Source organism: Aquarana catesbeiana, linkage group LG03 (assembly GCF_042186555.1).
Source record: "Aquarana catesbeiana isolate 2022-GZ linkage group LG03, ASM4218655v1, whole genome shotgun sequence".
NCBI classification, from domain to species: domain Eukaryota; kingdom Metazoa; phylum Chordata; class Amphibia; order Anura; family Ranidae; genus Aquarana; species Aquarana catesbeiana.
In genome coordinates, this window is record NC_133326.1 from 574311774 (window position 1) to 574600131 (window position 288358).

General features: G+C 43.3%; 1 protein-coding gene across 5 annotated transcripts; it reads left to right on the forward strand.

Moving 5' to 3' along the window:
- Positions 1–2124: 2124 nt before the first annotated feature.
- PHF21B (PHD finger protein 21B) lies at positions 2125–215139 on the forward strand. Of its 5 annotated transcripts, none has more exons than XM_073621924.1 (13): positions 2125–2657; positions 87506–87787; positions 160557–160649; positions 174038–174382; positions 176180–176302; positions 181166–181217; positions 185504–185580; positions 187733–187784; positions 190874–190896; positions 199060–199218; positions 204610–204682; positions 205615–205718; positions 209812–215139. In XM_073621924.1, the coding sequence occupies exons 1-13, from the start codon at positions 2604–2606 to the stop codon at positions 210043–210045; spliced, it is 1671 nt and encodes a 556-aa protein (XP_073478025.1). In that variant the 5' UTR covers positions 2125–2603; the 3' UTR covers positions 210046–215139. The 5 variants fall into 5 exon arrangements, with proteins under 5 accessions (XP_073478025.1, XP_073478024.1, XP_073478027.1 ...); XM_073621923.1 differs by having other exon boundaries at positions 87503–87787; positions 209812–215138; XM_073621925.1 differs by lacking the exon at positions 2125–2657 and adding an exon at positions 6284–6544 and having other exon boundaries at positions 87503–87787.
- Positions 215140–288358: the final 73219 nt, after the last annotated feature.

Genomic DNA, 288358 nt, shown 5'->3' on the forward strand with positions numbered 1-288358 from the left:
GTATTTGACAAAGTTTGTCTCAGTTTGTCAAGAATTTTCTCACTGAACAATAAAAGAGGATTGCTCAGAGATGTATTAACTTTGTGTGGCAAGACTGGGCTCAAATGATAGGAAATCTTATACTCTACAATATGACATAAAAAAAATAAAAAAAATTTCGGGTTTACATCCACTTTAAAGTGTTACTAAACCCAGGACCCTGCATTCACTATATCTGCTCTACCACAGTACACAGAACACGGAAATGCAATTATTTTAGTAAATATAAACGGCTAAATACCTTTTCTCATCCGCAGTATATAGCAGTCTTTTGATTTCTATCAGTGTCTGGTTAAAGCTTGTAGGAGGACTTTTCATTCTTCTCTGACTGTCCTATGAGGCTGCTGAACCCCTGACCCTCTGTCTGGACATTGCTGATTGGCCCTGTGCCGATCACATGCACTCTTCCAAGAACGAAAAAAACTCTCCAGCAATACACACCAAACTGAGCATGTGCAGAGTGACTTCAAAGCTCTGTCTTATTAGTATATGTAATGGGGACAGTCATAGAAGGGGAGGATCAGAGATGACATGATCAAACAGCCTTTTTTACAGAATGCGGAGGATTAACCCCTTAGGTTCCACAGTGAGTATAACAAGCATGCTTTACTGCATATACAGACTGATTTTACTGTTGTGGGTTTAGTAACACTTTAAGGTAAAAAAAAAAAAAAAATCTTTAGAACCACATTAAACGGTGTGATGAATTGTAACAGCACATTGCAAAACCCTCGGTCCCAGATAGTAAGGATAACTTGCCACAAATTTGTGGCAGTGTTGAATTGTAAGTCTGTTAACTTGCTGCAGATTTTCACTGGCAAGTTGTACACTTGCAGAGCACATGAAGCACAAGTTCTATTTGACACTTTTCCAATTTGTAACAAATTTGTGCGGCAAGTGTCTAGCAAGAGCAAAGTTGCAGTGGTGAGTCTACAGCAAGAGCTCTGCAAGTCTACAGCATGGAAATTCAGCCACAGCGACCCCCTGTGGTGGGATGACTATTTTACAACATAACTGAATCAGAACGTGCAGCAGACTTGCAGAATGTTTGCAAAGAAAGTTGATCTTAAGTCATATAATGCAGACTTGCTGCAATTGTGCAACAAACTCTTGAAGCCTGGCACGTCTAGCAATAGTTTACCAAGTCATTCTCAATCTTGCAGCACAATTGCTTGCTATCTGGGAAGGCCGACAGCAAATTGGCCTCTAAAAATGTGGCAGTGCCTAAAAATAGAGAGCAACTGAGCATGTGCAGAGCAGGGTGAGACAGTGTATTACTGGATTTTAAACGATATAGGCACTTATTTTTAATGTTTTATTACATAGCTATACCTGCAAAAGGGGCCAGCCTGAAGTGATCTAGCAGGACTGGCAGTGCCACTATACAATGTAGACCAGTGCAGGCGTGTTTCAGCATGCTGGCTAGTGTGATTAAGCCCACAGTGAGGGTCAGTGGGATCACATAGAGAAATAAAAGAGCTGAAGATGAAATGTCTGATTCCTGGTCCCCTGCTGCCCTCAGTGGTTCCTCCCACCTCCCCCTATGTCACTACAGAAGTTAGTAATGATAGGGGCCCATGGGAGGAACCACTGACGGCAGCAGGGGACCAGGAATTAGACACTCCCAAACTGTTGGTTTGTGAATAACCTTCATTCCAGGCAGCAGCAGAAGAAGTACTCTTCTTCTCAGGGTGCCCTTTCATTCATCATTTTATGTTAGTATCTGAGTGACTTTATAATGCCATTACTGTATCCAATGATAGAAAAGTCCACTTCCCCTGCTGCCCCCCTGTGTGCTCTCACCTAATCTCTGCAGCGTCCTCCTCCCTCTCCTGCTCCATTCAAATCCGGAGAAGTCAGTCCAACTCACACACAACATCCCCGGGTACCACCCCTCCTCCCCGCACTCCTCAGCATCTCCATCACTTAGCCTGGACACTGCGCCTGCGCACGACATCCCACTCCTCAGCCACGCCTCCCTCCCCCCCTCACGTCACTCACACATTCAGCTCCTATACAAAACACAGGGGCGCGCTCCCGTGCGTGCACTCCCTCCTCCTCCCCCCTCCCTCTCTTCTTCTCCTTCAGCTCCTCCGCATCCGGGCATCGCTCTCGCGTGCGCGCGCCTCGCTACCAACTTTTCTTCTCTCAGCAGCTTGGAAAAAAAAAGCTGTGCCCCCAGCTCTCCGTATCCCTCCGCCGCGCTCCGCTTCGGGAAGTAGTCCCCGCCTCTCTGAGCCCTACCGAAACTCCGGCGGAGGAGACGGGAGAGCCGGGGGGGAAGAGGGAGACGGCTGAGACCGGGGAGGAAAGTCCGTGAGGAAGGCAGAGAGGAGCCGGCGGAGGACTGGGAGTGTGGAGGGGGAGAGTGAGCGGAGGAGTGCGAAGTGATGAGTCCGCTCCCCTCACAACTTGCTCACAGCGAGTAGTTCTCCGCGGACAGGAGCTCACTCCGCGCCCCGCACTCACCGGACTTGGCGGAGGGAGCCCCGCACAGGAAGAGCCCGACAAGGGGGGAGGCTGGACAAACTTCTCGGGGGGACGGAGAGGAGGGCCGGACCGACATGGAAGTGCAGAGCCTGCAGGAGGCCATCCAAGTGGAGATCCAGTGTCACCAGGTAATCACCTCAACTCTATAGGGGGGTATTCCACTCAGGGGGGCGCTACTACTCAACTCAACTCAGGGGGGCGCTACTACTGACCTCAACTCAGGGGGGCGCTACTACTCACCTCAACTCAGGGGGGCGCTACTACTCAACTCAGGGGGGCGCTACTACTCACCTCAACTCAGGGGGGCGCTACTACTCATCTCAACTCAGGGGGGCGCTACTACTCACCTCAACTCAGGGGGGCGCTACTACTCAACTCAGGGGGGCGCTACTACTCAACTCAGGGGGGCGCTACTACTCAACTCAGGGGGGCGCTACTACTCACCTCAACTCAGGGGGGCGCTACTACTCACCTCAACTCAGGGGGGCGCTACTACTCACCTCAACTCAGGGGGGCGCTACTACTCACCTCAACTCAGGGGGGTGCTACTACTCAACTCAACTCAGGGGGGCGCTACTACTCAACTCAGGGGGGCGCTATTACTGACCTCAACTCAGGGGGGCGCTACTACTCACCTCAACTCAGGGGGGCGCTACTACTCACCTCAACTCAGGGGGGCGCTACTACTCACCTCAACTCAGGGGGGCGCAACTACTCACCTCAACTCAGGGGGGAACTACTATTCAACTCAGGGGGGTGCTACTACTCACCTCAACTCAGGGGGGGCGCTACTACTCACCTCAACTCAGGGGGGCGCTACTACTCAACTCAGGGGGAACTACTACTCAACTCAGGGTGGTGCTACTACTCACCTCAACTCAGGGGGGTGCTACTACTCAACTCAGGGGGGGCGCTACTACTCACCTCAACTCAGGGGGGGCGCTACTACTCACCTCAACTCAGGGGGACGCTACCACTCAATTCAGGTGGGCGTTACTACTCACCTCAACTCAGGGGGGCGCTACCACTAAACTCAGGGGGGGCGCTACTACTCACCTCAACTCAGGGGGCGCTACTACTCACCTCAGGGGGCGCTACTACTCACCTCAACTCGGGGGCGCTACTACTCATCTCAACTCAGGGGGGGCGCTACCACTCAACTCAGGGGGGCGCTTCTACTCACCTCAACTCAGGGGGGCGCTACTACTCACCTCAACTCAGGGGGGCACTACCACTCAGAGGGGTGCTACTACTCAACTCAGGGGGCTCTACTACTCAACTCGGGGGGGGGCGTTACTACTCACCTCAACTCAGGGGGGCACTACCACTCAGGGGGGTGCTACTGCTCACCTCAACTCAGGGGGGGTGCTACCACTCACATCAACTCAGGGGGCCCCCTACTGCTCAACTCAGGTGGCATTGCTACTCACCAGGTACTGACCTCAACCCAGTGGGCCCCCCTACTGCTCAGCAAGGCAATGCCCTCAACTTAGGAAGTGGCGCCACTTTTCACCATATATTCACCTTAACTGAAGGGGGGGGATACTGCTCAACGAGGTTATGGTTGGAAGAAAGAAGGGGCTATTACACAACCAGGTAATGACTTCAACTGCAGGGGGGGGGGGGGCTGCTGCTTAGCCAGGTGATGACTGAGCTGGGGGGGGGGATACACACCAGGTACCAACCTCAACTATAGGGGGCGCTCTACTGCACAACAAGGCAATGCCCTCAACTTAGCAGGTGGCCCAACTTTTCATCGGGTATTGACTTTAAGTGAGGGGGTGGGGACCCGTCTGCTCAACCAAGTGATGACCTCCACTAGTGGAGGTCCTCTCTTCTGAGGTTTGGGGGGCTATTACTCATCCAGGTGATGACCCCAACTGCGAGGGGCCCCCCAATTGCTCACCAGGATGCTCCCTGGCTGTAGGCACTTCAACAGCTACTTTGTGAAGGAGGGGTTGTCACCCTCTGTGTTTTTGTCAAAGAGAACTTCTTTAGTTCTTCAGTTGTTGATCTGCCTCTCCAAGGGACCTCTCTGCACTCACTTAGTAGTCATATTTATTGTTTTGGTTGACCTCCACTTTCATACGTCTTCATTTTCTCTTTTCCTCCATAGCAATGTACTTATTTTTTCAGTTGCTTCTTCCTAAGAAAACAACAGTTCTTATAGGAGGCAGCTTTCTCTACTCATCCCAGCCAATTGCCAATTTGGAATCAAACTGGAAAAAAAAAATTAGACGACACTCCCTTATGAAAGTAGATCTGGATGACACTGAGTTTGTCAAAGCAGCATGTAACATAAACAAAGTTTTCATTTGTATTCGCCATCCTTTTTATGCATCTCTGTGCTGCTAATCTACTCTGACCCCTTTCCGCCACTTCCTGCCTACATGCCCGGGCTCTAGATGTGGTTGCATGCTGTTGCTCCTGAGCGGATGTTTGTCAGACCATGTCGTCAGGTTGGCTGCTCATGGTCTCCACTATGTGACAACGAGCACATTTGGGAAACAGTTGTCAACGCTTAACAGGAAATGCCTGAATAAGGCCCTTGGGGCAGGATGACCAATGGATTGTTTTAATGGACGTTGCAGGTTTGAAGATATTAAAAAGAATTTTTGAAATGATGTGAGGACTTATTGATTGGGTTTAAGTCTGCTTGTTCCCCCCCCCCCCCATGAATAAAGTTTACATTTGTATCAGATTGACCTAAGAATTGAGGTTTTCTGCTTTTGTAAAGCACCCTCTCCAGTACATTGAACTTTACACCCACTTTGTGCCCCCTTTTAGTAAATCCCCCTTTGTGCCCTTCCCTCTGAATATATCTATTTTTTGAACCTGTTCCATAGCTTGTGCCTTTCCCTTCACAATCTTCTGTTTGTAATACTTTGTATTTTTTTCTCTTTTGATCCTAACCTTGTTTCCATTAAGAAAGATAACCTTCACTTTACTATTGTTGACTGTTCAGTGTTATTCCCCCCCCCCCCCACCATGTTCAGTTCTTGGCTGGCCTCACTGTAGGGGCCCTTTTTATTAACAACGTGTTTCAATATCCATATACACTTTGTTGCCTGCTTAGCACTTCCAGTACTCAGAACTCCCTATTTTCTTTCTTTTTTTCCTCCATCGCTTTAAGTTTTGTGTTTACTCCTCTATCTCCTTCCTCAATGGTCTCTCCCCAGACGTGATTGCTTTCTGCTGCCATTTCACGTCGGCGTTCAGTAGATCGGCATTGTACTTCAGCCTGTTCACTTGTTCCACTCTTCATCATTTCATCACTTTACTTGATGTTGTTTACTCTCCTTTCGTCTGCCATGCCTCATTTCCATGCTGTTTTCCTCTGACAACTTCATACGCAAAGTCCCAGCGTCCCTGGCGTAGTCTACTTTTTGCCTTCGTCCCTGGCGTAGTCTACTTTTTCCATTTATACACCTTTCACTACTATGCCCATCTACTTTCTCCCCCTTTCTTACTCTCTTGTCCTTACTCATCCCCATCCTTTGCCCCCTCCCTACTCTTCCTCTTCTTTGCACTCGCCCCCTCCTTCTCCCTACTCTTCCTCTTGTTCCTTTGCCCCCCTCCCCTTCTCCCCACTCTTCACCCCCCTCCCTTTTTTTTTCTCCCCCCTCTCCATCTCTCTCTCTCTCACTACTTCTTCCTCCCCTCCCTCCTCTCCCCGCCCCCTCCCTCCCTTGTCTTTTGCTGGAGCAAGCAACAAGGATTTGGAAGTAATATTGCGGTGCTGCTGCGTGGAGATTAGGACGAGACCTGAATATTTATGAGCTGGCTTGGGGGAAACTGCCTCACACACGCACTGTGTGTGTTTACTTGCCTCTTTGTTCCTTCCCATTTCCATCAAACTTGAAACACTTTCTCATTCCTCCTACTCTGACACTCTTCTTTTCTATCTAGATACACTTAGTTTTTTTTTTTTTCTTTTTTCTTTTTTTAAGGCATCTTAGATTTTATTTTCTTTCTTCGTTAGAAACTAGTTGCACGGATGAAGCAAGAGCCACAGGTAATTGCAGATTTTACAAAAAAATTTTTTGCAAGCTATTTTCATGTCCTTCGGATTTGTTGTTTGTGGTGGAGTACAGCTGTACAGTGGGAGGATGACAAACTTTATCGGCTGCCATCGCTTTTTTTTTTTTTTTTTTTTAAAGAGATCATTTCCATGTGAAGGAACAGACTTGTGTTATTTTTTTCATCTTTAAAATAAAAGGTGTCAGGGAATAGCCATTGAGGTTCAATGATTACTTGCCCCCTTCCTGTGTTACACAAGAAAAAAAATCACATGAACATTCTTTTGCACAGTATGTTGACTTCTGCCTTTCCTTTCTCCTAGTCCTGTGTTTGTCACTATGGAATACTTTTAAGTGATTTTTTTTTTTTTTTTTGCTTCAATGTATCCTTGAACGCCCCAGCAGAAGTTATCTCTGCAAGATAAATAATGATACAGCTCGTGATGAGACATCAGAAATATCTTGTACACTTGTTTGTGTTTTTTTTTTCCCTTGCTCTCTATACGCCATACTTTGTAAACACCCTGTTAAAGTGTGTCATTTTTCCATAGGCGATCAAGGTTGCTCAGTGTGCAGCATTCTTAGCATTCTCCTCCATGGCTCAGCAGATCACACACACACATACACACATACACACTTGTGAGTTGTAGGTACATGGATTTTCTTCCCCTTTTCTTTTTTTTCCAAGGCATCCATTTTGAATGGATGGGCTTGTTTAGGAAGGTTTAAAAAAGAAAAAAAACAACACTCACGGAGTGACTTTTTGATCTTGATGTGCAGTAGGGGCTGGGGGGATGTCTATATGACGAGGGCTACAGCAGATGGATGTTGGAGTGTTCTTTGTTGCAGATTGCTGCAGCAGGCAATCCATTGAACACTTTCTCCTCTGGCTTTATGAGACACTTTCACTCTCTTCTTCTTTCTTGGCACCACAAAGTTAACTCTCTGCTTGCCAGAAGTGCAGTGAGCCCCCCCCCCCCCCATCCTCTTTCTTCCTTAGCTGTGCCGGAAATGGAAGAGAGGGGGGAGGCAGTATGTGTGTATGGTATGTGGTTGTGCTCCTTTCAGTACCATGGACAGATGCCATTGAAAGCCTTCTTCCTCCTTCCCCCAGTGTAGTGAAATGCGCAGAACTTTCACACTGGAGCTTGTGCATGTTATGTGCCTCGCCGCTGGCTCGTTTTAGGGGTCTGTGTGCTGTTTTGTGAAGCCCCAGGGTGAATGTGAGCAGTTTGCGTTTCTCTCCTCCCCCCCTTTCAATGAATCGATCGCCCTTCCTTAGGAATGCAGCAGCTTTTCAGCACCAAACTTGGAACAGCTCCTTTATCAACTGCCGACCCCAAACCACCCCCCCTTGTCCTTTCCTTGTCCAAGCCATTGCCCCAGGTCGGTGATTTAATGTTCTGCTGTTACTTCTGCTCGAGTTTGGAAGCCTTGTCATGTTAATGAGGGTTTGTCAGCACTCTCAGTTTGGTAGTGGAAGCTTCCATTTTGTGAGAAAGGGGTGTTGGTTTCTTCCTAACATGGAGAAAAGTCTGCAGAGTTTGAGATGGGGGATGGGGCCCCATTCATGCTGAACATTACCATTTTGATTGCATTGATGCCATTTTTGGAGGGGGAGGGAATCAAATCACCCCTTTTACTCGTGCAGAAACACACAAAGATGTTTAATCACTGTACAGAATCAGAAATCAGATACTTTTCTTTTAGCAAAGCAAAACCTTTTCACTGCCTCATACCTAAAGGCTGTTAGACCTTTAATTAGAGTAAAAGAGGCAAGCTGTTGACTACAGTTCGTTTACAAGGATGCAGATTTTTTTTTCTTTTTACTGCAACAATGCACTGCTAGGACCAATCTGTGTGTTTGTGTTGTGCTTTAAGACCCTTTAAAGAACAGCTGCAGTGATATTCACTGCATCGAAAATAACTACATGAATACTTTAAACCTTGAGATGTTTATAAGGATTACCATCGACCTTTGGTTTGTTTTTAGCACTTGTATATATTTGGATTATTTCAACAACTGGTGCAGTGAGAAGTTTTTAAAACCAGGCAACATATTTAAGTTAATCATAAGTTATAATTTAATTATCCTAGATAGCAATGTCAGTTTAACAATGAAGCATTTTGATTTTTTATGAGACTTGCAGTTTATTAGCTTGTTAAACACGGTTAAGACTTTGAGCAAGTAAATTAAATTTGATTTTTGTTAGATTTAAAAGAGTTTAAAGATCTGTTTTTACCGTGTGGGGATAATGTATCAGAACCATGTATGAAAAATTGGAACCTTTTGCATAAGTTCAGCTCTATTTACTGATTGAAAAGCACATACACACACTTGGCTTGTGTGTCCTTGTAATCTGGTCATTCCATTGAAGGTTATAGTACCTAAATATGTGGATTGTGCATTATACAGAGAGCTGCATGGATGATGCAACAAGCTTAAGTACTTTCTACAACCCAGTATGATGATGTTCACTCAGCTGTGCATGTTTACAAATAATATAGTTATTTCTTCCTTTTTTTGCATTCCCCTTTTTGCCTTTGTACTAATTATCCAGTTTATACATCAGCTGTTTCATTATCTTATCCAGTTTATGAAACTGCTTCATAAACTGTACTTTAAGGGAGTGATTTATCACAACACATTATCATTCGGTTCATTGCTTCATTTTTATCATTGCTCTATAAATCTTATTGGCTAAGGTCTAATAATCTGATATGTGTTGTCATCTCATCCCAGCACGGACTTAATTCTTGTCACACAACACGCACTGTTTAAATATGGAGCTCGGGGAAAGAAAAAAAAAAAAAAAAGAGCAAGCACTGCAGCATTCTGGGGGGATTTGGACCCCAGCTGCTTGTTTGCATTAGATTTTGCTTCAATTGTCTTCCATTCTCTTTGATTTGCAAGAGCACAGATTTGTCTTCATGGGGTGGAATAGTTTAATAGTTATAAGCATCGAAAGCAGACAAAGTCAGCAACTTAGATGCTTCCAAGTTTATGAAAACATTACTAGGCAATGTGCAAAGCGCAGTAACTTGTAACAGCCAAACAGCAATCATCGTTCATTGTTCTGATTCCGTTAAACTGATAAAGGCTAAAATCCGATAGTGTGCAGCTCAGATTCATCGCTTTTTCCACTCCATGTTAAGTAAGCCTGAACATAGTTTTACTGGTATCTCAGTTGTATTTTTGATGCCTGTATTGCCAGATCCCTTTGGTTTTGGTTTGCTTGTTTCTGAATGATCCTGAATCACCTAGGGGGAATTGGTATAAAGCAATCAATGTGATTTTCACAAAACATTTACTGGTGATGACCCAATCACTGTCTTTTAAAATGCATGTGCCTGGGAGAATCACCCTTAGTGAATGTTCACTGAATGTTGGATTCACTGCTTTTTTAATGTGCTCCAAAGTGTGCTCTTGTTGAAGTTAATCGCATAGAAACAAGAGGCCTTTCCAGATGTGCTTTGAAAAGCCTGCTGCATCTTTCTGCAATAGATTCTATAATATTCTAAAAAAATTGCCTTTTTTTTTACTTTATTGACAGCCTTAGTAGTTGAGTAGTTGTACTTTGTACAGTAGTCTAACCCTATTCTTTAAAAACTATATTAAACCCTTTTTATTCATATATTATTAAAAATGCTGATGTATGGACTCAAATTGTCTACAGTTTTTTCTTATATTTATTTCTGCATTTATATAGTCACTCTTCAACCTAACGCCCAATGACTGGCCCTAATTTCCTTTGTACAGTTGGCTCCTTTACTTGCAGGGTCCTATGGAGCCCTGCTGGATCTACTCTTCCATGAAAGCCAATGGAAAGAGAACTATTTACTGATGTAAATATCAGACCTGCACCAACAGGCAGGCTGTAAGCAATAGAAGTACTAAGGCCTGCCTCTGCGCCTTTGTTTGAAAGCAGCTTACGACCCCTCTCACACTGAGGTGCTTTTCACGTGCTTTCACGCTAAAAAAAGCGCCTGAAAAGCTCACGAAATACTATTTCAATTAAAATCAATTAATTCCTTTACGCTGGGGCAGGGTGGTGAAAAAACGCCCCTCTCCATTGAAATGAATGAAAAGCGCTTCAAAAGCGCTCAGTGTTTTACTGACAGTTTAGAAGCGCCTCAGTGTGAAAGGGGCCTACAAGGTCCGTGCATATGTCATGGCGCTTGAATCAAGGGACATGTAGTCCCAAGGAAGTGAACTCTTAAGGAAACAATGAGACCAGAAGTTCAGGGAAGCGGCACATCGAGACCCAAAGCCGCACCTGTAATAACTTTAACATGTAAGTATTTATGGACATTTTTTGGAACAGGAATTTAGTTTGTTTTGTTGCATTTGTAAGTGGAAATTAAAAAAAAAAAAAAGTATTACTAACTCACTGAATTATTTGTCATATTTGTTTGTTTATGATGTCAGCAAACTGGCTGACTTCAGCCATGAATTGCATGTCATATACTGTAGTGGCCCACTTTGCTCTTGGTGCTTTAGTGATATGAGTGCCGGTTCACACTGATGTGAGTTCATAACAAATGTGATGCGTCAAAAACATTCTAAATTCGCTTGTCATCCATAAAGTCATTGTTTTCAATGACGGTCGTTCACATACATGCGTTGCGATTCCTCTACGAATGCAATACGATAAAAAAAGGGTCTTGTACGAGTTTACAGCGTTGCGTTGCGAATTTAGTCTCCATAGACATCAATGTAAATCGTTCTGGAATCGCATTGTTGGTTCAGATATGTGCGAATTCCACCACACTACTCTCCACAAAAACCAGGAAGTACACAGGAAGTTAACACCTTTTTTTTTTTTTTTTGTACATTATGATTCCATTGGCTAGAACATCAATCGCAGCTATGTCCAACTCCTGAAATTCGCAGTAAAATCGCGGTAAATTCGCAGTAAAATCGCACCTCACACAGGACAAAAATCAGAACAAATTCACAGCACAGCAGTGTGAACCGGCACTGAAGGTTGGATCAGAGGAAGAATGTTGTCATGAGCATGAAGTATTTGTTTTAATCTGTGTGCAGGAATTGTGGCATGGGAAGCGGTAAATTGCAGCGGTGCTGATTTCTTTACTTGCAGCATGTTTAAATTAAGCAAAGGCCAGCAGTTTGATGAACAGTGTTGCTGTTCCGTTAACAAGCTTAAGCATATTGTCTTTGGTGTAAAGCCAAGCAAAATGGCTGCTGCCTGTGGCCTTCTCTCAACAACTGCTAATTAATATCAGAAATTATAACAGCTTGATAAAAGAATTGCTGTTAAGGATAGTATTTTAGTTAATTATGATTTATAGCCAGCAGGCCTAAATAGAGGCAAGCTCAAGTTTTTGTGACATTTCTACATTTCTGCATTTTTTGTTGTTGTTTCTATCATTATTGTTAGTGTCAGTCAGTATTTTAACCAAAGAAGGCAAATGGAGATTCTCAAGATTTTTTGGAACTTCAAAACTCACATTACAGTTTTTGATAGCTAGGTAGCTAGATTGCTAAATAGTTTTTTCGATCCCTTGGGTATTCTGAGCAAAATCACTGTGCTTGAATTCCCAGGTCTGTGCACTTACCATGAGCGGATCCTATCCTATTTTCTCAGCTGGATTCTGTATGTAAAATAAAATGTAAAAAGTGGGAAAAGCTGATGGAGCAGAGAACTAAGGTTTAGTTCACATCTGTACATCTTTGGTGTGGTGTGGTGTGTTGTGGGCACGTTTTACACCATTGAAGTCTGGGTAACACATGTATTTCTTGAAATCACATCAAGGATGCGGCAAGCAGGTCTTTTTCCAACACACCTTTCCTCCGCTGCACCTAAAAGGAACTGAAAGGAATGAGGAAAGTCAAATGTTACCACTGGGGTCCTCAGTAGATATAAGAAGATGGGGAGTAATTTATTTCAGAAGACTCTATTTGTACCTGAAATATCTCTTCTGAGTGGATTAACTCTTTTAAGCGGAACTAAACTGTATCTGAGCAGCAGAAACCAAAAATGCTATTCAATACTTTTTTATTATTCAGTGCAAACTCAGCCATCTGTCCATGACTCCATGTTTAATTTTGTTGGGAAATCAATTTGAAAAACACTCCCTAGCATTTCTAGCTGTGGTGATCTTGAGTAAGGGCAGATGATTCATGTAGCATTTACCTACTAGAATACATCTGCCCTTAGCTCAGGCATGCAGGGAGGAGGGTGTGCTTAGCTGAGAAAAGCCCCTCCTCCAGATGCAAGAAAAAAATGCCCATGAAGACTCCTGGGATGTTAAAAAATTATTTAATATTCCTTTCCATCTGTTTACTAAGATTAGCAGCAAAAGGATTTAAAATAGTTAAAGTGATTCTGAACCTCAGGCATGAAATATGAACAAAGAATATCCCTCTATATTGTGTACTTGTCTCATTTAAGAGCACTGTCATTTCTGTCTGCTGCTTTGTTCCTCTGCTATCAACATGAATTACTTCTGACAAATTTTCTTGACACCGAAAGAAAAATTATGACAGGGGAAGGACCTCCAGCTGATTGACAGCCTCAGCTCTGTTCCTGTGTGAAGGGGGTGTGTACCTTCCCTCCAATCAACTCTCAGTGCTCTCCTCGCATGCGCTATGCAGAGTGTAACTTCAGCTCTCCCCATTATTTTTTCTGAACTCTCAGACAGCACTTTAAACAGATGTCGAGAAAAGAAGACTGCAGATAAACAGGTACAACTTTTGTAGGATGATTTGTTTCATCTCTGCGTAGCACCTGAGGATAGTCCCTTCACTGCGTATACAGTGCATCCGGAAAGTATTCACAGTGCTTAAAGTGGGGTTCCCATTTTAAAAATAAAAAAATTAAAAGTCAGCAGCTACAAATACTGCAGACTTTTAATTGAACACTTACCTGTCACAGGGTCCAGCGATGCGGGGGATCGAAGCCCTGCTCATCCCCCCCTCCGCTCAGCGGCGCCGGCATTCTAACTGTGGACGCAAGCCACGCCGTGCGCTGTCACTGGCCCCACAATCATCTGGGACCGGTCACGTGTCCCAGATGATTGACAAGAGGGAGGGGAGAAAGGCGATCTCCCTTCCTGCGCCGAGGGAAGTGACGTCAGGAGCCCAGGCACCGACGGAGGCAGACTACGAGGGGAACCCCTAGCAACAGGCATTTAGAGGTGAGTAAAAAAAAATTTTTTTCGCCAAATGTTTTTTTTTAAACGCATTACTATTTTTTTTTTTCGGGTTGGAACTCCACTTTAACTTTTTCACATTTTGTTATGTTATAGCCTTAGTCCAAAATTGATTAAATTAATTATTTTCCTCAAAATTCTACAAACAATACCCCACACTGACAACGTGAAAAAAGTTTGTTTGAAATCTTTGCAAATTTATTAAAAATAAAAAACGAAAAAATTGCATGTACATAATGTATTCACAGCCTTCGCCATGACACTCAAAATTGAGCTCAGGTGCATCCTGTTTCCACTGATCATCCTAGAGATGTTTCTATAACTTGATTGGAGTCTACCTGTGGTAAATTTAGTTGATTGGACATGATTTGGAAAGGCACACCACTGTCTATATAAGGTCCTGCAGTTAATATTGCATGTCAGAGCACAAATCCAAGCCCTGAAGTCCAAGGAATTGTCTGTAGACCCCCGAGACAGGATTGTATTGAGGCACACATCTGGGGAAGGGTACAAAAAAATTTCTGCAGCATTGAAGGTCCCAATGAGCACAGTGGCCTCCATCATCCCTAAATGGAGGAGGTTTGGAACCACCAGGACTCTTCCTAGAGTGGGCCTGCCCGGCCAAACTGAGTGATCAGGGGAACAGGGCCTTGGTCAAGGAGGTGACCGAGAACCCGATGGTCACTCTGACAGAGCTCCAGCATTTCTCTGTGAAGAGAGGAGAAACTTCCAAAAGAACAACCATCTCTGCAGCACTCCACCAATCAGGCCTGTATGGTAGAGTGGCCAGACAGAACCCACTCTTCAGTAAAAGGCACATAACAGCCTGCCTGGAGTTTGCCAAAAGGCACTCAAAGAACTCTCAGACCATGAGACATAAAATTCTCTGGTCTAATGAAACAAAGATTGAACTCTTTGGCCTGAATGGCAAGTGTCATGTCTGGAGGAAACCAGACATGGCTCATCACCTGGCAAATACCATCCCTACAGTGAAGCATGCTGTGGGGATGTTTTTCAGCAGCAGGAACTGGAAGACTAATCTGGATCAAGGGAAAGATGAATGCAGCAATGTACAGAGACATCCTTGATGAAAACTTGCTCTGGACCTCAGACTGGGGCGAAGGTTCATCTTCCAACAGGACAATGACCCTAAGCACACAGCCAAGATAACAAAGGAGTGGCTACAGGACAACTCTGTAAATGTCCTTGAGTGGCCCAGCCAGAGCCCAGACTTGAACCCGATTGAACATCTCTGGAGAGATCTGAAATTGGCTGTGCACCGACGCTCCCTATCCAACCTGATGGAGCTTGAGAGGTCCTGCAAAGAAGATTGGGAGAAACTGTCCACAAATAGGTGTGCCAAACCTGTAGCATCATACTCAAAAAGACTTGAGGCTGTAATTGGTGCCAAAGGTGCTTCAACAAAGTATTGAGCAAATGCTGCTGTGAATACTTACACTATCTCACAAAAGTGAGTACACCCCTCACATTTTTGTAAATATTTTATTGTATCTTTTCATGTGACAACACTGAAGAAATTACACTTTTCTACACTGTAAAGTAGTGAGTGTACAACTTGTATAACAGTGTAAATTTGCTGTTGCCTCAAAATAACTTAACACAGGCAATAATGTCTAAACCGCTGGCAACAAAAGTGAGTGCATCCCTAAGTGAAACTGTCCAAATTGGGCCCAAAGTGTCAATATTTTGTGTGGACACCATTATTTTCCAGCACTGCCTTAACCCTCTTGGGCATAGAGTTCACCAGAGCTTCACAGGTTGCCACTGGAGTCCTCTTCCACTTCTCCATGATAACATCACGGAGCTGGTGGATGTTAGAGACCTTGCGCTCCTCCACCTTTCATTTGAGGATGCCCCACAGATGCTCAATAGGGTTTTGGTCTAGAGACATGCTTGGCCATTCCATCACCTTTACCCTCTGCTTCTTTAGCAAGGCAGTGGTCGTCTTGGAGGTGTGTTTGGGGCCGTTATCATGTTGGAATACTGCTCTGCGGCCCAGTGTTGGAAGGGAGGGGATCGTGCGCAGCTTTAGTATGTCACAGTACATGTTGGCATTCGTGGGTTCCCTCAATGAACTGTAGCTCGTGGCGGCAGCACTCATGCAGCCCCAGACCATGACACTCCCACCACCATGCTTGACTGTAGGCAAGACACACTTGTCTTTGTACTCCTCACCTGGTTGCCGCCACACACGCTTGACACCATCTGAACCAAATAAGTTTATCTTGGTCTCATCGGACCACAGGACATGGTTCCAGTGCAGCAATCCATGTCCTTAGTATGCTTGTCTTCAGCAAACTGTTTGTGGGCGTCTTTGTGCATCATCTTTAGAAGAGGCTTCCTTCTGGGACAACAGCTATGCAGACCAATTTGATGCAGTATGCGGCGTATGGTCTGACCCCCCAGCCCCTTCAACCTCTGCAGCAATGCTGGCAGCACTCATACGTCTATTTCCCAAAGACAACCTCCAGATATGATGCTGAGCACGTGCACTGAGTGGAACCTGTCCTGTTAAACCGCTGTATGGTCTTGGCAACCATGTTGCAGCTCAGTTTCAGGGTCTTCTTATAGCCTAGGCCATCTTTATGTAGAACAACAATTCTTTTATTCAGATCCTCAGAGAGTTCTTTGCCATGAGGTGCCGTGTTGAACTTCCAGTGACCAGTATGAGAGAGTGAGAGCGATAACACCAAATTTAACACACCTGCTCCCCATTCACACCCGAGACCTTGTAACACTAACGAGTTACATGACACCGGAGAGGGAAAATGGCTAATTGGGCCCAGTTTGGACATTTTCATTTAGGGGTGTACTCACTTTTGTTGCCAGCGGTTTAGACATTAATAGCTGTGTGTTGAGTTATTTTGAGGGGACAGCAAATTTACACTGTTATACACGCTGTACACTCACTAAATTGTAGCAAGTGTCATTTCTTCAGTGTCGTCACATGAAAAGATAGAATAAAATATTTACAAAAATGTGACGGATGAACTCACTTTTGTGAGATACTGTGTATACAGGGGATTTATTTCCTTTTTTAATTTTTAATAAATTTGCAAATATTTCAAACAAACTTTTTTCACATTGTCATTATGGGGTATTGTTTGTAGATCTTTGAGGAAAAAATTAATTTAATCCATTTTGGAATAAGGCTGTAACATAACAAAATGTGGAAAAAGTGAACCTCTGTGAATACTTTCTGGATGCACTGTATGTAAGGGCTAAAAGCCACTTTAAAGTGGTTGTAAAATCATTAAAGAAAAAAAAAAAACTAACGCCTGCGAGACAAAGGCATAATGAGCTAGTATGCTATGCTATGCTATGCTATAGCATACTAGCTCATTATGTAATACTCACTTGAGATCGAAGCCCTCGCTACAGTGCCCATACACAGCACCGGTCGGCGACATTTCTCCCCTGAGTTACTTTCGGGTATCGCAGGTCTGCCGCTGTGATTGGCCGGAGCAGTGATGGCATCACTCCTGCGCATGTGCACGGTAACAGCACACTTATGTGCCGTTGCTTCAGTTTGTGTCAGTGCGCATGTGCCAATAATGTCGGCACATGCAAATACAGGGGATATCGCCTAAACCGTGCAGGTTTAGGAGGTATCCTGGGTAGCTACAGGTAAGCCTAATTATAGGCTTACCTGTAGCGAAAGTGGTGTGTAAGGCTACGTTCAGACTGGGGCGGGCTGGCGTTGCGCCGCTTTACCGTCGTTTTAGCGGCACGGTTTTAACCCCCGCTAGCGGCCAAAAAAGAGTTAAAACCACCCGCAGCACCGCTTTGCCAGCGGGTTTTCTGCGCTGCCCCATTGTTTTCAATGGGAAAGGGTGCTATAGGAGCGGTGATTACACCGCTCCTATAGCGCTGCAAAGATGCGGCTTGCAGGACTTTTTTGACCGTCGTGCAAGCGCACCGCTCCAGTGTGGAAGCACTTGAGGTTCTAACACAGGAGAGGCACTTTACAGGTACTATTTTTAGCGCTGTAGGGCCTGTAAAGCGCCTCAGTGTGAAAGTAGCCTTATGCCGCGTACACACGAACAGACTTTCCGGCAGAAAAGGTCTGACAGAACGATTCTGATCGTGTGTGGGCTTCGTCGGACCTTTTCTGCTGAAAACAAATAGAAAGAAAAAACCATCCAACTAGGTCATACAGGTTGCCACCATACCTAAAACAGAAAAATAAGATTACCCCCTCAAGAGGCTGGTGGGACTTTAACGGCAGCCGACCCAGCAGCCTCTTGAGGGGGTAATCTTATTTTTTTGTTGAAAATTCCGACGGACCTAGAAATAGAACATGTTTTAAATCTTTCCGAAGGACTCGATTCCTATCGAAAAAAACGTTCGTCTGTATGCTAGTCCGACGGACCGAAAACGACGCAAGGGCAGCTATTAGCTACTGGCTATTGAACTTCCTTTTCTAGTCCGGTCGTACGTCATCACGTTTGAAAAGATCGGACTTTGGTGTGATCGTGTGTAGGCAAGTCCGTTTCGTCGGAACTCCATCAGAACTCCGTTGAAAAGTCCTTCGGAGTTCAGTCCGACGAGAAGTCCGCTCGTGTGTACGCGGCATTAGGGTTTACAACCACTTTAATGTTGATTGGGAGAGTTTTGTTCCCCTTTAAGAGGATATCTTCTCGTCATTAAAATCACAAGAACCCTGATTATGTTGTGATATCTCGTGGGGCAGACAAGTTCATATAGAATTCATGAGCCAGTTGCTCCAATCTATGAACATGCAGGGAACATGCAGTTGAACAGCTGTAGAAAATGCACATAAAGGTACCAGCTGTAATTTTTTTAGGTTGCCTGTTCCCCTGGGATTTTTCGAGCTTGTCACTATGCACAAGATAATATTTTGCACCTGCATGGAAGATTGCAGATCAGCTGTCAGTAGCTGGAGTCACATTTAAGATGAGGACAGGAAGTGGATGGGGGTGGGACTACTGTTTCATGTGAGTGCATGGTATGCAATATCTAGCAAAATTCTGGAACCCACAGAAGCAGGACACTGTCAGAGATACCGCCCATTTCCTGATAACAAAACTCTGGAATGTTTTTATTTTCTTGCTGGGCAATCTAGAAATAAAAAGCTCTGGAATATATATTTTGCATATTTATAGCTGTCTATTGTCAAAACCACAAGTGTAGTGATGGCAGAAAACTTTCTTCAATTAATTTCATTATTCTAAGCATATGCGCAATGACTTCTAAAAGTTTCAGATGGCTTTCAGATTTTACGGACTGCTGGCTGACTGCCACTTTGAAATGTCTGCTAAATAAAGGAATCTAGTTTATATGGGAATAGGTGTTTTGCTATCTACTAGTTACTAAACATTTGCTTTTTTAAGTGACAGTTGAGCTAAAGCTTAAAAAATAACAATACAATGTAGCAGATGGTGAATTGGATCAATTTATGCAGGAGTTTGTTTATCAGATGCTCAGTGGATGCTACCATATGTCTAAGAAAGCCCATCTCATGGCTGGAATCAATGGGCCTATGTGTGTGAGTACTAAAGGAAATGTTGCCCTTAGTAACTGGTTTCTGTACAGATGTCAGTATTCAAGTGCAGAATATAGAAACTTACTGGTTTCTATAACATAAAAATGTTTGAGTTCTATACTGAAAGTGTACCATTACTGTTTTTGCCAATTGCTTTAGGTGAAGACTTGAATAACATGCAAACACCTCCAGGTACTTATATCAACTTTACTAAAAAAGCAGGGGTGTCCAACCTGCGGCCCATGGAACCCATGGGCCACATGCGGCTCAAAACAGCTATGAATGCAGCCCAGCACAAAATCTTAAACTTACTTTAAAATGTGCATTCTTTTTGGGGAATTTTTTGTAAAAATGCATTTACACTTAGCCAACACTTGTAGCCGAAGAAAAGTTTGACAGTGTCTTTTTACTGGACTTTTATAAGTTTTATCTTCCCAAAGAAAATCTCCTACTCTTTACAATCACGCCTTATTCATGTCATCAGTTTTCGGGAGCACCTATATTTGTGAGCAACTATTTTCAAGGATAAAAGGGCAAAATTAAAACCAAAATATCTGATGAGCACCTTGAGAATCCATTGAGAATTGCTACGACATCCATCCAACCAAATACAGATGCGTTAGTTTAACAAAAAACGTGTCAAAAAATTGCACTGGTTTTATTTTGCCTTTTTTACTTTTATAATATAAATATTACAAAAAAAAATAAAAAAAAATTTAAGTTTTATTACTCAGATGGGTACTTTATCTGTATCAGTGTTCATTAAGATCTGCTTGGCTTTTTTTCTTTCATCAGCTATTCCTATTGTTAGTGTATTTTATGTGTGGCCCAAGACTATTCATCTTCTTCCAATGTGGTCCAGGAAGGTCAAAAGGTTGGACACCCATGCTAAAAAGCATCCAAAACCTGGGGCACTTTGTTATGCAAAGATTGACTTCAGCTTGAACTGTGGTACTTTGCTACCCCCCATCTTGACTCCCTCATCTTAAAGCAGTAGTAAACAGCAGTTAAAGTAAAAAAAAAATCCCTGCAAGGCAATTTCATAATGTATTGCATACTAGCACATTATGAGAGACTTACTTTCAAACTAAGCCCTCCAGCTTCTCACTATCACCGATGTGAGGGCTTCCATCTTCACCCGGTCTTCCTTCCGGGTTCCTGGCCTCTGGCTACATAAGTGGCTGGGGGCACGATAACGTTGCATGCGTGCGGGAGCTGCTGTTTACAGCACAGGCCCTGAAGGTCTGGCGCGGTATGCTGGACCTTCAGAGCGCATGCGCCGGTGACGTCACCAGCTGCATGCACTCTGAATATCTCCTAAAAAGAGCAAGTTTAGGAGATCTTCACAGTACCTACAGGTATTACATGACTTACCCGTAGGTAAAAGATGAAAAAGTGGGTTTACAACCACTTTAAGACAGGTGAGCAAGGCTGCACATCACAGTGATGAACCAATAGTGAGATCAGAGGGATCAGGCAAAGGCTCTGATATCAGTGTTGAAAGTATTGCAGTCTTTTAAGGGCTCGTTCACACATTGTCCATTGAGCTGCATTTATCTGCGTGACAGCTGTTTTCTATGTGCCCTGTTCACAATATACATGTGCGGTGGTGTGCAGAAAAATGCACTTTAAAGGATGTATTGCAAACAAGCCCTAAAAAAACCCCCCAAGCAAATAGTACGATGCATTGTGACAACATACTGCACCAACCTTCATTGCCCATACACAATGCACACACGTGTACATACACATTTCATTGTCCGCGATGGTGTCAACTAACACTAAATTCAGTCATTATTTTTTTTTTTAATGTAATTATGGGAAAAATATGGAGTCTGCTGTTACTGACCATCTGCTGACAACTTGTTTGTATTAGCTTTCTGAACCACTGACTCAGAACAAGCATTCACTAAGAGAGTTGACTGAGATCTGATCTGCAGAATTGTCCTGAGTCTCTGAAGTTGCAGGGGGTCGGTATGACAGTCAGATAACTACAGTTTTCTGAGCGAGAGAGAGGTCAACAATGACCTGTCGTTAAAAAAGCATGGGGCCTCCTATTTTTGATTTTGCCTTCTGAAAATGTTAGTTACCTGGCTGTCATCCTCACTCTCTATGCACATAAGTACTCCTTTCTTTTAATTGTTTTGAAATCAGACAGTTCGTTCAATGGTCAGATAATCAGCATTCGCAGAGGGAGATCAATAGTGACATGTTCCTTTCATGACAGTTTTTTACAACTCAAGGTAGATTGTATTGCAGTATTCATTACTGGGTAACTACAGATAAACACCATTTTCATAAAAAAAGTTTTGTGTGAAAGAGGTTTCTGATAACACCATAGACTCCTGTATATTGTTGTTTAGTGGGACCCCCAGATACTATTCAGACACCTTTTGTGAGACTAATGCCCTGTACACACGGTCGGATTTTCCGATGGAAAATGTGTGATAGGACCTTGTTGTCGGAAATTCCGACCGTGTGTAGGCTCCATCACACATTTTCCATCGGGTTTTCCGACACACAAAGTTTGAGAGCAGGATATAAAATTTTCCGACAACAAAATCCGTTGTTGGAATTTGCGATCGTGTGTACACAAATCCGACGCACAAAGTGCCACGCATGCTCAGAATAAATAGAGATGAAAGCTATTGGCTACTGCCCCGTTTATAGTCCCGACGTACGTATTTTACGTCACCGCGTTCAGAACGATCGGATTTTCCGACAACTTTGTGTGACCGTGTGTATGCAAGACAAGTTTGAGCCAACATCCGTCGGAAAAAATCCTAGGATTTTGTTGTCGGAATGTCCGATCAATGTCCGACCGTGTGTACGGGGCATTACAGCGTTTACCAGGCCTACCTTCAGAAAAACGTTGAAATATATTTATTTGATCTTCTTTTTTTATTTACATATTCTTGGTAGGCAGCAAATGAGCTTTAAAACAAGCCCTCACTGACATCTGTAGCTGCATACACCGTTAAAATGGACCTACACATTCCTTAATCTAAAAATTCTGACTTTTTAAAAATGTTTACCTTACTAAACAGTCCACCCCACCCCATCCCATGCCTCCATTCTCAGCTAGGTGAGAATTACGTCAGCCCTGCTTCTGCCACCCTCTAGGGCAACCTTTTGCTGGTTGCAAATGTTTATTGAGGTATATTAAAAATTACAACCACAAAATTCACATGCAGGGAATATAAACAGTAAAATTTTCTGCTCCCAGTGGCCACAGTCCAGCCCCCCTAAAGTCTGAATGACAGTAAACTGGCCCATTGTTTAAAAACATTTGGAGACCCCTGCTCTAGGATATCCATATCACATATCCCAGGATGCAACAACTGAGAAAGCTCAAAGCACTAATAGCAGGACCTTGTATGCCTCATGAGGAGGCTGCAAGAAACAAAAAGAGATAGCCAGCTCCTGATGGTCTAATGCCCCGTACACACGGTCGGATTTTCCGATGGAAAATGTCCGATTGGAGCGTGTTGTCGGAAATTCTGACCGTGTGTGGGCTCCATCGAACATTTTCCATCAGATTTTCCGACACACAAAGTTGGAGAGCAGGAGATAAAATTTTCCGACAACAAAATCCGTTGTCGGAAATTCCGATCGTGTGTACACAAATCCGACGGACAAAGTGCCACGCATGCTCAGAATAAATAAAGAGATGAAAGCTATTGGCCACTGCCCCGTTTATAGTCCCGACGTACGTGTTTTACGTCACCGCGTTCAGAACGATCGGATTTTCCAACAACTTTGTGTGACTGTGTGTATGCAAGACAAGTTTGAGCCAACATCCGTCGGAAAAAATCCATGGATTTTGTTGTCGTAATGTCCGAACAAAGTCCGACCGTGTGTACGCCCTATTAGAAAGAAACATGGTGGAACAACACCTAGTGTGCAGCAGCAGAGCAACAGATTACCACAGATCAATGCTAGATTCACTGGGTGTGTGAATATGTTTCTTGTGGAGAGGCAAGTCAAAGAAAAAGGCTATGTTTACTCTTGTGGCTGGGGATGGAAAGAAATCTACCTCCAGTCACTTTCAGCAGGTTATCCTGCCCACTAAACTCGACCCAAGTGCAAGTGAATAGGGCTATACCGAAACCACTCTGCAACTGCCCGCATTGCAGTGGGACAGGCTTTTAGGGGTTACAACAGGCAGTGGGGGAGTGACATAGTGCCTCCCTGCCACCTATCAAATGCCCTCTGAAAAGTGATCCATTGCAGATTGCTCTTTGGAGGGGACTGCTCATGTAAACAAGGCCTAAGAGAGGACCTTGATCTTCACGTTGCCAATGGTGCTTTTATTAGTGTATGGTCAAGGTTTTTTGTGTATTTCTACATATTTGTTATTTATGTTGTTTAATAAAATATAGTTGTATCCCATGCCACCGTTTGTTCCTTATTGGAGCCCCTTTTTCCTGATGTGGACTCTCACCCAGTTCATATAATTTCCTTTTGCTATAAATTATTGCTGGCTCCAGGAACACCACCTATACCGAGGTGTGTCGGCAGGCTATTCATAGATCTCGCAGTGGTATCCAAAGTCCCCCCCTTTTAAAGCTTGCTACATTAGGAAGAGAAAATACCATTTGATAAAGTTTTAGGCCTGTAGCAGGAAATGAGGCCTGTCTTTGACAACTGTCTCCTTCATTGTGTTCTGGACACAAACTAGCATTCGCCTGAGTCAGTAAAATTCCTTGATTAAAAGCATCCTCAGATGTAATTTGTAATCTTCATTGTCTGCATATGGCTGCAGCTCACAGACAAAAAGAAAAAACATGTGCAACCTGATATTATCTACGTTTGAGGATGCTATTAGCCTGAGTGCAGTTCTGCTGCTATGGTATTTTTTTTTTTCGTACAGTTCCTTTAGGAGTGTATTTTTATTAAACGGCGTTGCTCCATCTCATAAGAATTTTCTCTAAATGTCATAAGGCTGATTCACTCGTGTCTTAAATCACTTCTGATTTGATGAGTCCAGCATAGAGTAACCCAGCATGGAGTGACATGATCTTATGTATGCTGGAAACATTCTGTGATGACTCCATGTATTGTGCAGTGTTATTTCCCACTATAGCCTACAACTTCCTGTGCCGACTGTTCTATTGCTAGAGTACATCGTGTACTGTAACAAACACTGAGGAATCATACACACGTGAACCTTACATAAATCAGATTCTTTTCAATGCAGCATGCATTTTTTTAAAAGAATGTTTAGTGATGTTGTATATATTTTTCTTTAATTATTATATTATGGTTAGGGCATATGTATTTTTACTTATAAATATAATGTATGTTTTTATCCAGGTTGTAGAGCCTTGGGCTTTCACATGTTTAAAGCGGAACTACACTACATGTGAGCACCACAAACCAGAAATGCTGTTCAATTCATTTTTACTATTCAAAGCAAACTCCCCCATCCATCCATGTCTCCATGCTTTATTTTGTTGTGAAATCACTTTGAAAAACACCCCCTGGCATTTCTGGTCGAGGCCATCTTGAGTAAGGGCAGATGATTCATGTAGAATTTACTTTCTGGATCCCCTCTACCCTTAGCTCAGGCATGCAGGCGGAAGGGCGTACTTGGCTGAGAAAGACCCTCCTCCTCTCCTGAAGACTCGTTGGGTGTATGTCTGCATTTGCCTAGACCTGGAAATCAGGAAATAACTATGGGCACTGATGAGGAGGCACTGATATGTAGAATTGATGGGCACTGATAGGCGGCACTGATATGCAGCACTGATAGGTGGCACTGATGGGCACTGACAGGTGGCACTGATAGGCGGCTGTGATGGACACTGACAAGCGGCACTGATTGGCACTGATAAACGGTACTGATTGGCACTGACAGGTGGCACTGATGGGCAGCACTGATGATGAGGTACTGATAGATCACTGACAGGTGTTACTGCTGGGCACTGATTGGCACTGTGTTGGGCTCTGATTGGCACTGTGGTGGGCACTGATTGGCACTGTGGTGGGCACTGGGAGACTTTATTATTGTGTGTGTTGCTGGGGATTGATTGGCAGGTGATTGGGACAACTGAGGGGGCTGTGCTGATAATCAATGTGCTGATTATCAGCACAGACCCCCCCTCTGACAGGGAGAGCCGCCGATCACCTCCAATCGCCTCTCCCTGTTAGCGTGAACCGAGGAACGCCGTTTACCGACACTTCCTGGTTCACGCGATGATCAGCTGTGATTGGTCACAGCTGATCACGTGGTAAGAAGCCTCCAAGAGAGGCTTCTTAACACGATCGGAGATGCGGCGTGTCAGACTGACACACCACACTCGCAATCGCCGCGCTGCGTGCCCCCGTGGCGCACGCCGGCATGTTATCCTGCTGGACGTCATATGACGCCCAGTCAGGATAATGGAACCACTTCCTGGCCGTGAATCTGCTATAGTGGTTAAGTGGTATTAAGTGGTTAATGTCTATGCATCCCTGAAGAAGAATAACTATTAAGTAGGGTTGTCCCGATACCGATACTAGTATCGGTATCGGCACCGATACCGAGCATTTGCCCAAGTACTTGTACTCGGGCAAATGCTCCCGATGCTTCCCCCGATACCTGGAAGACAGCTGTGATCGGTGCGTGGGGGAGTTACAAGATTCTCCCCCAGCGGCTTTCACCAGCTTTAGTGACATACAGCGGTGATCGGTCACCGCTGACTGTCACTGCATCCTCCTCCGTGCCCCCTCCATTCCTCTGTGCCTCTCCGCTGTCCCCTGCATTCCTCTCTCCTTAACTGTCCCCCTCCGTTCTCCCCCTCCGTTCCTCTCTCCTTATCTGTCCCCCTCCGTTCTCCCCCTCCGTTCCTCTCTCCTTATCTGTCCCCCTCCGTTCTCCCCCTCAGTTCCTCCGTCCTCCCCCTCCTTCCTTTGTGTATAGATACAGTCAGCTGACTCTGTCCATTCACATAACTGAAACATTGTAATCTCCTGTGATTACGATGTGTCAGTTTATGAATGGAGAGGAGCCGCTGTCTTCTCTCCATTCATTCTCAGTGCAGCTGAGGCTGCAGAGAAAGGGACTGGGGAATCTCTATCCTCTGTCTCTTTCTCTGTCTCAAGGGGGAGATATCAGAGGTCTGTTAAGACCCCTGATATCTCACCAAAGCCCCCCAAAAGGGCTGATTAAAAAAAAAACAAAAAAAAAAAAACAAAACAATAAAGAATAAAAAAATATTATTGTAAAAAATAAAAATTGTAAAAAAAAAAAAAACACACACACACATACAACGTTCAGCCCCCCCCCCCCTAAAAAAAAATACCAAAAAAAAAAACTGTCACGTGACATTAAAAAAAAAGAAGTATCGGTAATCGGTATCGGCAAGTACTTGAAAAAAAGTATCGGTACTTGTACTCAGTCCTAAAAAAGTGGTATCGGGACAACCCTACTATTAAGTGGTGTTAAGTGGTTAATGTCTATGCATCCCTGAAGAAGAATAACTATTAAGTGGTGTTAAGTGGTTAATGTCTATGCATCCCTGAAGAAGAATAACTATTTTGAAATGCGTTGGGTGTTTATCATCTTTATTTTTGTTTTGGCGATTCTAAGCACGTAAGGATACAGAGAAGGAAAGGTCTTTAACTGGCAGGCTAGATAAGATTCACAGGTGGAGTCAATGTAAAATAACTTCCAAAAAGTATATATTAGTCTAAATATAGGGAGACATACCTGAAACGCGTTGGGTGTTTATCATCTTCATTTTTGTTCTGGCGACTCCAATTTGAGTACATTGTAAAGAATTCTATCCAACCGTTTTAATATGTATTGTTAACTTTTTTATATTGTGTATTAATAAAGATTTGTTAACTTTTTAAAATCATTTAGACATACTCTCTACTCACTTAAAATTACTCAGTACTGTTAAAGTCCCACCTTGAGGGGTTTTATTGATGCATGTAATTTAGGGATGTTGGTACTCAATTAGCTACTATTTTTATTTTGAAACCAAAGAAATTCTGGGTGCAATGCAGGACCCAGTGTCAGAAAGTTGGGTTTCTCAGACCTTATGGGGGCTGGACTGTGCCCAGTGGGAGTAAACAATGCCCGATCTTTGGTATTGAGGGGACAAATGTTTGGTGTCAGTGGAAAGAATAGTGCCCCGATTTTATTATCAGTGGAAGGAGTTATGCCCCATCCTTGGTGTCAGTGGAAGGAATAGTGCCCCATTGTTGGTGTCGGTGGCAGGAATTATGACCTATTGTTGGTGTTGGTGGCAGGAATAATACCTCAAGGGCAAGCAAAGGGCCAGATCCGGCCCCAGGGCTGCAGTTTGGAGACCACTGCCATAGAGCATCTGTGGAGGGATCTCAAAAAAGAGGTTGGGAAGAGGAACCCCTTCAATCGGAGAGACCTGGAGCACTTGGCGAAAGAAGAGTGGTCCAAAATTCCAGTAGAGAGGTGTAAGAACTCATTGATGGTTACAAAAAGCGATTGATTTCAGTTATTTTTTCCAAGGGGTGTGCTACCAAAAATTTAATTGAGGGTGCCAATAAATTTTGTCCAATCCATTTTTTGGACTTTTGTGTGGAATGTGTCAGGTTTGGCTTTTTGTTTCTCCACTTTTTTGTGTCATACCAATACAAACAAAAGAAATAAACATGAGAATGCCTAAACATTTCTAATTGCAGCAAATTTCTGAGTGAAGTGGTGCATTATCTGACAGAAATGCAGGGGTGCCAATATTTTTGGCCATGGCTGTATGTGGGTGGCATTAAGGCCCACCTGTTATGTTGCCACATATGTGTGTTACGCCACTGGGAACAGGGTAAAGCAGGACTATATATACAGCTATACATACATTTTTTTCTAAAGGTTTGCTGGCTGGTCAGGTGGTGGGTGGTCCAGATTCAGCATTAGGAGGTTTTGCTGTTTGTTCTGATTCTGCATAAACCGTAATCTCAGCCAGCTTTAGGCTTCATGTACACTAGTCTACAGTACATTTAACGCGGCCTGAGAAAATGCAGAATGCAGCAAAAACATGTCGTGATTTTACAGCGTTTTTGCGGTTTCCCCGCAGTCGGCGGTCAAAACATTCCTATCCCGAATGTGATACTTCCACGTTCAGGATAGGGAGGTTGAAGCTCACCTAAACGCGGCAGCTCCTAAACTCTACTAAAAATCTATGTGTACCTTAACAGGTACTCATGTCTGTGTGTCAGACAAATGGTAGCACGGGCTATCCAATCTGGTCCACCTGTCAGTTTTTCAGCTGGACAAGATCAATCCCTCCATTCTCGTCTATGAACAGTCAAATGTAAGCTACCTTCGATCCATTCAGGCAAAAACAAACAGAAGGGGGATCCGTTCCCCTTCCGGCTGGCTGGATCGGATTCAAAGGCAGTCAAGTATAAACGGACAGCTGGTCCGTTTACATGCAACTGCCCGTAGATCAGAACAAGCTATGTCCATGTCCCCTCTACTCTATGGGCAGTTGCATGTAAACATACCGGGGAATAGTGGACAGATCCTCTGCTAACCAAAACCGGATCTGGCCCATGTGAAAGGGGTCTTACTAAAACAGAGGTAAAAAAATTCTGTTGTGCACATCAACCAATCAGATTTCACTGCAGTGCAGCTGCAGCCAAAACTGCTGGCCATGGTGACAACCAGGACTTTCCCTCACTTTGGGCGAATTCCATTCACTTCCTCTTGAGGGCATGAGACAGGAAGTGAAGCTAAATCCCCCCAATAGGACACAGATAACAAAAATAAAGACTGACATGAGTTCTACCTTCCCCCTAGTGTATGCAAAATGAGAATAAACATTTTGGCTTTAGTTCAACTTTAGGTGAACCAAGTAGTAGTTGTTAGTGTTTAGCACAGATCTCCTAGCACAGAGATAAATGCTCTAAGACGAAGTCACTAAAGCCCTCTCACAGTAACCTTCCCTGTAACCCTACTTGTAAAATTTAACCTATCATTATGAAAACGTTACCCCTTGTTTGCACCTTTCCTGTGTTGGAATCCTCTGCGTTGAAGTTCATCCCCTCCTATGGCTACATGGGGACATCATGCATCATCCACTTATTAGGTGTGCTGAAACAGTGTATATTTGAGTTGGTCATCTGAATGGGGCATTTGTTGTGATAGTGTTCCAATTCCCTGTGTTAAATGTTTTGAATCTCTGCATGTGCAAATCTAGTATCTCCTGATTAGACTTAGGGTTCTTTCACACTGACGATCCGTATGTCCGTTTTTCATCCTTCCGTTTTCGGATGAAAAACGGACATACATGTATTCCTATGGAGCGTCGGATGTCAGCGGTGACATGTCCGCTGACATCCGACCCGCTCCGATCCGAAAAGTGTAACGGAGGAAAACCCTACTTTTCCATCCGTTTTCGGATCGGATCGGGTGACGACGGACTCTACGGTCCATCATCATCCGATCCCCCATAGGGGAGAGCGGCGCTCTGACAGGTCCGTCGCTGCACAGTGTGCAGCGATGGACCTGTCATCTTTCTGCTCAGCGGGGATTGGCGGAGCGATCCCCGCTGAGCAAGCGGGTGTTCACGGGGCGGATCATCACTGATCCGCCCCGTGTGAAAGAGCCCTTACACAGCAGTCTCCTCTCTCTGGGTACCATGTTGTGCTTCATCCACTCAAGGGGTCTGATTCAGACTATTTGATCTATAGGCGGCAAAAAAATGATTAGCCTTAGAGAAACCATACAAAGGCAACAACTGCACCACAGAGGCCAGAAATTCACCACAGGGATTAAAGGCCTGTGCACATAGGTTCATATTTAAAACCTTTCACAAGTAACAACTGATTTTCAAATCAAGATATAATCATGGGCTATATGGATACTAATGATACTGTCTTGCCGTGAGAAGCTTGATCACACAATTGTACAACAAACAAATTACTTGTATTTTTTACATCAGTGCTTCTGGTGGCAGTTAATCAGCAGTGGAAAACAAACTGTGTTGTTGGTTTCTTTTTAAACAGACCTACAATATATTCTGATGTGAAAGCTAAATTTTCCTTTAACCGCTTAAGGACTGCCCCACGTACATATACTGCAGCAGGGCAGCCCTTTAGCGCGAATTCACATACCTGTACGTGATTTTTTTTTTTTTCTTCCGGGTCTAGGGCACGCATGCACGCTGCCGGCGACCCGCTCCAGCTGTAATTGGACACAGCAGGAGCCAATCAGTGGGTCTGGCAGACCCGATGTCCGCCGGGACCAACTGATCATCCCTGAGGCAAAAAGAACGGCGATCTGTCTATATAAACAAGCCAGATCACCATTCTGTCACAGGAGAAGACAGAGATCTTGTGTTTCTGCTAAGCAGGAACACTGACCTCTTTATTCTTACAGTACAAGCATCCCCTACACAGTTAGTAAGCACCCCCCAGGGACACATTTAACCCTTTGATTGCCCCTGATGTTAACCCCTTCCCTGCCAGTGTCATTAGTACAGTGACAGTGCATATTTTTAGCATTTTAGTGTCATTGGTCCCCAACAAAGTGTCACTTAGTGTCCGATTTGTCAGCTGCAATGTCACAGTCCTGCTATAAGTCGCTGATCGCCGCCATTACTAGTAAAAAAAAATATATATATATATAAAAATTCCATAAAAATATCCCATAGTTTGTAGACATTATAACTTTTGCGCAAACCAATCAATATACGCTTATTGAGATTTTTTTTTTTTTACCAAAAATATGTAGCAGAATACATATTGGCCTAAACTGATGAAGACATTAGATTTTTTTACATTTTTTTATTGGGTATGTTTTATAGCAGAAAGTAAAAAAATATTGTTTTTTTTTTTTTTTTTTTTCAAAATTGTCGCTCTTTTTTTGTTTATAGCACAAAAAAAACAAAAAACTGCAGAGGTGGTCAAATACCACCAAAAGAAAGCTCTATTGTGGTAAAAAAAAATGAAATGGACATACATTTTATTTGGGTACAGTGTCGCACGACTGTGCAATTGTCAGTTAAAGTCAGTTAAAGTAACGCAGTGCCGCATCACAAAAAATGGCTGGCTCATGAAGGGGTTAAATCCTTCCGGGGCTGAAGTGGTTAAAGTGTGTTGAAAACCAATCTCTTATAAGCTTTTAAGATTTTTAACATGTTAATTTAATTTAGAAAGTTAGTTTCTTTATTTGTAATTCTGAAGCCTTCACTAAAATATTGCTTGCTGATCCAGCCATGATGCTCTTTCAGCACATATTACACAGGCATGATTCAGGAAATCCACCCTGAGAAAGTCAATGCAGCCTTCACTGAGCTGTATGTAGACAGAAATGGGCTGCAGGAGATCAGCAGCACTGAGATGGAACAAAGGATAAAAAAAAAAAAAAAAAGATTAAAAACAAATATTTTATTTTTACAAATTTGTCAGTTGTTTGGAATAAACATTTCTTTAGCAAACAAAATGTCATTTATTGAATACATCTACTTTATGAATAACATCAGGGATAAAATACATTTGCTAAAATAAATGCCACTCCTTTCATTGATAACCCTTGAGATCATGTGATCTCTGTTACCAACATACAACTGATTGCTACCTTCAGCAGAGATCATATGACAAAATGCCTAGGTCATGTGACTAGTGCTGGAAGGAGCTTAAGGTCCCATGTACACTGCTCCTGGTAAACGGACGTTTAGGAGCAGTTGGGCATTTTTTACAGCTGCCCCTGAACTCTCCTCTATGTTATCTTATCAGTACATGTACACAGGGTCCTTTATAATTATTTCTAGGCAGTTGAGTTTAGAAGCATTTTTTGGAAAGCAAAAAAATGCGTTCAGAACGGATGTTCAGAGGCATTTGAAACGCTAAATGCCTGTGACAGTTTGTAAACACGTGTAAACGCCGTAACTCGTGTTTAGCTGCATTTCATTTACAGGTGTTTTTAATGGAGATACATTTTTTACTATTTGAAAAAAAAAAAAAAGTTAAAACGCTCCTAAACGCAAACGCGGCTAAATGCAGCATGTAAACACGGCAAAATTGATGTTTTTAAACGTCGTTTACTATCTGTCAAGTTAAATCGTTCAGGGGAGGTTTTAAAATGTCCCGTGTACATTAAGCCTCAAAAAGCTTCCCCAGTTTACTTTGAGACCCCATACACTCTATACAACTTTGGTTGTCTGATTTCCTTTAGATTTACCAAAACCAAATGTAGTGTAAGGACTTGCCTGATTGCATACAAATTGAAACTCAAGGTTTGACCTCATATTATATGGTTTTGGTAAATCTAAAGGAAAAAATCTACAGAAAATTGTATAGTGTGTATCCAGCTTTACACTTTATCCTTCTTTGCAATGCTGTCTGTTTCTGGATTGATTTTACAGCATAACACTAAATTCACACTGGATGCAGTGTTATGCCGTAAAATCAATCTGTAAAATGAATGCTGCTGATGACTATTTTAAATAGTTATCTGCAGCATCCAGGCGCTCTTAACTCTATGTCGTTTTATGCTATGCAGTTAGAAATGGAAATGGAAAATGGCAAACTTCTGATTTCCCATTCCTAGTTCCTTTACATAGCATGGCAAAGTCAAGCCTTCTTAGAATAGAAGTCGTTCATATGCCTCATTCCATCACATGTCTCAAAAAAAAGAGGATTATTATTTATTTCTGGATAGTGGGTGGAGCCATGAAAATCATTGCTTTGCGCCCGATTGGCCAGATGCACATCCAGAACCGCTGGTGTACTGTATAGTGCAAATATAGCCCAATATTTTAGAGATTCTTATTCCAAACCGCATACAACTATTTCAGGCTTTTTGGCTATCATCCATTGTGAATACCTTCTGTTTTAAGGCCTGTTCACACACTAAAATGATCTCATAGGATTTCAAGCCCTACCCCAGGAAAGCTGTGCTTTGCATACACTGTACTGATGATAGCCAAAATGCCTTAAATGGTTGTATGCAGTTTGAAATGAATGTCCATATAATATTAGACTATATTGCTGGATGTGCATCTAGCAGTTGGGGCATAAAGCAATGATTTGCATGGTTCTACCCACTGTCCTGAAATTAGGAATATTCCTCTTATTTTTGGGATTAGTGTTGGAATGAGATGAGAATATCTTCTGTTCTGAGGAGGCTTTACTGTGCTGCACATTGATTAGACTTTGTATCCTTTTCTCTACTCACCATAATCTGTATGGTTATATTGTCTCTTTTCTTAGCATGAATGAAAATGAAGCCTTCATTCATATGGGTGCTCAGCCCCTACAGCATGAAGTGATATTTGTTTACTGTTTTTTGAGTACCATTGAGCTGTGTGAAAGCAGCCTATACTAGTGAATGGAGGTGCAGTTGTACAGTATATGGACTCACCCGCACATATGAATTTGATAGGCACGCAGGGACAGGTGGTTCTGAACACACACAATCTGCATTCAGGGCTCAGTCTGTACAGCCAATGCACCATCATTCACTAATATTGGCTGCCCCCGCATGAAGCTCAGCACTACTCCAGAAACATAAACAAATGTCTCTTCACTTTGTACGGGGCTGAGAGCCCATATGAATGAAGCCTTCTCCTGTATTTCCTACAACACAGTGATTCTATGCTTGAGAGTTCTGCTTGGAATGTTTAACCTCTTAGCAGAAATCTTGGAGTGGAGCTTTTGACGCTGCTCTGTGGTTGAACAGTGCAGATAATTTTTCAGAAATTTACATTGACTTTACGTGACATTATACAATGAACCAGGGCGTTGACAGGCTCAGAAGTATCATGTTATTGTATCTAACAAGGGAATCGTTACATGCAAAAGTGCTTTTTTTTTTTTGTAGGGTCTCATTTCTTTCAATTACACATATTGCCATGTTTTCTATTCAAAGCCCATGGCTGGTGGGGGTCGATGGTATGCGTGATTCCATTTCTACTAGGGCCTGCATCTGCTCTCTAAGCATCATTACAAACAGCAGTGTATTTCCTGCTGTTCTGATTGGCTAAACTTGACTGAATGGAAATAGCTTTCTAGTGAGTGGAGGTGCAGCTACTGGTAACTCAGGCGAGCATTTTGTGAGCTTTGTTATGTAGTTACAATGGTCTAATGCCTCCCGTGTAAAAGGAATTGCAACTGAAAGTGCCTTTTTCCTCAAAGCAGTTAGCAGGCAGCTGTATAATGAACAGACTTTCATTTAATGAAGATGGTCAAACCATTCCCTAAATTCTCTGTTGCATTTTATGTATTTATTTAAAACTGGTTTTGAAATTCATCGTAAATGTTATAATATTTCACTGTTTGAAATATTTATATTTGTTAAAGAATAAGTCATATTCAGACTTGTGTGGCTTCATGTTGCCCCGGCCTTTGAAGGGGTGTGCATCACTGATGCTCTGAAGATGGTGTGATGTGCAATGCTGGACATCCTCCATGTCTTTGCTTGGTACAGGAAGACAGACATGCCATTATTCTCTATGGCCAATGCCTAAATGGTCATCCGGACCTGTACTGACATACTGATTATTGCTAGATATTACAAGAGGAGTTCAGAAAATAAGGACCAGGAGTTGTCAAATGAGGATAAACTGCTTGTTTCACCTTGTATTGACAACACTCTGATAGCTAGAGGAGGCTCTGTCCTTCTGCTGCAATCTCCATAATGATGAAAAATATAACAAGGACTTGTAAGGGTTGAGCATGTGGGTGGAGCTAGGAGCCCAGATAAAGAGATACAGTGGGGACGTAAAGTATTCAGACCCCCTTAAATTTTTCACTCTTTGTTATATTGCAGCCATTTGCTAAAATCATTTAAGTTCATTTTTTTCCTCATTAATGTACACACAGCACCCCATATTGACAGAAAAACACAGAATTGTTGACATTTTTGCAGATTTATTAAAAAAGAAAAACTGAAATATCACATGGTCCTAAGTATTCAGATCCTTTGCTCAGTATTTAGTAGAAGCACCCTTTTGATCTAATACAGCCATGAGTCTTTTTTGGGAAAGATGCAACAAGTTTTTCACACCTGGATTTGGGGATCCTCTGCCATTTCTCCTTGCAGATCCTCTCCAGTTCTGTCAGGTTGGATGGTAAACGTTGGTGGACAGCCATTTTTAGGTCTCTCCAGAGATGCTCAATTGGGTTTAAGTCAGGGCTCTGCCTGGGCCATTCAAGAACAGTCACGGAGTTGTTGTGAAGCCACTCCTTCGTTATTTAAGCTGTGTGCTTAGGATCCTTGTCTTTTTGGAAGGTAAACCTTCGGCCCAGTCTGAGGTCGTGAGCACTCTGGAGAAGGTTTTCGTCCAGGATGTCCCTGTACTTTGCCGCATTCATTTTTACCTCGATTGCAACCAGTTGTCCTGTCCCTGCAGCTGAAAAACACCCCCAGGTTTGTGCTTAGGGTCATTGTCTTGTTGGAAGGTAAACCTTCGGCCCAGTCTGAGGTCCTGAGCACTCTGGAAAAGGTTTTCGTCCAGGATATCCCTGTACTTGGCCACATTCATCTTTCCCTCGATTGCAACCAGTCGTCCTGTCCCTGCAGCTGAAAGACACCCCCTTAGCATGATGCTGCCACCACCATGCTTCACTGTTGGGACTGTATTGGACAGGTGATGAGCAGTGCCTGGTTTTCTCCACACATACCGCTTAGAATTAAGGCCAAAAAGTTCTATCTTGGTCTCATCAGACCAAAGAATCTTATTTCTCACCATTATGGAGCCCTTCAGGTGTTTTTTTCAGCAAACTCCATGCAGGCTTTCATGTGTCTTGCACTGAGGAGAGGCTTCCGTCGGGCCACTCTGCCATAAAGCCCCGACTTTCTCCCATCTCCCGACTGCATCTCTGGAGCTCAGCCACAGTGATCTTTGGGTTCTTCTTTACCTCTCTCACCAAGGCTCTCCTCCCCCCGATAGCTCAGTTTGGCCGGACGACCAGCTCTAGGAAGGGTTCTGGTCGTCCCAAACGTCTTCCATTTAAGGACTATGGAGGCCACTGTGCTTTTAGGAACTTTAAGTGCAGCAGAAATTTTTCTGTAACCTTGTCCAGACCTGTGCCTTGCCACAATTCTGTCTCTGAGCTTTTCAGGCAGTTCCTTTGACTTCATGATTCTCATTTGCTCTGACATGCACTGTGAGCTGTAAGGTCTTATATAAACAGGTGTGTGGCTTTCCTAATCAAGTCCAATCAGTATAATCAAACACAGCTGGACTCAAATGAAGGTGTAGAACCATCTCAAGGATGATCAGAAGAAATGGACAGCACCTGAGTTAAATATATGAGTGTCACAGCAAAGGGTCTGAATACATAGGGTCCATTCACACAGGGGCAACACGACTTCCAGCGCGACTTTGAGAGGCAACTTGGACACGACTTGAGTATGAATCACAGCATTACTTGGGGCAACTTACAAGCAACTTGAAGTTGCCTCCAGGACAGGGGACTTTGCCAGTGGCCTATCACATAATAATCAGCTCTGTGGGAGGGAGGGGTTTGCCTAGAAAACTATTTTTACTTCCTGGAAAGTTGCTTCAGTTAAGACAGGAGATCCGACTTGGAGGCAACTTCCACTGAAATCAATGGGTACAAGTCGCCTAGAAGTCAGATTGAAGTAGTACAGGAACCTTTTCTGAAGTCGGAGCGACTGCAGTAGTGTGCATTAAGACGGATCCATTGGTGAGTGAAAATTTTAAGGGGGTCTGAATACTTTCCATCCCCACTGTAACTACCCCAAGCAGTGCATGAATCTGTCTGTAATTCCCTGTGCATATATTGGAACAAAATTGAAACATCAGTTGACTGATGCCTCGTTATTGAATAGTGCCCTAGTCTTTCTGTTGATCAAATTACTTTTTCTTTTTTGTTCACATTTGTTATTGTCAAAGGCTAAGTCCAACTTTGTAATAAAATGTACTATGTTGTCAAGGGGTCCCATTACTTTTACAAACACTGCATGAAGTTTAAAGTTGCTATACCTGTAGGCCCACAGCCTGCCTGAAAAACTACTAATGGGAAAGATCTGCACCACCCTGCCTGTGATCAGGGGGTCACCATCACTTAAAGCGGATGTTCCAATTTTGGGTGGAACTCTGCTTTAAGTGCTGTAGCACATTTTTTTTTACTGGGATGCCACAGTTCTACCTTACTTAAATCTATTGAAGTGACTAACCTCTGATACACAGAGATGAAACAAACCCTTGTACATATACATATATTTTACCTGTTTATCTGCTGTCCTGTCTTCTCTACAGCCTCCTAAAGCATACATATTACACAGAGCTACCAGAAGATAGGGTATGGGGATCTGATGTCACACACTGCACAGCATAGGGCAGGGAGCCGAGTGTAATCTGAGACCTGAGTGGAGGGAATTTACATACCCCACGCTACACTGTCGCATTAGGGAAACATGCATAGCTGAGGCTGTAACCCCTTCTGTGTGCTAGAGGTGGGGCAGGGCCATCAATGGGATTCTGTTGTGTCGACATACCATGTTAGAAATGATTCATATAGATAACTGAGGGAAGATAGAGCAGACAGATATCACGTTAGGTGCTTTGGATTGAGGTCAGTGCACACTGTAGGGGATATGCTTTGTTCATTTTACATTTTAGAGGTACTTTATGCAGACGTAAACACTAAGTGGATGACCTTGGTTTACTGTATATTGTAAACATTTACCATGTTATTTTTTGTTTCCATGAAATATAGTTTTTTTTTTGCATCCTTTTGCATTCCAGTTCTGATGATCTCCTCCGGCCCCTTTTAGCTACTTCCTGTCCAAATGCACTTGTTCCAGCATCATTTGTACATCATTGCTCTGGATTAAAAACCTAAAAAAATAGTGGATTATGCCCGTGTCTGAAGGAGCTTGCAGTCCCTACCAGGGGCACATGTGACAGGGTGACAACAAAGGCGCACAATTGCGCAAAACAGTTGTTACCCGATAGATATTGCCTGAACAAGGACCTTCATTGCAGGATCTCCAGGAATTGTTTTAATGAAAACTGTGTATTGAAAAAGTTTGAAATGACACAAGCATTTTATAATTTATATAAGATTTTAGTGATTTGGTGTAGGAGCACAGAAGTAAGAACTGGGCTCTGAAACTACTCGAGTGTTTTCCCATGACACTCAGTTAACATGTAGACAAATAAATGGTGAGTGTTTTGTTTTTTTGGTTTACATAAGTGCAGACTGTGTCTAGCCACATCTCCCCCACAGCTTGTCAAACCATTTATTCCATCCAAAATTGATAATTTTGTTTTCAATAGATGGGGTGAGTTGAATTTCCAACTGGCTCCTTTCAAGTCTCAGGAACTCTTGTGAGCAGATCCAACAAGAAACGTGAGATACCCTAATAAGTGGCACAGCAAGTGGGTTAGTTAGCTGTTCTGTTCTTTCCACAAACTCCCCAAGAGTTGCAAAGCAGTTGAAGGATATATATTCAGAAAAATATAATATCATCTTTAGGTGGACCATTAATTTAATACAGGTATTTTGTAGCATCCCAGATAGCCATTAGAAAATGTTTATTTCCACCCAAGTAATTATTTTATGTAACCTCCCTGGAAGAGGTCAGCTAAAATATATATTTAAAATTGAACTTTTCTTTTATATTGTTCTCTAGTCATTTGTACAGATCTATCTGGACCTTCTGTCACTCAACTGTGATTAAGGTTCATTTCTCACTGTCATTTTTTTCTCTCTCTCACATCCTTGGTGTGTTGTCATAGCCTGGTGTTTCATGCATTGTGTATAAAGATGCTTAGACTCATGACCTACTTACTTCTTTTTGATTATGTCTGTGTTTTGCTGTAGTAAAACTCACTTTGCATTGCAAAAGAGCTGATGTTACTTATGGATAACTACAGCCTCTTTAGACCTTTGAAATATAATATGCATATAGTGCACACTCATCACCTTCCATGGGAGCCTAAGCCGTTCTTAAATGAATGTACTTAGATTGCACGTAGAGGAAGCATTTAAAGCGCAAGTTCACTTTTCCTGCATTTTGAACCTTTGACATACATTTGGTTGGTCATTTTGGATATATATATTTATATATAACCTTTCTGTCCGGGGGGGGGGGGGTGTGAGGGTGTTGGGGGATAGCAAAACCCCAACACTGCAGCTACTGTGTACTTTTGGCCTCAGTAAATATTACACAAACATGCTTAAAGAGGAAGTAAACCCTGATGGGTTTTTCTTCCTTTCCTCTCTGCAAAGTAAAGGCATAATGTGGTAGTATGCATCGCATACTAGCACATAATGTGAAAAATTACCTGCAAACAAAGACCGCGCCATCCCCGCTGGAGGCCGCATCCATGTTCGCCTGTCTTTCTTCTGGGGCCACTCCCACGCCTGAGCTTGGGAGCCGCTGCTCACGGCACATGCTCCTGAAGAAACGGCATGGGCACCCGTTCCTTCAGAGCGCATGTGCTGATGACATCATTGGCGCAGTATACATTAAATATCTCCTAAACGACGCACGTTTAGGAGATAATTACAGTACCTATAGGTAAGCCTTATTCTAGGCTTACCTATAGGTACAAATGTTACAGGGAGGCTTACAACCTCTTTAGGCCTCATGCACACGGACGTTTTTACAGCCGCTTTTTTGAGCGTTTTTTGCAGCTTAAAAACGCCTGTCTATGTTAGTCTATGGCTTCATGCCCACCTAGGCGTTTTTGAGCGGCAAATGGCATAGGCGTTTTTAAGCTGTAAAAAAAACCCAGGACCAGTGGGTTCTGAGAGACGTTTTTTAGCTTTAAAAATGCTATAACGCTGATAAACGCTCAAAAACATCGCTCACCAACGTTTTTTTAACGTTTTTGATCCATTGAAAAAAAAAACGCTAAAAAAAGCTAAAAGACACTATTGCAAAAACGTTGAAAAAAGCTGAAAAAGTTAAAAAAACTCACTGCAAAGATATTGGCGTTTTCATAGCGTTATTTTAACATCCCGTGTGCATGAGGCCTTAAAGTGGCAAATACAGTACTGTGCAAATACAGTACATAAGACTTTCAGGTGTGAAAATTTTTTTCCTATGTGTTAGATATGTGTTCCCATTCAAAAACACACTTAAAAATCATTGTAAAAATATTTCTTACCTTTGTAGGTACTTCTTGAATAGACTGTAGGTTACTCTGAGCAAATCTAGTTTACAACTGATAGAGATCTGTCAGTACGATGCAGACAAGGTTAATTATGGTAACTAGGGTTGCACCACTTTTTTAAGACCAAGTACAAGTACTTATACTTTTTCTAAGTAATCGCCGATACCGATACTTTTTTTTAATGTCATGTGACAGTGGCACTAAATTGCAGCACTCATGACGCGTGTCAGTAGTTTTTTTTTTTTTTTTTTTCTTTTTTTTTACAATTTCATTTTTAAAAATCTTTTTTTTTTATTATTTCTTACAATTTTTTTTATTTCTATCTTTTATTTTTTATTTTTTTACAATGCTTTCTTCTTTTGGGGGTGAGGGGAGTGGATGGTGTCAGTGTGTTTATTTTATTTTTATTTTTTTCACAATTCAACCACTTAAGCCCCTGAAAATTTGGCTGCTCAATGACCAGGCCATTTTTTCCCGATACGGCACTGCGTCGCTTTAACTAACAATTGCGCAGTCGTGCAATGCTGTACCCGAACAAAATTTACATCCTTTTTTTCCCACAAATAGAGCATTCTTTTGGTGGTATTTGATCATCTCTGCGGTTTTTATTTTTTGCGCTATAAACAGAAAAAAGAGTGACAATTTTGAGAAGAAAAAAAAAAACACAATATTTTGTACTTTTTGCTATAATAAATATTCCCATTTTTTTTTCCTCGGTTTAGGCCGATATGTATTCTTCTACATATTTTTGGTAATAAAAATCACAATAAGCGTATATTGATTGATTTGCGCTAAAGTTATAGCATCTACAAAATAGGGGAAAGATTTATGGCATTTTTTTTTTTTTTTTTTTTACTAGTAATGGTGATCTGCGATTTTTATCGGGACTGCGACATTATGGCGGACAGATCGGACACTTTTGACACATTTTTGGAACCATTGACATTTTATACAAGGGCTATAAAAATGCACTGATTACTGTGAATGTCACTGGCAGAGAAGGGGTTAACACTAGGGGGCGATCAAGGGGTTAACTGTTCCCTAGTGTGTGTTCTAACTGTAGGGGGATGGGAGTGACTGGAGGAAATGACAGATCATTGTTCCTAGCTAGTAAGGACTCATGATCTGCCTCTCCTCTCCTCTCAGAACAGGGATTTATGTGTTTAAACACACACACACACACACACACACACACACACAGGTCACTGTTCTGTCTCTCGTGCCTGTGATCGCGCGTGGCACCCCAGCAGTGCAGCGGGCACCAGCTATCCCACTTAAAGGAGCCGACGTACAGCTACAATGGCTCGCGGGATCGTGCCGGCCTGCCGCAGTATGACGGCGGCTGGTTGGCAAGCGGTTAACATTTTAAATATTTATTTATTACAATTCTTTTTTTTTATCAGCTCTGTTGGGGGACTTTGGTGAGAAAAGGGCCCCCTGACATCTCCCTTTTGAGACAGAGAAAGAGACTGAGGACAGAGATTCCCCAGTCTCTTTCTCTGCAGCTTCAGCTTCACTGAAGATGAATGGACAGGAGACAAAGGCTCCTCTCCATTCATAAACTGTTACTGAAGCATCATAAACACAGTTTAAAGTGCTCAGCTATGAATGGACAGAGTCAGTGATCACTGACTCTGTTCATTCAGAAAAGGAAGGAGCCAGTAAAAGACAGATTTAGTGGCTCATTCCTCCGCTCTCCATTCTGACAGATCGAAGGGGGCGGAGAAGCACAGAGGGGGACCAGAGCAGAGCATGGATGGGTAAGAGAGCGGAGCACGGAGGGGGACAGGAGCAGAGCACGGAGGGGGACAGGAGCAGAGCACGGAGGGGGACAGGAGCAGAGCACGGAGGGGGACAAGGAGAGGAGCACGGAGGGGGACAAGGAGAGGAGCACGGAGGGGGACAAGGAGAGGAGCACAGAGGGGGACAGGAGAAGAGCACGGAGGGAGAGTGGAGCATGGAGGGGGGGCCGAAGCGGAGCACATGCAGAGGGAGAGCGGGACCAGAGCAGAGCATGGAGGGGGACAGGAGTGGAGCATGGAGGGGGCCTGGAGGAGCACAAAGGAGGACACAGAGGGGGACTGGAGGATACGGGGACAGTCAGTGGTGATCATGTAATAAATGGCTTCATGTGATTGCTTTTCTTAACCACTTAAAGCGGTGTTCCGGCCAAAATGATACTTTTTAAATAAAAATACCCCTATAATACACAAGCTTAATGTATTCTAGTAACGTTATTCTGTAAACTAAGGTCTGTTTTGTTAGTTTATAGCAGTAGTTTGTTATTTTATAAACTTACAGCAGGCCGTGGCCATCTTAAGTGTGGGCATCTGAAACCAGACTGTATTTCTTCCTGGATCTCATCCTTGCAGATCTCGCATATGCTCAGTGCAGCACAAGCAGTGGTTTCAGGTCAGGTTTCCATAGCAACGGCAGTGTCAGAGGAAGTTGCTGCCCCTTCCCTGAAGGCATTGCAAACAGGAAATGATGCGATGGGCCACGGCCAGGGAGGAGGAAGTGAAAAATGAATACAGCAGATATACAGTAGGTGCTGAGAAAAAAAAATATATATCCAATTCGTTTACAGTGCATAGTTTAGTGAGGGATGCTGAAGAGTTGTATAAGTGGGTGGAACTCCACTTTAAGCCCCGGACCATTTTGCTGGCCATAGACCAGAGCACTTTTTGCGATTCGGCACTGCGTCGCTTTAACTGACAATTGCGCGGTCGTGCAACGTGGCTCCCAAACAAAATTGACATCCTTTTTTTCCCACAAATAGAACTTTCTTTTGGTGGTATTTGATCACACCTGCAGTTTTTATTTTTTGCGCTATAAACAAAAAAAGAGCAACAATTTTGAAAAAAAACACATTATTTTTTACATTTTTATATAATAAATATCCCCCAAAAATATATATAAAAAAAAAAAAATTTTCCCTCAGTTTAGGCCGATACGTATTCTTCTACGTATTTTTGGTAAAAAAAAAAAAAAAAAAATCGCAATAAGCGTTTATTGATTGGTTTGCGCAAAAGTTATAGCGTTTACAAAATAGGGGATACTTTTATGGCATTTTTATTAATAATTTTTTTTTTTACTAGTAATGTCGGCGATCAGCGATTCTTATTGTGACTGCGACATTATGGCCAACTCATCGGACATTTTTGACACATTTTTGGGACCATTGTCATTTATACAGCAATCAGTGCTATACAAATGCACTGATTCCTGTGTAAATTGAAATGGAGAGACCCGCTAGGGGTGGGATTTTAAAGGCCCTACCATAACAACAATATATAAAAACACATAGTGAAAAAAGAATAAACACATTACGAAGGATGCATGATGGTGTACAAACGTTTAGCAGAAAAATAAGATTCACAATCCTAAACCCAATGACGTTTCAGAGGTGGACTGTAGTCTCCTTCATCAGGGGATTTTCATAGGAAGTACAGTGTATCATAATGGCTAAAAGAGTACATAAATGCATCCAAACAATCTTTAAAAACGTGAGGAATAATTGAAGCGAGGGGTCTCCCACAGATCCCATCCACCGAACAGTGGTCAGTGTAAGATAGAAAAATTAGTGTGAAGGGAGGAGAAAATGGGAAAAATATCCCCTTCCTGACACCCAACAGCTCCGCTGGATTCCGAAATCAGAGCAGCAGCAAGCTGACACATGTACTGAGACCCAAAAATAACCTGGAGGATCTAGGTTAAAAGGATGATAAGGTATACAGACCAGTGGCAAGGAGGGGAAGGTTGCTGGGAGGTCTGAAGAGCCACAAGCTGCAAATAGCCACAATGCAGCAGGTTTCTCCGTTAAGGGAACCTCCAGAGAGCGTCATATCCCTGGCCCTAGGCAGAATGGGGAGGTGCTTGTTTACATTAGCATCTCTCCATTTTTCCTCTTCATGAGGTGATCGTGGGTATCCCCGTGGCTATCGAGTCCGCGGGACCCACGACCCTACTCACGGTGCTCCAGGCTGGCGCGCACGCAACGGCACAGCGGCAAATTTAAAGGGATGTACAGGTACGCCCATTTGCCCAGCCGTTCCATTCTGCCGATGTACATCGCTGTGCGCCGGTCGGGAACCGGTTAAATAAAAGACAGTTTTTGGCATGATCAGTCATATTTTCAATATTAATGCCAAAATTTCTGCCAGGGTATGCAAACTTTTGAGCACAACTGTATGTGGCACAACAAAAGAAAGTTTGTTTCTGTGACACTGTATTATACGTGTTACGCTGTTGTCAGGACTGGCGTAGTTTGACCCTGACGAATTCACAGGACATCCAAGGGTGCACTGGAGTTGAGAAAGGCTGGAATAGTCAATAAATTGCTGTAGTTTATTACAGTTGCAAAATATTTAGGCCTTGTTCATACTACGCGTAGTGGTAACAAGTGTTCCTCATACGTGTTTCTGAGTGTCACGTGTAAGGGCAGCCCATTCCCTTGAATGGACTGCCCCATGCATATTTGTCGCCCAAAAGCAGCTCCTGCTCATTTTTATACCAATAGATTATGTACAGCGCTACGTGTAATACTAACAATAGCTCCAATGTGCAATTATCCACATAAAATATTCATAGTGTCCATGTTTAAAGTTTTCTTGTGCCACTGATAACCAAAGAATATTAATTCTGTAGTCTCAATAAAGTGTCTGTGCAATATTTTCTGTACAAGTGTTTCTGTGCACTTTTTCACACAAATGACAGTGCAGTTGTGATATTTGTGCTCCTGTTATCCTCCACCACCAACACAGAGAACTCACCAGCTATACAGTGGGGACGGAACGTATTCAGACCCCCTTACATTTTTCACTCTTTGTTATCCTGCAGCCATTTGCTAAAATCATTTATGTTCATTTTTTTCATCATTAATGTACACACAGCACCCCATATTGTCAGAAAAACACAGAATTGTTGACATTTTTGCAGATTTATTAAAAAAGAAAAACTGAAATATCACATGGTCCTAAGTATCCAGACCCTTTGATGTGACACTCATATTTAACTCAGGTGCGGTCCATTTCTTCTGATCATCCTTGAGATGGTTCTACACCTTCATTTGAGTCCAGCTGTGTTTGATTATACTGATTGGACTTGATTAGGAAAGCCACACACCTGTCTATATAAGACCTTAGAGCTCACAGTGCATGTCAGAGCAAATGAGAATCATGAGGTCAAAGGAACTGCCTGAAGAGTTCAGAGACAGAATTGTGGCAAGGCACAGATCTGGCCAAGGTTACAAAAAATTTCTGCTGCACTTAAGGTTCCTAAGAGCACAGTGGCCTCCATAATCCTTAAATGGAAGACGTTTGGGATGACCAGAAACCTTCCTAGAGCTGGCTGTCCAGCCAAACTGAGCTATCGGGGGAGAAGAGCCTTGGTGAGAGAGGTAAAGAAGAACCCAAAGATCACTGTGGCTGAGCTCCAGAGATGCAGTCGGGAGATGGGAGAAAGTTGTAGAAAGTCAACCATCACTGCAGCCCTCCACCAGTCGGGGCTTTATGGCAGAGTGGCCCGACGGAAGCCTCTCCTCAGTGCAAGACACATGAAAGCCTGTATGGAGTTTGCTAAAAAAACACCTGAAGGACTCCAAGATGGTGAGAAATAACATTCTTTGGTCTGATGAGACCAAGATAGAACTTTTTGGCCTTAATTCTAAGCAGTATGTGTGGAGAAAACCAGGCACTGCTCATTACTTTTTCCAATACAGTCCCAACAGTGAAGCATGGTGGTGGCAGCATCATGCTGTGGGGGTGTTTCACAGATGCATGGACAGGACGACTGTTTGCAATCGAGGGAAAGATGAATGCGGCCAAGTACAGAGATATCCTGGACGAAAACCTTCTCCAGAGTGCTCAGGACCTCAGACTGGGCCTGAAGGTTTACCTTCCAACAAGACAATGACCCTAAGCACACAGCTAAAATAACGAAGGAGTGGCTTCACAACAACTCCATGACTGTTCTTGAATGGCCCAGCCAGAGCCCTGACTTAAACCCAATTGAACATCTCTGGAGTGACCTAAAAATGGCTGTCCACCAACGTTTACCATCCAACCTGACAGAACTGGAGAGGATCTGCAAGGAGGAATGGCAGAGGATCCCCAAATCCAGGTGTGAAAAACTTGTTGCATCTTTCCCAAAAAGACTCATGGCTGTATTAGATCAAAAGGGTGCTTCTACTAAATACTGAGCTAAGGGTCTGAATACTTAAGACCATGTGATATTTCAGTTTTTATTTTTTAATAAACCTGCAAAAATGTCAACAATTCTGTGTTTTTCTGTCAATATGGGGTGCTGTGTGTACATTAATGAGGAAAAAAAATTAACGTAAATGATTTTAGCAAATGGCTGCAGTATAACAAAGAGTGAAAAATTTAAGGGGGTCTGAATACTTTCCGTCCCCACTGTATATGACCACCCGCTACAGGTAGGTCATAATGCGCTATTTTATACAGTACATTTGGCACCATCCATTTGACTCATGCCTTATTGAGGAAGGAATAAAAAGGAGACCGCCACAGCATAAAACCTTTAGACACCTACAATAAAAGTTCTTCTCCTAGCGCTAAGGTATATGCGCATAAGTATTAGCAGTCGGGTATAAGCTCCATACCACATTGAGCGGTCCCTGCCTGTGTCTTCCTGTGTGTACACTCATCACTTCTAGGTGTGCTGTTTGGGATGACATCACTTCCTGGCCCGCCTCAATGCCGCGTTTCGTTGTCAGGACGTTCTCAAGAGGCTTTGTCAGAATACACAGATCAGCACTGCAGCTGCTTATTAAGCGTCTTTTATCCGACGGGGCGGTTGAACAGAAGATAACCAGTAGGTCGACTTCTGTTCAACTGCAGTGAACACACATGAATCGAAATCTGGCTGATCCCTGCTGAACCGCACAAATTTCGATCCATATACACTATGGCCACCTTAATTCCTTTTCTGGATACAAACAATGACATGACTCACAGCTGAAGTGTAAAAAAAGTAAGTTCAGCCTTTCGTTTTTAACCTTTATATTCTTGTTTTTCATTATCACTTCTTTTTATATCCAGGTCTGTATGGCACACAAACACGCTGTGTTAACGGATTCTTATTTTTATCTTTTTCCTGACATTAACAAATGTTTTCACGTGACTTTATTGGCATCTGTGCTCTGTATTTTTATTAATGGTGGATAATATAGTCTTTAGAATTTCCTTTACATATAGATTCTGGTATATGAGTTTCTTGCCTGTGTTTAACCTCAATCTCTCGTTATCAAATCAAATTAAATTATAGTGCTTTTGAGCTATTCGTGAGGTGTGCGTACTTGTTAGTTTGAACTATTGAAATCTGTAAACAGGATTTGTATATGGAATATGATATTCAGTATTTCATATTTACTTGACAAAAAAAATTAGACACAATTGAAAATATTGTATTTAAAGTGTAACTAAAGACAAAACTTTTTATTATTTTGGATAGAGTGAGGGAGGGTTATAACCCCCATAATTTTTTATTTTTTTGTCATCTGTGTCCCATTGGTGAGAATTCCCCTAGCCAAAACAGCAAGTGAGAGGAAATCCCTCCAAAATGAGGGAATCCCGGTGTGGCACCAGGGGCACCAGAACTAGTGTCCCCATTGGAACTTTCCCCCCTCTACAAGTGTTCTGATGTCAACCCTAGATTTTGGATTTTTTTTACTTTCACTTTCAATGATAATGGTAAACAGGACAAATACAGAGGGTGAATCTCTCTAACGGGGGCACAGACAGCAATAAAAACTAACAGGTGTTCTAATGCCTCTCCACTCTATCCAAAACTAAAAGTTTTGCCTATAGTTATACTTTAAAAAAGTGTGTATATATAGGAACACAGTATACATCTCCTTAAACGTACCAATAATCCTACATTGCACATGAATAAAGCAAGGACCTCTCCACTAGTCAGAGTATCAGGAAGAGGAAGAGGAGAGGTCTGCAGCCTGCTGGAATGAGGAGCAAGTTAAATACTATAATAATCTTATTCCTCTTACCTTGTCAACTTGAAGTGTAAAGCTCGGTACACACTGAGATTTTTTTTTTTTTTCGTTCAACCAGTGGGCGGAGCGAAAAAGAAAAAAAAAACAGATTCCTGCATCCGCAGGAATCTGGAAGGAAGTGATGTGGATGCAGGAATCTCCCCTGCTGTACTATTGTGTTCTGACCCCCCCCCCCCATCAGAGTACTCTGATCAGTGCTGCAGCCATTGGCAGCAGCTGATTGAATACTGGTTTTCCAACAGTTTGACAGTAGTCAGTGTTATGATTGGCTTCTGTTGAACAGAGAGGGCTATAAGCTGATCGAAATTTGGCCTGTTCTGAACAGAGAACAGGAAGAAAAGCAGGGATTTCAAATCCCTGGACTGGCTGCATGGGCACTCACAGGTCAGCATCGCCAGAGATAAGTAAGGGATGGGGAGACTGTGTGGCGATAGTTGACCTTCACAAAAAAAAGAACTAAACACTTTAACAAGCATTTAACTCTTGCATTGTGTGTGGGGTGCACTGCAAATGGTAGTTTTTGTATAATTCCCAGAGTTGGACTATAATTAAAGCTGTCCTGGATTGAGATTCAATTTATGAAGCAGGAAACATGTTTGCCTATCTGCTATCTCATGTAATTTCTAGTGTGACTGTATAGCGCTACTTTGATACAACTTTGATCCTATTTCATTGAAACTTTACTCACAGAAGTCACATTGCACTAGATAAGAAGCAGTTCCTATGAAACTTTGATAAGACCAGTATTTTTTTATTTTTAACCCTCATCTCTCTTCCCAGGTCATCCTTGCTGCCTAGAAACTCTCCTCCCAAGCACATTCCATTCACATTTGAGTTTAGCGGAAATGCGCATTGCTGCTGGCGTTTCTGTGTATATTTTTCATGTGCAAATGCGCATCAAGTGAATGGGCTGCCCTTCGCAGGACAAACGCCCCAAAAGAGCTCAAGAACCTCTTCAGTCATCGAGCATCACACTTTTTTTGCAACATTTGTAGCTCGTTAGTAGCACGACAACCTCGTGGCAAAACACACATCCGCTAACTGTTATTGGGGCGTCATTAGCAATTAGGCTGAGCTCACATCTGCACATTTCTGAACATGCACAGAAACTTCAAGCTTATCCCTCGTGTTTCACAAACACTCTGCAAAGGTACATTGCGCTTGCATTGCCACACATTCACATCTGCCATTTCCAAACACACGGCAACCTACACAGAAAACATGCACTGCAAACTCTCATTGCGCTTCTGTTGCCATAATGGCATGCTAACCGCAATTGGGGTGTCCTTAACAATTAAATTGATTGAAATCGCATGAAGCTGTTTTTCCGGAGGTGCCCTTCACCTGTAATGTGCACGTTTATTAAACAGAAATGTAGCCGCTCTTGAATGAAAGAATTAATATTGGATGGCCAGGTCCACACTTTAAGATTCAGATAACTTGCCATGTATTTTGTAGGGAGAAAAGGAAGGGGGAAAAATGTTACTAAATCTGCAAATGGGTTCTCCTGATCTGCGATGTAATAATATGTGTTGCTAAGCTACAAGCTATTACAGAAGTTCATTAAAGGACATTTTAAACAAAGCTGGCAGACACTGAAAACTAAAGACAGAATATTTGGAAAGTGTTAGGTTTGAGTAAAAGAAAGGTTTCCCTATGGGGAGAGCACCGTATTGAAAGCTCCCTTCTCTCTCTGTCTCACTCGTGTTCATATTTTTATTACCTCGTTTGCTGAAAATATAATGTTCCTGTTTGCTAGAACAAGCTACCTGGAAGAACACAGCCATTGTGCTCCAAATTAGATAATATGGGACAGTACTGTTCACTTAAAGGGTAACTCCATTGACATACAGTATACTTATAGCTCCAAAGTGTCCCTGATTTCGAGGGACCGTCCCTAATTTGGAACAAAGTCGCTCTGTCCCTCTTTCCTCCTTATTTGTCCCTCATTTTGGTCTGATCTATGAAGTTTTATATAAAATGCACTTTTTAATCTTTCAAAAAGTGTTTCTCAGTGCTAAACCTTTCAGCTTTCAGTTTCTAAATTGCTGCATTTGTAAAATTCCAAAAGCCAGTAAAAAGGAATAGTAATGATAAAAAAAAAAACAAGAACTAATCATTTTCGTTGTATAATTCTCCTTTAAGGGGGCGTAGCAGGGGGTGTGCCCTAAGCCTACATAGTTTTGCCAATAGGTGTCCCTTGTTACCGTTTCAAAAAGTTGGGAGGTATGTATACTTACTATATATATGTACACAGTATATATACAGTTGTGCTCATAAGTTTACATACACTTGCAGAATTTCTGATTCATTTTTCAGAGAATATAAATAATAACACAAAAACATTCCTTTCACTCATGGTTAGTGTTTGGCTGAAGCCATTTATTATCAATCAACCGTGTTTACTCTTTTTTTTAAATCATAATCACAACAGAAACTACCCAAATGACTCTGATCAAAAATTTACATACCCCAGTTCTTCAATGACAGCTTGAAATCTTTTGTGGTATTTGTGGATGAGGCTCTTTATCTTCTCAGATGGTAAAGCTGCCCATTCCTCTTGGCAAAAAGCCTCCAGTTCCTGTAAATTCTTGGGCTGTCTTGCATGAAGACAATATGAAAAGGGAAAAATGGCGCAAGATCTTAACCAAACATGAGGAAAAGACAAGGAAATCAAAATAATAACCAAATGTAAAAAATATCCAAAAAGACAGTATATGGCTATGACAAGGCGTATAAGTATAGGCAATATAGGACACATATACGCTATACCTAGGAAGTCCCAAAAATAGCTATGAAATGGTAAGTTCAAATGGGAATGATACTGTGCACCAGCGGCTGCTTTCTTGAGAGTAAAAGCAAAACTCTGAAAGGCAATGTGGAGATAGAAAACAAGAAGCGCCAATCTAAGTGCAGTATCAAAATCTAACTTTAATAAAAATATAAAAACGGACGGCCAAGTGGCTACTCACAAGGACAAGGTAAAAATAAGGCACATAAGAACATGTAGCTAGCCCAGAGACATCATCTCAGCTGTTCATGGTGCAGGCTCCAAACGATGTTGTCAGGGCGCTGGGGAGAGGGTGGAGAAGCAGTCCGCAGTGTGGCAATCTCCGCTGATGGGTGCTTGGCTGTGGGGAAAATGGTGAAACCCAGGTATCCGCAAGGTAAGCCGGCATAAGGTGCGCTTCACGCTGGTTCCCATCCGGTTACTGCTTCCTGCTTCCGGTCCTGGCTTTCGGTGCCCGATTATATGCCGGCTTACCTGGGTTTCACAGTTTTCCCCACAGCCAAGCACCCATCAGCAAAGATTGCCACACTGCGGACTGCCTCTCCACCCTCTCCCCAGCGCCCTGACAACATCATTTGGAGCCTGCACCATGAACAGCTGAGATGACGTCTCTGGGCTAGCTACATGTTCTTATGTGCCTTATTTTTACCTTGTCCTTGTGAGTAGCCACTTGGCCGTCCGTTTTTATATTTTTATTAAAGTTAGATTTTGATACTGCACTTAGATTGGCGCTTCTTGTTTTCGATCTCCACATTGTCTTGCATGAACTGCATGTTTGAGATCTCCCCAGAGGGGCTCAATGATATTGAGGTCAGGAGACGTAGATGGCCACTCCAGAACCTTCATGTTATTTTGCTGTAGCCAATGACAGGCAACTTGGCCTTGTGTTTTGGATCATTATGTTAGAATGTCCAAGTATGTCCATGCGCAGCTTCCTGGCTGATGAATGCAAAATGTTCCTCCGGTATTGTTAGATAACATACTGCATTCATCTTGCCATCAATTTTGACCCAAATTTCTTGTGCCTTTGTAGCTCACACATCCCCAAAACATCAGCGATTCACCTCCGTGTTACACAGTATGAATGGTGTACCTTTCATCATAGGCCTTGTTGACTCTTCTCCAAATATAGTGTTTATGGTTGTGGCCAAAAAGCTCAGTTTTGGTCTCATCACTCCAAATGACTTTGTGCCAGAAGGTTTGAGGCTTGTGTCTGTGCTGTTTGGCGTATTATAAGTGGGATACTTTGTGGCATTTGCATAGTAATAGTTTTCTTCTGGTGACTCGACCATGCAGCCCATCTTTCTTCAAGTGCCTCCTTATTGTGCATCTTGAAACAGCAGCAAAACACGTTTTCAGGTAGTCCTGTATTTCACCTGAAGTTATTTGTGGGTTTTTCTTTGCAACAATTTTCCTGGCATTTGTGGCTGAAATTTTAGTTGGTCTACCTGATCGTGGTTGGGTTTTAACAGAACCCCTCATTTTCCACTTCTTGATTAGAGTTTGAACACTGCTGATTGGCATTCTCAATTCCTTGGATATCTTTTTATATCCCTCTTCTGTTTTATACAACTAAAACTACCTTTTTCTGCAGATCCTTTGACAATTCTTTTGCTTTCCCCATGACTCAGAATCCAGAAACATCAGTGCAGCACTGGATGAAAGATGCAAGGGTCTGTTAGGAGTCCAGAAACTCATTGACCTTTTATACACACACACTAATTACAAGCAAACAGATCACAGGTAAGGATAGTTACCTTTAATACCCATTCAAACCCCTTTGTGTCAACTTGTGTGCATGTTATCAGGCCAAAACCGCCAGGGTATGTGAACTTTTGATCAGGGTAATTTGGGTAGTTTCTGTTGTGATTATGATTTAAAAAGCGAAAAAAACAGTTGATTAATAATAAATGGCTTCAGCCAAACAGTAACCATGAGTGAAAGAAATGTTTTGTGTTATCATTCATTTTCATTGAAAAATGGCCAAGAAATCATAAACACTGCCAGGGTATGTAAACTTATGAGCACAACTGTATATATATATATATATATATATATATATATATATATATATATATATATATATATATATATATATATATATGCATATACATACACACACACACACACACACACAGTGCCTTGAAAAAGTATTCATGCCCCTTAAAATATTCCACATTTTGTAATGTTTAAACTTAAAATGTAAATGTATTTTATTGGGATTTTATGGGATAGACCAACACAAATTGGCACATAATTGTGAAGTGAAAGGAAAATGATAAATGATTTTCAACATTTTTCTACCAAAAAATATGTGAAGTGTGGTGTGCATTTGTATTCAGCCCTTTGTAGAACCACCTTTTGCTGCAATTACAGCTGAAAGTCTTTTGGGTGTATCTATATCCCAAGCTTTTCACATCTAGAGTGTCACATTTCTGCTCATTCTTCTTTGCAAAATAGCTCAGATTTCATGTAGAGCGTCTGTGAACAGCAATTTTCAAGTCTTGCCACAGATTCTTAATTGGATGTAGGTCTGGACTTTGACTAGGCCATTCTAACACATGAATATGCTTTGATCCAAACCATTCTGTTGAAGCTCTGGCTGTATGCTTAGGGTTGTCCTGCTAGAAGGTGAACCTCCGCTCCAGTCTCAAATCTTTTGCAGACTCTAACAGATTCTATTCTAAGATTGCCCCGTATTTGCCCTGTCCTTGACGAAGAAAAGCATCCCCACAACATGATGCTGCCACCACCATGTTTCAATGTGGGGGTGGTATGTTTAGGGTGATGTGTTAGTTTTCTGCCACACATGGCGTTTTGCGTTTAGGCTAAAAGGTTAAGTTTTGGTCCCGTCTGACCAAAGCACCTTCTTCCACATGTTTGCTGTGTCCACCACATGGCTTTTCACAGACTGCAAAGGGGACTTCTTATGGCTTTATTTCAACAATGGCTTTCTTCTTGCCACTCTTAACATAAAGGCCAGATTTGTGGAGAGCACGACTAATAGTTGTCCTGTGGACAGATTCTCCCACCTGAGCTGTGGATCTCTGCAGCTCCTCCAGAGTTACCATGGGCCTCTTGACTGCTTCTCTGATTAAAGCTCTCCTTGCCCGGCCTGTCAGTTTAGATGGACGGCCATGGCTTAGTAGGTTTGCAGTTGTGCCATAGTCTTTCCGTTTTCAGATGATGGATTGAACAGTGCTCTGAGAGATGTTCAAAGCTTGGGATATTTTTTTATAACCTAACCCTACATACATTAATGCAAATGAGACCTGAGGAGCTGAAGTTATTTTCACTTAAATATTGACAAATTAATCTTTTGTCTTGAAAACTGAAAACCGAGCCTGTTTAAGCCCGTACCTGAATCTATTTCCATTGTTGCAAAAGAACATGCATCTTGTTTCAGGTATGTTTGGGTCTATTTTGTTTAGGGCTGGCATTCTAAGCCATTAAAATCGATAAGTATGCATCTTCTGAAAGAGTTGCTTTTTCAGACTTCATTTTGCTTAAACGTAACCACTTGCCGACTGCCCGCCGTTGTTATACGTCGGCCTGTTTGAAGAGGACTATCTTTGTAATGGCAGCAGCTAGCTACCATAACCCCGGTATCCTCTTCAAGAGCGGGTGGTCGGCTTTCAGATAAAAGTGGTCTCTGCGGCAGATTCGCCGCGAGATCACTTTTATCAGTGGTGAGAGAGGGCCCTCCTGCTGTGCTCCGGTGCCCTCTGTCGCTTACAGAGCCGCCGGCATCGGCAGTCTGTTCCCATGTGTGGTATGGAGCTGAGTGAAGGGAAGATGGCCCTCACCCAGCTCTATACTATTACAGGGCGGAAGCAACGTCAAAACGTCACTTCGCCCATAGCTCTTAAAAGGGACATTTTTTTTTTCTCAAATGACATTTTTTTTTTTTTTTTTTATTGCATTTTAGTGTAAATATGAGATCTGAGGTCTTTTTGACCACAGATCTCATATGTAAGAGGTCCTGTCATGATTTTTTTCTATTACAAGGAATGTTTCCATTCCTTGTAATAGGAATAAAAGTGACACATTTAAAAAAAAAAAAAAGAACAGTGTAAAAATAAAAAATAAAAAGTAAAATAAATAAGGAAAAAATTTAAAAAAATGTTTTAACACGCCCCGTCCCAACGAACTCACGCACAGAAGTGAACACATACGTGAGAAGCACCCGCATATGTAAACCGTGTTCAAACCTCACATGTGACATGTGACATATCTCCGCGATCGTTAGAGCGAGAGCAATCATTTTAGCTCTAGACCTCCTTTGTAACTCAAAACATGTAACCTGTAGAGTTTTTAAAACATCGCCTATGGAGATTTTTAAGGGTAAAAGTTTGTCGCCATTCCACTAGCGGGCGCAACTTTGAAGCATAACATGTTGGGTATCAATTTACTTGGTGTAACATCATCTTTCACAATATAAAAAAAATTGGGCTAACTTTTACTGTTGTCTTATTTTTTAATTCAAAAAAGTATATTTAAAAAAAAAAAAAAAGTGCGCTTGTAAGACTGCTGCACAAATACAGTGTGGCAGAAGGCATTGCAACGACCACCATTTTATTCTGTAGGGTGTTAGAAAAAAATATATAATGTTTGGGGGTTCATAGTAATTTCTAGCAAAAAAACATGTTTTAAACCAGTAAACGCCAAATCTCAAAACGAGGCTCTGTCCTTAAGTGGTTAAAGTGTAACTAAAGGCAACATTTTCTTTGGCTTTCAACAAAGGGGAGAAGGATTACAACACCTGTTTTTATTTCTGCCTGTTCCCCTGTTAGGGAGGTTCACCCTCTCTATTTGTCCTGATATAATCAAAAATGAAAGTAAAAGAAAATCCAGTCCAGTCTGTTAAAAGCATTGCAAGCGCTTTCACCAATGGCTATTTTTTTTTGTAATTAAATACCTTTTTTCTTCATTTGTCGGCAGCACTTCCGGCTGCGACCGCCTAGGCAATTGCGTCACTAGGCGATCTGCAAGGGCTCCGGGGATAGCGGGGTCATGTATCCCAGGAGTTCTTGCAAATCGCCTAGTGAGGAAATCTCGCGTTATTTCCAGACCAGAAATAACGAGCACAGGAAGACCGGGATGTCCTGATTAACAGGTTGCTATAGCAACGGAAACTTCCACAGACGCCGCCATTGCTATGGCAACCTGTCGGGAAGAGAGCGAGCCGGTCAGTGGCTTAATTGTGCAGGCACGAGATAGGGAGGTGTATGCTGGGTAGCCAGCTGCACCTTATCCCGGAAATAGATACCAGAGGGCTTCAGATGCCCACAGTGGACATGGACCCTGCCAGCTTCCGAGATCAAGGTAGTTTTTCTTTATTTAAACATAAATTAAAAGAAATACACTATAGACACTAGATAAATGTTTCCGATAAAGTGGATTACAGCAGAGTATTAAAAAAAAAAAAAAAATTTGATATGGGGGACTGAAACTCAGCTTTAATTTGCAGGGATTTCCTCTCACTTCCTGATTTGGCTTTTGGACAGGAAGTGGAGGGTGAATCTCCCTGATGGTACACAGAGGGCAAAAAGACTGACAGGGGTTATAACCCTCCCTTACTCTATCCAAAAAAAAGTATTGCCTATAGTTCTACTTTAAGCCACAGAAATGCAAAGGTAAAAAGTAGTGTAAATGGACTCATACAATTACAGAAATATGTAAGGCAGAGGATGAAACTTCTTGATTTGACATACAGGGGCTTATTTACTAATGACTGAAAGCTTTAGCGTTTAGCCTATGAAGTAGGGCAGAGGAGGCTTCCTGGAGACCCTGGCACGACTAACCCATTGGTATAAGACAAACATTATTGGAAAGGGTCTTCTAAAAGGTGCAATAACCCCCCCCCCCCCCCCCAAGTCTCAGTCAGCATTGCCTTTGGGTGGCTCACAAACACTAGATCAACTTTGTACCAAAGGGGATACCGTTCTGTCAATGTCTATGTGTTTTTTAAAGCAGAGCTTAACCCAAAAGGGGAAGTTTTGCTTTAAGGCATCCTCCCCCCTACTTTTTGGGAACAGGCACTTTTTTTTTGGGGGGGGGGGGACTGGTTACCCAGTTTTGACAGGTAATCGCTCCCACTTCTGGGTTGGATCCCCTAGCCCCCCTTCCCCCCCTCCCACAGTCTTCTGGGACATGTCGCATGTCATTTTTTTAATTAATGCACAGCGTTCTTTGATTTACATATGCATGCTATCTTTGTTTATTAGAGGGCTGGACAGCCATGTTTGCCATAATTAAACCTTTAATAGGCAAATCTTTAGGCCCCTTTCACAAGGGTGGCTGTTCTGCCTCTGTTAAAAGCAGGTTTTGTTATTTTGAAACAGCGTTCACTTGCAATTGTACATTGCGATTAGCTGTGGTTACGTGCGTTTACATGCAGCTGCGTTTAGCTGCCTTGGAATATTCTTGCCATTTCTGATGTGCTTCCTGTTGTTTTTCTTTCTTTGTTGCCCCTGCTATCTGCAGGAGAAATAGTACACTGCAATTACCTGCAGTTATGTGCAGATAGCTGCAATAAATCATTCCTGGATGCAGTCAAATGTATTTTTTCTATCCACATCAAACCCCATGTAACCAAACCGTTGCTAAATGCAGTATGTGAATGGGGCCATAGGAAAGCATTGTGTGAGTTTAGCCGCGGTAGATAACTTGATCTATCCGCAGCTAAAAGCTGAATTCTGTCCGCCCGTGTGAAAGGGGCCTAATTATCACCTCCTCCTGAGAAAGATCTAACAGTTAAGAAATAGTTTTTTTTAACAGGCAAAATTAATATTTTTAAAAACAGGCTCCAACAGGGATGAGTCACCGGTTGTTAGGACGCCGGCGGGTGGTGGCACCTAACAACCAATACAATTCGCAGGCAAAAAACAAACCAAAAAAACATGTACATATGTTTTTGGTGCTATTCCTTTGAAATCTGAGGGGCACAGAACCACACTGCATTGCACAAAGTAGCACAGGCTCCTTTCCTAAAGTTACATTGCAGTAGCATTACATTGATGTGAACAGTCATCATTGAAAACAATGTGATTTTCATTGTCATGCTATTTTGTGTGACTGATGTCGCATCTGAAATCGCACTAGTGTGAACAGAGCCTTAAAGTTTGTGTTTACACTGTAGATTGTGGAGTATCAGTTGTAATACTGTTAAAATAAAATGGAAGTGCTGTGTGTCTGTAATGCACCAGGAGATGGCAGGGTTGATCCAATAGTACAGAAAAGAACAAAAATGTATCGTATATTAGAATATATCCAGGGAGGTTAAATCCTTGTATCTCTGTTTATTTTACAAGCACATTCCCGTTAAACGTATATATAAATATAAGGGTGATCAAATTAGATACCGTGCTTTACCACAGCAGTTTTATTTTCTCCAAATGGTCTCAAGATTTGTCACTTATGGCTGAAGCAGAAGCGGGATGTCATGTGAACAGTAATTTGAAAAAAAGGTGTAATCTGATTGGTTCATGGGTTTAGGATTGCTGTACGTTGGTGTCAGTATTTTTAAATACTAGAGAATCAGAGGTCATATAGGCCAGAACCTAAGGCAGCAATGTTTATCTTGAGGGACCAGAAGACATTGTAGGAAGACAGCACATCCTAAGCACAGGTTTATGGAACAAACTCTACAATTATAGTAATGTTTAAATAACAATTATTGTTAAACTGTGCTGTTTAAAGTAATTGAGGGGAAATTTCCCTGGAACACAGCTATTGTTTGTAAATGCATTAAAATAGAAGTATGGGATTTGTATTTTAATCACAGGAGAAGTACAGCCAAACGAGCTTTGGCTGTAATTCTCCTCTAAATAAAGCATAGTGTTTTGCTGGTTCAGGAGGGGCACCTGCCCTGGATGCAGTGTCACCCTGTGGAGGAGGCGTCGGGAGGTTGTCAGTACCTGTTCTCCATCAGCCTGACGCTGTTGTCACTCCTCTCATTTAGGCTGCTTCTCACCCCCAACAGTAGTCTGACATGCCCAGGAGAAAGTAGGCAGGACAGGTGCCTTCCTTCTTATTCCCAGAGAAGGAAAGAAGGAGGAGGTAAACTATTTACTTCACTAAAAGATGTATCGGCTTGGAGTTTGTGATGTCATGAGCACACCTCTCTGCCTCCGGAAATCAGAGAAAGTGTTGTATTCATTCATAGAATACAAAGCTCCTTGTGAATGGCTGAGCAGCGCTGCCAGAACACAGTGCTGTATACTGTATGTAGCTGAGGGTACATCCAGAGCACACAGCCATTGCATCTGTTAGTGAAGTGAATAGTTTTAGAATCAATTTAATATAAACCAGGAGCTGATGAGAGCAAAGCCCTTTTTGGATTCTGCAGTTAAATAATCCATTCCATCGCCCCTCTTCCAGAGAATTTTCCTATCTGCCTTATCAACCTCCAAATTCATACGATTAGGCAGGATCTGTACTAAAGAGCGATATTGCTATTGGATACTACTGTTGGAACTTTTTTGCACCCTGCAGTTCATGCACTTATTGATGTATCCTTCTGCTGACTATGGAATGGTACTGTATTATTATGCTTATGTTTGTCTTTTTGTATTTTGTTGTCCTATGAATGTTGGTAACTTAAATAAAGAATTATTAAATAAATAAACCAGGATATCAATGGTAATATTTGGTATTCCAACAAGGCAATTTGCACTGTGGACTTCCACACCACTATTTTTTTAAAGCTCCTTTTATGATACTCATGAAAGTGAAGTACAAGATTCAATTTTTTTTTTTTTACATATGATGATTTTTGAAGCCTGGAGTACACACTCCAATTTGAGAAATAAATGTTTCTTTGAAATATCACCATGTTTTGTATAGAGGGATTTTTACTGTTGTGCTACACTTTTATAAGTGCTGAAGTTGCTGTGTAGAAGTCGCCAGTGTGGATTACTTTGTTGGGATACAGTGTGGTGACCTTAAAATTACTAGTGAACATCACCTATGATGGACATTTGTCCTTACAGGGGCAGCACCAGTGCAAGGGCATATTGTTATTTAAATGACACCATTGATCCAGGGACATTTATTTTCCAGTGACACCACAGATGCAGGAGCATTTCTACCTTACAGTGACACCACCAACACCTCACACAGGGTATTTCTTTCTATGTCACTTTTAGCCCTGTGTTTTACTGCCTGATAGAATGTTACGTATGTTTCACTGAGGCGTGCTGTATCCCCCTCCCCCTACTCCTGCCTGGGAAGGGGCACAGTTTGGTATCATCACCCTGGGCACTATATGACCTTGTCCCGGCACTGCATGAAGCCCTGTGAGCCTCCTAAACTAAACTAAAGGCAAAATAAGTAAGGGAGGATTATAACTCATGTGAGTTTGCCATCTGTGTCTTTGCCATTGGAGAGACTTCCCTTTACTTCCTGTCCCATAGCCATAATAGGAACTAAGTGGAAATCCCTCCAAAGTGAGGGAATCTCTGGTTGTCACTAGGGCAACCAAAATTAGTGTGATCATGGGAAGATTTCTCATGTATTCCTTTTCAGATGACAACATAAAATTAGGGATTTTTGTTTTACTTTCACTTTCAGTGATAATGGTCACCAGGACAAATAGGGTGATTCTGTCTATCTGTGTGCTCAAACAGCAATAATGTTGAAAGTGCACCAGCATGCACTATGCACTCTGAACTATAGATGGTGCTGTAGTGATGTACTAGCTTCTGTGTGTTTACGTATATTCTGCACAGGAAGGAAGATTTGTTTTTCCTCTCTGCTCTCTCCTGAAATGCTGTTCTCCCACATGTATGCTGTGCTCCTATACAAGCTGAATTCTACATTCCTCAGCAGGGACTGCAGCAGCTGGACACCCGGTGTGCAAGGGCCTTAACAGTTCATTGTACCCCAACTGTCAAACTAATTCAGCTGTGTAGAGTGGGAGGAGCTAGGCTGTTAAATCCAAACATTTAAAACAATCTGAGCGATTAATTGACATAATATTGTTAGAATATATGTTTCTTTCGTACAAGATCTGATAGGCTGGTTAATTAGCCGCTCGTGTCTCCAGGCAAAAATGAGCATTATCTTTTGCAAGATATCTATAATATGTCCATTCGTAATAAGTTCATTACCTGGTGATCCTGCCATTTCCTTGCCCAACACTTCAGGCCCAATAATGCTACTCAGCTGTTATTCAAATGGCTGATCTGCTTTGTTGTCAGTACGTGGAAGCTACGCCGCAGGTCCCCTGAAACATTGGGAATCACGCCACTGCCGGTAGTGACTTCTGTTTGGAAAGCAAGTGAACACCATCACCTAAACAATTACAGCTATACAGTTACTAAACAACTACAGCATTTGTGCACCTCACAAAAGTGCTTTTTTTATACATAATTTATATGTGCAAAAGGTGAGGATGCTTTGTGTGGGGGTGCATGCACAGTAATTGTTTAGGGGCTCTTTAGCTACAAACTGACATTCAGTTGCCTTGGATAGCTGCACTCTGGGATAAGGACATCTTTATTTCAATAAAATCCAACAATACAGTCAATTGCAGAGACGTACAGGGTGGTAGACTGCATTCCGAATGCATGGCATAATATAGCAAGGCTTGTTATGAATTTTTTTGTCCTTTCTGCCTTTTGGTTTTATTTTTGTCAGTCCCACTCTAGATTTGTAGTGTTTCTATAGCAAGCCGTGGCGTTCTGCAACACGAGAAGTGAGACTTCGGGAATCTCTAATTGCATAGTATTATGTAGCAAGGCCGCCTTAATAATATATAATATAAAAAACTAGTTTTATCTAGTCAGATATACTAAGCTATAGTCCCATTGACATAATTTTTTAACAGTCAACTGTGATATGCTGCAGCACTTTAAGTGAGACTCTCTCGAGTCTCCGAATACATGGCTTAATGCTGTTAGGTTTGTTATAGACCATTTAGTTCCTTTTGCCTTTTGGCTTTATTATTTTTGCCAATTCCACTCTAGATTTATGGTATTCTTATAGTGAGCCATGGTGTTTTGCAGCACGAGAAGTGAGACTTTGGGAATTACTAATCGCATGGTACTATGTAGCAAGGCCGCCTTAATAATTCTTAATTTTTCTTTTGGATGTAGGTTTGGGCTTTGTTTGATGCAGATTCTACAGCTACCCTACTATATCTGTGTGCGTTTGGGGTTACTCTCTTTTGTGTTATGATTCAACTCAACCTATTTCAGCACATGGAGTGAGACTTATGGTTTCTATACATTTACTGTTGTAGCATAGTTTGCCAGCACGTTGATCTATGTGGAAACTGCATTCATTTAATAGTTCATTCGGTTCTTTGTTTTGGTTCCTTTGTTTGGGTTTTTATATGTTTCCTATGTGGTTGATCACATATCTTTTCATTATTGACAGCATTGCTAACATGACATTGTCATGGGAGTTTAATATCAACAACAATGGATATTTATTTATACTTTTTTGTGGTTCATCTGGTGTCTAATCCATTTTCATGCTTCTGTTTGTTTTTTACTGTTTTTTCTTTTTAGAAAGTAAAGACTTATCTGACATCAGTGCTTTGGATGCGATGCTACATGTTTGATACTTTTGATACATTTGTAACCACTCTCTTGGGTAGTTGGACCGACCCCTTTTTCAGATCTATGTATATATTTTTCACTGCATATTTTTTTGTCAACTCTCTCGTCTATAAAATACAAGTGGTTAAGAATGATTGGAGGAGTAATGTGCATAAATCTCTAATTTCATGTTTAATGTACATACACGCTGATCTCATGTCTAATATGCTTGTACTTTGATCTCATGAAAATGTGTGTATATTTCATCTAAACTGCTTATGCACATTTGCTGTTTTAGGGTTGCGAGAGTGCTTTGGAGTGTTTATGTACGCTATGTCGGGACTGCGCTGTCACACATTTATGCATGTCTTACTTAGGGCTATGTACATACATATATTTTTTGTGTATTTTTTGTTTTTGCAAATGTGTGAGCAGAGTACCTTGTGGTTACACGACTTTATTGTTTAACACGTTAGCACTCCCAACTACTCAAGTTTGTTCCATTGTTGCGGCTTCACCTGCTATGGAGGGTTTTAGCATCCAATACTTACCTTTTCTTTTCTCTTTTTATCAGTTATTTTTATGAGTTTGTGCTGATTTTTATTGGCATGACAGTTTTGTCTACTTATATTTTTCTTTATGCATTTTGGTTAGGTTAACAATGGATGTTTTCTCTCCTTCTTTTGCAGGTGTAGGTTTTTATAATGGGATCATTATTGTTTTAATCACACTGAGAGGGTGGGTTTACTATGCAGTGCGGTGATTGGTTGTTTTACCGGCATGCATACCCCGCCCCCCCCTTTTTACTTTTTCACTTTTCTATTTATATCACACTACTACTATCCCTCTCTAGCTACGAATAAGCATCCTAATGATGTGAAACGCGTTAGAAGTCTACCACCCTGTACTTCTCTGCAATTGACTGTATTGTTGGATTTTATTGAAATAAAGATGTTCTTATCCCAGAGTGCGGCTATCCAGGATTTCTTTCTACCTCACTCTCAACCTTCTAGTGCCGTGACCCCTTGATAAAATTTCCCAAGTTGTGGGGAGCCCTAACAGTAAAATTATTTTCGCTGGTCATTTCATTGCTGTAATTTTGCGACTGTTATGAATCGAAATATAAATATCTGATATGCAGGATGTATTTTCATTCCTACAAATTTAACATCTTAAAGTGTAGTGATTAATCACAAAAACAATCTGTAATATACAGCGCAAAATATTTATTTAACATATAAGTTACAAATGAATAAAATGCCCCACCGAGAGACAGGGTAAGTGCCGGGCAGACGGCGGGCGGTGGGGCACAGTGGGAGCATTGATATGGCACGGGGGCAGCATTTGATGGTACAGTGGGAGCATTTGATATGGCACAGTGGCTGCGCTTGATGGGCACAGTGGCTGCGTTTGATAGGCACAGTGGCTGCGTTTGATGGCACAGTGGCGGCGTTTGATGGCACAGTGGCGGCGTTTGATGGGCACAGTGGCGGCGTTTGATGGGCACAGTGGCGGCGTTTGATGGGCACAGTGGCGGCGTTTGATGGGCACAGTGGCGGCAATTGATGGGCACAGTGGCGGCAATTGATGGGCACAGTGGCGGCCATTGATGTACAAAAATGCTATCTCTGACTTACCAAATCACTGGTGTTCCGTCAGAATCAGCAAGCCGTCTGTGTTAACCGGAAAATACGTTTCGTCGCCGCCATCTTGGTAGACTCGTCCTCATCAAGCGGACTTCGGTGGGTGTAAAAAGATGTCTGCTTGCCAACTTCTAAGTGTAGCCTCACTGTGGATGAGCGTACCAAGATGGTGCTGGCGGAACGTCACTTCCGTGCGGTCTCTCCTCTTCCGGAAGTGACATCTCGCTGGCCGAGACAGACAGACTCCGGCGTAACACAGTAACTTTGAGTCTGTCTCGGCCAGCATTCGAGACCCCCTGGCAAATCGGCAATCGACCCCCAGGTTGAGAAACACTGCTCTATAGTGTGTACTTGTCCCAACCCAGAACACTAAGGGATTGATTTACTAAAACTGGAGAGTGCAAAATCTAGTGCAGCTGTGCATGGTAGCCAATCAGTTTATAACTTCAGCTTGTTCAATTAAGCTTTGATAATAAAAAAACTGAAAGCTGATTGGTTTCTATGTAGAGCTGCTCCAGATATTGCACTCTCCAGTTTTAGTAAATCAACCCCTAAGTGTTATTTCTGTCTGCTGCTTTGTACCTTTTCTATCTGTATGAGTTACTTCTGAAAGGTTTTCCTGACACCAAGAGCTAAAAAGGTGACAGGGGAGGGAGCTCAAGCACACAGCCTGTGATTGACAGCCCCAACTCTGTTCCTGTGTGCTTTGTGAAGGGAGTGTGTCCGTTCTCTCCAATCAACTTCCAGAGTTCTTTTCACTGAGATCTGCAGAGTGTAACAGCAGCTCCCTGCCCCCGATCTCTCAAAGTTCAGAGGAGCTGTAAAAATTCTGTAATTTGAACAGCTGTAGAGAAGGGATGGCTGCAGATAAACAAGTACAACCTGAGTAGGATGATTTTGTTTCATTTCTGTGCATCACCTGAGGCCAGTCACTTAGGTAGATATATGTAAGGCTTTACAACTTTTTTAACCACCATTATCGTTGTTGCTTTACTTGCCTCAGGTCAGGCTACTTAAAACTTTTGTTTTGTGTACTTTAAGCAGATGCTTTGTAGGATCTTTTCAACTTTGGTATGCCTTTTTTTGTTCTACTGTTCATTGTTTTGCCTGAATAGAAGTGGATTCCAAGGGATATTATCTGGGGTGCAATTACATTTCCTGACCTTTTGTCTCTGCTCCATCCCACTCCAAATCCTAATTGAGGGAGAGTCAGGGAATGGAACAGCTGGCTGCTTATACAAATGACTTTAAGGAGGGGTCGGCTACATTCTGGCAGATGGGCCTGTGCTCCCAATTACCAAACATAACAGTAAACAAGAATAGGCACAGTTTGGGCTAACTTGCAGCATTCGCTAACACATGTGCATCTTTGTTAACTCAATTTTGTTATTGTAAACTTGTGAGATGATTTATACCGCTTTCTGCTGACTATAGCTATAAATGTTCATTTATACAGCATCAGCATGTTGTGCTGCAGAGTGTGAATAGTGCATCTACAGTCAGCTCACACCACACATAACAAGTTTATTTTCCTGAAAAAGTGTAGTTGTGTCGAATTCTGCTGACTTGTGTGAAGATGTGTTTGGCGAAGGTTGCAGAATAACCCTTAGTATACACCTTTGTGCTGTAGTAACATGTGCTTGATTAGTATTTTCATGCACATTATTAAGGTTGCCCATTCATTTTAATTGGCGGCACCAAATTCGTACCAGAGAAGTGTGTGTGTGTGTGTGTGTACCTTTTTTTTTTTTTTTTTTATAACACAGAGCACCACAATGCATGATAATAAATAACCATTGATTGTAGTTTTTTGTAACATGTGCGTTGGCAAGATGCTTTGAGGTGTCATAGCACTGCAGCACTCCAAGACAAACATGCTTCCTCTACACAGATATGAATGGAGCCCAAGGACTCATCACACTTCTCACACTGGAAAACGCTCTGTTTTCCTGGGTGGACTAATGCTCCGTTGTGTTCTGGCTTAGTGGGGAGATACCTTGTGTTTTAAAACAGGGCATTGTTTTGTTTTTTTTGTTTTTTTACATCTGTTGACACGTCATAAGGTGAATTCTTTCAGTAATTATTATGCACCATAGCTGTGCTACAGTGTGTAGACATAGAAGTAGAAACTGAGGCTTCAGCACAGTACTGGTCTGTTGTGTGAATATGCATAGAGCATTCATTTTTACACACTGCACTGCTCTGTACCCAAGGGCTCCATTCTAGTGTGACTAAGGCCGGGTTCATATGTGTGGTGCGGCTCCCAGCTTAAGGTCCGGTGCGTCCCTGTTCAGGTGCCAATCAGGTCTGAATTTTTGTCAGAATTGGCACCTGAACCGCACCCAAACGACGCATAGGACCCTTTTGGAATGAGGACTGCCGCCTCCCCAGACCTGTGTGAACCGGCTCCATTGCGAGCCGGGCACACTCGCATGTCATGCGAATTTTTTCCGGGAAACCCGGAAACAGTCAGTGTTGATGGGTGAATCCCTTCTGCAGCGCTGTTGTGTTCTGCTGGCAGGGAGCCTTCCCCACCAGCAGAACAGGATAATTACTGCCGGTAGCTAGAATTATCACGTGTAAAACATCCGACAGGCTGATTGTACCCAAGTCGATCGATGGATCCACTTGGGTATAACTAGTATCCCATAGATGGATGAAATCTCGGCTGGTCCTTGCTGAACCGGACAAGATTCAATCCATCTATGGCCGGCTTTAGACTGTTTTTCAGGCTAGAGGTACAGAAATGATTCTAGAAGTTTTTATAGTTATACTTTATAGATGAAGTGCTTGATACTTCAGAAGCTGAAAGTGAGTGCTGTCAAAGTGAAGCATTTTATTTTTACATCATATGTATAGACCTGACAGAAATGTACTACTTAATCTAACAGCTAACTGCTGTGTGTACAGTGGCTTATTTTTTGGTGATAGGCTCCTATTAAGGCCTCATTCTTATTGCCGGTTCACACAGGGGCGGCACGACTTGCAGGTCGCCTCAGCGAGGCGACCTGCAAACGACTTCCGAGGCGACTTGCAAAACGACTTCTGCATAGAAGTCTATGCAAGTCGCCTCAAGTCGCCCCCAAAGTAGTACAGGAACCTTTTTCTAAGTCGGAGCGACTTGCGTCGCTCCTATTAGAACGGTTCCGTAGCACAGAACGGGAGGCGACTTGTCAGGCGACTAGGTCGCCTGACAAGTCGCCCCTGTGTGAACCGAGCCTTATTGGGCACGAGCCCAGCTCTTCCAGCTGCCTGTCAGGAAAAAAACAGCATAAAAACAAAACACACCTAAAGCTACGTTTTACAAACGCGTTTAGGCGTGAAGGGGAGAATGGGACAGCCATTATAATTATCAAACATTTTGTTTTGATTTTCAGATATATTTCATGCATGTTTTGTATTTAAGCCAACCAGAGACGGATCAAATTTTTTTCAATTTCGTTGTCATTTAGTGTTTGATGTAAGAAAAGTGTGAACTGCCCATAGCGAACAAACAAGCTAAGCTCTCCCCTGACAAATGCCAGTTTGAGAAATAAAAGACTAAATCTGATTGGTTGCTAGAAAATATCAGGCACTTATAACATAAAAGTGCCAATAAACCCATTGCAGCTAGTTCACATATATCATAAGCGACAGTGTATTGATCACACATATTTTCCGAATACCTTTTTTTTTCTTTCACAATCTGCAGTCATTATTGTACTTGCACTGCATTGCTCTGTGAGATTAGTGGGCAGAGCAAGCAGGATACCATTTCCCATGGCTGCCTAAAGCTTACTGGCTGTCACATGTCACATGTTAATATATTTTTTTTATTTTTAAGTGCCCTAGAGAAGCTGCTGATAGTCACTTTCTTCTTAGAGGCCTCATGCAATCTGATGCAATTATCAAATGGGACAGATAGCAGGACGGGTCTGTCAGCCTCCTGGAGCTGGCCCACAAGCTGACAAAAAATGTATGTGGGGTGACTTCAGGAGGAAAAAGAAGGAAGTGAGAGTGGCAGAGGATTGGCTGCTATAGCATTGCCACTGATGATAGGGAAGACATGGGAACAGCAGAATCAACCGGGTATTTACTAATATGGAAAATATGCATGATATAAAGCTTTTATACCAATGCAGAGAACATATTAAAAGATAAAGAAACAAAGACAAAATGTGGGGTTTGCTGACACTTTAAAGAATATGCAAACCCAGCATTTCAAATTTCTGATATGTGCCTGGTATAAAAAAGTATCCTGTTCTCTTTGTACTGCTTCCTTTGTGTGAAATCCCTGGTGTTCCTGTCAATCCCTCTGCTTTTAACTGATCACACTAAGCACGAAAGCACAGTGTGGGCAATTCTCTAGCTATGCTGGGAACTCAGCCTATTTCCCTCCCATGATCTGATGTGTGATAACACCCAAACCCCCCGCCCCCAATCCAAAAAAAAAAAAAAAAAAAAAAAAAAAAAAAAAAAGGTATTTTATAATATTCTTTAAATGTATACACAAATGTTTTGCCTTTCATTTCTTATTTAAACTGAATTGGTTGTTATACTAGGTGAGGGTTCACATATATTTAAAGACAATTATTAAAAGGAGAGTCATTATAAATTTAATCAAAACTACATCACTGACTTTCGCATCTGAGAGGAAACATGGAGTACTCAGTTGGTAATAATTTTTCATGCCTGTGAGTGGCTACTCCCTGTCATTATCAAGAAGGTCAAAACTAGAAAAGGAATTTCAGCTTCTGTAATGCAACCCCTGCTCTGAGAATTTTTCTGTATGTAGACTGGGCTATTGGTAAGCACAATTTAATGGTGGGGGTGGACTCAAAATTTTGGGAAACCTGTACAGAGAGATACCTATCTGATAGGCTTCCATTGCTTCCCACTCCTGAGAATATTAGTTGCCTGGATGTCCTACATTTCAATACTTTGACCCAGAATAAGCAGGCAGTCAGGCTGCATTCACACTTCAGTCTTTTGAATCGCGCTCAGATTTGCCGCAAATCTGCCAGCGATTTGAAAGCGCCGATGTGTGAATGGCAAATCGTGGGACTTGCATTTGAGATCCCATTCATTTGAATGAGACCTCAAATCGTGGTGCCGGTCTGCCGAGATTGTCGAGTGATAAATCGCACTGCAATTGCGGCAACAGGCATCGCGGGAAGCATGTCGCCCAAAAGTAGCTATGTGACATGCTTCCCAGGATGCGTGTTGCCGCGATTGCAGCGTGAATTATCACGCGGCAGACCCACGCCGCAATTTGAGGTATCATTCGAATGCATGGCATATCAAATGCAAGTCCCGCGATTTGCCATTCACACAGAACTTTCAAATCGTGGGCAGATTCGCAACAAACCTGCCCGCAATTCAATATACTGAAGTGTGAATGCAGCCTCAGTGAACTTAGATCTTCTGATCTATGCACTATTTCCAGGTCAGTCCCCCAGATCAGTGGTTCTCAACCCTGTCCTCAAGTACCCCCAACAAGCCATGTTTTTGGAATTTCTCTTAGATAAAATAGCTGTCCAAAATACCAAACCATTGACTCTGATTTAAAGCACCTGTGCAAGATAAAGGAAACTTGAGGACAGGGTTGAGAACCACTGTCCTAGAACATCTTGGGGTGTCTGCCATCAGTATACATCTAGCATTTCCAGAAAGACAGGTCAGGAGCAGCAGCCTACTTTTTCTGCATATCAATTCCCTCTATATAGACTGTGCAAACAGCTTTGAAAATGGGTAATATGCAGTAACCCACAGTATGTTCATTTTGTTTACTAAAGTCAGAGCTTGTCAATGAAACATGTATTTTGATCATTGGTCATTGGGGCTTATTGCACTTCATACCTTGGGAGCAACGTTTGTCCTTTCCTTCCAACACATCCGAGTCCCTTAATGTTGACTGTTTAATCAGGACCTTGATTTTCTTTGATCTACAAGCTGTAAAAGTTATTGAACAGCCTAATCTATCTGACCATTATATCATTAGGATAATAAATGCTCAGGTTATTGAACGGATTTATATTACCATGCTGTCTTTATCAAAGTAAATGATTACAGATTGTTTGTGTGTATGTTTTATATAAGGAGTGTCTAGGTTTGACACCTTTTAGTTCTGCTTGAATTGCTGTAAAGTGGCAGGCTTCTGCCGTTTGAATTAACACCGCCGAACGAAGAACACAAACTTAACTTACTGACAAGCTAAATATAGTAGAGCAACCCTTGTGTCGTTTAACGTTTTCTGAAATAGCTTGTATTTTTTTTTCCACTGCCGGAATGAATTGATTCAGTGCATTCTCCTGGGAGATCTATAGTAACATTGGATATGTTTCCATTCATTCTAAGCGTTACATAAAACTGCCTTCAAGAGCACTTTTTCAAACGGCATTGTGTAGCAGCCTGGATCACTGCAATATCTGGTTTGAAGGAATAAATGTTTCCCCAGGGCTGCTAATTGTTACTGTACGGACTGATAACACTGGAAGCTCAGTGCTGTGTGCCTCAGTGCCTGGCAAACATTTCAGTGATGGTGTCCATTGACCCTGTTCATTGCTTGCAGATTAGACGCATATAGGTGATTGAGAAGACTTTGCCTGTGATTGTGGGAGGGCCTAGCCCATGCAGGTTACAACAACAGGTAAAATGTAAAGAGGACCTGTTCTGAGACATCTGTGCCTAAAATCAAGTGGAGGGCAGAGGTCTAGTCACCAGTAATACCTGTAGGCTCCCTGAAGCTGATATTTTCCCTATTACTGATTTACCATGCCTTGTTCTGCTCTTTGTGAAGGCGGGTATTTGATGACCCCACTTTCCCCCATGACTAGTGGAGAATATTCAAGAAGCTGCAAGAGAGTTGGAGAAAATATAGATCCACAGAATGAATGAAGCAGAAGCAGTGAGATCCTTGCACTGCAGTCCCTACAGCTAGGTACCCATCCAGTGGGCTGAACGAAAAAACCCCAAAAAACTGAGGAGCCACTGTACTAACTATCTGATGTTAGTACAACAATCTCTCCACTGAGCTATTGTGTTCTGACAGAGGGAATGTGCCCTTTCCTAGAATACACCAAGCAGCGCTCACAGCCATTGGCTGAGAGCGCTGATCGGCAGAGGTTTTTCAGATATGCCTCTTTGACAGAAGCCAGGCAGGCTGCTGTACACCTGGGCCAAATGTCGGCCGGTTTCTTTTGACATTTTTTACCTTAAAAAGGGGTTGTAAAGGTAATTAAAAAAAAACAAACATGTTATACTTACTTCCACTGTGCAGCCCGTTTTGCACAGAGTGGCCCTGAACCTGGTCTTCTGGGGTCCCTCGGCGGCTGTCTCAGCTCCTCCCCGCAAGAACTAAACACTGTCATGCGAGCTCTCTTGCATGGTGTTTAGTTCTTGTGGGCGCGCTCCCGTGATACAGCCGGTGGCTACAGCCGCCGATTGTATCACTTGTCCCCGCCCCCGGCACGCCGCGTCATTGGATGTGATTGACAGTAGCGCGAGCCAATGGCTGCGCTGCTTTCAATCCATCCAATCAACGGCCAGGCTGAGCGGCGAAGAGGAAATCGGGGGCAAGCGCAGCAGGTGAACGGGCTCAGGTAAGTAAAATGGGGGGGCCGGTATTGTCAGATGTTTTTTCACCTTAATGCATGTAAACCTTTACAACCCCTTTAATGCATTCCTTGCATTAAGGTAAAAAATGTTTAGGTGTCAGCTCCCTTCCCCCCCTTTTTATTACCTGAGCCCTCATTTGATCCAGCGCCATGCACGTCTGCAACTCTTCTCTCCCCTTACTTCTGGCTCTCATTGGCTTTCCTGAGGCACAAGGAGCCACTGACTCCCAGTGCTGTCAATCAAAGCCAGTGACAAGGGGGTGGGGCCGAGTCCAGCTGTCTGTGTCAGTGTACGCAGCAGCAGGGCTCAGGTGCGAGCATGCACGAGTGCCCCCATGGGAAGCCGCTTCCCATGGGGGCACTCGTGCATGCTCGCACCTGAGCACTGGACAGAGGGGTGGGGCCAGGAGCTCCGGTGGGGGACCCGCGAAGAGGAGGTTTACGGCTACTCTGTGCAATTCCATTGCACAGAGCAGGTAAGTATAGGCATGTTTGTTATTTTATTATTATTATTTTTTTCTTTTTTTAAATTTACCTTTACATTCACTTTAAGATACAGCTTCCACTCCAGCAAGTAAAACAGTGACTAGCACTTTGGCGACATCAACAAATCCAGTGAGACTAGTAAACAGAATATGACCGGCTCTCTATGGAGCCGGTTCACATATCTCCGAGGTGGCTGCGGAGCGCACTGCACAGAAACGCTGTACGTCTTTGGCTCCATTTCAGGGGCAAATTCAGGCAAAGATTCGTCCCTGATTCGTCCCTGAAACTGAGAACGGGGACACATAGCGTTCCTGTGCGATCCGCAGCTGGTTCCAGTGTGAACCGAGCCTTAACCTTTAGTTATGCTTTAATGAATAGTTACATCCACAAGAATAGCTAATGACGACAGTAAGGTATGCATTTACTATAAACTGTGTGTGTGTGCCTGGATGCTTTTTCGAATGCTGATGGATACAATAGTGTTGTAGATAGTATATAATAACCCTGCTTCCTTTGGAGCTTGAACACTACATTTCCTCTTCAGTGAATGCTTGAAATCTTTCTTTTGTAATACACTGCTTCCATATAGGAATGTGTCACAGTAAATGCAATAAAACCGCATCAATGCCAAGCCATGGTGCCTGTTTTTACTAGGGATTGATTTACTCAGAGGAAATCATTTCCCAACCATTCAGAGGTGTGTGATTCATGATAGCAGCAATGCAGCACTGATTTAAGGAGAAATGGCAGTCTCTCAGGAAGATAAAAATCAAACAGATTAAAGAGTGGAAGATTCTCTGTCACCTGAGTCAAACAATTGTGTTCCATATTCATTGACAAGCTGTAGAAACAATAGCAGACAGGGCTTGTGTGGTGCTGCTGTAATAAGGATACTTGGTAGAAGAGGACAATATTGATTAGGAGGTTTTGTCGAAATGAAGTTTACATCCAGAGAATTGTGTGCACCAGTTCTCAGATGTTAGCTTAAAGTAGATGTAAACCCTCACATACAGTGGGGATGGAAAGTATTCAGACCCCTTAAATTTTTCACTCTTTGTTATATTGCAGCCATTTACTAAAATCATTTAAGTTCGTTTTTTTTCCTCATTAATGTACACACAGCACCCCATATTGACAGAAAAACACAGAATTGTTGACATTTTTTGCAGATTTATTGAAAAAAGAAAAAACTGAAATATCACATGGTCCTAAGTATTTAGACCCTTTGCTCAGTATTTAGTAGAAGCATCCTTTTAAACTAATAGAGCCATGAGTCTTTTTGGGAAACAACAAGTTTCAACAAGTTCAAGTTGCAACAAGTTTTTCACACCTGGATTTGGGGATCCTCTGCCATTCCTCCTTGCAGATCCTCTCCAGTTCTGTCAGGTTGGATGGTAAACGTTGGTGGACAGCCATTTTTAGGTCTCTCCAGAGATGCTCAATTGGGTTTAAGTCAGGGCTCTGGCTGGGCCATTCAAGAACAGTCACGGAGTTGTTGTGAAGCCACTCCTTTGTTATTTTAGCTGTGTGCTTAGGGTCATTGTCTTGTTGGAAGGTAAACCTTCGGCCCTGTCTGAGGTCCTGAGCACTCTGGAGAAGGTTTTCGTCCAGGATATCCCTGTACTTGGCCACATTCATCTTTCCCTCGATTGCAACCAGTCGTCCTGTCCCTGCAGCTGAAAAACACCCCCACAGCATGATGCTGCCACCACCATGCTTCACTGTTGGGACTGTATTGGACAGGTGAAGCAGTGCCTGGTTTTCTCCACACATACCGCTTAGAATTAAGGCCAAACAATCCTATCTTGGTCTCATCAGACCAGAGAATCTTATTTCTCACCATCTTGGAGTCCTTCAGGTGTTTTTTAGCAAACTCCATGCGGGCTTTCATGTGTCTTGCACTGAGGAGAGGCTTCCGTCAGGCCACTCTGCCATAAAGCCCTGACCGGTGGAGGGCGATGGTTGACTTTCTACAACTTTCTCCCATCTCCCAACTGCATCTCTGGAGCTCAGCCACAGTGATCTTTGGATTCTTTACCTCTCTCTGTTATCATGCTGATAACAGAAGAACGAAGCTGGAGAAAGTCACCAGACTAATGGCTCGTACACACGATCCGAAAATCGGACGACAGATCGCCAGTTTTTTTTTTTTTTGCATGCTAGTCGCATATCAGAAATGGAGAGTTTACTAAGTTACAAAAATATGACAGAATAAAAAAAAAAAAATCAGAAGTGAGGTCATGTGTTGTAGTGTATTTCTATTGTATTTTCAGACGACAACTGTACTGATTAAAACGAAAATCGTACAATCTGGTATCATACGAGAAATTTTCGTGCTTGTCCCATTGGATAATATCGGATGAACTGCCGTGATTGGCTCTCAAAAGCTCTGTACTAACAATCCAATTATTGTACAATTGCGTCGAAAGCGTTTTCTGTCGTCTGATTTTCGGATTGTGTGTATGGGCCATAAGGCTCCTTTCACACTTGTGCAACCTGAAAGTCACGCGATTTTGCCTGACTTGAAGCAATGTCTGTGTAATCTTGAGGTCTAAGGACGGACCAGTTGGACCAAAGTAGTGCAGGGACTACTTTGAATTTGCACAGATATGAATGGTACTCATTGGAAATCATGGGGTATGACTTGTCATGTGACTTTGCAGTCCCAAGCCACAGAACAAGTCGCACAAGTGTGAAAGGGGCCTTAGGGCTTTGAAGAGAGATAAGAGATCACTGCAGATATATGTTCCCAGCTCAAATTTCATGAATGGGGTTTACATCCACTTTAAAGACAACCTATAAGGCCCCTTTCATACGGACGTATAGAATGGTGCTTTTAGCTGCGGATTTTCTAATTTTCTACCGCAGCTAAAAGCACACAATGCTTTCCTATGGCCCCATTCACACACTGCGTTTAGCTGCGAATTAGATACATGCGGTTCTGTGCGGATAGAAAAAATAGAATTGACTGCGTCCAGGAGTGATTTAGCGCAGCTATCCACACATTACCACAGGTAATCGCAGTGCACTGTGTCAGCTGCGGATAACAGCGCCGAGCTGCTCATCGGGAAAGGAAAAATGATTTTTCCTTTCCCAATGAGCGACAAGCACGGGCATCCGACTTGGATCCCCGCCAATGCCCGACGCTGTTTGGTATGAATCTTGAGGGAGAACTCCATGCAGGAGGGGTGGGGGGGGGGGGGGCGCTCGCCCGTCCCCACCCCCTTTCCTGACCAACTGGGCTGCGTGCTCGGATAAGGGTCTGGTATGATTCGGGGGGGGGGGGGAGGGGCACGTTGTTTTTTCTGTGTAGGGGTTCCTCTTAAAATCCATACCAGACTGAAGGGCCTGGTATGCCCCTGGGGGGGAACCCCACGCCATTTTTTTATTTAAAATTTGGCGTGGAGTTCCCCCTCAAGATTCAGTGCGAGTCGGCAACCTGTCGGGTTGCCATGGAAATGGCAAACCGCAGCCAAACGCGACCGCAGCCAATCGACTGTGCAAATGCAGCTGATCGCAGTGCCTGGAGTCTTGAACTCCACAGGAAAAAAAACATGCAGAATAGCCGTCCGTGTGAAAGGCGCCTGAGTAGAGAGGTATAGGAGCTGCCATGGCTAACTTAAGGGCCCCGCTATAACTGTGTGGTCCACTGTTATATCTAACCGCAAGCCTCCTATCTATTACAGCCAAGGAAGTTGCCATCTTAGCCTTTGTTTGATCTGCAACTGTCATGATGCTGCACATGTGATCAATTATGACACCAGCCATTTGATGGTTTAACAGCTTGGTTGAGAGCAAAAGCAAATGTGACAGCATTCTGACATGCTGGGAATGTATTTGTTTTTTTTTTGTGATGGTTAAATCGATTGGCTTAGTTCCGCTCGGGGTTGCCAACCTCCCGCAGCATTTTTTACTGACAACACATTTTTTACTGGCAACCTGAGAAAATACAGAACTCCTATTGAAAACGTACACAGTGAATATTTGAACAGTATAAACATGATATGGAAACACTGACAATACCTAGAACAAAGTATGAAATGATCAGTCCCTGATATTTACTGACAGTTGTAAAAAAAAAAACACTGCTTAAATTTACTGGCAGTTTATAAAAATCAGACCTTTACACCTTTCAGTTCAACATTGTCAGCTCACTAAAAGAAGTTAGAAGCTAACTGGATTTTTGTCAGGATCAACCAGTGTTTTTTGACTTTTCAAACAGATATAACAAAACACTTTTAATGATACATTTAACTGACCAATACGATAAGTTCATTGTCATGGTTTAAATACACAAATACAAATATTGTATTTTTATTTGGAATGAGTTTAAATACCTGGACCTGTCTTGATATGAGGGAAGGTGACTCAGAAAAAGTTAAAGTGATTCTAAAAGGCAGAAGGTTTTTTTGATCTTAAGGCTCGATTCACACTAAAGCGTTTGATGCATTTTGCATTTTGATGCATTTTTGTGCCTCTGCGTTTTTGGAAAGGGTCGGGGACTTTGAATAGGCTTCAAAGTACCGCATTTTTACAGCAATTTTGCCACAATTTGTGTTTTTTTTTTTTTTAAGCTGAACAAACTGGTTGCCAAGGACGGGGCCGGGAAGCCGGCCGCTGCATTCTTAACAACATGACGTGGGGTCCCCCCCAGGTGCATACCAGGTCCTTTGGATCTAGTAAGGATTCGGAGGGGACCCCCCCCCCACGTCAAAAAAAAAAAAAAAAGGCGTGCCCCCCCCCCCCCTTTCCCAAAATCCATACCAGACCCTTGTCCGAGCATGCAGCCCGACAGGTCAGGAAAGGGAGGGGACGAGCGAGCGCACCCCACCCCAAAGCACATTGCCCCCACCGGTTATGGGGGCCTGTGGGCAGGGGGCTTATCGGAATCAGGAAAGCCCCCTTTAAGAAGGGGGCCCCCAGATCCCGGCCTCCCCTCCCATGTGAACGAGTATGGGGTACATTGTACCCCTACCCATTCACCGAAAAAAAGTAGTGCAGTGTGAAAAAATTACAGTAGACAGTTTTTGACAAGTATTTTATTAAAAATATCTTCTTCTTCCCCGCTTCTTCCTCTGGTCTTCCTGCATCTTTTCCCGCATTTTCCTCCTCCGGGCTTCTCCCTCTCCCGCTTCTTCTTCCGCTCTTCTACTTTCTCCTGTCTTCTTTGTCCGGTGTTCTTCTTCTTCTTCTGCCGCCGCTCCCGCCGCCGTCTCTCTTCCAGAGGCCCTGCCCCCTTGTGATGTCAAAGACCCATCATGCCCCAGGCAGTGACGTCACAAGGCGGCAGGCACCCCCCTTCTCATGTTGAGGGCATGTGGTCTGGTAAGGTTGGGGGGGGGGGGGGGGCATTTGCTTGTCCCCACCCTTTCCTGACCTGCCAGGCTGCATGCCCGGATAAGGGTCTGGTAAGGATTTTGGGTGGGACCCCACGCCATTTTTTTTTTTTTTTTATTTGGTGGGGGGGGGGGGGTGTCTCCTCCAAATACCCAAGGGCCTGGTATGGATCGTGGAGGGGGGGGGGACCTACGCTGTTTTTTTTTTTTTCATGATTTCTTTTTAGCCGGCAATTGTTTTTTTTATATTCAGCTGTCAGCAGGGAAGCCCGCTGACAGCTGATGGCTCATCGATTGTTAAGGATGCTGCGGCCCCTCCTTAGCAACCAGCTATATAGTTTTACAGTGTAAAAAAAAAAAAAAAAAAAACGCAAATCGTGGCAAAAACGTGGAAAGCACAGCAAAAAACACTGCAGAAATGCTCAAAAGCAACATGCATAGATGTGAATTGAGCCTAATGCATTGTATGCATCAAGATAAAAAGCCTTCTGTGTGGCGCAGCCCCCCTAATACTTAACTGAGCTCCATCTCTATCCAGCAATGTCGACGAGTGCCTCGGCCTCCCGGGACTCTCCCTCCTGATTGGCTGAGACTCAGCAGCGATGCCATTGGATCCCACTGCTGTCAATCAAAGTCAGCTAACTAATCAGGAGAAAGAGGGGGGTGGGGCTATACTGTGGCTCCATGTCTGAATGAACACACAGAGCTGTGGCTTGGCTCGGTTGCCCCCATAGCAAGCTGCTTGCTGTGGGGGCACTTGGCAGGAGCCACGAGAACTGGCGATGGAAGAGAAGGATTGGGGCTGCTCTGTGCAAAACCACAGCACAGGGCAGGTAAGTATAACATGTTTGTTATTTTTTAAAGGAAAATAAAATGAGACTTTAGTATCACTTTAATGTTAAGTGGATAAACAGTATATATAAAACTACAAGCACGGGCGCTCATTCATTTCATTGGGCTGCCGTGCTGCGTTCCCCGCAGAAAAACGTGCATGCGCTTTTTTCAAAACATGACCCACAGGGAGATCGCATGGTCAGCACGTTTTCACTGCGGGTGCGGGAATCGCTGTGATACCTGCAGCCACACGCATAGGCGTGAACCAAGCCTTTATGTTTCCTGTGACATTACTTGTTTATTGAACAAATGTACTTATTGCTTGCATTACACTCTTAATGATTTTATTGTTTTTTTAGGCTCCTTTCACACTTGGCATTTTGGCATCACGGCACAATCGCTGCGATTTTGCCCACAATCTCAAAACAAACTATAATTGCAAAAAGCAGGTTTAGGTGCCATTATTTTCAATGGCACCTAAAATACGGTGCAGTTTAGCCTTGATTGTCACACGATTTATTGCGCAGCAAATAACATTGCTTGAAGCTTGCCCAGAAAGGAGCAGGAGCTTCTTTTTGACGACAAACTTCATGCAGTGCTAATTGCCGCGTGATAAATCACACAGCAATTGTGGCAATACCGCACTGCTTTTTAGGTGTCATTGAAAATAATGGCACCTGAACCTGCGTTTTGCAGTTGTAGCACATTTTGAGATTGCGGGCAAAATCGCAGTGATTCTGCTGTGATCCCAAAAAGCAATATGTGAATGAGACCTTAATGCATGCATTTTTTTTTTTTTTTAATGAAGGAGCATTTAGCAGTTTTGTAAAGAAAAACACAAATAAAATTTGCGACCTGTCACTTTGCCATTGCACTCAAAATGAAGTGGGCTTTGCCTTTGTATGCTTACATTGTTGCATGTCGCTATCTGCTTTGTGTTTGATCGTTTGTCTTATCTTAATTACAGGCTTGTATAAGCAAACACGTCTGTGTGATTGCCTACATATGCATTTCAAGTGGCAATTTATTACCAAATGAATGGAGTAGTACATGAAACTAATACATTCTTAATTCACTTGATAAGACTAGAGAATGTTTATGAGTATGCTTGCTTGCTAGCTTTCTCGTTTTCTTTTTTTTTTACATTCCATATTGTGGTATTTTGGTTTTTGTATCATAGGCTGGCTTCTTAGATTACTTTGGCCCTTTAGTGGTGAAATATCAGCTCTAAATTTTTTGGTTCCCAGTGGCCATTACAAATCTGTATACATAACTGCGTAATTTTTTATATTGAAACTGCGATAATTGAATTCTGCATGCATCAATTTGACCAACACGAATGATGCGAGCTTCAATACACTGACCAAGTTGTGATTACTAGGGAAGGCCAAATGCAAGCTACCATTTTAGTTAGAACACTAATGGACACAAGCACAGGTCTAATGCTCACCATCTAGTTTGGAGGGCAGTCAGACATACATGTATGATCCAGTTTCTCTTAGGGCTCATTCACACCCTCTGCTTTGAGTTGCCTTGATCCGCATAGCAGACAGTGTAGGGCGTTTTAGAGGATCTGAGAGACTGGGGTGATGATCCTTGTGCTTCACAAGTAATGTGTTTTTTTGTTTTTTTTTGTTTTAAAACATCCTAGGACAGCAATCTGATATAACCTCCTTCACAATAGCAAAGTACAATTAAATGCTAAACAAATATCAAATCCAGCTAGTATGTGATTTATGAACTTTATACATTATGGAAAAAACTTTCCTGTACCTTCCTTGACTGACAAATCTTCCTTCAATTGTGTCTCACCCTCTCTCCCTCCCAGACACTGCAGCTCACAATGGGAGGGTTTGAGCAACAGAGGAAGTGCTGTAAATCCAGAAAGTAGTGGGCAGGACTAGGAGTGGCCAGGCGCTGATTGACAAGCTAAAGGCTGGTGAATCAGTAGTGACAGTGAATAGAGGCAGAACCCTGTTTTATCATTCACTGTAGTGCAAGCAGGCAAAGCCTACATGAGGGTGGCAGGAGGGTTTTTTTATCCTAATGTATTCTATGCATTAAGATAAAAAGCTTTCTGTGTGGCGCAGCTCACCTAATACTTAACTGAGCTCCATCTCTATCGAGCAATGGCCTTGAGTCCCTCGCCCGTCCTGGGACTCTCCCTCCTGATTGGCTGAGACACAGCATCGGCACCATTGGCTCCCGCTCCTGTCAGTCAAAGTGAGTTAACCAGTCAGGAGAGAGAGGGGGGGGGGGTCGAACTGCAGCTCTGTGTCTGAATGGACACACAGAGCTTCAGCTCGGGTGCCCCCATAGCAAGCTGCTTGCTGTGGGGGCAATTGATAGGAGGGAGGGGCCAGGAGCAGCGAAGAGGGACCTGAGAAGAGGTGTTTTTTTTTTTTTAGACTTTACAATCACTTTAAGCTGTCCATACACTAATGGAAATTCTGCCTGCCCCAGTGCTTTTTGATCAGGTTGTGTCATCCATTGCTTGACAGAGGTTGGTTATATAATCAAATTCTGTGTAAGGGCTTTTTCACACGTGCGGCTGTAAAAACAGGTGGATGAACTGTAGTTTAACCCCCCTCCCCCCAGCACCCACCTGAACATTATAGCTTGACAGGGCTCTACCAATGCTATTTCCGCAATGCTTTAGTTTGGGACCACCTGTCAAACTCATCCAGTGAACATTGGGGCCATACCCCAACCGTGAGCCAAACACTTTAAAAAAATAAGAAAGCAATCCACCCTGGGGCAGTAAGCATTACCATCAGTGTGAAAGAGTATTAATGGATATGTCAGAATATTTTAAGATGATCAGCAGCTGGAGACAATCAGCTGCAGTTGCTAATTATTGTATTCTGACAGCTGTGGGTGCCACTGCCAGAATACAATATCCAGGTGGGAGGTCCGCCACCTTTGTGTGGCTGGAGAAATCTGTTAGTTTTCTTTCACTCTGAATAAACAAAACAAAAAAAGACAACTTAGGGCTCTTTCACACGGGGGATCCGTATGTCCGTTTTTCATCCTTCCGTTTTCGGATGAAAAACGGACATACATGTATCCCTATGGAGCGTCGGATGTCAGCGGTGACATGTCCGCTGACATCCGACGCTGCTCCGATCCGAAAAGTGTAACGGAGGAAAAAACTACTTTTCCATCCGTTTTCGGATCGGATCGGGTGACGACGGACACTACGGTCCGTCATCATCCGATCCCCCATAGGGGAGAGCGGCGCTCTGACAGGTCCGTAGCTGCACAGCGTGCAGCGAACGACCTGTCATCTTTCTGCTCAGCGGGGATCGGCGGAGCGATCTCCGCTGAGCCAGCGGGTGTTCACGGGGCGGATCATCACTGATCCGCCCCGTGTGAAAGAGCCCTAACTATGGCCAGCCTAAGCCCTGGTTCACACCTGTGCAGCTTTGAAATCGTGCTACTTCCGAGCGATTTCAAAACCACAGATCAGTGTGATTTGCAACTCCAGTTTTAAAAGAAGTCTTTGCAAGTCGCAATGAAATCAGAAAAAGTAGTGCAGGAACCTCCATAGTCGCTGCGACATGAGTCACGGAGATTTGAACGGTTCTACTGCCGACAATGGGGTGCAACTTGTCATGCCATTTGGAACTGTGAAATCGCATTACAAATCGCATTGGTGTGAACGAGGTCTAAGTGAAAAGTGCTGAGATAGGGCCCCTTTCACATGGGCTTGTCCATTTGATGGACTCCGCTTGCTCTGCGGGGATCAATTTTATGATCCCCGCTGAGCAGGCAGATGACAGGTCCGTCTCCCCTCACTGTGCTGAGATGGAACTGTCAGAGTCCTGTTCTCCTCTATGCGGAGATCGTATGAAAAGGAACCACCTGTCTATTTTCATCCAATCCGAGCCACCAGATGGATGGAAAATAGGGTCACCATCTGCTTGGATTTGGCGGACAGGATCAGATCAGATAGCAGTGGGTGTCAGCGCACATGTCACCGTTGACATCCGCCGCTCCATCGGGGTGAATGGAGTGTCCGATCAGGTCCATCTGAAAAACTGACAGGCAGACCTGATTGGAAAGCCCGTGTGAAAAGCTTCATACTTAGACCCTTTTCACACTGGGGCGTTTTTCGGGCGCTTTAGCGTTAAAAAAAGCACCTGTAAGAGCCCTTGCACACTGGGGCGGCGTCGGCGGTAAAACGCCGCTATTAATAGCGGCGTTTTACCATCGGTATGCGGCCGCTAGCGGGGCGGTTTTACCCCCGCTAGCGGCCGAGAAAGGGTTAAAAACCACCGCAAAGCGCCTCTGCAGAGGCGCATTGCCGGCGGTATAGCCGCGCCGTCCCATTGATTTACACACCGCTCCTTCACCGCTCCGAAGATGCTGCTAGCAGGACTTTTATTACCGTCCTGCCAGCGCATCGCTCCAGTGTGCAAGCCCTCGGGGCTTTCACACAGGAATACATGCAGCGGCACTTTCGGGGCGGTTTGCAGGCGCTATTATTAGCGCAATAGCGCCTGCAAACCGCCCCAGTGTGCAAGGGCTCTAAAGCGCCTGAAAGAAGCCTCATCTGCAATACCAATGTGAAAGCCCGAGCCCTTTCACACTGCCAGCGCCCAAAAAACGTTGGTAAAGTGCCGCTTAAGACCCTTTTCACACTGGGGCGTTTTTCAGGCGTTTTTCGGGTGCTGGCAGTGTGAAAGGGCTCGGGCCATCGGTGCACCCAGCCCAGTGGCAAAAACACGAAATCGCTGCAAATATTTCGTGCTTGCAGGACTTTTTTTGACGCCCTGCCAGCCCAGTGCCCCAGTGTGAAAGCACTCGGGCTTTCACATTGGGATTGCAGATGAGGCTTCTTTCAGGCACTTTTTTTAAAGCTAAAGCACCTGAAAAACGCCCCAGTGTGAAAGAAGTCTCAGTGTGAAGCACTCGGGCTTTCACATTCGGATTGTAGGTGAGGCTTCTTTCAGGTGCTTTACAGGCGCTTTTTTTTAACACTAAAGCGCCTGAAAAATGCCCCAGTGTGAAAGGGGTCTTATAATTAGGTGCTGCAGCAGAGAATTTTTTTTAAACAGCTCTACTTTAACAATGCTATTAGGCCCCTTTCACACTGGGGCGGTTTGCAGGCGTTATTGCGCTAAAAATACCGCCTGCAAACCACCCCTAAACAGCCTCCGCTGTTTGTTCAGTGTGAAAGCCCGAGGGCTTTCACACTGAAGTTGTGCGCTGGCAGGACGGTAAAAAAAGTCCTGCGAGCTGCATCTTTGGAGCGGTGAAGGAGCGGTGTATTCACCGCTCCTTCACCGCTCCTGCCCATTGAAATCAATGGGACAGCGCGGCTATACCGCGGTAATACCGCGGCTATAGCCGCGCTGTACGAGTGGTTTTAACCCTTTTTCGGCAGCCAGCGGGGGGTTAAAACCGCACCCCTAGTGGCCGAATACCGCAGTAAAACAGCGCTAAAAATAGCGCTGTTTTACCGCCGACGCCCCCTACCGCCCCAGTATGAAAGGGGCCTTAGTTTTGGCTCATACTATAGCATGGGTGGAAACATCTAGCACTGTCACTGGATATAGCATAAAGAGATTGTCTAGGTAGTTCACGCAACAAAAAGAAAATTGCCCATGGGACTTTTAAAGAGCACACCTCGGGTAAAATGTACTTTCACACTGGGGCTGCGGGCGTCGGCGGTAAAGCGGCGCTATTTTTAGCGGCGCTTTACTGTCTTTTTTTGCTGTCTTTAACCCCCGCTAGCGTCCGAAAAAGGGTTAAAACCACCTTTGCCAGCAGTTTGGCGGCGCTGCCCCATTGATTTCAATGGGCAGGGGCGCTTTAGGAGCGGTGTATACAGTGCTGCAAAGATGCTGCTTGCAGGACTTTTTTTACTGTGCCACAAGCGCATGGCTCCAGTGTGAAAACACTCGGGCTTTCACATTGGAGAGACAGGAGAGGCTCTTTACAGGCGCTATTTTTACCGCTGTAGTGCCTGTAAAGCGCCTCAGTGTGAAAGTAGACTATTTTTTTTTGTTTAACACACATTTAAAAACAATGTGAGTCTATGTGTGAATTTCAGTGATGGATACCGAGAGTACAAGCCAAACGAAGATGGAAACAACCAAACAGCCAAAAAAGCCAAATAAAAACAAAAACCATAAAGAAGACTCAAACGAGACCAACTAGACCTCCTCAAGGAGGGTCGAGCTGGTATCTAGGACCTTCACACATAAAAGGACTTACCCTGTGAGGGAAACAAATCTAGCTGATGGTGACCAGTAACCTGGCAGGCTGCACTGTACCCCAACCATGTTCTGGGCTAAATAGCCAGACAATGGTGTCAGCCCTGCCCGCACAGTGTCCTCATGGTGGAAATCCACCAATCGGCTTGCATGAGAAGAAAGGGGAGGAGCCACGATGGCTCATCCCATAAAGCTGCCAGCTGATACCTGTGCTTCTCCCTAAGAAGCAAGACTCCTCTCGCAAAACGCGCTGAGACCTAGCACAGCCATCCTAGACTACTGACAGTCATCTGTATGACACACCCAGGTCCTATGGAAAGGTCTATGATATGAATGCAAAATTTACTAATATGTTGATATCTAATATGTTTTATTTTCTCTGTATTACATGTTGTTTTTAAGTGTGTGTTCATTTATCCATTTTACCTGTGGTGTGCTCTTTAAAAGTCCCATGGGCAATTTTGTTTTTTGTTGTGTGCATACTATTGGGGACTGAGTATCACCTCCACCCATCTAGATTGGACCTACAGGAAGAACATGGGAAGTCAAGTTCTCACCCCGTAAGAAACTGTTGGCTGGTTTCCCTCTGATATCAACTAGAAACTAAAAAAAAAATCATTTAGGTGGACTATCCCTTTTAATTGTACTTTTTTACACATCTGATTGTAATCTAGTGTTACTAGGGCGCCAATGTTTGTTTTATCTTGAAATGACTAATGTTTTATCACCTGTTTTTTTTCTGGTTGTCATCCTTTCGCTATTTGTGTGTTAATCAAGTGGGAATAGGAACGTCTGGTGATTACTTGTTTTATGTATCACAGTTTAAAGAACACATTTGTAATTTTGTACAATTCCTAAATTACGACTTGGGTCCAGGAAAGATTGCGGTCAGGCGGAGTGTAATCAAGCGTGCTAGCCTCCTGCTGCTCTGCACTGCTTGAATAATATGCACGGTGCACAGCACTGATGAAATGTATGTATCGCTCTGCTGTACGAGGGAAAAAAGACATCTGGATTCTTTGCGTCGTCCATTGAGGAAAGAAAAAATATCACAGATATGAATGTACAGTGAGAGCACAGGCTGAATAATTCATACTAGTTACACCAAAATATAGCAGTTTCTCTATCAGCAGAGGCATCTGTAATGACTAAAGGCTTGTTTTAGTGTTTCTCAGAAGCCCAACTTAATGCGATTTAAAGTCTAATTCTACTTTAGCCCTGGTTCACATTGATGTGATTTGACATGTTAAATCGCATGCTAAACCGGCGGCAATGGCAGCGTCCGAATCGGTGCGGCGCCGCACTGATTCCCAAAAGTCGTTTCTGTACTACTTTTGGCGATTTCGGGGTGCGATTTCCATGGACATCCGTGCAGAAACCCGCACAGATATCTGAAATCGCCCCCAAAGTCGGGACTGACATGCAGGAATGAAATCAGGCGAGTTCAGCTGAACTCGCACTATTTCATTCCCGCAGTCAGTGTGAACCAGGGCTGACTGACAATTTAGAGGCTGTAAGGAGTAGCGTGAGTAAAGGTAGGCATAGTGAGATGATAAAATTAGTAAAAAGCATTTGTTACCGGTTTTGTTCTGTAATGTCTCTGCAGGCTTTTGAAGTATCCATTACACCCAGTGGGAAATGCTTAAATTCTGCTCATTGCCATGGTTTCCTGTCCTGTCCCCAGTCTACCAGTTATGGTTGCTTACACATCCCAGAGTGTCTGCAGTCCCCACATGGCAACATATACTACATTCCTAGCACTCACAATAAACACTTCAACAGCCTGTGCCGGCATAAGAGAACAATATAGGAAAAAATGATTTGATTATTAAACCGCACTACCTCATCAGATGCAAAAATGACTTGTAGGGTGATATTTTAAATCATTTTTTTCTATCAGTTATTTCCCAAGCTTCGTTCTGTAACTTTGCATTGCCAGCCAATAAATTAATTTTGCTTGGTTTACATTCAGTAATAACATTCTTCCATGCTGGTAACAAAGCAAACAGATAGATGAATTTTAAATGCCTTTTTTTGCACCGTGGATAATCCCTTATTAAATTTACACAGCAAAGGTTTTAGCAGAATGCTAGATGCTGCAGTAGATTTCTTCCCAAAATGTCAAATGAACCTTTTCAAGTGCTTTGTAATAGCCGCGTATTTTGGTTTTGATTTTTTTACCTAGCTTGAAAGGAAAGAAAAAAAAAAAAAAACAGTGAAGGAATAGAAAAAACAAACATCCATTATTTTCCCCAATCAATGAGACCACAGGGAGATGTGTATTCCTGGTTGTGTATCGCATGATCTCCACAGGCAGCGCAGCAGGAACAGAGCCTCTTGTAGTTAGCAATAAATACAGCGAAATACATGTACGAAAATCAGAATCGCCACCTAAATTTGCCCGGTTGGAGCCATTTCATCAGGAGGACGCATGCTGTTGTACGACGTGGCTCTCTGTTTGCTTCTGTGCAGGACAAGCTGTCTGAATCAGTTCTTCTCTGTTCTGAGCATGGAATCTTAATGCAACTAATGGAGCCAGATGGTGCACGCTGAATCTTTGCAGCAGTGCCCCTTTGTCCCTGTGATTGCTCTAGTAGGTGGTGTAGAAGGAGGTGCCTAGAGACAAGTAGGAGGGTGCTGGGTTTGTGTCTGTGGCAGGTTACACTAACCACTTTCTTTCTCTCTTCTGTTTCTTTGCCTGGCAGAAGCTGGCGGTCCGGAGCTGTCCTGTGGGGAGTGCCAAACCGATCCCACTTATCAAGGCACCAAGCAGTCAGGGCATTGCCATCTCTGTGGTTCCGGCCAAAGCCCCCGTCACTATGGTGACTGCACACTTAAATGGACAGAAGACGGCGACGGCTTCAGCAGCCTCGGCAAACAGTGCAGAACCCCCACAGACTGCCCCCATTAACTTACAGACAACCAGCAAACTGGTGGGAGGAACCTTAAACATGGCAGCGAGAAGAGTGTCAGAGATGCCCCATGCACAGGTAAGTTGAACTGATTTTTAAAAGTTACACCAACTGTGCTTTGCACTTGATTGTTTTTTTATTTTCTTTCCAAAGTTTCCATATTTCATCTAAAGTGCTTGTTAAGGTGAAAACTATAAGAAGTGTTTCTACAGTTGATTTGCTCCACTGAGTTAACAGCTTTTGTTTTAATGAATAGTTCTGCAGTTAAGAAAGTTTTAAAAAAAATATGAGGGGTCTTCAAAAAGTTTTCACACTTTTTTTATATTTATTTGGTTTAAAAAAAAAAGTATGGAAACTTTTTGAAGAACCTTCACAGCAGTAGATTGCATCCAAAGATAAATCTGTTCATTTAAAAGTTTATTTATTTATTTTTAAGTTTTATATGATTGTTTTTAAGTGCTTTGTTGTATTTTAAATATAATGTTTCTGGGAAACCGCTTTGATACCATTATTAATAATAGTGATAATTACATATTTGGTGAGGTTGATAACGGTCACATGCCCATCAAGTTCAACCACCCAGTAGAAAAAGATAAATTATTTAAAAACCTACATCCACAGAACCCTTACCTCTGGCCGCGCATGCAGCACATATGTGCAGCAGGAAAACAAGTGGCTTTAATGCCCACATACCACAAGTGTACTCACTGCGCACTCCCAGCACAGAGACCAAGCTGTCAAAGACAGTTCCTAGTCTCAAGTAATCACAGCCAATCACAGTGGTTACGTGATCACGCCGACCTTCCTGACCCTCCGGAGGTAATATCCCAGTTAAAGGGTGGCTGGGCCTGGGCGGGAAAGGGGTAAATCCCAACTCTGGGTGCAAGAAAACAATCTTTGCAATCGGTCCCACCCTATACTACATGGTTTACATTCTCATTTTGCCTAGGTTCACACTGACGGCAGGAATTCATTCCTGCATGTCAGTCCGACTTTGGGGGCGATTTCAGAGACATTTGTGTGGGTTCCTGCACAGATGTCTAAACAAATCTCACCCCGAAGTCGCCAAATGTAGTACAGAACCTACTTTTGGGAATCGGTGCGGCTTCGCACCAATTCGGACGGTGCCATTGACGGCAATAGCCACCGATTTGGCACGCGATTTGATATGTCAAATCGCTTCAATGGGAACCTAGTCTAGGTTGAAAACATTATTCCATATGCCGACAGACTCCCTCCTTCTATGCTACTGGTCCCCTGAAGCTTCCTCTCCAAGACGCCCTCAGATGCGTGCTTACCTCCCCATATACAATGTAGGACTAATAGCCCTACATTGTATGTACATCATGACGCAGAAAGACTGCCGCCCAGAGCATCAAGAAAAGGAGAGTGCTGGAGTGAGCAATACAGTAAGTAATAAAGCCTCTTCCTCTCCCTCGAGAGATTACTACTATACAGGATTTATATAGCCCCAACAGTTTGCACTGTGCTTTAAAATATGTAGGGAGGCAATACAGCAAAAATAGAAATTCAGAGGGTTAGGAGGACCCTTCTCCTGAGAAATTACAATCTAATGGGGGGGGGGGGCAAATGGAACAAATGGTAATACCTGTGGGGGAAGAACTGATGAGTAATAAAAAATTAAATTAATTAACTCAAGGCAGGATAGGCTTCCCTAAAGAGATGAGTTTTCAGAGATTGCCTAAAAGTGGCCAAAGTAGGAGATGGCCAGACATATTGAGTTCCAGAGGATGAGAGAGACTCTGAAGAAGAGCATGGGAGGAGGAGACAAGAGAGCTTGAGAGCAGGAGGTCTTGGGAGAAGTGGAGAGGACGGTTTGGGTGACATATTGAGACAAGACTGGTGATGTAGCTCGGGACAGAGTTGTAAATTGTTTTGTATGTTGTTGTTAATATTTTGAATTTTGTTTTCATTGGGTGGAAGCCAGTGGGGGGATTGGCAGAGATGGGTAGCGGACACAGAGCGGTTGGTGAGGTCGGGCAGCAGCATTCATGATAGACTGAAGGTGGTGCGATAGTCTGATTAGAGGCAAGCCTATGAGGAGGGAGTTGCAATAGTCAAGGCCACAGATAACAAGTGAATAAATGAGATCTCTTGCATTTGATCCTTGAAGGGCCGGCGGGGGGGGTGGGGGGGGGGTTGTTGCGCTGGGAGGGCAGGCTTTTTTTCTTTTCTCATCATGGAGCTGGGCTTTATCTCAGTTTTTCCCGGAGGCAAAATCCTTACAGCTGAACTCCATGTATTGTTTATATTGCATAGTTACATTGTCCCAGCATGGACAAAGTTGCAACAGTGTAACTATGTAATAAAAACCATACATGGAGTTCAGCTTTAAAAGTATTGTCCAATTTAGTTATTTGATAATAACTAAACTGGACAATAACTAAACTGGACAACCTCCTCTTCTCGTGTCCCCCGCTGGTGCTCCTGGCCCCTCCATCCTTCCGGGTGCCCCCAGAGCAAGCAGCTTGCAATGGAGGCACCCAAGTAGGGTCGATCCAGAGCCGAGGCTCTGTGTGTCCATTCACACAAAGAGCTGCAGGTCAGCCCAGCCCCCTCTCTCTCCGCATTGGCTCACTGCATGTGATTGACAGCAGCAGGAGCCAATGGCGCCCACTGCCGTCTCAGCCAATGAGGAGAGAGAGTCCTTGGAGAGCTGAGGCTTCCGCGCACATTGCTGGATCACCATGGGGCAAAAGGTTTTTTTACCTTCATGCATAGAATGCATTCACACAGAATTCACATAGAATACATTAACCACTTAAAAAAAAAAAAAAAAGGTGGGGGGTGGTTAAGCTCTAGGGACGTTACTTACCTTTAGTGAGATGTGCCTATTGTGCTGCTGTGTCCTTGCTTAGCAGAAATCTTCCTCCTCCAATGACCAACCCCCACCGTTGGTATGTTCTGGTGCCTCAGAAGTTAATAGAAATAAGGGAGCTGTGGCAGGTACTCATCATTAGAAGAGACTGACTATACCTGCACTTTCCGCCCAGCTCCTCTATTAATAGAAGCCGTACTACAGCTCCTATGAATGAAGCAATGTCTATGAATGGAAGCTGCGGACTTTTCAATCATCCACCTGTCCTCCATTCATTGATTGTTTCTTGTTTATAGAAGCTATAGTACTGCTTCTATGAATGCTGGGCAGGCATAGTTGGGCACTCTTGATGAGTGCATGTGATGACTCCCTTAGTTCTTTTAACCCACGCTGCACCAGAAGATTGTGGAGGTGGGGCATCGGGAGGAAGATTTTTGCATGTAATGTAAGTCTTTACCTCATGCTAATTGCTTATTCCTTTTTTTTTTTTTTTTTTTTTTTAAGTAAACCTAGGCTTTAATAAGCTAAAAAGTAAAGCTAATTAACCCTTCGCAACCAATTAGAATGCTCTTTAATATGTCTTGCTGCAACAAGCAGTAAAAATGTTTTATCTAAATGGTTTCCATTAGTAGGAAATCATTATTTGCCTTCATGCAGTTTTATTAAATAAAATGAAGACAATGGTAAGCTGCTAATCTTGTATTGCGAGTACAGTGTAAGAAACCGCAACTGACTTCAAGTCCTTGTTTCTAAACCTTTAAGCCCACAGTTTTACCTACAGCATTCTCCAAAGAAAAAGGATAGACACGGGGGAGGGGAGGGAGTGCTGCTCACCCCTATTGATCAAGACAAAAAAAGAGAAAAGAGTTCCCCAGTGGGGTTTTTAGGCAGCACAAAGGAAGGTGGTAGGCCAATGTATGTAAAAATAAATTTTATTAAACAAAAATAGCTTAAACACATGGGTTAAAAAAAAATGAGCTCCAATACAGAGTGTTTACAATCTAATGACACTCAGCACATGCAATATAGGCACATTTTCATAACGATATTGTGTGTATATTGACAGTATCAGAGATGTGGACCTGACGCGTTTCGACCTATAAGTTCCAGGTCTTCTTCAAAGGTCAATCTGCCAATGATGAGTGTCCTATGCGAGAGTCTTTCTGTAAGAGAGGTCCTCTTAAAAACAAAGGATTGCCTGTTCGTTTTACCCTAGAGATCCCATGACACCACCGCTACAGCCTCCAGTCCCAGGGAAAGGTCCCAAGGATGTGGCTTACGAGAGATCACACAATGAAGCGCCCCCTATCTGTAGCACGGACTTCACGGCCAGTCATTGGGGAAATAACTACAGTATCTCAGAAAAGTGAGTACACCCCTCACATTTTTGTAAATATTTTATTATATCTTTTCATGTGACAACACTGAAGAAATGACACTTTGCTACAATGTAAAGTAGTGAGTGTACAGCTTGTATAACAGTGTAAATTTGCTGTCCCTTCAAAATAACTCAACACACAACCATTAATGTCTAAACCACTGGAAACAAAAGTGAGTACACTCACCACTTTACATTGTAGCAAAGTGTAATTTTTTCAGTGTTGTCACATGAAAAGATAGAATAAAATATTTACAAAAATGTGAGGGGTGTAATCACTTTTGTGAGATACTGTATATCATTTAGCCTCATCACTGTTCATTCACAGAGGTAATTGAACAAATAGTTTTAGTAAATGAGTGTTTATGAGCTATCTTCATCATTCTTTACACTGGGTTTTTCAGTTTCTGTTTTGCGTTTCTTTAAATGTCTTATCATGTTGCATTTGTTAATTTTGTTCTCCTATTGACACGTTAGTAATTATCCTCGCGCTTTGTGTGGTAGTAACAATGAGCTGAGCGTTTACATTGCATGCCACCACTAGAGGTCATATTATATATTCACAGTCGGTCAGCTATAGAAAGGAAAGTGTGATATCTCTTCATTATACTCCTACCTAATTGGAGTTATTCTTTCTAAGCCTTTCAGAAAAAAACTTAGTCTATTATGATCATGATTTGTGCTTATTTCGGCTATTATATGCTTAGTTAGTACTAGTAGTTTTCCCCATCTGGTACTTAAAGGATATAATTACGATGGACTTCTGCAGAGTGAAATTGTGATCCCAGGCAACACTGGACTGTATTGATTGTATAATCTGACCTACATGGACCGATTACAAGAATTTGGAGCTCTTTAATACATTACACTGAAGTGTACAATTTTCAGTGGACAATGCATGTCATTTATTTTTGCTGGAGATGGTAGTTCTTGTACATGTAAAATGCTGTGCTATCGGTGGTATTCCTATATGTTGCTAGCAAGGATTGTGTCTAGGTGCTTGCTTGTTTTTTTTACCTGTTACTAAGGGCTCTAAAAGGATAAGTGCACTTTCATACAAAAGCACAGTGCTGCAAAAGTTCAAGTGTGTACTGCAATAATCAAGTGTAACCTTTCCATCAGTAGAAATCCCTAGTTATCGTGCTTGGCGCAATGTTTTCATCTCTGAAAGGGGACGAGCATCTTTGCAGGGAATAAGATGGGGATGGGGATGAGCGGAGGGTGGGTGGGGTTTGTGCTGGTATGTAAAGAATATTAGCCTTCTGGTGGTCTGGGTGAAAGTGCACTTATCTTTTATACAGGTCAATAATGTTATAATTATTCTGAGATGGAATTTTTCATTCTGAATAAAATTTTTGGCCTCGTTCCAATGACCCCTAAACACTGCATGAATATTTTCCTTCAGTTACATCAGATTTCATAAGGAGTCACATGTAAATATTATCTTCCCCTACATCAAGGGTGCCCAACCTTTTGAGGAGCAAGGGCCACTTTAGCGACATGGTAACTTGTTGTGGGCCACAATGAGTGAAGCGGGCAGATGACAGGTCTGTGTCCACTCTGCATATGCAGAGCCGACACGGACACAGCCCACTCTACTCTATGGGCTCTCTGATCCGATCCGCCCAGACAGAAGGGGACGGATCCTCTTCTGTTTTTCTTTCTTTTTGGGTCGGATTGGAGATAGGTGGGTGTAAACGGAAACAAGTCCATTTACATCTGCCTCTCTGTAGAGGTGAATGGAGACAGGCGGACTCATTCGGGCCGATCATGTGAAAGGGGCCTAAAGCCTCGTACACACGGTACGATTGTTTGCAGGGGATTGTTTGTTGACAGACTGTTGTCATAAAATCTTACCGTTTGTACGCTCCTTTTGACAATTATTGTCCAATTTTCCATCAATAAATGTTGGATGACAGGCTAGTAAATTTTCGGTGGACAACGGTTTGACATCAGATTTTCATATGGTCGGTACACAAATCCATCACACAAAAGTTGAAAGTACAAACACGCATGCTCGGAATCAGTGCTCACCAAACACAAAATTAGCATAAGGGGCCCAAAGGGTGGAACTCAAGAGCTGAAATTCCTTGTAGTACGTCACTACGTTCATGTTTGTGGCACGACAATTGTGTACCATTAGTATGCAAGACAAGATCCTGGCACACTCCCTTTTGACAAAAATCAGACGCTCGTTTGGCCAACATTCGTACCGTGTGTACGAGGCTTTAGGCTGCTTTCACACTGATGCACTGCGGTACCTGCACCTCAACTGACCTCAACCTTCACTACTTCCTCAGGGTTCCTGTAGGTATCGCTGGCTGCTGCTGTCCCCCAGGGGGGTATGGCTGGTGGCTACTGCTGGCTGGTACTGCTGGTGGCTACTGCTGGCTGGTTCCCGTCCCACCATCCCTGTGCATCAGTGTGACAGGAGCCGGCTGCTTCCTCTAGCACCGGCTCCATTCTTCACACAGATGCATGGGCATGGCGGGTCGGGAACCCATGATCTGGGCTTGCCGACCCGCCATCCCAGAACAGGAGGTAGTGGGCCACATCAGAGGGTGCAGCAGGCCACATGTGGCCAGCGAGCCAGCGGTTGGGCACCCCTGCCCTACATGCTTATGCACATACTGCATTGTCCTCTGTTTTCAACACAGATAAAGGTGTTTGTGTTACAATGCTAAACAAGAGCAGTTTATTCTAAAAAGGGCCTGAGTGACTTAGGCTGGATTTACACTGTTCCCTTATTCATGCAGCAGCAATGGTAATGCATATGTGTAAGCGTGATTGGGCCCATAGTTTCCTTTTTGTCTTTCACACTAAGCTGCAGAGAATAGATGTAAATCAGCCACATGGAAAGAATGGGATCTCTACTTGACATGTATTTTCATGCAGCAGATTGCAAGATTTTTGCTGCATCAATAATTGGATCGTGCAAATAGGCCATCAAGCTGTCAGCATTTGGCTCATCTTATATGTGAGTAAAGCCAGAGAGATGCAGCAGGATCTGAACATTTCATTGAGGCTACATTCAGATCCCTGCATTTTTCATGCAATGCAGTTTCAATGCAGCATGTTTGGGGTGTGTTTTATACATGATTTATTTGTTTATTACAGGTACTTATATAGCACTGTCAATTTACTCAGCGCTTTACACACACACACACACACACACACTCACACACACACATATATATATTACACAGTATCTCACAAATAAGTTAGTACACCCCTCACATTTTTGTAAATATTTTATTATATCTTTTCATGTGACAACACTTAAGAAATGACACTTTGCTACAATAGTGAGTGTACAGCTTGTATAACAGTGTACATTTGCTGTCCCCAACAAACACAGCCATTAATGTCTAAACCACTAGCAACAAAAGTGAGTACACCCCTAAGTGAAATTGTCCAAATTGGGCCCAATTTTCCCTCCCCGGTGTCATGTGACTCTTTAGTGTTACAAGGTCTCAGATGTGAATGCGGCATACTGGTCACTGGAAGTTCAACATGGCACCTCATAGCAAAGAACTCTCTGAGGATCCGAAAAAAATAATTGTTGCTCTTCATAAAGATGGCCTAGGCTATAAGGAGATTGCCAAGACCCTGAAACTGAGCTGCAGCATGGTGGCCAAGACCATACAGCGGTTTAACAGGACAGGTTCCCCTCAGAACAGGCCTCGCCATGGTTGGCCAAGAAGCACGTGCTCAGCGTCATATTCAGAAGTTGTCTTTCGTAAATAGACATATGAGTGCTGCCAGCATTGCTGCAGAGGTTGAAGGGGTGGGGGGTCAGTCTGTCAGTGCTCAGACCATACGCCGCACGCTGCATCCAATTGGTCTGCATGGCTGTGGTCCCAGAAGGAAGCTCCTTGATGATGCACAAGAAAGCCCGCAAACAGTTTGCTGAAGACAAGCAAACTAAAGGCATGAATTACTGGAACCATGTCCTGTGGTCTAAGGAGATCAAGATAAACTTATTTGGTTCAGATGGTGTCAAGTGTGTGTGGCGGAAGCCAGGTGAGGAGTACAAATACAAGTGTGTCTTGCCTACAGTCAAGCATGGTGGTGGGAGTGTCATGGACTGGGGCTGCATGAGTGCTGACGGCACTGGGGAACTACAGTTCATTGAGGGAACCATGAATGCCAACATGTACTGTGACATACTGAAGCAGAGCATGATCTCCTCCCTTCAGAGACTGGGCCGCAGGGCAGTATTTCAACATGATGACGACCCCAAACACATCCCCAAGACGACCACTGCCTTGCTAAAGAAGCTGAGGTAAAGGTGATGGACTGGCCAAGCATGTCTCCAGACCTAAACCCTATTGAGCATCTGTGGGGCATTCTCTCAAGGAAGGTGGAGGAGCGCAAGGTCTCTAACATCCACCAGCTCTGTGATGTCATCATGGAGGAGTGGAAGAGGACTCCAGTGGCAACCTGTGAAGCTCTGGTGAACTCCATGCCCAAGAGGGTTAAGGCAGTGCTGGAAAATAATGATGGCCACACAAAATATTGACACTTTGGACGTTTTCACTTAGGGGTGTGACTTAGGGGACGCGAGTAGAGGAGAGCCGATCGGCGGCTCTCCTGACAGGGTGAATGTTTGCTGATTGTTTATCAGCACAGCCCCCCTTTAGATGCCCACACTAGACCACCAGGGAAGATCCCCAGGACCACCAGGGAATCCGCCAGCATGTGGATGGCCAGGTACATCCCCCATGGCCATCCACATGTGAAAAAATATGCCCAAAATATGCCAATCAGTGGCCACAAATGGGCACTGACTGGCACCTCTGTGGCACATTACAAAACAGGGATGCCCAGCAATGCCACCCATCAGTGTCATCAGTGCCAACCATCAGTGTCCATCAGTGCCGCCCATCAGTGCCCACCTATCAGTGCCCATCCGTGCCACCTGTGAGTGCCACCCATAAGTACCCATCAGTGCCACCCATAAGTACCCATCAGTGCCGCCTATGAGTGCCCATCAGTGCCGCATACCAGTGCCACCTATCAGTGCCCATCAGTGCCGCCTATCAGTGCCCATCATCAGTGCCCGTCAGTGCCACCTCATCAGTGCCACTTCATTGGTGCCACCTCATCGGTGCCCATCAGTGCAGCCATATCAGTGCCTGTCATTTAAGAAGAAAATGTACTTATTTACAAAAAAAGTAACAGAAACAAAGAAAAACTTGGGGTTTTTTTCAAAATTTTCGGTCTTTTTTTATTTGTTGCTCAAAAAATAAAAATTGCAGAGGTGATCAAATACCACCAAAAGAAAGCTCTGTTTGTGGGAACAAAATGATAAAAAAATGTGTTTGGGTACAGCATAGCATGACCGTGCAATTGTCATTCAAATTGCGATAGCGCTGAAAGCTGGAAATTGGCCTGGGCAGGAAGGTTTCTAAGTGCCTGGTATTGAAGTGGTTAAATAAAGATACAGGAACATGTTTTTTGTTTTTTTTTTAACTTGCACTGCAGCAAAAAGTGTAAATGCACTCTAAACACTTGTTGGGAAGTGAGGAGGCTTCCGTATTAGGTCCTGTTTGAAATGTTAACTATGTCTAACTGTTAGCTGTAGCAGAACATATAACTATGGGACAATGGCTTAAAGGCTACGTTTTCTAAATTCCAGCCCCCCTATGCAACAATATCGCATTCATGTACTTTTTTTTTTGCAAAAATATCAAAGCTTTCCATAAAATCTACAGACACATACCTTACTGTCCTCCATCCATGATTCCAAAGGTATCCATTGTTCTGTCTTACGTCCTTACAGACTTTAGGTTATGGTACAGGAAGGAGTTGACCAGCTGACCTCATTAGCACACACTCTGCATCATCTATTCTCCCACTCCCAGCTGCATGTTTTTTAAATTAAATGCAACCAATCAGTGATCACCCTTCTCACTAAGACCCCTTTCACGCTGGGGCGCTTTTCAGGGGCTACAGCACTAAAAATAGTGCCTGCAAAGCGCCCTGAAAGAGCTTCTGTTGTGTCTCCAATGTGAAAGCCCTCGGGGTTTTCACAATGGAGCGGTGTGCTGGAGGACGGTAAAAAAAGTCCTGCTAGCAGCATCTTTGGAGCGGTGTATACACCGCTTCTTCGCCGGTCCTGCCCATTGAAATCAGTGGGTCAGCACGGCTATACCGCTGGCATAGCGCTGCCGCAGAAGCACTTTGCGGTGGCTTTAATCCTTTCTCGCCCGCAAGCGGCACTGCGAAATTGGCAGTAAAGCGCCGTTAAAAATGGTGGCGTTTTACCGCCGACGCACACACTGCCCCAGTGTGAAAGGGGCCTAAGGGCACTTTTACACAGCTAGCGTCTGGGCATCAGCTGTAAAGCGTTGCTATTTTTAGCGGCACTTTACCGTTGTTTTTGCAGCGCTTTTAAGCTGCTAGCGAGGCCGAAAAAGGTTTAGAACCGCCCACAAAGCGCCGCTGCAGCGGTGATTTGCCAGCGGGTCGGTGGCGCTTCCTATTGATTTCAATGGGTAGAGGCGCTTTAGGAGAGGTGTATACACTGTTCCTACAGCGCTGCAAAGAAGCTGCTTGCAGGACTTTTTTTGATGTCCTGCCAGCACAGCACCCCAGTGTGAAAGCACTCGGACTTTCACACTGGGATTGCAGCTGAGGCTTTTTCCAGGCGCTATTTTTAGCGCTAAAGCACCTGAAAAACACCTCCAGTGTGAAAGGGGTCTAAATACACAATTAGATTGCATAGTGTATGGCCATCTTTATACAAGTACATAGAAGGAAGTGGACAGAAACACTCAGCTGTCACACACCGTTCACATCTATGCATAGCGGGAACTCGCATTCCCACACTTTCGTTATTTTTTTTTTTAGCGAGGAGGAGGCGTTTTGGAGCATTTTCACCCATCACACATAGGGGAGCCCATCCACCTGAATGGGCTTCCCTACACACAACAATCGCCCCAAAGAAGCTTCAAAACTTTTTTTAGAGCGGAGATTGGTGCGTTTTTTACTGCGATTTTTGGTGCAGCGCATTTCTGAAGTGCAAGGAAATGCACAGATGTGAATGGAGCCTCATGGTTCTCGTGTTTTTGCCTCAATGTCACTTTCAGGCCCCATTCACATCTAGCATGGTTGGAGCGAACGTTTTGTGTCTCGTTTTTCCTGAGACACGAATAGGGCCGCCCGTTTAAATGGATGTTTCTGTGTTTGGTGTGTTAACAATTAATCGCACTGAAAGTACAACTAGTAATTTTAGGTGTATAAAGGTGGCCATACAATCTGAATGTACAATCTCCTTTAGATTTACCAAATTTATATAATAGGAGGAAACCTATCTATTCAATCACTCTGTATCCAATCAGGCAGGCCCTTGCACTACATAATTGATGGCAGATCTAAAGGAGATTGTACAATCAGATTGTATAGTGTATGGCCACCTTTATACACCTAAAATTACTAGCTGCGCTGCACATTACGGTGATGTAATGTATTTCTATTGTATTTTTGAACAACAACTGTGCTGATTAAATGAAAATTGTATGATCTGGTATCGTGTGAAAAAAATGTTCGTGCTTGTCCCATCGGATAATATCAGATGAAATGTCATGATCAGTTCTCGAAAGCTGTGTACTAACAATCAGATTATGGTACGATTGCTTAGAAAGCGGTATTTTTCGCATGATTTTCTGATCCTTTGTATGGCCCATAAGGCACCCCTGACAGATTGATATGAAAGCAGTGAGTGTGCTGCAGTGACACTGTTGTGGAAGGTCTTTTGATGATTTGTTATGGGTCCTCTTTATTTACAGTTGTCTTCCTTTGAACGCCCTTTCACATGGATGACTTTTCTTATCCTCATGTTTGTGGCTCCAGCAGAGCTGCCCTTGTTGGAGAGTATCAGGGAAATGTAAAGGGTTGACATCCCAACTAGCTAAATGATTTAGTGGAGCAGAGATGGATTGTGGATGCAAAGCACAGCTCCAAGATTAACGTATTGGCCGTGGATCATCAGTTCCATATTTTTCAGGCTCTGCCAAATACAAAATCCGGCACAAGCGTTTCTGAGCAGATTGTTCGAATATAAAATTGTGCGTGGAACAAGACGATTTAATTAAATGGAATTGGTAATTAACAAATGTTACAATCTACTTTTGAACTTTCATCATGTTTCAAGTGTAGACCTGCACAGGAGTGTCAGGATATATCATGAGGAGGCGAGCACCATAGGTGCCATATCAGTCTGATCACATGAACTGTTCCATGCCACTGTTTGGCTTTCAATGGCTGCACCCTTTGTCAGACAACAGCCCATTTACTTTTTTACTTGATTGAAATGTGAAAGAGCGACACTTTATTCATCCCTATGCAACGCAGTGCATACAAATGTGACCCACTTGTCTTTGTGTTGGGATTGCGTTGGACAATGCTGCCTAACTCAGCCCAACAGGGCTGGTGTTAATGAGCCCAAAGTGATCAGTTTATTGCAATAGGCTAATATATGCTTACTATCAGGGCTGGACAAATCTCTGAAGACAGATAGTCTGTGTACTTGACAAGTTGTAACTGAAATCTTTTTTTTTTATACTTTTCTGCGGGTGTCATTAGAATCGCATGTACACTTAAAGCGGAGCTCTACCCAAAGGGTGAAGTTCCGCTTTAAGCACTCCCCCTATTTTGACAGGTACCTGCTCCCACTTCCGCTTGAGCCACCTAGGCGGCTAGAGCGGGATTTCTCCTCTCCCTCCTTGCAATCTTCTGGGACATGTCACAGGTCCCGACCAATGGGGAGGCGCTGCGCAACTCGCGCATGCGGAATGCACACCCGGCTGTAAAGCCGCCAGCTGTCAAAGCCGGGTGCCCTACCTTGCAATACTGGCGCCACGGAGAGGCAAGGGAGAGAAGCAAGGCTTAGGGCGACTGCATCCTTGGATGGTGGGACAGGTGAGTGTGTGTTTATTAAACGTCAGCAGCTACACTTTTTGTAGCTGCTGACTTTTAATAAACACAAAAATGACTGGAGCTCTGCTTTAACCACTTCCTTACCATGCAAATTCTGACACTTCTCTCCTACACGTAAAAATCATAATTTATTTTGCTAGAAAATTACTCAGAACCCCAAAACATTTTTAGCAGACACCCTAGGGAATAAAATGGCGGTCATTGCAAATTTTTATGTCATACTGTATTTGCGCGGTAATTTTTCAAACGTGATTTTTTTTATGGCGGGAAAAAAACATTTTCATCGATAAGAAAAAAACAAAACAGTAAAGTTCGCTCATTTTTTTGTATAATGTGACAGATGATGTTTCGCCGAATATATAGATACCTCAAATGTCACGCTTTAAAATTGCGCACACTCATGGTATGGCACCAAACTTCGGTACTTAAAAATCTCCATAGGCAACGGTTTAAATTTTTTACAGGTTACATGTTTAGAGTTACAGAGGAGATCTAGTACTAGAATTATTGCTCTCGCTCTAACAGTCGCAATGATACCTCACATGTGTGATTTGGACATCGTTTACATGTGCGGGCGCGACTTACCTATTCGTTCACTTCTGCGTGCGAGCTTTTAATTTTAATTTTTATTGTTTATTTTATTTTTTTATTTTTACACTTTCCCTTTAACAAAATTTTTGATCACTTTTATTTCTATTACAAGGAATGTAAACATCCCTTGTAATAGGAATGGTGCGTGACAGGTCCTCTTTATGGAGAGATGTGGGATCTATAAGACCCCACATGTCTCCTCAAGGCTGGAGAGCATCAGCAAGAAAAAATTTGACGATCTGATGCTTTTCTAGCCGAGATCTCGGTTTTGTTTACTTTACTGTGAGGCCGGGATGTGATGTCATAACGTCGCACCCGGGTCTCTGAGGACCATCGGTCCCTCGGAAATCTCTATGCCTCTCTTCCGATGCCAGCCGATTCAGTCTCTGGGTCCCTGATCGCACGGGAGAGCCCAGAGAAGGACCGGAGGGTGGCGGGAGGAGGGATGTCCCCTCCGTCGCCGCTAAGAACGATCAAGCAGCTGAACAGCTGCATTATTGTACTCAGAATCGCCGGCTCTAAAAAACGATATCTGGATGATGTTCGGCGGTATGGAAGTAGTCAAATTGTGCTAACTGGGCCGTGATTTCCTGTCAAACTCTCTACTGGAACAGCACAGTGGCTAAGTGGTTAGCATTTCTGCATATAGCAGCACTAGGGTAGTCGTCTCAAATCCCAACCACGGCACTACCTGCTTGGAGTTTGCTTGTTCTCCCTGAGCCTGCGTGGGTTTCCTCCGGGTACTCCGGTTTCCTCCCAGAATCCAAAGACATGCTGGTAGGTTAATTGGCTCCTGTCTAAATTGCAACAATGGATTGTAAGCTACTTAAGGGCAAGGACTGATGTGAATGTACTATATATGTAAAGTGCTGTGTAAATTGATGGTGCTGTATAAGGCCCCTTTCACACTGGGGCGGTGGGGGCGTCGGTGGTAAAACAGCGCTATTTTTAGCGCTGTTTTACCGTCGTTTTTACGGCTGTATTCGGCCGCTAGCGGTGCGGTTTTAAACTCCGCTGGCGGCCGAAAAAGGGTTAAACCCGCTCGTACAGTGCGGCTATAGCCGCGGTATTGCCGCGCTGTCCCATTGATTTCAATGGGCAGGAGCGGTTTTGGAGCGGTGAATACACACCGCTCCTTCCCCGCTCCAAAGATGCGGCTGACAGGACTTTTTTTACCGTCCTGCCAGCGCACCGCTTCAGTGTGAAAGCCCTCGGGCTTTCACACTGAACAAACAGCGGAGGCTGTTTAGGGGCGGTTTGCAGGCGGTATTTTTAGCGCAATAACGCCTTTTAGGCCTTTTTCACACGGACGATCCGTTCAGGTCCACCTGTCAGTTTTTTAGGCGGACCTGAACGGACGCTTCATAGACATGTCCACTGACATTCGACCTGCTCCGACACGAAAAAGTGTGACGGAGGAAAAACCTACTTTTCCATCCATCATCAGATCGGGTGACGACGGACTCTACGGTCCACCTTCATCCGATCCCCCATAGGGGAGAAGAAAAGAAAAAAGGGGCGCACCAGCCATGTGCATTATCTTTTGGATAACATTTATTGAAAATAGTGATAAAAAGGAACTACTCACAAGCAGTTGTAGAGGATTACACAATGTGAAAGTACACCGAATAGCAGCATGCGGTCTAGGATGAGAGGAACCTTCCAAAGGTCATAGAGGAACTTACAAGCATCACTACCAGCTGACGCGTTTCGAAGGGAACATCCCTACTTCCTCAGAGCTTGGTCAAATGTGTAATCCTCTACAACTGCTTGTGAGTAGTTCCTTTTTTTTTTTTCTTTTCTTCTTGTTGTCTATTAGGATTCCCCATCCTTGAGGGCAGCAAGGCCTGTGTCTTTGCACTACTTGTCTGGTTATCCACTTGTGCGCAGGAGCGATTTTTTTTCTCTGCTCTCTTGTTGGAGAGCGGCGCTCTGACAGGTCCGTCCCTGCACAGTGTTCAGAGACGGACCTGTCATCTGCCTGCTCAGCGGGGGATCGACGGAGCGATCCCCCCGCTGAGCAGAGCGGGCTCCGTACACGTACATGTCCGTGTGAAAGAGCCATAAATTTGCTGTCCCCTCAAAATAACTCAACACACATCCATTAATGTCTAAACTGCTGGCAACAAAAGTGAGTACACCCCTAAGTGAAAATGTCCAAATTGGGCCCAAAGTGTCAATATTTTGTGTGGCCACCATAATATTTCAGCACTGCCTTAACCCTCTTGGGCATGGAGTTCACCAGAGATTCACAGGTTGCCACTGGAGTCCTCTTCCACTCCTCCATGATGACATCACAGAGCTGGTGGATGTTGGAGACCTTGCGCTCCTCCACCTTCCTTGAGAGAATGCCCCACAGATGCTCAATAGGGTTTAGGTCTGGAGACATGCTTGGCCAGTCCATCACCTTTACCCTCAGCTTCTTTAGCAAGGCAGTGGTTGTCTTGGAGGTATGTTTGGGGTCGTTATCATGTTGGAATACTGCCCTGCAGACCAGTCTCCGAGGGGAGAGGAGAATGCTTTGCTTCAGTATGTACTTGTACAGTATGAACTGTAGCTCCCCAGTGCCGGTGTTCTGCCGAGAAAGTTCCACTCGGCGGATAAGGACCCCCCTCTACTGCGCAGGACCCCCAGACCATGACACTCCCACCACCATGACAGACCATGACACTCCCACCACCATGCTTGACTGTAGGCAAGATGCACTTGTCTTTGTACTCCTCACCTGGTTGCCGCCACACACGCTTGACACCATCTGAACCAACTAAGTCTATCTTGGTCTCATCAGACCACAGGACATGGTTCCAGTAATCTATGTCCTTAGTCTGCTTGTCTTCAGCAAACTGTTTGCGGGCTTTCTTGTGCATCATCTTTAGAAGAGGCTTCCTTCTGGGACCCATGCCAGACCAATTTGATGCAGTGTGCGGCGTATAGTCTGAGCACTGACAGGCTGACCCCCCTCCTCTTCAACCTCTGCAGCAATGCTGGCAGCACTCATACATCTATTTCCCAAATACAACCTCTGGATACGACACTGAGCACGTGCACTTAACTTCTTTGGTCGACCATGGCGAGGCCTGTTCTGAGTGAACCTGTCCTGTTAAACCTCTGTATGGTCTTGGCCACCGTGCTGCAGCTCAGTTTCAGGGTCTTAGCAATCTTCTTATAGACTAGGCCATCTTTATGTAGAGCAACAATTCTTTTTTTTCAGATCCTCAGAGAGTTCTTTGCCATGAGGTGCCATGTTGAACTTCCAGTGACCAGTATGAGAGAGTGAGAGCGATAACACCAAATCTAACACACCTGCTCCCCATTCACACCTGAGACCTTGTAACACTAACGAGTCACATGACACGGGGGAAGGAAAATGGCTAATTGGGCCCAGTTTGGACATTTTCACTTAGGGGTGTACTCACTTTTGTTGCCACTGGTTTAGACATTAATGGCTGTGTGTTAAGTTATTTTGAGGGGACAGCAAATTTACACTGTTATACAAGCTGTACACTCACTACTTTACATTGTAGCAAAGTGTCATTTCTTCAGTGTTGTCACATGAAAATATATTATAAAATATTTACAAAAATGTGAGGGGTGTACTCACTTTTGTGAGATACTGTATATATAAAACAACCCATTAAAGCGGAGTTCCACCCAAAAGTGAAATTTCGCTTAATTGCAGGCTCATATCAGGAATATGATATGTTGGGGTAACATATTCTTTATTGTATAGGAAGGCTCAGGGTGGTGGTGGTGGTGGTGGTGGTGGTGGTGGTGGTGGGGGGGGGGGGCTTGGACAAACTTTTATAGGACAAGTTGAAATGTTCCAATGTTTTCAGCTGCCTGTATTTCTGAATCTGTTAATTGACTTTAGGTTTGCTGTTCATGCTGCATATAGATTAAAGACGAAAGAGAGATGGGGGGAGGGTGGGCAACAGAGGCGTTAATGTTTTCTGAGGTGTGAAGAGTGTTAACCGGTAGTAAAAACAAGACAATGCAGAAGTAAGCTATACATTCAATTGCCTGAGAAGGGTAAAATTGCAAGCTTTGCAACTCCAGCGTTTTCGTAAATTATGCATTTTTAGATTAGAATTTGTTGGCCTGGTGTTCGCAAGCATTTCCAAGATAAGCAACAAAAGCTCAAAGCGGTATTAAACTCAAAAGCAAACATTTATAATATTGCAACTTACCAATTCTTAGATGTGATGGCTGTATTCATTTTCTTTTTTAGGCTTTCATTCCTTTATTTTCATCTGGTGATCCAGCCAGAAACCTGTTGTTTTTCAAAATGACAAGCTCTCTCTTGCTGATGTATCGGTTAACAAATGAGACAAACCATTTACCATGAACAGTGGTGCTTACAGTGATCAACTTTAATTATTTTTGTGAAACCTTTATCCCAAAAGGAAAAAAAACATGTTGCTGTACCTGCTCGTTAAGTATTATCCGAAGTTTGGCATCCATTTGTTAGTACATCTAAATCTGCTAGTACATCTAACACCCCCCTCCTCCCAGACTGACAATGCTGTTTTTTGCTGTGCTCCTTCATCCAGAGCAGGGACACTCTAATATAGGAGATGTGTTACTGGCCAGATCACCAGGTGAAAACAGAGGGAAAAAAGTCTAAAAAATGAAAAACTAATGCAGCCACCACATCTAATGATTGTTAAGCTGCAATATATTACATTTTTCGTTTTGGGTTTAATGTTGCTGCAAAGTATAAGGGCTGTGCATATATTTCCTTTCTATTTTTTTTTTTTTTTACTGTTCTTTTAAACGTCTCATACTGTTGATTGGGGCTTGTTGCACTTCACAGATCTCTATTTTTTACTATAAAGAAAAGTTTTATCGGCATGATGGCAGCTAAGGTCACATGATCCATTGCATTCCGGGTTATTAGCAGTACATGATGGCAGCTAAGAAGAAGTCACGTGATCCATACCATTCCCAATCCCTGTGCTGCTTGGCATTAGATAGAAGCCCATACGGATTTCCAATGATTGGAATCCCACTTCCATGTGCAATGTGTTTGCTCAGTTCTGTGAAGCGTTTCTTAAAAAGACAAGGCCCCTTCATGCTTTTCTAAAGGTTCATTGTAACAGACAGCATTTAATTACAGGCTTTTCATTAACATGACTAATGACATTTTGAAGTCAATATTCTGCAGGCATCAGAGCATTAGTTCTCTTGACTGTGCTGTTCAGATTTTAAAAGCACAACATGGGTACAGTAATTTTAACACTTTCTCGACCAGAATGGCTTTGACTCTAACTCTGAGATTTTGCCATTCATGCAGTTGACTCTGGTGTAGCAATTGTCAACTCTTTAGGTACATGGACAGCAGGACTGGTAATCACACCGAGGTTGTGATGTGGATTGTCATTCTTTTGACATGAAGAGGCTGCATCCTTTCATAAAGTGTGACCCTTGCTCAGTAGGAGCTGTTGTAGGAGTATTGAACTGCGACTCTGGAATTTACCTTGGTTCTCTAATGGTACTGAGAAAACATCTTGCAAGAAATCTGTCAATCTAAAACAATATGTAAGCTGCCAATGATGCCCTCTGAAATAGCTATGTGTTGGGTGGTATGGCTTTATGAGCCACTCACCAAATATAAGCATGCCGCTTTTGTGATAATTTTGGCATCAAATTTCAATTTAGTTTTAGTCATATTGTCCATAGTCCATTTTAATTTTAGTTGTATTTTAGTAATCTGAATTGTTTTAGTCATATTTAGTCGACTATAATCTCCAGTACATTTTGGTCCACTAAAATCTCCAGTACATTTGAGAAGACTAAAATTTAATGGGTTTAGTTAAATTGTAATGCATTATTTAAGTATTTCTCTAGAATTTCCAAACTCATTATATACTCCAGGAGTAAAAAAATCTAATATCATGTTATTATTTATGGTATTAAAGAAGGGGTACACTGAATGGAAGGTACACCCCTCACATTTTTGTAAATATTTTATTATATCTTTTCATGTGACAACACTGAAGAAATGACACTTTGCTACAATGTACAGCAGTAGTGAGTGTACAGCTTGCATAACAGTGTAAATTTGCTGTCCCCTCAAAATAATTCAACACACAGTCATTAATGTCTAAACCGCTGGCAACAAAAGTGAGTACACCTCTAAGTGAAAATGTCCAAATCGGGCCCAATTAGCCATTTTCCCTTCTCGGTGTCATGTGACTTGTTAGTGTTACAAGGTCTCAGGTGTGAATGTGGAGCAGGTGTGTTAAATTTGGTGCAATCGCCGGTGACTCATACTGGTCACCGGTAGTTCAACATGGCACCTCATGGCAAAGAACTCTCTGAGGATCTGAAAAAAAGAATTGTTGCTTTACATAAAGATGGCCTAGGCCAGTGATGGCGAACCTTGGCGCTCCAGATGTTTTGGAACTACATTTCCCATGATGCTCAACTACACTGCAGAGTGCATGAGCATCATGGGAAATGTAGTTCCAAAACATCTGGAGCGCCAAGGTTCGCCATCACTGGCCTAGGCTAAAAGAAGATTGCCAAGACCCTGAAACTGAGCTGCAGCACGATGGCCAAGACCATACATCGGTTTAATAGGACAGGTTCCCCTTAGAACAGGCCTCGTCATGGTCGACCAAAGAAGTGGAGTGCACATGCTCAGCGTCATATCCAGAGATTCTTTGGGAAATAGACGTATGAGTACTGCCAGCATTGCTGCAGAGGTTGAAGGGGTGGGGGTGGGGGTGGGGGTGGGGGGTCAGCCTGTCAGTGCTCAGACCATACGCCGCACACTGCATCAAATTGGCTTGAATGGCTGTGGTCCCAGAAGGAAGCCTCTTCTAAAGATGATGCACAAGAAAGCCTGCAAACAGTTTTCTGAAGACAAGCAGACTAAGGACATGGATTACTGGAACCATGTCCTGTGGTCTGATGAGACAAAGATAAACTTATTTGATTCAGATGGTATCAAGCGTGTGTGGCATCAACCAGGTGAGGAGTACAAAGACAAGTGTGTCTTGCCTACAGTTAAGCATGGTGGTGGGAGTGTCATGGTCTGGGGCTGCATTAGTGCTGCCAGCACTGGGGAGCTACAGTTCATTGAGGGAATCATGAATGCCAACATGTACTGTGACATATTGAAGCAGAGCATGATCCCCTCCCTTTGGAAACTGGGTCGCAGGGCAGTATTCCACAATGATAACGACCCCAAACACACCTCCAAGATGACCACTGCCTTGCTAAAGAAACTGAGGGTAATGGCCCATACACGATCCGAAAATCGGACAAAAAATACTGCTTTCGATGCGATCGTACAATAATTGGATCGTTAGTACAGAGCTTTCGAGAGCCGATCACGACAATTCATCAGATATTATTAGATCGGACAAGCACGAAAATTTTCCTCATACGATACCAGATCGTATGATTTTCATTTAGTCAGTACAGTTGTCGTCCGAAAATACAATACAAATACATTACAACACATGACATCACTTCCATTTTTTTTTCTGTCATACGAGAATTTTTGTGACTTTAGCAACCTATTCATTTTCTACTTGCGACTATTAATCGAAAAAAGTCGGACGATCTGTCGTACGATTTTCGGATCGTGTGTACGGGCCATAAAGGTTATGGACTGGCCAATCATGTCTCCAGACCTAAATCCTATTGAGCATCTGTAGGGCATCCTCAAACGGAAGGTGATGGAGCGCAAGGTCTCTAACATCCACAAGTTCTGTGATGGCATCATGGAGGAGGGGAAGAGGACTGCAGTGGCAACCTGTGAAGCTCTGGTGAACTCCATGCCTAAGAGGGTTAAGGCAGTGCTGGAAAATAATGGTGGCCACACAAAATATTCACACTTTGGGCCCAATTTGGACAGTTTCACTTAGGGGTGTACTCACTTTTGTTGCGGTTTAGACATTAATGGCTGTGTTAAGAAATAAATAAATATACCTCCCCACAAGAGAAGATATTAACAGCGCTTAAAATGGATCACCAACCATAAGTGTAATTACTAAAATGTCAACATATTTAAATAAAATCAATTTAAAAAAAGGCATAGTCCATAGTATCTGTGAAGCCTAAAACAGGCTAGTCCGGCAAGTCTTTAAGATGATAAATCATGCGTGCAAAGGATGGTACGATCCAAACTTTAATTCCACCTCTGTGCACCGTTTAACTGCCTCTACACCTTCACCGAGTCTCCTCGTGATAGCCCCCTTTGTGTGTATGTTCACCAGCGGTACGAGTCAGGTATGCCTGTAATATCTCTTCCACGGATGATCTGCTCTGCTCCCGCTGATAGAGGTCAGTTCTCCTTGGTCATTATATTAGTGGACATATCATGCAAGAAATAGAAGGGATGCATAATGCAGAATCAGTGGGAGTCCTGAGCGTGTCACTAGCCATGAGGCTAGCTGGAATACTCAGCATATCACTCATTTTGTGGCTGCATTTTATGGGACACGGGCTGCATGTAAGGAGGGACTCCTCTTAGGGCACCTGATGTAAGGACAGACTCCGCTGGGGACACCCAGGGCCGTCTTTAATATTGATTGGACCCTGGGCAAAAAATTTTTTGGGGCCCCCTCCATGCAGTTTTGCTCTCCACCTGCTTTGAGACATACATAAAAAGCAACTAGACTCAAAATCAGTTTACTGAATCAGATCAGACAGCGATTGGTTGCCAGAGGTTAAAGTGTATCATTACCACTCACTGACTGGTTGCTAGAGGTTACGGCACATAATTTCTGCTTGTTGATTGGTTGCTAGAGATTACTGTACATCAATACTGCTCACTGATTTTGGAAAAGGGTTTGGGAGTTTCTTCCGCATTTGTAGCGCATAGAGCAGCCCATTGAAATGAATGGGCTGCCCTACACATGACCTACATCTTTATCCACCCTGTCAGTACACCTTTGCATCCTTAAACCCATGCTAACCTCTGCACCCCAAACCTCCCCCATCCTCTCCACTCCTCCTCCCCTTTAACTATACCCTCCTCCTCTGCTCATCTTTGCACCCACCTTACTTACCTCTATACATTCCCTCCTTGTTCACTTGTGCACCCCAAACTGTAATTCCTTCGTTGCCTACCTCTGCACACCCCACACTACCCCCCCCCACTAATTTGCTTACCTTTGCAGAACAGGCTGATGGTAGGCTTAATAACCACAGTTGTAGGCAAGACTTTCAAGTATGCCCTTTACCTCCTCAGTGGGCAGCATTCAGTATAGGTGATGGTGGATATGACCTCCAGGGGGCATGATATACATATGAATACTGCCTCTATTTACATATGAATCCTGCCGGTCTGCCGCTTTACATATGAATGCCGTCACTATTTACATATCAATGTCGGTATTTACATATAAACACAGGGTCTGCAGGTGAGTCATCTGTACACAACAATAGGGCAGAGCTGGGCAGCATTAGTAACAGAACTTTACACCGAGATATCAGGACACATCACGGGACTAAAACCTCAAGGGACAAGAGAATTTAAACTGGGATAGTTGCCAAGTATTAGGCAGCTGCTTTGGGCCCCACAACAATGACAGGGCCCAGGGCAGCTGCCCCTTTTGCCCTGCCTTAAAAACGGCCCTGGGGACACCTGATGGCATCTGGTGACAGGCGACGTGGCTAGTGACACGCTCAGGCCTCCCACTGATACTGCATTATGCATCCCTTCAAGTTTCTTGCATGATATGTCCACTAATATAATGACCAAGGAGAACTGACCTCTATCAGCGGGAGCAGAGCAGATCATCTGTGGAAGAGATATTACAGGCATACCTGACTCGTACCGCTGGTGAACATACACACAAAGGGGGCTATCACCAGGTGACTCGGTGAAGGTGTATTTAATTAAATTAAATATTTTATTATATCTTTTCATGTGACAACACTGAAGAAATGACACTTTGCTACAATGTAAAGTAGTGAGTGTACAGCTTGTATAACAGTGTCAATTTGCTGTCCCCTCAAAATAACTCAACACACAGCTATTAATGAAATAAACAAAAAAACAGAGAATAAGAAGTAATCTCTGATCCCAGCACTCTAAATGGATATGACATAGATTCTGTACAATTGTTAGCTGCTATTAAAAAAAACAAACGTTAAGAAATAAATATACCTCCCCACAAGAGAAGATATTAACAGCGCTTAAAATGGATCACCAACCATAAGTGTAATTAATAAAATGTCAACATATTTAAATAAAATCAATTTCAAAAAGGCATAGTCCATAGTATCTGTGAAGCCTAAAACAGGCTAGTCCGAAAAAAATTAAAAGTGCTTTGGACGGTCTGAGAAGGCCTGTAATGCACAGTGCTTTGGACGGTCTGAGAAGGCCTGTAATGCACAGTGCTTTGGACGGTCTGAGAAGGCCTGTAATGCACAGTGCTTTGGACGGTCTGAGGAGGCCTGTAATGCACAGTGCTTTGGACGGTCTGAGGAGGCCTGTAATGCACAGTGCTTTGGACGGTCTGAGGAGGCCTGTAATGCACAGTGCTTTGGACGGTCTGAGGAGGCCTGTAATGCACAGTGCTTTGGACGGTCTGAGGAGGCCTGTAATGCACAGTGCTTTGGACGGTCTGAGGAGGCCTGTAATGCACAGTGCTTTGGACGGTCTGAGAAGGCCTGTAATGCACAGTGCTTTGGACGGTCTGAGAAGGCCTGTAATGCACAGTGCTTTGGACGGTCTGAGAAGGCCTGTAATGCACAGTGCTTTGGACGGTCTGAGGAGGCCTGTAATGCACAGTGCTTTGGACGGTCTGAGGAGGCCTGTAATGCACAGTGCTTTGGACGGTCTGAGAAGGCCTGTAATGCACAGTGCTTTGGACGGTCTGAGAAGGCCTGTAATGCACAGTGCTTTGGACGGTCTGAGAAGGCCTGTAATGCACAGTGCTTTGGACGGTCTGAGAAGGCCTGTAATGCACAGTGCTTTGGACGGTCTGAGGAGGCCTGTAATGCACAGTGCTTTGGACGGTCTGAGGAGGCCTGTAATGCACAGTGCTTTGGACGGTCTGAGGAGGCCTGTAATGCACAGTGCTTTGGACGGTCTGAGGAGGCGGCCTGAGTAATGCACACAGAGCTTCTGGATGGTCATCTGAGGAGGCCTGCTGTAATGCTGCAGAGTGCTAAGCATGCCACACCACTAAGAATGTTACAGTCGCTACCTTGCTTACTGGGAGGGGAAACACTCGCAGGCTCTACCGGCAGAGCTCAGAGGAAACCAAATGTTCACGTGGACAAACGTCCCTCCCTCACATTTTTGTTTGGTTTTAATTCATTGGCGTTCGTTGGGTATTGATTTCCTCAATTGATGAAAGTGTAGGGTCATTTTCATTTAGTTTTTGCCACTGGAAACATGCGGCTGACAAAAATTATGACAAATGTTTTCGTCTACGAGATTAACACTGCATACCACAAGTGTAATCAGAATTCCTGCTCTGTCTGCTTGTTGCCGGTCAGTGATACAGAAAGTATTGAAACGTCGGGAATGTGCATGGCAGCCAGGCAAATAATATTTTAGCTAAGAAAGGTCTGTGGTGACAGCCTACACATATCACTCATTACAAGCTTCCAAAAAGGCTGCAGTTTTGCTGTACAACTTCCTTTAAAGATAAAATACAATGTAAAGTGAGTACATTGGTATTATTATTGTAATTTTTACCTGTAAGTAATGTTTTCTGGTACTTTGTGACTTTTTCCTTGCTATTTACTTAGACTTTAATACAGATTAGTAGACTTTATTTCTGTTGTGTCAGTGCATCCTTGCTAAATGCATGCTGATACAGACCCTAAAGCCTCGTACACACGGGACGAAAATCAGAAGGGGATTGTCGTTTGACAGGCTGTTGTCTGAAGTTCTTACTGTTATTACGCTCCTTTCAACAATTGTTTTGCAATTTTTGGATGTCAGGCTAGTAAGTTTTTGTCAAACGACGGCTCCACGTCAGATTTTTGGATGGTCTGTACTAGAGGTCGACCGATATGGGTTTTTCTCTGGCCGATGCCAAAGCCGATATTTAGAAATTGAGGTGGCCGATATATGATGCCGATTTTTTTGGGCCGATATATTAGGCCGATTTTTTTTTTTTTTTTTTTTTTCCCTTCATCTCATAAAATCTAACAGTTAGACCCCTTTCACACTGGCTCGTTTTTCAGGCGCTTTTGGGCTAAAAACAGCGCCTGTAAAACGGCTCCCCTGCAGTCTGTGTGAAAGCTCGAGTGCTTTCACACTGAGGCGATGCGCTGGCAGGATGTTAAAAAAAAGTCCTGCAAGCGGCATCTTTGGAGCGGTGTATACCCCTCCTCCACCACTCCACGCCCATTGAAATGAATGCGCACCGCTGCCGAAGCGCCTGCAAAGCGTTTCGGCAGCAGCGCTTCAGGGGCGCATTTAACCCCTTCTTCGGCTGCTAGCTGGGTTATAAGTGCCCCGCTAGCAGCCGAATAGCGCCGCTAAAATGACGGTAAAGCGCCGCTAAAATTAACAGCATTTTACCGTCAACGCATGCCCGCTCCAGTGTGAAAGCAGCCTTAAGTAATAAGTGATACAGAAACATTTTTATATTTAAACATTTATTAAACAAAACAAACCTCCAATCAGTTTACTTGTATGTAGAATTTAGATAAAAAAAAAATAACTATATCTTAAATATTAAATACACAAAAACAGGTAATCAAAACTTTTGGACGAAAAAAAATGGGCTAACTTTACTGCTTTTTTTTTAATTTCATTAGTGTATTTTTTTTTTTTTAAATTGCGTTTGAAAGACCGCTGCGCAAATACCGTGTGACATAAAATATTGCAACAACCGCTATTTTATTCCCTAGGGTCTCTGCTAAAAAAAATATATATAATGTTTGGGGGTTCCAAGTGATTTTCTAGCAGAAAATACAGGATTTTTACTTGTAAGCAACAAGTGTCAGAAAAGATTTAGTCTTTAAATGGTTAAACTGAAAACTTCTCCACGAGTTCAGTCTATTGATAAAAGAACCTGAAAGAGATACAAATGTATCTTCTTATCAGACTTGGCAGGCTGCCCAGAGGAGGAGAGAAGAAAACTTAAGACAACTTGCAATTGACTTCAATTACAGAAGTCATTTGCAAGTCCCGCTGAATCGGCTTTTTTTATCAGCACAATCGGCCAATGCCGATTAAGTAAAAAAAGCCAAATATCGGCCGATATATCGGTCGACCTCTAGTCTGTACACAAATCAGTCACATAAAAGTTGAAAGTACAAATACGCATGCTCGGAATCAATGCTCACCAAACATGAAATCAGCAGAAGGGGCCCAAAGGGTGGCGCTCAAGAACTGAAATTCCTCGTAGTACGTCACTATATTCGTGTTTGTGGCACGACAATTTGTGTACCGTTAGTATGCAAGACAAGATCCTGGCACACGCCCTTTTGACAAAAATCAGACACTCGGTTGTCCCAACAATCGTACCGTGTGTACAAGGCTTTAGGCTAGGGTCTGTATCGACAGAAAACTGTATATGTTTGTTATGTATTCTCTTCACAGGGTATACCTAAAAAATATATATTACTTGCCTTTTAAAGCCTAGTACACATGGGTTGAATGTCGGGTGGCATCGGCTGGTTCAGTAGAGACTGCCCAACGTTTGGACTGTGTGCACTGGAGTTGGTCCGACAGAATCCGGCCATGCAGCCAGGTTCTGTCGAAGGGGCATGAGGAAAAAGAACAGAACACAATAGAACAGTGGGGGAGATCGCTGTACTAACATTGGAAAGTTAGTACAGCAGTTCCTCCTGAACTCTCAGGTTTTTTTTCGCTCAGCCCGCTGGGTTGAACAGATAAAAAAAACTACTAGTGTTTACCAGGCTTTAGATGTTTTATAGAGGAGGTGGGGTGTCATGGCTGACTGCAAGCATTTCTCAGCTATTTCTGTGTAATCTGTTTAAATATTTTTTGTAGTTTTCTAAATGGGTACATTTAACAAATATAAAGTAGGTATTATTCCAGTTTGAATGAACGCCTCAAAATTACAGTATGATATGATTGTCATTGTTTTGGGGAGTTAATTTGAGCGCTTTACTTAACCCAGTTTGGTTGAAGGAGTGGAAATATTCTTGTTCAACATGGATGGAGGAACACCCCCCCCCCCCCCCCGTCAGATATTGTAAAGTTCTTCTTAGTTCTGCTTTGTCCACGCTTCTGTTTTTAAATGAATATTTTATTATAACAGGGATGTTGTAGTAAATCGAATTCATGCGTATTTTTTTTCCTTGTGTGGATTTTAAGTTGTAGGAAAATGTGGCTTTCTTCAAGCGAGAAATGCTTTTATTAGAATGTATGAATTATTGGAGATTCATAAAATAAAAAAGAAAAAAAAACAAGTACTTATCTTGCATCTCCTATTGTAATAAAGACTCCAATTTAGGAAATGAAAGTCTTTGGAGGAAAGCCAGCTGTCTTGGTTAAATTTGTTCTGTAAAATTGCTTTCATTAATAATGAGAGAATATGAACAATTGGGAGAGCAAACTTTTAGGTTTAATGTCAATTCTGCAGGTGTAAACATCTGTTCGTTACTTGATCTGCTGATACAGGACGGATAGTTTTGTGGTGTGTGTCAGACTAGCTTTCCCTATAGGCTTGTCTTGTAATGATTAGAAATCTGAAGCAACTTAAAGCTAAACTCCAGTCAGAATTAAAGTAGTATTAAACCCAAAACCAAAAATGTAATCTATTGCAGTTTACCAATCCTTAAGGCTGGGTTCACACTGGTGCGACACGACAGCCGTCCTACTTTGGATCCGACTTTGCCCTGCGACATGAAGCCGGCATGTGTCCGATTTTCAATGAACGGGGATCCGACTTGGATCCCCGCCAATGCCCGGCACTGTGTTTGGTATGAATCTTTAGGGGGAACTCCGCGCGAAATTTTAAATAAAAAACCGGCATGGGTTCCCCCTCCAGGAGCATACCAGGCCCTTGGGTCTGGTATGGACCTTGAGGGGAACCCCCTACGCCGATAAAGACGGCGTGGGGGTCCCCCCCAATCCATACCAGACCCTTATCCGAGCACGCAGCCCGGCCGGACAGGAATGGGGGTGGGGACGAGCGAGCGCCCCCCCCCCTCCTGAACCGTACCAGGCCGCATGCCCTCAACATGGGGGGGTTGGTGCCTTGGGGGAGGGGGCGCGCTGCGGCCCCCCACCCCAAAGCACCTTGTCCCCATGTTGATGAGGACAAGGGCCTCTTCCCGACAACCCTGGCCGTTGGTTGTCGGGGTCTGCGGGCGGAGGGCTTATCGGAATCCAGGAGCCCCCTTTAATAAGGGGGCCCCCAGATCCCGGCCCCCCACCCTATGTGAATGAGTATGGGGTACATGGTACCCCTACCCATTCACTAGGGAAGTGTCAATAAAAAAAAACCACAGTACACAGGTTTCAAAATTAATTTATTGGGCAGCTCCGGTATCTTCTTCCGACTTCTCCCGGTGTTCCGCCTCTTCTCCCGGGCCCCGCCGCTATCTTCTTTCAGCTCTATTGCCAGCGAGGGGCCCGGTCTGCTGCCGCTGTCTTCTCGCCGCTGTCTCGCCGCTTCTTCTCTTCATCTCTTCTTCCGATGTTGACACGACGCTCTCCCCGGCTGGAATGCTCTCTGTGCGCTCTGCTCTGACTTATATAGGCGGTGACCCCGCCCCCTTATGCCGTCACAGTCTCTGGGCATGCTGGGACTGTGACGTTTTAGGGGGCGTGGTCATCACCCAAGTCGCGTGCCGAAGTCGGATCATGCAAGACGGCAATCCGACTTTGATCTGACTTCAATGATAGTCAATAGGCTGAAGTAGGATCAAAGTCGGACCAAAGTAGTACAGGGAGCATTTCTAAAGTCGGAACGACTTGTGTCGGACCAGTTAGGACGGCTCCCATAGGGAAACATTAAATTTCACACGTCATGCGACATGAGCTCCCAATGTCGGAGCGTTTGTCGGACCAGTGTGAACCCAGCCTCAATGTGGTGGCTGCAAAGTTTTTTGTTTTTTTAGGCATTTTTTCCCCTCTGTTTTCACCTGGTGATCAGGCCAGCAACACACGTCCTGTATTATAGAGCCCCGACTCTGGATGAAGGAGCATTGGGACACTTTTGGACAGCATAATTGTTATTCTAGAGAGAGGAAATGTAAGATGTATTAGCCGATTTAGATACACTAACAAATTGAAGTTGAACTCCAGCTAATGCTTTATAAGCAATTACAGTAAACATTTGTATTTTTTTTTACTTTTGGGATAAATGTTTTACATAAATAAAAGCTGATCATTGTAAGCACCTTTGTAAGTAATCAATGTTTTTTTAAACCATGTGACTGCTACATTTGCAGAACAGCCTTTTCTGTTGAAAAACAACAGACTTACTGGCCACATCAACAGGTGGAAATAAAAAATAGAATACCAAAAAAAGAATACTAATGCAGCCATCACATCTAAGAATTGATAAGATGCAAATAATACAGCTTTAACCACTTGAGGTCCGGGCCATAGCCGAATGACGGCCACAGCGCGGACCTCAATTTCCGGGAGGCCGTCATGGGACGTCCTCCCCTGTGCACGCACACCACGCGCACCCTGCAGGGCGAGCGGTGCCCTGAAAGTATGTCTAAACCAAAACAAAAATGTAAACCAAGATTACAAAATTTTAATATTTTGGTCCTTAAATGTGGTGGCTGCATTACTTTTTCAATTTTTAGCCACAGAATTTTTGCTAGTACAGAAAAATACCTGCTGATGCTGCCAGAAATTCAATGGTCTTGTATTTATTGGTTAAAGGGGCTACCTTTTACAGCAATAGTAAGGTGCAGTGTATGGGTGGCAGGGTGTCCAATGCCAGCAACCAAAAAACTGGTAAGTACTTGCATCACAGAGCACCTATGTTTTATGGGTGTAGAGCTGCCATGTAGGGGATCAGATGTAGGTACCCTGAGATGCCTGCTATTTATAAAATGTAAGGTTTTAACAAAAAAAGTCACCACACAAAAAGTCGCCACACAAACATTTTAAAGAGGAACTGCAATCTGCTCACATAATTTGTAATAAAAACATTGTTGCCATTCTGAAGCTCCCCTCCAACCACTTTGCATATTATTTTATATATACTGTGATTCTGTACTTGCCAAATATGCTGCAGAAATCTCCCTCCACTGAGTCTGGCTGAAACCATTTTAACTGTGGGCATCTGAAGCTACTGCCTGTTCACTTCCTGGATTTACACAGACACACACCTCCGGCTCTGCAGCCCTGCAGCTCTCATTGGCCCTCTTATGACTCATCCCCCCTCCCTTTCTGCCAAACTCTCACGAGCGTTAGAGACAGAGCTGTGCATGATGTCATAAGCCTAGGCTTTTTACTAGACAAGAAAGAGGAAGTGGGTTGTATAAGGTATTTACAAGCAGAAGAAAAATGTTTTACTATCCAAAGTTAAAACAACAAGGGCAGAAGATTTAATAGATGGAAAGATGAAAAAATGACTGAAGGTCCGCTTTAAGGATTTGGCCATCCCAGGGATTGGTCATATAGCACAGTTTTGGACCCAAAAATGGTGATCAGACCTCCACATACAAGTCATCAATCCGTTCACTTTGTATGTATTACTCTTCCCTAATGACAGCTTTTGATAACAAAACACATAGGTTGGAATCAGGGCATGTCACATCATCGTGCCCCAGCACGGACAGCGGCCTTCTTGTTGGTTTAAAACAATTTCCTGACATGCAGTTTTCTATATTGATGAATGTAAATGCAATACTTTGAATAAATTACTATTTGTAATTTTACTACACTATGAGATGGGCTTGTTCTCTTATTTGATGTATGCTGTTTTGAGAGAGACCTAGCTTATCTGATACTGAAATTGGGAAGAGTGGTGCACAAAATTGAACGGATTGATGACGCGTATCTGAAGGCCTAATCACCATTTTTGGATCCAAAACTGCGCATATCCCAAGAGGCATTGTTTACAGGGCAGCACTGGAGAAGGACGGATCTGGTGTACAAGGAGCAGGAAGAGACAGCCCACTCCCAGGGACGTCAGGAAGAAGATGGCTGCACAGGACATCACTACAAAGCAATGCTGGATATGTATGTTTATTGAGAATAACTGTAAAAACAGGGTTCCTCAAAAAGTGGGACTTTAGAGGACCATGAACACTCAAAGGAATAGAATTTTTTTTATAAAAATTATAGATTTATTACAGAGAGTAAATAACATAATACAAAAAGTGAATAAAACTGAAACACATAATATAAGAGAGCAGTCCAAAGACAGACAAGTGGAAGAGGCCTAAACCAACTGTCAGGGAGACAGATGAACTCCAACGCGTTTCAACAAATGAGGTAAGGGTCTTCTTCAGGGAAAGGAAATGGGCTGAGGACTTCCAGATGAATACAGACTCATGTGTTACGTGTTCCAAACAATGGAGATCATAAGCTCAACACAGAAAGAGGGAAACCAAGATGCCCAATTAGCATCAAGCAAGCCAGAGCAAGGTGGAAATGAACTATGTCCATATGGAACCCTCCCACATCTGAGAACTGCCTCCCAAAGGGAGTGAAGTGGCTTCACTCTGGAGACATAGGGCATTGCTGCACCTATGACATCCTCTAGGTTTGACTGCTGGTTATTTAGCCAGCCCCTTTATATCGGGGTACCAACCTTTAAGTATGGGATGTCTCTATGGTTTCATCTGCGGCAAAGCCTTATTCCAACATTAGTGGCCATTGCTAGGTGATGCGGGTCTGCAAAATAATTTTTGCATTGCAAGATTTAATCCACAACATTTTTAGATCAGTGTTGGTTTGTGCTCTTTGACCGCTCCGGCCCCCCTTTGGGAGGCAGTTCTCAGATACGGGAGGGTTCCGTATGGACATGGTTCATTTCCACCTTGCTCTGGCTTGCTTGACGCTAATTGGGTGTCTCAGTTTCCCTCTTTTTGTGTTGAGCTTATGATCTCTGTTGTTTATAAACATGTAACACATGAGATTGTTTGTATTCATCTGGAAGTCCTCGGCCCATTTCCTTTCCCTGAAGAAGACCCTTAGCTCACTTGTTGAAACGCGTTGGAGTTCATCTGTCTCCCCGACAGTTGGTTTGGGCCTCTTCCATCTGTCTGTCTTTGGACTGCTCTCTTGTATTATGTGTTTCAGTTTTATTCATTTTTTGTATTATGTTATGTACTCTCTGTAATAAATATGTAATTTTTATAGAAAACTTCTATTCCTTTGAGTGTTCATGGTCCTCTAAAGTCCACTTTTTGAGGAACCCTGTTTTTACATATTTTATTGGGGATGTGGACCTGAACCTTTTCTCCCAAGTAGTTAGCTAAATACCTTTAATCCATTGAGAATAACCGAGTAAGAAACAAATATTGTCTAAATACAAAAGGATTTGTATTATTACTCAAAGCAGAACTGTGCCCGCACTGCATGGGTTCACTGCTCATTTTTGTGAGGGGCACACATACAGGCTACTTAGTGTCATAGCGTCGTCTGTGGGGTAGGTAGGTGGGGCGGGGGGGAAGGGGGTCAGGGACCAGGCACCACCCCACTGCACGGGAAAGTTGTTCTTTAACCACTTGCTTACTGGGCACTTAAACCCCCCTCCTGCCCAGACCAATTTTGAGCTTTCAGCGCTGTCGCACTTTGAATGACAATTGCGCGGTCATACACCGCTGTACCCAAATGAAATTTTTATCATTTTTTCCCCACAAATAGAGCTTTCTTTTGGTGGTATTTAATCACAGCTGGGCTTTTTATTTTTTGCTAAACAAACAAAAAAAGATGGAAATTTTTGTAAAAAAAAAAAAATCATGTTTAATAGTTTGTTATAAAATTTTGCAAACAGGTAATTTTTCTCCTTCATTGATATGCGCTGATGAGGCGGCACTGGTGGGCACTGATAGGCTGCACTGATGGGCACGGATAGGCACAGTTAAGGCGGCACTGATAGGCACAGTTAAGGCGGCACTGATAGGCACAGTTAAGGCGGCACTGATGGGGACAGATAAGGTGGCACGGATGGGCACTGATAGGTACCACTGATGGGGGGCACTGATGGGGGGCACTGAGGGGGGGCACTGATGGGTGGCAGTGATGGGCAGCACTGATGGGCACTGATGGGCACTTATGGGCACTGGTAGGTGACACTGATGGGCACTGATGGGTTGCACTGATGTGGGTGCTGATGGGTGGCACTGATGTGGGTGCTGATGGGTGGCACTGATGGGTGGCACTGTGGGCACTGATGGGTGGCACTGTGGGCACTGATGGGTGGCGCTGATTGATGGCACTGTGGGCACTGATGGGTGACGCTGGTGGGCACTGGTAGGCAGCACTGCTGCCTATTGCTTTGTGTTAGAGGATCGCCGTGATTGGGACTGATGTCCCGATCACGGCCGCCGGTGATCGGGTTTTTTTTTCCTCCTCACGCTGTCAGCACGAGGAGGAAAAATAGCCGATTACCGGCTCTGTTTACATCACATGATCAGCTGTCATTGGCTGACAGCTGATCATGTGGTAAGGGGTCGGGACCAACCCCTTACTCTGATCTGTGATCAGGCGAGTCTCATAGACTCGCTGATCACCGAGCGCGCCGCGCACGCCCTGCAGGGGGCGCGCAGGCCGGACGACGTCAATAGACGTAGTCCCGGCAATTTAGATCCGCGCTGTTGCCGTCATTTGGCAATGGCCCGGATCTGAAGCGGTTAAATCTTGATGGTCATTGTGTATTTCTTTCAGATCTGTGCAGTACCTTTGATGAAAGCCTGTCACTGCTGCTCTCTCTCTCCTTGTGCAGGGTGACTGCTCTGCACAGGCTATGTACAGCACAGTGATGATGTCACCAATGTTTTAAAAGGTGATATCTGGTTTTATATCTTTTGTGATTATTGAAGAATATATTTAAACATAAGCTTTTGTGCCTGGAGTTCCACTTTTAGATTGAACCCTGTACTATTTTTAAGCAATTTTGAATACAATTACAAGGAAAGAAAACTTGCAGAACCTTAACACAGCAAACCTAAGCTTAGTGTGTGCAGTTCCTTATCTGTGAATCCACAGTGGAGCCCAGAGAAAAATCTTGCTGTGAAACACAACTTTGTACTAATAAATATTAAACATGACTTGCATTAGCATACAGTATATGCTGAACTTCACTGTACACATCACTGCCCGTTTTCAGGCTTCATCGTTAGTGCAGGCTTCAATAACTATTCATCTAGCGGTCCTGTCAATCCACAACTCGCCCTTGGATTGTAACAATTTCCAAGCCTAATGCACAATCTCTGTGAAGCCTGATGGATGTCTTCGTTGGACGCAGAATGTGCAGTGTTTTAATAGTTCATCAACACAGTTATTCAGTCTGAGTAGGGAACACAGCTGCTAATCATTGTTCTCCAAGAGCAGCCAGTTCTGTTTCCTTACATGACGGGGATGTCAGCAATAGGGTTTTATTTGTAAAGGCGGCTTTATATAACAAGCTCATAGATAGTATCACAAATAACCATTTACTTTCTGCTTTTCATAAGGGAAAACAAAGAATTCAACATTATGACTACATAGAATTACAACCCCAATTCCAAAAATGTTGGGACACTGTGTAAAATCTACATAAAAACAGAATGCAATAATTTGTAAACCTCATTAACCCATATTTTGTTCACAACAGAAAATAGAAAACATATCAAATGTTTAAACTGAGAAAATGTACCATTTTAGGAAAGAAATAAGTTAATTTTGATAAATTGATAGCAGCAACATGTCTCAAAAAGTTGGGACAGAGCCAAGTTTACCATGTTTTACTCTTCTTTTAACAACACTGTAAACGTCTGGAAACTAAGGAGACCAGTTGCTGGAGTTTTAGGAGAGGAATGATTTCCAATTCTTGCCTGATATAGGATTTTAACTGCTGACAGTCCTGGGTCTTCTTTGTTGTTTTTCATTTCAAGATACGCCAAATATTTTCAGTTGGTGAAAGGTCTGGACTGCAGGTAGACCAGTTAAGCACCCAGACTCTTCTACTACAAAGCCATACTGTTGTCATAGATGTAGTATGCGGTTTAGCATTGTCCTTCTGAAATATGTAAGGCTTTCCCTAAAAAGGACTTCATCTGGATGGGAGCATATGCTTCTCTAAAACCCGAATATATCTTTTATTCTCTAGGGCCTCTGTTTAAAAAAAATATATAATGTTTGGGGGTTCTAAATAATTTTCTAGCCAAAAAAAAAAGTAGATTTTACATATACGTGTGAAGTGTCAGAATTGGCCCGGTATTGAAGTGGTTAAAATGGTCCATTTTTTCAGTTTAAACATTTGATATGTTTTCTTTTTTCTATTGTGAATAAAATATGGGTTTATTAGGTTTGCCCTGCAACTTCAGTCTAACTTTGATCCGACTTAATGTGACTTTTTACACTCTGTGGCATTGAAGTCAGATCAAAGTAGTGCCGGAACATTTTCTAAAGTCGGAGCAACTTGTGTTGGATCAGTTAAAGTGGTTGTAAACCCAATAAAAAAAAAAAAGAAAAAACAAGACAAAGACATAATGAGCTAGTAATTACTTACCTTAGATCAAACCCCCGCAGCGGTCCTCATACACCGCTCCGGCCGGCGACATCACTCCCGGAGTTACTTCCCTACATCGCAGGCTCCGCTGTGATTGGCCAGAGCCACAATGACGTCACTCCCGCGCATGCGTGCGGGAGCCGCCAGTAACAGCACACTAACTGAAGCAATGGCACGGAAGTGCGCATGTGCCGATGGTGTCGGCACATGCTGATACAGGGGATATCTCCTAAACTGTGCAGGTTTAGGAGATATCCAGGGTAGCTACAGGTAAGCCTTAATATAGGCTTACCTGTAGTAAAAAGTGGTTGTAAAGGGTTTACAACCACTTTAAGATGGCTCTCATAGGGAAACATTTAGTTTGACATGTCATGCGACTTGTGTTCTCACAAGTCGGATTCCATGTCGCATCAGTGTGAACCGGGCCTTACAAATCATTGCTTTCTATTTTTATATATATTTTACACAGTGTCCCAACTTTTTTTTTGGAATTGGGACTGTAAAAATTGAATACTGGTTCATAAATACATGTTCACATATCTTGTTTTATCTGTGAAATGAACTATCACTGCCTTTCAGAAGAAGATCCCATCTTTAGTGAACACCTTCCTGCTTTTCTGCCCCTCCCCACATAGAAGCTTGAAGTGATATCAAAGCGGAGTTACAGTCAAAAGTGGAACTTCGCTTATCCATCTCCTCCCCCCACATTTGGCACCTTTTAGGGGAGGGGGGAACGGGTACGTATTTTTGACAGGTACCGTTCCCCACTTCTGGGAGACGGGGCCACGGTGCCATCTATCAGAACTTCGGCTCCTTCCTCTGCCGCCAGACCAATTAGAAAGCACATTGCGCTTCGTGCATGAGCAGTAGGGAACTGGCTGTAAAGCCAAAACGCTTCACTGCCGGGTTCCCTTACAAGGAATGGTGGCAGCTGCACCGACAGCCGATCCAAAGATCGTCTGGGGATGCCGACATCACGGGCTCCCTGGACAGGTAAGTTAACACCTGCAGTATTTGAAGCTGCTGACTTTTAATTCTTGGGGGGGGGGCCTGGGCCTCTTTAAAGGCAATTAAAAAAAAAAACATGTTATACTTACCTGCTCTGTGCACTGTTTTTTCACAGAGCAGCCCGATCCTCTTCTTCTGGGGTCCCTCCCTTGCTTGCTCCTGGCTCCTCCCTACTGCTGAGTGTCCCCTGAGCAAGCAGCTTGCAATGGGGGCACCCAAGCAGGCTCGCTCCCAAGCCTCTGCTTTGCATGTCCATTCGCACACAGAGCCGCGGCTCTCCCCCCCCCCCCCCCGCCGCCTCATTGGCTCCCTGGGCTCTTGTGCACATCAATGGATCGCGATGGGACTCGGGTAGGTAAGGGGGGGGGGGGGCGTATGCTGCACACAGAAGGTTTTTTTACCTTCACACATAGAATGCATGAAGGTATAAAAAAACCTTGTGCCTTTACAACCACTTTCATTTCTGTGTGTAAACTGAGGCTAAGCTCTGCTGCCAATGCTTCCTTTTTTATGGAGTAAGTGCCTGTTGAATGCGCTTTCAGTTTCCTTGTTCCACCCCCTCTGTCTTTTTAAGCAGGGTCACCCTTGCTTTGCATTGAGTGTGTGGATGGGGGAATCGAGTCCTTGTATGGGTTGCTTAAAGCGTTTGTTACCCCAAAACTTCATATTCCTGATATCTGTCCTGTACTGGCTGTACCATGTCTCCTGTTCTCTTTGTATTGCTTCCTTTGTGTGAAATCCCTGGTGTTCCTGCCAGACCCTCTGCTTTCTTATTTAAAACTGACCACACTAAACAGGAGTGCACACCATGGTCAGTTCTCTAGCTGTGCTGGTACCTCAGTATGCTCTCCCCTGATCAGACTTGTCCTGACAGGCCTCCACTGCACAGTCATTCACTGGGAAGCTCTGTGTGCTGCTGCTTCTTCAACCCCATCATTTAAGGCAGGGAATGTGATCACTTAAAAAAAAAACATTATAAATACCTTTTTTATATCTATACAAAAATGTTTTGCCTTTCATTTCTATTTTAAACTGAATGGGTTTTTTTACAAGGTGATCATTTACAATCACTTTAGGAAGGGAATGGGGTGATAAGATGCAAGTGATAAGATGAACTATAAAAATACTGTACTATAAAAAAAAAACCTATAAAACTAAAGCATTATTATTACTAAGTTGCTGTAAATACTGTAAAAAAACAGCAGGTATCCTTTAATGAGTTAATTAGCTTTCCCATCTTAACAGCATTTGTTTTTCTGTTAGTGCAGAGTAATTCTTTAAATAGTAATGGAGGCTTTTATATGAAAAAAGCAATCAGTACTTTGCCTGTACATGAATTATTTGCGGCTGAATATTTTCCTTTGTAAGCCTGACTTCCTCGCCATTAAATTTTCATACGAGGCCTCCACAAGCCACATCAATTCCTTCCATGGCAGGCCCCACAAGGCATGTATACACATGTAGAAATGCTAATATGCTGTATTCTTTCCACACATTAGATGCTGCTTGTCTTTCTCTGAAATACGGCATAATTCTCTTATCCAAAGATCATTTTTACTCAAGTGATAAATGTGTTTCATGTTTAATGACCTTTAATTCCTTGGACTGATGGCTTAAAAAGGTGCAGTGTCCCTTACAGGAAAAATGTGTTTTCAATTTTATAAACGGCTCCTTCACATGTGATCGTGGTATTGTAGAGAAGATTGAAAGAAAGCACTAATCGCTCATACTTTTTTCTATTTGCTTGCAGCATCCTTCATTTAAGGGTGCATTCATGCCTGCGAATGTATCTGCACTCCTATTGGATGCGAAAACCCCAGCAGGCGTTTCTTTGATTAGCTGCAGGAAACAACCCCATTGAAAGCAATTAGAGGCTGACATCTCCCACAGCTAATCGCAGCCATGCACATGTAATCGCTCATGCAGCGATCACATGCAAGTGATTGGATACAGGTAGTCAGTAGCATGTGATCGCTGCATGAGCGGTTACAAGCAATCAGCCGCAATAAACTGCGGGAGTCGGCAGCCTCACATTGTTTCTTGCAGCTGAACACAGAAACCCCTGGAGTTCGCATCTACCTGTAATGAGGAGGGCATTTGCAGGTGTGAATGCCCCCCAATGGATCAGTCCACCTAAAAGTGAGATCTTAGTTATTGGTAGAGTTTATTGTGCCAAGTCAGCCCACGATTTCTAGGGCTCATGCACATTGACACACAGTACTCTGGGTTAATATCTGTGATTTATACAGGTCTGAATGCAGCAGTGTTGTATTCTATTCAATGGATATAAAAAAAAGTCTACACACCCCTGTTAAAATGTCGGGTTTCTGTGATGTAAAAAAAAATGAGACAAAGATAAATCATTTCAGAACTTTTTCCACCTTTAATGTGACCTATAAACTGTACAACTCACTTTGAAAACAAACTGAAAACTTTTGGAAGTGAAAATAAAAAACTAAAATAATGAGGTTGCATAAGTGTCGGTTCACACTGAGGTAGCAGGATTTGCAGCGCGACTGCCTCAGGCGACCTGGACACGACAGGAGCGGCGACTTGCAAAACGACTTCTGTATAGAAGTCAATGCAAGTCGCCCCCAAAGTCGTACAGGGACCTTTTTCTAAGTCGAAGCAACGCATTAGAACTGTTCCATTGTACAGAACGGGACGCTACTTGTCAGGCAGCTAAGACGCCTGACAAGTCGTCCCAGTGTGAACCGGGACTAAGTGTGCAACACCCTCTTATAGCTGGAGATATAGCTGTGTTCAGAATTAAGCAATTGCATTCAAACTCATGTTAAATAGTAGTCAGTACACACCTGCCATCATTTAAAGTGCTTCTGATAATCCCCAAATAAAGTTCAGCTGTAGTGGTTCTGTCATGACATTTTCTTACGCTCCATTCACACTAATGCGTTTTTTGGTGCATTTTGCAGAAATGCATGGGAATTTTTTAACATGGGTTCCTATGGAACATGTTCACATCAATGCATTTTTGTGCCTCTGCGTTTTTGGAAAGGGTCAGGGACTTTTTTCATGCAAAATGCAGTGTTATGCATGTAACAGAATTCAATGGACCAGCATCAAAAATGCAAGTACAGCGTTTTTACAGCGTTTTGCGTTTTTTTTTTTTTTACACTGTATACAGTATTAAAAAAAACTGTAAAAAAAAAAAAAAAAAACGCAAAACACTGCAGAAACGTTTAAAAGCAACATGCATAGATGTGAATTGAGCCTTAGTCGCATCCTACAGCAGAAGCCATGTTCCTCAGAGAGCTTCCAAAGCATCAGAGGGATCTCATTGTTTAAAGCTATCGGTCAGGAGAAGGGTACAAAAGAATTTCCAAGGCATTAGATATACCATGAAACACAGTGAAGGCAGTCATCAAGTGGAGAAAATATGGCACAACAGTGACAAATAAAATCTTTATTATTTTTTGGTAATAATATGGTGTGGGTGGATTTCTGCCAGTCACAGGCTGGGTCACGCCCCTCCAGCTTGTGTCTTAGAATAAGAGGGAGGTGAAGTCTCCATTAATCTACATGTAATATTCCACCCCCATTGTATGTAGCTGGTTAGTGGGTATGGAGGGGGAAGGAGAGAGTGGGCTGCCATTTACCACCGTGTATATGCCCACATGTATGACTCTATAGTCACATGGGCTGCTAAGATTTGATAGGGAGGAAATGCTCCGCATAGAAACTCACTAAAAACTGAGCATGTGCAGATTTTCCACCACAGCTGCAAAATCCCTAGCTGAATTGGGGGCATAGACCGAAGGTGGAGATAGAGAGCAGCAGGATCAACCAGGTTTTTTTCAGAATACAGAAAACGAATCTCATAGTATGAACAGCATGTAAGGCTTCATGTACACGGGACATTTTTACAACCTCTCCAAAACTATTTAACTTGACAGATAGTAACCCACGATTAAAATGTACACTTCGCCACGTTTACATGCCGCGTTTAAAAAAATATTTGTGGTACATTCCTCTCTTTAGCCCTTTTTGCACATGCTAATATAATGACAGCTTCAGCATAAACACATTTATTGCAACCCCAATTCAAAAAAAGTTGGGACAGGTGTGTAAAATCTACAAAAAAACAGAATGCAATGATTTGCAAATCCAATAAACTCATACCCTGTATAATTAATACAAATGTACAATTTTAGGGAAAAAATAAGGTAATTTTGAAATTGATAGCAGTAACAAGTCTCAAGAAAGTTGGGACAGGGCCACGTTTACCACATTGTAGCATCTCTTCTTGTTTTAACAACACTCTGTAAACATCTGGGAACTGAGAACAGTTGCTGGAGTTTTGAGAGCGGAATGTTGTCCTATTCTTGCCTGATTATAAGATTCTAGCTGGTCAATAGTCTTGGGTCTTCTTTGTGTTTTTTTTTTTTTTTTTTTTGAACTGACAATTTTTTATAAATTTTTCAAGAAAGTAAAGAAATCTTCAGCACAGGGTACAGAAAATACAGTTTGTGGTATTACAGGCATTTCTGGCATGTAATCAACTGACATTTGGTCGATGGTACATTTCAATGTAAACAAGTATAGTAAATAACCAAAGGGAGTATGTACATCCATTACTACCCTTTACATAGGCGTAAAAACATATAAAAAGGAAGAAAATTATACTAAAGAGGTTGAAAAGGTGAGAGAGTAGATAGGAAGAGAGAAGAAGAGAGAATAGGATAACCACCTGTCCGCAGAGCCCAGGATCGCCCGAGGAGAAGCCAGCCAAAGGTAACAGGAAATGCCAAGCATTAGGTCGCAGGAGTCTCCAATAAGACCCAAGGTTCCCATATTCGGTTATGTTTATCAAGAGTATCATTTAAAGAGGCCGTCAGATATTCCATTCTTTTAACATCTCTGATCCTGGAGTGCAACTGGGACAATGAAGGGGGATCCCTCTTTTTCCAGCTTAGGGCCACCAGACACCGTGCTGCAGTAAGCACATGTGCTAAGAGTTTTTTTGATATTTTAGAGAAGGTGGCAGGTGGGAAGCCCAAAAGAAAGATCTTCGGATCGAGAAGCACTCCAGTACCAAAGATGGACTGGAGCAGGGATTGCACCATACACCAGTAGGGGATGATTAGAGGGCAGGTCCAATAGACATGAAATAGCGTCCCCCTATCTTTATAACATCGCCAACATCGGGGATCCGCCGAAGGGTATATGGAGTGGAGCAGGTCAGGGGTCTGATACCAATGGAATAGAATCTTATATTGATTCTCTCTATAGGGCGTGCTTATGGAGCTCTTAGAGGCCTGAATCCATATGGACTGCCAGGTCGTCAAGGGTATATCTGTGCCCAGGGCCTGCTCCCACTTATCCACATAAGTATGCCACGGTCCATCCGGCGATAAATCCATGATCAGAAGCTGATAGGTGCGAGAAATCATGTCCTTAGGGGACGAACCCTCCAAACATAACTTTGCGAAGTCAGTTAAGGGAGAGAATCGCAAATTTGGTACTAGAGATTGTGCATAATGTCATATTTGTAAGTAACTGAAAAAAGCTTGTTTGGGAATGTCAAAAACGTCTTGCAGTTCTCAGGAAAGATCTTAGTGATCTGGTTTTAGGATCAATCAACTGACCGTAGCGGAATAAGGCCTTATCCATCCAGAAATGAGACATCTGTGAGGTTAAGCTGTCAGAAATGTTAGGTGTAAATAGGAATGAGGTGACTGGGGAAGAGGTGGTGGTAAGCGGATATGTCGATTTGGCACGTCGCCATCATGTACGTAAAAGGGCCATTGGTCCCAGCAGTTGTATGCTGCCAGGTGTTATATCAGAACTCCAAAGCATGGAATTTGGATGAACGGGGGCTAACCACAACTTTTCAATTTGTGTCCACATATTATAGGCATGGAGAGTACACCAAGAGGCTAAAGGTCGTAACTGGGCAGCTAGATAGTACTTAGCTATGTTAGCAAATGCCAGGCCGCCTTGATTACGAGGAGCATATAGAACTGATCTAGCAATCCGGTGTCTTTTATAGTTCCAGAAAAAGTTTATCAGGTCGCCCTGGAGTCTCTTTAGGTGTGAGGATGGAATGGGGATAGGGAGCGTCTCAAAAAGATATAAAAGTTTAGGTAATACCGTCATCTTTAGGGTCGCAAGGCGGCCCAAAAGGGATAATTTCAAAGACTTCCATTTGATCAGGGAGGCTCTAATAGAAGTAAACAGTTGAGGGAAGTTAGTTTTATATAGAGTCTCGTATGTGGGTGTGATATGGACCCCGAGGTCATTTAGGGAAGAGGATTGCCATGAGTAATTAAACATTTGCGATAGGGCCGATAGCATTTGGTGGGACAAATTGAGGGGGAGGACTTCCGTTTTTGAACTGTTAATTTTATAACCTGAAAGGGCGCTATACCGATCCAACTCTACCTGTAAATTCGGGAGAGAGATATGAGGTTGTGTGAGAGTGAGAAGGACATTGTCCGCGAATAAGGAAATCTTAAAGTCTCTAATACGGACTGGGATACCATGTATGCTGGAGTTCTTTCTGATATGGGCTGCTAAAGGTTCAATACATAGGGCATATAGAAGAGGGGTAAGTGGGCAGCCTTGACGAGTCCCGTTAGAGATCCGAAAAGTAGGGGAGGAGGCGAATTGAGTACGAACCTGAGCTGAGGGGGATGAATATAGGTGGGAGATAGCTCGGAGGAATGGGTCCTTGATACCAGCCCGATGGAGAGTCGCAAACAGGAAAGGCCAACTTAACCTATCAAAGGCTTTTTCGGCATCTAGACTGAGCAGTACTGCCTCCAATTTGTTCCTGTTTGCAACCTCCACCAGATCGATGACCCTCTGGGTGTTATCCCCGGCCTGCCGAAGAGGGATAAATCCCACCTGGTCTCTATGGACCAAAGACGGCATAAAATTGTTCAATCTATTCGCCAACAGTTTCGTGAAAATTTTTAAATCTGTATTGAGGAGTGCTATCGGTCTGTAATTGGATGAGAGAGTGTGATCTTTTCCTGGCTTTGGGATTAGTGTGAGGAAAGAATTTTGCATACCTCTAGGGATAGGTGTATCAGAGAGAAATAAATTAAAGAGGGTCGTCATATGGGGGAGTAGATGTGGTAGGAAAGTCTTGTAGTAAAGGTATGGTAGTCCATCAGGTCCAGGGGCTTTGTTATTCAGTAACGATTTAATCAAATCCGTTACCTCTTCTTCTGTAATATAGGAATTAAGAGTCTCTAGGGCAGAAGAGTCTGCTAGATAAGCGTGGATGGCCTGGGATAGATCAGAGAAGGGCGGGTTGTGCGGAACATTCGGGTCATTGGAGTACAGAGCTGGTACAGAGCCGAATAGTAGTCATGGAAAAGTTGGGCTATTTTGGTAGGGTGAGATTGGAGGACAGTTTTTGCATCTCTAAGGTGGGTCGTGGTGATGGTCGCCTCCTGTTCGCGAAGTTGTTTCACCAAGAGCGTATGAGGCTTATTTGCTTTATCGTAATAAGTCTGTCTTAGCAAAATCAGTGCCTTCTCTATCTTACCCAGGTCAATGTCTCTCAGCCCGGCTCTGACACTGACAAGTTCCCTAAGGGTAGCTAGGGATGGGGAGGAGAGCAGTTGTTTTGTGGTATTTTTTATTTCAACATACACCAAATATTTTTGATTGGTAAAAAGGCCTGGACTGCAAGCAGGCCAGTTAAGCACCTGGACTCTTCTACAATGAAGCCCATGCTGTTGTCATAGATGCAGTATGTGGTTTAGCATTTTTCCTGCTGAAATATGCAAGGCCTTCCCTGAAAAAGATCTATATAACTGGCATCAACGCTGTAAACACAGAGCGGAGTGTAAAGCTACACTAGAAGATTTTCGTTTGAAAGTACTTCAAAAAGTTTACTTTTAACATTCATTTTTGGCGCAAATGGACTTTCCAAATGAAAACCACATTCAATGTTTAGAAATTTGATCGTACAAGAAAGATTTCAACCTGCCCCTTTGAATTTTCTCATCACTGCACGAGAAAACGTCTAACATCGATTTGAACCAACTGATAATTAGAAAATTAAACATTTTTAACAAGAAAATTTTCTAACAAAATGCTAGAGTATGGCTAGCTTTAGTGTGAATAGGCCCTTAGGTGTAGAGATAAGAAGATTCCTGGATTGCCGCATTCTGAAGAAAAGCATCTTTATTGTAGAACTTTAAAAAATCCAAAATACAGTCACACAAATAGAGACCGGACGGGGTATAATCGCTAAGGCATTTCGCATCATTGGATGCTTACTCATAGCTGAGTCCCTTAGGTGTAGTCTTGTTCCATTAATTACCTATTGATCCTTCAAGTTCTCCTGTGCCTCTGTGATATCCTGTTTCAAGGTGATACCCCTAACCAGTAGCTTTGAATATGGCAGTATTGCTGTCACACTCCTTTGCCTGCTCTGCTGGGAAACTACAACCAGACTTGTGCAGTTTCCCCTTTGTCAGCCAATGCCTTAAAGTCAATGCCCCCTGTATTGCCTCTCTATGCATGTGACTAATGCTCTTCGCCTTGCCTACAGCCCGACCCTGGAGAAAAGCACTAATAATGGGGTTTGTAGTCTCATGCCACGTACACACGATCGCACATTCCGACAACAAAATCCATGTTTTTTTTCCTTCGGATGTTGGCTCAAACTTGTCTTGCATACACACGGTCACACAAATCTTGTCGGAAATTCTGATCGTCAAGAAAGCGGTGACGTACAACACGTACAACGAGCCGAGAAAAATGCAGTTCAATAGCCAGTTCGGCTCTTCTGCTTGATTCCGAGCATGCGTGGAATTTTGTGCGTTGGAATTGTGTACACACGATCGGAATTTCCGACAACGGATTTTGTTGTCGGAAAATTTGAGATCCAGATCTCAAATTTTGTTTGTCGGAAATTCAGACGAAAAATGTCTGATGGAGCCTACACATGGTCGGAATTTCCGACAAGCTCCCATCGAACATTTCCCGTCGGAAAATCCAACCGTGTGTACACGGCATTAGTATGTGGGTCGCCATGTCAGAGATCCCTCTTCTTGGAGCCCAGGGCTAGAGTAAATTCTGTGTAAAGAGATGATGTCACTGATGTTTAAAACTCAGTTTTGCACACCGCATGACATTTTAATCCAAATAACATTAACATTAGTGTTCTTAACCAACTACACAGGGCTAATGTGCAAATTTCGAAAAATGAACATTTGGCCGAAGCACATTAACCTTTTAATTTATCATTCGTTCGGCAGAAAATTTTCAAACTTGTCCTTCATTTTTTCGGCTCAAAAACAACTCAACGATTTTTGATTTTGTGCTCATTAAGTGTCTGAAAAACAAACAAACTGGCCAAATGACCGAATTTCTGATAATTTTTCGTATAGTGTATGGCCAGCATTAGGCTTTAACTTGGCAATTGACATTTCACATGACTTCTGCTGAAGGAGAACATCAGAGTTCCAACTGACTGATGCTCCTGGTCAGTAGAGATCCCCTGACCTAATACCTAGACATTTAGTCACATGACTTGGACATAAGGTATATAATGTCTTGTGATATTTTTGGCAAGATTGTCAGGGTTACAGGGCATATGAGACAAATGTTAAAAAAAAAAAAAAAGCTAAAAACCAACTACACTATACACGAACAAGGTTTTTTAAAATATGAACACATGCTGAAATGATTATTTACACTAAGCTGATTTCATTTATATATGCATATTCTCTTTTCTTAAAAGATCCACTTTGACTCCTGAGTTTATCAGAGTTCTGATACAATAGGGGTGACCTTGCACACCTGTGCACTTATCTCCATCACTGCAAGCACAGATGATTTCATTTGCAATTTGTATCCCGCGTTGTTTTCCACAAACTGCCTGCAGTGTATTGAAATGTGGCATTCTCTGCTATTGAATCTGCAGCTCAAGGCTGAATATAATATTCAGGCAGGAAAAAAAAATGGATGTTGAAATGACTTTAGTAAATACTCATTCATATTAAGCATTGTCATCTTTGTGGTTGCCATAGTATCTCAGCACTGCTACAGTACAACAGATTCCTTCTCCACTGAATAAATAACCACTATGAAAAAAAATGTACTTAAAGTGGAAGTTCAGTCAAACACTAACTACCCTTAGAGTATGTAAATCCAACATTTCATATTCCTGATATGTGCCTGCTGGACCATGTACTTATATGAAAATGTATCCTGTTCTCTTTGTATTGCTTCCTTTGTTTGAAATCTCTTGTGTTCCTGTCAGTCCCTCTGCTTTTCATTTAAAAACTGACCACACTAAACAGGAGAACACACTGTGGTCAGTTCTCTACCACTTGCTAACCAACACATACCTGGTACATCACTGGACTTGAAGTGGCTATACCGGGATGATGCCTTTACCATTTATTATAGCTGAAGGTCAACTCTCTTGTAAAAGCAATCCTAGCGGCTAACTAGTCACTGGAATGCATTTACAAGGGGACATCCCTCCACGGCTTTACTGGGATGTCCCGTCCCACCGGAATTCCAGGTCGGTCAGTCGGGGCTTCCGACAGCTGATCACAGAGCCAGACAAAGACAGGATCAGCTTTGTTCGGCCCTGTGACATGGCAACCTGGTTTACCCGGATGTAAACTGTGCCATTTTCAAAAATCTTGGTGTGATCAAATGCTTTTAAGGGCAGAGGAGGGGACTAGGGTCTTATAGATCCCAGATCTTTCCATAAAGAGTACCTGGCACATGCCTCTTGCTGTCGCAAGGGATGTTTACATTCCTTGCGACAGCAATAAAAGTGATCACAAAAAACAAAATTAAAGCGACTGTATAAAAATAAATAAAAAAAATGATTTAATAAAAAAAATGTAAAGTGCCCCGTACCCCCCCCCTTGCTCACATGCAAAGGCAAACGCATCCATCAGCCCTGCTGTACACACGCAAATGGCAATCGTCCCATATGTGAGGTTTCACCGCAAACGTCAGATCATGGGCAGTATTTCTAGCACCATATCTTCTGTGTAACTCTAAAGTGATAACCTGTCAAGGCTTTTAAAGCATTGCCTATAGATAGTAACATTTACATCAATTGCAGCAGTTGCATGGGCGTGCGCAATTTTAAAGCATGACATTATTGGGTTCCAGCGCTGGGTTCAGTGAAGAGGAGAGCTTGCCGACAACGACTGCAGAGCCTGGGTGATGACATCAACCATAGATATTCATTATCGGTTGTAACTCCTCTACACTAAAGCCGAAGCTGAGAGCTGATCACGTGACTGGACTGGAGTACCCTCAGCATTGGTAAGTATACAGATCTTTCATTTCACGGGGTTGATTTGGCAAGAGGGTCCAAGAGAGCCAACAGTGGAATAAGTTTCATACACTGTGCAAAAGTTTTTGGCAGGTGTGAAAAAATGCTGTAAATTAAAGTGATTGTAAAGTCTCATTTAAAAAAAAAAACATGTTATACTTACCTCCTCTGTGCAGTTGGTTTTGCACAGAGCAGCCCAGATCCTCCTCTTCTCTGGTCCCCCTTCGCTGCTCCTGCCCCTCCCTCCTGTCGAGTGCCCCCACAGCAAGCAGCTTTCTGTGGGGGCACCCAGGCCAAATCACAGCTCCTTGTGTACATTCAGACATGGAGCTATGGGCTGGCCCTGTCCCCTCTCTCTCCTGATTGGCTGGCTGGCTGGCTAGCTGACTGACTTTGACAGCCGCAGGAGCCAATGGCGCCACTGCTGTGTCTCAGCCAATCAGGAGAAGAGTCCCGGACGGCTAAGACACTCGTGGACATCAGTGAAGAGAGATGGGGCACACCGCACACTCCTAAATCCTGCACTCTGTACACCGCGCATGCCTAAATCCTGGACTGCGTACACCACACACTTCTAAATCCTGGAATCCATACACCCCCAAATCCTGGACTCCGCACACCATGCCTGCCTAAATCCTGGACTGCGTACACCGCACACCCCCTAAATCCTGGACTCCGTACACTGCACACACCTAAATCCTGGACTCCATACACTGCACATTCGTAAATCTCTCCTCTCTCTCTCTCTCTCTCTCTCTCTCTCTCTCTCTCTCTCTCTCTCTATCCCTCTCTCTCTCTATCCCTCTTTCTTCCTTTGTTTTTTTTCTTTCTCCCTCACTCCATCCCTCTTTCTTTCTCCCTCTCTCTTTCTCTGTCCCTCTCTTTTTTTTCTTTTCTCCCTTTCTCTCTCCCTCCATCCCCTTCTTTCTCCCGCCATCCCTCTCTTTTTTTCTCCCTCCCTCCATCCCTCTTTTTTCTTTCTTTCTCTATCTCCCTCCCTCTCTCTCCATCCCTTGATCCTTATACAGGCCAGGATCTCGAGTTCTCCTCTACCCATCCCTCATCTCCTATACACTCCCCCATTTTTACCCCCTCCTTCTCCCCACCCCCATTTTTTCAGGGGCTAAGAACCCTGAGGCGGAGCATCTTATTACTGCTGCTTCTTGTGTGGGTGGGATGTGTACTGTGCTAATCCCTGCTGACGCTCCTCTCCTATTTATCCCATGTGATTGGCGCAGTACACATCCCACCCACACAAGCAGCAGCAGTAATAAGATGCTTTGCCTCGGGGTTCTTCCTTAACCCCTGCAAAGGGCGTGAGTGGGGCCTCATTTCTAAATTTTGCATAAGGTCTCACAAAGCCTAGAGCCGCCTATGTATAGCTGCAATTGGGGTCTCTAAACCCTTTACCATTCATTCTCTGCTGGATAATGTTAGTGATTTGGGAGGAGTTCTGCAGAGTTGGTATGTCACTTCCTTCCACTGTGCTAGTCTCTGTATCACCCACAGGGAACTACATTTCCCACGAGTCCTCATGCCTTCTATCATGCTTAGTCTATTTTACATAACACACACCCATCTATCAATCAATAGTTTGCTGAAGCAATGCTCTCAGTGAAAGATGGATAAGTATATATATATATATATATATATATATATATATATGTGTATTTTTTTTTTTTATTTTATTTTATAATAATTATATCATTATTATTCGTTTTTAATAGCAGTTAACTTTGCACACAGATTGTTCAATTCATCTGTATGCTTCTTGCTGCCTTTTTTCCTCTGTCAGCTTATGAGAGAAGCCAAGCCTTCAGGAAGAGCCTGTATAGACAGAGCAGTGGGCGGGCATAGGTGAGGTAAGGGTGGGGCATGGGCGGAGCTTCACAGGCCGATCGTGAAAGGGAGTGGGTGGAGCCTTGGCGGGACTTTTGGGGTCATTGAGATGCTGGAGCTTTTGATAGACTGTATGAGCACCTCCCCTAAATGATGTCAGTACGGCTTCTTGTAATCTCTTCAGAGTGGCAGCACGCAAAAGGGGACAACTGAGGCATTTACACACAGAGGAAGCGTCTCCTCATTAAAGGAAGTGAACATTAGGGCTTTCGGCTGCGGGGGAAAAGGCAGATATCTCCATATCCATAGCGTTACATCACATATTGATATTTTCATTTTGACCATAGTTTTTCTTTAAGTTTCCTTGGCCAACCTCTGTGTTTACAGTCCCCAATGTTGCCCGTTTCCCTGTGCTTCTTCAAAAGAGCTTGAACAGCACATCTTGAAACCCCAGTCTGCTTTGAAATCTTTGCCAGGGAGAGACCTTGCTGATGCACATTGTGTCTTGTTGCTGTCCTCAGTCTCACCATGGTGTATGACCTGTGACATGAAACTGTCTTCCACAACCTCACCTTAGTAGCAGAGTTTGGCTGTTCCACACTTAGTTTTAAGACAGCTGTTTCTGTTTCAGTGGATGACTGTTTTTTTCAACCTACATATTAAATTGATATGCATTAGCACCTGCTTGGTATAATTGGTTACTCATACAACTGACTCTAATCCTACAAAATCCATGACTTTGTGCAAGTGTAAGAATAATAAAAAAAAAATAAAAAAAAATCATGTATCCTGTCCCTTTAAAGCATGTTACACAGCACAGTGCATGTGCTGCGTAATTTGGCCCCTTGTAACACCTGAAATACCAACTGATCCTGAGAGTTTTACCCCCCCCCCCCCCCCCTCGTTATCAATTTACCAAATACAAAGTGAGTGAACAGATGGAAAATCTAAATCAAATCAATATTTTGTGTGACTACCCTTTGGCATCAAACGAGCATTAAAGTGGTTGTTAAGCCACTCTGACCTCTTTATACTATTTGCTCTGTCTCCTAATGACAGGTGCCCCTGTGTGTGTGATTCTTATTTAAAAAATGCAGTCTATACCTGTTTTTAGAGCGCCGCTCAGCGCTCACGTGACCGTCCAGCTCTCTCCTCCTGATGTCAGTGGGGGAATCTCCGCCCCTCCCGCTTTAGCTGTCAGGTGGGGAGGAGGAGAGAGCCAGTCGCTTGCGTGAGTGCTGAGCGGTGCTCTGAAATCAGGTATAGAATGCGCACACACACAGGGGCACCAAAGGGTATCCATACCAAATATTGATTTGTTTTAGATTTTTCATCTGTTCACTCACTTTGTGTTTTGCAAATTGATAAAAATAAACAATTTTAAGTATACATTTTTGAAAGCATTCTTACACACCTACCTAAAACCTTTGCACAGTACTGTACATATCCTAGATGAACTAGTGCCCCCATGTAGCTGGCCTTGTGTATTCACTTGAAGAGCTCCTGGAGCCCCCTTCATTTCAGTAGTAAAGACAGGGTGCACCTAAAAGGCAGCAAAAGTTTTTTTTTTCGTACAATGTTTAACCGCTTCAGCCCCCCGGAAGATTTTATCCCCTTCCTGACCAGAGCACTTTTTGCGATTCGCCACTGCGTCGATTTAACTAACAATTGCGCGGTTGTTGCACCAAAACAAAATTGATGTCCTTTTTTTCCCACAAATAGAGCTTTCTTTTGGTGGTATTTGATCACCTCTGCGGTTTTTATTTTTTGCGCTATAAACAAAAAAAGAGTGACAATTTTGAAAAAAAAAAAAACGCAATATTTTTTACTTTTTGCTATAATAAATATCCCCCAAAAATATATAAAAAAAAATATTTTTTTCCTCCATATGTATTCTTCTACATATTTTAGGTAAAAAATTTTGGTTTGATTGGTTTGTGCAAAAGTTATAGCGTCTACAAAATAGGGGATATTTTCATGGCATTTTTATTGTTATTTTTTTTTTTTAACTAGTAATGGCGGCGATATGCGATTTTTATCGGGACTGCAACATTATGGCGGACACGTGGGACAATTTTGACACATTTTTTGGGACCATTGGCATTTATACAGCGATCAGTGCTATAAAAATGCATTGATTACTGTAAAAATGTCACTGGCAGGGAAGGCGTTAACACTAGGGGGCGCTCAAGGGGTTAATTGTGTTCCCTAGTGTGTGTTCTAACTGAAGGGGGGAGGGGACTGTGTAGGGGAGATGACAGATCGCTGTTCATACTCTGTATGAACAGACGATCTGTCTCTCCTCCACTCAGAGAACCAGAAACTGTGTTTACACACACAGATCCCAGTTCTCGGTGTGCCCCGAGCGATCGCGGGAGCCCGGCGCTGATCTCAACCGCTGAGCACTCGCATCGGCTCCGCGCGCGCCCCTAATAGCCAAAAAAGGAAGCGACATAAGATTACTGTGATTCGCACAGCCGAGCCATGTTGACGCAGTACAACTGCGGCGGCTAGTTGGCAAGCGGTTAACACAGAATAATATAAAACAAGTAGAAGTGTACAGAGGTCCATCAAGAGACACATCACGGTGCTCTCTGAGCCCATTAAAGCCTATACCACTTTTCTACACTACAGAGCAGATACTAGGGGTTATTTGAGAAGGGCAAATCCACTTTGCACTACAAGTGCAATCTACAAGTGCAAAGTACACTTGAAATTGCACTGAAAGTGCACTTGGAAGTGCAGTCGCTGTAAATCCGAGGGGAAGCTCTGCTGATTTTATTATCCAGTCATGTGCAAGCTAAAATGCTGTTTTTTATTTTCCTTGCATGTCCCCCTCGGATCTACAGCGAGTGGACTTCCAAGTGCACTTTCAGTGCACTTTGCACTCGTAGTTTGCACTTTTAGTGCAAAGTGGATTTGCCTTTCGTAAATAACCCCCTTATATATGCTCCTTATACTGTAACAATGTTAATGACACCCCCAGAATGATTCACAGATCGCAGTGCGAACCAAGGATTCATACTGGAATCGGATCGCATGGGTGTTCTCACCCATGCAATCCGATTCCAGTGCGGGGAAAAACAAGTCCCTGCACCTTTTTCTGTGCGAATCCAATGCGAGTTCAGCCGTACAACTGTATGGCTGAACTTGCATTGCTCAGACATCGCATGTGATCCGCACCTGCGGTGAGGGTGCTAATCACATGCGATGTCTGAGATCGCACTATTCTGAACCTAGACTCAAACATGCCCTCCTGTGTTCATCTCCATTGCATGGGATTGGTAGTCTACAGAAGATGTTATTTTATGTTATGGGCCACGTTCACATCTGTGCTTTTTTTAACCGCTGCGTATTTGGAAAGGGTCAAGGACTTTTTTCAACGCAAAACGGTGCTTTTTTTGTTTTTTTTTTGGTTCAATAGACTTCAGTGGAGAAGCTGCAGAAAAGCATGTAGTGTGTTTTTGAAGTGATTTGCGTTATTTTAATCTGCCCAACAACAAATTGTCCGAAAAAAAGCATAAGGAATGCAAAATGCAAATCGCAGCAAAATCGCGTATGCAAAAACACAAATAGCACAGCAAAAAGCACTGTAGAAATGGATCAAAATCAAACTGCATAGGTGGCCACACATGTATTGATTCGCTGAATGAAAGAATGTCGTTTGAAAACTTCACTTGCTTTTAACATTCAGTATTAAAATGAATGTATTTTCTGAACGAAAACCACATACATTGTCTGTCTGAAAATTCCTTTGACCAAGAAGTCTTCTATTCTACTCCTTCCAATTTCCCCGTCACTGTGGTCGAAAACGAATGTCGATTTGACCCCACCAACGATTAGAAAATCGAACGAACGTTCCTAAATGTATTTTATTTTGGACGGAAGACATTGTTTTTGTATGGCCAGCATAAGTGACAGCAGGCGCAGGGAGCTTTTATCAAGCCATCTGCCTATGACAAGGGAGTCTGTCATACATCATATATTATAGTTCTGTGTGAAAATCGGCAAAACAGTCTTTAATTTTTTTTTCTTTAAATAAAAAATGTGAGCTCTGATTCTGATGATATTTACCAGATTCAACCTCTAATGCCGCGAACACACGGTCGGACTTTTCGTCTACAAAAGTCCAACAGACGCTGTCGGACTAAAGCTGGCTGGTAATCCGATCGTGTGTGGGCTTCTCCGGACTTTCAACTGACTTTTTCAGCCTCAAATCCGACGGACTTTAGATTTGAAACATGCTTCAAATCTTTCCGACGGACTCGAGTCCGGTCGAAAAATCCGCTCGTCTGTATGCTAGTCTGACAGACAAAAACCCACGCTAGGGCAGCTATTGGCTACTGGCTATCAACTTCCTTATTTTAGTCCGGTGTACGTCATCACGTAAGAATTCGACGGACTTTTGTGTGATCGTGTGTAGGCAAGTCTGTTCGTTAGAAAGTCCGCCGCAAGTCCGTCGAAAGTCCGTCGAAAGTCTGTCGGACAGGCTGTCGGACTTTTGTAGCTGAAAAGTCCGACCGTGTGTACGCCCCATAATAGTATATACAGTATATCTCTGCTGTCTGTTATGGGACAGCAGGCCACACCTTGCCCCTAACCTTAGTTCCCCAGGTACCACCATAAAAACTTAATAGGAAAAAAAACACACATACATCATATATGGCAAAAAATGGCCGCGGTAATTTTATTGGTTACAAAAAATTCATATAAATAAACATAATAATTCCAATTTTCCAAATGAAATTAAATATTTAACAGCAAAACCTTTGCCCAGTTTTCAGAACACGGGCTACTCAACCTTTATTTACAAAGAAATACGTCCCCCCCGGAATCCGGGGTGACCCAACCACATAAAATACACCGCGACGGGGAGGGAGGGAGTTTCTTCTCTTCCAGGTCCAGCTGCTGCAAGAGGAAGTACAGACCCTCAGCAGCCCCTTTTATCACTTCTCCCAGGAATACCAGAACCTTCCCTGGGATCTGATTGGGCCACCTGCAACTCGCATTTAAAGGCACAGCACACTAAATACCTGCTAACCTAAACTATCACCAGGGCTGGGTGACCGCCGTCCCAAAAAAGGGGGCTCTAATGGTGCGCCCCCTTTTAAGTATGGGACAGCAGGCCACACCTTGCCCCTAACCTTAGTTCCCCAGGTACCACCATAAAAACTTAATAGGAAAAAAAACACACATACATCATATATGGCAAAAAATGGCCGCGGTAATTTTATTGGTTACAAAAAATTCATATAAATAAACATAATAATTCCAATTTTCCAAATGAAATTAAATATTTAACAGCAAAACCTTTGCCCGGTTTTCAGAACACGGGCTATTCAACCTTTATTTACAAAGAAATACGTCCCCACCAGCCGGACTTGTGCAACCAGGCCGGCCTACCCCAAATACGCGGCCCTCTCAATGCTGCTTTGCAAGCCAAGATTAAAGATATCTGCACCTACATCTGAAAGGTGGACCCCATCCTGCCTATAAAGACCTGGGATGCCCCCTTCCAGATCCACGTGCCTATAAGAAAATCCCCCCAAAAGTAGAATACATTTTGCCAACGTCTGATTGACCCTCTTCCTCATCTTCTCCATTACTTTGGAAAACGGGGAAGACAGCCAAGCGAAACGGGGAACAATTTCTGAAAATACAATGATCGTACCCGGGGAAGTCAAATGGAACCTATACAGATCCTGTTTAATCATAAATAAAAGGTCTAAAGTACGAACTGAACCCAAATCATTGCCTCCCAGATGGACTATCAAAATTGAAGGCGGTGGCCAAACCTGATGTAACTGAGACAAATGAAAAAATAAATGTTGCCACCGCAAACCTCTTATTCCTTTCCAATACAGATTGAAAAATTCTGGCAGCAACGATAGGTTGACAGAATACCTGCGTTGGGCCGCACGGTTCCGAGCCCAATATATGTATGAGTGGCCCAGAATCCAAACACAATGCTGAAAACCTGGAAAATTAAAGTGACAAGTTAGGTCTAATATATCTCTTAAAACAGTTTGACCTCCACCTTCCCAAACCCATTATGGTTTTGGCTGGCAACCCCTTTTCAGCAACGTCAGACGCTGCTCCTATTCTGAATGAATGTGAGGAAAACTTGAAATCTTGTAGACCCAATTTCCCAAGACAGCGTTTCAGAACATAAGCAAATTGGTACCTAGTTAAAGGAGACTGGTCCCAATGACTGAGAAAATGAGTCGCCCCTGCCGGACGTGCGGCGAGGAAACCGGTAACTAGCGCCACCGGACAAACTGAGGCGTCACTCCATGCCGACACTGTCACCCATTCCCCCCGCCCCAGCTGGTCCGTTTTCGACCGTCTCAGAAAAACCTGTACGCGACCGTGGTCAACTAGCACATGCTCCGACCACAAACCCAAGGAGCTCAGCTTGGATCCAGGAAGCAGGTCAGAAACCCGAAAGGCACCAAAATAAAACAACACAAAAGTTACTTTAAACAGCAAAGCCTCATAGCCGCTAAAACATACCCCCAACGTGGCATCGCACAAGCGCCTAAGCAGAGATAAACCAATAGGACGCCTGTCATCTGGGACAAAAGTTGATCTTCGATAGCCTTTCAAGGCCTGCTTTACCAGGAAAAAACTAGAGCAGGACAGGAGACCCCTCATCCTGAGGAAAAATGATACTCCTGCCAGGGTCTTAGCCAGAGAACCATAAGAGGACTGGCCTTCCATTAGAAAAGCCAAAAAGGCCAAAACAGCCTGCTCCTCGGGAGACTCCCAATCAAAACCTGCATTTCCAGCGAATAGCATCCACTTCCTCCAAGCCACGGAGTAGTCTGCCCACGTACGGGAAGAAACTGAGCATTTAACGGCATCCATCACTCCCGCTAAATTAGCTCCCACAAGTACGCCAGGCATTGCGTTCCTTCCGCGTCCGCCCCTGGGAGCAGCTCCCGAAAACGCTGCATCTGGAAACGGGAAAGAGAGTCAGCCAGATTATTCAAAACCCCCGGCGTGTACTTCGCCTTGATCCAAATGTTAAATTTTAAACATAAAAAGACCAAATGCCGCAAAATCTTAACCACCCAGAGAGAGCTGGAAGAAAGACAGTTGACAACGAAGAGGACCCCTTTATTGTCCGTTTCTACCAGAATCCGCCGGTTGGCAAAAAACTCTCCCCAAAGCTCCACGGCCACTAAAACTGGAAAAAGCTCTAACAGCACGACGTTCCTAGTAGCCTTCATTCGAATCCATGCCTCCGGCCAAGCCCCACAGCTCCAATGCGATCCCCAAATTGCCGCAAAACCCTTGGAGCCTGCCGCGTCAGTGAACAGACGAAAATCAGGAGCAAAGATAAAATCTGATTGAAAAAAGGAACGCCCGTTAAAAGTCGCCAAAAAATCAGCCCACACTACCAAATCATCTTTGAGGGAAGCCATTAAACGGATGTGAGCAAAAGGAGATTTCAAACCTGCAGTTGCCATGTACAATCTCCTAGAAAAAATCCTCCCAACTGGCATGATTTTTCCAGCAAAAGCCAGGAGACCTAGTAATGACTGCATCTCCTTCAATAACACCTTACGTCTCCGCAAAAATACCGCAATAAGGTTCCTCATCTTGTCTACCTTAGCCTGCGGCAAACTAAATTCTTCCACCTCGGTATCGATCAATATACCTAAAAACTCCATGGAAGTTGCAGGATAACAAGTTTTCTCGGCAGCCAGAGGAACCCCAAAATGTTCTGTAACAACCACAAATAACTGCAGAAGACGAGAACAGATGTCAGAATTTGCCGAGCCTATAAACAAAAAATCATCTAGGTAGTGTGCAATCGAATCCTAACCAGACTCAAAACACATAACCCAATGAATGAAAGTAGAAAAAGTTTCAAAATATGTACAAGACAAAGAACATCCCATAGGAAGACATTTGTCAAAAAAATAAAACCCGTCAAATAAAAACCCAAAGAACTGAAAGCTGCCGGGGCAATGGGTAAGAGCCTGAAAGCCGACTTCACATCGGCTTTTGCCAACAATACCCCCCGGCCGCATGCTTTAATTTTGCCCACTGCTTCATCAAAAGTCGCATAAGCGACTGAACACAGCGAATCGTCAATCTCGTCATTCAACGAGCCCCCTTTCGGGAAAGAAAGATGCTGTATTAAACAAAATGAATTCGGTTCCCTCTTGGGGACCACACCTAGCGGTGAGATGCGAAAATCGCTAAAAGGGGGGAATTTAAACGGGCCAGCCATGCGACCTTCTGCAATTTCTTTGGAAACTTTTTCCCTCACTACTTCAGGAAACTGACTTCAGATTATCCACAATAGTACAACCAGAGCCAGTAAAAGAAAGGAGAGGAAAACCAAAAGAAAACCCTTCAATTAGTAAAAGCGCTTTCTCCCTGCTTGGGTATAGATCCAGCCAGGGGCGCATGTTTTCCAGCCTCACTGGCGTGCAGGCTCTTGGGAAAAATATTGTGCTGAGACGGGACCCCCACCGCTGTTTTCCTAAAACATTTCACCACAGGATGGGGCCCCGCGCAAAAAGAGCACTCATGTCTATACTTACAAGAAGTATTAAAACGACACTGACTCTCATTGAATGAAAAACACCAACCCCTGCGATACCCTGGCGAAACCTGAGTACCCGGATTAGCAGGGAACTGCCGCATACTAGGCGCTCTCTGAGGCAAGATTAAATTAAGCCATAGGTCCACGTCTTTCATTCCCCATCTTAAAGATGGGTGGACCGCTAGCTTCTGGCGAAAAGACTCGTCATAAGCATACCAGCCCAGACCTCCAAAATTCTTGTAAGCCTCCAAGACGTGGTCCAAGTGCTGGAACAAACCCCCACTCAATTCCGGGTGCTTCTCGACCAGAACGCTTGCAAAAACAAAAAATGCCTGTAACCAATTATTAAACGATCGTGGTACCGTTCTGCGCCTATCTTCCTCCTGCTCCCCTTTTTTATCTGATTTCAAATTAAATTCTTTTGCAGTGGGAAGAAGAGATAAAACTTCCACAAAATCTCCCCGCCAGATTTTTTCTTTAACCGCCGAAGGGAGATGGTACCCCAAAGGAGAAATTTCACAAGGCATAACCCCTTTTAAACATGCCTCAGGGACTGACAAGATATCCCTAACAGGAGTGTGCATGTGTGCATCCCCAATGTGTGTACTGCCTGACTGACTAAATGACACAGCAGCAGGGACATTTACAGGTGCAGAGATTTTAAAGCTAGCAGAGTCAGACCCAGAGGGGAAGACAGCCAGAGAAGGAGGAAGAATAGGAGAGGCAATACCAGCAGCAGAGAGAGCATGAGAGATAGCTGACAGGTAACCCAAGATATCATTCACAGTGGATTTTTGTAACTCACCCTGCCCAGCTGATGACACCTCCCCCGCTGGGACACTCATGCTTGTCTGTAGGCTGTGGAACAGTGCACCCGGGACCAGGTCACTCTGAGGAGCCGACCGCTGAGAAGTAGCGGTTTCTTGAGAGCCTGCAGCAGACACAGGCAGCTCAGTCCTCTCCTGTCGCTCTTCTTGTGGTGCCGAGTGTCCTCTTCCCCTCCTCCTGGCTGGCGACTGAGTGCAGGTCCGCCTCTTCTGTCTCGACCGTCTCCCGGGCACCGCCGCCATGCTTCTCCTCTCTTCTGCACGCGCCCGCCCGGCGGCTTGTTCTTCTCCTCCTCCAGCCACCAGACGCTCCGGAGGGACGCTCCGCCTTGCTCTTCTCTGAGGTGAGGGCTGGACTGGCTGAGCCTCTCTCGCCTCTGCGTTCTGCTGACTGTCCTCTGTGACAGACAGCGCCAGGCAGCGTCGCATCCATTCCTCTCCGCCCTGGCTCTCTGCTCTCTCCACAAAAGCCCTCACAAGGTCTTCCATCCGCACCGCTCGCAATGACAGGAAAGAGAACCGTTTTTAAAGGCAAGTCAGTCACTCTTTGCTCTCCAGGTCAGGCTGCAGTTTCTTCTCTTCCAGGTCCAGCTGCTGCAAGAGGAAGTACAGACCCTCAGCAGCCCCTTTTATCACTTCTCCCAGGAATACCAGAACCTTCCCTGGGATCTGATTGGGCCACCTGCAACTCAGGTATGCATTTAAAGGCACAGTACACTAAATACCTGCTAACCTAAACTATCACCAGGGCTGGGTGACCACCGTCCCAAAAAAGGGGGCTCTAATGGTGCGCCCCCTTTTAAGTATTCTCAGCGTGGATTTGAGATTTTGCTTCCTAACCATATAGTTGGATATTTATATTTACCACTGCATAGAGATATTTAAGAATAAATTGCCTTTTTTTTTTTTTTCAACTTTACATATTAACTAAGTTATACACCACACTTTTTTAAGGTTATCTGATTAATCAAAACAAAAATCGGTCAACTAATCGATTATAAAAATCATCGTTAGTTGCAGCCCTAATTATTTGAACTTTTACTTCAGTTTACATAAAGTGACAAGATTCCTGCATATTTTGTAAGATCAATAGATGGGCGGCACAGTGGTGTAGTGGGTAGCACTCTCACCTAGCAGTAAGGAGGGTTGCTGGTTCGAATCCCGACCACGACACTACCTGCCTGGAGTTTGCATGTACTCCCTGTGTCTGCGTGGGTTTCCTCCGGGTACTCCGGTTTCCTCCCACACTCCAAAGACATGCTGGTAGGTTAATTGGATCCTGTCTAAATTGGCCCTAGTATAGATATGAATGTGAGTTAGGGACCTTAGATTGTAAGCTCCTTGAGGGTATAGGGACTGATGTGAATGTATAATATATATATATGTAAAGCGCTGCGTAAATTGACGGCGCTATATAAGTACCTGAAATAAATAAATAATAAATAAATAAATAAATAGATATTTTCTGTAATTGCTAAAAATGTTCTTAGCCTAATGTAAGAAAACTAATGTATGGGCTTTGGGGCTAAAGTATATAAATAAGTAAAGAATGGGGTGAATGTAAACTATGTGTGAGATACCAGTGCTAGCAAAACCACTGTAATGTTGTGCTTATAATGATAGATAAATTGAACCCCTGTAAGCATATACCTGTGTGAACACTAATCATTCAGTGCAAAATTCCATTAAACAAACAATAAATAAAAATAGAACCATCAGTTGGACATGTGCATTCATTTTCATCCGAATGCATTTTCGCCTGAATTTCAGGTATTTTCGTTATCGTTTTAACAAACGATAACGAAAGTACAGAGTCCGAAAAACGAAAGATCCAACATAAACATATGCTTTATTTTAGTTTTCGTTGCTAAAACAATTCGATATAGATAGGAGATTTGACATGATGATGACAATAACAATCTGTGTCCATCAAACCTGTGCCAAAGTACGTGTGTACTTAGTTCTAGCTATTTTACTGCTCCTCCTCTTTGGTTACAATCAGCCAATAACATTCATCATCATCATTATTTTTATTTATCTTTTCTCCCCTACGTCGAATCTTTTCTCTCTATGTCGAATCTTTTCTCTCTATGTAGAATAATCTTGGACTAATAGAGTTAAGGTTAGGCACATTCGACCACAGGTTTGATGGACACAGATTGTTATTGTCATCATCATGTCGAATCTCCTATCTATATCGAACTGTTGTAGCAATGAAAACGAAAATAAAGCATATGTTTATGTTGGATCTTTCGTTTTTCAGACTCTGTACTTTCGAATGCACATGTCCAACTGATGGTTCTATTTTTATTTATTGTTTGTTTAATGGAATTTTGCACTGAATGATTAGTGTTCACACAGGTATATGCTTACAGGGGGTTGGTTCAATTTATCTATCATTATAAGCACAACATTAGAGTGGTTTTGCTAGCACTGGTATCTCACACATAGTTTACATACCCCCCCTTAAGGGAGCGCCATTCACCCCATTCTTTACTTATTTAGAAATCTAAAGTTGTAGCTCTTTGGCTCTGAAACTGAAAGTGAGACTCCAGTCAAAAGGCTAAATGCACACTTGAATTACAAATGCTGTATGTTTGCTTGCTAAAGGATTTGTACTCCTGGCCAGCTATGCTAAACAGGAGAGAACTAGAAGCTAATATAAAGGCAGATGTATTTATACTAGCTGTTTTTAAAAATTCTTCTATGCATACCAGGATTCATATTTTTTCTTTATTATTTTGATCTGGATTCCTGTAATATAATACTTTATATCAGGTACCACATTGACTGTTCATAATGCTTTGTGCCTCAGCATCCAGCATTGATGAGCAGGTCTCATCAGATCTTGTACAGTGTTCAATGTACAGAGTGCATAAGCAGCAGCTGTCGGTGACTGTAACTATGAAATATGTATTTCTAATATTTTTAGGAAGAGAAAAATATACTTCTTATGTGAATTGAATTGTAAAATGAAATTTTCTGCTAGAGATGCCTAATAAAAGTTGGTTTTATAGAAGAAAATGTTATACTGTTGCACCCTCAATAATTTATACATCATAATTTAGAGCAGTGGTTCTCAACCTGGGGGTCGGGACCCCCTCGGGGGTCGAATGACGATTTGTCAGGGGTCACCAAATCCTGGGCTGTTCCTGAATCCCGCATCGCTCTCCCAGCCTTTTCGCGGCCGCCTTCAGCTGGGCTGTTCCTGGAGCCCATGGCCGCCCACTCAGCCTCTTCGCAGCCGCCCATTCAGTTCATGACATGGCTGGGGGGCAGAGACTAGAGGTCAGCTGACTGATGAGGAATATGAAGTGGGAAGGGATAAAGGAGAACCTATCTCCTGATTTCTGCATAGGTGTCACTGCTGCGAGACACCACAAAGTCGGAAACGTAGTGAGTAACACTACCTGTGATTATAGTTGCCATTAAAAGTTCCCACTACAGTTCTCAGATCAGCAAATGACCTTGATCAAGAGCACCCAAGTTGGCTGATCAGAACTTCCCCCAGCACTGCCACTGATCCCAACTCCCACCAGCACTGGTACTCATCCCAACTCCCCACCAGCACTGACACTCATCCCATTCCCCCCACCAAGGAGTAAGAGAAGGAATAAAAATAGAGAATATATGGAAGGGAGAGGAAAAGAGGGGGGGACAAAGAAAAAGGGAGAGAAAGAATAAGGGAAAGAACAAGAAAGAAGGCTATAGAGAGGGATGGGGGAAAAAAAAAGAGAAATTAGGATAGAGAGAGGTAAAAGGGAAAGAAAGGAGAACAAAGAGAAAGAGTGGTACATCCTAAAATGTACCATAAGGGTTTTTAATACTGTACGAGTGGAAGGGACTCGAGGAGTGCTAAATGTTCATGGGTTAGGGGCGCAAATATCTTACCTTGGGTGCTGACAACCCACGCTACGAAAATAATTTTACTGTTAGGGGTCCCCACAACTTGGGAAATTTTATCAAGGGGTCACAGCACTAGAAGGTTGAGAACCACTGATTTAGAGGGTGGTATGCTTTATGCACCATGATAGCAGGTAGGGAGGTTCTTCCAATGTGCAAATGTTTGCAAGTGGATGCCAAAACTATTGCATCCATATAACAATATGTTCAGTAGCTTATCACACATTTTGTGTTATTAAAAGCTGTGTGTGTATGTAGCGGAGATACAGTATGAAGAATATAGTTTGCTTTCTGCTTCAGGTTATCAGAGAGACTTTTACATTCTCCTGCTCTCCAAGTGATCCAACTAAATCAAATCAATAAAAATGTATTTGGTTGATCTGCATGGTTGCCACCTTTCTATTAAGATGCTTTGAGCAATGGTTGTAGTGATAGAAGCATAATTTATCTGCTCAACTCATGCAGTAACCTTTAACGGTTATTTTTGCTGCCGTTCTCAATTTGCTCATATGAAGGGCAGGCAGTTCCGAGTCTGTTCATTTTCTTAATTTGCCGTTTAAAGGAAGATGATCATAAAAACCTTCTGCTGAATACACCCCAACTGCTGTGATATAGCAAATAAATACCAACTGCTGGGATATGGTAAATGCATAGCAACTGCCAGGATACAATATCCATGTCCGTTTGGACCTCTGGACAGAAAGTCAGCTGAGTGTAGTAAAAAGCCCCTAAACACACACACACATACACACACACACACACACACACACACACACACCATATTCATGTTCCTTTTAGGCCCCTTTCACACGATCGGACCGTTCAGGTCCGCCTGTCAGTTTTGACGGCTGACCTGAACGGGGGCTCCATGTTAGCCTATGGAGCAACGGATGTCAGCGGAGACGGATGGCCCTACGTCCAGGTCCGTCGCTGGCGGATCGGGTGAGATCTGATGAAAACGGACATGCTGTCCGTTTTCATCCGATCCCTCCATAGGCAGCAGCGGCGCCTGACATGCCCCTCCCCGCTCAGTGAGCAGAGAGGGACCTGTCATCCTCCGGCTCAGCGGAGATCAACGGAGAGATCTCCCGCTGAGCCGGCGGACCGAGGCGGACTCCGTGGAAGCGGAGTCTGCCTCGTGTGAATGAGGCCTAAGTCATATGTAAGTCAGATGTTTGTAACTCGAAGACTGCCTGTAAAATTCATTAGTTTGAGCCTGCTCCTTCGAATTTTCTCGTCATTACGATCAAAAACTAACGTCAATCTGTCCCACTAATGATTAGAGGTCCTGTACTAACGATGTGGGATCTCCCTGCTGAGCTATTGTGTTCTGACAGGGGAACTGCACTCCTGCCAGAACAGACTGGTCAGCGCTTGTATGACAGGTCCCTCTCTGCTCACTGAGCGGGGAGGGGCTTGTCAGGCGCCGCTGCTGTCTATGGAGGGATCGGATGTCAACAGCATGTCCGTTTTCATCAGATCTCATCCGATCTGATAGCGACGGATCTGGACGTAGGGCCATCCGTCTGCTTTCAGCAGATCGGACCGGGTCGGATGTCAGCGGAGACATAGGCTAACATGGAGCGCCCATGGTTTTCATTCTGTAAAGTCCATTCATTCCAAAATCAAATGTTAAAAGCAAACGTAATATTTCGAAAAACGAATGCGAGAATTTTTGTACAAATTTTCCCAAGACTTTTCCTAAGAATTTTCGTTTCAAATTCTTTGGCCAGCTTTAGGTAGGATCCACACCTTTCTTGAAGCTCTTTATGTGCTTTTACGTGTGTTTTAAATAAATCATACATTTTCGTTTGCTGCCTTTGAAATCTTAAAGCCGTGAAAAGATGGATTGAATCTCGTCTGGTTCAACAGGAACCAGTCAAAATGCTATCCATCTGGGCAGGCTGGTTGTACTTAAGTTGATCCATCTTCAGAACAACCAGCATGTCGGATTGTTTGCATGAAATCACTGCTGGTGGCTATAGCCACTAGCAGTGATTATGTTGTCCTGACGGCAGGGAAGGCTACGCTCCTCCGCTGGCAGAACACGATAGTGCTGCAAGTTCGATTCCCTGAGTGTGTTGATGGGGGAATCCAGCAGTTTGCTATCCTTCCACCTGTGGTGGAAGGAAAGAAAATAACAATCTATGGACTGCTTTAGGTATTTAATAATGTTGTTGCATGAAAAATGGACAACGAATGTCAACACAATGCACAGGAGTAAACCAGCTCTACTTTAAAATCATGGCTAATCTGTGTACACATCTTGACTTATGTTAAAACACATAGATGTGAATGGGCTTAATGCACACAGGACGTTTTTACAACCTCTCTTGAACGATTTAACTTGACAGATAGTAACCCACATTTAAAGCGTCCATTTTGCCGCGTTTACATGCCGTGTTTGCCAGCGTTTTGCCGCGTTTGCGTTCAGAAGCGTTTGAAAAAAAAATAGCCAAAAATGAAAACCGCCGAAACATGGCTAAACGCGATTTACCATGTTTAGCCACGTTTAGAAGCGTTTGGCACTTGAAATGCCTCTAAACTCAGGGTCTGAACTAATTGTTTTGCTTTCCAAAAAAAGCCTCTAAACCCAACTGCCTAGAAAGGACTATAAACAACCCTGTGTACATGTACTGATAAGATAACAGAGGAGAGTTCAGGGGCAGCTGAAAAAAATGCCCAACTGCTCCTAAACGTCTGTTTACCAGCAGCAGTGTACATGGGACCTATCTGTTCTTTCTGTGTACATATCTGCACTAATCGTGTGGAAATTTTCCAACAGGCCGGTTCTACAACAGTTGAACGGGAGTTCAACTTCCATACAACCAGCTTGCCCATACATGGATCTGCCGGTTGATGTATGGCCAGCTTTAGATGACCCTTCATTGTTTGTATTCGTTTCGTAACACTTTAAATAATAATACGTTTACTCAATTTTATTAGGAGTTTTAGCGTATGTCTTTCCTGAATGTTAGACTCCCAACACCATCATTCTGGCTTCCTATTGTGACAGGGAAGTCATGAGGAGTTAATCTGTTGTGTTCAATAAATCAGGGTACGGTTAGATTTTAAAGTAAAGTCTCTATAAAAAAGTTTCCCTGCAGGTTAATGTCATAATGTGCCAGTATGCACCTCATACTAGCACATTAAGATTTACCTGTAAAGCGGATCCCTCCAACAGTGCACTGTCACAGCTGACAGGACTTTCATCTTCACCCGGTCTTCCTTTTGGGTTTCCATGCTTCGGCTGTTTAAATGGCCGGGCTGCGACAACTTCACTCCCACACATGCATGCAGGAGTCACGATCACGACACATTGCTCTGCATGGTCAGCACACTCGAGTGTGCCGTCCATTCATTGCACAGTGCATATGCGCTGGTAATGTTACTAGCCAGTACAAGTGTAAGTATCTCCTAAACAGTTTAGGAGATATTACAGTACCCATGTCTTATTACAGGCTTGCCTGTAGGTACAAGTGAAAAAGCAGACTTTACTACCGCTTTAACGTAAATCTAAAAACAAGAACAAAATTTTATATATTGCAGCTTACCAGCTCCTAGATGTGATGACTGCATTAGTTCCCCCTTTGATTTTTTACCTGGTTATGCTTCCAGTTGCACACTTTGTGTGGTAGGATGATAGCATTTACTCATTGTACTGTATCTATGGAGAAGCTTAGTTTTCACCCTAGGACAGAAATAGTTTCAGGACTACTATTTGTGTGGCTTCATACACAGATGTCTATTGAAGATGCCCCTGAAATCGGCAAAAGTAGTGCAGGAACTACTTTTGCAAATCGGTGTGGCACCGCAAAATCGGTGTTGCACCAATTGGAACAGTGTCATTGCCTCCAATAGGCTGTGACTTGTCATGCGATTTGATCTCTCAAATTGCATGACAAATCGCTCCAATGTGAACCTAGGCTTAGGCTCCATTCACACTAATGCATTTTTTCATGCTTTTTGCAGAAACGCAGGACATTTTTTAACATGGGTTCCTATGGACCTCACTTACATCAATGCATTTTTGTGCCTCTGCATTTTTGGAAAGGGTCAGGGAATTTTTTAAAATGCAAAACGCTTCTTTTTTTGCATTTTAGGTTCAATAGACTTCAATAGAGCGGCTGCAGTAAAGCATGTAGTGCCTTTTTACCGTGATATGCATCTTGTGTTTTTAAATCTGCCCAACAACAAATTTGCCTAAAAAAAAACAAGAGAAACGCACATCGCAGCCAAATTGCCGTAAAAAAACAAAAAAAAACAAAACATAAAAAGCCCTGCAGAAACGCTCAAAAGCAACATGCATAGGTGTGAATGGAGCCTTAGATGGACTTGACTAACAAATTAAAGCCAAACTCCAGCTAATGCTTTTTAAGCAGTTACAGCAACCTTTTTTTTTCCCCTTTTGAGATAAAGGTTTTTTACATAAATGACAAACTGAGCATTGTAAGTACCCCTGTCAGTGGTAAATTGTTTGCCTCAGCCCTCTAACTGCAATTGTTTTGCTGAACAGCTTGTTCTGTTAAAGGGGGTTGAAACCAGACTTTAGGCCGGGTTCACACTAGTGGTGATGTACGACTGACAATCTGACTTCGCCCTGTGACATCGGTCTCACATCATCAGTGTGACATCGGTCCTACTTCCATCTGACTTAAATGAACAGGATATGATTTTGTTACGACTTTCAGATGATCCGACTTGTCCTTTGACCAATCAAAACAATCCCAGTGTGACATAAATTCCTTTTCCTGCTGCCGTAATCACCATGTCGGATGTCACAAGTCGGATGGTTAGGATGAGGATCCGACTTAAAAGGATAGTTCACCTTTACAAAAAACCTGCCTATACAGGTAAGAGATGTTTGTAGATTAAAATAAACTATGCAGCTCTGACTAAAGTTGAATAATACCCTTGCTATAGGTGTGTACTTTATGAAGCCTGACTGGAATACTCCCAGGACGTTGCTAAGTGAGGCCTGGTCATCACTGCTCACCTCCATCACAGGAGAGAGCTCTTCCTCTGATTCAGATCCCCTCACATTCTCTCTCTCCCCTGATGCAGTAACTTTGAGCTCAGCATTTGAAAGCTCACTCCAGCCATGGTAGAGAATGACTAGGTCTCACTTAGCAACGTCCTTGGAGTATTCCAGTCAGGCTTCATAAGGTATGTAAATGGCTTACACCTATAACAAGGGCATTATTCCACTTTAGTCAGAGCTGCACAGTTTATTTTGTTTTTATCTACAGACATCCCTTATCTGCATAGGCAGTTTTGTGGTGAAGGTGAACTATCCCTTTAAGTGATATTGAATGGGCTGAAAACGGACCAAAGTCGCACCAAAGTAGTGCAGGAACCATTTTTAAAGCCGGGCCGACTTGTGTCGGACCAGTTAAGACGGCTCTCATAGGGAACCATTGATTTGTACAGGAAGGCGCAAGATCACTGCATTTCTGGCAAGATCAGCTGTTTTTATTTTTGGCACTGTTTGAACAGATATACCAAATGCTTTCATTGTTAGAGTTTACATTCAATCTTCAATCTTTTAGGCATGGTAATAGTGAACTGAATGTTCATTTATTTATATGTAATCAATTAAAGTAAAAAGAATTTAGCATGCTAGAAAAAAATAGTTTGAGATAAATGTTACAATAATAATTACACACACGCTCTCACTGAACAAGCACTGCAGTTCTGTGCTGCTGAATATCCTCGTGTCCTTACTTTAAACTGATGCTAAACACCTCGGAGCAATTTCCTAGACTAATTATGAGAGACCATTCTGAAACATGCTATTCAAAGCCATTCATTTGTCCTCCTTTATATGCAAGGGGAACGTTAAATCTGTGCCTGTGGTGTAACATAATAACCTTGATGTAAATCATTTTAGCCACTTAGCTTATATGTATGTTAATGTGTTTCCTACATCGTATGCATTCTGTAGCATTTCCTGACAAGTTTATTTTGTGCAGCGGAACTGAGATAAGTCTTATTTTATCACTTGTATGTTGGTTTTCAAGGAGTAGGCAGAGAATGGAGGGAACTAGAAAATGGGGGAAAAAAAGAATGCTGACTAATCTAATTACACTCAGTAGGGAAAGTGTTTAAATTGTATAATATGCATTACTGTTATGTTTAGCTGGGTCTCACTTTTTACAACCTCAACCAGCATCTGCCAAAAGAAATTTTTATAAACTCTTATTGGTTTGTTAGTTGATGATGCTTCCTTATCACTCTAATGTGATTCAGTTGCTACAGTAAGGCCTTATGCACACTAGACATTTTTGGACGTTTGTACAGCTGCTGTTTTTGGCTTCAGACATTTTTTATCTACAGTCAATAAACTCTCCCACTTCTTATCCTATGCACACATAGGGGTAGATTTACTAAAGCCGGAGCACTCAGAATCTGGTGCAGCTGTACATGGTAGCCAATCAGCTTCTAACCTCAGCTGGTTCAGTTAGACCCCATTCACACAGGGACGACTTGTCAGGCGACCTAGTCGCCTGACAAGTCGCCTCCCGTTCTGTACTATGGAGCCGTTCTAAGGGGAGCGACGCAAGTCGCTCCGACTTAGAAAAAGGTTCCTGTACGACTTCGGGGGCGACTTGGGGCGACTTGCATAGACTTCTATGCAGAAGTCGTTTTGCAAGTCGCCCGGGCATTCGTTTGCAGGTCGCCTCGCTGAGGCGACCTGCAAGTCGTGTTGCCCCTGTGTGAATGGGGTCTCAGGGTTTGATAACAAAACCTGGAAGCTGATTGGTTTCTATGCAGAAGTGAGCCTGATTTTGCACTCTCCAGCTTTAGTAAAAGAACCCTCTAGGCTGTTATCAACTGTTTTTGGCTCGGGTTTTTTTTGGCTGTAAAAAAAATCCCCAAAACTAGTGGGTTCTAAGAGGATTTTGTTCAGCTGTAAAAACGCTCTAACACCGAAAAACGCAGATAAACGCTCAAAGACGCAGGTCCACAGCGTTTTTTAATGTTTTTGATTCCATTTAAAGAAAAAAAAAAAACACTTAAAAACGCTAAAAAAAACGAAAAACATTGAAATACCCACCGCAAAGCTACTGGCGTTTTTATAAGGTTACTACAACATCCAGTGCGTACGAGGCCTAAAAAATACAAAGAAATCCTTGTAAAAGAGGACTGTCAGTACTAACGTTTTCAGTTGCCTATTCAGCAGATCTTCACTCTTGTAGAATAATGGGCTCCAGCAGAAACCTTAAATATGACACAGTTCTGGGAGTGTCAGATTCCTAGTCCCCAGCTGCACTCTGTGGTTTTATCCTCTGGATCACTACAGGACCACAGTGCAAGGCAGGGGATGCTGGCACCCGATACTTCAGGATGTGTGTCAGATTTATAGATTTGCCATGGTCTATAGCTGAAGGACAGCAAAGATCTGAGGAATGGGCCAGAGACAGGTCAGTATTCATAGTCTTCTTTACAGCTGTTTTTTTAAGATTTTAAATGTAGAAGTCCTGCCCTAGACCAGGTACTATAGAGATGTTGATAAAGGATAGGTTGAAGAGAGATGGTAAGGGTGTAGCACAGAAGCCAGGGAGGTGAAGTCCCTAGTACCAGAATGAAACTAAATGTGGTACTTGATGTCATGCAGGTTATTTGCTTTTAACAATTTTAATTGGCTGACATGTTCACTTCAAGGCAGCTTATGACTATATGAGATAATCAGTAGTTATTTCCCCCAAGGCCTTAACCAGCTGTTCTTTGGGTGGGGGATTCATTGGACAGTTTTGAATACTTTGTCCAAACAGGTTACTTTTCTCAGAAATTAGCTTGGAGATGGAAAGTGCACCTGTGGGTAAGCTGAGCATACAGGTTTATGTGACAGTAAGGCTAAGTTCACATTGGTCAGTGCTATAAAAAGCCACCCTAAGTGGACCGCTTTTCAGAACATGGCCACTGTCAGGTGCTCAGCCAGCGATCCTGATGCCTCTCGAAAGCCAGTTTATTAAATTCTTTAGTTTGTTCTGCCGAGTGGCAGGTAATAATGAGGATAATTCACTGCAACCGCGAGCCAAGTCACGGTTTGCTCATGGTTGTGGTGTGGCCCCATTGATTTGAATGCTTGAGTTTGACAGGTGATGATGCCTGTCCGCCTCGGCATGTCACATTAAATTTGCCATGATGCAATGGGCTGTAGGATGTGAACTGCCTCCTTTTCCTGTTTGTTTTTTAAGGCTGGGTTCACACCTCTGACAGAGGCTTGCAGCAGGTGTCCGGTGCGTCCCTGTTCTCAGTTTAGGGACGAATCGGGGCCAAATTTTTGCCTGAATTTGGCCCTGAAACTGGCCAAAGACGCACAGCGTTCCTGTGCAAGCCGCTCAGCAGTTGCAACGGAGATGTGTGAACCAGCTTCATTGTGAGCTGGTCACAATCTCCTGTCAGGCGAATTGGATGCGGGGAAACCCGCATCTAATTTGCATAGGTGTGAACCCAGCCTAGGGGGGCAATAAAACTGCAGCTCAGCTGCCTGTTTCTACTGCCTCCCGGCCGCCCATGTGCAAGAGGCTTAAGCCAGTAGGTGGCCTCGGAGGTGAGGAAGAGGAACTGATTACACAGCTGCCCTTGTGTACCTATAGCCAACATTTACTGATTACTTGTATAGTAATAGTATATACCAAGGGTGGAGAAATAAATAAAGAATCCAGGAGGCAGCTTGGAAGGCATTTTCAAATTCTAAGGAATACGTATTACCATTGACAGTCATAGACATGGTTCAAATAAGTTAGGTGCCAGCTACCAACTGATTGGTGCAGCAGCTACATGTCTTCTAAGATAGTCCCAGCCCTGGTAGACATCACTACTGGTATCATATTGTTAAGAAAAGTGAAAAAAAAGTGTTTTAAAGGACTGGGACAGTGAAGTGAAGACTAGGCATCCCTGCTTACTTCAAAAACTTTTTGGTTTTCCTTCTTTTATCTTTAGAATAGTGTCTTCATACCGAACCAACCAATCATCTTATTTTTAGCGATTAAGGCTACTTGTTGCTCTTTATAACTAAACATCATATTAACGTTGCTGGCAATGACTAATCTGTTGGTTTATGTCTCTTTTCTCTGCAGACGTTGGGAACCATTACTGCCGTACCAATTAAAGTCCCTCAGGTCAGCTCCTTGCATAGATTGGCAGGACACAGACCAGCAGTGCTACCTCAGGTAAAAAGATTAAGTGGTGGAATAACACCATATGACAATTGAAGAGATGGTCCTAATTTAGATTTTTTTAAATGTATTTATTTACAGTATTTATCGGCGTATAATACGCACAGGCGTATAACACGCACATTCATTTTAAGAGGGAAGTATCAGGAAGAAAACTAAAATTTTAAATAAGGAACTTTGAAGCAAAATAAGGGTCAGTGCCCATCTGCAGCCTCACCATTCCCATCAATGCAGCAGCCGCACCATTGCCTTCAATGCAGTAGCCGCACCATTGCCATCAGTGCAGCCTGATCGATGCCCATCTGCAGCCTAGAGGGGACAGGGAGGGGGGCGGGACGAGCACCAACAGATTATATACAGTGAGAATCTCCTATGATAGACAGAAAGGGGTCCTATGGCGGCCCAGGAGACAGGACTTCCTATTACAGAGGCCGACAAGTAAACAGGAAATTCTCACTGTATGTAATCTGATGGCGCTCGTCCCGCCCCCCTGCCTGCCCCCTCCGAGACAGCTAAAATTTAAGTATTGGCGTATAACACGCACATGCTATTTGCACCCAATTTTCATGGGAAAAAAGTGAGTGTTATATGCCAATAAATACAGTATTTTATTTTTTTGCTCACATATATAGAATGGCTAATTTTCATATTGTTTATGTTGGTAATTGAAAATGATATGATGTACTTATCACACATACTAATATTGCATGGTGTCTTCTCTAGTGACTGCTATGATTATTTTTCTTCAATCAGTTCAGATTTTGAAATGAACTTTTGGAAGACAGTACAGTGTCCATCTACTAATAACTCTTTCACTGTTAGGCCCTGTTCTCCACTTTGAAACTTTGGTGGCTAGACCATTTTTGAAAATGTTCTCTTTGTTTCCTTATTTTTCCCTACAGCTTCAAAATTAGTTGAAGACCCCCCAAAACCATACATTTACTCAAAGCAAATGACCGGTAGAATGAAAAAGTGCCAGAGATTTTTTGTCCTGCGATAGTTGCACAAATGCTTTTCAATGTGATAAAAATACGCTACAATCATTAATAGCAGGCACAAACATAACATACCTTACAGAATTCCTACTAAATATAAAACTTAAACTGTATTGAGTTAATAAATAGATATTTGTAAATTCATAAAACAGTAAAAATTGAAGATGTATAAAACAGTAAGTAAGCGACTTACGCTAAAAATCTGAAGTTTTATAATTTTTCACTTATAGCTTTCAGAGTTATTTTGTAGGTCCTGCAATAGTTGCACAAATATTTATCAAACGATATTTTTGGTAAAAATACACAAAAATGTTTGTTAACAGATACAAACACAACATAACTTCTAAAATCTAAAAGCTGTAACTGTAGTGAGTTAATAAATAACAACTATTTGTAAATTAAATTTTGCAAAATGGGGAAATTTCCAAACTGTTAAAAGCAAACTGGAGGTTCTTTTTCGCCTATGCATTAGTGTCATGTGTGCACTGCATTGGTATGTGTTGTGATAAAAAGATGCCCGCGCATATTTTTTGGCAAAGCAGTGTTACAGTTTGCGGCAACAGGCTGCAATGCACTACCGCACATTGAATTTAATGAATGTAATTGAGAAACCTGGCATGTAAGGCGCCACTGTGATCCAGCTGGCGAGTGCGATGACCTCACAGGCCAGGCCTCACACAACATGTTTTGTCACAAAAGAGGGAAAAAGATCGCTCATCCCCTGATGATGTCCTCTTTGTGGCGAACTGTGTTGGTGAGGCCTGGCCTGTGACGTTATCACTCCCACCTGCTGGATCGTGGGGGTGCCTTAAATGCCAGGTCTCTCAAATACATTGTGAGTTGTTTTCTTTTACTAAATGTCAATTGGTTAAAGCAGTATTACATGAGGTGGCTTGTTCTTATGTTTCCTCCATCTACTGTGAGTTTGCCTTTTGATTATCCATGATGGTGTAGTAAGATCTTTTGTTGTCCATGGTTGTGGAGTCCGATTACTATAATAAGCTGCAGTTCTCTGATAGTTTAGAGATTGTATTTATCTGGTGAGGAGTTTGGGAACATCATTGGTATGATGTACTGAAGCTGGTACCTGAGTGGGCACATCACATTTACAGTATGAGAACAAGAGCTGTTTGATCTCACCCAAGAACGCCTTATTTTATTTATTCACATTTAAAGGGATATGCACCCTTTCTACCCTTTCTGAGCACCAGCAGGACCATATATATTTTCCTTTTTCGCTTAGAGCAGCACTACAAGTAAAGCAAGGTCGCAGTGATCATTCCTAGCGGCTTTAGCTGCTGGCAATAATCACATGCCGAAAATCTGACATGCTGGTTGTACCCAAGTAGATTGATGGATTGATTTGGGTACATTCAGCCTGCCCATAGATGGTTCAAATCTTGACCGATCCCTGCTGAACTGGTCAAGATTCTAACCATCTGTGACCGGGTTTATTGCACGGCAGGACCTTGGTCTGGTGTGATCCCCATAAAAATTCTGTCTGCATGTTTTTTGCTAGGGACTTTTTATGATGTTGTAGGAAGGCAGCTCTTTACTTTACAATAATAACACATAGTATATGATAGTATGGAAGAAATACAGGGAGATGCTTTGCTCTCATTGGTTGTCTGCTTCACTCGAGCCCATGCACAGAGGTGAATGGAGCGCTGCACATAATTGCCAGGTGTATTCCATTAGAATTCAAATTAACGTGTGTAGACAATTATTACTTAGGCTTCTCATTTAAGCAGTCAACCACTTAAGCAGATTCACAAGGACAAGAGCTGCAAGTATCATAATGACATGCTTGCCAACACTGCAAATCGTTCTAACAAAGACTGCAGTTTAATCAAGAATTAACCGTTTAAAGCAAATGCATCCATAGTACACTTCTGAAACAGCTAGGTTGACATTAGTGATTAAGATTACTAAAAGGTAATCACCAGACCTGCTTACTAGTCTGATCATGGGAATATGAAACATAACTTATTATCCTCTATTCTGTTAACATTTCTTTTTATATGCTATCCTAGGTTTGATATTATGGCCCTGTTTACACTTGCATCTTTTTGTGAATGCTATTCTGAAAATCAGTGTGTACAACCGACATTTAGCAATCGAACAGCTTTTGTGAAGTTCTTAAAGGGAACCTGTCCTCCTGTTTTAAATCGGTAGTAAAGTCAGCTTGACCTTGCACTGTTTAGTAGATAAGAGCATCGGCTTAAGCCAATGATGTAATTGGTACATGCGCAGTGCTCTCTGCGTACAATGAACACTATGATGATTCCCTTGCGCATGCAGGAGTGACGTCGTTGTCTGGCCGTTTAAACAGTGGATGAGCCCAAACCCAGAAATAAGACAAAGATGGAAGCCCCAGAGGCGGTGACAGCACACCACATGAGGGCTCTCTTTGTAGGGAAAGTCTGCCATAATGTGTACTAGTATGCAGTGCATACTAGTACATTATGGCATTAACTGGTAAGGGGCCATTGTATTATTTTAAACATTTCCTATCACTTTAAACATTTAAAACTTAAAGGGTTATTTCACCTTTTAATGACTTTTCCCCAAAAAAAATCCACATTTATTCCAGCATCTTCAGTACGTTTATATGCAGTCCTTCGTTTTGTAAAAGAATGTTTACTTTTTAAGCTGCTTATTCCATTGCCTTCCCCTCTCTGTCCTGAGGATAGCAAGATGAACCAAGCGTCAGATGCATGGCCCTGGCAACTCAAAAATGAGCACTCGGCTTTATTCCCTACCCATGCATGAGCAGTCAGCTCTCTCTTGCAGCTCAGCCTTCTGTGAAAGTGAGTGGATTTGCACATGTGGGTAGTGAACAAAGCCAAGTGCCCGTTCATGAGTTGCCGAGGCCAAGCTTTCAGCGCTCAGTTCATCCTGCCATCTGTATGATGGAGAGGGGAAGGCAATGGAATATGCAGCTTGAGAAGTAAGCATTCTTTACAAAACGGAGGACTGCATATTCATGTGCCGCAGAAGTGTGGTTTTATGGCTTTTAGAGAGATTGAAGAGTTTTAAAGGCAATGTATACAACAAATGTTTACAAAGTATTTCAGACTAGTGTTTACAATCTAATGCTTGTATAAATTAGGCCTATCAAAGAGAGGCGTAAATCCTATGAAGATTATTTGAGGCTTGTTCTGTAAGGCAGTGAAATATGTAAGTAGATAATAATCTAAACCAAATGGGGTAATTTTATTATCTGACCAGTGAAAGATTTATTATGAATGGTTTATATGGGTGTGCTTCATTTTTGTATTTTATCATTTCTTATTACATGAGCCTGATGGTATTTGAGGGAACATTTGAAGGAACATTAAAAGGTACGTTCTGAAGGCCCGTACACACGATCAGACTTTTTGACAACAAACATGCAAATTAGCTGTTTTGGAGCAACATCCGACCGTGTGTACGCTCCATCGGACAAACTTTTTCTGTTTCCATCGGACTTTTGTTGGCTGTGCGAACGCACAAACTTTCCGGCAACAAAAGTCCGATGGAACAAAGTCCGATCGTGTATACACAAAAGCATCGGACTTTTGTACAAACTACAGTACGTGCCGCGAGAATGTTTCCAGCGCGAACCCATCGCTCTGGTTCTCGGCGACAGGGTACTGTACATCTCGCGCTGGCTGCAATAGGAAAAACACATTTTCCTATTGCGGCGAGAGGGAATTCCCCTCTGGGGGCATACCAGGCCCTTAGGTCTGGTGTGGATTTTAAGGGGTATCCCCCTATGCCAAAAAAACAGCCCTGCGGCCCCCCCACCCCAAAGCACCTTGTCCCCATGTTGATGAGGACAAGGGCCTCTTCCCGACAACCCTGGCCGTTGGTTGTCGGGGTCTGCAGGCGGGGGGCTTATCGGAATCCGGGAGCCCCCTTTAATAAGGGGGCCCCCAGATCCCGGCCCCCCACCCTATGTGAATGAGTATGGGGAACCTACCTACCCATTCACCTGGGGAAAAAAGTGTCAATAAAAAAAACACTACACAGGTTTTAAAAGTAATTTATTAGTCAGCTCCGGGGGTCTTCTTCCGACTTCGGGTGTCTTCTGCCGACTTCGGGGTTCTCTCAGGCCTCTATTCCCACTCTCTGGTGATGTCTCCACGCTCTCTGGTTCTTCTCCGGTGCCTTCTTCCTTCTGCCGGGCTCCTCCGCTAGCTTCTGCTCTTTTTTGCTAGCGGAGGAGCCCGGTCTTCAGAGATGTCTTCTTCCCTCTTCTCTTCCAGAGATGTTGACACAACGCTCTCTCCGGCTGTAATGCTGTTTGAGCGCTCTGCTGTGAGTTATATAGACGGTGACCCCGCCCCCCTATGACATCACAGTCCCGGGGCATGCTGGGACTGTGAGGTCATAAGGGGTCGTGGTCATGGGATGACATGACCACACCCCCTTATGACCTCACAGTCCCAGCATGCCCCGGGACCGTGATGTCATAGGGGGCGGGGTCACCGCCTATATAAGTCCATTGCGGAGCGCTCAGAGAGCATTCCAGCTGGAAAGAGCATCGTGTCAACATCAGAAGAAGAGAAGAGGGAAGAAGACGATCCAGAAGTCCGGACCACCGCTAGCAAAAGAGCAGCAGAAGATAGTGGAGGAGCCGGCAGAAGATCCGGACACCGGGAGAAGACGCCGGAGAGACCCCCGAAGTCGTAAGAAGACCCCTGAAGTCGTAAGAAGACCCCCGGAGCTGCCTAATAAATTACTTTAAAAACCTGTGTACTGTGTTTTTTTATTGACACTTTTTTCCCTAGGTGAATGGGTAGGGGTACGATGTACCCCATACTCATTCACAAAGGGTGGGGGGCCGGGATCTGGGGGCTCCCGGATTCCGATAAGCCCCTCGCCCGCAGACTCCGACAACCAATGGCCAGGGTTGTCGGGAAGAGGCCCTTGTCCTCATCAACATGGGGACAAGGTGCTTTGGGGTGGGTGGGCCACAGGGCGCCCCCCTCCCCCAAAGCACCCACCCCCCCATGTTGAAGGCATGTGGCCAGTTAGGCTCAGGAGGGGGGGTGCTCGCTCTACCCACCCCCTTTCCTGACCGGCCGGGCTGCGTGCTCGGATAAGGGTCTGGTATGGATTTGGGTGGACCCCCACGCCGTTTTTTTCGGCGTAGGGGGTTCCCCTTAAAATCCATACCAGATCTAAGGGCCTGGTATGCCCCTGGGGGGGAACCCACGCCGGTTTTTTATTTAAAATTTGGTGTGGAGTTCCCCCTCAAGATTCATACCATACACAGTGCCTGGCATTGGCGGGGATCCAAATCGGATCCCCGCACCAGTGTGAACCCGGCTCGCAAGGTGTCAATCTTGCCGATAAAAGTGGCGAGATTGACACAGTATCAGACAATACAGAAGTTGACCAAAGGGTGGTGGTAAAGAGCTGAAAAACCAAGTGATTTGGTGAAAGTTGGCTGGAAAAGTCCTGCCGTCTGTATGCAATACAAACTTATGGCCAACGCCCTTTGTACAAAAATCAAAGGGAAAGTTTGTACAAAGTCCTGTTATGTGTATGTGGCTTTACTAAAGCAGTAAAACCTAGAAAAAAAATTCAGACGCACAGTCCTCTCTGGAAACAATAAGGCCTCATGCACACTGGGCGTTTTTGGACTTTTTTTACAGGTGCTGTTTTTGGCTTCAGACATTTTTTTCTACAGTCAATAAACTCGCCATCATATCCTATGTGTCCATGCACACATAGGCTGTTATCAGCAGTCTTTGGCTGGGGTGTTTTTTGGCTTTAAAAAAAACCCAAAACTAGTGGGTTCTGAGAGGAGTTTTTCAGGAGTTTTCTGCTTTAAAAACGCTCTAACGTCAAAAAACGATGATAAACGCTCAAAAACGTAGCTCATCAGCGTTTTGTTTACATTTTTGATCCGTTGAAAAAAAAATAAAAAAATAAAAACTGCTAACGGGGAAAAACACTAATAAACGCTAAAAACCGATAAAATGTTAAAGAACTTTGAAAAACTCACTGCAAAGCTACTGCCATTTTTATAACGTTATTTGAACGCCTTACGGGGACAGTGCTGCACATATCTCATGGTACTTTGCTGCCTGCAAGCTGTGATTCCTATACTGACTCCGCCTCCTGAGACTCCTCCTCTCAGCACCTCTGTACTTCAGAAGGCAGGCTCTGTGAAATGTGTGACACAGGATAAGGCACAGGACAATAATAGGAGGCACAGGACAATAATAGGAGGCACAGGACAATAATAGGAGGCACAGGACAATAATAAGAGTAGGCTAGAAATAGTTGAAATAAAATCTGGAATCAATAGGAGTTTACATTTTGACAATAGCTACGCCTTAAAGTGTAGCTTTACTAATAAAGCGTAGAAATACTGATATGGAGAAATCAGGATTATGTGACCACTTCATTTTAAAACAGGAATATGACTACTTGAACGGAGTTGACATTGCACTTGAATAATAGTACTACCTAGATTTCGCTAGATTAGGGAATGGTTGGGCTTGCAATGATTATATACTTGCTAACTTTGGTGCTGCTCCAGTATCCTCCTTCTACCTGACACTGCAGGCTGTGGGTGGGCCCTTGACGTCATCAAGTAAAATGCAGGACTATTTTCCCTGCAATGTATGTGAGTTGGTAAGCATGTAAACACAGGCCAGAGCCACAAATAGAAGGAGCCTGCTGGAGTGAGGAATATGGGATTACAGCTTATTTATCATTCCCTAGACTTAACCAGCATTTAACCCTTGCAGTGTGGGGGTTTGCCCTGCAAGGGAAATTTTTTTTCTTTCTTTCGTGTGCATGCAGTCAGGCTCTGGCGCTCTTTTACTACTTGTTAAGTTTATGTAAATAGTTTAAAATCCATAGTCTGGACACAGGTGCATTTTAAAAGGCAACTCCAGCCAAAGAAAAAAATATGGATGGATAAAAAGTATACACATTTGCTTTCAATTACATATTTGCCTTGTTATACGACTGCCTAACACAGGGGAGGTGACACTTTTAAGAGTCTGAAATTCTGCAGTCTGTGACTAAATCTCACTATAGACAAATTTAGGGCAATTAAGCAAACTGCGCTGAACAATTAAATCAATATATTAAGGAACTAAAGGGTGCTTTTCTATGTGCCCAGTGTTCTTCAATAGACAGATTGCTACTGTTTATAGCATAACACTAGCATGTCGAATTTCTCTCACCTAATAATACATTTTCTGCAAAATTAAACTGCAGCATTTGTGTGTGAGTTTGTTGTTTCTGCAGCTCATCAGTTCTGTTGTGACATTTTATGCTCTGGCTTTATTGAAGAAAGGCATTTGGGTTATTGACATGAAACACACATCCTGTGGGCATGGCTCTCCTAGGATTCTGCCGATAGTACACAGAAAATCTTGTGCTTTTGTCTGCTTCATTAATTCACCAGCAACGGCACTGCTTGGCCAGAAAATACACGGATTCTGTGACACCGTTCCGACAGACTTTTAAACCCTTCCAGTCCATCAGAGCTAGAGGATGCCGAGGCGAGCCTATAAAATTATAAACACTTCATTTTTCTGCATCACTGGCTGGATTCACATAAAGGTTTCACACAGGGCTCTGTTTAATACTTTCATAAGATTACGACTGGTTAATGCAATTGTGGATAGGATAGCGATAGGTCAGTGTGACTTACAGACTGGGTGTTATCATGCTGTTACTGTATATGGGGTTTTCCACATTTGGAAGATATTAAAGTATATCTGTAACCTTGGATAAGGTTGGAAATGACTAACACCTGTTATTTTTTTTTTTCTGTGTACCATTGGGGAGATTTTCCTTCAATTATTGCCCTTTAGACAGAACAGGAAGTATGAAGAAATCTCTCTAAAGTGAGGGAAAATTACCTCGTAGATAGTTGTCACCAGAGTAGGTGTCCCTATTGTAAGATTTCCCCTCAGTTTCTTTTTTGGTAACAGATGGGGCAGCACAGTGTCTTAGTGGTTAGCAATCCTGCCATGCAGCAAAAGGATCCTCAGTTTGAACCCCAACCAGGACACTACTTGCATGGAGTTTGCATGTTTTCCTCCTGTAGGTTTCCTCCTACCCACCAAAAACTTGCTAGTGGGTTCCTTGTCTCCTGTGTAAATTAAAAGGGTTGTAATAAAAATAACAAACATGCCTATACTTACCTGCTCTGTGCAATCGTTTTGCACAGAGCAGCCATGATCCTCTTCTTCTGGGGTGCCCCGCCGGCGCTCCAGGCTCCTCTTCATCAGGTGCCCCCATGGAATTCTGCTTTCCCTGGGAGCACACATGCGGGCTCACTCCCGAGTCCCGCTTCTGCATCCATTGACACAGACAGTGGGACTCGGCCCTGCCCCTGCTACCGTGTCACTGAATTTAATTGAAAGCAGTGGGAGCCAATGCCTCCTGCTGTTTTCAATCTGTCCAGTGAGGAGAGAGACGGAGGTTGGAGCCGCTGCGCTCGTGCACATTGCTGGATCGGATCGGACTCAGGTAAGAAAAATGAGGGGTCTGGGGGGAGCTACAGCACAGAAGGTTTTTCACCTTCTTGCATAGAATGCATTAATGTGAAAAACCTTGAGGCTTTACCGCAACTTTAAAGTGTTACTAAACCCACAACAGTAAAATCTGTCTGTATATGCAGCATAGCATGCTTGTTATACTCACTGTGGAACTTAAGGGGTTAATCCTCTGCATTGTGCAAAATGGTTGTTTTATCCTCTATGCACAGATCCTCCCCTCCTGCACTGTCTTATCAGGGGAAAGCCAGCTAACACAGGCAGATTAGCCAACCTGCACCTGCTCAGTTGTGTCTTTTTATGCTGGAGAGAATAATTACTTCTCAGAGCTAGCCAGGTCACATGATATTGGCATCACACATGTGGGCGTGTATACAGGCTGAAGTAGAAATCTCCTCCTACCTGAACTCTCAGCTAGGGCTGGGAAAAAAAATCGATTTTAATCCTGAATCGAGTTGTGAGCTCAAATCGATTCAGATTTGAAGAAAATCGATTTTTTTTTTTTAGATTTTTTTTTTTTTCCCTTCAGAGTCTCGGATTTGCAGAGCGCACAGAGGACATGGGAGGCTGTATTCCCGATGTAGCCAGCAGTGAGGGGTTGGGGGCCGGGAGCTCCACTGATGCGCTGACTCCGCCCCATGTAGCCTGTATGCTCAGAAAAGAACGGCTGTCGTTAGAGCAGTGATCGGAGTGGACGCGTCAGTGGAGCTCCCGGCCCCGCCCCCTCTATACTGGCTGGGGAATACAGAGGTCCGGGGGCGGGGCCAGAAGCTCCACTGACGCACCCACTCCAATCACTGCTTACTACAGTACAGCCGCTCTGTTCCGAGTGGAGCTCCCAGCCCCGCCCCCTCTCAGCTAGCGCGTGAACACACATCTGAAATCGCAGCGCTGCCATGAGGCTGCCCTGGGGTGCATTTTGGAAAAAGGATCAAGACCTTTTTCTCTGCATTTCCTGCAGATAGAGCGGCTCTTTTAAATGAATTGGTTGCTGTGCCTGTGCAACAGTGCAAACCTAGCCTGAGAGTGCAACCAGCAACACAAGAGACACTGCTCATTGAATGTACAGTATGTACTTTCCCTTGTGCTCATTAAAAAAAAAAAAAAACGAAACTTAGACTTTAACAATAATTACACATCTCTGATGAGTAAAGTGGATGAACTTAGGCTGAACTTCTGCAGCAGAATGACCGTATATGTAATGTGAGGCACTGGCCAGGGCCGTTTTTTCAATTGGGCACGCTGGGCAGTTGCCCGGGGGCCCCATTTGCATGGAGGGCCCCATCCAGGGCCGATCCTCAGAGCTGCAATCTGCTGCTTAAGTTGACTGACTACGCTGGTTGCTCACTTTGCTAGAATTGCCGGCCGCCCGGCGTCTAGCTAGCAACCAGTGACGTTAGTCAGAGGCCGCGGCCACCCCAACATTCATAGCGCGCCGCAGCCACCCCAGCGGCTAGTGAACAAGCTCTGCCCACCTCTTCCTTGTTCTTCAGACAGCGTGGCAGCTTTTGAGGGGCACAGTGGCAGCTTTGATGAGCACAGGGGCTGTGTTTGATGGGCACAGTGGCAGCTTTGATGGGCACAGGGGCTGTGTTTGATGGGCACAGTGGCAGCTTTGATGGGCACTGTTCCGAGTAGAGCTCCCGGCCCCGCCCCCTCTCTGCTAGCTAGCGTGCGAATACAGCCTCACGTGTCCTCTGTGCATTGCACTCTGCAAAGCTGTCATCGGGGCCCCAATTCACAGGTAATCTCATGCAGTATATCCACAGTCTCTGATAACCGCCATGCAGTATATCCACAGTCTCTGATAACCGTCATGCAGTATATCCGCAGTCTCTGATAACCGTCATGCAGTATATCCGCAGTCTCTGATAACCGTCATGCAGTATATCCGCAGTCTCTGATAACAGTCATGCAGTATATCCGCAGTCTCTGATAACCGTCATGCAGTATATCCGCAGTCTCTGATAACCGTCATGCAGTATATCCGCAGTCTCTGATAACAGTCATGCAGTATATCCGCAGTCTCTGATAACCGTCATGCAGTATATCCGCAGTCTCTGATAACCGTCATGCAGTATATCCGCAGTCTCTGATAACAGTCATGCAGTATATCCGCAGTCTCTGATAACCGTCATGCAGTATATCCGCAGTCTCTGATAACAGTCATGCAGTATATCCGCAGTCTCTGATAACCGTCATGCAGTATATCCGCAGTCTCTGATAACCGTCATGCAGTATATCCGCAGTCTCTGATAACCGTCATGCAGTATATCCGCAGTCTCTGATAACAGTCATGCAGTATATCCGCAGTCTCTGATAACAGTCATGCAGTATATCCGCAGTCTCTGATAACAGTCATGCAGTATATCCGCAGTCTCTGATAACCGTCATGCAGTATATCCGCAGTCTCTGATAACCGTCATGGAGTATATGCACAGTCTCTGATAACCTCACACTGACTTTTCGGTTAGAGAAAGGGTTTGCCTTTGCAATTTTGTTTGTTTATGCACTTTAATTTAATATAATTAAAAAAAAATTGGATTCGAATCGTGAATCGAGTTTTTTATTAAAAAAATCGCAGATTTTTTTGGGGGGGAAAATCTCCCAGCGCTACTCACAGCACTGGACAAACTGTGCAGTTTATCACTGCCCATGGTATACAGATAAGGTATATAGTGGCAATATTTTAATGTAAAAAGAAGATTTATAAGCTGTGGGCACTGGGAGATGAACTATTTTCATATTACTGGGTTTAGTAACGCTTTAACCTTAGTATATACTGTAAATGAATGTGAGCTAGAGACCCTAGATTTTAAGTTCCTTCAGGGCAGGGACTGATGTGAGAAGAGCTGCATTGTCTGCTATATAAATATAGGTAATAATGAAATAAACACAAAATTTTGTTTTCCCAACACTGTAAGGCTTAATGTACATGGGACATTTTACAACCTCCCTGAACAATTTACCTTGACAGATAGTAAGCAACGTTTAAAAATATCAGTTTTACCGCGTTTACATGCTGCGTTTAGGCGCGTTTTGCGTTTAGAAGCGTTTTTTTTTTTTTAAATAGTCAAAAATTAAAAACCCCTGTAAACGAAATGCGGCTAAATGCGAGTTACCGCATTTACCAGCTGTTACAGGCGTTTCAAATGCCTCTGAACATCTGTCGTGAACGCATTTTTTTGCATTCCAAAAAATGCTTCTAAACTCAACTGCCTAGCAACGACTGATAAGATAACATAGAGGAGAGTTCAGGGGCAGCTGAAAAAAATGCCCAACTGCTCCTAAATTACCAGCAGCAGTGTACATGAGGCCTTAGTCCTGGTGACAGTGGTCGGATATAAAGTGTAAATTTACCTAGCAGTGAAAAAGACAATGAAGATCTTATATTGGCTGAAGGGATGAGAGTGCCAAGCCATAGGGATTTTTCCAGATATTAATTTTATTCGGTCATTAAGAGTTTACATCCATGGCATTTTGGGGATTGTGTGGCTACCAAACAACTTAATGAGCAAACACCACAGCATTACAACTGAGAAATAACTACTTGTCCAGATTCCACTTGCACAAAAAAATCGGCCCTGATGAAGGGGGAATTGTGCATAATTTCTGAAACGTGTTGGCTGTCAACGCCTACAGAGAATCTTTCATGGTGACAAAACTAAATACCTGGACCTGTCCCTATGGCTTGGTGCTCTCATTAAGTATACATATTTTGTATTTTAGTTTTCCATACAGCCAGTAGAGCTGTAGTCTTCTTTTCACGTTTATCTATCTGTACTTATCAGCTTTGTAGAAAGAAGCCCTTTTGTGTAATTTATGTTTTTTTTCTTTTCTTATGCTGTATGTGTCTCTTGTTTGTTTGCAGGTTAGGCCAAAGACCCTGATTCCAGACAGTCTCCCCATCTCCCCGTACAGAGACCAGCCTTCAAAGCAGCCCACTACATTTCAAAAGGCCACAGTGGTCAGCATCAAAAACCCCAGCCCAGCCCTTCCAACTGCCAACAATACCGTCAGCCACCTCCAGACTTCCAATGGCCAATCGCAGAGCTCAACAGAACCCACCATCACCTCCCCTCTGAGTAGTGGAGGAGTGGCCTACGCCATTATATCAACATCGCCCAGCAATGCAAACCCAATCAACACCAGCACTGTGTCTGTGGTTAATGATGGTATCAAAGTTCAGCCACTCCTTATTAGCGCTGACAGCAAGGTAGGTGAAGATAACCTGTTAGAACTGTTCTTAAAAAGTGAAAAACTTTCACTACAGTAAACCCACACCAGTAACTCACTGTATTTGTGATTTGTACACTGTGGTTTCTATAACAAAGCAAGATTTTAAGAGCAGCAGCGGTGATGCTCAGTACTATATACAGCTGAGCAACTGTGGATCGGGCATCTGTAAGCTCTTTGATGTGGGACTGAATGGGTAGTAGCACTAACATTTGTTTTACAAACCCACACCAGCCATTTAGTGGTTTACATACTTTTTGAAAAATGAAAAATCAAAACATGATTGGTCGCAGTGAATTCCCACACCTTCCTGAGTAGCCAACTGTTTATATTCATAAAAATCAAAAAAAAAAAAAAAAGCATTATAATATATGCAATACATTTCTATAGCCTTTCTTTCCTTAATTAGGTATTATTTAATCAAAAATCTATTTACTAACTGCAGGGTCATCTACCTCTTTTCAGCTATCACCTGTGAGCATGCTCCAAAAAAACCTGTCTACAGTTCACTCTGCTCTTTTCAGATCTGAATGTCTTGGGCAGTGGGCAGGACAGGTCTGCCCTGTTGTGAATGGCTATGACAGGTGTACGAGTCACTGGCAATCAAATACTCTTACCCACTTCATCAGTGGTGCTGCTGGTAATGCAGTCAACTGGGGAGCCTGACAGGGCAGGTAAGAATGATCGACAATGACTCCTGCTGTCATGGCCACATGTAACATGGCAGCCTGATCCCACCCACCATCCTGCCCATTCGGGTTCAAAAGACCAATGCATTCACCTGATCTAGAATAATAGGTATTTGAAAAAATTTTTACTCTGTTGACAATGTGCACTAGGAAAAATGTATTAATATATTTCTGTACATATTATTTTATTGTTTTATGTTTTACACTTGTATGCGATTTTTCGCAGGTATCTTTTTAGAAAAGTAGATTAGTTATAAAAAATAACTTTTTTTTTACTTTATAACAGGGGCCACAGCTCATTAAAGTAACTATAGTTAAACTGTAAAAATACTGTGTTCGATCTGCAAAAGTCAAGTCTAAATGCATCTTTTGTTTCTTCCACAACTTTTAAACTTTGCAACCAAATGCAGAGTCCACATTTCCTGAGATGGGGTTACAACGCTACCCCGCCACTTCCAAATGTTGTGCAGCTTTGTTGCCCTGATGTGGGCAATCATAATGTGGGTCACACAGCAGGGGGTGTGTCTGTCAGCATTAACCACCCATTAATAGGCAAGTGTATCATATCAGTCAGAAACTAGCCACACATACAGTAGCTCAACCCTCATTGTTTGTCTCTTTCAGCCCCTTTTCCGGCCTGCCTAAAGTCTTTCAGCTAGCAGCTCCCATTAAGTTTTCCCATAAGTTGCACACAGTTAAAGTGGCATGAGAGTTGTAGTCTTTCCACTTGTCTGCACATTAAACATATGTGCTTTGGCTAAATAGACCCTCCCATCTATAGGGTCGTTAAACAGCATGGTCAGTGTATGTATGGTATATTGTGTAAGCATCAATCTGCAGAATGTGACAAACAAGTTAACGTGATTTTTTTTTTTTGGTGGTTGTCTTTAGAAATGAGATAGGAAACCAAGTGAAGCAGTCACCACTGTTCGTCTTTTGCAGGAATCTGAAAGGCCAGCCTTTAATTACTATACCACTGCAGGCTTATGAAATATTTATGTTTCCCACTGCTTTAGCTTTACTTGACCAGTAAGGATTTATTGCAAGTCACTTCATTTTTATTAAACAGATGGCATATTTGCTTATAGGTGATCATCATACAACCTCAAGTTCAGAGCCCACCAGAATGCAAAACAGAAAGAAAAAAGCCTTGTGTAGAACTGCCTCAGGGACCCCCAGCTACCAAAAAGAAAAAGGAGGAAAATCCTGAGGTATAAAAGATTTTCATCACTTACAGTTGTTTTACAGCAGAAAGTTCCTTAAAGGAGAAGTGTGCGAATGTAAAAAACAAAAAATAAACATCTGTACTCTATCTCTATAGTGCAGTATCAATCGGATGTTGGTTTGGACCCCTTCAGAGATTGGAGCAGACTGATTAATGAAAACTAAGTGCACTCCTGTGACCCCGGGGAGAAGAATGACCAAAAAATAAGAGTACAATACGTACTGTCCCTTTAAAGCAAGGCTGTTACAGGCTTGCCACAAATCTAGATATTTCAACAAAAAGATTGTTTTTAAATCACAACTTTTCCAGTAAAAGTAAAGTTTAGCATTGCTCCCTTTTAACTCCCAAACATGCAAATTAGTCATTTAACAGGATTGGGGAGGATTTCATTCACTGGGCTTGTGAGTTTAGTGGTGAGGTCACACTTGTCTTTTCCAGATACATATTTCTTTTGATTTTCTGATTATTCTTACTGAATCTCTACTTTTTTACTATATGCAAAGTCAGAATTGTCCAGGTTTGTCACAGCTTTACCTAAAAGTATATATAAAAATTATTTGATCAAAATTTATAAATCTTATTAATTTGTTTAAAAAGAGACTGTCACTTTGCCCATTCATTTGGCCACAGAATTAAATGGGTATGGGAAAGTGTGATCTCCCCCATGTGATGCCTCTCAGGCTTGAGCAGCCAGTTGCCAGGTCCTAATAATGTCACATACAGTGGATATAAAAAGTCTACACAACCTGTTAAAATGTCAGGTTTCTGTGATGTAAAAAAAAGAGGCAAAGATAAATAATTTCAGAACTTTTTCCACCTTTTAATGTGACCTATAAACTGTACAACTCAAATGAAAAAAAAAAAAACTAAAATCAGTACACACCTGCCATCATTTAAGGTGCCTCTGATTAAGGCTGGGTTCACACTATACTACACGACAGTAGTACGACTTTCAGGCTGGGTTCACACTGGTCCGACAAACGCTCCGACATTGAGAGCTCATGTCGCATGACGTGTGAAATTTAATGTTTCCCTATGGGAGCCGTCCTAACTGGTCCGACACAAGTCGTTCCGACTTTAGAAATGCTCCCTGTACTACTTTGGTCCGACTTTGATCCTACTTCAGCCTATTGACTATCATTGAAGTCGGATCAAAGTCGGATTGCCGTCTTGCATGATCCGACTTCGGCACGCGACTTGTGCTCAGATGTTCTTGAGGGGGAACTCCGCGCCAAATTTTAAATAAAAAACCGGCATGGGTTCCCCCTCCAAGAGCATACCAGGCCCTTGGGTCTGGTATGGACCTTGAGGGGAACCCCCTACGCCGAAAAAAACGGCGTGGGGGGTCGCCCCCAATCCATACCAGACCCTTATCCGAGCACGCAGCCCGGCCGGACAGGAATGGGGTGTGGGGACGAGCGAGCGCCCCCCCTCCTGAACCGTACCAGGCCGCATGCCCTCAACATGGGGGGTTGGTGCCTTGGGGGAGGGGGCGCGCTGCGGCCCCCCACCCCAAAGCACCTTGTCCCCATGTTGATGAGGACAAGGGCCTCTTCCCGACAACCCTGGCCGTTGGTTGTCGGGGTCTGCGGGCGGAGGGCTTATCGGAATCCAGGAGCCCCCTTTAATAAGGGGGCCCCCAGATCCCGGCCCCCCACCCTATGTGAATGAGTATGGGGTACATGGTACCCCTACCCATTCACCTAGGAAAGTGTCAATAAAAAAAACCACAGTACACAGGTTTCAAAATTGATTTATTGGGCAGCTCCGGTATCTTCTTCCGACTTCTCCCGGTGTTCCGCCTCTTCTCCCGGGCCCCGCCGCTATCTTCTTCCAGCTCTATTGCCAGCGAGGGACCCGGTCTGCTGCCGCTGTCTTGTCGCCGCTGTCTCGCCGCTTCTTCTCTTCATCTCTTCTTCCGATGTTGACACGACGCTCTCCCCGGCTGGAATGCTCTCTGTGCGCTCTGCTCTGACTTATATAGGCGGTGACCCCGCCCCCTTATGCCGTCACAGTCCCTGGGCATGCTGGGACTGTGACGGCATAAGGGGGCGTGGTCATCACCCGATGACCACGCCCCCTTATGCCGTCACAGTCCCAGCATGCCCAGGGACTGTGACGGCATAAGGGGGCGGGGTCACCGCCTATATAAGTCAGAGCAGAGCGCACAGAGAGCATTCCAGCCGGGGAGAGCGTCGTGTCAACATCGGAAGAAGAGATGAAGAGAAGAAGCGCCGAGACAGCGGCGACAAGACAGCGGCAGCAGACCGGGCCCCTCGCTGGCAATAGAGCTGGAAGAAGATAGCGGCGGGGCCCGGGAGAAGAGGCGGAACACCGGGAGAAGTCGGAAGAAGATACCGGAGCTGCCCAATAAATCAATTTTGAAACCTGTGTACTGTGGTTTTTTTTATTGACACTTTCCTAGGTGAATGGGTAGGGGTACCATGTACCCCATACTCATTCACATAGGGTGGGGGGCCGGGATCTGGGGGCCCCCTTATTAAAGGGGGCTCCTGGATTCCGATAAGCCCTCCGCCCGCAGACCCCGACAACCAACGGCCAGGGTTGTCGGGAAGAGGCCCTTGTCCTCATCAACATGGGGACAAGGTGCTTTGGGGTGGTTGACACGACGCTCTCTGGGGCTAGAATGCTCTCTGTGCGCTCTGCTCTGACTTATATAGGCGGTGACCCCGCCCCCTTATGCCGTCACAGTCCCTGGGCATGCTGGGACTGTGACGTTTTAGGGGGCGTGGTCATCACCCGATGACCACGCCCCCTTATGCCGTCATAGTCCCAGCCGCAGCGCGCCCCCTCCCCCAAGGCACCACCCCCCATGTTGAGGGCATGCGGCCTGGTACGGTTCAGGAGGGGGGGGGGCGCTCGCTCGTCCCCACCCCCATTCCTGTCCGGCCGGGCTGCGTGCTCGGATAAGGGTCTGGTATGGATTGGGGGGACCCCCCACGCCGCTTTTTCGGCGTAGGGGGTTCCCCTCAAGTTCCATACCAGACCCAAGGGCCTGGTATGCTCTTGGAGGGGGAACCCATGCCGGATTTTTATCTAAAATTTGGCGCGGAGTTCCCCCTCAAGATGATCTGAGCACAAGTCGCGTGCCGAAGTCGGATCATGCGAGACGGCAATCCGACTTTGATCCAACTTCAATGATAGTCAATAGGCTGAAGTAGGATCAAAGTCGGACCAAAGTAGTACAGGGAGCATTTCTAAAGTCGGAACGACTTGTGTCGGACCAGTTAGGACGGCTCCCATAGGGAAACATTAAATTTCACACGTCATGCGACATGAGCTCCCAATGTCGGAGCGTTTGTCGGACCAGTGTGAACCCAGCCTCACCCTCAAAAAAGTTCAGCTGTTCTAGTAGGTCTTTCCTGACATTTTCTTAGTCACATCCTACAGCAAAAGCCATGGTTCTCAGAGAGCTTCCAAAGCATCAGAAGGATCTTATTGTTAAAAGGTATCAGTAAGGAGAAGGGTACAAAAGAATTTCCAAGGCATTAGATATACCATGAAACACAATGAAGACAGTCATTATTGAGTGGAGAAAATATGGCACAACAGTGACCTTACCAAGAATTGGACGTCCTTCCAAAATTGATGAAAAGACGCAAAGAAAACTGATTAGAGAGGCTGCCAAGAGGCCTACAGCAACATTAAAGAAGCTGCAGGAATATCTGGCAAGTACTGGCTGTGTGGTACATGTGACAACAATCTCCCTTATTCTTCACATGCCTGGGTATGGGGTAGAGTGGCAAGACGGAAGCCATTTCTTACGAAGAAAAACATCCAAGCCCGGCTAAATTTTGTAAAAACACATCTGAAGTCTCCCAAAAGCATGCGGGAAAATGTGGTATGGTCTGACAAAACCAAGGTTGAACTTTTTTGTCATAATTCCAAAAGATATGTTTGGCGCAAAAACACTGCACATCACCAAAAGAACACCATACCCACAGTGAAGCATGGTGGTGGCAGCATCATGCTTTGGGACTGTTTTTCTTCAGCTGGAACAGGAGATGCCCTCGCAATCTGACAGATTTGGAGTGTTTTTGCAAAGAAGAGTGGACAAATATTGCCAAGTCAAGATTTGCCATGCTGATAGACTCATGCCCAAAAGGACTGAGTCCTGTAATAAATTCAAAAGTTGCTTCAACAAAGTATTAGTTTAAGGGTGTGCACACTTATGCAACCATATTATATTATTTTATTTTTTTATTTTTACTTCCCTCCACCTAAAAAAATTCAGTTTGTTGTTCAACTGGGTTGTACAGTTTATAGGTCACATTAAATGTGGAAAAAGTTCTGAAAGGATTTATCTTTGTCTCATTATTTTACATCACAGAAACCTGATGTTTTAACAGGGGTGTGTAGACGTTTTATATCCACTGTAGGGGTTGATTTATTAAAACTGGAGAATACTCTGGTGCAGCTCTGCATAGAAACTAATCAGCTTCCAGGTTTTATTGTCCAAGCTTTATTGAACAAGCTGAAGTTAGAAGCTGATTGGCTACCACCTGGGTAAACTCTGATGTCATCTGACATCAAAAGCTTAACTAAGGTGGTATAGATCGATTAGTATACTTTGCTGGGAGGTAGACCATCAGGAGGCACTGTCAGTTTTTCCTAACTAGGCAAAGTGACAATAGCTCTTAACAGTCTAATAAAGTTTAGGTTTTTGCAATAAATTTGTCCACGTTTCAAAAAAGCATATTATGTATTGTTAGTTTCATTTGGCTGTGTATCTTAATGTAACCCCATGCCTTATCTTCTTTACAAAAATCTATAATGTTATAGTAATCAAGGTGCATTCTCATCTTTAGTTTTATTTTCTTTTACCTAGAAAATTGCCTTCATGGTAGCATTAGGCCTAGTTACAACAGAACACTTGGAAGGTAAGTTAAACTGAATCTAATGTAAATTTATAAACTATGAACCTTAAAATGTTTAAAGTTATCTCAAATTATTTTCTGTGGATCCAAAAGGAGTCTGTATCCTGCTGCTGCATTTTCCATAATACAGATAAAATAAAAAATCCAAGAGGTTTATGTGTAACAGACACAGATATACTGATGTGGGAGCTGAGATCTGTCCACTCTATTCTCTAAGAGATATAGGAATTGAGTGAGCAATTCTGTCACTATCAGGCATCCAAAACTAACTTACCATATTTATCGCCGTATAACACGCAGCGGCGTATAACACGCACCCCAAGTTTAGGAGGGAATTTTAAGGAAAAAAACTTTTAGGAGGGAAGTTTAAGGAAAAAAACTTACATTTAAATGCCCATCAATGCAGTCTTATCAGTGTCCATCTGTAGCCTTGTCCATCATTGCAGAATGATCAGTGTCCCTCTGCAGCCTTGCCCAGTGTCATTGCAGCCATCTTGCTCAGTGTCATTGCAGCCTTCTTAAACATACAAAGAAAAGAGAGCGCAAAGCTGCCCTAGTGTGATGCTGTTTAATACTAGAATACAAATTCAAATTAAAAAGTGTTACACTCACAAACATGGATCTGAAAATCGCATGTACAGCAAGGTGGATGTCTCCTCTCCTGGCCTGATAGGATGGGTTGGCTCCCAAAAACGAATGATGTGAATGGGGAAGGTAAAGAGTGGACTCAACTTCCTCCTCATGTCCCACTGTGTCTGCTGCAAGACACGCGCTCGGTCCAGCCGACGCTGTATAACGTCACTCGCAGCCGTGAATGAAATACTAAGTGAGTGAATTAACTTCACTCACCATATGTTAGAATGGAATCTGTGGCAAGACTTTAAAATTATATTGCAAAGAAGAATAGGCAAAAATGTCACTCTAGATGCGCAAAGCTGGTAGAGACATCCCCAAAAACACTTGCAGCTGTAATTGCAGTGAAAGGTGATTCTACAAAGTATTGACTCAGGGGGGCTGAATACAAATGCACGCCACACTTTTCACATATTTATTTGTAAACAAATTGAAAACCATTTATCATTTTCCTTCACAACTATGTGCCACTTTGTGTTGGTCTATCACATACAATCCCAATAAACTACATTTACGTTTTTGGTTTTCAACATGACAAAATGTTGAAAATTTCAAGGGGTATGAATACTTTTTCAAGGCACTGTATATTGGCTGTCATCTTTCTATTGCAGCACAGCAATATAAAAATAGGTGGTCAGTAACTACTATAATTTGCCTTGATCGTGGAAGAACTTAGCTATTGCATCCAATCTTTGTAAAAGTTTCTTACAACTATCAAGTCGCTGGCATAGCTAAATTAGCAAACTGCTTGTTTAGCAGATATTGTTACAGCCACTGGTTTCTGTGTGTCCCTTTTTACAATTGTTAAAAAAAAAAAAAATCGACCCGAAATTCAGACATTTGATCATCTGTATTTATTTGATGGGTTGATGGAGGTGTTGGACAAAGTTCTAAAACTGATCAATAAACAAAAATCCAGTAAGCAAAACATGTATGTTGTATAGTTCTTTTTCTTTCACTAGTAATCCTCTTTGGTCCTGCACCACCCACCCCTGCCACCGTAATCTTATGGTGAAATCCGGGGGTCAATACAAATAAACGGCTGTTAGCAGCTCTCATCAAGAGAGCTTGATTATGTCTGCCCTTTCCTGTCAGAGCCGCCATTCATAGGAACCATACTATAAATTCAGTGAATGACACAGGATCTCTGCATGGAGGGGATGGAGCTATCAATCATCTGCCCACCCCCCATTCAGAGATCCTATGTCATTCATAAATGCTGTAGTACAGCTTCTATGAATGGAAGATCTGGCAGGAAAGAGCAGGCATAGTTGGGGTCTCTTGATGAGAGCTCCTGACCACCCCTTAACTTTAGTAACTCTTGCCGTACCTAAAGATTGCGGGGGGTGGGGAGGATTACTACTGAAAGAATTAAAATCAGTACAAGGGACACATTATACCTATAATGTATGTTCCTTGTGTTAATTTTGCATTTTTGACTGCCCTTTAGGCTGAAAACTCTGCTGCACTGAAATCCTAAGCAACGTTGTAAGCCCTGCCTAGTTCTCCCTTGCTGAACTACAGAACACTTCACCCTTTCTTTATCTACACATCATAAGGAGAAGGTGTTTTGTAGTCCAGCAGAGAGGAACTGGGCAGGACTGACATCAATGGTTGGGATTTCAGTGCACCAGAGAGTTTTCAGCTTAAACAGGAAGTTACGGGAGAAGGACCTGAATCAGCATTTCACTGACGAGCCTCTTCAAAAAAATATACATCCTGACCCACAAACTTAGTATTGCAACTAGAGTACAAGAAAAAAATGAAAAACTGCCCTTCTGGACTCAGAGTTTCAAGATTTATGAACAGGTGACAAGTCTCTACATTGTGAGAACACCTGAAATTGCCCCCTGCTCCTTACTCCCGGTATCAATGCCCAAAGAAAAGAGGGGCCTCCTCCGCTTCTTCGTAAATCGCTGCAAGGAGAGTAATACCTAGGCATTTGAAGACTAACAACGCCCCCCACTATTAAAGAATGACTTACCAAACTTACAGTACCTATCTACAACACATGGAGGAACTGACAGCTAGGCTTCGTGATAAACGTAACCATTATGTACCGTATCTTCCTGGAGTGCTCGAATTACTTAAGAAGTCTGCTATAGCATCTTGGATCACTAACTTATAAAATGATTGTGAAGGCTCCTCCTTACAGTGCTTTGTATGGATGCATACAAAACTATGCAGTGTAGGAATCTGTACACAACATTTTTGACTGTGTGAATGAGCCCTTGTATTCAGTTAATATCTCAGTCTTCTGAAATTCTCTTATTGACATTCTCTGCAAAGTCGCATTCAAACTTGGAGTGGGAGGGGCAGCACTGGGTGCTAATCAAGGTGTGCCGCAGTGCCCATGTGCTGATAAGGAACATGTAAGCACTGCTCATACTTAGGTACTGTGTTGTCCATAAATGTAAGGCTTTCTCATAGTATACCTTTCATTGGTTGTCAGTGTCAGGTTCATTAGCGCAGCATTTACCTGTAATATTTTCTGATAGCGCACATCTACTGCAGAAAACTAAAGTGACTACATATTGTATATGGTTCTCGGGGGAACAGTTAATGAAGAAGCTGCCCACTTTCAGCCAAACATTGCTCTTCAGAAAACGTTAAATGCAACAAGAATGTGTTAATCTGCTCAGATAGAATTAACTCAAGGCTATGCTTGTAATGACAGCTGCAAACTGACATCTGCTTTCAGATTCTCCGATAGATTCTCGGGTATTTCCGCTGATAGCTCTTAGCCTCTGTGTTCTTCCGCTAATACACAGCCACTTATGCAGACAGCACAAGTCCTCAGTACAAAGTAACCAGCTCTTCCGATCCAGGGTCTAGTAATTCTATGCTTCCTTCTCCCCGCTTCATTTAATCAGCATAATGTATATGCATATGTCACAGCGTTTTGGCAGTCGTTACATGTTTGATGCATCTGCTAATTTAAGACTTTGCTGATCGTTCATCTTTTTATTTTTGCAATACAGTGACACAAGTGACTTCTTTTCTAGACATTAAAGCTGCAGACATTCAGATTCCTTTTTTTTGGTCAGAACTCTGGGGAATACAAACTAAAGCCCCAGCATTGCTTGTCTGTATTTGTATAGTACATAATATATTTATCAGAGAAATATAAGAAGCCAGCAGTTGACCAGACTCTTCCCAAAATATCACTTTCAAGTGGATTGATGCTGTAGACCCCATACATGCTGGGTGTTTAGCCCTGGTGCAGGGAACTCTGACATTTAGCTGAGGGCGGAGAGTACAGGTGTCCCACCCAGACCTGCTGTTGGCAGCCTGTCAAACTCTGTGTTCTGGCTGATCTGGGCACCTAGCAGCACAAATGTTTAAGGCAGTTTGCACCCAGGGGGAGATGCCTAGAACACATGAATTCTGCATTTAGGACATTTGTCTTCATACGCATACAGCCCTAAACGTAAATGCAGTGTCCAGCCATCGCAGCTGTCAGCCTCTCACCTTTTTGTAAGAATAATCTTTTACCGAAAGCTTACGGATTTGTTACGTCTCATCCAGTAAGCTTTTGTTGCTACTGCACTTTTTTCCCCATCAGCATCATATTTATCGCCAACATTTGTAACATCCATTACTACTCTTGGCTTCCTATGAATAGCCCTAATGTAAGTTTGTTTCCACGGTTACAGAGATCCAAAGCAAGCGACATGAGAGGAAAAGGAGAAGCACAGCCAACCCGGCCTACAGCGGCCTTTTAGAACCAGAGGTATGACAGAAAAGTTTATACACCTTTTCTAGTGTGGATTAAAGTGTAACTCTGCCTTTCTGTCAGATTTGGGACAGTAAGGCACAGAAGCAACTTGTTCCCTTGTGCTTGTACAGTCATTTGAAGTTATACGTAGTGCTCAAAGTTAAAAGTATTCTTTATACAAATAGTACACTTTCAGTTGGACACAACCTTCCTTGGTTTCCCATTGAGTGCAAGAGAAGGACGGTACTGGTATAGTAGTTTGTTTGCTCAGAACAATGAGTGAAGTTGACAGTAAGCCCTTTAAAGCAGAACACCAACCAAAATGTTTTTTGTAGTTTCAGGTTTATATCTTACACCTTTGGTGCATTCCTAATATAGTCTTATATTGTAGTCTTATACGGCATAGTCTATAAGTGTAAATGAACTTAATATACACTTACACTTATAGTGTAGCTTAGCATGCCCCTAGCTCCCCTTTCCAACCATAGGATTGAGTAAAAAGTGCACGGTGCAGCGCATGTGCAAGTCCAGCCCAGAAAATTTTGACAAAAGACTGTAGTTACAATTTAAAGGGATAGTTCACCTTTACCACCAAACTGCCTATGCAGATAAGGGGTATCTGTAGATAAAAACAAACTGCAACTTTGACTAAAAGGCCTTGCTATAGGTGTAAACCATTTACATACCTTATGAAGCCTGACTGGAATACTCCCAGGACGTTGTTAAGTGAGGCCTAGTCATCACTGCTCACCTCCACCACAGGAGTGAGCTCTCAAATGCTGATCTCAGAACTACTGCATCAGGGGAGAGAAAGAGTATGTAAAGGGGTTGGAATCATAGAAAGAGCTCAATCCTGTGATGGAGGTGAGCAGTGATGACTAGGACTCACTTAGCAAAGTCCTGGGAGTATTCCAGTCAGGCTTCGAAAGATATGTAAATGGCCTACACCTATAGCAAGAGTATCATCTTTAACATTTTACATTAAAATGAAAGTCAAAAGATGTGTGTATAGATATATAAAAAAACACTATAAATACCTTCACTTTTATTAAAAAAAAAAAAAAAAAAAAAAGATCATATTCCCTCTGTTCTCAGCCGCATAAGAGCTGGATAAGGAGATACAGCAGTTCACTGATCTTCCCAGGGGTGCATGTCAGGACCAGTCTGATCGTTGGAGAGCAGACTAGAGAACTGACCACAGTGTGTTCCCCTGTTTAGTGTGGTCAGTTTTAAATAGGAAAGTAGAGGGACTGGCAGGAACACCAGAGATTTCAGACAAAGGAAGCAATACAAAGAGAACAGGATACTTTCTAAAAAAGTGCTGTACATAATATAGCAGGCACATATCAGGAATATGAAATTCTGGGGTAACAAACACTTTAATTGTTTCACTGCGCTGCCTGCGCTGTGTCAGATTTGTCAAAAACAAGAGTTTTCCATATAAAGAAAAACATGTTTGTATTTGTGTGCCTGATCAATGTGACTTTGTGAAATTCATAATGCAATCAGCCAGCAGTTCGAAGGATTTTGTCATGTATGACAGGAAAGGGAGGGAGGAGCAGAATAAAATGAATCGTATATTTCACTCATGCATATTCACAGCCCCACGCTCGGTGACTCTTGACGGCCGGAAATAAATTGCCAAATGAATGGAAGTCGGTGTAATTGCTTTGTGTTTTGTGACAGCCGGGATATAGTGTGAAATATTCACTGGAGTTTATTCAGTACCAGGAAGATTACCTCGTAAAGCACTTCTAGCCCTCCATCCTGAAATCGCTGAATAATCAGATTGCACATTCCCAGCGTGAGGGATGGAGGATTTTTGCACTTGTACGCGATGTAAACATGAAATCATTGTCGACTAAGCAGAACAAAATGCTGACAGCAAGCAATGGTCCCGTGGATGGATTGTTGAGGTTATACCGATCATTTGGTGGGTTTCAGGAGATGTAATGGCTAAAATCTGAATTTCATTGCTGTTTTATTTGTATGCCCTTTCTTTGCTCATATGCATTGATTTTTTTTTTTTCTCCTGAAATGTGGTTATTTCAAAAGGGAGAATGTTGAAATAACGTGTTTATCAGAGCTATTGTTTGGGTAGAATGCCAGGTGTCTTAGGGACTGTTTCTGAGTTCTGTGTCTCATGGCGTTCTTATTGTGTCTTCAGCGGAAACGCCTTGCCTCAAACTATTTGAGTAACCCGTTCTTAACAGGGAAAGGTAAGTTCCCCACCTTTGGGACTCTAAATCTCTATTCGCATGACTTTGTGTGATAAGGAACACCTGCTCCCTACTGGCCCTACCACTTATTTTACCGAACTCAGCAAAGCAGCTTAATTATGATTTTAGGACTGAAAGCATACTCCAGCTTTCTGATCTTGTTTGATGTTATACCCATATTTAGGGTGTAACATGAAAAATAGTCAGATTCTCCAAACTTACACCCTCAAAATCCTCCTTCCCTCCCACTTACCTGAATTGTGGGGTTCCCCTCTCTGCTGCCACATGTTTTTGTTTGAATTTGGCACTGAATCTTAGAATGGAGAGACAATCCTATCTACCATCATGGCAGAGGGACTCGTAGATCTCATTGGAGCACAATGTGCACTTTGTAGTCTGCTCAAAGGATAAGTTCATCTTCTGAACATGTTACGTTACTCCCGTATTTTGGGTGTAACGTGTTCACCATCCCCCACCTCACCCTCGACTTTCCTGTAATAGCAGGTGGGGTTTCTGAAGAATCTGTTCATAGGCACACAGTTTTCATATAAAAGCTGTCTCTACTCTGAATGTGCTTTTATTGTTACTATTTCTCTTCTCACTTCCTGTTGGGAAGATAATGCTGTTACTACGGCAGAAAGTAGGGGACATTTCCGAATCAGGATCACAGACAGTAATCAAAAAAACACATTTATGACCTTTCCCCAATCTATCCAAAACTAAAAGCTGAATAAAAGCTTTGGCTGGAGTCCCACTTTTACTACTTTGGATATTTCTAGGAAAGAAATAAAGTATTTATTTGTATTTGGGAAAAATTGTAAGTGGGGGGTCCAGCTGTAAGATGTACAGGCTATTCCAAACTGGTAACAGTGATACAAATGACTTTTATCTCATAAGATGAACTTCCCAGGGACTTGTTCGCTCTAACCTTCACACTGTTGTCATGACACATTCTGATTCCAGGATTTTATTAATTAATACAGTTATTAAACGCTTCACCAAAGCTGCATGATTAATGGTCCTGTAGCTGTTTTGCCAGCAAATTGATTACCTTATCAAGTTGCTAATCCTATAATTGTGTATCTTAAGATGATCCATATTGCTAGATGAATGTCACTGAAGGTCAAGGCCTTACTTCTTGAGAAAGTCCCTTGTAGCACCAGCTAACCTTCTTTAGTAGAGTTAATGATTATTTGGTTCAAATTAACTACCAATACAAGGTTAAAAAACAAATAGAGTAACTCTTAATCAATGAAAGGTGATGCAAAGTCTGCATGTAAAATTACCCATTTTGCTACATTTTCAGCCTTGCTGTGCATATTCAGTGTATGTGCCCCTCTGTCTCTCCCCTCTCTCCTTCCATACTCATAATAGTAGCTGTAATTTAAAATATTATTTTTCAGTCATCTGTGTTAATATTTAGATTTTAGAAGATGATGGATGCATGTCCAAAACATGGCATAATTGTTATAGAATGGTTAACATAACAGAGCCACTATAGGAACATTAAAACTGTTTCTGCAGTTATGGAAGTAAGCAGAGTAAAGACTAGAATGCAGACACCTGGAGGAGCTTACACGTACATTTAGATGCCCTCACCAGTGTCTCTCATCCCCAGAATACACAGACTCTGTATCATGGAAATTTCAACACTTCCTGATAGTATTGACAGATTGCGACCTCCTCCTGCTTTTCTCTTTGATAGACCACCTTACTAACTAATAAGAACCCGCAGAAAGAGGCTGACAACCTCTCAATACAGTCAGGAAATCTAATGATACTTTAAGTTTTGCTCTGTATTGCTGCATTGGGTACCCTTAGTGAACTCATTATCATATCAATTTCATTATTAAAAAAATATTGTACATTGTATCAGATATGACAGCAAAAATTTTACTTGATTTTTTTTGTATGAAAATACATAGAACCTTAGGAACTGGGCATCTCTATGGATTGAAATTCCTCTTGTAAACAAATGCAGTTTTCTTGCTTTTAAGGGAGTGGGCTAAATAGAAGCATTAGGGTTGATTTACTAAAGGCAAATAGACTGTGCACTCTGCAAGTGCAGTTGCACCTATTTTCCTTAGTAAATGTATTGTGTTAAAGCTTCACTTCGTAAAGAATTCCCAAACAAGGAAAAAAAAACATTTTTGCTTGCACATGATTGGATGATGGAAATCATCAGATCTTTACCACATCTAAGCTCTAGGGAAAATGAGTGACTGCACTGTACAGACTGCAGTCTATTTTCCTTTAGTAAATTCACCTTATTGGTTGAGCCCCTAGACCTGCTGTGTGATATATAACTGGTGACTAGCGTTTTTTAGCCTTTGTTGTGATAAACAATGAGAACACAATGGCTGCCCCATGTACTGACTCTGTAGTGGCATTACATACATTCCTACATTTTGTAATCCTAGACTTCTCTATGGTCATTTGGTCATTCGATAGATCCTTTCCCTTCTGAAATATATTTTTCATTAGTTTGATACAGGTTCTCATATTTTCTGATAACCTTAAATTACTAAAATTGACTATTTTGAATACATTATGCATTTTAGGTCAACCCATCCCTATCCTTCAGGCAGTGCAGTAAAAAAGTAAAATGATGGCAGGCAGTAGATTCTGAGGCTGATTAGAACCAGCTTCGCCAGAAGGGATGAGTTGTGTAAGAGATGTAGAACAGAGGATTGTCAGAGGTATAATGGCTCTGAAAATCATATTTTTTGGCACAAAAAGGTATATTGGAACATTTCACAACTTTCTTCAAACCAATAAAAATAGAAGGATTTAATTAAACATTTCAATAGGTTTTTTAATGCAGACAGTAGCTTAATTTTCTCCAAAGAACTTACAGTTCACTGCTTCATTAAAGTAGAGAACTGAGAAGGTACCCATTGGTTTATCATAACAGTATACAGATTCTGCATGATCAATGTATGCACTCACCCTATAACACTGACCACTTACCCATAACCCTTATATAGTTTGTACAATCCCCCCCCCAATTACCCGCCCGCCCCTTGCTGTTTCACACGTTTGCTCTCACTCTGTCCACTAACATGTTTTTACCCTTCTTTATACGCTAGCCATTACGGATTCCTGTTGGAAGGTATGTCTGCAAGGTTTACCCAATAAAGATTACTTTGTGATTAAAGGTGTATCTTATTATATTCAGCATTTCATTTATGTAACCTTTAAGGTAACCAATGTCACAAAAGGAAAAAGACTTATGTAGGAAGGCTGTTGGCAGATAGTTAGCTGCAGCAGTTCTTAGACTTTGGCAAGATTTGGACATGTGCGTTATTGTATAAGCAAGAATTTACATGTCATCACCATATATTCTGTAGATCAACAACCAGTATCAATTAGCACAGAAGTCACCTAAACAAGTGCCAATGAAGGTTTTAGATCTACAAAAAACTGTGCCGCGATATATGTATATTTATGTTGACTGACAGCCATCGTGTGCGGTTACTGCAAAACCCATGATTGTTCTGGTGCTGATTATAGAGTGAGGGCTTTACTTTGTTTTGTCACTCATTATTTTAGGGATCCACTATTATTTCCGTACCTACATTTTTCATTTTACGTTATGTGCTGAATTGCTCAGTAGTCATGATATGTACCTTCTGTACTTTTACATTTCTGCAGTTTAAGGTCCCCAGACAAAGCACCTGAATGATTGTTCACATCACTGGCCAATCATTTTTTTTAGGCTCGATTCACACCTATGCATGTTGCTTTTGAGCGTTTTTGGAGGGTTTTTTTTCATGCTTGCCGCGTTTTTGAGCCGCGTTTTTGCCGCGTTTTTGCCGCGTTTTTGCCGCGATTTGCGTTTTGCGTTTTTTTTTTTTTTTTTCATTTTTTTTTACAGTCTTACAAAAAAATTACAAAAAAAAAAAAAAAAAAGGCAAAAACGCACCAAAAACGCACCAAAAACGCATCAAAAACGCTGCAAAAAAGGTGCACTTGCGTTTTTGATGCTTGTCCATTGAAAACCATTACATGCAAAACGCTGCATTTTGCATGAGAAAAAGTCCCCGACCCTTTCCAAAAACGCGGAGATACAAAAAAGCATTGATGTGAACATGTTCCATAGGAACCCATGTTAAAAAATTCCCGTGCATTTCTGCAAAATGCAAAATGCATCAAAAAACGCGCTAGTGTGAATGGGGCCTTAGTCTTCCTAAAGTTTATGTAAAAAGTAGTTCAAAACTTCTTTCCTTTCTTTGAATAGAGTAAAGGGGAGGGTAAATCAGGTTTTTTTTTCCAGTCTATGAACATTTGGGGAGAATCAGTCCCTGTCATTTAAAACACATGTGATAGAGAAATCAGGAGTGCCACACCAATGTCTTAAACCAGCCATAGACGGACCGAAATTTGGCCAGTTCAGCAGGAACCAGATGACTTTTGATCTATCAATAGACAATCTGGTTGTACTGAAATCAATCGATCTATCTTTTGATCAACTTCAGTACAACCAGCCTGTTGTGTTTTTTTTTTTTTTTTATTCGATCACTACCACTGGCTGTAGCCGGCAGCAGTGATAATTGTATTCTGACAGCTGGGAAACTTTCTGTTGTCAGAATACAACAGTACAGCAGAAAGGATTTGAGCAATTTTCTTTCCTTCAACAGAGAGAATTGCATAATGCATGGCCTGCCTTTGGGCCCTTTCACACAGGCTTTTCGATCAGGTCCACCTGTCAGTTTTTGCAGGCGGACCTGATTGGACCCTCCATTCACCCCATGGGGCAGCAGATGTCAGCGATCACCCACTGGCAGATGTCAGCGATCACCCACTGCTATTCGATCCTGTCTGCCAAAGCCAGACGGATGGTGACACTATTTTCCATTTGTCTGGTGGATGGGATAGGATGAAAACAGACAGGCAGTCCGTTTATATCCGATCTCCCTATAGAGGTGAGGACTCTTGACAGGTCCGTCTCTGCACAGCGGGGATCAGCGGATCGATCTCCCGCTGAGCAAGTGGAGTCAGTCAAATGGACAAGCCCGTGTGAAAGGAGCCTAAAGCCCCATACACACTATCAGATTTTCTGCTAATTTTTGTCTTCAGATTTACCAAAACCATGTAGTGCAAGGGCCTGCCTGATTGCATACAAATTGAATCTCTTAAGGTTTGACCTCATATTATATGGTTTTGGTAAATCTGAAGGAAAAAATCAGCAGAAAATCCGATAGTGTGTATGGGGCTTAAGGCTATGTTTCCACTATTGCGTCCCCAAAGTCGCGCGATTTACACTGCAACTTTGCTATGCGATTTGTGTTGAAATGTCATGCGACCGGTTAAAGCCATGTGAGAACAAGCCGCACCGAAGTAGGAACACAGTAGTGCAAGAACCTTTTTTGCAGTCGCTGCAACTTGAGTCGCACCAATTAGAACGGGGGCCATTGAAATACATGGGTTTTGACTTGTCATGCGACTTGACATGTGTCAAGTCGCGCAAAAACTCGCAGTAGTGAAAACAGAGCCTTAGTCTTTTATTGATTCCACAAGAAAACAAAATGTATCCAATGTGTCTCAGGGACCAGAAACCCCCGTGTATATGTTTACTGCTTCATCCAGAATGCAGACACTTCAAAGCGGAACTTTAACGTGATACAAAAAAAAATTGTTCTTTAGCAAGGAACATATGTTCCACATCAATAATCATGCTACCAAATTAGTGTGTACTGTAAATTGCCTCCAGTATTTTTCCTGTTTCTTCTTGCTGGAGGCGGCAATTTTGCTGAAGCCCAGAGCCCCAGCAGTAAAGTGGCACTAAACCCATTGATTTAACGGTTTCAAAAAAACGTTACATTCCTGGAATGCCAGGATTGCTAACTGTCTCTTTTTTGTGTCCTCAACCAAACTGTCAAACCATCATAATTGATCATATGTGCAACACCATGGCAGTTGCAGATCAAACAGAAGCAGCTTTCTTGGCTGTAAAGTATAGGAGGGTTTAATTCCACTTTAAGGCTGTCAGCTGATCAGCCTCTACAAACTCAGCAGTGCCTAAAAATGCCTAAAATGGAAAGCAAATGAGCACGTGCATAGCAGAGTGAGACAATGTATTACTGGATTTTACACAGTATAGACACTTATTTTTAATGTTTTACATAGCTATCATAGCTATACCTGCAAAAGGGGCCAGCCCAAAGTGATCTAGCAGGACTTAATTCCACTTTAAAGAGGAGATCCATCAAAATTTAAATTACTGTAGCTGCTGACTTTTAATATTAGGACACTTGCCTGTCCTGGAATTTAGTGATGTCAGCACCCCAGCAGATGTTTCCATCGACCGCCGCCATTGCCTGTAAGGGTGCCCAGCTGTGAAGCCTTGTGGCTTCACAGCCGGTTCTCTACTGTGCATGCGCAAATGGCCCGGTGGCGGGGAAAGGAGAAGGGAGTCGAACTTCGGGGGGACCTCGCCGCAGAATGATCTCCCAAGTGGGACGGGGGTACCTGTCAAAAACATGTGCCCATACCCCCTCCCCCCCCGAAAGGTGCCCAATGTAAGGGGGGAGGAAGCCGATAAGCAGAGCTTCCACTTTTGGGCCCGCTCCGCTTTAAGACAGGACGTGTGTTACTGTCAGGATCACCAGGTGAAATAAAACGCAGCATCCTTGCATCTAAGGATTAGTAAGCTGCAATATATTACATTTTTGGTTTTGGGTTTAATACAACTTTAATGGGCTTTTACACCCATCACCGACTTAGGCCGGGCATACACAGTTCAAACCATAAGTGTTACTAAACCCACAGCAGTAAAATCAGTCTGTATATGCAGTAAAGCATGCTTGTTATACTTAATGTGGAACCTAGGGGGTTAATCCTCCGCATTGTGCAAAAAAGCTGTTAGATCCTGGCTTCTCTGATCGTCCCTTCCTTCCACTGACTTCTAATAATTTTCTGATAACACAGGGTCTATGGAGTCAAGTGGCACATGCTCAGTTTGGTGTATTGCTACAGAGGTTTTTTTTTTTTCTTGGGAGGATGCATGTGATCAGCACAGGGCCAATCAGCACTTCTTTTTTACTTTAGAGTACGCTGGCAGTGCTGTCCCAGGAGACTGGGGGTATCCTGGGAGTGCGGGTAGACTGTGCAATGAAAGGGGCTGTGTACTGTGCAGGGGTAGGGGGCTGTGCAATGTAAAGGGGGGCTGTGTAATGTAAAGGGGGGGTACGTAATATAAAGGGGGCTGTGTACTGTGCAGGGGTAGGGGGCTGTGCAATGTAAAGGGGGGCTGTGCAATGTAAAGGGGGGGTACGTAATGTAAAGGGAGGGGTGTAATGTAAAGGGGGTACGTAATATAAAGGGGGCTGTGTACTGTGCAGGGGTAGGGGGCTGTGCAATGTAAAGGGGGGTACGTAATGTAAAGGGGGCTGTGTACTGTGCAGGGGTAGGGGGCTGTGCAATGTAAAGGGGGGCTGTGTAATGTAAAGGGGGGTACGTAATGTAAAGGGGCTGTGTAATGTAAAGGGGTTTTGCGTAATGTGCAGGGAGACTGTGTAATGTGCAGGGGGTCTCTGTAAAGTATTTTTTCATGAAAATTCCCTCTTAAAATTAGGGTGTATGTTATACGCCAATAAATTATGATAATTGCATTTCCATGTTCTGTGTACTGTGGGAGACCAGATCTAGTGAAGGCAAGGTTCTGGGTTTAGTAACACTTTAATGATCAGGCTGAATGTACCAGGTTGATCACTCGATCAACTTGGGTACAACCAGCCTGCCGGATTATCTTGTAAATATCGCTACAGCCATTAGTGATCACTTTTCCCAATGGGGTCAGCTTAACATGCCAGTCTAACCATTAAATAGACCCTGTCATTTTGTCAAATAACAGAGTCTCCTAATAGAATCCCCTCCAGCAAAGTATGCTTACCAATCTACACTTATTTGCTACCTCCCCACTACAGGAATAGTCAGATGGTCAGAATAGTCACTATCTGGCTAGTCAGATGGTATTAGAGCTTACCTGGGTGGATGACATAACTGCCCCACAACTGGCGGTTAGCCTATGACAGTGCCTCTTTCTGACTTATGTAGGGGGGCAACTAACGATTATTTTCATAATCGATTAATTGGCCTGATTATTGTTTCGATTAATCGGTTAATAACCTTTAAAAAAAGTGTGGTGTATAATTTAGTTAATATGTAAAGTTTTAAAAAAAAAGGCAATTTATTCTTAAATATCTCCTACACGCAGTGGTAAATATAAATAACCAACTATATGGTTAGCGAGTAAAATCTTTACTCCACACTGAGAATAAGAGAAGGAAGCGATATACTGTATATAATATTAGAGGAGAGATATACTGTATATACTATTAGAGGTTGAATCTGGTAAATATCAGACTCAGAGATCACATTTTTTTTATTTAAAAGAAAAAAAAAAGTTAGACTGTTTTGCAGATTTTCAAACAGAACTGTAATATATTATATGCTGGCCATACAAAAACAATGTCTTCCTTCAAAAAAAAAAAAAAAAATGTCCCTTTAAGAACGTTCGTTCGATTTTCTAATCGTAAGTGGGGTCAAATCGATGTTCATTTTCAACCACAGTGACGGGAAAATTTAGAAATAATAGAAAACTTCTTGGTGAAAGGAATTTTCAGACCGTGTATGTGGTTTTCGTTCAGAAATGACATTCGTTTTAAAACAGAATGTTAAAAACAAGTGAAAATTTCAAACAACATTCTTTCATTCAGGGAATGTACAAAGATTTTTCGTATGAATATTCTCGTCTGAAAATTGATCCGTTTGGCCAGCATAAGGCACGGTGCACACCTATGCAGTTTGCTTTTGATGTTTCTGCAGTGCTTTTTGCTATGCGTTTTGATTTTTGCACACGTGATTTTGCTGCGATTTGCGTTTTTGCATTTTTTTATGCCTTTTTTTTGGCTAATTTGTTTTTGGGCAGATTAAAAAACACAAATTGCTGCAAAAACGCACTACATGCTTTTCTGCAGCTTCTCCATTGAAGTATATTGAACCAAAAAAACACAGTTTTGCGTTGAAAACAGTCCTTGACCCTTTCCAAACTGCAAAATACAAAAAGCACCAAAAAACACATAGGTGTGAACAAGGCCTAAGACGTTTAGTAACATATAATGGGGTTAAAAAATTTTTTTTAGCCCTTTAGGCTGGACAGCAGTGAAAGTAATCTTTACAGTAGCAATTTGCTCTTTTTGTACTATAAGTCTGGATTCACACCTATGCATTTTTAGTGCTTTTTGCATTTTGCAGATTTGCACTACAGTCCATCTAACATGGTTTCCGATGGAACATGTTCTGTAGTGCAAATCTGCAAAATGCAAAAAGCACTAAAAATGCATAGGTGTGAATTCAGACTTATAGTACAAGAAGAGCAAATTGCTACTGTAAATATTATTTTCACTGTTGTACAGTAAAAAAATTAACCTCTTACAGTAGTGATTATCTGCTTTTTTGTACTATAAAGGGCTAATTTTAGTTTCTTTAACCCCATTATATTACTGGCCGATTAACCGATTATGAAAATAGTAATCGATTCATTTCATAATCGATTCGTTGTCGATTAATCGATTAGTTGTTTCGGCCCTAGACTTATGGTATGTACAAACACAAGTGCCAGACCAATGGTTAGAAGAGTCCAAAAGTGCTTTAATTGTTCATAAAATGATCATACAGCAGCTAGTGTTGTTAGGGACAAACACCCCCTCCCCTTTCATATTAGGGCTTAGTGATGTTTTCATATGTTTGAATGAACATATGGAACGCGTTTTTAGGAGTGTTTTTTTCTTTTAACTTGTCAAAAATGAAAAGCGCCTGAAAACGAAACGAGGCTAAACGTGAGTCGCATTTACACATGTTTACAAGCTGTTACAGGCATTTGGCGTTTCAAATGCCTCCAAACATTCATCCTGAACGCATTTTTTTTGCTTTCCAAAAAATGCTTCTAAGCTCAACTGCCTAGAAATGACTATAAACGACCCTGTGGACATGTACTGATAAGATAACAGAGGAGAGTTCAGGGACAGCTGGAAAAACCGCCCAACTGCTCTTAAACGTCCGTTTACCAGCAGCAGTGTACATGAAGCCTTATGCTTATTGCTTGAAAGGGAATCAGATGGGGCATAATTCTGCCAGCCACCCCAGTCCGAAAACCCAACAACAAGCAATTAGTATGCAAAATAAACATTCAGGCTAGGTTCACCCCTCTGCGGTGATTGCTGCTGCTGGACCACACTGGTTCCCGCACCCGCAATCACCTGCACAGGAAAATGCGCTGCTATTCAGGAGATGCAAGAGGGTGGCATTAATCCTATTGGCATCCCCACGCATTGGAAATGGCAGTGCGGCTTCCTGTACTGGGAACTGCATTGGACTTGTAGTTTCCGTGCAGGATGTGTTTTCAAAAATGGAGCAGCAACTTTTTTCCTGCACTTTTCAGGAGCCACAGCAGCCCATTCAAATGCAGAGCTGCACAAGTGTGAACCTAGGGTAAGCTAAAACAAGCTGGCCGTCCTTGTCACTATGGCAGCCCATGACCGCTGGACTCTCCCTCTTTTCAGCACTGAGTCTCTGCCTGATTTCCTCTGTTTGTCTGTTGGTGGAGCTGGTTGTGCCAGCGCATCCAGTGGATATACTTGGCAGAAAAGGAGGGCCTTGTTTTCTTTTGTGGCCTCTTTGATGCGTTCACAGTGACCACAAGGCACAGAGTGCTCTCATTGGCTCTGCACTTTTTGCCTGTAATCTAATGACTGCTCGATTACAGGCATTGTGAGTGCGCCTTTTTTTCGTGTTCGCCATTTCATGGTCAGTTAAGGGGGTTCATTTTTTTTTTTTGCCACCAGCAGGTTATTTAAACAAAACACTTTTTATTACCCCTTAAATGATTGAACTATCTAGTTACCTATACTAAGCAGTGAGAATTCAACATACAACAGTGGCATTTCTTTTGACTGGTTGCTGTGGGTTACTACAGGTTTCAGGTCGCCTTAGTAAATAAGCTTTTATTGTTCTGTACAAGGTGCCTTTAGCCCAAAACTATTTCATTTATATTTTCAAGTGCTGTCAAATCCCAGTTGGCGCTTTTTAATTTATGTAATTGTTTTTACAGTTTGCAATTTAATTTGTCACATTTATTGGCAACGAGTGCTGTCAAAACATTCCGTTTTGAAATATGTAATATTAAGTGTTAGTTTGATGAACATTTTCTTATATTACCAAAGAATCCAACATCTGTGTGATAATTCTTTTTCTTTTTGTTATTTGTTGATAGGATGAGATCATTCACGATGAACACTGCTCAGCATGCAAACGTGGCAATAACTTGCAGCCCTGTGGAACCTGCCCAAGAGCTTACCATCTAGACTGCTTAGACTCACCTGTGAAAATAGCACCCAAGGGGGTCTGGATGTGTCCTAAGTGCCAGCAAAAGGTGAGAAGCAGCGAACCAAACCCTGCTGTTAACTGTACAGTGTTCACTTTATTCAAAGCTGAACTCTCGGATAAGCAAACATTGGCTTGGTACAAGAAGCATGTGTATTTTGACTTGAATCTTGGTGTGCTTTGTGTATTTCTTCATGATCTGTGCCATAATCCAGTGTGAAAATTGACCTATGTGCAGGAGCTTCCTGTAACAAAGGCTGGTCACTGCTGTACTGTCTGCTTGTGCAGGGTGACTGGTCCAGTATGCAATAATATCTGGGTTTGTAAAGGCATTTGGTATATACCAAAGAGTTTTGTGACTATTGAGGAATATTTTTAAATGCAAGTTTATGTGTCTGAAATTCAGCTTTAAAGAGGTAATTTCAGTAACTTACAAACCTGCACTACTACATACACACGGTCACACAAAGTTGTCGGAAAATCAGATCGTTATGAACGCGGTGACGTAAAACTCGTACGTCGGAACTATAAAATGGGCAGTAGCCCATAGCTTTCGTCTCTTAATTTATTCTGAGCATGTGTGGCACTTTGTGCGTCGGATTTGTGTACACACGATCGGAATTTAACCGATCAGATTTTGTTGTGGGAAAATTTTATAGCCTGCTCTCAAACTTTGTGTGTCGGAAATACTGACGGAAAAAGTCCGATGGAGCCCACACACGATCGGAATTTCTGACAACACAATCCGATCGCACTTTTTCCATCGGAAAATCCGACCGTGTGTACAGGGCATAAGAATTTCCAATGAGTCAGGTAACACGCTGTTATTGGGAACTAGTTAAATCATGGTAAAGGTGGACCTTACAGTACAAGTTTGCCTCAATAACTTAATCGCATGTCAAAATATGCAACAGTATGAAGTAAATTTAACCCCTTCCCGCCGACCGTACGCAGATATGCGTACTCGGCTTTCCGGGGTTATACCGGGATAATGCCCGCAGCTGCAGGCATCATCCCGATACCGTTGTTTACAACGGGGGATCAGCTACACGAGTATAACAACCAATGCGGTTCCCGCCGCTCTTACCGGGCCTCCCGTGCGATCGGGAAGCCCGGTGTCCAGTCGGCCGCCTTCAGCGGCTGGGGGCGGGCTGGAACGAAGCTGTGGGCGGCTTCGTTCCAGCCTTCTCAATGTAAACGCGGAAGCGACGTCATGACGTCACTTCCGTTTACTCGGCTGCCAGTGGCGCCGGTTTTTAAAAAAAATACAGTATTCAGAATCGCCGTTTTGGGCGATCTGAATACTTTGATGTGCAAAGGAGGGATCGGGGGTCTTTTAGACCCCCGATACCTCCATAAAGAGTACCTGTCACCACCTATTACTGTCACAAGGGATGTTTACATCCCTTGTGACAGCAATAAAAGTAAAAAAAAAAAAAAATTTTAAACACAATTTATAAAGTATAAAAATAAATAAAATAAAAAAAAATTTTTTTAAAGTGCCCCCCCCCCCCTCCCGCCGCTCTTACCGGGCCTCCCGTGCGATCGGGAAGCCCGGTGTCCAATCGGCCGCTGGGGGCGGGCTGGAACGAAGCTGTGGACGGCTTCGTTCCAGCCTTCTCAATGTAAACGCAGAAGCGACGTCATGACGTCACTTCCCGTTTACTCGGCTGCCAATGGCGCCGGTTTTAAAAAAAAATACAGTATTCAGAATCGCCGTTTTGGGCGATCTGAATACTTTGATGTGCAAAGGAGGGATCGGGGGTCTTTTAGACCCCCGATACCTCCATAAAGAGTACCTGTCACCACCTATTACTGTCACAAGGGATGTTTACATTCCTTGTGACAGCAATAAAAGTAAAAAAAAAAAAAAAAAAAAAATTTTTAAACACAATTTATAAAGTATAAAAATAAATAAAATTTAAAAAAAAAAAAATTTTTTTAAAGTGCCCCCGTCCCAGCGAGCTCGCGCAGCGAAGAAAACGCATACGGAAGTCGCGCCTGCATATGTAAACGGTGTTCAAATAACACATGTGAGGTATATCCGCGATCGTCAGAGCGAGAGCAATAATTCTAGTCCTAGACCTCCTCTGTAACTCAAACCTTGTAACCGTAAAAAAAATTTAAAGCGTCGCCTATGTAAATTCTTAGGTAACGTAGTTTGTCGCCATTCCACGAGTGCGTGCAATTATAAAGGGTGACATTGTTGGTATCTATTTTCTCGGCGTAACATCATCTTTCACACTATACAAAAAAATTGGGGTAACTTTACTGTTTGGATTTTTTAAAATTCATGAAAGTGTCCCTTTTCCAAAAATTTGCATTTAAAACACCGCTGCACAAATACCATGTGATATAAACTATTGCAACAATCTCCATTTTATTCTCTAGATTCTCTGCTAAAAAAATATATATAATGTTTGGGAACTCTAAGTAATTTTTTAGCAAAAAATACGGATTTTAACTTGTAAACACCAAATTTAAAAAATAGGCTTAGTCATGAAAGGGTTAATATTTAGCAGTAAAAAGTTTACCTTTTTATACTGCTTACCCTTGGGCTCCAGTCCAGTAATTTTGCCTAGGCTGGGATGATGTCATCAGTATGCTGCAGGCAGGAGGAGACATTTCTTCAGTTTCCTCTCCCCAGTGATTAAACTGCAACATTGTACCTTTGTAAAAATTCACAACAAAAAGACTGCAGCAGGGGCTCATCGAAACAGACAGGTAACAGTGTCACTTGAGGGTCCATGCACACTGACTTAAAAAAACCCTCCTTCTACAGGAGTTTTGTGTTTTGCCTGTACAGTAGAAGCAGCTCAATGTTATCCTAACTGTCCATGCACATTAGGACACTTGGAGCCATAATGTAAGCTTAGCAATTCGAGGCAGAAAAAACCCCCCTTCTTCTTTGCGTTTTTGAGAGGGGTTTATTGGCAGAAAAAAAATGCGGAGTGCTCCTAAACTCCTGTACAAACTGCGCACTATATGAGTGTGTTTTTTCTGCCAAACGAACTGGTGTTTTTTTAAGACCAGTTTGTATAGATCCAGGTTCAGGTACTCACTGATGCATTTCTCAGTGGAGCCTTTTTGTCATATTTATTTCCCATTAAAGCTGCTTTTCTGCAAGAGGTTTCAATAGAATAATCAGACACGAAGTTCATAGGAGCTGTTTTAGAGATTTAAATACCTAGGCTGTTATAATAAATCGCTTTTATCTCCCTTACTCACAGCGGAAGAGCAACTAACGCTCAGACTCCAGTACCAAATACCTTCATAGACCAGAGCCAGACAAACAGACGCTCCCACTTCATTATTCAGATGGTCTTGTTGGCTAAAATGGTACAAAGCAGTAATTTTTTTTCTCTGACCATAGATAGCAGCACTTCAGTGGATTTGTGGGGATCATATAACACTCACAACAGGTTAGCTATGGCCACCTAGTGCTAAGTATACAGAAGATAGTCACAAGGCGCTGCTTTAGGCATAATACAGAGTGACATGGATGATTAATATATATCCTTAAAGGGTTCATTTGTACATTTCAGAAAAAGTTAAACCAAGCCCTCACATAATGAAACACACCTGTAGAATTAAACATGTAGATGTTTTGTGGTATATCAGGCCTTCGGACTGCCATATCCTTCTTGTTGATGTAAATCAGGTATCACTATTCAAAAGTGCTTTAACCAGTTGTGGACTCTGGGCATGCTGTACGCGCAAAAAAAAAATAAAAAATGCGCTGGGCGTTTGTATTATGCCCTCTCTTTCTTCCCCACTGCTGCTTCTTCCCCTCATAGTTTTTGGCAATTCTGAATGGTCGAAAGTTGATCTGTATATACACCAGCTGTAGATGCATTTTCAAACACCAGACAGAGAGATACAAAGTAACATTCTTACTGTCTACTCTGTTGCATTCATCTGCAGATTAAAGGTTGAATTCACACTATGCAAGCCGGCAAATTGCAATGCAACCGGAACGATCATCGCTCTGGCTGCTCTGCGTTTCTGGCTGAGCTAGGGAGCAGTGTGATGTCGGGATTCAGCGCATTGCACTGCTCCCTTTTTTTTGTTTGTTTTGTACAAGCTTTATTTGAAGTGTACAAAGCGTACATGTCACTCACTGCAATGTCAGGCGGCGTGCTGCGCTGCCTGACATTGTGGTGCGATTTGGCCCGGTGCGTTGCAATAAAATGCAGCATGTCTGCATTTTATCACAGCATGCTGCAGCGCTGCACTAGACTGTATTGCAGTGTGAATGGGACACATAGGAAACCATTTTTCCAGTGTGTCCCTGTGGTAAAATGTCTATCACCACCCATAGTGTGACCAAAGGGATGAGCTACCACCTGCATATCTTGTCAGACAAAACAACCTGACATGTGAAATAAGTGTTTTTTTTTGTTTTTTTTTTATATCATTCCAAAATAACACCTTATTAACTGTTAAAGGAGTTGTAAGGGCAGAAGCTTTTTTTATCTTAATGCGTTGCGTGCATTAAGATACAAAACCTTTTGTGTGTACCAGCACCCCCCCCCCCCCCCCAGTACCCCCTAATTACTTACCTGTGCCCCATCTCTCTCCAGCGATGCCCACGAACATCTAAGTCATCCGGGACACTCCTCCTGATTGGCTGAGACACAGCAGCAGCGCCATTGGCTCCCACGGCTGTCAGTCAGTCAGCCAATCAGGGGAAAGAAGGGCCGAGCCTGGTAAGGGCTCCATGTCTGAATGGACACGCGGAGCTGTGACTCAGCTCCAGTGCCCCCATAGGAAGCTGCTGACTGAGGGAGGGGCCAGGAGTAGCAAAAAGGGACCCGAGAAGAGGAAAATCCAGGCTGCTCTGTGCAAAACCAACCGCACAAAGGAGGTAAGTATAACATGTTTGTTATTTTTTTTTAAACAAGACTTTACAATCACTTTAAGTTATCCAAATCAGCCCTAATAAACTTCCTTCCTTCGCTATTATTTTCCTTTTTTTCTTTTTTTTCTTTTTTTTTTTAAATTTACATTTTTCTAAGTATTAACATCTCGCCTTTTTTTTTTGTCTAGTTTCTATTAGTTTTTATTGTTTTTACTGTCTTAAAAAAGGTAAAAACTGTAAAAAAAACCATCCTTTATTTAATTTATGCAATGCTTTGTACCAGAATGATAATTTAAAATTTAAATCAACGCAAACTATAGTATGATATACTGTATATACATTTTAGCTGTGTCCATGGTTTTAAATACTTACTGCACTAATGATGTCAAAGTTTACCACACTTATTCCTAAAAACATTTACAAGCTTTTTTTTTTTTTTTCTCTCATCGCAGCGTGTGAATTTTTGTGACTTTTAACTAGAGTTCTATTTTTTTGCAAATGCACCTCTGCTCCTTTTTTTTCTGCTTATTTTGAAATAATGTCTAATTTTTGCTCTGGTCTTTCTTTGACGGCCCTTAGGTATTAAAGAAGGAGACAGTGCCATGGAGTGGAGCTGTTGCTATCGTCCAGTCCTATGTAACACATAAATCAGGTATGGTCCTTACTCTTATGACTGATAGTGATGCATGCATATGGAGTGAGAGAAGCTGTGTTGTAAGCTGCCTTTAACTTTGATACATTTACTGGTGACTGTGAAAGGGATATACACCTGTAAGGTTAGTGCTTGTGTGGCATTGGGTTCAGATAATGGCAGATGAAAGAGAAGAGGAAGTTTTTTTTTTTTCCTCTGGTATAAAACATGAAGTTTACCATAATAAACTGCATTATCATAGTGACTGAGTCACCTGTACTACCGAACTATGGCACCATAAGTCTAACATAGCAGCCCCTCGGATTTTGTACACATGCTTAGCAGAACAATAAAAAAAAAAGTCCCCAACACTTAATGCCTGGTACCCACTACCAGGTTTTTTTTTTTTTCATTCAACCCAGCAGGCAGAATGACAAGTATAACAAACATGTTATACTTGCCTCCTCTGTGCAGTGGATTTGCAGAGAGCAGCCCAGATCCTCCTCTTCTTGGGTCCCTCTTCTGTGCTCCTGGCTCCTCCCTCCTGTTAAGTGCTCCCACAGCAAGCAGCTTGCTATGGGGGCACCCGAGCTGAGTCACAGCTCCCTGTGTCCATTCAGACACGTAGCTGCGGTCCGGTCCCCTCTCTCTCCCGATTGGCTGACTGACTTTGACAGCAGCGGGAGCCAGTGGCGCCGCTGCTGTGTCTCAGCCAATCAGGAGGGAGAGTCCTGGGTGGCTGAGACACTTGAGGAAATCGCTGAACAGAGATGGGGCTCAGGTAAGTATTAGGGGGCGCTGGGGCGGCTGCTGCACACAGAAGGCTTTTTATCTTAATGCATTGAATGCATTAAAATAAAAAAACATCTATTGCTAATCTCCTGCAAATCTCCTTTACAGCACAGTTAAACTGTATTTGTGGCAGACAGCTGACCCTCTGTGTTCCTTTCCAGTGAAAGAAGAGGAAAAAAGAAAGTTATTGAAGAAAGGAAACGAGTTAAAGAATGAACAGAGACAGCTAGAAGATCAAGAGAGACTTCTGAGAGAAGCTATAAAGGTAACCTTTTCAATAACTTGGAAATCTTGATTGAGTCCTCAAACCTTATTGTAGTTTATTCTATATTTATTTTACACATTTATATAGTAGTGCCAATTATTCCACAACACTTTACAAGAAAACAATAAGCCCTTCACATCTGCGCCAGACACCAGAAAGAGCTTAAAATGTTATGCATCGCACACACACCCAGTTTTAGTCATACACATCAACAAGGCAACTTTGGGAGAAAGACATTTTAAATATTTCTAAAGCCAAAGTTTTTTTCCTTAGAATGGAGAAATGTTACAAATATTTAGCAGGTTTTTATCTCCATCTGTGCCCCCTTGGGAAGATTTACCCCCTCTATCTGTTCTTTTGTCTACTGTCACTGGGACAAAAATGATGGGAAATCCAAAATTTTATTTTAACTGCAACAGAACATAAGAGGGAGTTTTCCACTGGGGACACCTTTTGGTAACAACTAAAATGGTTTTCCTCCTCACTTTTAAATTTTCCATCAATGTTTTCCAGGATAGAAAGTGAAGTGAAATCTGAAAGGAACAAAAAAAGTGTGTTTTAACTATGTATGCAAAACTAAGAAAAAGTGTAGGCTTTAGATATTCTTTCACCTACCACAATATTGTGAGAGAATACCAAAGCACCCAGGGATAACCCAAACAGGGAAGCAAGATTGTGTGCTTGGAATCAAATGCAGGACCCGAGTACTGCAAGAATGCTCACAACCTAGTCCCACCAAACCAAAGGTCCACGCTGCTCACATGATCTCCTCACTGCAGGGTGCTCGCCCAGTCGCAGCTGAAGCAATAATGAAAGGAAAATCCGGATGGCTGCACACCATACTGAGATCCAAATGCCTTTATTCACATAAAACTATGAAGAACATGAAGAGCACTACATTTCCAAGCAAGGGAGGAACGGCTTACATGTTTCACACACAAATTGTGCTTCTGTTAAAGTCCCACCAATTCCTGTTTTTGTGACTTTTAGTTTATTTCTTCTTTCTTTTAGTAAAATAAATAATTTTATATTAACGTGTAAGCATTTAAACGGGATATCCATGACACAGGGGTCCCAGAGCACTTTCCTCACCTAACTAAAATTTAAAAAAAATATCAGTCCTAAAAATATTAAAATACCCCTTTGTCACTTTAGGAAAGTATACACAAACAAACATGCAACAACCATGACGCCTAATAGTGCAATCTTCATTGCATCTGTTGACTTGAGCATCTGTGATGTCAGACTAATGCCATGTACACACGATCGGACATTGATCGGACATTCCGACTACAAAATCCATGGATTTTTTCCGACGGATGTTGGCTCAAACTTGTCTTGCATACACATGGTTACACAAAGTTGTCGGAAAATCAGATCGTTCTGAACGCGGTGACGTAAAACACGTACGTCGGGACTATAAACAGGGCAGTAGCCAATAGCTTTCGTCTCTTAATTTATTCTGAGCATGCGTGGCACTTTGTGTGTCAGAATTGTCCACACACAGTCGGAATTTACGCAAACGGATTTTGTTGGAAAATTTTATAGCCTGCTCTCAAACTTTGTGTGTCGGAAATTCCGATGGAAAAAGGCCGATGGAGCCCACACAAATTTCCGACAACAAGCTCCGATCGCACATATTCCGTCGGATAGTCCGACCGTGTGTACAGGCCATATGTCTCAGCAAGATTTAGTAAAAAATCTGCTCTCCAAAAATAAAATTTCTGCTTTCACATTTGCAAGCAGACCTATTTTATCACTCTCATTAGCACTCTGTCATCCAGTCCCCATAAACTCTTCTCCACCTGTAAAGTGTTACTAAACCCACAACAGTAAAATCAGTCTGCTGATAGTACAGCACCTTGGGGCACTCTGCACATGCTCAGTTGTGTGTATTGCTAGAGTGCTTTTTTTGGGGGCGGGGGGGGTGCATGGGATCAGCACAGGGCCCATCAGGACTGTCCAGACAGAGGGTCAGGGGTTATGCAACCTCATAGGTCAGTCAGAGGAGAATGAAAACTCCTCCTAGATGCTTTAACCATTGCTCGGCCAGACACTGATAGACGCTATAAGACTATATGCTATATACTGCTGATGAGAAAAGGTATTTAGTAGTTTATATATTTACTAAAATAATTGCATTTTCATGTTCTGTGTACTGTGGAAGACCAGATATATTGAATGCCGGGTCCTGGGTTTAGTAACACTTTGCATAGGATGCATTAAGGTGAAAAAACACGGTTTACAACCTCTTTAAACACTCCACAGAAACTGCTCTCCTAAAACTCACAAAATAGCTAAAACCAATAGTCACTACTCTGTACTCCTACTCTTGGACCTCTCTGTTGCCTTTGATACACTTGACTACCCCCTGCTCCTCAAAAAGTTCAACGCCTTTGGTCTCCGTGACTGTACTCTTCATTGGTCATACTACCTATCCCACCACACCTCCAGTGTCACTTACAATTCTGCCTCCTCCACTCCTCTTCCTTTATCCATTGTGGTCTCTCAAGGTTCTGTTCTTGGACCTCTCCTATTTTCCATCTACACCTCCCCTCTGGGTCAGCCAATAGCCTCCTATGGCTTTCAGTACCATTTCTACGCTAATGACACCCAAATCTATCCCTCTACCCCTCAGCTGACTCCATCAGTCTCCTCATGAATCACTAATTTACTAACAGACATATCAGTCTGGATGTCACACCACTTCCTCAAACTCGACCTGTACAAAACCGAGCTCATAATATTTCCTTCCCCTGACTTCTCAGTCAGGATCAATGGCTCAACCATCAACCCATCCTCGCATGCCAGGGTGCTAGGTGTTATGCTGGACTCTGAACTCTCTTTTCTGCCCCACATCCAATCACTTTTCAAAGCTTGCCACCTCAATCTCCGCAACATCTCCAATACACATCACTTCTTAATCAATGGCACCACAAAGCTCCTAATTCACTCCCTGGTTACCCTCGACTACTGCAACTCCCTCCTCATTGGCTTACGTTTACATAGGCTATTCCCCTTTAAGTCCATCATGAATACTGCCAGACTCATCCACCTAACCAACTGTCTTGTGTCTGCCACCCCTCTCTGCTGATCCCTCCACTGGCTTCCGCTCATCCAACGAATAAAAATTCTAAATACTAACCTAGTCACCTACTCTCAGCCTCCAGGTCTTCTCTCGAGCCTCTCCAATCCTCTGGAACTCCTTACCCCAATCTGTGCGTCTATTTCCTACTCTGTCCACTTTTAGGAGATCCCTAAAAACCCCTCTCTTTAGAGAAGCCTCGTCTGCCCCCACTTAATAACTGTACTTTTATTTTTGCCATCAGCTCAACCCGCATAGTTATTAACTTTTGTAATAACCTTGACCCTCCCTTTTTAGATTGTAAGCTCTAACGAGCAGGGCCCTCTGATTCCTCCTGTATTGAATTGTATTGTTACTGTACTGTTTGCCCTCATGTTGTCAAGTGCTGCTCAAACTGTTGGCGCTATATAAATCCTGTATAATAATAGTAATAATCAAAGGTAGGTCTTTTACAATATTGTATTTTACACTTTAGGTGACACCGGTGTTTCTTTAAGTAAAATATAGTATGTGCAGATGCAGAACACTGTACATTCCCATTAAGGAATCATGCTAATCATAGGTCATGATACTTTGGAGCAGTAAGTTAGCACTCTTGCTTCCGAGCTATAGGTTCCAACAAACGAACGGTCCTAAAAGCAACATGGAGTTTGCATATATTTCCTGTGTTTGTGTACTTTCATCGTCACAGGCTATTCAGTAGATTAGGATATCTGTAATTATAGGAATTTAGTCAGCAGTATGAGCGGCTACCAAGTTTGAAATGTCTGCCACATGGCAACTTTTGATTTATTATCCATGCAAAAGTTTCACGCTTGACTGGGGTGTACATTGAAAATGTAAACGCTTATTCAGAACAGTGTCGACAGTACCACATTTCCTGAATACAGAGCACTGCACATTCAGTTATCACATACCAGTCCAATCTGCGATTATTCATTCATAAACTGAGTTTTCTTATCATGTTTTTAACAATAAGCAACATATTGTATTCTCTTTCTGTCACAGAAATGCTTAGAGCTGAAGAATAGCTTGCTGGCACAGCAGAGAGGAACTCAGTCATCACTGGAACGCCTCAAAAGTCTCATTAGACTGATACAAAACGAACAGATGCTTCAGGTTACCATGACAACCACGACCACCTCCTCCTCCTCATCCTTGCTAACTGTCCCCTGGATCAAACCCTCCGCCGCCACCCCTGCTTTACACAAAGGCCTGCAGCAGCCTCAGACCAACAACTGACACAGCCAGATGGAACAATAACTTTAAGCAAATTTTGCCAAGAAGGAATACATGAGAATAAAAAAAAATGAAAGGACTGCCTGTCATTTTGTACTCTACAAGTACACGCTCATCAACAGAACTCGCAAACACATTAACATGGGTTGTGACAGCGGCAATAGCGAAGAGACCAAGGCGTGCTACGCTACATGCCAACACCTTCAGTGCTTATGAGTTTCTTCATTTTACTTTTTTTGGCCTTAATTACTTATGGATTGTTATAATGAAAAAAAAAGCAGAAAAGAAAAACTAAGCGAAAAATGGGCCAAACTAAAGCAAGAGGCATGGGGAAAGTTGGGTCTTGCTTAAATCAGTTCAGCTTTTTGTTCTTATGTCAGAAGGCTGAAACATGGTAGTTAGTACCAATGGGGCTTCAGGACTGTATTTGGGGGTTATGGATAGATAATGGAAAAATTAAGAGTAGTTTTTCTTTCGGACTCCAAATAGCCCTTTGACGTGAAAATTGCCACATGTATTCAGGTTCATTGTCTAAGGGGCTTCTTTTCTAAAACAAATAAGGGGTAATGTTAGGAACTACTCCGAGCCTTCAAACAAAAAGATATGATTTTTTTCCAGTATTATTACAGCTGATATATTAAGAGAAAACTGTATAAACTTAGCGTTTCTAGTGGGATATCGAAGTATTTTCATGCCGATGCTTGTGTATACGCTCGACTATTTATCAAAAAATGACTGTACAATTCCTTAACTTCATTAAGGTTCTTTATACTTATTTTGCTATCGATGTCTGTCATGCAGCTTTTTGTTCTTTCATTTCCTTCTTTGAAAGATATAAGATAAAGTGAGTAACTTTGCTAGAGCGACTTATTTTACATTTTGGTAAAGAAGAATTTTTTGCTCTTTTTTATTTTTTAAACAGATATTTTTATTTCTCTCTTTTTTTCTTTCATTTGCCAGCACAGACAATATGCCAAAAAAAACCTTAACCTTTTTTGTACTGCATTTTTATTGTAAAATATGTAATGTGAATGGAACAATATGCGTTTTTATTTTAAGCTGCAGAAGATTCTGCTTTATGGTACAGGAGATTTAAAGAAAACTGCCTCTAGTGGAGTTTTACATATCTGATATAGCATTTTGTTTTGAATTATAGTTTTTTTTTTAAGTTTTTGATTATTACAGAAGGGGGATTGTGAGGGCAGGGGAGTCGGTCACATTATTTTTAAAGGTACGGCTTCTAATGCGATGCATTTGCTGTATATTCATTAGCTAGTCTTCCTGATGCAACAGTGGTCAGCCAAGCCTAGCACCTCATTAGGCCACAGGATTGTCAGTGGGTCACTAGACAATGGATCACCTTTAATTCCAACATGCATTTCCTGTTTTCTCGATCGGCAGGAAAATTGCTTATTGAAGTCAAGAATCTAAATTAATCAGCACCTTTCAGAAATGTATTTTGTTGAGACCATTTATTTTTACATCTACAGATTTAATCTATGCTGTACTGAAGGATAATTTGTCACTCTTGAAATACTTATTCATCAGTCAGCCTGGTTGAGGTGTTGACATTGTAATTTACTTGCCAAAACTGGTTTCTCAGAACCACCTGAGCTGATGTTCAGGGAAGAGCTGAGCCTGTGGTGTCCGTTTCAATACATTCCTCCTTATAACTGCTCTGCATCGTTCTTACTTTTAGCCTTTCTTATGTTATCTAGCAGAAGTATTTCCTCCTCGGTACGTAAATTATCGCTGAGCCTGTCTGCACTTTAAAAAGGACTTGAACTGTGGAATATGTGCCCATAAAAAAGGCCAGAGGACTAGTCAAACGTTTTGTCTCTAGGCTCACTTGTCAGTAGGCTGATCATCTCCCTGCTACTGACTTAGTATACCATGTTCTGCACTGTCACTATGTGGAGGCAGCCATCTTGGTAGGGGCAGGGGTTTGCTTCCTCATGCCAGCGCTCCACCCTGATTATTCTTGGATGAACATTTAAAAGAGAAGTTTGGAAATTTTTTTTTGATCATACTTTTTTAGGTGGATGCAGAATTGGATCGATGCTGCATCTGCCCCGGTGAGCTTTAAAACTGAGAAACGAGCGATCAAACACGGCTGATCACTCGGTTCTCAGAGCTCCCTAAGCAGGGAGCTGGTGATTGTCAGTCACTGGCTCTCTGCTCAACCCCCCCCCCCCCCCTGTTCACTGGAGTGTTGGGCTATGGAGGGGGTGGGAACAGCTGGCTCAGCCTCTCAGCGGATCCAGGGTTGTGGGCCGATCCCGCTGTTTGCTGAAAACGGGTCATAGGAATGCAGAACGAACTTTGGCTGTACTTCTACTTTAAGCAACAGGAAGAGAGGTTTAGAAAACAGATCCACAGAGTGAATGAAGCAGAAGCAAGGGAGATCATTACACTGCAGGCCCTTGGGTAAAACTTCTTCTCTAGCCAGGAAAACAGTGACCAGTATGGTAGTGACATCACCTAATCCCACTCCAAATCTCCTGAGCTTAACGGCAATGCCGTAGACCTGGCACTGGAGATATACAGCTATGAGGCTAAAGACACAGGAGTACCCAAAAGTTTACTTCAAGATATTTAATCTTAACTTTTTAAGTTCAGGTCCACTTTAAATCTGCCTTTCTCAACCTTTAGAAACCTCTGCCTCTGCTGATATCTGTTACATCTACAACTCGCAGTACAATAGAGTGATCAGTAGCTCTAAAACATTTTTATAAAAGAGAATAAACATTGTGACATACATTGAGTTTTTAGGATAGATCATTTGTCAACTCTTCTGCTTTAAATGACATTTATGTTGTAATAAATAATTACAAACTAAACCAAACATTAGTAATGGCTGTAAAAGTTAAAAAGTCAAATTGTAATGTGTTCATACACTAGTGGTCACTGGGATAGGGTCCCTTACGTTAATGTTCAGTGGAAAAGTACCCACTAGAAACCCTTTGGCCAAGGATTTCACCAACCCCCTTCTTGAGAAATCCTTGCTTTAAGCGATATATGGCAGAGGAAGAGGGCGCAAGGGAAGAGGTGACTTCGCTATGTGCATGTGGGAGTTTACAAGGAAGAATGATATGGAATAGAGATATGTCAGAGGGATTTTTTAAATGGGCACTGCAGACCTGCTGTACAGACAACTATTTATCCAGCTTTTTGGCAGCTCCAGCACAACTATTGCTAACATTATAAGTGTAATCACTTGTTTGATTGATGAATAGGGCATTTTGAAAGCGATGGAAACTTTTTAAAGGAGCTCTCCACTTTTAGAAAAAAAGTGTATCTAAGGCCTCCAATGTAAGAACAGAGAATAAATCTTGTTTCCCATTCCTAGTTTCTTTCTCAGTGATATGATCTTGGTGTTTAGTAGCAATGCCACCGCAGGTAAAATGTATTTTTGCTGCATGTCCTTTTAGATATGATGGTGCTGTGTGAGTCCTCACAGGGAACAAACCATGAGCATCCTTTAAAGCATGGGTGCTCAACCTGTGGCCCTCCAGCTGTTGCGAAACTACAAGTCCCATCATGCTTTTGCCTTCGGGAGTCATGCTTGTAACTGTCAGACTTGCAATGCCTCATTGAACTTGTAGTTCCGCAACAGCTGGAAGGCCACAGGTTGAGCACCCATGAATAAAGTGTATTTAAGACAATACTTTTGGGGGGGGGGGGGGGGGATAGACAGGGAATATTTTTGATTCTTCTTTAGGGAGTTTTACAATTTAAGGTAAGGGGACTTGTGCTTTAAACCTTCAAACCCCCAGTCATACAGCAGGGTGCTCCCTTCTCACAACAAAACATAAACATTTGGCCATTCATTTAAATGTAGATTTGCCCTGAGTGACGGTATATTTGGCCAGACCTACTGTCATACCAGTTTTCACCTGCTGTGGCACTGCTCCTTATGCAGTAAAAAGCAAAGAAAAGATCAGAGAAGGAAGGGAGGGACTTCTTAGTGTTCCTATAAGAAAGGGTATCTCATATAACTTTGGAATTAAAGTGGAACACTCCCTTAAGGCTTTGGCTGCCCAATTAACTCAGTTTAATCAGTGTTAGAAATTATGTTTTTTTTAACAGAGCAGTTATGAAATATCAGTCCACTCAAAGCTAATATTCTGTGTGGGGAGTTGCAGGTAAGATCGCCCACTGACTTCTTAAAGCTCTCAATCAGTCCAGCACCAAAAAAACAGAATTTAATTCAAGACCTTTCCCTGTATTCATCTAATTTTTATTGCTACCAACGTACAGCTGGAGAAGTGAGTCTCCTTGGTCATATAAAATGGGAAAATCCCTGTTGTACATCCCCCATAGATTTAAGAAGTCAGTAAATAATAAATTATAGCAGTGTCCCATCCATAATTCAGATGTCAGTTTTGGGTGGAATGGTATGTACATTTGTACCTGAGGTTTCCTCACTCATCCCAGCAGCATGTTCCACTTGTACGTTTATTTTTTCTACTGTTGTAGTACTTGACGCTAACATATATGCTTCAAAAACAGCCTGCTTGTGAAAGTATCACTCTGATCTCATATTGAGAGGAAAATTTAACATGACAATACGGCCGCACAGAGCAGCTCAGTCACACATCCGCATATCACACAGTTGTGAATGTCTTATGAAATGGGACTTTGGTGGTCAATCACTAATAACGGGGCCCCCGCCACCATTTTCACAACTCCGGGAGAAACTGTGCAGTACTATACAAATCTATTTTAATACACTTAACAATGGGTTGACCAAGATTTTTATATTCTTTTACTGATGAACAAATAAAAAAAAAAACAGACTTGACATAAAGATAAAATAAACACAGTTGTTATACATTGGTTATTTTACACCAATTATGCATTCAGATAATGGCTTGCAATGTAGTTTTTTAGGTTAAAATTTTTTTTTAAGTTATTTTATTCTTGAATAAAATTTAAAATGTGCAGCTAGAAAATGTAAGGGGAATATATGAAGAAATGTATTGGACTGTTAAAAGTAGTCTTATTTATTTTGTTTTACTTTAAGGGGACAGTCCATTTAGTGTGCATAGAAAAAAAAGTGTTTGTCCTAAATATGCCAATGTAGTTTTACTTATCTATGATGCATTAAAACTTGATTGACAATTTCCTTGTCAGTATTGAGATGTATTAATGGTAGTATGTTAAATTTATGTTGTTTTTCATAGATTTTCCTCAGCTTTTTTGACCGTGTTTCATCAAGCTCCTGCCCACAGCTCTTTGGCCCAGCAATGACTTTGGTTTGCACCGAACCCAAGCTGATTACTAGCCAGGAGTATATGGGAACACCATCAGGAAAAGAAAATCTGCTATTTTAACTGCCTATTGCTGTACTACAAATTGTGCTGAGGTGTAAGTGAGACTAAGGCTGGGTGTAGATGGTTCGAATTAGTGCAAATTTCTTTTCTGCAACCCTAAGACTGGCCATAGATAATTTGAATCATTAATGGGCAGGCTGAAGGTACCAAGTTGATCGAACGATCAATTTAAGTACAAGCCTGCCAGATTTTCTTTTGCCACTGCTATAGCTCCTAGCAATAACCACTGTCTTCCTCTGGCAGGGACGGCTTTCTGTGGGTGCAGGAAAGAAATTTGCACCATCTATGGCAGGGATATGCAATCAGCGGACCTCCAGCTTTTGCAGAACTACAAATCCCATGAGGCATAGCAAGACTCTGACAGCCACAAGCATGACACCCAGAGGCAGAGGCATGATGGGACTTGTAGTTTTACAACAGCTGGAGGTCCGCTAATTGCAGATCCCTGGTCTATCAGACTGAACAACCTGCATCATTTTTCATTGTAATGCACTTCTGCCCTCTGTGTGAGCCCCTTCTTCTTTCCTCAGAGTGCAGTGCCTTTTCTGCAGTCTACATTTTCTGTGTAACCAATGTAAATATGTACACTAATGAGTGAGAAATCACATCTCTGGCCATTGTGTTTGCACGTAATAATCTACTAATAGGACTTTATTTTGCTTACTCAATCCCTTTAGCAGCGATAGAAATCACTTTGGAGAGAGGGTGAGGTTTCACACGCCTCCCTGTCTTCTCCTGCTGTCATCTGCTGTAAAAAAAATAGGTTTATCCTATAGAATCCTGCTTTTGTTGATTACATACTGGGCTTTGCCACTGCAGACATTTCCGTTCCATCCAACATTGACCTCTCCACCAATTCACAGAAAAAAACCCTTAACAGAATCCAGCTAATTTTTTGTAACCCCTTAAGCATGCGTTTCTGCAGTTCCCAGCCAGTGTTAGGGCTCATTCACACAAGGGTAGGATCCTGTGTAAAAGTTTGTATGTTGTACACATGTAGTGTTTGTGCTAACGTTTCCATATGTACAGCTTTTATGGTCCTTGTTGTCTGGCCGCCGCTGCTCAGGGTCAACATCTAAATATCAAAAATGTGTGGCCAGCGGCACCACCATGGATTACACACTAGTGATGTTTACATCTCCCCCTAAATGAGTCTTTTATGCAGCACATGCGCACAATGACCTCTGATTCTGAATGACTCAAGGTCATTTTGAGCGTGCATAGCCGCTGCATTAATAACTCATTCAGGGGGAGATGTAAACATCTACATATTGTTGATATTTTCATTTTGATACTGATATTTGTTGGCCTTGAGCAGTAGCAGAAGCCAATAGGGTCGCTGTACTTCATTAAGCACAGACATTTACATGCATACAACATAAAAATACAATCTATACACAGTGGCATGAACAGAGATTTAAACATAGATTTTTCTACTTTTGGTGTATGCAACTAACACTGCAGACCAAGACAGAGCAGTGTGCATGAGCCCATAACATACAATGCCGCTGGGTTCAGATCCATATAAATTACAGATCTATATGCATGAGCCTTTATACTAAGGGGTTGAGAGGTCACACATACTTTCATATGTTAATGTAATTCCAAAGGTTGTTTTCAGTCTATTTAATTTTCATCTTTAATTCAGTTTATTTCTGGTGATCTTGCCATGAAGGGTCTAGTTCAGGCACTTCTTGTTATCACAGGACCAATGTTTTCTCATTTCTGCTCCTTCATTGTCACCCTGCCTGAAATCACTCCTATTGGAGGCTTCAAGACACACATTGCAAAGACATGGTCCATTCCTGTCATTGTTGGGAAGCCGGTCCTGAGCAATGGCGTGCAGGCATTGCTCTAGCAAGTGCAAGTAGACCAGAGGTGGCTGATATTCAAAAAAGGATGACAGAAAGTGAAAGCAAGCATTTTATGTAAAAATAAACATGGAAACTGTTTACGGTAAACAGTACTTTAGGTACCCAAATGTTATCCAGTTAGGTTCCGTTCACATCTAGGCATTGCTAATTTTCAGGCGTTTTTGTACAGGTGTTTTGAAGTTGACAAGTCACCAATGTAAAAGCAGTAAAATGCCTGTAATCTGCCAAAAACGAAGCTAATGTACTTTTTTTTTTGAGCGACGGGCGTTTTGCTTTAGGCGACAGAATGCTCAGATGTGAACAGGGGCCATTGAAATGAATTGGATCTGTCTTGTTGGGCGTTTTTAGAGCTGAGGCTTATGCCGTGTACACACGAGCAGACTTTCGACAGACTGAACTCCGAAGGACTTTTTGATGGTCTTTTGACGAAGTTCCGACGTAACGGACTTGCCTACACACGATCACACCAAAGTCCGATTGATTCGAACGTGATGACGTACGACCGGACTAGAATAAGGAAGTTCATAGCCAGTAGCCAATAGCTGCCCTTGCGTCAATGTTGGTCCGTCGGACTAACATACGGATTTTTCAACAGGACTCGAGTTCGTCGGAAAGATTTGAAATGTTCTATTTCTAAAGTCCGTCTGATTTTTCGACAGCAAAGGTCCGATGAAGCCCACACAATCGAATTGTGCGGCGAAAAGTGCGCTCGTGTGTACAGGGCATTAGAGCAGACAAACGCCTAGATGTGAACGGAGCCTAAGGCGTGATTTTACCGCGATTCAGCGGGCGACGATCAGAGTAAAATCAAGCAACCAGAATCACGGGACGCCTGTCACCCAAAAGAAGCTTATTTTTATGCTGGTCATACACTTGTTTTTTTTCATTCAGCTAGTCCAGGTCTTGGATGCCAAAACTTTCCAAACCTGTGGAACATGAGGGGACACACCCACTTCCTAAAATTGGGGGACATCTGTTAGCATTTACAATCACCTAGACTTAAAGCAGAGGTCCGCTGAAAAAAAAATATTAAAAGCCAGCAGCTACAAATACTGCAGCTGCTGACTTTTAATATATGGACACTTACCTGTCCAGGGAGCCAGCGATGTCGGCAGCCGAAGCCGATCTGTCCGTCGGCTCTCGGCTGCTGCCGCCGCCATCCTCAGTAAGGGAATAAGGAAGTGAAGCCATGTGGCTTCACTTCCTGGTTCCCTAGTGCGCATGCGCAACCTCTCTGGTCCCTGCTGTGTTCTGTGTCTCACAGAATACAGCGGTGGAGGACAGTGTAGGCGCCGGAAGTGGCGTAGGTCACCGCAAGCACTGCGGTGATCTATGCAAGGAAGTGGGAGCAAATACCTGTATTAGACAGGTATTTGCTCCCTCCTCCCCCCTGAAAGGTGCCAAATGTGACACCGGAGGGGGGGAGGAATCCAAAAAGTGGAAGTTCCATTTTTGGGTGGAACTCCGCTCTAAAGTGTTACTAAACCCACAACAGTAAAATTAGTCTGAATATGCAGTAAAGCATGCTTGTTATACTCACTATGGAACCTAAGTGGTTAATCCTGCACATTGTGTAACAAGGCAGTTTGATCCTTTCTTCTCTGTGCTTCCCTTCTTCCACTGTCCCTAGTCCATCTTCTCATAGTACAGAGCCTTGGGGGCACTCCGCACATGCTCAGTTTGGTGTGTATTGCTAGAGGGTTTTTAATTTTTTTTTGGGAGGGTGTATGTGATCAGCACAGAAGGTCAGTGGTCATGCAACCTCATAGGACAGTCAGAGGATAATGAAAACTCCTCCTACAAGCTTTAGCGAGTGCTTGGCTGGACACTGGTAGAAGTCACATACTGCTGATGAGAAAAGGTATTTAGCAGTTTATATTTACTAAAATAATTGAATTTTCATGTTCTTAGGCCTCGCACTCACAGGGGCCTTGCGGCCGCCTAATTTGCCTGACTTGTGTGGGAGTGGGGAGAGAATGTCCCCCAGTTAGTGTCCGCAAGCTGGCGGTGTAAGCGAGCGAGCCCGTAAAGGGTCAGTATAAAGCGCTGCACTGCTATATTAACAGCACCGCGCCGACCTGAAGCATCTTCCTCAACCTCCCTCGGCACTCTCAAGCGCCCCCTCTCACTGTCTTCCAGCGCTGCTTGTGTTGCCAGGTTGCCGATTCTGACAGAACACATGCAGACAAATTGTAGAGGTGGAGGCGGAGCTGATGGCCGCTGCTGAACCCACCAGGAGGGATGCATGGATGCACATGGGGAGGGGGCAGTGAGAAGAGTGCAGTGTGGGAGAGGCCAGTTCTGGTGCTGTGCTGCTAACTTCAGTTGTTCCATGCATGCCACTGCAAAGTGGCCCCTGCAGTGATGGAGCAATAAATTAGGGCTCATTCACACCATATACCACTTTTATGCCATCTGCACCCCTCTCATGTCATACTACCCACCGCCATACACCCCGCATTCTTCTCATCTACATGCTACCCACCACCATACACTCCACACCCTTCTTATGTACATGCCACCCAACACCATACACTCCACACCCCTCTCATGTACATGCCACCCACCACCATACACCCCACTAGGGTTGCCACCCGTACGGGATTGACCCGGACAGTACGGGTTTGGCAACTTGTGCCCGGGTTTCTGTCCCCTGGAAACCCGGGCACAACTAATATTCAGTACCTCTGTCTGTGTCCCGTCCTCCGCCCCATAGCTCTGTATTTATTATGTGGCTGTGCGGCGCGTGCCTCTCTGCTCCATATCACAGACCGCCAGTGTAGCCTGTCTGTGTAAGAGGCGAGCAGCCGTGAGCTCCGACTGACCTCACGGTCCTCATCTCATGGAGCCTCACCCTCTTCCTGCTCCACCACAGCTGGGGACCGTGGGAGACGAGAGGTGACAGGGGAGCCCGAGACCTTGTCAGCACAGCGGGATGCGGGAACCCAAAGGTATGATCGCAGCGGCAGCCCCCTCCTCTCTGTCAGCCCCCCCCTCTGTCAGCCCCCCCCCTCTGTCAGCCCCCCCCTCTGTCAGCCCCCCTCTCCTCTCTGTCAGCCCCCTTTCCTCTCTGTCAGCCCCCTTTCCTCTCTGTCAGCCCCCTTTCCTCTCTGTCAGCCCCCCCTCCTCTCTGTCAGCCCCCCCTCCTCTCTGTCAGCCCCCCTCTCCTCTCTGTTAGCCCCCTCTTCTCTCTGTTAGCCCCCTCTTCTCTCTGTCAGCCCCCTCTTCTCTCTGTTAGCCCCTGTAGCCCCCTCTTCTCTCTGTTAGCCCCCTCTTCTCTCTGTTAGCCCCTGTAGCCCCTCTTCCTCTCTGTCAGCCCCCTCTTCCTCTCTGTCAGCCCCCTCTTCTCTCTGTTAGCCCCTGTAGCCCCTCTTCCTCTCTGTCAGCCCCCTCTTCCTCTCTGTCAGCCCCCTCTTCCTCTCTGTTAGCCCCTGTAGCCCCTCTTCCTCTCTGTCAGCCCCCTCTTCCTCTCTGTCAGCCCCCCTCTCCTCTCTGTCAGCCCCCCTCTCCTCTCTGTCAGCCCCCCTCTCCTCTCTGTCAGCCCCCCTCTCCTCTCTGTCAGCCCCCCTCTCCTCTCTGTCAGCCCCCCCCCTCCTCTCTGTCAGCCCCCCCCCTCCTCTCTGTCAGCCCCCCTCTCCTCCCCATCAGCCCCCCTCTCCTCTCTGTCAGCCCCCCTCTCCTCTCTGTCAGCCCCCCTCTCCTCTCTGTTAGCCCCCTCTTCTCTCTGTTAGCCCCCTCTTCTCTCTGTCAGCCCCTCTCCTCTCTGTCAGCCCCCTCTTCTCTCTGTTAGCCCCTGTAGCCCCCTCTTCTCTCTGTTAGCCCCCTCTCCTCTCTGTCAGCCCCCCTCTCCTCTCTGTTAGCCCCCTCTTCTCTCTGTCAGCCCCTCTCCTCTCTGTCAGCCCCCTCTTCTCTCTGTTAGCCCCTGTAGCCCCTCTTCCTCTCTGTCAGCCCCCCTCTCCTCTCTGTCAGCCCCCTTTCCTCTCTGTCAGCCCCCTTTCCTCTCTGTCAGCCCCCCTCTCCTCTCTGTCAGCCCCCCCTCCTCTCTGTCAGCCCCCCCTCCTCTCTGTCAGCCCCCCCTCCTCTCTGTCAGCCCCCCTCTCCTCCCTGTCAGCCCCCCTCTCCTCCCTGTCAGCCCCCCTCTCCTCTCTGTCAGCCCCCCTCTCCTCTCTGTCAGCCCCCTCTTCTCTCTGTTAGCCCCTGTAGCCCCCTCTTCTCTCTGTTAGCCCCCTCTTCTCTCTGTTAGCCCCCTCTTCTCTCTGTTAGCCCCCTCTTCTCTCTGTCAGCCCCCTCTTCCTCTCTGTCAGCCCCCTCTTCCTCTCTGTCAGCCCCCTCTTCCTCTCTGTCAGCCCCCTCTTCCTCTCTGTCAGCCCCCCTCTCCTCTCTGTCAGCCCCCTCTTCCTCTCTGTCAGCCCCTCTCTCCTCTCTGTCAGCCCCCCTTCCTCTCTGTCAGCCCCCTCTTCTCTCTGTTAGCCCCTGTAGCCCCTCTTCCTCTCTGTCAGCCCCCTCTTCCTCTCTGTCAGCCCCCTCTTCCTCTCTGTCAGCCCCCTCTTCCTCTGTGTCAGCCCCCCTCTCCTCTCTGTCAGCCCCCTCTTCCTCTCTGTCAGCCCCTCTCTCCTCTCTGTCAGCCCCCCTTCCTCTCTGTCAGCCCCTTCTTCCTCTCTGTCAGCCCCCTCTTCCTCTCTGTCAGCCCCCTCTTCCTCTCTGTCAGCCCCCTTTCCTCTCTGTCAGCCCCTCTCCTCTCTGTCAGCCCCCTTTCCTCCCTGTCAGCCCCCCTCTCCTCCCTGTCAGCCCCCTCTCCTCTCTGTCAGCCCCCTTTCCTCCCTGTCAGCCCCCCTCTCCTCTCTGTCAGCCCCCTTTCCTCTCTGTCAGCCCCCCTCTCCTCCCTGTCAGCCCCCTCTCCTCTCTGTCAGCCCCCTTTCCTCCCTGTCAGCCCCCCTCTCTTCCCTGTCAGCCCCCCTCTCCTCTCTGTCAGCCCCCCTCTCCTCTCTGTCAGCCCCCCTTCCCCTCTCTGTCAGCCCCCTCTTCCTCTCTGTCAGCCCCCCTTCCCCTCTGTCAGCCCCCTCCTCCTCTCCCCTGTCCCCCCATACTACACCAGGAGACCTCCCCCACCCCCCAAAATTACACTGGGAGGCTCCCCACCAAACATTACACACTACATATACACTATATTGTACATTACACACACCTACACTATATTGTACATTACACACACCTACACTATATTGTACATTACACACTCTGCACTATATACACTATATTGTACATTACACACTCTGCACTATATACACTATATTGCACATTACACACGCCTGCACTATATACACTATATTGTACATTACACACACCTGCACTATATACACACAATATTGTACATTACAAACGCCTGCACTATATACACTATATTGTACATTACACACATCTGCACTATATACACTATATTGTACATTACACACTCCTGCACTATATACACTATATTGTACATTACACACTCTGCACTATATACACTATATTGTACATTACACACACCTGCACTATATACACTATATTGTACATTACACGCCTGCACTATATACACTATATTGTACATTACACACTACATATACACTATATTGTACATTACACACACCTGCACTATATACACTATATTGTACATTACACACACCTGCACTATATACACACAATATTGTACATTACAAACGCCTGCACTATATACACTATATTGTACATTACAAACGCCTGCACTATATACACTATATTGTACATTACACACGCCTGCACTATATACACTATATTGTACATTACACACATCTGCACTATATACACTATATTGTACATTACACACGCCTGCACTATATACACTATATTGTACATTACACACGCCTGCACTATATACACTATATTGTACATTACACACGCCTGCACTATATACACTATATTGTACATTACAAACGCCTGCACCATATACACTATATTGTACATTACACACATCTGCACTATATACACTATATTGTACATTACACACGCCTGCACTATATACACACTATATTGTACATTACACACACCTGCACTATATACACACTATATTGTACATTACACACGCCTGCACTATATACACTATATTGCACATTACACACCTGCACTATATGCAATTGGCTACACCCACTGTTCACCGCTGCGCGTTCCACATTAATACTCCCCTAGGGCACACAGAGGTGTCCCAGGTATTTTACAATCTCATTGTGTATGCTACAAAAAAAATGCCAAGCCCCGCTGAAGTGTTCGGGTTTGGCTCGAAGAAAAGGTGGCAACCCTACACCCCACACCCTTCTCATGTGCATGCTACCCAACACCATACACTCCACACCCCTCTCATGTACATGCCACCCACCACTATACACCCCCACCCCTCTCATGTACATGCTACCCAACACCATACACGCCACACCCCTCTCATGTACATGCCACCCACCACTATACACCCCCACCCCTCTCATGTACATGCTACCGAACACCATACACGCCACACCCCTCTCATGTACATGCCACCCACCACTATACACCCCCACCCCTCTCTTGTACATGCTACCCAACACCATATGCTCCACACCCCTCTCATGTACATGCCACCCACCACTATACACCCCCACCCCTCTCATGTACATGCCACACCCCTCTCATGTACATGCTACCCATCGCCGTACACTCCACACCCCTTTCCTGTACATAGCTTTTTAGCCTGATTAGAAATTTTAGTCAGATTTTTTTTTTTTTTTTTTTTTTTTTTGTACAATTTTAAAAATTTTTATATTTTGGTGAGAGTTTTTTTTTTATTTCTTTGATGAGATATACGGGGTCTAAACAAACCCCCTTAAGTCTCACAAGGTTTGTCTGTCGGACTAGCATACAGACAAACGTATTTTTCGACCGGACTCGAGTCCATCAGAAAGATTTGAAACATGTTCCAAATCTAAAGTCCGTCTGATTTTTGACAGAAAAAGTCCGATGAAGCCCACACGCAGTCAGATTGTCCGACTGATTCGTTCCATCAGACCAGTCCGGTCGAAAAGTCTGCCCGTGTGTACGCGGCTTAAGCAGCACTGCAGATGAATGAACAGGAGACAGGCTCCTGTTAATTCACAAACCGAAGCATAGTAATCACAGCTTACTATGCTTCAGTTATGAATGAACACAGTGAATGATCAGTACTGATTACTCACTGTGTTCATTTAGAAAAGGAAGGGGGTGGTAAATGACCTATTTACCAGCTCCTTTTCCTGGCCTCCATCCTGAAGATCCCCCACAGCAGTCAGTGGGAGAGAAGAGGAGGGAAGTCGGCAGCGCTGTGGGGGGCAAACAGTTAATTTTTAACGCTTGAATTATTTTTCCCATTATGAGTGTGAGTAGGGACTTATGTCTAAGTTTTGCCTAAGGCCTCACAAAGCCTAGAGCTGCCTCTGGGAGACCAGATATAGTGAATGCACGGTCCTGGGTTTAGTAACACTTTAAAGCATAATGGATGTAATGTCCAAGGGCTGCAAGCTAGAATTTCAACTCTACCTTTATCCCTGTCCCATCTACCAATGATTAGCAGAACTCCATGCTGCCCTTTCAAGGAGTAATGTTTCTGAGAAAAAAAAAGATTTAATTGTTTCTACACCAATTGGGAGCAGGGACGCGGCTGCTGCTCCCAATTTGAAAGCTTTGCAGGTGCCATGAACACACACTGTCTGCGTTTGCGGCTGCACACTCTCGCACGGCTGTCAAATTATGAGCAGCGGCTGTGTGCCGTGCAGTCACAGTGTCCCAATTGACATGAATGGAACTACCTGCATGGGGATTCATGGAACACCATTGCGTCCCCATGTGGGCAAACATAACCCTCACACAGGCGTACAATTAAGCATGCCCATGTGTACAAGACCTTACTGAGGGAACAGTCAGCATAGATTTTATAAGTTAATGTTCACTAAACTTTTTCAAAGGTTCTGTTAGATCTTGCACCTTCAGAAGTAGGCTCTTGAACCCACCCAGCGTTCAGAGTATCTATGTCTCCTAGCTACTGCTAAGTCCGGGATTCTGCTTCCGCAGGAAAAACTCTATACTTTCTGCCCCTATGTTTAGACTCTGCAGTCTAGGACTGGACTTCTTGACTTCATGGTCATCCAGTCTGGATTTATGCAGCGGTGGCATACATCAGCGCCAAGAAAAGGATTTTACAGTAAACCAAAATTCTTGTTTTATTTTTGCTGAGCCTTTAGTTTTACTTTTAGAAATATAAAGTCTCAATGGACAGTAGGATTAAGCAAGAGCTTTGTTCTCAGCCTCAAACAGAGGTCACAAACATTTTTCCTGTTTTAACCAATTGTAGCACTTCGGATGCTCACTCCACGACAAAAGCTGTGGTTATCTATAGTCCTCCTGCTTTGTTTTTGTCGGACTAGCAGAGACTAGAACTTCAAAAAAAGACAACTCCATGTTGAGTCATTGCCATGTGACTGCCATGTGTATTCATTAAAATAATCTCTTCTAAACCCAAGATGAAAATCAAATACATTTCATAACGTTAACCTAAAAAAAAAACAAAAAAAAAAACAGCACTCTGCTTAGACAGCAGCCAATTACGTTTCGTGGCAGGGTGCCTTAATAATTAATGTGGATTCCAGAATATGTAGACTTACGCTCAGCTTTAATCTCCTGAGATTTTCAATTTTTCTTTTCCTTGGTGCCCAGGAGGGGTCAGCTTCTTTCAGTAGTTTTATATTCGACACTGAACACTGCTGTGAAATCCAAACTGCTGAGTTATAAAAAAAAGCTTTATTCCTGGAACTGGCTGAACATTGTGATGAGGGGACAGGACTGTGTATATACTGTGTGTGTATATGTATATATATATATAGATATAGTTATCTATATATATAGATATATATATGTAGCGCTGGTAGATTTTCCAATCTACCGCTTATATGTAAATTTGGTGGGTCATCTGTCCTGTACATAGTTCAGACTCAATTTAATGTTAGATTAGCCTCTGTTCCAGTTTGGCTGTGTTGCGTGCAGTTCCATATTGTGCCTGTGGGTGTCATTGTCACCATAGGTCAGTGTTGGAAAGCAACAGGCTGAAGCGTATGAGTGCTCTTCTATCCCAGAGATAACTCTGCGGAGGTGGTCCTCCGAGTTGCATTCTGGGAGGGGGTATTTATGGGACAGACACCATGTTTCTAGAGGTCTTTTGCCTCGTGGGCCTCCTGGCCTAGAGGTATGTGTTAGTGAGTTCTACCTCGTGGCCCTCCGGGCTGGAGGGTTGCGTTGCTGCAGCCGTGCGGTTAGACCCAGAAGCCTGTCTGGGGCCTGCTATCACTGGGATGGTCCTGTGCTGTCTGTCCTGCGGGAAGAAGCTGGACAATCGGGAAGATCCAGGGGAGGACCCATCTTGGAAGGGACCATGCAAGGCTGGTCTTAAGAAGGGCCTGGAGGGCGCATCTTAAACTAATTTACCGCACAAGTACTGCCGGGTCGGCTTAAAGGTTCTGGTACTGTGTTTGCTGTTCACCGAAAACTACTACATCCTGTGGCAGAGGATCGTACAGTTTTGTTTCACCCAAGTCTGTGGCAGAGACTTTTTGTTTGTGCTGCGTTCCGGCTGCTAGGTTAGTGAGAGAAACCTATCCGGGCGGACAAAGATTTAATCCTAAACTGAAGATACATTCATCTTTGAGATTTCAATTCCTTAGTGCTAAACCAAGAAAAGGTATTTGAACTTCCCTGCAACTCTTCTTCTACCTCTTTCCTGCTACTTCTTCCAGTTATCTCCCATTAAAGCATTGGAAAAGTACTAAAGTGACTGTTGCTTATATTGTCTGATAACAAGCTCAACGGGGACCCTAGAGCCGGTATTGGTGAACTACAGGTAAAAAGGTAACGGAAACAGCCCACTTTAAATCAGCAGCTCCACTGTGAGTTATTGCTACATATATATATAAAATATTTTTTTTTATAGTCATTGAGTATGCCACTGGAAGTTTAAGGGTTTGAACTTACAAATGGGGGCAATGAGCTGTTTGACAATGACAGTTTTTTGGGTTTTAGATGGGGAACTGTTAAATTTTCTTTCAGGTTGTTTTTTTCTTCCTCTGACCACAATATTTTCTCTCACTTCCTGTCCTTGTGTCACCCATACTAGTGATGAAGAGGGGATCATCACACGGACAGGAAAGAACAGACACCAATCAAAAGTTCTAACCCTTCCCTACAAAAGCAAACGTATTTTTGTTTTTTTCATGTTCCCATTGGGGATATTTTGCATCGCTTCCTGTCCTGATGAGAAACAGAGGGGAATAAAAGCATGACAGACCTTTCCATGCTCTGTTTAAAACAGAAATGTTCTGGCTGGAGTTCAGCTTTAGAAAGAAAACCTGTCTTAAGAGAAACATTGAGGTTGCCATTGCTGATTTCTCCTCTGACAAATGCTAGTTGCCTGGCTGTCATGTACAACCTTTTCAGCTGCAATATTCTGAGTTACTGGCAAGGCACATGTATTTAGATCAGGAGTTAGTTCTAACAGCCTCATACCTCTCTTAGGTAAGGTTTACTTTAAAGCTAAACTCGAAAATGTAAAGACATTGTTTAGTCCAGTTATGCAATTATTAAATTGATATATTTATTTTTACATACAGATAGCAATAAGTTCCTAAATCTTTCTTTAGATCACCCCTCCATAATCATCTGCACAGCAGCCCCCAGACTGGGAGTGAAAGGGGCAGCAATGTGAATCAATCATGGCTCTGTTATTTTGCACCGTCCTGTCAGTCTGACTTTGTGAACATGCTTACAGGAGGGCAGAGTAGAGGAACTACCTTATCAGTGTGCTACAGCAGATTCAGGGTGGGTCCTTTGACCAAACGTTATGCATTCAATGATGTATAGAAGAGTGTGGTCTCTTACTTTGCTGTCTTGCGCAAATATTGCAATCTTTCAACTGTGTATTTAGTATCTGAAATAATACTTTAAAGTGTGTATTTTTAGAAAAATATAAAATAAGTACGTTTATCAGTATTAAATACAGTGGCGGCTGGTGCTCAATTTTCTTGTGGGGGGGGGGGGTCTGCCCACGACTTCCCCAGCCACTGCAGGCAGGCCAGTTAAGCACCCGGACTCCTTTGCTAAAAAGCCATACAGTTGACATTGATGCAGTATGTAGTTTAGCATTGTCCTGCTGAAGTATGCTGCTCTAAAACCGGGATATATCTTTTCAGCATTGATGGTGCCTTTTCAGATGTTAATGCTGCCCATTGTATACATATTAATGCACTCCCACACCATCAGAGATGCAAGCTTTTAAACTGAGCGCCGATAACAAGCCGGAAGGTACCTTTCTGGATAAAATTGTGAGGATGCAGCACCCATGGTTGCCAAAGAGAATGTCGCATTTTAAATTGTTTGACCACAGAACAGTTTTCCACTTTGCAGCAGACCATTTTAACCACTTCAATACTGGGCACTTTCACCCCCTTCCTTCCCAGACCAATTTTCAGATTTCAGCGCTATCACACTTTGAATGACATGTAACACCTCATGTAACACTGTACCCAAATTAAATTTTTATCATTTTTTTCACACAAATAGAGCTTTTTTTTTGGTGGTATTTAATCACCACTGAGGTTTTTATTTTTTACGCTACAAATAAAAAAAGACTGAAAATTTTCCAAAAATATGCATTTTTCTTAGTTTCTGTTATAAAATTTTGCAAATAAGTAATTTCTCTTGATAAATTTTGACCAAAAATGATGCTGCTACATTTCTTTGGTAAAAATAACCCAAATCAGTGTTTATTTGGTGTTGGCAGTGATGGGGGACAGATTTTTTATTGGGACACTGAAATGTGTATAGGGACAGGGGTATATCAGTGGTGCTTGTTGTACTTTGTGGGGTGATCTGTAACAGCTCTCTGTGTAAAATCATCCTCACACAGAGAGCTGTCACAGATTTGCAGATTCCCCCCCCCCCCCCCCCCTCGCACTGAGCTCTCATTGAGCTCGGCGGGGAGACCTGTCACAGAGAAACACATCTCTGTTTACATTGTGACGGCTGCGATTGGACACAGACGTCAGGTGATCGGGGGGGGGAGGGGGTTGGGGGCAATCACAGCGCCCATATCCCGATCCCTGCTCAGCTGGATCCTGTGATCAGAATGATCACAGGATGTGGCTGCGCTGCGAGCACGCGTTCTGAGGGACGTTCCTGATTGTACACTCAGAACAAGGAAAGGACCACCCGGCCGTTTATGTGCAGTGGCCGGGTGGGAGGTAGTTAAATGATCTTTGGCCTAGAGAAGGCCGTGGTGTTTCTGGATCACATTCAGATATGGCTCCTTTGCATGATAGAGCTTTACCTTGTCTGAGGGCCCAAAGATTACGGGCATCAAATATTGCGTTTCGACTTTGTCCCTTGTGCACAGAGATTTCTCCAGATTCTCCAAATCTTTTGGTGACATTATGTGCTGTAGATGATAATATATTTAAAGTCTTTACAATTTTATGTTGAGGAACATTATTCTGAAATTGTTTGACAATTTTTAAACGCAGCTTTTCACAGATTGGTGAACCTCTGCCCATCTTAAGTAAAGACTCTGACTCTCCAAGATGTTCTTTTTTTATACCCAATCATGTTGCTGACCTGTCCCATCTTTTTTTAGATGTGTGGCTACCATCAATTTCAAAATTACCTTAATTATTTTTTTTAAATTATAAATTTTTTGAGTTTAAACATCTGATATATTTTCTATTGCATTCTGTTGTAATGTAAATTTTACACAGCGTTCCAACTTTTTTAGAATTGGGGTTGTGTGTGTAATATATATACACACACACGAACATACAGTTAGGTCCATATATATTTGGACACAGGCACAATTTTAGTTTTTTTCAGGTATTTACCAAAACATATTCAAGCTATAGTTATATATTGGATATGGGCTGAAAGTGCACACTCTCAGGTTTAATTTGAGGGCATGTACATCCAAATCGGAGGAAGGGTTTAGGAATTACAGCTCTTAAAATTAGCCATCCCTCCCTTTTCAAGGGACCAAAAGTAACTGGACAATTTAAACAAAAGCTGTTTCATGGCCAGGTGTAGGCTACTCCTTTGTTATTTCTTCATCAATTAAGCAGGTAAAAGGTCTGGAGTTGACTCTAATGCCGCGTACACACGGTCGGACTTTTCGTCTACAAAAGTCCGACAGCCTGTCCGACATACTTCCGACGTACCTTCGGCGGACTTGCGGCAGACTTTCTTACGAACGGACTTGCCTACACACGACCACACAAAAGTCCGACGGATTCGTACGTGATGACGTACACCGGACTAAAATAAGGAAGTTCATAGCCAGTAGCCAATAGCTGCCCTAGCATGGGTTTTTGTCCGTCGGACTAGCACACAGACGAGCGGATTTCGGGGTCCGTCGTACTTACGACGTAAAGATTTGAAGCATGTTTCAAATCTAAAGTCCGTCGGATTTGAGGCTAAAAAAGTCAGTTGAAAGTCCGGAGAAGCCCACACACGATCGGATTACCAGCCAGCTTTAGTCCGTCAGCGTCCGTTGGACTTTTGTAGACGAAAAGTCCGACCGTGTGTACGCGGCATAAGGCTCCATTTACACTAGCGCGTTTTTTGATGCATTTTGCATTTTGCAGAAATGCATGGGAATTTTTTAACATGGGTTCCTATGGAACATGTTCACATCAATGCTTTTTTGTATCTCTGCGTTTTTGGAAAGGGTCGGGGACTTTTTTTTCATGCAAAAAGCAGCGTTTTGCATGTAATGGATTTCAATGGACAAGCATCAAAAACGCAAGTGCCCCGTTTTTGCAGTGTTTTTGCAGCGTTTTTGCCGTTTTTTTTATTTTTTTTTTTTGTAATTTTTTTTTAAGACTGTAAAAAAAATGAAAAAAAAAAAAACGCAAAACGCAAATCGCGGCAAAAACGCGGCAAAAACGCCGCAAAAACGCTACAAAAACGCTGCTCAAAAACGTGCCAAGCATGAAAAAAAAACCTCCAAAAACGCTCAAAAGCAACATGCATAGGTGTGAATCGAGCCTAAGGCTCCATTCACACTAGCGCGTTTTTTGATGCATTTTGCAGAAATGCACGGGAATTTTTTAACATGGGTTCCTATGGAACATGTTCACATCAATGCCTTTTTGTTTCTCTGCATTTTTGGAAAGGGTCAGGGACTTTTTTTCATGCAAAATGCAGCGTTTTGCATGTAATAGAATTCAATGGACAAGCATCAAAAACGCAAGTGCACCGTTTCTGCAGCGTTTTTGATGCGTTTTTGCCGTTTTTTTTTTTTTGTTTTTTTTTTATTTTTTTTTTTTATTTTTTTTTAGACTGTAAAAAAAAGCTGTAAAAAAAAAAAAAAACGCAAAACGCAAATCGCGGCAAAAACGCTGCAAAAACGCTGCTCAAAAACGTGGCAAGCATGAAAAAAAAAACCTCCAAAAACGCCCAAAAGCAACATGCATAGCTGTGAATCCAGCCTAAGGCTGGATTCACAGCTATGCATGTTTAGTGCTTTTTGCATATTTGCACTACAGCCCATTTAACATGGTTTCCTATGGAACATGTTCTGTAGTGCAAATCTGCAAAATGCAAAAAGCACTAAAAATGCATAGGTGTGAATCCAGCCTAATGCCCCGTACACACGATCGGACATTCCGACAACAAAATCCATGGATTTTTTCCGACGGATGTTGGCTCAAACTTGTCTTGCATACACACTGTCACACAAATCTTGACAGAAATTCCGAACGTCAAGAATGCGGTGACATACAACACGTATGACGAGCCGAGAAAAAGAAAGTTCAATAGCCAGTATGGCTCTTCTGCTTGATTCCGAGCATGCGTGGAACTTCGTGCGTCGGAATTGTGTACACACGATTGAAATTTACGACAACGGATTTTGTTGTTAGAAAATTTGAGATTCAGATCGGAAATTCTGATGGAAAATGTACGATGGAGCCTACACACGGTCGGAATTTCCGATAACAAACTCCCATTGAACATTTTCCATCGGAAAATCCGACTGTGTGTACGGGGCATAAGTGTGGTATTTGCATTTGGAATCTATTTGCATTTGGAATCTATTGCTGTGAACCTACAACGTTCAAAGGAGCTGTCCATGCAAGTGAAACAGGCCATTGTAAGGTCTCAAAAACTAAACAAATCCATCAGAGAGATAGCAGCAACATTAAGAGTGGCCAAATCAACAGTTTTGTCCATTCTGAGGAAAGAAGAACGCACTGGTGAGCTCAGCAACATAAAAAGGCCTGACCGTCAATGGAAGACAACAGTGGTGGGTTATCGCAGGATCCTCTCTATGGTAAAGAAAAACCCATTCACAACACAACAGTGACGGACACTCTCCAGGAGGTGGGCGTATCATTGTCAAAGTCTACAATCAAGAGAAGACTTCACGAGAGCAAATACAGAAGGTTCACCGCAAGGTGCAAGAATAGAAAAGCCAGATTAGACTTTGCCAAAAAAAATCTAAAAAAGCCAGACCAGTTTTGGAAAAGCATTCTTTGGCCTGATGAAACGAATTAATCTGTACCAGAATGACGGGAAGAAAAAAGTGTGGAGAAGGCTTGGAACAGCTCATGATCCAAAGCACACAATGGTATCTGTCAAACATGGTGGAGGCAGTGTGATGGCATGGGCATGCATGGCTTCCAGTGGCGCTGGGTCATTGGTGTTTATTGATGATGTAACAGAAGATAGAAGCAGCCGGATAAATTCTGCAGTGTTTAGAAAGATACTGTCAGCCCATATTCAGCCAAATGCAGCAAAGTTGATCGGACGGCGCTTCACAGTACAGATGGACAATGATCCAAAACACACTGCAAAAGCAACCCAAGAGCTTTTGAAGGAAAATAAGTGTAATATTCTGCAATGAACAAGTCAATCACCTGATCTCAACACAATTGAGCATGCATTTCACTTGCTGGAGGAAAAACTAAAGGCAGAAAGTCCCACAAAGAACAACTGAAGACAGCTGGAAAAAGGGGGGAGACACTCAGAGAAATGGGGTAGAGGGGGCTGCGCACCCCAACAGATGCATAGAAAAAACACACAAAAAACCCCCCTAAGCGGGGCTTTAATGCAGCCAATGATATGTACTTCAAAAAGGTAATAGGGTAATCAAATAGGGTTTTTATTAGTACAAAAAATGTCAAACATATTGGTGGTTTCAGACATTAAAAGTCAAGACATGAGCTGTGGTACAAAAGTAGTTAAAAGAAGAGGGAAGCCGGCAGCAATGTACTATCCAGTATACAATGGTGTACAATCCAGTATCTCATACAATACAGTGTGTCCCAAGCAACAAGATCAAATTATATTGCATTAGCATTAAAGTACTGACGCGTTTCGACCCCGATGGGTCTTCTTCAGAGGACAGATGACTAACAACAGTCAGGTTGCTTCCAATGTTTGTAGGTGACCATGATGTGTTGTAGGAGTTCCCTCCCCTTTCTCCTTTGCTTCCCAGGCGGTAGACCAACCCCCCAAAAAGGAGCAGGTGTCGAACCAACTTGCCTTACAAGGTATCACACACAAACTGCCCCCAAACAACCGGAGGAGGGAGGGGGGAGACGCCCGCACCGCACCTTATAAAGAGACACAATGAGTTAAATAGGAATGCCGGAGGCTCGAGAAGTCTGTGCTCACAGCCTGCGCGCGTTGAGTGGGAATGGAGGGTAATGTGTGCGATACCTTGTAAGGCAAGCTGGTTCGACACCTGCTCCTTTTTGGGGGGGTTGGTCTACCGCCTGGGAAGCAAAGGAGAAAGGGGAGGGAACTCCTACAACACATCATGGTCACCTGCAAACATTGGAAGCAACCTGACTGTTGTTAGTCATCTGTCCTCTGAAGAAGACCCATCGGGGTCAAAACGTGTCAGGACTTTAATGCTAATGCAATATAATTTGATCTTGTTGCTTGGGACACATTGTATTGTATGAGATACTGGATTGTACACCATTGTATACTGGATAGTACATTGCTGCCGGCTTCCCTCTTCTTTTAACTACTTTTGTACCACAGCTCATGTCTTGACTTTTAATGTCTGAAACCACCAATATGTTTTACATTTTTTGTACTAATAAAAACCCTATTTGATTACCCTATTACCTTTTTGAAGTACATATCATTGGCTGCATTAAAGTCCCGCTTAGGGGGGGTTTTTGTGTGTTTTTTCAACTGAAGACAGCTGCAGTTCGAGCCTGGCAAAACATTAGAAAGGAGGAAACCCAGTCTTTGGTAACGTCCATGGGTTCCAGAATTCAGGCAGTCATTGCCAGTAAAGAATTCTCAACAAAATATTAAAAATGAACATTTTATTTATGATTATATTCATTTGTCCAATTACATTTGAGCCCCTGAAAATGGGGGGGGGGCGTGTATAAAAATTGTTGCAGTTCCTAAAATTTGTACTTGATACTTATGTTTAACCCATTGAATTAAAGCTGAAAGTCTGCACTTCAAATTCATTTGGATTGTTTCGTTTTAATTTAATTCTGGTGGCATACAGAGTCAAAATTATGAAAACTGTGCCTGTGTCCAAATATATATGGACCTAACTGTATACAGTGCCTTGAAAAAGTATTCATGCCCCTTGAAATTTTCCACATTTTGTCCTGTTACAACTAAAAAACATAAATGCATTTTATTTGGGATTTTATGTGATAAACCAACACAAAGTGGCACATGATTGTGAAGTGGAAGGAAAATGATAAATGGTTTTCAAATTTTTTTACAAATAAATATCTGAAGAGTGTGGCATGCAATTGTATTCAGCCCCCTTTACTCTGATACCCTAACTAAAATCTAGTGGAACCAATTGCCTTCAGAAGTCACCTAATTAGTAAATAGAGTCCACCTGTGTGTAATTTAATCTCAGTATAAATACAGCTGTTCTGTGAAGCCCTCAGAGGTTTGTTAGATAATCTTAGTGAATAAACAGCATCATGAATGCCAAGGAAGACATCAGACAGGTCAGGGATAAAGTTTATAGAAAAATACCCCAAGCTTTGAACATCTCACAAAGCACTAATCAATCCATCATCCGAAAATGCAAAGAGTATGGCACAACTGCAAACCTACCAAGACATTGCCGTCCACCTAAACTGAAAGGCAGGGTAAGGAAAGCATTAATCAGAGAAGCAGCCAAGAGGCCCATGGTAACTTTGGAGAAGCTGCAGAGATCCACAGCTCAGGTGGGAGAATCTGTCCACAGGACAACTATTAGTCATGCAATCCACAAATCTGACCTTTGTGGAAGAGTCGCAAGAAGAAAGGCATTGTTGACAGAAAGTCATAAGAAGTCTTGTTTGCAGTTTGCAAGAAGCCATGTCGGAGACACAGCAAACGTGGAAGAAGGTGCTCTGGTGAAATGAGACCAAAATTTTACTTTTTGGCCTAAAAGCAAAAAGCTATGTGTGGCGGAAAACACTAATGCCCCGTACACACGGTCGGACTTTGTTCGGACATTCCGACAACAAAATCCTAGGATTTTTTCCGACGGATGTTGGCTCAAACTTGTCTTGCATACACACGGTCACACAAAGTTGTCGGAAAATCCGATCGTTCTGGGCCCAGTCGTGTATTCGCCCGTTCGCCAAGAGTGAACATTATGGAGCATTTGCGGGAAATTTGAGCGCCACGGAACGCCCCATAATGCAGTGCGAGATTGCAGTGCATTGCTGTATGATGGTTGGCCAAAGCATGCACCTGACCTGCATACTTTGGCCAATCCCCGTTTCCTCTGCTAAGAGAGCCATAATTGGCCAAAGGCAGGGTGCCTTTGGCCAATCATGGCTCAGGGGAACTAAGTCCATGCCCCACACTATATAAGGCTGCCTACATGGCGGCCCTGTGTAGTGTTGTTGGTGTGGATGGGGAGATAGCTTGATTTAGATTAAGCAGGCAGGTTATTCAGTTAGTGGCAGTGTATTTGATATATATATATATATATATATATATATATATATATATATATATACACACATACATACATACACAGTTGCTGATACAGTGCAATACAATATTAGATACTGTGTACACCACCAGAAAAGTAGTAGAAACTGTACTACGGCTGCACTGTATTGTGTACACCATCAGAAGTGTAGTAGAAACTGTACACACTGTATTAGATACTGTGTACACCGCCTGCACTGTATTAGCAACTGTAATATGGATGCACTGTATTGTATACTGTGTAGACCACCAGAAGTGTAGTAGACACTGTACACACTGTATTAGATACTGTGTACACCGCCTGCACTGTATTAACTGTACTACGGTTGCACTGTATTGTGTACACCACCAGAAGTGTAGTAGAAACTGTACACACTGTATTAGATACTGTGTACACCACCTACATTGTATTAGCAACTATAATATGGATGCACTGTATTTTATACTGTGTACACCACCAGAAGTGTAGTAGACACTGTACACACTGTATTACATACTGTGTACACAGCCTGCACTGTATTAGAAACTGTACAACGGCTGCACTATATTGTATACTGTGTACACCACCAGAAGTGTAGTAGAAAATGTACACACTGTATTAGATACTGTGTACACCACCAGAAGAGTAGTAGAAACTGTACACACTGTATTAGATACTGTGTACACCTCCTAAATTGTATTAAAAACTGTACATACTATTAGATACTGTGTACACCGCCTGCACTGTATTAGAAACTGTACAATGGCTGCACTGTGTTTTATACTGTGTACACCACCAGAAGTGTAGTAGAAACTGTATAAACTGTATTAGATACTGTGTACACCGCCTGCAGTGTGTACAGTTTCTACTACACTTCTGGTGGTGTACACAGTACACAATGCTGTGCAGCCATAGTATAGTTGCCAATACAGTGCAGGCGGTGTACACAGTATCTAGTACAGTGTGTACAGTGTCTACTACACTTCTGGTGGTGTACACAGTATAAAATACAGTGCATCTGTAGTACAGTTGCTTGCTAATACAGTGCAAGCGGTGTACACAGTATCTAATACAGTGTGAACAGTTTCTACTACACTTCTGGTGGTGTACACAGTATAAAATACAGTGCAGCCGTAGTACAGTTGCTAATACAGTGCAGGCGGTGTACACAGTATCTAATACAGTGTGTAGAGTTTCTACTACACTTCTGGTGGTGTACACAGTATTTAATACAGTGTAGTGTGGTGTTGCAAAACAAAATATACATCATGTACGGAAAGCCACCAAGGAGAGGCAGATGCTCACAGGCCACTAAAAGAGGGCAAGCAGCCTCTGTGTCTACAGTCAACAGTGCTGGTCATGGACATGGTGCATCCTCTGCAGGTGACCGTGGGGCACACTTGTCCTTTTTTATTGCTGCTGGCCATGTTATTGAGCCAGAACATGCAGAAGAGTTAGTGGAGTGAATAACAAAGCCATCCTCATCCTCTGTCACCCAGGCTCAGAGTAGTTTGCCTTCCAATGCAGCTGTCAAAGCAGCCTATTCCACCGGCTCCTTGTCCACAGTCACTCCTTTCGTAGCCCCACCACCATGCACGGAGGAGTCCCCAGAACTATTCGACCACGGTGTTGGGTACATGCTGCTGGAGGATGTGCAGCGATTTGAAGGCTCTGATGTTGGTTCCCAGGTTGAGGAAGGGAGTAACGTGAGCCTAGAGAGAGGGGGTGCCCAAGAAGGACAAGAAATTGTCAGTCATGTTCCCCCAGCTTCAGCATACTGCCAAGTTTGCTCCAGTGACAAGGAGGGAGGGATGATGAGGTCACTGACTCTACTTGGGTGCCTGAAAGAAGAGAGGAGGAGGAGAAGGCACAACTCCAACGAGGCAGGAAGTCCTCTAGGGGGCAGCTTAAGGGCAGCCACCCTATTGCATCACACCGCAGAGCTCTGCAGGTGCAGGGCGCTGCTGACTCCCCGCTGACTTTTAAAAGTTCCTTGGTGTGGGCCTTTTTCGACGTGTGCAGCAGATCACACCGTTGCTGTTTGCAACCTATGTCTGAAGCAGATCAAGCGTAGCCAGAACAGCAGCCGCTTGGGCACCAAATGCTTGACCAGACATATGACGACCTGCCATGCAGTCTGTTGGCAACAGCACTTGAAAGACCCACATCAAAGAAAAAGGCGGACTTCTCCTTGCTCCTCATCTGGGATCACCAACCCCACTATACCCCCAGTCCTCTCAAAAACCTGCACTGTGAGGAATGAAGATATGGCAATAATGTCCCAAGTACTTTCAGCCAATCTGCTAGCAAAACACCACCATCTGGTTTTAGCAGGCACATTTCCCTACCCCAGTTGCTGAACAGTAAAAAGAAATTCGGTCCCAGCCATCCACATGCTCAGCATCTTAATGCTAGTTTGGCCAAATTGCTAGCACTGCAACTGCTGCCTTTTCAGCTGGTAGACGCTGCCCCCTTTCGTGAATTTGTGGAATGTGCTGTACCTCAGTGGCAGGTTCCAAAACACCATTTATTTTCACGGAAGGCCATTCCGGCTCTCTACAGGCATGTGGAAGGCAATGTTTTGGCCTCGTTGGACAGGACGGTCAGCAGTAAGGTGCATATTACTGCTGACTCATGGTCCAGCTGGCATGGGCAGGGACGTTACCTTTCCTTCACGGCGACCTGGGTAACTGCTGGCAGCTGGGAAGGATGCAGGACAGGGTTCAGTATTGTTGGAGCTTGTTCTGCCACTACGCCTCCAAAATGCTAGTAGTGATTCTGCCACAGCTCTCTCCTCCAGCCCCTGCTCTTCTTCTTCCTGGCCTTTACTGCAGATTTGTCCTCTGAACCAGCGGTGCTCCGTAAGCATTCAAGGGGCTACGCAAGCAGTCAGGCAAAAAGATGCCATGCAGTGCTTGAGTTGCTTTGCTTAGGGGACAGGAGCCACACTGGGGCAGAGATTCTGTCAGCTCTGCAGGCGCAGGCTCAGAGGTGGTTGATGCAACGCCAGCTTCAGCCAGGAATGGTTGTATGCGACAATGGCACCAGCCTTTTCTCCGCCCTCCGACAGGGACACTTGACACATGTTCCATGTTTGGCACACATCTTGAATTTGGTGGTGCAGCAGTTCTTGAGCAGGTATCCAGGCTTACAGGACCTCCTGAGGCAGGCCAGAAAAGCCTGTGGCCATGTCTGCCGGTCATACAATGCCAGTGCTTGGCTGGCTGACATTCAAATGGAATGCAACCTGCCCACCAACTGCCTCATTTGTGACATGCACACCAGGTGGAACTCAACGTTGGCAAAGCTGCACACGCAGCAGAGGGCCATCAATGAGTACCTGTGCGAGTATGGCCCCCAGGACAGGGGAGCTTGGCTTCTTTTCGCCATGCCAGTGGCTACTGATCAAGGATGCTTGCACTCTCCTGTCACTATTTGAGGAGGCCACAAGGATGGTGAGCAGCGACAATGCATGCATCAGTGACACTGTCCCTATAGTCTTCCTGTTGGAGCACATGCTACTTGGAATAATGGACAGGGCACTTGAGGCAGAACAGCGGGAGTAAGAGGAGGACTTCCTTACCTCTTAGGGCCCCCTTTATCCAGATAGCATTCCTGCAGGCCCACCAAACACACAGGTAGAAGAGGAGGAGGATGATTGTGTCAGCATGAACGTGGAGGATAACACTCAGCAGCAGTCTTCAAGGGATGGTTTTCAGTTCCCAGAAACCCAAGGAGTTGTACGTGGCTGGGAGGAGGTTGTTACGGATCATGTGATCCTTAGTGACCCAGAGGAATCGAATGCCTCTGCAAACTTACTCTGCATGGCCTCCCTGATTCTGCAAAGCCTGCAAAAGGACGCTAGGATTCGTGGTATCAAGAAGAGAGATCATTACTGGCTGGCAACCCTTCTTGGTCCACATTACAAAAGGGTAAGCTTGCAGAATTCAGAGAATGCAGAGGATGAAACATCTTCAGGAGGCCTTGAAGAAAGGTTTGTGCAATGTATTTCCAGACCCTGGAAGGTTACAATTTCCTGGTGCTGGACAACTTGTTGCTGAGGCTTTGTTCAGTCAGAGGAAGAGCGGTGTGGAAGGTGGCCGGCTGAGCGATGCCTTTAAATAATTTTTCAGTCCTCAGTGCCAAGGTATGATCAGTTCAAGCAACCATCATCGGCATCTGCATTACATGGTGCAGGCATATCTAGGGGCAAGAGCAGACTTGGAGACCTTTCCAATAGAGCATCCACTGGGTTAATGGGTCTTCAGGATGGACCACTGGCCAGAACTTCCTCATTATGCAATTGAGCTACTGGCCTGTCCTGCATCTAGTGTTCCTTCTGAATGCACATTCAGTGCTGCTGGAAGGTTTGTAATGGATCATAAAGTGCGCCTGTCCACAGACTACATTGATAGGCTCACATTCATAAAAATGCATTAGTCATGGATCAACAGCTATCAAGCACCTGATGCTGATGTAACTGATTGAATTTTCTATGGATGTGGGATCCCTTGAAGACTGACTATCCTATTCCTCCTCAATCTTGATGATGCTACCTTCCAACAATATTTTTGGTTTAAGGCACCACCACCCAAGGCCCAACTTTTCAGCCCCTGTTTAACAGGGGCATGTAATTACAATTTTTGATCTAATGTTTCACAGCAGGGCCAATTCCTGCACCCAACAAGAGTATCTGCGAGGGGTTACAGTGTTGTGGCACCACCACCACCACCCAAGGCACAATTTTTCTGACCCTGTTTAACAGGGGCATGTAATTACAATTTTTGATATAATACATATATATATATGTTTTTTATCAAAAGGAACTTTATTGAGAAATCAATAAAACAGAGAAACAATACAGAATTCCATTACGATGCACATTATGCTGAAACACCTTGCATTTAGTATACAACACCCTCAGCACATAATCACATTTCAACCGCATGCGATTCAGTTGCAACAATGGAATATATTCAGTCACAGAGTAGCTAAAACAACCAAGGCCCCCAGCTGGAGGATCCAGCCCTTTTGCCACCGTAGCCAAGTTACATGCGTAAGCGGTCCATAATCAGGTCTACAGGGGCTCGACCAGGAACAGCTAGCCATGAGGCCCAAATTTTTTTGAATTTTGTTGCACTACCCCTGTGTTGGTAGATACATTTTCCAGCCTTATAGTGTCACCCATTTGTTTCAACCACTCCTTCACCGTGGGTGGAATCTTTCGATTTCCAGTGCCTCAAAATTAATTTCCTGGCCTGGAAAAGGGTCCTAGCTATAGCTAGTCTAGAGGTCTCCTCCACCGGGATTTCATCTATAATTCCCAACAGGCATAGTTTAGGGTGTTCTACAAGATGAATCTGAAATACACGATTAATAATCCCCATCACCTCCTTCCAATATATGTGCAGTTTGGGGCACCTCCACAATCAAGTCGCCATGATCCCTCATGCATCTAGTTCAAGATGGATCATCACGCACCCCCATTCTCACCAGTTTAGCCAGTGTATAGTGGACATGTATAAGCACATACAATTGGGATAACCTTTGGGCCACATTCAAAGAACACAGGGGAACCGCTGCAAGAGCATCCTCCCATTGGTCTTCTTCAAATGCTTTGACATCTCTTTCCCATCTGGATATCACCGCTGCGGTGCTGTCAGGAAGGGACTTATTGAGTAACATGGAGTAGCTGCATGAGATAAACCCCTTGCAAGAGGTCACCTCATGCATATAATTGAAAATTGGTGTGGGACTCTGCGTCCACTCGTCAATTTCCATTTGGGCCTTAACGGAATGCTGAAGCTGGTAATAATAAAATTGCATGGATGAGGGGAGTGCAAATTCTAGTTGTAAAGCATGGAAGGGGCGTTGCTTGCCATCCCTAAATATTTGAGTCATATGAGTGATCCCATATTGTTTCTATTTTGAGCTATATTGTAGTTTCTCCAACTCCACGTACCGCTTATTCCCCCAAATTGGGCTGAACCTGGTGTATCCCTCAACTTGTTGCACTGCCCTGACCTTATTCCATACTCTCTGCATCAAATTGTAAGTGGGGTACAGCTTATTTGATTTATCAAACTGCAATGCTTCCAGGCCCTCTGCAACCTCCCCCCTGTAGCAGTATGGAGAAGTTGCGCAGTTGGGTCTACCAAGTTCAATACCGGAACTTATCTGGGCCTAGGACTCTGGCTATGTGTTGTAATTGCGAGGCCAGATCGTAGAGCCATGGGTTTGGAAGAGCCAACCCACCTGCCTCCTTGGGTCACTGCAACTGTTCCAGTTTCACCCTGGCAGTCGAATTGTGCCAGATGAGAGAACTGAAGATTGAATTAATGATGCAAAACTGCTTCAGTGGAACAACCATCGGAGAGTTGTGGAGTATGTATAGGATCTGTGGCATTAGGATAATTTTGATCAAGTTTATCCTACCTACCGGAGAGATTTTCATTCGGGAACACACATTGACCCAATCCCGGTAACGGTTCAGCAACGGGGACAGGTTCAAGATGGTATATTCCAGAGTGTGGGATGTGACCTGTACACCTAAATACCTGAACTCAGAGGAAACAGGGATATCCATTAGGGATACTGATTGTGGGTCCGGTTTCTTATCCAACATCATAAGGGACGACTTGGTCCAGTTGATCACTAAACCAGAGTAGTGGCCGAACCTTTGAATGACCCCCATGGCCTCCCTCAGGGAAGACGACGTGTCTCCCAGTAGGAGCATGGTGTCATCTGTATACAGCATCAGTTTTTCATGCAGCTCTCCATACCGAAACCCCTGTACTGCTGAATTAGCGTGAATACAGGCTGCCAATGGCTCGATAGCGAGATCAAACAAATCTTTTTTGGCTTCGTTGAACACCTCTAACAATTTAGGTAATAGGGTCTCGTCATGTTGCTTATAAACCTCAGCAGGAACACCATCCTCCCCTTGTGCTTTGGAGTTAGGGAACATCCCGATCACCATTTGAAACTCCTCCAAAGTCAAAGGGGCATCTATTTGTTGCCTTGCACTATCCGACAAAGTCGGTAGTTTTGATATAATATTTCAATGCAGGGCCCATTTCTGCACTCCAACAAGAGTATCTGTGAGGGGTTACAGTGTTGTGGCACTACCACCACCACCCAAAGCACAATTTTTCTGCTCCTGTTTAACAGGGGCATGTAATTACAATTTTTGATATAATATTTCAATGCATGGCCCGTTCCTGTGCCCAACAAGAGTATCTGCGAGGGGTTACAGTGTTGTGGCACCACCACCCAAGGCCCAATTTTTCTGCCCCTGGATAACAGGGGCATGTAGTTACAATTTTTGATATAATATTTCAACGCAGGGCCCGTTCCTGCGCGCAACAAGAGTATCTGTGAGGGGTTACAGTGTTGTGGCACCACCACCAAAGGTCCAATTTTTCTGCCCCTGTTTACCAGGGGCATGTAATTACAATTTTTGATATAATATTTCAACGCAGGGCCCGTTCCTGCATGTAATTCCAAATCTTGATATAATATTTCACAGCAGGGCCCGTTCGTTCGCCCAACAAGATTAACTGTGAGGGCTTACAGTGTTCTGGTACCACCACCACCACCAAAGGCCCAATTTTTCAGCCGCTGTTTAACAGGGGCATGTATTTACCATTTTTGATATACCGGTAGTTTTTCACAGCAGGGCCCGTTCCTGCGCTCACCAAGAGTAACTGTGAGGGCTTACAGTGTTCTGGTACCATCAACACCTAAGGGCCAATTTTCTGCAGAGTATATAGGGCAGGCCGTATAGTATATATACTGCTGTTCAGAGTATATAGTGCCTGGGGGCCCCCACTCCATTTTTTTTTAAATTTCGGTGCGGGGGTTCCCCTTAATATCCATACCAGACCCAAAGGGCCCGGTAATGGACTGGGGAGAACCCATGCCGTTTTTTTCAATGATTTTCATCTATATTGCCGGGACCAGACAATACATTACAGCCGCAAGCAGTTTTAAATGACTTTTTTTCCTTTAGAAATGTCATTTTGCTCTGGTATTGTTCCAAACACGGGAAAACTGCACCACTTTACAGGCATACTATAGACATCCCCCCAGGCACAATATTTAAAGGAATTTTTCATTTTTATTGTTTCACTTTAAGCATTATTAAAATCACTGCTCCCGAAAAAACGGCAGTTTTTAAAACTTTTTTTGCATTGATACATGTCCCCTGGGGCAAGACCCGGGTCCCCAAACACTTTTTATGGCAATAACTTGCATATAAGCCTTTAAAATGATCACTTTTGATTTTTCACATTTGTGTCCCATAGACTTTAACAGGGTTCACGTGTTCGAACAAATTTTTTGCCTGTTTGCATATTCTGCTGCGAACCGAATCGGGGGGTGTTTGGCTCATTCCTAGTAGAGACATTCCCAGAAAGACTTGCAGCTGTAATTGCAGCGAAAGGTGGTTCTACAAAGTATTGACTCGGGGGGCTGAATACAAAATGCACGCCACACTTTTCACATATTTATAATTTTCCTTCCACTTCACAATTATGTGCCGCTTTATGTTGGTTTATCACATAAAATCCCATTAAAATACATTTACGTTTTTGGTTGTAACATGACAAAATGTGGAAAATTTCAAGGGGTATGAATACTTTTTCAAGGCACTGTATACAGTGCATCCGGAAAGTATTCACAGCGCTTCACTTTTTCTACATTTTGTTATGTTACAGCCTTATTTCAAAATAGATTAAATTCATTATTTTCCTAAAAATTCTACAAGCAATACCCCATAATGACAATGTGAAGGAAGTTTGAAATCTTTGCAAATTTATTTGAAATTAAAAACGAAAAAAAAATCACATGTACATAAGTATTCACAGCCTTTGCCATGACACTAAAAATTGAGCTCAGGTGCATCCTGTTTCCACTGATCATCCTTGAGATGTTTCTATAACTTCATTGGAATTCACCTGTGGTAAATTTAGTTGATTGGAGATGATTTGAAAAGGCACACACCTGCCTATATAAGGTCCAACAGTTAACAGTGCATGATAGAGCACAAACCAAGCCATGAAGTCCAAGGAGTTGTCTGTAGACCTCCGAGACAGGATTTTATTGAGGTACAGATCTGGGGAAGAGTACAGAAAAATGTGTGCAGCATTGAAAGTCCTAATGAGCACAGTGGCCTCCATCATCCGTAAATGGAAGAAGTTTGGAACCACCAGAACTTCCTAGAGCAGGCCTCCTAGCCAAATTGAGTGATCGGGAAAGAAGGGCCTTAGTCAGGGAGGTGACCAAGAACCCGACGGTCACTCTGACAGAGCTCCAGCGTTTCTCTGTGGAGAGAGGAGAACCTTCCAGAAGAACAACAATCTCTGCAGCACTCCACCAATCAGGCCTGTATGGTAGAGTGGCCAGGCGGAAGCCACTTCTCAGTAAAAGGCACATGACAGCCCACTTGGAGTTTGCCAAAAAGGCACCTGAAGGACTCACAGACCATGATAAACAAAATTGTCTGGTCTGATGAAACAAAGATTGAACTCTTCGGCCTGAATGTACCAGACCCCGAACTTCTTCTTCTGTCCTTGATGTGCAAGAACCGCAGGTCCCTCGTATGGAGCAGAGACGTACTAGCGCCGCTATTACTTCTGGTGAACTGGCAAGCACTAGCGGCCTAGTACACCCTGGTCGTACATCCAGCACTGCAGTAACACTTGGTGATGTGGCGAGTCCCATAAGTGCAGTTCAAGCTGGCGAGGTGGCAAGCACAAGTAGTGTCCCGCTGCCACCAAGAAGACGAACACAGGCCCGTCGTGCCCATAGTGCCCTTCCTGCTGAAATCGCCAATCCTAATTGGGAACCCACCACTTCTGCAGCACCCGTACTTCCCCCATTCAATGGCCAACCCAGCATTCAGGTGGAAACAATTGATTTTACGTCACTGGATTTTTATACGCTGTTTTTCACTGAAGATCTCTATAGATCTATTGTGGACCAAAGCAATTTGTACGCTGGTCAACACATCGCCGCTAATCCCCAGTCCTCCCTTGCCAGAGATTGGAAACCAATTACGGTTTCCAAATTTAACATCTTTCTGGGCCTTTCCCTCCTCATGGGCATAACCAAAAAGAGTGAGTTGCGGTCATATTGGTCCACTGACCCAATTCATCATATGCCTGTGTTCTCGGCTTCCATGGCCAGGGCACGATACGAGCAGATTTTGCGGTTCATGCACTTCAACAACAATGAACTCTGTCATCCTCGTGGAGACCCTGAATACGATTGGCTCTACAAAATTCGGCCCCTCGTAAACCACTTCAACCAACGTTTTGCAGACTTGTTTACTCCCCATCAAGTTGTCTGCGTTGATGTGCCCCTGATTAAGTTTTCTGGCCACTTGTCATTCAAACAGTACCTTCCCAGCAAGCGTGCCAGATACGGGGTCAAGATGTATAAGCTCTGTGACAGGGCCACAGGCTATACATGGAGTTTATGGTTTACAAGGGCAAAGATAGTCACGTAGAGCCGACAAACTGCCCTGACTACATAGGAAGTGCTGGCAAGATTCTCTCTCTATTGTTCTGCTCTTTTTTACTGTATTCTATTCTGCAATGTTTTATTGTTATTATGATTTTATCATGTTTTCTTTATAGGTATGCAATTTTTTTATACTTTACTGTTTACTGTGCTTTATTTTTAATCATTTTTTTGTTTTCAGGTACACCATTCAGCTGCAGAGCGGATTTATTTATCTTGACAGCAACAGCGTTTGCTCGCACGATACATAAAGCCGTGACTCCAGCGCTGTCGGAGGTGATTTCACCACCACAGTTACATACTTCAGCATATATGCCAAAGCGTGGGGGCAGCAGTGGGTGGAGGAGCGATTTGCTCCTACCTTTTGCGGGAGGATGCATCCATGCTTCGGCATATATATATTTTAGGCACAGGTTGCGTTAAATGTTTTATTTTTTACTATGTTTTTTTTTTTTTTGCTTTGCAGGTCTGGTAAGTCTTACTGTTATGCCCTGTACACACGGTCGGACATTGATCGGACATTCCAACAACAAAATCCATGGATTTTTTCCGACGGATGTTGGCTCAAACTTGTCTTGCATACACAAAGTCACACAAAGTTGTCGGAAAATCCGATCATTCTGAACGCGGTGAGGTAAAACACGTACGTCAGGACTATAAACGGGGCAGTAGCCAATAGCTTTCGTCTCTTAATTTATTCTGAGCATGCATGGAACTTTGTGCGTCGGATTTGTGTACACACGATCAGAATTTCCGACAACGGATTTTGTTGTTGGAAAATTTTATAGCAAGCTCTCAAACTTTGTGTGTCGGAATTCCTATGGAAAATGTATGATGGAGCCTACACACGGTCGAAATTTCCGACAACAAGGTCCTATCACACATTTTCCATCGGAAAATCCTATCGTGTGTACAGGGCATTATACTGTAATGTTACTTTGTTTTATTGTTAACCATCATTTGCTTAACAGGTACGCCATTCAGTTGCAGCGCGGATTTATTTATCTTGACAGCAACAGCGTTTGCTCCCACGATACATAAAGCCGTGACTCCAGCGCTGTCGGAGGTGATTTCACCACCACAGTTACATACTTCAGCATATATGCCGAAGCGTGGGGGCAGCAGTGGGTGGAGGAGCGATTTGCTCCTACCTTTTGTGGGAGGATGCCCCCATGCTTCGGCATATATAAACAGTGCATGTATGCCCATCATTAGAAGTGGGTGGATGAAGGGAGGTATTCTAATGGTGGGCATACCCACCGATCAATATCTTTTTTTCGTTCAGCCCACAGGCTGCATGAAAAAAAAGTTTACAATATATGCCCAACAAGGACCAGCAACGTACTGGTATGTTGCTGGACTTTGAGTGGTTATACCAGAATGATGCCTGCAGGTTTAGGTATCATCTTGGCGTCATTCTTTTCAGCCAGCGGTCGGCTTTCATGTAAAAGCAATCCTAGTGGCTAATTAGCCTCTAGACTGCTTTTACAAGCAGTGGGAGGGAATGCCCCCCCCCCACCGTCTTCCATGTTTTTCTCTGGCTCTCCTGTCCCAACAGGGAACCTGAGAATGCAGCCGGTGATTCAGCCAGCTGACCATAGAGCTGATCAGAGACCAGAATGGCTCCAAACATCTCTATGGCCTAAGAAACCGGAATCTACGAGCATTTCATGATTTAGATTTCGCCGGATGTAAACAGCGCCATTGGGAAATTGGGAAAGCATTTTAACACACCGATCTTGGTGTGGCCAGATGCTTTGAGGGCAGAGGAGAGATCTAGGGTCTAATAGACCCCAATTTTTTCAAAAAAGAGTACCTGTCACTACCTATTGCTATCATAGGGGATATTTACATTCCCTGAGATAAGAATAAAAATGATTAAAAAAAAATGAAAGGAACAGTTTAAAAATAAGATAAAAAAGCAAAAAAATAATAAAGAAAAAAAAAAAAGCACCCCTGTCCCCCCCTGCTCTCGCGCAAAGGTGAACATAAGCATCGTTCTGGAGTCAAATGTAAACAGCAATTGCACCATGCATGTGAGGTATCACTGCGAAGGTCAGATCGAGGGCAGTAATTTTAGCAGTAGACCTCCTCTGTAAATCTATAGTGGTAACCTGTAAAGGCTTTTAAAAATGTATTTAGTTTGTCGCCACTGCACGTTTGCGCGCAATTTTAAAGCATGTCATGTTTGGTATCCATGTACTCAGCCTAAGATCATCTTTTTTATTTCATCAAACATTTGGGCAATATAGTGTGTTTTAGTGCATTAAAATTTTAAAAAGTGTGTTTTTTTTCCCAAAAAAATGCATTTGAAAAATCGCTGCGCAAATACTGTGTGAAAAAAAAAAATGAAACACCCACCATTTTAGGGTTTATCTGTCGGGCATTTGCTTTAAAAAAATATATATAATGTTTGGGGGTTCAAAGTAATTTTCTTGCAAAACAAAATATTTTTTTCATGTAAACAAAAAGTGTCAGAAAGGGCTTTGTCTTCAAGTGGTTAGAAGAGTGGGTGGTGTGTGACATAAGCTTCTCAATGTTGTGCATAAAATGCCAAGACAGTTTAATCCCCCCCGAATGACCCCATTTTGGAAAGTAGACACCCCAAGCTATTTGCTGAGAGGCATGTCGAGTCCATGGAATATTTTATATTGTGACACAAGTTGCGGGAAAAAGACAATTTTTTTTTTTGTCACTAAATGATATATTGCTCAAACATGCCATGGGAATATGTGAAATTACACCCCAAAATACATTCTGTTGCTTCTCCTGAGTACGGGGATACCACATATGTGAGACTTTTTGGGAGCCTAGCCGCGTACGGGACCCCGAAAACCAAGCACCGCCTTCAGGCTTTCTAAGGGCGTAAATTTTTGATTTCACTCTTCACTGCCTATCACAGTTTTGGAGGCCATGGAATGCCCAGGTGGCACAACCCCCCCCCCCCCCCCCCAAATGACCCTATTTTGGAAAGTAGACACCCCAAGCTATTTGCTGAGAGGTATAGTGAGTATTTTGCCGACCTCACTTTTTGTCATAAAGTTTGGAAAAAAGAAAAAAAAAAAGTTTTTTCTTGTCTTTCTTCATTTTCAAAAACAAATGAGAGCTGCAAAATACTAACCATGCCTCTCAGCAAATAGCTTGGGGTGTCCACTTTCCAAAATGGGGTCATTTGGGGGGGTTTTGTGCCATCTTGGCATTTTATGGCCTTCGAAACTGTGATAGGTAGTGAGGAGTGAATCAAAAATTTATGCCCTTATGCCCGTATGCAGCTAGGCTCCCAAAAAGTCCCACACAAGTGGTATCCCCGTACTCAGGAGAATCAGCTAAATGTATTTTGGGGTGAAATTCCACATATGCCCATGGCCTGTGTGAGCAATATATCATTTAGTGACAACTTTGTGAAAAAAAAAAAAAAAAGTTTAACATTTTCCTGCAACTTGTGGCAAAATATAAAATATTCCATGGACTCAACATGCCTCTCAGCAAATAGCCTTTCGGTGTCTACTTTCCAAAATGGGGTCATTTGGGGGGGGGGGGGGGGTTGTGCCATCTTGGCATTTTATGGCCTTCAAAACTGTGATAGGTAGTGAGGAGTGAAATCAAAAATTAATTTACGCCCTTAGAAATCCTGAAGGCGGTGCTTGATTTCGGGGCCCCGTACGTGGCTAGGCTCCCAAAAAGTCCAACACATGTGGTATCCCTGTACTCAGGAGAAGCAGCAGAATGTATTTTGGGGTGTAATTCCACATATTCCCATGGCATGTTTGAGCAATATATCATTTAGTGGCAACTTTTTGTAAATTTTTTTTTGTCATTATTCAGTCACCTGGGACAAAAAAATTAATATTCAATGGGCTCAACATGCCTCTCAGCAATTTCCTTGGGGTGTCTACTTTCCAAAATGGGGTCATTTGGGGGGGTTTTGTACTGCCCTGCCATTTTAGCACCTCAAGAAGTGACATAGGCAGTCATAAACTAAAAGCTGTGTAAATTCCAGGAAATGTACCCTAGTTTGTCGACGCTATAACTTTTGCGCAAACCAATAAATATACGCTTATTGACATTTTTTTTACCAAGGACATGTGTCCGAATACATTTTGGCCTAAATGTATGACTAAAATTGAGTTCATTGGATTTTTTTATAACAAAAAGTAGAATATAATTTTTTTCAAAATTTTCAGTCTTTTTCCATTTATAGCGCAAAAAATAAAAACCGCAGAGGTGATCAAATACCATCAAAAGAAAGCTCTATTTGTGGGAAGAAAAGGACGCAAATTTCGTTTGGGTACAGCAGTGCATGACCGTGCAATTAGCAGTTAAAGCGACACGGTGCCAAATTGTAAAAGGTGCTCTGGTCAGGAAGGGGGTAAATCCTTCAGGGGCTGAAGTGGTTAATGGTAGGTTTATTTTACCAGTGAGATACAGAATAACAACAAAAACAATCCAGAAAAACGCATTTCAAAAAAGTTATAATTTGATTTGCATTTTAATTAGTGAAATAAGTATTTGAGCCCTTCGCAAAACATGACTTGGTGGTAAAGCCTTTGTTGGCAATCACAGAGGTCAGGCGTTTCTTGTAGATGGCCACCAGGTTTGCACACATCTCCGTAAGGATTTTGTCCCACTCCTCTTTGTAGATCCTCTCCAAGTCATTAGGGTTTCAAGGCTGATGTTTGGTAACTCAAACCTTCAGCTCCCTCCACATATTTTCTATGGGATTAAGGTCTGGAGCCTGTCGTTTCAGCCAATCAGATGGCAGGTAACAGACCCGAGCACCTGATTGGTGGAGAGGTGGTTTAATGTTAGAAAAGCGAATGAATATTCACTTTCCTAACACAGCTGAGTGACCAGGTCACTTTTTTGATGCCCATTAGAGCCTATTGCTCTAATCAGGTGCTTCAAAAAATGTGCGCCATTGCTTTAGTACACATGTGCCAATGATGTTGGTACATGCAGATACAGGGGATATCTCCTAAACCATGCAGGTTTACGAGATATCTTGGGTAGTTACAGGTAAGCCTTATTCATAGGCTTACCTGTAGCAAAAAGTGGATTGTAAGGGTTTACAACCACTTTAACCGGTTCAATACAGGGCATTTTCACCCCCTTCCTTCTCAGGCCAATTTTTAGTTTTCAGCGCTGTCGCACTTTAAACGACAATTGCACGGTCGTGCGATGTTGTACCCAAAAAAATTGACGTCCTTTTTTCCCCACAAATAGAGCTTTCTTTTGGTGGTATTTGATCACCTCTGCGGTTTTTATTTTTTTCGCTATAAACAAAAGAAGAGCGACAATTTTGAAAAAAACACAATATTTTTTACTTTTTGCTATAATAAATATCCCAATTTTTTTTTTAAAAAACAAATTTTTTCCTCAGTTTTGGCGATACGTATTCTTCTACATATTTTTGGTAAAAAAAAACGCAATAAGCGTATATTGATTGGTTTGCGCAAAAGTTATAGCGTCTACAAAATACGGGATAGATTTATGGCATTTTTTTCATGACTGCGACATTATGGCGGACACATCGGACACTTTTGACACATTTTTGGGACCATTCACATTTATACAGCGATCAATGCTATAAAATTGCATTGATTACTGTGTAAATGTGACAGGCAGTGAAGGGGTTAACCACTAGGGGGACACAAGGGGTTAATATGTTTCCTAAGGGAGTGTTTCTAACTGTAGGGGGCGGGGACGTACAAGGGGAGGAGACCGATCAGTGTTCCGCTGTATTTGGAACACAGATCGCTCTCCTCACAACTGACAGGACGTGGATCGGTGTGTTTACAACGGGCAATCGCGGGTGTGCAGCGGACATCGTGGCCGCCGGGCACACGCACCGGGTCCCGAGCGACGCGGCGGGCGCGCGCCCCCTAGACGGCCGGGAATCCCAGGCCGTCATATGATGTCCACCCAGGATGGGAGATCCCATCTGTGGACGTCATATGTCTATTGCTGGGTAGGGAAGTGGTTAAAAAGGTCTTCTTCCCCGCTTCTTCTTGTTTCTCCAGCTTCTTCTTCCCCGGCTTCAGGGGACAGTGATATCACAAGAGGGCAGGGTCTCTGGATGACATCATCCGGTGGGCACGCACCATAGTTATATATGAAATGTGCGCTATGTGTCACGGGTACCTCATGCAGGCATCCAGATAAGTTTGCTGCACCTTAAAGGAATCAGGACCAGATTAAGTAAGTGAAAATATATATTTAAGATAATGACACACTTTCAATACCAACACCAGGAAATCAAAAACAAGCAAGTGGAAAGTAAAAGAACACAGCAAACCCTATATGAAATCCTAACTAAACTAAACCTAGCTAACTACTGTATAAACAAATGGGGGAGAACACACATAAGCCTGACAGGACAGGGAAAGGGGATAAAGGGAACAGAAGCCAGGTACTGGGAGCAGAAAGAAGGTTACAGGGGACAGGTCTCCGGATCAGGATTCAAGGGACAGGAACGGATCAGGCTCAGGCAGGGACACGGCTTGCAGGAAAATACTGAAGCCCTGAGCCTCAGTGAAGGGCAGGCTTATATACTCCCAGCAGACCATATCAGGTGCAGCCTGATTACCTGTATTTACATCTGCTGGGAGACGACCTGGTGACCACCAGAAATGCACACTTTGGTGCTAAAAACAACAGTGCCACCAGCAGGTGACCCAAGCAATGACACAGGTCCTGAAACTATGGAAGCATACAGATTGGCTGGCCGCAGCGTCCGATATTTCTTTTTCATGTTTAGCGGGTCAGTGGGGGTCCCCTTCCCGAAAACCAATGGCCAGGGTTGTTGGGAAGAGGCTCTTGTCCCCATGCACCCACAAGGTGCTTTGGAGAGGGCCCCAAAGCACCCTCCCCATGTTGAGGGCATGTGGCCTGGTATGGTTCGGGGGGGGGGGGGGGGCGCTCGCTCACACCCCCTTTTCCTGACCTCCAGGCTGCATAATCTAATAAGGGTCTGGTATAGATTTTGAGGGTGACCCCACCTTAAATGTTTTTGAACTGTACTGGGGGGGACCCCTACGCTGTTTTTTTCCTTAAATTTTGAGTAGCTGGATTTTTGGAATTTCACACCATAATATTATTGAATAATTACATACCATTGCATGCATTTGAGGAGGTAAATTAATAATTATTATTTGATTATAATTGAATAAGCCAAACTGATATGCATTGGCTAATTATGTTGCTGTGTACAATGCACGTTTTCAGGAGGTGGTACCATCGGTGGGATTCGAACTGATGGCTTGAATCTTTGAAGGTAGCAGGGCATTCGCCTATTGTCAGCATATGCTGCTAATTAAGGTGTAAGCTTTGCGTTTTTTATTTTCACAGTATATAGCTGGTTGCTAAGCAAGGGGCCGGAAAGCCGTTTCCTTAACAACCGATGAGTCCTCAGCTGTCAGCAGGGTGAATGTAAAAAAAAAAAAAAAAACTTGCCCAAAAAAAAAAAAAAATGTGGAAAAAAACAGCGTGGAGACCTCCCCCAGGTCCATACCAGGCCTTTCGGGTGTAGTATGGATTTGTAGTGGAACTCCACACCAAAATGTAAAAAAAAAAATGGCATGGGGTCCCCTCCAAAATCCACACCAGACCCTTATCCGAACATGCAGGATAAGGGGAGGGAAACGAGCGAGCGCCCCCTCCTGAACCATACCAGGCCACATGCCCTCAACATGGGGTCTCCCCCAAAGCACCTTGTCCCCATGTTGATAGGGGTGCTTCCCGATAACCCTGGCCGGTGGTTGTCGGGGTCTGCAGGTGGGGGGCTTATCAGGATCTGGAAGCCCTCTTAACAAGGGGACCCCTAGATCCTGCCCCCTATGTGAATGGGTATCGGGTACATTTTCACCAGAAAAAGCAGTGAAAAAAAAATAGCTGTTTTTGACAAGTCCTTTATTGTAAAATAGCTCCGAGCCGTCTTCTTCCCTGAGCTGTCTTCTCCGGCCGCCATCCTCTCCTGCCACTATCTTCTCCTACCGTCATCTTCTCCCCGAGCTGTCTCTCCTGCCACCGTCTTCTCCGCTGTTGTTTTTTTAACATTTCACTGCTTTTTTTGGTGAATGGGTAGGGGTACGATGTACCCGATTCACATGGGGGGGGCAGGATCTGGGGCCCCCTTGTTAAAGCGGGCTTGCAGATTCTGATAAGCCCCCCCACCCACAGACCCAGACAACCACCGGCCAGGGAAAGGCTCTTGTCCCCATCAACATGGGGACAAGGTGCTTTGGGGGGAACCCCCAAAGCACCCTTTCCCTGTTGAGGGCACGTGGCCCCCCTTTTCTGGCCTGCCAGGCTGCTTGCTCAGATAAGAGTCTAGTATGAATTTTGGAGGGACCCCATGTAAATTTTTCTTTTTCATTTGGCATGGAGTTCCTCTTAAAATCCAAACCAGACTCAAAGGGCCTGGTATTGATTTTGAGGGGGACACCATGCCAATTTTTTTTTAAATTTGGCATGATGTTCCTCTTAAAATGCATACCAGACCCAAAGGGCTTGGTATTGATCTTAGGGGGAACCCCACACCGATTTTTGTTAAACAACAGTCTTTGGGGTTTTTTGGCTTTTTGGTGGTTAGAGAGAGAATTCACATTTAGTTGACATTTCATGGCTTACCTAGTCCACAAAAATAATTAGTAGAGCCCTGAATTTCAGCTTTGGAGCAGAATTTTTTTTTTGTATTTTTGTTTTTTTGGGGCTTTTCTTCCCCCTCCCACCATTACACTTTCTACTCTAAAACTAGCAAAATCAAATACTTTTGTATGCAACTAGATATAATACAGATTTGAAGGGGTATGAATTGTTTGCACTTAAAAATATGTATTTTGAGTCTGCAAAAGCCAAACAAAGCAAAAAACAATCAACTTTTTATTTCAACGTTAGTATAAACATTTGTTACATTAATGTACTTGGGCCAAACAAAAAAAAAAAGGCATGGAAATGATGCTCCAACATTTGACAATAGTTAGAATGGCCCTGCTCAAAAGAGCTTACAATCTACAAGTGTACGACACTAAAAGTTATACACATTAAAAAAAATGTCACCTCACCGCATCTTCTACAGAGATGAACCTCTTCCTTCCTACTCATAGATTCCTAACATCCCACATTACTTCCTTGTAGACAACAGAGAAGCACCACCCACGCCTTCCTGGCTGAATTTTTCTCCAACCTCCAAAAACTCAGAACCACCACTCCCACCACCTCCATCAGGAAGCCCTTCAATTTTCCCAGCACTTCCTTAGTGAAGACACAGTTCCAAAACACATGGAAAACATCCTCCACTCCCCCACAGCCCTCCCTTGGACACAACTCTGATCTTACCAAATCCCTACTTTTCAGGAAACTCATGGTCAGCAGACACCCCATAAAAGGTCATCCAGGATATGTCTCTTTGGCGGTTAGTCACTCCTCTTGTGTTCATACTCTTCCAAATTTGCACACTTTCCCTCTCTCTTAAGTACTGTATCCCATTAGGAAGAATCTCCCCAGCAATCCAAGCTTTAAGCTTCTTTTTGTCACCAACCTCCCACCCCAGATCCCCCAACCGCCATCCTTCCCAGATCTTGGTTAGGACCAAAAAATACTGAGGAACGACCCATCCCTGTGACTTATCCAGAGTCTGCCTGTAGAGTCCCCATCTTGTAAACAATATTCCTCCGAGGTACTGCATCATCTCCTTCCCTATTACGTTACCTCTTAGGGTCCTTACCAACGTCACCCAGTAATGCAGCATCAAAAATCCCAGATCTTTGGGAGTCCGAAGGCACCTTTGGCCCTTGGTTTAGTAATCTTCTCCCTTGCACACTTCTCCATTCTCCCTCTCCAAAAGAACAAGAACAGTAGCCTCCTCATCTTCCTCTCCCAACCATCAGGAAGCGGGAAGACAACAGAGACATACAACATGATCGGAAGGATCACTGACTTGATGATCAGAACCTCAGAACCTTCCCGGTGCAGGACAATCCACGCATCCGCCACATACACAACTTCTTCTCCACATGCTCAGTCACCTTCTGAAAACTGTGACTCCCCCTCAACTTCCTGTCGAAACACACACCCAGCACCTCCATCCTCTCCACCTTCTGACTCTCTCCCTCATTCACCTCCACCTCACGGCCCACACTACACACCTGACACTTACTCCAATTCACACTCATCCCAGACACACTGCAAAACAGACTCACCCGCAATCTTCCACGCCGCACATCAGACATTCCACCAGCCACCAACACAACATCATCCATGTACCCCAACACTTTCACACTCCTTCCACCACTTTCAGGCACAAACACACCTTTGAATGCCTTGTCCTTCTTCACTGCACTCAGTAATAGCTCCATCACTCAGATGAACATCAAAGGTGACAGGGGGCACCCCTGCCTAACACCAGACATCCCAGGGATACTCCCCCCTAGGGTACCGTTGACCAAAGCCTGACTTGAGACACCTTTATATAGTCCTCTGAAAACCTACATCAACTGGTCCGGAAACCCTAGGACCTCCAGAATCTGAAACAAACTGATGGGAGACTTTGTCTTAGGCCTTTTCGAGGTCAATCGACTTTAGAAGGCACAGCAAGTTGTTAGATTGCGCGTAGTATACAACATCCCTTAGCAACAATAGATTGTTGGAAATCCGCCGACCAGGAACCACACACACACCTGCTGCTCCCCAATCACTTTGCCAACCACAAGCTTGACTCGATTGGCAACCAACCTTGCCACAATCTTGTAGTCAACGTTCAACAGTGTAATTGGCCACCAAATCTGAATGTCTCTCTTGTTGCCCTTTTTATAGATGAGGGTAATCACCCCCTCCCTGAATGACTTTGGCATCTCCCCTACTTCAAACACCAGCCTCACCAACTCACACACCTCATTCTTCATAACCTCCCACACTTTACAAAAGAACTCAACAGTCAACTCATCCTTCCCAGGCATCTTATTCCAGTTCATCATATCATATCACTCGCCTCACTTCCTCCTCAGACACAACCACACAAATACCAAACCTATCCTTCTAAGACAATCTTGCAATACTTTCTCGCAATACTCTCGCATCTCCTTAGCACTCCACATCCACCTGCAAACAAATCCGTATAAAAACTCATTCACTGCCTCCACCATTATTCTCACTATTCCCCCCCTGCACCAGCACCAATTTCATCACATCACGTCCCCTCAAGAGCTTCTTGAAGAAGAGCTGCAAACATGTCTCCCCTTCCTCCATGCCCTTCACTTTAGCTTGGAAGATTAGCTTCTTCCCTCTCATCACCCAAGCCTTCTTTATCTCCTCCTGAGGCTTTCCAATCTCCTCTTCTAACTCCCAGCACCCCTGCCTTATGTTTAAGCAGGAGTCTCAACCTATGCTGGAGAGCCCTCCCTTCTCATCTCTCTTTCCTTGCCTTCTTCACACCTGTCTAAATAAAGAAGAGCTTGATTCACTCCTTCACCCAGTCCCACCACTCCAAAAAGGATTCAAAATCCCGCTTCCTTCCCAGCCACACTTTGTACTGCAGAGCAAAAATCCCTTGCTCTTCCAATAGGGGATTCATTTATTTCCAGATTCCTCTCCCAGTCTTGACATCTTGATCAAAAATACATTTTCCCACCAAAACCTGGTGGTCAGAGAAAGATACCTCCCATTGCTTTCACTCTGCAATATTCAGTGCTCTGGAACCTAAAACAAAGTCAATTCAGGATTTCACGCTTCCCTTATCCGAAAAAAAGGTTGCTGGGGTTTTATCCTTTCCATAGTAGCACCAGCTCCATCTTCCAAACAAAAATCCTGCAAAATTGAATTAAAAGCTGTGCTGGTGACATTGGTCTGGCTTTCACCTTGGCCTACTCTATCTCCAGCAGTCCTAATAAGATTAAAGTCTCCAGCAATAATGGTACTTCCTTTCCCCACAAGGTGGAGCCTCAAAATTTCCAACAAATCCATTATGGCAGTTTTCTGCACTGGTGCATAAACACATACCAACTTAAAAGATTCTTCCAGGTAGGTAAACATTCACTCAGATCTCTTCCTATCACCACTTCCTCCCATCTTTTAACTTTAATTTCTGAGATTTTAAAGAGCACCTCCAACCCTTCACTTTTATTTTCAGTAGCACAAGACCAAACCACTGGTCCTGCAGACCAGTCCCCATGGCCTGGGGCATACAACAAACCACACTCTTGCAAACACAAGACATCACACTCAATATTAGCCAACTCAGACAAAACAGCTGCATGACGATAGACAAACCCAATCAAACGCACATTCACACTACATATAGACAAAGCCATGAGAAGGATCCAAAAAAACCCTGCAGAAAACACTAATCCCTCCATCAGGAAGCTCTTTTTCACTTCTGTTCCCCCTACCTTTTACAAGAGAATCAACTGATTCATTCTCCAAAATGGCATGGCAGGAGAGCATACCGAAACCAATGGCGATGTTGCTCCACTTGAGGCATCTGACACTTGTGAATCAATGCTTAGACTCGGCATTGCACACCTGCCGCCACCTGGGCTCGAACCCAGAGACAGGTCCCATTTAAGCTTCTTTCTCCATGCCTCACTCCCCTGCTCCACCTCAGGCCCTGAAAGGCCCAAAAAAAGATTATAATATTGTACAATCATGGTCTGCAATCCAGGATCAAACAATAAACCGATGTCCATCTTCTTAGCTAGCATATTCCCTCCCAGATCCGCCTTCACCCAATTCTCATATGCAGCTTGGCAGGTATCCTCAGTATGAAAAGAAACATCATATTGACCACTAGCCACAAAATCCTGGAGAGGAAATATATCACTGACCTGTAAATTCAGCAACTTCTGTAAAACATCCACAGGGATCATCTTCAGACCCACTTCACCACGATATGCAGGCTTTACCTGGATTCTCATAGAATTTCTCAAACGCATCAGACCCTGCGACATGCCGATGTCCTTTATTGGTTCCGCCTTTCTTTGGCCTCTCGTTTATCCAGGGGTCCCCCTAGAACACCCCCAACTCAAAACCTAGGCGAATATGAAACCCGATCATAAGTGAGGCGGCCGAGCAGCACTCTGTAAGAAAAATTCAGGCCTGTTCTTAGGCCAAGCAGCCGCTACAAATGCTGGCCTTTAAATAACCTAACAAGCTTGCTCACCTCCACCTACCCACTAAAGGACACACCCACAAGTGTAATTGATTCTGTCTCTTAAGGTAAGACTCAAATAATCACACCTGTTCATTAGGAATACACACTCTTTACAAATGAAAAAAATGCCTCAGCATTGACATCTGGGCAGGGTAAAAGGGGAAATGACAACTCGGTGAGGGGTGCTTCACACAAATTGGTGACAAAGCGCATTCATCATTCATCATAAAGCATAGAACATTAAAATATGTGTGCAGCATCACGCCAGACGTATATATCCATATCTGGGCCAAAACACACCAGTTCTATATTTGGTGCAAACCCGCACTTGCTTGATTTATAATGTGATTTTGTGGGGTTCCATTATGTGGAACCCATCAAAAATGTTAGCACTGGTGAAAAAGAAAGTTTAACATCACAACATATAAACCTCTAGCCAGCTAGCAGGATTGGGAATCAAACTAAGAAACTCAGTGCTGCAAGGCTGAAGCTCTAGGCTGAGAGCCACCATGCTGTTCCATGTTTTTTGGCTGCATCTCTGTGGTGTTAAACTGGCCTAAGTCCCAGGGGTGCAATAAGTTAATCAATGCAGATGTACTGTAGAAGCCCAGAGAGCCAATGAGCAGCCTGTTTCTGGCATATGCCATTTGTTTTGAAAGCTGGGTATGGCTGATTACTGTCAGCATGCTGAGAGATAAACAGCTGTCATTTTGTAGGTTTTGGCTTTCTAAGAGGCTGCAATTAGTGGTGGTGGGGAAATGGTAAGGCTGATTATAGTCCTTGCCCATGGAAAACATGACACAATTTGAATGCATGCCTTTGGAAGTGCTAAAATACTTGCATTGCAGGTACCTCTGCCATTTTAGGCATCCTAGCAGCCTTACAAAGTAGGAGTTACAAAAACCTGCTCAAAGATCTTTCTCATCCGCATCTTCCTTTAAGGATTTGTTTGAAGAGGGTTAAATTGACCAGTTGATTGGTCCTGCAAGGAAAAAGCTTGACATTGTCAAAGTAGAGAATCCTTGCACAGGGAGAGTTGTAACAGACTCCTTAAGGCTCCATTCACACTAGCGCGTTTTTTGATGCATTTTGCATTTTGCAGAAATGCATGGGAATTTTTTAACATGGGTACATATGGAACATGTTCACATCAATGCCTTTTTGTACCCCTTTTCTTTTTTTCATGCAAAATGCAGCGTTTTGCATGTAATAGAATTCAATGGACCAGCATCAAAAACGCAAGTGCAGCGTTTTGGCAGTGTTTCTACAGCGTTTTTGCAGCGTTTTTGATGCGTTTTTGGCGGTTTTTTTAGACTGTATACAGTGTATAAAAAAACTGTAAAAAAAAAAAAAAAAATGCAAAACGCGGCAAAAACGCTGTAAAAACGCTGCAAAAATGCTGCTCAAAAACGTGGCAAGCATCACAAAAAATACTCCAGAAACGTTCAAAAGCAACATGTATAGATTTGAATCGAGCCTTAGAGTGTCCTGACTACCAGTGGCAACCTGTTGTTCGCTGTCATCTTGCTCCCTGGATGCCTGAACAGGGCAGGAAGTTCAAACAGGGTTTTACCAGCCAAGGCATGAGCAGCAAAGGCACAGTTTATGGTGTGCATAATACATGTACATGTCTGGAGACGCTTAATAGCAAGTGTCAATTAGGCCTGGTTCACACCTATGTATTTTTTAGCACGTTTTCAGCTTTACAGAAACAGACTACAGTCCATTTAGCATGGTTTCCTATGGATGTAGTTCACATCTGTGCATTTTGTGAAAAGAGCTAGGGACTTTTTTCTGGTTATTGGTTCCATAGACTTTAATGGATGAAAAGCATGTATTGGAAAACGTAAAATGCACCTGCAATATTCAAACTGCAACTTGCATAGGTGTGAATCAGGCCTAAGGCTCGATTCACACCTATGCATGTTGCTTTTGAGCGTTTTTGGAGGTTTTTTTTTCATGCTTGGCACGTTTTTGAGCAGCGTTTTTGTAGCGTTTTTGCTGCGTTTTTGCCGCGATTTGCGTTTTGCGTTTTTTTTTTTTTCATTTTTTTTTTACAGTCTTAAAAAAAAATTACAAAAAAAAAAAAAAAACGGCATAAACGCACCAAAAACGCACCAAAAACGCATCAAAAACGCTGCAAAAACGGTGCACTTGCGTTTTTGATGCTTGTCCATTGAAAACCATTACATGCAAAACGCTGCTTTTTGCATGAAAAAAACGCAGAGATACCCTTTCCAAAAACGCAGAGATACAAAAAAGCATTGATGTGAACATGTTCCATAGGAACCCATGTTAAAAAATTCCCGTGCATTTCTGCAAAATGCAAAATGCATCAAAAAACGCGCTAGTGTGAATGGGGCCTAAGGCTCGATTCACACCTATGCATGTTGCTTTTGAGCGTTTTTGGAGGTTTTTTTTTCATGCTTGGCACGTTTTTGAGCAGCGTTTTTGTAGCGTTTTTGCGGCGTTTTTGCCGCGTTTTTGCCGCGATTTGCGTTTTGCGTTTTTTTTTTCATTTTTTTTTACAGTCTTAAAAAAAAATTACAAAAAAAAAAAAAAAAAACCCGGCAAAAACGCACCAAAAACGCTGCAAAAACGGTGCAAAAACGGTGCAAAAACGGTGCACTTGCGTTTTTTATGCTTGTCCATTGAAATCCATTACATGCAAAACGCTGCTTTTTGCATGAAAAAAAGTCCCCGACCCTTTCCAAAAACGCAGAGATACAAAAAAGCATTGATGTGAACATGTTCCATAGGAACCCATGTTAAAAAATTCCCATGCATTTCTGCAAAATGCAAAATGCATCAAAAAACGCGCTAGTGTGAATGGAGCCTTAGGCTGGATTCACACCTATGCATTTTTAGTGTTTTTTGCATTTTGCAGATTTGCACTACAGATCGTGTTCCATAGGAGACAATGTTAAATGGACTCTAGTGCAAATCTTCAAAATGCAAAAAGCACTAAAACTGCATAGGTGTGAATCCAGCCTAAGGCTGGATTCACACCTATGCATGTTGCTTTTGAGCGTTTTTGGAGGTTTTTTTTTCATGCTTGGCACGTTTTTGAGCAGCGTTTTTGTAGCGTTTTTGCCGCGATTTGCGTTTTTTTTTTTTTTTTTTCATTTTTTTTTACAGTCTTAAAAAAAAAAAAAAAAAAAAAAAAAAAAACGGCAAAAACGCAACAAAAACGCACCAAAAACGCTGCAAAAACGGTGCACTTGCGTTTTTGATGCTTGTCCATTGAAATCCATTACATGCAAAACGCTGCTTTTTGCATGAAAAAAGTCCCCGACCCTTTCCAAAAACGCAGAGATACAAAAAAGCATTGATGTGAACATGTTCCATAGGAACCCATGTTAAAAAATTCCCATGCATTTCTGCAAAATGCAAAATGCATCAAAAAACGCGCTAGTGTGAATGGAGCCTTAGGCTGGATTCACACCTATGCATTTTTAGTGCTTTTTGCATTTTGCAGATTTGCACTACAGATCGTGTTCCATAGGAGACAATGTTAAATGGACTCTAGTGCAAATCTTCAAAATGCAAAAAGCACTAAAACTGCATAGGTGTGAATCCAGCCTAAGGCTGGATTCACACCTATGCATGTTGCTTTTGAGCGTTTTTGGAGGTTTTTTTTTCATGCTTGGCACGTTTTTGAGCAGCGTTTTTGTAGCGTTTTTGCGGCGTTTTTGCCGCGATTTCCGTTTTGCGTTTTTTTTTTTTTTTTCATTTTTTTTTAGTCTTAAAAAAAATTACAAAAAAAAAAATGGCAAAAACGCACCAAAAACGCACCAAAAACGCACCAAAAACGGTGCACTTGCGTTTTTGATGCTTGTCCATTGAAATCCATTACATGCAAAACGCTGCTTTTTGCATGAAAAAAAGTCCCCGACCCTTTCCAAAAACGCAGAGATACAAAAAAGCATTGATGTGAACATGTTCCATAGGAACCCATGTTAAAAAATTCCCATGCATTTCTGCAAAATGCAAAATGCATCAAAAAACGCGCTAGTGTGAATGGAGCCTTAGGCTGGATTCACACCTATGCATTTTTAGTGCTTTTTGCATTTTGCAGATTTGCACTACAGATCGTGTTCCATAGGAGACAATGTTAAATGGACTCTAGTGCAAATCTTCAAAATGCAAAAAGCACTAAAACTGCATAGGTGTGAATCCAGCCTAAGGCTGGATTCACACCTATGCATGTTGCTTTTGAGCGTTTTTGGAGGTTTTTTTTTTCATGCTTGGCACGTTTTTGAGCAGCGTTTTTGTAGCGTTTTTGCGGCGTTTTTGCGGCGTTTTTGCCGCGATTTGCGTTTTGCGTTTTTTTTTTTTTTTTTCATTTTTTTTTACAGTCTTAAAAAAAAATTACAAAAAAAAAAAATAAAAAACCGGCAAAAACGCAACAAAAACGGTGCAAAAACGGTGCAAAAACGGTGCACTTGCGTTTTTGATGCTTGTCCATTGAAATCCATTACATGCAAAACGCTGCTTTTTGCATGAAGAAAAGTCCCCGACCCTTTCCAAAAACGCAGAGATACAAAAAAGCATTGATGTGAACATGTTCCATAGGAACCCATGTTAAAAAATTCCCATGCATTTCTGCAAAATGCAAAATGCATCAAAAAACGCGCTAGTGTGAATGGAGCCTTAGGCTGGATTCACACCTATGCATTTTTAGTTCTTTTTGCATTTTGCAGATTTGCACTACAGATCGTGTTCCATAGGAGACAATGTTAAATGGACTCTAGTGCAAATCTTCAAAATGCAAAAAGCACTAAAACTGCATAGGTGTGAATCCAGCCTAAGGCTGGATTCACACCTATGCATGTTGCTTTTGAGCGTTTTTGGAGGTTTTTTTTTCATGCTTGGCACGTTTTTGAGCAGCGTTTTTGTAGCGTTTTTGCCGCGTTTTTGCCGCGATTTGCGTTTTGCTTTTTTTTTTTTTCATTTTTTTTTACAGTCTTAAAAAAAATTACAAAAAAAAAAAAACCGGCAAAAACGCTGCAAAAACGGTGCACTTGCGTTTTTGATGCTTGTCCATTGAAATCCATTACATGCAAAACGCTGCTTTTTGCATGAAAAAAAGTCCCCGACCCTTTCCAAAAACGCAGAGATACAAAAAAGCATTGATGTGAACATGTTCCATAGGAACCCATGTTAAAAAATTCCCATGCATTTCTGCAAAATGCAAAATGCATCAAAAAACGCGCTAGTGTGAATGGAGCCTTAGGCTGGATTCACACCTATGCATTTTTAGTGCTTTTTGCATTTTGCAGATTTGCACTACAGATCGTGTTCCATAGGAGACAATGTTAAATGGACTCTAGTGCAAATCTTCAAAATGCAAAAAGCACTAAAACTGCATAGGTGTGAATCCAGCCTAAGGCTGGATTCACACCTATGCATGTTGCTTTTGAGCGTTTTTGGAGGTTTTTTTTTCATGCTTGGCACGTTTTTGAGCAGCGTTTTTGTAGCGTTTTTGCCTCGTTTTTGCCGCGATTTGCGTTTTTTTTTTTTTTTCATTTTTTTTTAGTCTTAAAAAAAAAATTACAAAAAAAAAAAAACGGCAAAAACGCACCAAAAACGCACCAAAAACGCTGCAAAAACGGTGCACTTGCGTTTTTGATGCTTGTCCATTGAAATCCATTACATGCAAAACGCTGCTTTTTGCATGAAAAAAAGTCCCCGACCCTTTCCAAAAACGCAGAGATACAAAAAAGCATTGATGTGAACATGTTCCATAGGAACCCATGTTAAAAAATTCCCATGCATTTCTGCAAAATGCAAAATGCATCAAAAAACGCGCTAGTGTGAATGGAGCATTAGGCTGGATTCACACCTATGCATTTTTAGTGCTTTTTGCATTTTGCACTACAGATCGTGTTCCATAGGAGACAATGTTAAATGGACTCTAGTGCAAATCTTCAAAATGCAAAAAGCACTAAAACTGCATAGGTGTGAATCCAGCTTAAGGCTGGATTCACACCTATGCATGTTGCTTTTGAGCGTTTTTGGAGGTTTTTTTTTCATGCTTGGCACGTTTTTGAGCAGCGTTTTTGTAGCGTTTTTGCCGCGTTTTTGCCGCGATTTGCGTTTTGCGGTTTTTGTTTTTTTTTCATTTTTTTTACAGTCTTAAAAAAAAATTACAAAAAAAAAAAAAAAACGGCAAAAACGCACCAAAAACGCTGCAAAAACGGTGCACTTGCGTTTTTGATGCTTGTCCATTGAAATCCATTACATGCAAAACGCTGCTTTTTGCATGAAAAAAGTCCCCGACCCTTTCCAAAAACGCAGAGATACAAAAAAGCATTGATGTGAACATGTTCCATAGGAACCCATGTTAAAAAATTCCCATGCATTTCTGCAAAATGCAAAATGCATCAAAAAACGCGCTAGTGTGAATGGAGCCTTAGGCTGGATTCACACCTATGCATTTTTAGTGCTTTTTGCATTTTGCAGATTTGCACTACAGATCGTGTTCCATAGGAGACAATGTTAAATGGACTCTAGTGCAAATCTTCAAAATGCAAAAAGCACTAAAACTGCATAGGTGTGAATCCAGCCTAAGGCTGGATTCACACCTATGCATGTTGCTTTTGAGCGTTTTTGGAGGTTTTTTTTCATGCTTGGCACATTTTTGAGCAGCGTTTTTGTAGCGTTTTTGCGGCGTTTTTGCCGCGATTTCCGTTTTTTTTTTTTATTTCATTTTTTTTACAGTCTTAAAAAAAAATTACAAAAAAAAAAAAAAAAGGCAAAAACGCACCAAAACCGCACCAAAAACGCTGCAAAAACGCTGCACTTGCGTTTTTTATGCTTGTCCATTGAAATCCATTACATGCAAAACGCTGCTTTTTGCATGAAAAAAAGTCCCCGACCCTTTCCAAAAACGCAGAGATACAAAAAAGCATTGATGTGAACATGTTCCATAGGAACCCATGTTAAAAAATTCCCATGCATTTCTGCAAAATGCAAAATGCATCAAAAAACGCGCTAGTGTGAATGGAGCCTTAGGCTGGATTCACACCTATGCATTTTTAGTGCTTTTTGCATTTTGCAGATTTGCACTACAGATCGTGTTCCATAGGAGACAATGTTAAATGGACTCTAGTGCAAATCTTCAAAATGCAAAAAGCACTAAAACTGCATAGGTGTGAATCCAGCCTAAGGCTGGATTCACACCTATGCATGTTGCTTTTGAGCGTTTTTGGAGGTTTTTTTTCATGCTTGGCACATTTTTGAGCAGCGTTTTTGTAGCGTTTTTGCGGCGTTTTTGCCGCGATTTCCGTTTTTTTTTTTTATTTCATTTTTTTTACAGTCTTAAAAAAAAATTACAAAAAAAAAAAAAAAAAGGCAAAAACGCACCAAAACCGCACCAAAAACGCTGCAAAAACGCTGCACTTGCGTTTTTTATGCTTGTCCATTGAAATCCATTACATGTAAAACGCTGCTTTTTGCATGAAAAAAAGTCCCCGACCCTTTCCAAAAACGCAGAGATACAAAAAAGCATTGATGTGAACATGTTCCATAGGAACCCATGTTAAAAAATTCCCATGCATTTCTGCAAAATGCAAAATGCATCAAAAAACGCGCTAGTGTGAATGGAGCCTTAGGCTGGATTCACACCTATGCATTTTTAGTGCTTTTTGCATTTTGCAGATTTGCACTACAGATCGTGTTCCATAGGAGACAATGTTAAATGGACTCTAGTGCAAATCTTCAAAATGCAAAAAGCACTAAAACTGCATAGGTGTGAATCCAGCCTAAGGCTGGATTCACACCTATGCATGTTGCTTTTGAGCGTTTTTGGAGGTTTTTTTTCATGCTTGGCACATTTTTGAGCAGCGTTTTTGTAGCGTTTTTGCGGCGTTTTTGCCGCGATTTCCGTTTTTTTTTTTTATTTCATTTTTTTTACAGTCTTAAAAAAAAATTACAAAAAAAAAAAAAAAAAAAGGCAAAAACGCACCAAAACCGCACCAAAAACGCTGCAAAAACGCTGCACTTGCGTTTTTTATGCTTGTCCATTGAAATCCATTACATGTAAAACGCTGCTTTTTGCATGAAAAAAAGTCCCCGACCCTTTCCAAAAACGCAGAGATACAAAAAAGCATTGATGTGAACATGTTCCATAGGAACCCATGTTAAAAAATTCCCATGCATTTCTGCAAAATGCAAAATGCATCCAAAAACGCGCTAGAGTGAATGGAGCTCCATTCACTCTAGCGCGTTTTTGGATGCATTTTGCATTTTGCAGAAATGCATGGGAATTTTTTAACATGGGTTCCTATGGAACATGTTCACATCAATGCTTTTTTGTATCTCTGCGTTTTTGGAAAGGGTCGGGGACTTTTTTTCATGCAAAAAGCAGCGTTTTGCATGTAATGGATTCCAATGGACAAGCATCAAAAACGCAAGTGCACCGTTTTTGCAGCGTTTTTGCAGCGTTTTTGCAGCGTTTTTGGTGCGTTTTTGCCGTTTTTTTTTTTTTGTTTTTTTTTTATCTTTTTTTTTTGTAATTTTTTTTTAAGACTGTAAAAAAAAAATGAAAAAAAAAAAAAATAAATAAAAAAACGCAAATCGCGGCAAAAACGCGGCAAAAACGCCGCAAAAACGCTACAAAAACGCTGCTCAAAAACGTGCCAAGCATGAAAAAAAAACCTCCAAAAACGCTCAAAAGCAACATGCATAGGTGTGAATCGAGCCTGAGTCAGCTTTCCATACACCAGCTTTAGGCTCCATTCACACTAGCGCGTTTTTTGATGCATTTTGCATTTTGCAGAAATGCATGGGAATTTTTTAACATGGGTTCCTATGGAACATGTTCACATCAATGCTTTTTTGTATCTCTGCGTTTTTGGAAAGGGTCGGGGACTTTTTTTCATGCAAAAAGCAGCGTTTTGCATGTAATGGATTTCAATGGACAAGCATCAAAAACGCAAGTGCACCGTTTTTGCAGCGTTTTTGCAGCGTTTTTGGTGCGTTTTTGCCGTTTTTTTTTTTTTTTGTAATTTTTTTTGTAATTTTTTTTAAGACTGTAAAAAAAAATGAAAAAAAAAAAACAAAAAAAAACGCAAAACGCAAATCGCGGCAAAAACGCGGCAAAAACGCTGCAAAAACGCTACAAAAACGCTGCTCAAAAACGTGCCAAGCATGAAAAAAAAACCTCCAAAAACGCTCAAAAGCAACATGCATAGGTGTGAATCCAGCCTTAAGGAGGCCTGCAGAAGAGCTGACAATCCAGGAACAGTATCAGTAAGGAAGACACTGCCGCCCTCCAGCAATAAACTGCATAGAGCAGTCAATGCATAGAGGTATTAGGCTGCAGCGGCAGTAGGATTGTTGCAGAAATAAACAAATCGCTGTAAATCTAAGGGAGAACTCCACATTGTTACGAAAAGAAATATTATAACATGTACATTGTTACTGGCTAATGGCTACTAGCTAATGGCTACTCAAGCCATTCAGTAATTTATTAAATAACCTTCCTAATTCCAACTGCAGCTGCTGAAGTTTCTTAAAGTGGATATGAGCATTGTAAACCCTCACATATTCCCAGTGAAGTGAACAGTCTCAGATGATACACAGAGATGAAACAAATCTCCCTACATACATTTTACATACATATCTGCTGTCTTCATCTGTTTAAATCCTTTAGAAAGTGCTCTTCGTGTTAAATATTTTTCTCTTCCTGGTTAGCACTGGGAGAGTATTATTGGCATACAGCCAAGACAGCTGATTGGAGGAAAGGCACACACCCCCTTCCCTCATAGGTAAAGGAAGAAAGGAATGTGCAGAGGTCTAATCTTAGACGACAAGCTGACTGCTAATTCATTTATAGCAACCTTCCCCGACACACACTTCTATCTCCTGTCTCAGAGAACACGTAAGAAGTCATCAGGCTGATAACAGAGCTACGGAGCAAGAGAGAGCTATGGGACATAGTGCTTTGGAGAGAGATAAGAAAACACTACAGATAGATGTGCCCAACTCAAATTTCATGAATCTGGTTTACATCCACTTTAAGCTGTCTAGAGACAAAGTAACAGTTGTTTGTTTGCTAGCTGAGAGAACTCCCCTAAGGGGTTAACTACTGCTAAAGAAATACTACCACTGCAGACTTCTGACATCAGAGCATCACTACACAGGTAGTTTCATTAGACAAAGCCTCCAACATAGAAACAAAAACCTTGCTAAAACAAACAGATATCGGTTCAGCACAGAAAGCAACTGCACCAACATTGATAAAAATGCTACAATGCACATCAGAGCATAGTCCTCTCCATATGTTTCATTTTGGTTATTTATTTATTTTACTTTTTTTAACATAAGTGGAGTTACTCCCTAGCAGCCCGCATGGCATTTGGTCCCTTCTGCTGACCTCAAGCCAAACATACTCACATATACTGGACCGCTTCCACCAGGTAATCGATGCATACGCAGGGCGACCCGGATCCCAGAGGTAGGCACAATATCATGCTGGGCACATTTTAGAGGTCACCCCCTGTTAGCAGGGCATCCGACCTGGCGCAACTGCTTGCCGTTGGCAGATCTTTCGTTATTACAAGTGTCAATCTTCTGCACATGTGTGCCATTTACCGCTCTGCTGTTAGCTGGGGACTACTGGAGCCATCCTGGAAACTTCTGGACACCACAGGACACTCCCATGATGCGCACGGCTGTCCCGCGTGAGACCCCGGTCACCACGTCTTCCAAAAGGTAGGAAACTTCATACGAAATGGTCCTATGAGTGAGGAGGACAAAAAAGAAATGCAGCCTCTGGCTCAGCTTGAACATTTATAGGAGTGGGGTCCTATGCCATAGGAGCGAAGACGAGGCTACCCAAACATATGCTGCCTTGGAGTCTGTCAGTGAATCATGTTTTAAATTGGTTAAATAAAATTTTGCCTGTTTTGCATTTTTAGGTTTGTACTTTTATTAGTATTAGAAATCTCTTTAAGGCCTAACTCCAGGCAATTTTTTTTGTGTTCGATAGAGTAAGGAAAAAATCAAAGTTTCTGCTAGGGTTCAACTTCTATGTCCCCATTGGAAGATTTCCCCTACTTCCTGTCTCTCTGACTCCCCCACAAAAAATGCACACTGATACAGAAATGCACAGACAGAAAAAACAAAATGTTACAAGTTCTCACCCTTCCTCACTCTTATACCAAAAATGTATTTTTATTTATGTCTGTGTTTTGATTGGAGAGATTTACCAGCACTTCCTGTCCTGACAGGATCCAATGGGAGATATACTTACTAGGGACACAGATAGTAAAATTTTACAGATGCTCTAATTGTTCTGCACTCTATCCAAAAAACGAAATCAATGTTTTGGCTGGTGTGGGGCTTTTTGAAAAACAATCCTGCACAATATTCAGGAGACAAAATGAACATTTCAGTTTCCACTCTGTCATTTCTGACAGATTGTCTCTCTGTATTGATAGTTTTATCTCCTGCTGTTTGTGTAGGTTTTGCTTAGTGAAGATAATTGAAGCTAACTATCTTTTCATTAGAGCTTAATATGTTGCTGTGTGCCACTTGAATGCAGGTATTTCTAAGCGTTGTAAAACAAAACTAAGACATGAAAGGGCATTATTTGAACACACTTCAATTCTTGCACAACATTTAGAAGTGAAAATACAATTTCCTGATTGTACAGTACAGGACACAGGTTTCTTAAATCTTTACGATTGGGTTATAGTTGCACACTGGTAAAAACAAAGGGCATCTTGCTATATAACCCTTAGGCGATGAACCACTTCTCTCTAATGATAGAAGTCTACCTTCTCCTATGAATATTTCTCTCTCTCTATCTGATCTTCTACCAATTGCCTGCACCATAGCCACTGCAGCTCTTCATGCATCTTCTGGATCAGTTGATTTCTTGGCAGAGCCTTGACTCCGCTGTACCATACCTGGAGCCCGCCTGGTTAAATATATTGGGCTAGCCTATAATGTTTTTTTTGCACTGGATCCTGTTACTGATGTGGTAAGTACAGGGTGGAAGCCCACAAGGTAACCCCTCAGGGAAGCGCTTCTCCAAGGGGGTTATCAGATGTGGGGAGGAGCCGCGAGAGCCCCCGAGGGACCCCATATAAGCCACTCTGTGCAAAACGAACTGCGCAGTGGAGGTAAGTATGATATGTTTATTATTTTAAAAAAAATTAAAAATTATCTTTACGATCACTTAATAAGTACACCTATTGCTTTGACCCACATGGCCAAAACAAGAATTGCTTTAAAGCACTAAAGGGTAAATGAAGCGACAAGTTAGATTTTTGTAATACATATAAAAACGTTACTCTGCACAGGCAATATAGATGGAGGCAGCTGGAATGTATTATTTTCTTCTTAAAAACTCAATACTACATCATCCAGCCAGAGATAAATCTCCACAGCGGGGGTCCTAACAGTGTTACCGTACTACACATGGGAGGAGGATTCACAATGTCACCAAAGAGTTTCCACCAACCTCCCAGCCGGGAGACCCAATTCCCTCTTGAAAATTCCATCTCATCGACAGAAATAAGGGAATATCTCGCAATCATATCTCTTTCAAGCCATCCGCTGTAATCAGCTTCTCCATAGCTGAAGAGATGATCTGAAAATTGTTCTTTGATGCAGGGGGAGATGTTGGAGAAGGTCTGCAGTAGGGAAAGCCACGATTGCACAATTATCATTTGTGAAGAGAAACTGTTATCAGAGCCACGGCAGGGGGCAACCTGCACGGCTCCTCTATCTCTTTGTGGAATTCCAAGCACATCGTTTTACACCAATTCTGCGCTGGAAAACTTTTCTTGAATAATGGATGAGAGTTGATTCAGCATCATCGATAAACCAAACCAACGCCAGAGGCAACATCTTGAAAAGAGTTGAGTTACCTTGAATAGTTTGTTTTTAAAGGCGAGAGTTGAAAATTTCAACAGCAGGTGCTTTCTTTTAAACATTTTAAAGAAATGACCGTATTTTTCACTACATAAGATGCACCTGACCATAATACGCACCTAGGTTTTAGAGGTTGAAAACAAGAAAAAAAAATTCTGAACCAAATGGTGTACTAAAATATTTTCCAGTGCCCATGAAATGCAGCCTGACCATTGCCATAGAAAATGCAAAGTGACCATTGCCATAGAAAATGCAGAGTGACCATTGCCATAGAAAATGCAGAGTGACCATTGCCATAGAAAATGCAGAGTGACCATTGCCATAGAAAATGCAGAGTGACCATTGCCATAGAAAATGCAGAGTGACCATTGCCATAGAAAATGCAGAGTGACCATTGCCATAGAAAATGCAGAGTGACCATTGCCATAGAAAATGCAGAGTGACCATGCCATAGAAAATGCAGAGTGACCATTACCATAGAAAATGCAGAGTGACCATTACCATAGAAAATGCAGAGTGACCATTACCATAGAAATGTAGAGTGACCATGCCATAGAAATGCAGAGTAACCATTGTCCTCGGTCCGCCCTCCTCCTCCTCCCCGGCCATCGTTCCTGGGAGGCGGCTCCTGCCTTCGCCTCTTCCTCCGGCCGCTCCTGTCACAGTCCCCGGCCCTGCGTTCTCTCTGCCTCTATGGTGCCGGGCTCCCGAGCGACAGCTGGCACTTCTCCCTCCTCCATCAGGCCCATAGTGGCCTGTTTTCTGTCTCTGAAAAAATAAATAGTTAATCCTGCGCTATCATGTATTGGTGTCTACAAGTATGGAAAAGCTGCTTGCACCGCAAAGGGCCCCACTTGACCTGTAATGGAACTAGATAGAGGGTAGAGGGTATTCATAAACCTGGACCCGGCTCTGTTCTCCAGACTCTAGGTCCCTCCAGAGGTGTAGTGGCCAAAAATAGTAAGAAGGGGATGCCACATAGTGTAGTATTTAGATTATAAACAGCCGAAGTTTATTTTAAACAAATTTAGTCCAGGTTTATGAAAAGGAGCCAGTATCAGCTTTGCTGTTTATGCTGTTACTTCAGTAAAATGTGGTAAGGGGCCATTACTTACTAGTGCAGGATTCTTATCAGGAAGAGGAGTCACTGTGTTGTTTTTCCCTGGTTGATACACCTTATGGCATACACTCACTATACGCCCTCTGAAGAATTATCTTGCTTGGTGTGAAGTCACTAGATGCTTTATCAACACACTATGGACTAATATCTCTGTCACTTATTTGATTTTATTTATTTCACTAGGCACTACATTGTGTACCTTCCCATATGTATACAATGTATTTGGTATCTATGTAAAATATTTGTCACTGTGTGTATTTCCACGATAGACACACTGAGATCACAGTGTACCCCTATGTGTGCATAATACACATGATTGCAGTACTTTTGCACTGCACCGTATTGCATTTTTTCACCAGCTGCATTTATATTCATTTATGATCATACCACTACTTAAAGGGGTTGTAAAGGTAAAAATGTTTTCACCTTAATGCATTCTATGCATTAAGGTGAAAAAACTTTTGACAATACCGCCGCCCCCAGCCACCCCGTTTTACTTTCCTGACGCCTCGAATCTTCGCTGCTCGTTCTCGTCATCTTCATTGCAGCTCAGCCTGGTCGCTGATTGGCTGCAGTGGATGGATTGAAAGCAGCGCAGCCATTGGCTCGCGCTGCTGTCAATCACATAGGATGACGCGGCGCGCCGGGGGGCGGGGCCGAGTGATACAGTGAGCGGCTATAGCCGCCGGCTGTATCACGGGAGCGCGCCCGCAAGCACTCACCACCGTGCGAGGGAGCTCGCATTAAGGTGGTTAATGCTTGCGGGGAGGAGCTGAAACAGCCGCCGAGGGACCCCAGAAGACCAGGTTCGGGGCCACTCTGTGCAGAACGAGCTGCACAGTGAAGGTAAGTATAACATGTTTGTTATTTTAAAAAAAAAAAAAATCTTACCTTTACAACCCCTTTAATATTCGTTTATGTTTCTATGTTTTTGCGCATTTTAGTTTATACCCCTACTAGGGCACTATATTCGTTTGCACTGAAGTGTTTGGCACTGTGTCACCTGTTTGAACACTATTTACATTATTAGTGTCTATTTTTTACTGTATTATTTATGCACTTGGCACTTTATTTTTGCTTCACAGCCTTATATTGTGATACTAAACTAGTACACGTATTTACCCATTAGGATTTGCGATATACACTACTACCTTGAACAACAGAATTTTTCTCTTACTGGTTTAGCGCAGCACCATACCCTCTATCTGTTTTCTGTCTCGCCAGGCGCCCATGGGGGTTTGGAAGTCTGTTCCCGGCTCTCCTGCCTCTTTTCCGGTGGTGGCGGCAGGAGGCGATGCGAGTGGTGGCAGGGGGCGGTGCCTGTCGTATATTTGCATCATAAGACGCAGGGACATTTTCCCCCATATTTCTGGGGGAAAGAGGTGCGTCTTATGGTCCGAAAAATACGGTATACACTTACAATATCCCCATTTGAAGTTTTTTTTTCTCCCTGCTTTTTATGATTTGCAACAACACTTCTATCTCTTTCCTTAAAGTAGAACTAAGGGCAAAACTATTTTTTTCTCATTTTGGAGCACGGAATGGTTTTAACCCCTGTCCGTTTTTTTTTTTTTTCACCATCTGTGTCCCATTGCAGAGATTACCCTTTGTTTACAGGAAGTGAGAGGAAATCCCTGCAAATTAACTAGTGTCCCAATTGGAAGATTTCCCCCCTCGATTACTGTTCTGAGGACAACCCAAAATTTGGGATTTTCTTTTACTTTCACTTTTAATGATAATGGTCAAATAGTAAGAGGACAAATAGAGAGGGTGAATTTCCTTAGAAGAGAAGTATGTTTTTTTTGTTTTGTTTCTTAGGAATCATACTTACCTAGGTGGATGCAGCATTGGTCTGATGCTACATCTTTCCTCCGCCAACTCTAATCCGTCTGACTTTTCGGCTACAAAAGTCCGACGGACGCCGACGGACCAAATCCGGCGGACAATCCGATCGTGTGTGGGCTTCCCCGGACTTTCAGCGGACTTTTCCAGTCGCAAATCTGACGGACTTTAGATTTGGAACATGCTTCAAATCTTTACGTCGTAACTCCGCCGGACCCAGAAATCCGCTCATCTGTATGCTAGTCCGACAGACAAAAACCCACGCTAGGGCAGCTATTGGCTACTGGCTATCAACTTCCTTATTTTAGTCTGGTGTATGTCATCACGTATGAATCCGTTGGACTCTTGTGTTATCGTATGTAGGCAAGTCCGTTCAATAGAAAGTCCGCCAAAAGTCCGTCGAAAGTTTGTCGGATGGGCTGTCGGACTTTTGTAGCCGAAAAGTCCGACCGTGTGTACGCCCCATAAGACTGAGAACTGAATGATCAAAGACTGCTGGCGACTGTTAGTCACCGGCTCTCTGCTCTGCCCACCCCCCCCATGCTCACTGGAGTAATGGGCTGTGGAGGGGGCAGGAGCCGCTGGCTCACGCTCTCAGCGGCCCCCAGCGAGGCTGAGCCAGGTGCCAGTTCAGGCACCAGGGTAGATCCCGACCATATGGTCATGATCTTTCCCTAGCCTGGACCAGCTCTGTGATGTCAGCCGACAGCGGGCTTTAACCGCTGTTGGCTGAAAACGGGCCATAGACGTGCAGAACTAGCTTTGGCTGCACTTCCCTTTACCGGATGCACAGACAGCAATAAAAACTGACAGGGGTTTTAATCCCTCTCAACTCTACCCAAAACTAAAAAAAAGATTCACCATCAGTTATACTTTCACCACTTCCATACAGGGCATTTTTACCCCCTTCCTGCCCAAGCCAATTTTCAGCTTTCAGCGCTGTCACAGCGCTGTCACACTTTGAATAACAATTGCGCGGTCATACAACACTGTACCCAAATGAAATTTTTATCATTTTTTCCCCACTAATAGAGCTTTCTTTTGGTGGTATTTGATCACCCCTGCGGTTTTTATTTCTTGCGCTATAAACAAAACAAGAGTGACAAGTTTGAAAAAAACACAATATTTTTTACTTTTTGCTATAATAAATATCCAAATTTTTTTTTTTTTAAACAAATTTTTTCCTCAATTTAGGCCGATACGTATTCTTCTACATATTTTTGGTAAAAAATATCACAATAAGCTTATATTTATTGGTTTGCGCAAAAGTTATAGCGTCTACAAAATAAGGGGATAGATTTATAGCATTTTTATTATTATTTTTTTTTTTTACTAGTAATGGCGGCGATCTGCGATTTTTATGACTGCGATATTGCGGCGGACACATCAGACAATTTTGACACATTTTTGGGACCATTCACATTTATACAGCGATCCGTGCTATAAAAATGCATAGATTACTGTATAAATGTGACTGGCAATGAAGGGGTTAACCAGGAGGGGGCGCTGAAGGGTTAAATGTGTTCATAAGGAGTGATTCTAACTGTGGGGGGGAGGGGATTCACAAGGGGAGGAGACCGATCGGTGTTCCTCTGTAAAAGGAACACACCATCGGTCTCCTCCCATCTGACAGGACGTGGATCTGTGTGTTTACACACACAGATCCATGGTCCTGCTCGGTTACCGGGCAATCGCAGGTGCCCGGCGGGCAATCGCGGGTGCCCGGCGGACATCACGGCCTCCGGGCACACGCACCTGGACCCGAGTGATGCGGCGGGCGCGCGCCCCCTAGGGATCCTGGAAGGCAGCGCCGTCATATGACGGCGGCCCAGGATAACAGCTGCACCGTCCCGCCGTCATATGACGGTGGGCGGGCAGCAAGTGGTTAAGGTGGTCACAAGTCATGCTGCTTCTGACTTGACAACATTTTCTTGCTCCCTACCAGTTCTTTAAGATTGTCACCCTGGCATTCAGATAAAGAAAATATATTTATGTTCTCAAAGAATTACTGTATGTAGATTTTGATATTTGGGTTGGCCACACAGTGCATTACTTTGATGCAGTTGGTCAGCTAAAAAAGACAATCAGTCTACTTGGTTTGAGATTCAGTGGGTCTGGTAGATTAAAAGCCAATAATAGAAAGCCACAGGTATTAACCTGGTCTTTTCGCTTTCTTTAAAGTGTTACTGAACCCACAATAGTAAATGAGTCTGTGAATGCAGCATACCATGCTTGTTATACTCACTGTGGCACTTAAGGGGTTAATCCTCTGCACTGTGTAAAAAATAGGATTTTTTCATCATACTTACCTGTAAAATCCTTTTCTTTGAGTACATCATGGGACACAGAGTTAGGCTAATATTCGTTACCTACTGGGTTATACTTCTTCTCCAGGTGAATAGACACTGGTAGACTAAAGGTCTTTAGACAGGAATTTATCCCCTATATAACCCCTCCCATACAGGAAGTACTTCAGTTTTGTAGCAAGCACTGAATCTTCAAAAAAGAGGGGAGGGACCTCTGTGTCCCATGATGTATTTAAAGAAAAGAATTTTACAGGTAAGTATGATGAAAAAATCCTATTTTCTTTTTCATACATCATGGGACACAGAGTTAGGCTAATATTCATTACCTACTGGGACGTCCTAGAGCAATAGCCTTGAGGGGAGGGAGACACCCTGCCAAACAATAGCTATCAGACCTTATACGGCAGCCCGCAGTACAGTGCAGCCGAAAGTCGAATGCTCAGCTGCTCGAACATCCACTAGATAAAGATTTTTTAACATATGCACTGAAGACCAGGTAGCAGCCTTACAAATCTGAGCCACAGATACCTGATGGCGAAAAGCCCAGGAGGTTTCTACACCCTGGTAGAATGAGCTCTCTTCCTAAAGGGTGGACTGTTACGTTTCAGACCATAGGCCTGAATGTCCAATTAGCGGACCCAATTGGCAATGGAAGCTTTGGAAGCTGTCTGCCCCTACTTGGGTCCTTTTGGTAAAACAAAAAAGGAGTCTGAACCTCAGATCTCCGCAGATCTAGACAAATAAACCTTGACAGTCTGGACAACGTCCAAGGAATGCAGTCATCTCTCTTCCGCCCAACAAGGCTGAGAGAAAAAAGAAGGCAAAATAATGTCCTGATTTAAATGAAAGGCTGACACCACCTTTGGCAAAAAGGATGGAATAGGTTGTAAGACGACCCTGTCGTGGTGAAGGATCAAGTATGGTTCCCTGCACGAAAGGGCCGCCAACTGTGACACCCTTCTAGCCGAGGTGATGGCCATCAGGAAGGCTAGCTTGCGTGACAGCAAGTCTAATGGAATTTCCTTGATAGATTCAAATGGTTGTTTCTGTAACACAGACAGCACCAAGTTCAAGTCCCAAGGACACATAGGTGACCTAATGGGGGGAAGCAAACAAGTTGCCACCTGCATAAAGGTTTGGACCAGCGAATGGGAGGCTAAAGGCCTTTGGAAGAATACTGACAGGGCTGTAATCTTACCTCTGATTGTTCTCAAAACCAATCTATTTCCAACAGCTGACTGTTGAAAAGAGAGAATTCTCCCAATCACGTATTTCCGAGGATGCCATTTTCTGGCTTCACACCAAGCGATATAAGTCTTCCAGACATTATGATAGATCTTCCTGGTGACAGCTTTTCTAGCATCCACTAAGGTAGACACCACTGGTCCTGAGATGCCACGGTCCTTTAACACCCTGGCTTCAATAGCCATGCCGTCAAATTCAGAGACTGTAAATTGGGGTGGAATATAGGACCTTGAGACAGTAGATCAGGGCGACGTGGAAGCGTCCATGGCCTGTCTATGGTCAGTCTCACAATCTCCAGCAACCAGGGCCTTCTGGGCCAGGCTGGTGCCACCAGAATGACTGGAACCCCTTCTCTCCAAATCCTGCGCAACAAATGTGGAAGGAGAGGGATCGGAGGGAAAGCATAAACCAGGGAGTACTGGCTCCATGGAACTACCAGAGCATCTGCTCCGATTGTCAGAGGATCTCTTGTTCGGAACCCAAACTGCTGTAGCTATGTTGTTGAACCTGGATGCCAGTAGGTTGACCTTTGGCCAAGCCCAACGCTGGCAAATTTCCTGGAACACCCCTGAGTGTAGGGACCATTTCACTGGGCAGATCTGCTGGCGGCTGAGATATTCTGCCTTCCAGTTCTCTACTCCCAGGAATCGGCACATGTCCCTCTGCCCAGGCTAGTATGTGGTTCACCTCCTTCAGAGCTGAACGACTCCTGGTACTGCCTTGGTGGTTTATATAGGCCACTGCAGTGGCATTGTTGGACTGTACCCTGATAGGACAGTCCTGAAGCTCCACCGCCCAGGACCGTAGGGCCACACGTACTGCCCGTAATTCCAGGACGTTGATTGGCAGGATCTGTTCTGTCCTTGACCATTTCCCCTGAGCTGTGAGCCCTTCTAGGGTCGCTCCCCAGCCTGAGAGACTGGAATCTGTAGTCAGTACTCTTCAAGTTACCGGGAGGAAATATTTTCCCTTTCACAGGTTCTGATGCTGCAACCACCAGTTTAGGCTTAAGCGTGCCCAAGGAGGTAAGAACATTGGATAATCCAGGGCTTGTTCTCTTCTGTTCCAAGCCAAGATGTCTTGATGTAAAGGCCTGGAATGGAACTGGTCATAGGGCACTGCCTCGAAGGAGGACACCATCCTCCCTAGAAGACTCATACAGAGCTGAATGGAGGATTGTCTGGTGTCTCTTATCTGACGCACCTGATCCTTCAGGACACAGATCCTTACGGGTGGCAAAAATACCCTTGCTTAGACCGTATCTAGGATCAGACCTAAATACTTTAGACTTTGAGCTGGTCTCAAAGTTGACTTTTCGGTATTTATGATCCAGCCTAAGCTTTCCAAATACCGCACTGTGCATGTTATACTCTGTTCTAGAGCCTGTAGTGAGTGATCTCTGAGCAGGAGGTCATCCAGATACCTGAGCACCAGGATCCCTTGGGCCCTTAAAAGACCCAGTACTGGTACTAGGACCTTTGTAAACACCCGGAGAGCTGTAGCAAGCACGAAGGGTAGAGCCACAAACTGAAAATTACGTTCCTCTACTGCAAATCGTAGGAACCTCTGATGAGAATGAAAGATAGGTACGTGGAAATATGCGTCTTTTATATCGATGGAGGCTAGAAAGTCTCCCATCTGGAATGAGGCTACTACTGAGCGGACAGACTCCATCCAAAAGGACTGGATTAATAGATACTGATTCAGGAATCTTAGGTCCAAAATGGGCTTTGTGTCCCTGTTTGGTTTTTGAACCGTAAACAGGTTTGAGTAAAACCCTGCGCCCCTTTCCAGTACAGGAACCTCTACAATCACTACACTATGATGATGTAGTGCCTGAAGCAATAAGTCTCTTTTTGGAGGATCCGAGGGAACACTGGATCTTAGAAACCTCTGAGGGGGAACCCCCCGCAACTCCAGCTTGTAACCGTGGGATATAGTTGAGGTGACCCACTCATCCTGAACTATTGTTCTCCAAATGTCTGCAAAATGCAGCAGCCTTCCCCCCACCCAATAGAGTGGGGGCGTCCCCTCAAAAGGAGGGCTTGGAGTTGGGTTTAAAAGAGTTTTGGACCCAGGGCTTTTTCTGGCCCTGCCTTGCAGCCTGCCCCTGGCTCTAGCGCCCTGTTGGTGGCGGAACTGCCTTGGCACTGAGACACTTGAGGAAGCAGTCCCTGAGGTTTTACCCTAGGGACGCCTAGTGCTTTTCTTCACAGGAAGTGGAGAACTCTTCTGGAAATCTTTTGGATATATTTGTCCAAATGATCAAATAAACGTTCCCCATGAAAGGGGAAACCTGCCAATAACTTTTTACAAGGACACTCGGCTGACCAGTTCTTAAGCCACAAAAGTCTGTGCATATGTACAGACAAGAGAGCCAAAACGAGAAACCTGCTGTATTGAATCCTTTAAGACGTCAACACCAAAACACAGAATATCTGTCTTATTTTCAGCCAGATCATCCTCCCGGTTAGGCCTGTCAGGCCGTCTGACCTGATCCTTTACGGACTGGCGGATACCAATTGCTGCTGAATAGCTGAACTGGCCAAAGAAATGGAAGCTTTTAATAATGACTCAAATTTCTTGTCAACAGGGTCTTTCAAGCACTGTGCATTATCTACAAGTTCTTGTTTAAGGAAGACTGTTGCATCTATGGCTGGCATGCTCCACTTCTTAACAAACTTTTCATCCATGGGTTATAAAAGGAAAAACCTCTTAGGAGGAACAAAAATCCTGTCAGGATATGATGCAAATCTTTGTGCACCCAGATAAAGGCCACAGTGCATGTGCAGTGAAGCCGAATGCGCCATGGCCGCCAAACAAACTGCTGAGCCCAGTGAATGAACATGCGCCATGGCAAACCAAGGCTAAATGGTACACCGTCGTGCACCATCATACAGGTCAAAAACAGCCACAAGAGAAAAAAGGTACACTTTGCAAACACCCACAGCTAGCCCAAAACTTCCCCAAATGGTCATCGCACACAGGTGTCCAGCCTCTAGCTAGCTTGACTGATTGTTACAATCACTGGGACACCCCACAATAAGTAAATAAAGGGGGTTTCACTTACCTGTCCAGGCGCAGGGCAGCTTAGTAAACTAAGAGTCCAATCTTCACCCATCATGGCGGATTCCTGTCACTTGAGGAAATTCAAGGACTGGGTACCCTTTTCATGTTTAGGGACCACTCCCTTGGACCTGTACAGCACCCTGCAGAAATGCCTTAGTGCTGTAGTGTCCAGGATTTCACTTTGCAGGGTCCAGCGCCCGGAGGCCGCATTACAGGCAAACCTCGCAGGATCTTGAGTCTTCTTTGCGAGACTTGGTTACCACTTATCTAAGCATATAGAGCCTGTGTCAAATGGATCCGAGCGGTTAATCCCTTGATTTATTTAATAACCGTTTGTGGGACTAGAGACCTGAAGTTTAGAGAGCTCAAACAACTGTGCCATCCACCAGACACCGGTAAAAACTGAAGTACTTCCTGTATGGGAGGGGTGATATAGGGGATCACTTCCTGAATAAAGACCTTTGGTTTACCAGTGTCCATTCACCTGGAGATGAAGTATAACCCAGCAGGTAATGAATATTAGCCTAACTCTGTGTCCCATGATGTATGAAAAAGAAAGGCTGTTTTATCCTGTATGCATAGAGCCTTCCCCGTCTATCTGGGGAAGGCCAGCTAACTCATGCAGGGTAGCCAATCTGCACATGCTCAGTTGTGTCTTTTATGCTGGAGAGAAAATGTACTTGTTCTGAGAGCTAGCCAGGTCACATGATATTGGTATCACACATGTGGGCATGTATACAGGCTGTAGTGGAAATCTCCTCCTACCTGAACTCTCAGCACTGGAGAAACTGTGCAGTTTATCATGCATTATACATGATCATCCAAAAAGGTATATAGTGGCAGTATTTGAATGTAAAAAGAAGATTTATAAGCTGTGGGCACTGTGGGGGGGGGGAGACACAAGTCTCTGCTCATACCAGTCTAGATGTCCTTCAACATTAGGTGGGTTCTTTAAAGCAGAACTTCACTCTCTTAGTCAACACTGACTATTTTTAATCCTTATGCTGCTAGCATTAGTAAATAGATAGTAATGTATATCATATTCACTTTTTTTTTAACTTTGTTTTGGTTTACATTTCTTCAGTTACTTCCTGGTTTCCAGGCCTAGGCAAATGTCATACATCCCAGGAGTCTTCAGGAGGGGTTTTCCTAGCTAAGCACACCCTCCTGCCTGTATGTCTGAGCTAAGGACAAATGGATTCCAGGAAGTAAATGCTACATAAATCATCTGCCTTTATTCAAGATGGCCACAGCCAGAAATGCTAGGGGATGTTTTTCAAAGTGATCTCTTAGTAAAATAAAGCATGGTAACATGGATGGATGGGGGATTTTGCTTTGAATATTTAAAAATGAATTACAGTGTTTTTGTTTTATGGTGTTCAGATGCAGTAAAGATCTGCTTTAAGGCCCATACACATGATCAGAAAATCAACGATCGTCCGCAATTGGATACCTCCTCGGGTCGTTCTACACACTCGTTCGCCTTTCTTAAACGATTCCGTAAGACTCTACATGCTAATCATATGGTCGACTGCTGGAGAGTGCTTCACCCCACCGTAAAAGACTTTAGTTACTATTCCGCCACGCATAACGTGTATACGCGGATAGATCTCTTATTAGTGGACCAATGTTTTTTTGGAATCGCTCTCTGGTGCGTCGATTGGATCACTGACGATCTCTGACCATGCACCCATCTCTGTCACCCTAGCCCCTCTATCTCCAGGTGCCCGTCAATGGACGTGGCGTCTAAACGAAAACCTGCTAGATGATGCAGTGGCACAAAAGCGGGTCTCCGACACCATTTCTTTATATTTCAAAAAAAATATGACGGGGGAGACGGGGATGGCATCTGTATGGGAGGGACATAAGGCCTTAATCCGAGGTGAACTTATGTCCCAGGGATCCAGGCACAAAAAGATACGCAATGGGAAACTTCAGTCCCTACTGGCCCAGTTGCGCACCGTGGAGCTTAAACACAAACGCCAAATGTCACCATCCCTATGTGCGGAGCTTGCGTCCCTTAGGGAAAAGCTTTGCACTTTGTTAGAAACACGTACATGGGATAGACTGAGGTATGTTTCTCATAAATTTTACAAGTTTGGAAACAAATGTGGGAGACTACTGGCCAGGGCCCTTAAACGACAACCTACTTCGGGACACATTCATAAGCTGCAAACTACCTCAGGCTCCCAGATGGTATACTGTCCTCCAAAATTACGGACGCCTTTCGGGAATACTATGCCCAACTTTACCAGCTCCCTGCCACACTCGCGGGTCATACGCTCTTACAGAAAACGGAAAGCATTTCACAATATTTAGAGGATGCAGTAGCCCCCCAACCATCGACACAACTCAGTGAGCAGCTTGACAGGCCTATAGCTGTAATGGAGATTGAAGCAGTTATTAAAGACCTTCCACTGGGCAAGAGTCCTGGTCCGGATGGGTTCACTAATGCGTTCTACTGCAAATTTTCAGCGCATGTGCACATACTTTAATGCCCTAGCGTCAGGCACTTCCCTTCCAAAAGAGGCACTGCTAGCACATATTACTGTCCTCCCGAAGGAAGGGAAGGACCCATCCCCTCCCAGCAGCTATAGACCGATCCGACATTAAGATCTTAGCAAAGGCCTTGGCGAACCGACTAAAACCCTTCCTACCGGCGGTAATTCACCCGGACCAGACGGGATTTATAATGGGGAGGGAAGCTAGGGATAACTCCAACCAAGCCATACAATTGATTCACTGGGCGAACCTGTGGAGGCCCAGCTCACCCTGTCTCTTATTATCCACGGATGCCAAAAAGGCTTTCGACCGGGTGGACTGGGCCTTTCTTCTGGCGGTGCTATCCAGATTGGGCCTAGGACATAACATGCTCAGGTGGATAGGTTCCTTATACAGTTCCCCAGAAGCCCAGGTTAAGGTAAATGGGATGCTTTCTTGTTCCATTCCTATACGAAATGGGACAAGACAGGGGTGCCCTCTGTCCCCACTAATTTTCGCCCTCACCCTGGAACCACTGCTTAATATGATACGGTCCAATCCTAATATCAAGGGGTTCACGGTGGGGACAACAGAACTTAAACTATCAGCATACGCTGATGACATTCTATTTTACGCCACAGACCCACTGATCTCCCTTCCTAACATTATGGTGGAACTCTGGAGATTCCATTCTGTCTCCAACTTTAAAATCAATTATAGCAAGTCAGAGATCCTTCCCCTTACTATTCCCCCTGCGATGCGCTCCCAACTAAAGGCCACCTTCTCCTTCACGTGGTGAGGCTCCTCCTTAAAATATTTGAGCATTTACCTCCCAGCTGAATTCACATAACTATATACGTGCAACTTTGCCCCTCTACTCAACAAGATTAAAGCGGGTCTTTCGCAATGGGACAGTGCCACCTTCTCAAGAATGGGCCGAGTCAGTATCCTGAAAATGAATGTTCTGTCGAGAATTCTTTTCTACCTTCAGATGGTATCTATAGCACTACCCAGATCTTTTTTCTCAGCCTTCAACAGCCTGTTCCTAAAATTTATATGGCAGGGTCGCACACCCCACTTGGCCCTCCGCACACTGCAATGTCCTAAGAAGTTTGGGGGACTGGGGGTCCCTGCCATACGAAGGTACTATGAGGCGGTTGCCCTGCAGAGGATTCTCGACTGGCATCATCATACTACCACTAAATCTTGGGTGCCCTTTGAGAAATTCTTGGCCAGACAAAACTTGTCTCATGCTCCGTGGCTCCCCTGGGATTGCTGAGGCATTTCGGATTTTGTGTCGCCGGTCTCTGTCCATGTGCTGAGGCTATGGGATACGCTAAACGCATGGGGGGCTGCTGTCACAGCCTTTGTCCCCGCTTGCACCTTTTGGGGACTTCCCCTGGTTCACCCCAGGGGAACACCTCTCCTACTTCTGCACGTGGGCAAGAGATGGGGAGACGCGATGTGGGAGGTTCGTACATGAACAGGGTCTAGTCTCTTTGGACTGGCTCCGCTCCCAATTCAGCCGCTTTCCGATGGACGACTGGCGCTATAGACAATTACATCACTTTATCCGCAGCTTGCCTCACCCTGTCCGACCCTCCTCTTCCCTGACCCCGTTTGAAAGGCTATGTAAGTCTACGGACCCCGTTCCTCATTCTATTTCCGTGCTCTATGAGATGTTGCAGTCTGCGGAGTCCCAGGGTAAGCCAATATACATACGGGAATGGTAGAGGGACCTGCAGCATACATTTATGGAGACTCAGCTGAGTAATCTATATCATCTCACTTACAAGAGCTCGGTGGATACTAAGATGCAAGTAAATAGCTTTAAGCTGCTGACTCGCTGGTATAGGGTTCCAACAAATCTAGATAGGATATATCCGACGGCTTCTGCTGCATGTTGGAGGGGCTGTGGGCTTCGAGGCACCTTCCTACATATTTGGTGGGAATGCCCGAGGCTTCGGCTCTTCTGGCAGGATATCAGGGCCCAGATAAATTAGATTATTTTAGGTGTGGATTTACAGGATTCCCCAATGGAATTCTTGCTGCACGTGCCATCCACCCCTCTCAGCCTTTACCGTAAATCAATTCTTCCACACCTCTTAAACGCTATCCGGCGTCTAATTTCCATACGTTGGAAGTTGGCCCATGTTCCGGGGCGATCCGACTCGGTGCGCTTGCTCAACTCTATTATGGAAGCAGAGGAGTGGATGGCGAAGTGCAAGGACAGATATGATAAATTGTATGCTATTTGGGCCACTTGGATACATTATACGTCTAATATGATGCAGACGCCATCTAATGCTACCCCCAGGCAGGTTGATTAGAGGGAGGATAGTACATAAGTTCCTGGAGGGTGAGACCTGCATGCCACGGACTCCTAGGTTCTTTATAAAGGTTACGGATTTACACCCACTGCTGTTATGCTGCTTGATTATGTTCATTGTTTTTAGGTAGGCCCATGCCCCCCCCCATTTTTTTTTCTTTCTTACCCCACTGTTTCACTTTGGGTTTTAATGGATACAGCTCTTGTGGTGTTGTATTCTATGTGTAAGAGCGCAATTCTGTTTTGTTACAACGGTTAAAGCGCACACAAGCCCCTCTATGGTTGGGGTACAACTTGATGAAGTCATATGAAGCTAGATACCGGTATCAAAGGTTCCTTTGCTTTTGTAACCCAATGCATCCCCTTGTTCCTCTCTGTGTCCCCTAGGCACTTACTGTTTTTGTCTAGTCTTGCTCTATGTATGTTATTTTGCAAATTTGAAAATATAAAATAAAGATTATACAAAAAAAAAAAAAGAAGAAAATCAATGATCGTTAGTACACAGCATTCGTCCAAAATTTGCCAAAGGGACAAACACGAAAATGTATCTTGTACAATACCAGATCGTACGATTTTTCTTTTAATCATCATCTGAAAATACAATACAAAGTACAATACATTACATCACTTCCACATTTTTATTCTATTGTACGAGAATTTTGGGACACTAGTAACCTCTTCATTTTCGATATGGAGACTAACATGCAAAAATAAAATGGACGATCATTCGTCCGATAATCTCACCGAGTGTTCAAGGCCTTTGGCCCCTTTCACAGCGGCAGTTCAATCAAAACAACAGTCAGTTTTTCAGGCAGATCAGAATGGATGTCCAGGTAAGTGTGGATGAATTATTTTCTAACATGTCGCAATATACTGTATCATTTTTGATAAAAGCGCCACCTTTTATCATTAAAGCTTGGTCATTGCTCTCCAGTTCAGTCACTTTCCTTAGAATGTGATAAAATCATTGGACTGCTGCAGGTATGAGGAAGCATTTCCTCAGAATCATCTCCCCAAGTGATTAGACTGAAACACTAACTTTGAGAGAGGTGAGAGGCTACAGCAGGAGCTGATTTGTGTCAGACGTTTTTGAACTGCACATGCACGAGGATTTACATGATTGTGTCATCTCAGTATTGGAAGTAGATG

Bases quoted from the DNA above. Each gene is read 5' to 3' on its own strand.
- PHF21B (XM_073621923.1), top strand. From the start codon at position 2,604: ATGGAAGTGCAGAGCCTGCAGGAGGCCATCCAAGTGGAGATCCAGTGT. The intron at 190,897-199,059 runs GTATGTCTGCAA...ATTTGTTGATAG, and splicing joins TTACGGATTCCTGTTGGAAG to GATGAGATCATTCACGATGA. The intron at 205,719-209,811 runs GTAACCTTTTCA...TTTCTGTCACAG, and splicing joins TTCTGAGAGAAGCTATAAAG to AAATGCTTAGAGCTGAAGAA.